The sequence below is a fragment of the Heteronotia binoei genome, chromosome 16 (assembly GCF_032191835.1).
Source record: "Heteronotia binoei isolate CCM8104 ecotype False Entrance Well chromosome 16, APGP_CSIRO_Hbin_v1, whole genome shotgun sequence".
Classification (NCBI taxonomy): Eukaryota; Metazoa; Chordata; class Lepidosauria; order Squamata; family Gekkonidae; genus Heteronotia; species Heteronotia binoei.
Genome location: NC_083238.1, coordinates 28,074,772 through 28,363,129, shown reverse-complemented (window position 1 = coordinate 28,363,129; position 288,358 = coordinate 28,074,772). Strand labels below are relative to the sequence as shown.

The 288,358-nt window shown below is 43.4% G+C and overlaps 1 protein-coding gene and 1 non-coding gene across 2 annotated transcripts; one reads left to right on the top strand and one right to left on the bottom strand.

The window, feature by feature from the left end:
• Positions 1-61,877: 61,877 nt before the first annotated feature.
• Positions 61,878-61,949, top strand: TRNAA-AGC (transfer RNA alanine (anticodon AGC)). The gene has a single exon. It is a non-coding gene; the product is annotated as a tRNA-Ala (tRNA).
• A 4,616-nt stretch (positions 61,950-66,565) lies between these two features.
• XIRP2 (xin actin binding repeat containing 2) lies at positions 66,566-268,955 on the bottom strand. Its single transcript, XM_060257011.1, has 10 exons — positions 268,809-268,955; positions 165,589-165,796; positions 121,546-121,709; positions 109,292-109,417; positions 89,868-89,975; positions 87,471-87,543; positions 86,397-86,527; positions 75,021-84,420; positions 69,725-69,858; positions 66,566-66,744 (listed from the first exon to the last, which is right to left on the bottom strand). The coding sequence occupies exons 1-9, from the start codon at positions 268,953-268,955 to the stop codon at positions 69,764-69,766; spliced, it is 10,452 nt and encodes a 3,483-aa protein (XP_060112994.1). The 3' UTR covers positions 66,566-66,744; positions 69,725-69,763.
• Positions 268,956-288,358: the final 19,403 nt, after the last annotated feature.

Here is a 288,358-nt window from a genome sequence, read left to right as displayed (position 1 = left end):
TACAAGAACAGTGTTCAAGGATCCTAACCTTAATTTGCCTTGTGGTACTCCCCATATAGATTATTGGTGTTCTTTGTAATCTGTAATTATTGTTGACATATCAGATGGTTTCAGGCCTAACAACATTTTCCCTAGAAGTAGGACCCATTGAATAAAATGTGACTGGCATATTTACTATTTATTTACTTTATTTATAGTCCACCTTTCTCAAGATGGATTACGCAGTGTAAATCAATGCAAGCAATAGGATGTGACCTAATAAACAATGTAATATGAGTATGATTACAGAAATTTCAAACAAAACAAAAACATTAGACATTGTATGTTACACATTGCAGAGCAAGATTTGAGTCTATTAGCATTTTAAAGACAAGATTTCTGGAACCTTTGACCTTTAAGCCCTGGAAATCGTGTTGGTCTTTAAAATGCTAGTGGACTTGAATTTTGCTCTGCTTGTACAGACCACTACTGTATGGCTACTCACCCAAAACTATTTCAGAAAATGGTATCACATAAGTAGAGGACAAAGTGGGAGGAACAAGATAATACATACAGCAAACAGATAATGAATACTATACACACTGGTCTAGTCCATACATAGTCTCATTCTTTTTAAAAATCATCTTCCAAGAACACCTTGTAAGAATTTCTCCCATAATTCATGAATATATGGGCGTTCAGAAGCTGCTCTTGAGAGGAGCAGCTTCTGACAGTTATTGCTGACTCAGATTTATATTTATCTGAATCAATGTTCCCTCAAATTGAGTTAGTGTGAGCTAGCTCACAATTTTTTAGCCGCCAGCTCACACATTTTTATCTCAGGTCAGGAAAAATGGCCCCAAAGGTAACTAATTTATGCAGCAGCTCACAACTTTAATGCCAGGAGCTCACAAAGTAGAATGTTTGCTCACAAGAGTCCACAGCTTAGAGGGAACATTGGTCTGAATCCCTTATCATGAGAATCTGACAATATTCTTGTATACATTATACTTATGCCCGGCCAGTCCTTATGGACGCCATAGCAGGCTGGGCATTGGAGCACCCTAGACTTTTGGTCCTGGGTGACTTCAATGTCCATGCCAATGACGTGGGCTCCACATTGACGTCGGACCTGGTGTCATCCATGGCAGCTCTGGGACTCTCTCAATATGCAACAACTCCCACTCATCAGGCTGGACACACTCTGGATTTGATCTTTGCAGCGGGAATGGCAGTGGACCATATTACTGCTGATGCAGTGCCATGGTCAAACCATTATGCCCTGAAGGCCTATTTGAATATTCTGCTCCAACCCTGTGTGGGCGGTGAGCGTATTTTAGCTCACCCACAGAGCCAAATGGACCCTATGCGGTTCCAGATGGCTCTCCGGGATCCTTGACCCCCTGGCGATTCTCTAGATGAGCTAGTGGAGACCTGGCATAGCAGGCTCGCCATGGCCATCGATGAGATCGCTCCCAGGAATCCTCTGCGCCCCTGTACAAAGCTGGTGCCCTGGTATATGCAGGGCTAAGGCAGATGAAACAGAGGCTCAGACAGCTAGAGAGGCAGTGGTGGCGAGTCTGCAACGAAGTGACAAGAACAGCTTATAGGTCGTATATGAGAACCTATGAAGTGGCAGTCAGGGCCACTAAGAAGATATATCTTATGGCTATGATTGCGTCTGCGAACTCACGCCCAGCACAATTGTTTAGGACAATTCGGTCTTTAACTACCCTGCCGTTGGGTATACCAAATGCTAGAGAATTGGACGTTGGCTGTGAGGCCTTTGCGAGCTTCTTTGCAGATAAAGTCTTGTCACTTTGCCGCAACTTCCTGGCCACTATGGAAACAGTAAATGAACTCGAGGCCCTGAGCACGTCTTCTAGTCAGGTTTTGGATTATTTCACTCCACTCAGCCTGGAGGACGTTGACAGAATATTCTCCACTGCATGCCTAACTACCTGTAAGTTGGATCCGTGCCCCTCCTGGTTAATAAAAGTCAGCCAGGAGGAGCTACTGATTCTCCTGCAGGAAATTGTCAACAGGTCCGTTTTTCAAGGAACCTTCCCCCAGCCTCTTAAGGAGGCTGTGGTTCGCCCCCTACTAAAAAAGTCATCTCTGGACCCAGCTGAATTGGCAAATTATCGGCCAGTGTCTAACTTGCTGTTTTTAGGCAAGATTACTGAAAGGGTGGTGGCAGTGCAACTTCAGAGTTTTCTGGATGATGCTTCCGTGCTTAACCCACATCAATCCAGCTTTCGTCCAGGTCATGGGATGGAGACGGTTCTGGTCGCCCTCACAAATGACCTCTAGAGGCATCTGGATAGAGGTGGCTCGACAGTGCTGATGTTATTAGACCTATCGGCAGCATTAGACACGGTCGATCATCTGCTACTGACTCGTCGCCTTGCCAATGCTGGGATTCAGGGGTTGGCCTTGAAGTGGCTTTCCTCCTTTCTCCAGGGTCGGGGACAGAGGGTGGCGGTTGGGGATGAACTATCCTGACGACACCCACTTACGTGTGGTGTGCCGCAGGGAGCAGTTCTTTCCCCAATGCTATTTAACATCTATATGCACCCCCTCGCCCAGGCTGCCCAGAGGCATGGGCTGGGTTGTCACCAGTATGCAGATGACACCCAGTTCTATCTGTTGATGGGTGACCAGTTCGACTCCACCCCGGATGATCTGTCCACAGCATTACAAGCTGTGGCAGGGTGGCTCAAGCTGAGTAGACTGAAATTAAATCCGATGAAGACGGAGGTGCTGTATTTAAGCCATCGTGGCCTGGGACCGGAAGTCCATTTATCGACCCTCGATGGAGTGCAGTTTATGCTGGTGCCCAAAGTTAAAAGCTTAAGGGTGCTCTTGAATTCCTCTCTAACAATGGAGGCCCAAGTAGCTGCCACTGCCAAGTCAGCTTTCTACCATCTGGGGATGGTAAGGCAGTTGTGATCCATGCTACGGTCACCTTGAGGCTGGATTACTGTAATGCCCTCTACATGGGGCTGCCCTTGTCCAAAATCCGGCAACTTCATCTAGTGCAGAATGCCACTGCCAGGCTGTTAATGGGAGTTTTTTTATGGGAACACATTCAGCCTGTGCTGAAAGCGCTGCCCTGGCTATCAATAATGTATCAGATTCGCTTCAAGGTGCTGGTCTTAACCTTTAAAGCCCTATATGGCCAGGGTCCTGCATACCTTAGAGACCGCCTTTCCCTGCATATGCCCCAGCGAGGTCTTCGGTCCAGATCTCAAAACCTGTTGACAGCTCCAGCATCAGAGAAGCCAGGCTTAAGTCAACTAAAGCCAGGGCCTTTTCCGTTGCTGCACCTAGCTGATGGAATGAGTTGCCGGAGGAGGTTAGGGCCCTACGAGAGCTTCTTCAGTTCCACAGGGCCTGTAAAATGGCACTCTTCCACCATGCTTGCTCATAACGGTAACATCTATAGCAACGGATTAGGCCCATAAACCTAAACATTACTCTAGATTTATCTTACCCTGGGTCTTCTTTGGAACATCTAATACTGACCAACTCGCCATCTGCTATCACTGAAATTCTAACTGTCTGTATGAATTATTGCACTAGCACCTATTGATATTGATGTTTTAATACTTGTTTTCTGTCTTATGTTTTATTGCTGTTTTAACTTGTTTGGTCATCGTTTGACCCTAAACTGTGAGCCACCCTGAGCCTGCCTTTGGCAGGGAGGGCGGGCGGGCGATAAATAAATAAATAAGTCCATCTGACGTTTGCGATAGACATAACCTTACCACCTCTAGAGAAGTGGGAAGAGTTTCCTGTGCCACTGACACATTACTAGTCACATTTGTCTGCACCCTGCCTGCAGCCTTTGTTAGGTTTGTAAAATCAATTTAGACTGAGAGGCTTGACCAGGATCATCCAGTAAATTTCCTAACAGAGCAGGGGATATAATTTGGGATTACATTTTTACATCTAAACCCAACACTTTGACCATTCTACTACAATGCAGAGTTGGCAATAAAACAAAGTTTGAGTCCCATGGCACCTTTAAGACCAACAAAGTTTTACTCTGGGCATGAGCTTTTGTATGTATGCACATCAGCGTGCATGCACATGAAAGCTTACTCAGAATAAAACTGTTAGTCTTAAAGGTCCCACTGGACTCAAACTTTCTGCTGCTGCTTCAGAGCAACACAGCTGACCACCTGAATCCAGTTTGCAATAGTATTTGTAAACCCAGTTGCAAAAGGCTGGGATTTCTATTTGCTGCTTCTTCCACTGGAAGAAGATTCTGCAGTCCCATTTATTTATTATAAATTCAATTATACCGCCTTCCTCTCCAATGGCAACTCCTCTGTTTTATCCTCACAACAAACCCTGGGAGGTGGGTCAGGCTGACAGTGTGTGACTGTCCCAAACTCATCCAGCAGGCTTCCATGGCAGACTGGGGATTCAAACCCGGGTCTCACAGATCCTAATCCAACACTCTAACTGCTGTACCACATCTTAGGCAAAGCTACAGCCTTCTAAGTGCATTGACTTTACTGAAGGATATATCGATTTAAGATTGCTGTGTTAGCTAAACCAAAGGGATACAACCAGCCTCGGATTCAGCGGGAGCTCACAGAAGCACAGCTCCTGAACTTTTCTGACAGTTCCCCTTCCTTCTCCCCACCTTGTCCATTGAATAGTAGGTGCAGCTGCATAACAATCTGTGGATGAGCTCCACCACCTATTTTTCTACAAAATGACCCCTGGATACAACCCATTCAGCTTGGAACCCAAACAATTTGTTTTTTGGAACCTGTGCTCAAGAGAGTTACAGAAGAATAACTTCTGAATAAGTCGATCTAATTCATCAGACTTGACTTACCGTAATTTAGAATTGTTTATCAAAGTACAAATATCATTGATATCAGCAAGATAAGTGTATAGGTCTTCTCAGCCCACAGAGGTCTGAAGAAAGCTATGTGCCACAGTGAGTTGTACTGAAGATACATTTCCAGTCAGCTAACTTAGAGAAAAGAATCCTCAGCCTCTTTTGTTATCACCTCTATCTAAGCACCCCACATTCCTTCAGCTGCAAAGTACTTAAAAACCAACACATTGATCCAAGTGCTAATAAAATCCATGTCTGTATCTCAACATTGCTTGGGTTAATTACCCCTGGGTATCGGATAATTTTAGGGGGAAAGATATCTACAAAAAGGTGTTTAAAAGGAGCAGGCTGTAGAGTTGCAGTAGAGGGGAACACAATTCACAGACTAGACCTGTGTGTCGAGAGAAGGCTGGAGTGCCAGTTCATTACTGCTGAAGAAGAAGAAGATATTGGATTTATATCCTGCCCTCCACTCTGAAGAGTCTCAGAGCGGCTCACAATCTCCTTTCCCTTCCTTCCCCACAACAGACACCCTGTGAGGTGGGTGGGGCTGGAGAGGGCTCTCCCAGCAGCTGCCCTTTCAAGGACAACCTCTGCCAGAGCTATGGCTGACCCAAGGCCATACTAGCAGGTGCAAGTGGAGGAGTGGGGAATCAAACCTGGTTCTCCCAGATGAGAGTCCGCACACTTAACCACTACACCAAACTGGCTCTCCTGCTGACAACCAACCACCTTCCAAATAAGCAAAACTCACTCAGGCTCTCACCACATGAACAATCAAAGATCACAAAGAAGAATCTGCAACGGGAAACAGAAAATTTCTCCACAGCATGACATGTGGGCTACTACAGTGATACAGGAAAGGACAAAAGTGAGAAAGACCTTTGTTAAGATCCAAAGAGAATGTTATAAGCACCAAACATTCAATTCAACCACAGAAAAAGAACCTTAACCTAAAGTTTACATCTCAAAGCTAAGCAAGTTTCCTCACAATATCAAATATAGTAACTGTGAAGAAATGCATTTTTTTTCTTTGGAGGATGAAATGAGCAAAACATCTCTGAGTTTGAAAAGTTTTTTTCCTCCTCTCTGGGCATAGAACAGGCAGGAAGAGGAATAATCAGTTCATTTGATTTCCGGATTTATCTCCGCTCACCTTCATAAAAATGCTAATAGGCCTAGACCAGGGGTAGGGAACGTTGGCTCTCCAGATGTTTTTTGCCTATAACTCCCATCAGTCCCAGCCAGCAAAAAACATCTGGATAGCCAATGTTCCCTATCCCTGGTCTAGATAATGGGATGGTCAAGCTCCCCCCATCCATCTTCAAGCAGGGAACAGAGATTTTGAAGTGTTAAATACTAGAGAGACTTCAGGAAAAGCTTCTCTGACCTGATCAGTGGGTGGGGAAAAGAGGTGATAAAATTCAGGGGAGCAAGCAGGAACCTCTATTTTGTGCTGAGCCCATCAGAGAAGACAGAACTGAGGTCTGCAGGAGGCAGCCATTAACCATGTCTTGGCCTGAAGAGCTGGAAGAAGCTTCAAGGTAATGGTCATTCTGTAGAGATTGGTAACTTCCAAAGCTAAGGAGCCTGTTCCATAGTTTAACAACTGATAGGGCATGTATAGAGGGAGGAACAGAGGAATTGCATTTTACGCATTTCTTTTGAACCCTTTGCTCAATCTGGTGGTGTAGTAAAAGTATGCTTGTGAACATTTTCTCTTTAATAAATACTTTATAACTTTTGATGTTGGTAGTTGTTCTTTGTGCCACATAGACCTCCACCATCTTGGACACACTACAGGGAAGGCAGGCAGTTGGCAAATGGTATTCCTCCAGGGGCACACAAGGCAGTAAATGGTCCCCATGGTGACCAGGCACTGGACAGCAGGACACATAGAGGCAAGGCCTCAGCACATGAAAAGGAAGCTGGGAGCCCTAACCCTCCCAGTGAGCAATTCCTGCAGAGGTCAGATGATGGCAGCAGGTTACCCAAGAGAGAAACAAAGGCCTCTCCGGGTGTTGGGAAAACTTTGGAGGGTGGGTAGAACAGGGCCTGCAGCCCAGAGTGGGCCCGTTCCATCACAGTAACAAAATAGTATTTCATATGCTGCCTTATGCATATCCTACTCCACCCCCATCTCCAACAGTAAGGCAGTCCAGGGTACAGCTGCCCTTGATTTTTTTCCCCCTTTTCTGTAATGTTTGCTTTATTTACAAATTTATTTCCCAGGCTGCAGATCAGATCACCAGTGAGAGATCCTACAACCAATACTCCTTCTAAGCTGTGGAGTTTTGTGAGCAAAAATTCTACTTCATTAGCTACTGGCATTAACGTTCTGAGCTACTGCTTAAATTAGTTTGCTCTGGGGCCATTTTTCCTGAGCTAAGACAAAAATGTGTGAGCCAGAGGCTAAAGAACTGTGAGCTAGCTCACACTAGAGAGAACACTGCCTACAACCCTCAGGTGCTTCAAATCCCAGCAGAGTCTGTCTTCCCTGTCTCTCTGTTTCTTCCAGAATTTAAAATGACACATTGTCAATATTCTGATCTCCCTTAATTGGGGGTGGGGATGGTACTAATATTTTCCAAGCCTTAATTGACCCTTGGCTCGAGCCATTCTCTGACATTTAAGGCTGATTGAGAAGACATCTACACTTGTCAAGAAATGTTACTGTGATGGGCTGCACTTTTAAAAGCTTAGAAGTGTTGCATAAGCAGATATAGGACTGTGAAGAGTTAATTCTTTGCCAAATTAGAGAGGTTTGAGTGAAAGATTGTTGAGAGAGCTGTTTGGTTGGCATCTGCTGAGCAGACAGGGACTTTAGAGCTGAATGCTGAGGAGAAGATTTCATTCAGAATTCAGCTGTGACTGAGAGCACATTACTAGAGTGGCTCAATCAGTAAAGGGAAAGAAAAATGGAGGGAAAATCATGCCTCTGAGGGAGGGAGGTGGATGAAGCTGTCATAGGTACCTTTTCTTTTGTTAAGAATAATCAAAATCCAAGCCTGAGGTTGCCAAGTTCCTCCACCACTGCGATGCAGGACTTGTTCCTTGCATGCTTGAAGTGCACACGGTTCTATAACATCACCCGGAAGTGACATCACACCAGGGACGCTGTGCTAGGAATGCTCTGGGACTCATGATAAAACTCTATGGTACCATAGAGTTTTACTGCAATTCCTAGAGTGTCACACTGGAAATGCTCTAGGATAGTTCATTTACTATTGGGTGCTAGGTGGAACATGCATGTCACACCCATTCTGCAATTAATTCATTTGGTTACCAAACAGTTATTGGGTTCAATTCAAGGCACTGGTCATAACCTACAAATCCTTTCATGGATCCACATATTGGGCAGGAATGTAAGATCACCAATAGGCCCCATGCTCATGCATTTTTAATAGTGCTTCCACCTTGTGAAATGCCCTCACTGAAAAGATCAGGAAGATGCCTTACAGTGGTTTTCCTCCTTTCTCCATGGTTGGGGACAAAGGGTGGCCCTTGGTGAGCAGACCTCTTCACGACACCCACTAGAGTGTGGTGTACCGCAAGGAGCTATTCTTTCACCAATGATGTTTAACATCTATATGCACCCCCTTGCCCAGATGGTTCAAGGTTTTGGGCTGGGCTGTCACCAATATGTGGATGACACCCAGCTCTATCTGTTGATGGACAGCCATTCAGACACCACTCTGGAGCATTTGACCGGGGCTTTGGAAGCCATGGCTGGATTGTTGCGACAAAGCCGGCTGAAACTCAGTCCAACCAAGATGGAGGTCCTGTTCCTGAACCATGGGGGATTAGAGTTGGGCCTCCGACTCCCAATCCTGGACGGTGCATCTCTTGTGCCGGTTCAGAAGGTGAGGAGTCTGGGAGTGATACTGGATGCCTCACTTATCATGGAGGCCCAGGTCACAGCAGTTGCTCGATCTGCCTTTCACCATCTTCAGCAGGCCAGGCAGCTGGCACCCTATCTATCCCCCCAGGATTTAGCTACTGCGATTCATGCAACGGTCACTTCCAGGTTGGATTACTGTAATTCACTCTACACAGGCTTACCCTTGCAGCTGATCTGGAAACTCCAGCTAGTGCAGAATGCGGCAGCACAGCTGTTAACTGCATTGCCTTTACAGGCAAGCATTCAGCCAGTGCTGCGCCAACTGCACTGGCTACCTATTGAGTACCAGATCCGCTTCAAGGTTTTGGTACTGACATTTAAAACCTTACACGGTCTGGAACCAACATACTTGAGGGACCGCTACTCCCCATATACGCCCCAGAGGTCGTTGTGATCGGCTACGCAACACCTTCTGACCAAAGGAAGCTGGGATTTGTAGTCTCCAGCTGCTATTCAAAGGGTTGTCTGAAAGGAACACTGAAAATAGCTTTCAGAATTTCAGGTTTGGTGACAATGGCCTTTCAGTGAAGAGAAACTGCTAACCACAGATTTGGAAGCCTGCATTGCTTTTGAGCACAATGTAGTCACTTCCATCTCTCTTCCTTCTTTTCCTCCTTAAGAATATTACAGCCTGCTTTCCAGTCAGGTTGGGCCCTTCCAATCAATAATAATGTCCTGTTGCTGGGTGTCATTGACTGGCTTTCTCCTTTTGCTTCCATTCTGAGAGTAGCATGAAGGCTTTGAAGGAGATGATGATGGCTACAGTCCTTTTTCTTCTTCTCCCAAGATATTGTAATTAGGGTTGCTCAGGGTTTTATTTTTAGCAGGAACTCACAGGAATGCAGTTCTGGCTGGCTTGGCATTGGGGGTGTGGCCTAAATGTAAATGAGTTCCAGCTTGGCTTTTTCTACAAAAAAGGCCTGTGTGAAACAATGGTAATGTCAGGGGTGTGGCCTAATGTACAAATAAGTTCCTGCTGAGATTGTCTACAAAAAAAGCCCTGGGGTTGTCGGTTCCGGGTTGGGAAATACCTGGAGAATTTTGAGGTGGAGCCTCAGCAGGGCGGGTTTGGGGAGGGGAGACACTTTAGTGAGGTGTGATGCCATAGAGTCCACCTTCCATAGCAGTCATTTTCTTCAGGAGAATTTGTCTCTGTTGCCTGGAGGTACATCATAATCCCAAGAGATCTCCAGCCACTACCTGGAGGTTGGCAATCCTAGTTAGTAGGGACAGGGCCCTCTGGTTTGGCCCTCCCAGATTCTTTCCCTTCCTGGCGGTGCAAGGAGTTTTTGCAGAGATGTGGTTCAGTCCTAAGCAGTCACCCCCTTCTAATCCTATTGACTTCAATGGATTTAGAAAGATGTAACTCTTTTAAGACTTCACTGTAAATCAGCAATGTCTCTGGAATTGATCACTGGGGGTATGAGGGGAGGGTAGCAGGCTGCATGTGTGGGCATATAGCAGGAGGGGAACCACAGGCTTACCAGGTGCCCACTAATGGTTGGCAAACTCCTAGTAATTGTTGCTGATCCTCATCTTGTCGGTGGGCAGAAGAAGGAGGCAAAACAGGGAGCAGCAGTCTTTGTCACCATGTGATGACCTCACTTCTGGTGTGACCCAGGAACTCTAGTATTGCACTGGGAGGATGCTTTAGCCCTCACCCAGAAAGCCCATAGAGTTTGAGGGCAAGTGTTAGAGTGTCATCCCAATGTGATGGGTCAGTCTGGAAGCAATGTTCCCTCTAAGCTGTGGAGTCCTTGTGAGGAAAAAGTTTACTTCGTGAGCTACAGGCATTAAAGTTGTGAGCTACTGCATAAATTAGCTTGCCCTGGGGCCATTTTTTTTCTGAACTAAGACAAATATGTGTGAGCCAGAGACTAAAAAAACTGTGAGCTAGCTCAAACTAGCTCAGCTTAGAAGGAACACTGTCTGGAAGTGATGTCATTGCATAGCAATGTAGATCACCAGCCTCACCCACCCGGGAAGAACCTGCGTTCCCCATCTCCCACCAGCCAGGCCCACCCTAAGAGGAAGAGAACCAGACTAGGAGGCTGCAGATAAACAGCTGACTGGGGAAGCCGGCAGAGGGAAATGAAAATCCTGTGTTTCCTTTGCAGTTATAGGGGTTCTGGTTCCAGTGTCAGCAATTGGTCTTGTAGGGGCTTGTTGATGGTGTGCTCTCTGCTGGTGTTGGCATCTCCACAGTGTTCAGTGATCCCACTGATGTTGATCCTGACAGCCACATAATAGTTATAATGACCATGGACATACACATTTAAGTTTTTCTCCCCCCTCCTCAAAAAACAGTGACAGTGATGGATGTGTTTGGGTATCAATAGCTGGAAAGGATGTATGTTTCTTATACCCCCTCTTCAGTTATATGGACTTAATTATTGAAACTATCTCCAAATTATAAGACAGCCTCAGTTTGAATCAACGCAGTCTCCAGATTTCTATATCCATGTGTCTGGAGGTGGTCAAGCAAAGATTTCAGAAGCCAATGAACTGTGCCTAGGATCCCATGAGTAAAGGCTGTAGAAGAGAAATCTAAAGTCCATTGCTGGAAACCAGATATCTGTTTTGATTATTTTTAAAATAAGACTTGTACTTTTTTTTAACATAAAGAAAGTCACCAGAACATGATTTGATATGAACAAAATTAATCCAGGTACTTGAACTGCTTAAAGTTGCAGAACTTGAAGGAAAACTAAGACAAACTGGATTCTTTCTGAGATTTTCACTTGTGCAGTTACAATTCTTCACTTTAGAGCCATATTAACTGTCACCTTGGATATTAGTACCTTTTATACTCTATTTACGAGTATCATAAGCCTATGCCAAAATTTCTATTTTTTAAAAAATTGCACTGCCAATTTAAAAACATTTTTTTAGGACTTTCAGTTTCAGTGACGCGTCTTTAGGAGCGGCTCGGACCAGTGCGTCCAGAGCCACTTCTAAATCGGACTGCTGAGGAGTCCCCCACGAGAGGTGACTCAACTCTGGGACCCAGGAAGGGTCCTGGAAGGCAGGGAGCTCAAGCGGTTGAACAGGGGTGACAGTGGAGGCGGCTGCCCCCCAATCCCAGCTCACTCCAAGCCTCGCTGTCTTGATCGCCATTTTTAAATGGCTCGAGGGTCGACTGCCGGACTTTTCCTTTCCCTTTTCTGACTCAAGTGACTCTGCATCTCAAGTGACAAGCTTCATCTTCATTATTATGACTGTAAGTTTTCTTTCTTCTTCTTGCTGCTCTATGAGGCATTGTTTCTGGCAAGCAGGAAAAATGGAGAACTGGGGCTGAAGCAGTATTCAGGTAGAGGCAAAGATAGAGGAGGAGGGGGGGAAACTCTCTCTCCTTCTCTTTCAAGGTTTCTAAAAGTTTTTGCCTATCCTAGTGATGCTTATAATCCCTGCATGAGAAGAATCACACTAATTCTTAAACAAAGAAGATACTTTATGGCTGAACTTAATTGATTTGTTTTAAATCTCCTTCTGGAAAAAGATCTGACTTTGGGAAAGTTGTTTGCAAGCATATATGGATGTGAAGGATAGCTGGTTTAAGAAGTAGCTTGAAGCTTAGGCTGAAGTGCTCTGAACAAATTTATATGAGCTCCAACTAGACTCTTAAATCTTAGTGGGCATTGTATACTGGATTATAAAATATAACGTGATTGTTGGTTGAAGGAAGAACAGCTGTGCCAATTTTTAAAGTGGATTATAATTAAAGTGGATGTTATGGATATAACCCTTTAATTTTGCTTTAATTTTTTTTTATCCATGGTTTGAATATTTTTGGTTTTGGATTTATTCTCCCACTTTTCCTCTTTTTATTTACCAAATTTGGAGTCTTCCTTATTTCTGCTACTATTTTTTTTTTGGGGGGGGGAGTGCCTGGTCCAACTTGTGTTTTTTTGTTTTTCTCTTGGATTATTTGTTTATTTTTAAATTTTTGATCTCACTTGTGGATTATAAATAGGGCATTCAGCCCCGGATTACAAATTTATATCTTGAAGTAGTCGGATGATCCTGTAGTGACTTGGATTTCAATTGAACTATCATTGGCAGAAGACCTGTTATAGTGAATTGTTTTTGTTTTACTGAGTTGAATTGTTTTGGCTAAGTGGTACTAAGCGTGTTGTACTGAAAAGCCTCTGTTTATCACTAGTTTTATTATTGTTTTGGGTATGGCAAATTGTTGCTAGAAGCTAGAAGGCTGTTTTCCTTTTAAAATCATTCCATAATAAAGGCACTGCCTGGCAGAGATTAGTTTATCTGTTATAAACAGGAATATTGAGTTGCAAAACAAACCCCGAAGAGGCAGCATACTGACTCGGTGGCTGTGAGTGCATGTACTTTAATAAGAATGGAAAATAAAGCTGCGATTGGCTTTAAAGAAACAGTTTTTTTAAAAAAGAAAATCGAGAAGGAAAACCACCAATACCTTCACCCAGCTCCGCATCCAGGCCAGGGAAATTTACGACCATACAGGGAGATATGAAAGAGATTCAAAATACTCTATTAACTGCCATAACACAGTTGACTAGTAAAGTAGACAATATTGGTGAACAGATGGCAGAGATCAAACAAGAGCTTTTGGAGAACAGCAAACACAGACCATTAAAGCCTTAAAAGTATTAGATGCCCAGGTGACAGATGATACACAAAAGGTGGAACAACTGGGAAAAGAACAGAACATACATGATTCCAGACTCTTGCAGTTGGAAATAGACAGAGCTGCCTATATATTGAGGTTCCAAAACATACCAGAAGAAAAAACTGAAGATCTGCAGAAAATACTAAGTGAAGCCTTGGCTGAAATTCTACAGGTGACTCCTCAAAGGATGGAAGAAGAGTTTGATCACGTTAGACAAGTGCCATCAAGCTTCACGGGATGGAACAAACTACCCAGTGAAGTTCATTTGAAGCTTACAAGAAAGAGGACCAGAGATGGCATTTTGAAACAAGCAAGAGACAAACCTATGATGATAGCTGGAAATATGGTGAAAATTTTAAGAGAGGTACCATGGCCAGTGAGACAAAAGAGGAGAGAATACCAAGCTCTAACAGGCTTCCTGAGAGAAAGAGAGATACCCTATACATGGCTAATGCCGGAAGGCCTTCTTTTTACTTATCAGGAGAATAGGTATAGGATAAACTCCATTTTCAAAGCCCAGAATTTTCTGGATAGAGTGAAGGAAAAAGAGGAGAAGGGAAAAAAGGACGATGAAGAGGAAGAAGAAAGCTCTGGTGAAGAGAATCCAAATGAATCACAGAGATACCCAACAAGACAGCAGACTAAAAAAGATAAAAAAGTGATAAGAAAAATCCATAATGGCTTCAATAATTTCTATTAATGTGAATGGACTCAATTCTCCTATTAAAAGGAGGAAAACCTTCAGATATTTGACAAAATTGGAAATGGATATAATTTGTTTACAAGAAACCCATATTTTAACTAAAGACCAACACCTCTTGAAAAATAAAAAACTTGGTAGCTTATTCACAGCAACAAATATGAATAAAAAGAAAAGGGGAGTGGCAATCTGTATTAAGGATAAATTTAACCCACAATTGCAGTACGCCTCTGAAGATGGAAGAACCTTATTAGTGGAAATTACAGTGGACAATTAAAAAAATCCTACTGGCAAATATTTATGCCCCAAACGATTAACAAGAGATACTTTTCGAGATTTAATAATAATAATAATAATAAAATTTTATTGATATCCCGCCCTCCCCGCCTAGGCAGGCTCAGGGCGGCTAACAACATTTATAAACATACAGTACAATAAATATAGAACTTTAAAATTAACATTATTTAAAAACCAGTCAGTATATAATTAAATTTAACTTAATCTGACAGTGGCAATGGTATTTCTGACGCTATTTCTGTCAGTTTACATAGTAACACAGGTCCTTAAACAGAATCATATTGGCGAGTCCCTTTGTAAACAACCATAATTCAGCAGTCCGTGTACGCTAGCTTGAAGAGGGTGGTCTTGCAGGCCCTGCGGAACTGATCAAGGCTCCGCAGGGCCCACACCTCCTCCGGGAGCTGATTCCATAGGGATGGGGCCGCGATTGAAAAGGCCCGTGCCCGAGTGTTCTGAAGTTTAGCCTCTTTCATCCCAGGGATAGTCAGTTTATTTTTCCCCGCTGACCTCAGTGCTCTCTGGAGCTCATATGGGGAAAGACGGTCCCTCAGGTAGGCCGATCCTCGGCCATATAGGGCTTTAAAGGTAATGACCAGCACTTTGTACTGGACCCGGTATGTAATCAGCAGCCAGTGCAGTTCGCGTAGCCCCGGCTGTATATGCTCCCACCTCGGGAGTCCTAGCAACAGCCTTGCTGCCGTGTTCTGCACTAGCTGCAGCCTCCGGGTTCGGCACAAAGGCAGCCCCATGTAGAGGGCATTACAGTAGTCCAATCTTGAGGTGACCATCGTGTGGATCACTGTTGCAAGGTCTCGACGCTCTCGGAAAGGGGCCAACTGCCTCGCCCGCCTCAGATGGAAGAATGCTGACTTGGCAGTGGCTGCTATCTGGGCCTCCATTGATAGTGAAGGCTCCAGTAAGACACCCAAGCTCTTTACCTGGTGCGCTGCTTTCAATGGCGCACTGTCAAAGGCCGGGAGAGATATTTCCTTCCCCAGAGTGCCGCAACCCACACAAAGGACCTCTGTCTTCATCGGGTTCAGCTTCAGCCCACTCAGCCTAAGCTTAAACTATCAAATTTGAAATATGTGGAATACAGTTTAAACATCTTAAACTATCAAATTTGAAATATGTGGAATACGGTTTAATAGGAGATTTTAATGGAGTTTCTGATAGACAACTGGACAAAAAACCACAAGCAGATTAAAAGTAAAAGTCTTCAATTGCCAATAAGTTTTTGGAAGCTAGCAGAAGAATTGGATTTGGTTGATGTATGGAGAACAAGATACGCAAATTCGAAAGACTTTACCTATTACTCTCCTAGTCACCAAATGTGGTCAAGAATTGATATGTGTTGGCTCTCTACAAATTTGGTCAAAGATTTAGTTGAGACAGAAATTCAGACAAGAGTCATATCAGATCATAGACCTGTAGATAAAGTTCAAAGGTACACAAATGAGAAGATCATGGAGATTAAATACCTCAATTTTGAAAGATAAAGATTTTCTCAAGGAATCTAAGGTTGAAATGGAATCCTTTTTCAAACAGAACATAATACAAAATGTAAAGATGCAAGTAGTTTGGGATACTGCTAAAGCATACTTTAGGGGCCTTGCAATTAGATATAGTGCCAAGAAAAAGAAAGAACTGAAAATTTTCAAAAACTAATGTCGCAAGCTGGAGAAGCTGAAAAGAACTTAAAAACACAACCGACAAGACGGGAGTTCCAAAATAAGGTGAAAGAAACACAACACCAATTGAACTTGTTACTCATAGAGGAGATGGAGATAAAATTGAGATATGCCAGACAAAAATTTTTGAGCATGCCAATAAGCCTGGAAGGTGGTTGGCCTATAGGATGAGAAAAGAGAATGCCAAAAGAATAATATCTTGAAAGATGAGAATAATAAAGAGAAAGTTCAAAAACAGGAGATATGTCAAATCGTGGAACAATTCTACAAAAAATTATATGAAGATAAACAAATTCACAAGAGAGATTTAGAAGATTACATTAACCAAAACAATCTTAACAAATTTACAGAAGAACAGCAAAAAATTGTAAATGAACCAGTAACAATAAGGGAATTTGGAGACGTAATGGCATCTCAAAAGAATGGTAAAGCCCCAGGTCCAGATGGACTGCCTGCGGAATTCTACAAAGCTTATGAGGAGTCTTTACTGTTACGATTTAAGCATCTCCTTGAAAAGATTCAAGATGAAGGCCAAATACCAGCTTCTTGGCAAGAAGCTACAATAGCCTTTATCCCAAAAGAAGGTGCGGATTTGAAAGATAGAAAAAAAACTATTGTCCAATCTCTCTTTTAAATGTGGATTATAAAATCTTTGCTGCAATATTGGCACAATGTCTGAAGAAAGTTCTACATTCTACAATACATCAAGACCAGGCTGGAAGATACTTCCTAGACGATACTTGAAAGATAATATCAGAACAGTTTGTAATATCTTCGAATATTATGAGACCCATCCAGAGAAACAACTGGCACTAATTTGCTTGGATGCTGAGAAGGCCTTTGATAATGTTCATTGGCAATTTATGTTACAGCAACCGAAAGGTATGGAATGTGGTGAAAATTTTTTGAGAGCAGTAGATGCAATATACTTTCTTCAAAGAGCAAGGGTGACGGTGAATGGTGAATTAACAGAAGCAATTAATATTCAAAAGGGTACAAGACAAGGCTGTCCACTGTCACCACTACTTTTTATTTTATCTTTAGAGATATTGAATAACAAGATAAGAGAAGACACAAGTATCAAGGGAGTGGTGATAAAAGGTGAACAATACAAACTGAGAGCTTTCGCAGATAATCTAGGGCGTTTTCGCACTGACCTTAATCGGCAGCGACGCCCCTCTTCACCACGCAGGATCTGTGCGGATTTCGCACCAATTGCTGCGGAGCACCCGGAAGAGCCGCAAAGTCGCGCGGCTTTTGCGGCGCAAATGTAAACCGCCAAAAACCAGTTTACATTTGCGCCGCAAAAGCCACGGGACTTTGCGGCTCTTCTGGGTGCTCCACAGCAATTGGTGCGAAATCCGCACAGATCCTGCGTGGTGAAGAGGGGCGTTGCTGCCGATTAAGGTCAGTGCGAAAACGCCCCTAGTTTTTATATTAGAGCAACCAATAGACTCAATAGCCTGCCTTGTAAACAAAATCACTCAACTTGGTTACTGGGCAGGACTGAAGATCAATTACCACAAACAAAGTTTTTGACAAAGAATATGACAATGGAACAAATTCAGTCTCTTCAACAAAAATCAGGGTTTTTGAATGAGAAAAGAATGAAATATCTAGGTGTACTTCTCTCAAATAAGTGCCGCAGTTTAAAAATGGACAATTATGATAAACTACTTAAAGAAATTAAAGAAGACTTGGAAAAATGGCATGATTTGAATTTATCTTTAATGGGAAGAATAGCCTCGATAAAGATGATTATCCTCCCAAGGTTATTATTTTTATTTCAAACTATTCCAGTATTTTTAAATAGTGGTTTTTTTCAAGAATTGAATAAGATGGTCTCTAAATATATTTGGCAAGGCAAAAAACCTAGAATCAAACTAAAGATATTGCAAACCAGAACTATTTTTATTGAATATATTTCCTGAGGACTATCCTGAAGAAATGAGATATTTGTTGGCACATTTCAATACAGCAGCCAGGATTCTCTTGGCGCAGAGATGGAAGTCTCAGGAAATCCCCACGAGAATGGACTTGGTGGGAAAAATTCTGGAAACAGCAGAGCTGGACATTTTATCCCTGCTGTTGGCTGGGAAATCTAATGAAGAAGCAAGAAAATATTGGTTGAAATGTTATGCCTGGCTAGATACTCAAGACTCTAAAGATTCTCTGGTGTGAACTCATATCTCCTTTTTCCTGTATTCTGTATTACAAGACTGCTTTTACTGGAAATGTCAAATTTAATAGATATTTTAACAAAAAGATTTATAACACAAAATATCAAAATGTTGATGAGTCACAGTTTAGAGACAACAATATGTGACAATTTATGTATTTTAAGAAAGTATTGTAGATGTAGACTTGTATTCTTTGAAAGTATTCTCTATGTAGATTAAGACGATTTGTAATCCTCATTTCTCATCCCTTCCTATTCTCTATTCCTAATTCTTTGAAACTAATAAAACTTTTAAACATGGATAAAAACAATTTTTAAAAAACTTACACTGCCATCAGGTTGACATTTCAATTTAGGAATAAATATATCTGGTTGATAATAAACATTAGTTCCAAAGTCCTAAAAAATCTGGATTACAGTAATGGTAAACTGAAAGTGATTCTGTCCGTAACAAAAGTACAAAAAGTAGAAAAAAGTCTGCATTTGGAGGGAGAAGTATAATGGTTTTTTCTGGGTGCTATAGCGGAAAGAGAGCCAGCAGTCTCATACTTCAGATAGCTGCATAGATATCTGCTCAGAGATACAAGTTGGGTATACACCCCCTGACATGATGGCCCTCGGTACTTGCATAGCAATCTTTTAGCATATAACACGTTACCGAGGTGCTTCCTCTCCCCGAACCCTGCTCTCCTCAGACTCCATGCTGGGGATTGCAAGGAAAAGAGCTGAAAACTTAACTGTAAAGATTGTAATGCCACTGTACAGATGGATAACACAGCCTCATTTGGAATACTATGTCCAGCAGAAGAAGACATTGGATTTATATTCCGGCCTCCACTCAGAGTCTCAGAGTGGCTCACGATCTCCTTTATCTTCCTCCCCCACAACAGACACCCTGTGAGGTGGGTGGGGCTGCGAGGACTCTCACAGCAGCTGCCCTTTCAAGGACAACCTCTGCCAGAGCTATGGCTGACCCAAGACCATTCCAGCAGGTGCAAGTGGAGGAGTGGGGAATCAAACCCGGTTCTCCCAGGTAAGAGTCCACGCACTTAACCACTACACCAAACTGGCTCTCTGCTCAATGTATGTGAAAAGGATATTACCAAACTGGAAAAAGTGCTGAAGACGGCAACCCAGATAATGGGGTTGAAGCACCTTTTCTATGAGGAAAGGCTGAAATGTCTGGGACTTTTCAATTTAGAACAGAAGTTATGAGGGAGGACCTGTGACACAAGTTTATAAATCTATGCATGAGCGGGGGACAGAAAGTGGCTTGATATAACTCATTCCTTTCTCCCAAAATAGTAGGGCATGGGGGTACCAAGTGAAGTTGCTAAACAAGAGGTTCAAGACAAACGGACAAAAAGAAAATGCTTCTTCACTCAATGAGCAGTTAATCTATGGACTTCATTGCCAGAGAATATATTGATGACCATGGACATGGAAGAAAATTAGGCAGATTAATGGAGAATTGGTCCATCAATGACTGATAGCCATGGTGAACAAATTAAGCATGTCCAGGGGCAGCAAACTTTTGAATTCCACTTCTGGGAGGCATCATCATGGCTTTTATTCCCTGTCTTTGGAGCTCGGAGGCACCTGTTTGACTACTGTAGGCTAGGGCTGCCAAGTCCCCGGGCTGGGCGGAAAGAACCTCTCCCAATGTCGCCGGTGTGATGACATCACCCGGAAGTGACATTATCACACTGGTGATGTTGCTCGTTGGCCACTCTAGGCGTTTCCGGGAAAATTCTATGGTTTTCCCGGACACTTGAGTGATTTGGAAGGGAAAACGCTATGGTCCAATAAGAGGCTGCAGGGGACTTGGGAATCCTACTGTAGGCAGAGCTTTTTTTGTAGAAAAAGCCCAGCAGGATTTGCATATTAGGCCACAGCCTTGGACACCAAGCCAGCTAGAACTGTGTCCTTGTGTATTCCTGCTCAAAAAAAGCCCTGACTGTATGTAACAGGATTCTGGACTAGATGGATCACTGTTCCAATCCAGCAGGATACCTCTTCCAATCTAGTCAGATCTCTGAAGCTAAGCAGGGTCAGTCCAAATAGTCGTAATTAAATAAAAATAACACAAGGGAGGAGGCGGAATGGTATACTTACAGCCCACTCTAATCAGATCTCAGAAGCTAAGCAGGGCCAGTGCTCTGAGCTTGGGAGAAGGTCAAGGAACACTTAGCAGAAGGAGGCAATGGCAAACCACCTCTGCTACATCACTTGCCTTGAAAGACCTCCGGGGTCACCATAATTCAGCTGCAGCTTGACAGCACTTTACACACACAGGCACAATAACACAAGGGGACTCTATCACCTGCATCTCATGCCCGAAGAAGCATTTGATTAAGGCATAAATCACATTTTTGAAAGAGCAATGCAAAATATTTGATCGTTTAGATACAACCATGTTGGCACAGGAGTGTAATTATCAGCTGTCGATCACCCCAGCCTTGCAGCAGATATTCTAAACCTCGCCTATGGTATTGTGTGTGAGTATATGGGAGATATTTAGCTGTAGAAATTTTAGTTGCCTTTGGCGCATAAATATTTAAAGTTTACGATTATACATATAATGCATTTTAGATTTTATTGTTTGGCTTTTATAACTCCTTTAAGCCAGGGAAAATGTGAGCGTGGGGAGGGGTTGATTTTATGCTTAAGTGTTTCTGGGTAACTAGGAAATATATTTTATGATCATTTACAAATATAATCAAAAATCCTCAGCCATTCCTCCTGGATAAAATTGGTTATCTTATAAAAATAACCTTCAACTTTTGACATTCCACTGCATTTTCATCCCATAATATAATAGTGTGCATAGCAGCTATTTTCTTGTCCAGAAACGCCAGCCCTCAACCTACTCAGAATCAGTTATCTGTCTCACCCAATTCATCAAAAGCGTTGAAGATAACTAAGCAGCATTTGGGTGGAATACAAACGCCATCTATCACATCTCCACAGCAATATTGTCACAGATGGTCTCCAAAGTGTCCCGTGAAAGACTTTTTCAATGGAGCCATAGATAAAAGGAAACAATTATAATACCTTTGGAAAAGAAGATTGCATCAATTGTATGCCTCTTTTTTATTTTCTATGCCCCCAAGACTTCTTTCCTCATTACCACTATCACCACCCCTTGCTAAAGACAACATCCCATTTGCCAATGTGCAAAATACAATCTTGCCTAGCTAAGCTGAGAAAGGAAGCTAGGAACCTGCCATGTGTTGCATGCCATGTTAAACCTCAAGGCTAGACTACTGTAATGCACTCCACATGGATCTGCCCTCTAAGTCTACTTAGAAATTCCATGGAGATAGTTTCAGGGGGTAGATGTGTTGGTCTGCAGTAGAACAATAGAACAGCTAGATTTGAGTCCAGGAGACAGGTCCGTAGCCAGGATTTTAAAAGTTTGGGCACATGTTAAAAAGTCAGGGGGCACTTAGCAGCTCCCTCCCCTGGCCACTACCACTATGACTCAGGGCTCTTAACCCTCTCTCCCACCATGGCCACTGCTTGAAGGGCCACAGGGACGAGACCTGAGAGGCTGGGGGCTGCCCCCTTCTTCTGCTGTGACTTAAATTGCACAGGAGGGGTACCCAGGAGAAGATGCTGTCCCTCCCACACCATTTAAAGGGTCCACTGATCAGCAGGCCCTTTAATGGCATGGGAGGGGCAGCAGCTGCTCCTGGATACCCCTCCAGGCAATTGAAATCCTGGAAGGGAGGGGCAGCCCCTAGCCTCTCAGCTTTCATTCCCATGGTGGTGGCAGGGGGAGGGAAGGTCAGGGGCAGGCCCGTAGTCAGAAAATTTCAGGTGGGGGGCCCATGTAATAAAATTTTGGGTGGAGCCCCCCCCACTCTGGTGGCCCCCTCTATCTTCACTGTCATTGCTCTGACAGCCCCTGCCCCCCTCCATGGCACCTCCCCCTCCCTCCCTGCAACCCACCCAGTGAAGTGCCAGCTCCTGGGGCTCTTCCAGGGTGGCCCCCCGCTGATCAGCTGATCGACAGGAAAAGCCACACTGAATCTGGAGGCTCTGCTGCCTCCTCCCCATTTCCCTCCCACTTTACCCTGATCCACCAGCCTTGGCGTGGCTTTTCCCACCAATCAGCCCCAGAAGCTGGTGCTTCACCGGGTGGGTGGGAGGGAGGGAGGGGGAGGCACCACGGAGGGGGCCACCAGAGTGGCAGTGAGATCGGGGGCCACTAGGGAAGTGGCAGCGGAGAGAGTGGGGGCCACAAGAGTGACAGGGAGAGCGGGGCTACCAGGAGGGGTCATACAGGTTGAAGGGGGTTTGGTTGGAGAGGCTGCCCCTCCCCCGTAGCTATGAGCCTGGTCATACCCATAGGGTATGTTGGGGGACCCATCAGGAAGTCAGGGCAGGGCCTCCACATGCCCCCATGTAGCTATAGGCCTGCTTAGAGACTGACAAGATTTTTGAAGTCAAGAATCAAAGCTCCTTTTACAAATAGATACATATCTGACTAAGGGAGCTTTGACTCTGGAAAGCTTATAGCCTGGAACTATTGTTAGTCTCTGAGGTGCTACTGGACTCACATCTAACTGTTCAGAAACTCCAATTAGTAAAAGAATGCCACAACTTGGTTACTGTTGGGAGCTAGGGGGACAACTTATTCTGCAGTTGCTCCTCAACAACCAATCACCAGGTTCAATTCAAAGTAATGATTATCACTTAAAAAGCCCATCATGGCCTCCGACCCACATAGCTATAGGACCTCCTGTGAGCAAAGCATTCTGAAGGTGCCATCCTGCAGATGGTTAAGATCAACAGTTGTTTGTAGTTGTACCCATACATTCTCGGTTGCAGTTCCCACCAATGTTCCCTCGAAGATGCAGAGTCTTGTGAGCAAAAATCTTACATCGTGAGCTACTGGCAATAAAGTTGTGAGCTACTGGCATTAAAGTTGTGAGTTACTGCATACATTATTGTGCTCTGGGGTCATCTTTCCTGAGCTAAGACAAAAATCTGTGAGCTGGAGGCCAAAAATCTGTGAGCTAGCTCCCACTAACTCAACTTAGAGGGAACACTGGTTCCCACCTTGTGGAAAGAAATCAGGAAGGCTCCCATATGTCTATCAGTCAGTCCATAGAATGTGTGAAAAGTAAATGTGCAGGAAATGCAAATGAAAGGAACAAGGCTGTAGTATATTGGAATGGTTGCTGGGGCGGGGGGGGGGGTGGTTTTACAAAGGAATAGAATGCCAGCCTGCTGCAGTATTTATTGTATGGTTTATCTTGCTGTTACCATATTTTCTACTTTCTGCAATCCGTTTACTGTATTGATTATCATTTCTTGGACTTCTTGTTTGTTTGCACTGTCCTCTAATTTTCTAATCCTAGTCTTACTCCTTTATTTATTGGCTCTCTCTCTCTCTTTTTAAAATGTTATAATCCACCAGATTCAGATTTATTACAGTACATAACCAATAAAAACAATTTATAAAGCCAATCCATTCAGATCCAATGTACAAAGTAGTCAAACATTTAGGCATAGTTGTTACAGTTATAATAGAAGAAACATCAGGGTGCAACAATAAACAATCAAAACATTTATAACATAATATAAGAAAATAATGAGGTGAAGAGAAAAACCTGTGGTCTCTACTTCTAAGTAGCCTCTACTTTTAAACAGTCAATAATGAGAAATATAAGTGTGCACACGGGCACTTTAACATCCCAAAGCCTCTGCCTTTGAACAGACTGCAATAAAATATACAAGAGTGCACGCAGGCACTTCAACATAACCTCTTTTTCCAAATAGTCTGCGCTTAAAAGAATCCAAACAGTCTGCAGTAGAATAAATCAGAGTGCACACAAGCACTTTTAGAGTGCATGCAGGCACTTTTAAAAGGTTAAGAGTCTGCATGTGACTCATAAACCCAAACATTAGAAAACAGTCTGTTTTCATCAAGAGTGCACACAGGCACTTTATCAAACAAATTATCTCCCTTCACAGTCATGCACTCTCAGCCCACTATTGTTTCAATGAGGTGTGGGGGATAAAGAATAAGTTCATCCACATAAAGCCAGTCCAGGTTAGCCGATGTCAAACGTTTCATTGCTTTTATCAAACTGATGGCTTTTAAGTGGAATCCAAAAATCCTGTCCCTTCCTCACAAGGCTCTAGCTTATTCTTTGTAAAGCTAGAGCTTTAGAAGTAGAGACCACAGGTTTTTCTTTTCACTCCATTATTTTCTTGTCATAAATGTTTTGATAGTATAGTGTATATTGTTTCACCCTGATGTTTCTTCTATTATAGCTTTCCTTAAACTCAGGGAGCCCCCTTTTTTTCTACAATGGTTGTTAACAGTAGCATAAAAATATCCTTCCATTTCCGGCGTGCACTGTTAGAGACGGCATCAACTTCGCCTCCGATAGAAAGTGAAGCTACAATCCTCCTTGAGTTTCAGTGAGAAAGGTGGGCAAATAATAAAGTAAAGAAATCAATTAATGTCCAACTTGGGGCCTAAAGGGGAGCAATTGTCTCAGGGGACACACCGTCAAGCCACAGGGGAAAATCTGTTATGCTGTAAGGTAGCAATCTGGTTTCAAGGATGAACATGGCAAAACATGTCCATTTGAGACAGCATGGTATAGTGATTAAAGTGAGACTAGGATCTGGGAGACCCAGGTTCAAATCTCCACTTTGCCATGGAAGCTTGCTAGGTGACCTGAGGCCAAACAAACAAACATTCTCAGCCCAACCTACCTCACAGTACTGTTGTAAGGATAAAATAGAGGCTTGGAGAATGTGGTAAGCCACATTGGGTCCCCACCGGGGAGAAAGGCAGGGTAGAAATGAAATATATAAAATCAACCTTCAGGATAGCATAGAAACAATCTGTGCAGAAGAAGGCACCTGCTAAACCGCAGGATTTAACTATTTTGAACACGTCACTCCCAGATTTAAGATCACTGGCTGCCTGTTTGCCTTCATGCTCAAGTCAAGGTATTAGTGTTAACCCTTTAAACTAGTTTGGTGAAGAACCAGTTTAGTGTAGTGGTTAAGAGTGGCAGACTCTAATCTGGAGAATCAGGTTTGATTCCCCACTCCTCCACATGTAACTGCTGGTGTGGGTAAGTAACAGTTCTCTCAAGACAGCTCTTGATAGAACTTTCTCAGCCTCACCTACCTCACAGGGTGTCTGTTTTGGCGAGAGGAAGGGAAGGAGATTGTAAGCCGCTCTGAGACTCCCAGTGAAGGGCAGGGTATAAACCCAATCTCCTCCTCCTCCTCCTCCTCCTCCTCTTCTTCTTCTTCTGTTGCTGCTTCTTCTTCCCCTTCCCAACCTGGGATCCTCATATATTCAGGACTGCATCTACACATATGGTCCTCTTGGGAAACTCTGATCAGCAGACCAGGGTTTATATAAAAGTTCCTCTACTCAGGTTGGGAAGGACTGTCCTTGCTTGGGATCATGCTTTCCTCTGGGGCTGCACCTATGCTTTCAAATGAGTTTCTGGGGATATTTATTTATTTTGTAAACCATTCTCCCCAATTTGGGACTCAGGGCAGTTAACAGCAAGTTATAAATATTATAATATAGTTTTACAAGCAGATAAAATGTAAACAGTAAAAAAATAACAATAATCAAACTGATCAGATGGCTCTGTAAATTCCATATCCTTTCCATACATAAGGAAAACTTTGGCTTTGCACAGGTTTTGGATGCTCTATAAAGCAGAGCTCTTTCACCATGCTTTTGGTAGCTCATGAGGGAAAGTTCTGGCTTACATAAGAACATAAGAGAAGCCATGTTGGATCAGGCCAACGGCCCATCAAGTCCAACACTCTGTGTCACACAGTGGCAAAAAATGTTATATACACACATACACTGTGGCTAATAGCCACTGGTGGACCTGTGCTCCATACACTGTGGCTAATAGCCACTGATGGACCTGTGCTCCATATTTTTATCTAAACCCCTCTTGAAGGTGGCTATACTTGTGGCCGCCACCACCTCCTGTGGCAGTGAATTCCACATGTTAATCACCCTTTGGGTGAAGAAGTACTTCCTTTTATCCGTCTTAACCTGTCTGCTCAGCAATTTCATCGAATGCCCACGAGTTCTTGTATTGTGAGAAAGGGAGAAAAGTACTTCTTTCTCTACTTTCTCCATTCCATGCATTATCTTGTAAACCTCTATCATGTCACCCCGCAGTCGACGTTTCTCCAAGCTAAAGAGTCCCAAGCGTTTCAACCTTTCTTCATAGGGAAAGTGCTCCAGCCCTTTAATCATTCTAGTTGCCCTTCTCTGCACCTTCTCTAAAGCTATAATATCCTTTTTGAGGTGCGGCGACCAGAACTGCACACAGTACTCCAAATGAGACCGCACCATCGATTTATACAGGGGCATTATGATACTGGCTGATTTGTTTTCAATTCCCTTCCTAATAATTCCCAGCATGGCATTGGCCTTTTTTATTGCAAACGCACACTGTCTTGACACTTTCAGTGAGTTATCTATCATGACCCCAAGATCTCTCTCTTGATCAGTCTCTGCCAGTTCACACCCCATCAACTTGTATTTGTAGCTGGGATTCTTAGCCCCAATGTGCATTACTTTGCACTTGGCCACATTGAACCGCATCTGCCACGTTGACGCCCACTCACCCAGCCTCAACAGATCCCTTTGGAGTTCCTCACAATCCTCTCTGGTTCTCACCACCCTGAACAATTTAGTGTCATCCGCAAACTTGGCCACTTCACTGCTCACTCCGAACTCTAAATCATTTATGAACAAGTTAAAAAGCATGGGACCCAGTACCGAGCCCTGCGGCACCCCACTGCTTACCGTCCTCCACTGCGAAGACTGCCCATTTATACTCACTCTCTGCTTCCTATTACTCAGCCAGTTTTTGATCCACAAGAGGACCTGTCCTTTTACTCCATGATTCTCAAGCTTTCTAAGGAGCCTTTGATGAGGAACTTTATCAAAAGCTTTCTGGAAGTCAAGGTAAACAACATCTATCGGGTCTCCTTTGTCCACATGTTTGTTCACCCCCTCAAAGAAATGCAACAGGTTAGTGAGGCAAGATCTTCCCTTGCAGAACCCATGCTGAGTCTTCCTCAATAACCCGTGTTCATCAATGTGCCTACTCATTCTGTCCTTGATAATGGTTTCTACCAACTTTCCCGGTATTGAAGTCAGACTGACTGGCCTGTAGTTTCCCGGATCTCCTCTGGAACCTTTTTTAAAGATGGGGGTGACATTTGCTACCTTCCAGTCCTCAGGAATGGAGGCAGATTTCAATGAAAGATTACAGATTTTTGTTAGAAGATCCACAAGTTCAACTTTGAGTTCCTTCAGAACTCTCGGATGTATGCCATCCGGACCCGGTGACTTATTAGTTTTTAATTTGTCTATCAGTTGTAGGACCTCCTCATTTGTCACCTCAATCTGACTCAGGTCTTTCAACACCCCTTCCAAAATTAGTGGTTCTGGGGCGGGCAAAAAGTTCTCGTCTTCTACAGTGAAGACGGAGGCAAAAAATTCATTTAGCTTTTCAGCCATTTCCCTATCCTCCTTCAATAATCCTTTTACCCCATGGTCATCCAAGGGCCCCACTGCCTCCCTGGCTGGTTTCCTACTTCTAATATATTTGAAGAAAGTTTTATTGTTGGTCTTTATGTTTTTTGCAATATGCTCCTCATAGTCCCTTTTTGCCTGCCTGATCACAGTCTTGCATTTGATTTGCCACAGCCTGTGTTCCCTTTTACTAATCTCACTTGGACTGGTTTTCCACCGCTTAAAGGAGTCCTTCTTACCTTTTACAGCTTCCATTACTTTATTTGTTAACCACGCTTGCTTCTGGTTTTGTCTGTTTTTTCAAATTTTATATCTAACCTTCTGCCCTTACCTCACGAGGTATCAAGCAGCTTACAAGGCAGCAAGGCAGCTTTCAATTTAAAATATATGTGATAAAATCATATTTTAGCAATGGCTTGCTAAAACCACTGGCTTGCTTCTTTTTATCTGGATCTGTTTGTATTTTTGATGAGATATTATATTAGTTCTTAAATTCAACATAAGCTGCTTTGAGTCTGGTGGTTTGGGAGAAAATCAGGATGTACATGTTGTAAATAAACAAAGAGAAACTTGAAGAGAGGAATCCAAAGGGCTCTTGTGACCTCTGCCTCTTAGGCTGAGTCACAACCTAGAGTGAGGAGGAAGATCTGCCACCAGAGAGCATGAGAGAGAGAGAGAGAGGGAGACCTACTTTGAAGCCTTGCCCCAGATTTTCTGGGTTTTGTCTGTTTTTTCAAATTTTATATCTAACCTTCTGCCCTTACCTCACGAGGTATCAAGCAGCTTACAAGGCAGCAAGGCAGCTTTCAATTTAAAATATATGTGATAAAATCATATTTCAAAACCATTAAAATTAACCCCATCAAACACCCCCCATTAAAACAATTAAAAAGAGTTAAAATATGTATAAAGACATAATAACAGCAATTAAAATATCGGTCAGGAAGGAGGTATTCTTCCTGGTCCCCCCCCCCCCCCGTTGTTTTGGTGGAAGGAAAGATGGCATGGTATATATGTGTGTGTGGGCTGAGGACAGGTAGATAAAACAATTAAAAACAATTCCCACCATTATTACAATTTAAAAACCTATACAATCCAGAGTAACATGATGGTGTATCAGTAATGTGAGCAGGATATATGTATTCCCGGCCATGCAGGAGAGGAGAGGAGGGGAAAAAGGGTTTCGTCAGTTCCTATAAGGATGGCTGTTCATACAGGATAGCATCCTAACTTGGAAAAGTTCCCAAATGCTGACGTTCTTTTCTGCTCAGCCAAGTTCAGCAAAAAACAGATAAACGTCCTACGCTCAGAAGGTTGTATACTGTCCTGTCCTGGGCACCATCTATTTTATAAGGCATTTGCTTACATTAAATAATCTCTGAGTTATTTGAAGCTTTATAGCTCATAATTCTGGCATTATGAGATGTGACTGGCAAAGTATATTGGCTACTACTGAACTAGAGCACTGGCAAAATCTGTTTTTGGCAGTATAGCATCTTCACCAGGAGGTGGCCTTCAGAATTCAGTGATATCCCCTTTCATCAGCACGGCGAAGGGCTGCTGAGGGATCAAACAGGATAAATCAGTTACCATTTTCCATGGCTACATTTGAACTTTGATCAATCACCAATATTGTCCATATAAATGTGGAAATGGAAGGCAGCCATCTATTTAATTATCACTTATGGAAAACTCTTTGGCAGGGAGGGAAGGAGTGAGAGGAATATATTTTGCCATCTGTTTGACATCATTGTAGAGGACTGATGTTTCCTTTCCTGTTTCCAGTACTGTATAAAGCAGTACTGTATAAAGCAGACTAGAAGTTAGTCTGAAGAAGACAGAAGTTCTCCACCAGCCTGCACCCCAGGAAGATTATCACCCTCCCTGCATCACTGTGGGTGAATCAGTTCTGAAGACAGTCCAGCAGTTCAGCTACCTGGGGTGCATCATCTCCTCAGATGCTAAGATCGACAAGGAGATTGACAACAGGCTGGCAAAGGCAAACCGTGCCTTTGGCCGACTGCACAAAAGAGTGTGGAGCAACAAGCATCTGAAAAAAGGCACAAAGATCAATGTTTACAAAGCGGTTGTGATGACAACCCTCATCTACGGCTCCGAATCGTGGGTTTTATACCGTCATCACCTGCGACTCCTCGAGCGCTTTCATCAGCGCTGCCTTCGCACCATCCTCAACATCCACTGGAGAGACTTTGTGACCAACACTGAAGTTCTCAAGTGGGCGGAGGTTACCAGCATCGAGGCACTGCTGTTGAAGATGCAGCTGCGCTGGGCAGGGCATATTTCTAGGATGGAAAACCACCGCCTTCCCAAGATTGCCCTGTATGGCGAACTCTCCACCGGCCATCGAAATAGAGGGGCACCAAAGAAGAGGTACAAGGACTCCTTGAAGAAATCCCTTGGCACCTGTCGCATCAACCATCACCAGTGGTCTGACCTAGCCTCAGATCGCAAAGCATGGAGGCACACCATCCACCAGGCTGTCTCTTCTTTTGAGAACGCACGCATAGCTGGTCTTGAGGACAAAAGGAGATTGAGGAAGAATCGCACTGCTACAGCACCAACCCTAAATCAGACTTTTCCCTGCAGCCACTGTGGCCGGACTTGCCTGTCCCGCATTGGTCTTGTCAGCCACCAGCGAGCCTGCAGCAGACGTGGACTATTGCACCCTTCTTAAATCTTCGTTTGCGAAGCCAAGCCGAGAGAGAAATAAAGCAGGGATATCAAATGTGCAGCCTGAGGGCTGAATAAGGCAATCAGAGGGCTCCTATCAGGCCCATCAGCAACTCACTGTCATCTGCTTCCTTCTCTCTCTCGTTTCCTTCTGCATCACAGCTTGCTTTGCCAGGCTTGCTCAATCGCACAGGAGCTACAGAGCAAAACTTCTATTTTCTCCATTGGCTGACCAGCACACGAAGCAACTATGTACAAAAGCTCACAGTGCCCAGACATTTCATGTTTTCCCCTGGGTCTTAGGCTCAAAGTGTTGACAATGAGATTTCTGTAATGAATGTCACTAAATCAAAAGTAGGTTTGCAACTTACAGACACATACCTGAACAACACCTGAACAGCATACTCAAGATTGCTACAGCAGACACTGTCTCCAGATTTCGATGCAATCATTCAGAGCACAAGGTGTCAGTTATCAGAAACTGTTAAATAAACACAATATTGCAAGAATGCTAATCTTTTAAGCATATTTTATATTAAGTTTTTTAAAAATCTTTAATTGTGTTTGTCTGTGTCCTTTATAAAATTTATATCTCCGCTACCTGGCATTGCATTTTATGACACACATGGCCCGGCCCAACAATGTCTCATTGATGTCAGAACCAGCCCTCATAGCAAATGAGTTTGACTCTGCTGGTATAAAGCTTGGGAGAGGCCAAAGGTACAAATTCTTGGGTACGAGCCAAAGGGCTTTTGGCTCTTTGGCAACTAGCCAATGATATCAGGACTTTTTGTTTGTTTGTTTACAGCTTTATTTATATATTACTTTTTTTTTCTTTTGTAAGTCGCTTGGAACCGCTGAGGCAAGAAAAGATTTATGAATACTTAAATAAATAAATGGATATCTAAAAGAGGAGAATAAATATCTAAAAGAGGAGTGAAGCACATGTCACAAAATGAGAGTTGGAAGGAGACAATGCTCACTTTGGACAAGTGTGACAGAGTCCATCCACTGGCCTACTGCTAAGGCTAATGCTGGGAGGGAAGAAGATGTTAATATGACAGTGGTTTCCCACAGTAAGCAGAGCTTTTCTTTCCAGGCAGCTCTAGTGCAAAACAGCAAACCAAATATGTGCCCAAAGACCTGGGTTCCATTTTAGTGCCTCCTGTCAAGACAAATCCGGGAGCTTCAACACAGGGATAGCTGGTTTATCAATAGAATTCTATATCTATTCTAGGCTTTATATTACCAAGGGAATGCATTCCATGTAGGATGCATGAGGTGCTGGATAGTTTAAATAAATCAGAGTGAGCCAGCAAGTCAAAACATACCAAAAAAAAAGTGACTTGAAGCCTCCCTCCCTCCTTCTTGGTGGTCCTGTGGAGTTAATCCCCTAGTGTTCCTGTGGAGAAGCTTTTTGATAAAGCTTATTCTAAAATCCAGACATTTTCATTCAAAACTCTCTTTGTATCATTTTCTTTAGTTTTGGCCTGTTTTGTGTTGAACCTTGTAGGTAAACAGACAATTATTCAGTTGGAAGCCTAAGGGCTAATTCTGACCAAGGACACATTTGTCATCATCACAATTTGCTATAAAATTATTCATCCCCCTTCTGAACAGCTTCACATATAATGTTACATTTCCATTAATTGGTGACACCACAGCATACTTTGAAACATGTCTTTTCCCCCAAAAAACATGACCATGGATATGGGGGAAGGGGGATTTTAAGACCAGGTATAATTTCTAGGAGCACCTGTGAGGCAGAGCACCCTGATTTCCTCCCAAGGGTTCATGTGAATATTAGGGGTCCTACTTCAACTTTCAGGTGTCCAGTATTGGGCCAACCTGCTTATACATCTTTATCGCTTTCAAGGCCAGATTCAGGAATGTGGTAATTGGCTAATCATGGGAACATGTGGTTAACTCTGTAGCCAGACTGGGGCTGGGTGGGAAGAGAGAGGAGCCCACTGCTTGGTTTTTAATATTTAAAAGGTGGGCCATCTAATACCAGATATTGAAGTATTAGATTAAAAAGTTAGCTTTGTTATTTTCTTGCTGCAAGGTTATAGAGAATATGTTGCTAAGCAATAGCTCATTCTTTAAAATGTTTAATAAACCTTTGTATATTTTACCAAGGTCTAGTTTCCCATGTGCAACCAGCCTTGAGAACCCACATCTCTGAGCACTGCCTGTTTGCCCAAGGGATAGTGGCTCAGGGGAACGCAGGCGTGGGCCCTATAGCCAATTCACTGGTAGTCTGTAAGGGACCTTCCTTCTTGAATTAGTACTCAACCTCTGCCTCGTATGCAGCTACTATATATTCAGACCACTTTCATCACCCTTTGGAATATGTCTTTCTTCATTCTTAGAAATATTAGCTCCCTTTCTGCCCAGGCAAGAGGGTGTTCGACATTCTATTGATTCTATATTGATTGAGACAGCATCCCCAGAGATGTGTTGAAATCCCCTTTTGGTGCATGGAGAATGACATCAGCACTTCGCCAGCAATGTCATGACATCATGGGTGATCCCTCCCCAGCAAAGTTTCCATTGGCAACTTGGCTATCCTAGAAGGAACCCTTTCAAGGGCTGTTTGGGCCTCCAAGTCCACCTCTGCTCTACCCCATAGCATTGCTTTTCAGAAACCAAGGTTTGGAAGGCTCAGCAATATTGTTGTGATTGCTCAAAAGAGGTGACTGAGAGCTCAGTGGGAATTCCTTTTTTCAAGCAACAAGTGTTATTTCTCTTACTAGGGACCCTCTTTTTTAATTTATTTATTGTTGTTTAGATTTCAGGGTGGTTTTTTTTTTTGCAGACTTGAGGCTTGCAAGTTCCTAAAGAAATTCCCCATCCTTTCCTTTCTCAAATTTGCTATCCATTGGGGGAGGGGGGCATGGGGGTGGCATCGATGATGGCATATATAATTTCTGGGCGGGGAAGCCTCTCAAGGAATCCTCTGCATACAACTGTCCTCCCTTTGGTATTAACTGGCCTCCCCATCACCTTACCATCATGATGACAGCGCTGTGTTGACGTTATCAGCCTAAATGCTATTGCTGGCTCACTGTCCGTGTTTGTGACATCTGTGTTTGTGACGCAGTATTTGTGACACTGTTTTTCTACTGTTATGTTTTATATTGGTTATGTTTTTTATGATGTCTTAATTTGTAATAGGTGTTTAAATGTCTGTTGTAAGCTGCCTTGAGCCTTCTTGCAGGAAAGGGCATGATACAAACCTAAAAATTAAATTAAATTAAATTAAATTAAAATTTGTTGGGGTCCCCTTCTCTCTTAAAACACTAGTTGTTTTGTTACTTCTATGGATGTCTTCAAGATAAGTAATTATTGCCCTTCCCTAAAATCACTTTCCCTCTTTCCTTCCTGTGTTTCTCTTGTTTCTCTTAGTTAGCTCGTGTATGTGTGTTAAACTTTGTTTTATTCTTTCTCTTTTTAATAAAAAAACTTTAGATCAGATATTTATCATTTCCCAGGACATACCCTATACTTCTGGTTATACAATGCAAACTCAAACCATAATGGCAGGTGTGTTTCTTAAGATTTAGTTATTTAGATTTGGAATTCAGTCCATCAGAATATGATTGAGATGGTTAAACGCAAGAGATATAAAACAATTCATCATTCAAGATTAAAAGACTTATAACAAGATGAGTGTTCTACAGCAGTTTTCCATACGACATTAGCTTTGTATTCACATTACTGTGACTGCATATACATTCTACATGTACACACATAATCTGCTTCTAAGAAAGAGTCAACAAATATTTAATTTAAAAATAAAACTGGGGACTAGTACTGGGATAAATGTGAGATTTTGGTTCCACGTGTAACAGCACACAGATATAGTATAATGTAAGAATTATTTAATGCACTTTACCAAGAAAATCATTTGTACACTGTACCCAGATTATGTGTAGCCCAGTACTACATGTAAGAAAGATTCAATGCACATTCTCTTTACAAATAAAAGTGGGGAACAGTACAAGGATAAATGTGTGGTTTAAATAACATATCCAGTTACAGTTGGAGATGAAGCCCTATGAGGGAATGTTCAGTCTGGAGAAGAGGAGATGGGGGGGAGGAGGGGGCGGGACATGACTGCTGTCTTTAAGTTTTTGAACGGTTTTCTTTTAGAGGAGGGCGAGGAGCTGTTCTTTTTGGCAGCAAAGGATAGCACTCTCAATAATAGGTTTAAATTCAGGGCAGGAAGGTACTGGTTGGATACTAATAAAAACTTTTTTTACACTAAGAGTTGTTCAACAGTAGAATCAGCTATCTAGGGAGGTGGTGAGCTCTCCCTCACTGGTGGTCTTTAAGTAGCGGGGTGGGGAACGATTGTCAGGGAAGCTCTAGGCTTCCAGTTCTGTGATTCTATATGTTTTAAATGTAACATAGGAATAATTCAACCAAAAATATCAAGCTTACATTGTACATTGATACAGTGGTAGTCAGTTATAGTCACTGTAACTTGTGAACAGAGCGTGTCCATTCATTATAGCAGATGTACAAGGCTACTGTGTACAGATTCCAGAGTACCAATCAAACTTTTGCTGTGAATGAACGCATGTGTGAACTCTGTTTGAAATTCATTAAAGCAGTTCCTGAGAAATGACGGGGTCTCAGGGGAAAAGCAGCTATTTAGGAACATTTGGGAAATGGATAGCTTAAGAAATTTTTGTGTGTCTCTGCTGTCCCTCACTGTAACACGCCATCTGTTTCAAGAAACGTTTATGCCACAGGAAGATAAAATTAATTTTTGAAAAACCAACCACACCATAATCCAGTTCTGAACGGGATTAACCAAGGGAAAGAACATTCTGATCTCCGCTTGCACAAATCTGTGGTTCTGCTTAATCATTATTAATATTTTCCATTTTATTTATCATTCTGCATGTAATTTCCCTTCAACAGCTTTGAACGGTTAATCTGACAATTGCTTTTAATAATGCTGAGAAGGTAACCTGTTTCTCTTTCTCACAGAAATATGATTTTTCCAGGCAAGAGCCAGGGTGGCAGGGTGCCCAGAGAGAGAGAGAGAGAGAGAGAGAGAACAGGACCAAGTACTTTGGAATGTTCTATTAAAGATCAGAATTTAGTTAGACTCTGAAAATATGTGAGTGTCCTTTCAGTTGCGATGGGAGAGGTTGCCTGGTTTCCTTTCTAGCTCTCTGCCTAGTGACATCTGTGCCCTGTGTAAGGTTGCCAATCCCTGGGTTGCCAATCCCCAGGAGAGGGCAGGGGATCCCCTGGTTTGGAGGCCCTCCCCTCACTTCAGGGTCATCATAAAACCAGGGGGGGAGGGAAATGTCTGCTGGGCACTCCATTGTTCCCTACGGAGACCAGTTTCCATAGGGTATAATGAAAAATTAAACCGTGGGTATCTGGGGCTCTAGGGGAGGGGCTGTTTTTTGAGGTAGAGACACCAAATCTTCAGCACAGCATCTTATGACTCTCCTCAAAGCACCCTCCAAGTTTCAAAAAGATTCCACAGGGCCTGTAAGACAGAGATGTTCTGCCAGGCTTATGGTAGTAGAGAGCAACCCTGGCCTCTTCTCCTCTCCTCTCTCCTCCAGCGGCAAGGGTATAAATTGGTAACCAGTGCCATCTGAACTAGTTGTGATTTGTACTGTATTCCTTTAGTTGTTTTAGAAGAAGAAGAAGAAGATATTGGATTTATATCCCGCCCTCCACTCCGAAGAGTCTCAGAGCGGCTCACAATCTCCTTTACCTTCCTCCCCCACAACAGACACCCTGTGAGGTGGGTGGGGCTGGAGAGGGCTCTCACAGCAGCTGCCCTTTCAAGGACAGAGGCTCAGAGCAGCTCACAATCTCCTTTAACTTCCTCCCCCACAACAGACACCCTGTGAGGTGGGTGGGGCTGGAGAGGGCTCTCACAGCAGCTGCCCTTTCAAGGACAGAGGCTCAGAGCGGCTCACAATCTCCTTTACCTTCCTCCCCCACAACAGACACCCTGTGAGGTGGGTGGGGCTGAGAGGGCTCTCACAGCAGCTGCCCTTTCAAGGACAACCTCTGCCAGAGCTATGGCTGACCCAAGGCCATGCTAGCAGGTGCAAGTGGAGGAGTGGGGATTCAAACCCGGTTCTCCCAGATAAGAGTCCGCACACTTAACCACTACACCAAACTTGCTTTGTTTAATAAATTTAACTGAATTAACTATTTTTGATTTATATATATATATATATTTCTTGAATGCTATGCACTGTCCTGATTCCTAAACTAGACAATTACAGCCCTTTATTAAATCCTGTTCTAGAGCGGGAATCTGCTACCTGGAATCTGCCGATGGTGTCTTAGGACATGATCAAATATGGCTCTTTCCATTCAGATATATTGGTGAGGGAAATGGGATGCTAGAATGTGAAGGTGTGATGGACAAGAGGCTGTCTAGCTCAGGAAGGCAAAATTGCCAATCAGATGTTGTTGCCTGAACTAGAGGGATGAAGAATTCCTGTCCCCCTCATCTCTGCTGACCATGGCTGCACTAGAAAGATTCACAAAGGAAAAGGGCCATTATGGCAGTGTCATGACATCACTTCCAGTTGCCTAATTGGAAATTACATCTCACACTGATATGATGCTCTAGCAATCCCCTGGAAGTCATGGTGATGTTACATCACTTCTGGGTATAAGGCTGGCAATGACACTATGGCACTCTGGAGACCCTAGCGTGAGCCGATTTTGAATACTCCTTTAACATTCAGTCACCTTTGAGAGCTGATTGAATGGGAGAGAGTGCAGCAACTGATGGCTTCTGGTCTGCCTGAGAGAGGGAGCAGAAGAATTGAATGTAGCTCTGCCTCAGTAGGAGGGGTTAGTTGTACCTCAGTAGGAAGAAGAAAAAGATATTGGATTTATATCCCACCCTCCGAATCTCAGAGTGGCTCACAATCTCTATCTTCCTCCCCCACAACAGACACCCTGTGAGGTAGGTGGGGATGAGAAGGCTCTCAGCTACCCTTTCAAAGACAACTCCTGTGATAGCTATGGCTAACCCAAGGCCATTCCAGCAGCTGTAAGTGGAGGAGTAGGGAATCAAACCCGGTTCTCCCAGATAAGAGTCTGCACACTTAAGCACTACTCCAAACTGGCTCTCTCTCCATATTTGATTATGTCCTAAGACAGCACTGGCAAATTCCAGGCAGCAGAAGGGTTAGTTGTACCTCAGGAATAGAACAGAGGGACCATTTTAGGCTCATCTTGGGTGATGAGGAGATAGTTTGGTCTGATTCTTAGGGAGAGGGCAGATTGGTGAGGCTAGCACCTGCATGTGTGACAGGGTCTATGTTAAGTTGTAGAAACAATCTGGTTCAAGGGAAAAGTCCTAAATGGTATGTGGTGTACAGAGATGAAGAGAAGACCCCAAAAGGACTATCACCAAGAAGGCTTTCTTGTCTAGCAAAAGGTACCCCCATGCATATTTCTTACACACTCAATAAAGGACTCCTAACAATTAGTTTTTGAACTGAAGAAACTTCATGGATTATTAACCAACATATCAATTATCAGTAATGTTAAGTTTTACATTTTCATTTATACAAACAGGCTTTCTGAAGCTGGCTCTCTGTTGATCACTCAATACAAATTTTGACATATTTTGGCTCTTTAATTAGAAAAGGTTGCTGACCCCTGCGAGAGTCCGCTGATCCGCAGCTCTTTTTAGACACAACCAGACAGAACATCTTGTAATGGAAATCACAGTGTCAGCAAACAAATTATTTGTGATGCATTGAAAGCAATGGCCTTTGACTTGGTTAAATCCCATTGATTTTACTGGGAGAAAGGTCACATTTACTAGGGAGTAAGCTCCACTGATCTCAGCAAGGCATACTTTCATGTTAACAACATGTACAAAATGAGGCTGCTGATCAGAGCCAACTTTTGATGGCTTGTATTCTCAAATGTTTTGCTCTTAAACTAGACATTTTTGTGACTCATCTATCTGTCAACACCATGATTGTATCCTGTCATGAATTATGATAATTCAGGTTATTATAGTAATAAGAACTTGGTTTGCAGCAAGAACTCCTTTTCCTATTAGGCCACACACCCCTGATGTAGCCATTCTTCCTGAAGCTCACAGTAGGCCCTGTAGAAAGAGTCCTGTAAGCTCTTGGAGGATTGGTTACATCAGGGGGGGTGTGCCCTAACATGCAAAAGGATTCCTGCTACAAAAAAAAGCCCTGATGTTACCTGTTCTGTCTTCAAGGAAAGAGGGCAGGTGGTGATTAAGGATCTATTCAAGGATCTACTCAGCAACCAGTGACAGGTGATTGCCCTTCAGGTAAGCGTAAAAGGCTGGGTCAGAAACTAGAGTACCTGGTTCCAGGTTAAACAATCATAAGCCAGGCCATATATAAACCAACTGAACAAGGTTCCCTGCTCTGGCTAGGGTGTTAAGTAATCTGAAAGGAAAGAAGCCCTGCATGTACTTCACTGGGTCCTGCTCCTGTAGGGAACTAGGGGACAAAGTTAGGGTGGCCAAGGCAGTCAGTGGGAGGAGGGGGGGGGAGCATAGCATTGCAGAAGAGTTCTGTTATTATTATTGCCTTGTGTACTTACTAGAAGTTCTTGCCTAAGTGACAAAGAGTAGCTCTAGGAATTGCCAGAAACTCTATGGTAAAATGAGTAAATACTTCCAATAAGTACATGAGGCTGCATTAAAGAGGGTGGGGGGGAGTCTCCTGCTGTTGCTTCAAGCAACCGCAGGGATACCACTCCCATAGGATTTCTTTACTTTAGAAATGCCATGAGATCTTGCCTGAGACCTCATCATAGGGGGTGGGGTCCTTGCGATATTTGTAAAGTGAAGGAATTCAAGCAGTAAAGTACCGTATATACTCGAGTATAAGTCGACCCGAATATAAGCCGAGGCTTCTAATTTTACCCCAAAAATCTGGGAAAACTTATTGACTCGAGTATAAGCCGAGGGTGGGAAACGCAGCAGTTACTATTCCTGTGGCAGGTAAGGCCACAATGCTGCTTGCAATGAAAGATGAGGAGAATGGTGGTGCAGAACACAAATCAACAATACCAAGGCAGAAGTTATTTCTGGTCAGACTGAAAACACCAGTCCCAGCACGACCCCTCCCCCTTCAATGAGGAGAGCAGGGGGCGGCGGCTGCTGATGCTCCTCCTGCGGCCGCTCCACAACCACTCCGTTCATCCATCCATCCCACACTCTCTTCCTTCGCCCCCCACCGCCGCTCACCATCGCTGCGCTTGATCTCCACATAGATCCCTATCTGGATCTTGCCGAAGTTGGCCGCTGCCATCGCGTCATAGAGGGGGGAAGGAAGGGAGGCGAGCTTGTGATCGGGGCGCAGCCGGGTGAAGGGGGAAAAAAGGGGAGGGAGGTGGCAACAGCGGCAGCAACGGCAGTTTCTACGGGGAAGCGGGGAGGGGGAAAGGGAGGAGGAGAAAAAGGCGCCGGCCGGATACAACAGTTGCTGGGAGCTGCTGCGGCTGCGCACAACATGGAGGCGTCACGGCAGGACCGGCTGAAGGGGTGGGAGGAGCAGCAGCGGCGGGTCTCCCTTGGCGCCCGCTGAGGAGGAGTTTGAGTGTGAGGTGATTGGGGTTGAGGCCGCCGCCATCGCCTTTCCCCCGCCTCGCAGATGGAGCAGCTCTTGCCACCTCCCCAATTTGCCCTTCTCTCCGGCTAATCCCGCTGTTGTGCAGCGCTTCCTTGACGGTCTGTCTCTCCGGGCTTCACAGCCTCAGAGGATGCCAACAGAAGGTTATTATTAGCACGGCGTTAAAAGGGAGTGATCAGCCGAAGGTTGCCAAATGAGGGAGACGACAGGGAGAGTTGAACTCCAGCTTTAGCTGTCCTTGGAATTCCGGGGATGCGGGCGGAATAGTGACTCGAGTATAAGCCGAGGAGGGGTTTTTTCTGCCCAAAATTTGGGCAGAAAAACTAGGCTTATACTCGAGTATATAGGGTAGCATCGGCTGGTTCTGTGTCCACCTTGAGGGAAACCTATGGGAGACTGTTACTGTGAGCCTTGTGTTATACACTGCAGTTGTAAGCAGAGTTATATCTAGGGTTGCCAGGTCCCCTCGCTGCACTGGTGGGGGATTTAGGGAATATTCTGAGGGTGGGCAGGGACATTGTGCGATGTCCCTGATGTGATGACATCGCCTGGAAGTGATGACATTGCATTGGGGACTTCACATGCAGGAGGCTCTGGTTTTGGGGGAAACTGTATGGTTAAATTGGGCTTAAAACATAGACTGATTCTGCAGTAGTAGTTGTTTTCCCCCTTCTTCCCCCCCCCCCCCGCTTCTGCTTTCCCTGGATCAGGAAATTGATTCCCCACCAGTTGCTGCATGCCTGCATTTTGACCTGCGGCTCCCTCCAACTTCCCCCATGTCTTCCTGATCTTGTTTTTTAGAGATCAGGAAGACGCACAGCAACTGGGGAAAGCAGAAGCCCAGGGACGGAGCAACTGCTACTTAGGCTTGCCGATCCCCAGGTCCCAGCAGGGGTTCTCCCACTTTCCCAGGCTCCTTCCTGCCCCCAGTCAGCTGGCCGGCAGGGGGAAGCTCCACCCCCACAGCCACCATGTGACTTTCCACCTCCGGAGGCTTCAGTCTCCGATTGAAAGGCTTCCTCTTGGGATGGTGTATCTGTGTTACTTTGAAGAAGTTGGCAGCAACTTGTGAGTAGAGATGCCAATCCCTCGCTTCGGAGTTGCCAGAAACGGGGGGGGGGGGGAGAAAATGTCTGCTGGCCACTTCATTATTCTCTATGTGGAGATCGATTCTCATAGGGTATAATGGGGAATGGATCTGGAGGTATCGGGGGCTCTGGGGGGGCTGCTTTTTAAGGTCGAGACACCAAATTTTCAGTATAGCATCTAGTGCCTCTCCCCAAAATACCCCCCAGGGGGTCCAATTCTATGAGCCCCAAAAGAAGGTGCCCCTATCCTTCATTATTTACTATGGAAGGAAGGCTGTCCCTTTAAATATGATGGCCAGAACTCCCTCGGAGTTCAATTATGCTTGGCACACCCTTGCTCCTGGCTCCACCCCCAATGTCTCCAGGCTCCACCCCCAAAGTCCCCAGATATTTCTTGAATTGGACTTGGCAACCCTACTGCTACTGTAGAATCGGTAATAAAATTTGCCCCAAAACCAGGGCACCCCCCCATGTACTGTCCCCAACGCAATGAAATCACTTCTGGGAACACTAGGGGAGAAGTTTCCCCAGCTAGCCAGTTGGTTCATAGTGGGGAAAAGCCCATAAAACTGGAGGATCCCCCACTGGGACCTGAGGACTGGCAATCCTAATAGTAAAGTATACTGATAACCTGAATATCTTTCTGGGAAAGGGACATCATAGGCCAGGCAGGACTGAAGATGCCACGACTTGAAGCTCTATGGCAGTGAGGAAGCCACTTTCCTGTTTTTGGCATTTCAGCTACAGAACCAATGAGATAATATACAAGGCATGATTACATATCATACATACATTAGTGAAAATCCATTTCAGCAATGTATGTACTTATTTTAAGAAATGCACTTGGAGTTTATTACACTATATTGCTGGAAATCTGCTTTTAAAACCAGGTGATTTAGATAGTGTTCCAGCTGTGCAGAGCTAAAAGGGACAGAAGCCAGTAGATGGGGAGAGTGTTCAAAAATAGCAGTTAGCTACCTAGATGTGCTGCTTCTTTGAAGTGTTAAGGATCCTCCAGGGCTTAGAACTATTTAATGGACATATGGGAAGGTGAACTGTCTTTATTTCCATAAAAAAATAGGCTTAGATTGGAGTGACTATGCATAGGAGAGCTGTTACTCTCACAAACCTGGGAGACCTAATGTTAACTTCTGTCACATTTCCCCCACTTGTCTGAACAGGGCAAGGTCAAGGGTCAATGATGTCCTTTTTCATTGTCTTTGGATGAAAGAGCTCTGAAAAGACTTGTAATGTTTGTTTTATTTTCAAATATACAACAGAGCATAGGTGGAATCAAAGAGAGAGGAAGTGCATAGAGAAACTCCTACAAAGCTGTGGACACATTATTCTGTGGTTACCAGCTCTGGGCTGGGAAATTCCTGGAGATTTGGGGGTGGATCCTGGGGAGGACAGAATTAGAGGAAGAGGCGGAGCTTGGTGGGGATGTGATGTCGTAGAGTCCAATCACTGAACATGTCTTTTTCTCCAGGGGAACTGATATCTATATCTACTTGCGCCCCCTTGCCCAGATTGCCCAGAGGTTTGGGCTAGGATATCATCAGTATGCAGATGACAACCAGCTCTATCGGTTGATGAGCGGCCAGTCCAACTCCTCCCAAGAAGACCTGACCATGGCGCTTCAAGCTGTGGCAGGGTGGCTCAGGCCGAGTCAACTGAAATTGAATCTGACGAAGATGGAGGTCCTGTACCTAAGTTGTGGCGGTCTAGGAACTGAGGTCTTATCAATCTTTGATGGGGCGCGACTTACACCAGTGCCTAAAGTTAAAAGCCTAGGGGTGCTCCTGGATCCCTGTCTAAATATGGAGGCCCAGGTGGCAGCCACCACCAACTCAGCCTTTTATCACCTTCTGCTGATAAGGCAGTTGGTCCCCTACCTCGAACACAATGACTTAGCAACAGTGATCCACGCTATGGTCACCTCAAGACTGGATTACTGCAGTGCCCTCTACATGGGGCTGCCCTTGTCCCAAACCCAGAAGCTTCAACTAGTGCAGAATGCGGCAGCCAGGTTGCTATTAGGCCTTCCCTTATGGGAACATATTCAACCTGGGCTGAAGGTGCTGCACTAGTTGCCTATTGCAGGGGTGGCCGACAGTAGCTCTCCAGATGTTTGTTGCCTACAACTCCCATCAGCCCCAGCCAGCATGGCCAATGGCTGGGGCTGATGGGGGTTGTAGGCAAAAACATCTGGAGAGCTACCGTTGGTCACCCCTGGCCTATTGCATACCGGGTTCATTTCAAGGTGCTGGTCCTTTCCTTTAAGGCCCTATATGGCCAGGGACCTGCATACCTTAGGGACCACCTTTCCCCACATGTTCCCCGGAGAGCACTTCGGTCTGGGTCACAAAATCTCCTCTCAATCCCCGGCCCAAAGGAGGCCAGGCTCATGACAACTAGAGCCAGGGCCTTCTCTTTAGTGGCCCCAGGCTGGTGGAATGAGTTGCTGGAAGAAGTTAGGGCCCTGCGAGAGCTCATACAATTCCGCGGGGCCTGTAAGATGGCACTCTTCCACCAGGCATTTGCAAACTAGACTGCTGACCACTACAGTTCTCAGGAAACATCTGGACCACCTCTTCAAGCCGCTCTATAGCAGCAGCGGAAAGGAAAAGACTCGCCTATAGAGAACAAAAATCTGAATGTAAGATCATAGCATCTATCAATCTTCTATGTTTTTATATTGTTTTATGGCTTTTATGTCCTATTATATGTTTATACCCATGCATATGCATGAGCATGTAAGCTGCCCTGAGCCCGCTTCGGCGGGAAGGGCAGGATATAAATGGAACTAACCAACTAAATAAATAAATAAATATCTGTAGTCTGTAGGTCAGTTGTAATTCTGGGAGATCTCCAGGCCCCACCTGGGCAGCCCTGGTGTGCACACAGAGTATTTTTTTGTCATCTGCCAAGTCACATCCTAATGGTAATAATTCCAGCCATATTAGTCTGTTGCAGCAAAATTAAACAGTAGTCTTGAGGCCCCTTAAAGAACAATAAGATGCTGGATTTTTTTTTTTTAAAGTTGGTCTTTAAGGGGCCACGAGACTCCAGCTTTTTACCTCGTTCTTTGTGTCCCTCTTGTGTCTAAACTGAAAGACTGCCTAACTGATTTTGGTCATACAGAAACTCTCCCGAGTCTTCCTTTTGAAACCTGCCCTGAAAGATGAAATGCTCATTCTGGAAGCTTCCACCACTATTAAAGCACATACACATTCCAAAGACAACCTCCCACCATGATAAGACTTATTCACAGTAATCCAAGAGCAAACTCACCCTGATTATTTCTAACCTGGATAGGGCATTTTTTTCACTACAAGGTGACATTTCCCATTGCGGCTCTCAGTCCAAGAAAGAGCACTTCCCTCACCTGTGCATTTATTTTGTCTGATGCCTTTCCAGCCCCATTTTCAGAGCATATGCACACTTGTGCACACTTGAAACTGATGTATGATACGATGTAACTGGGATTGATAGAATTTATAGCACCTATTTTTATTTATTTTAATTAATTTATGTAACTGTACCATATTTAAAGTATTGTTTATCTGTTTTAACTAAATCATGGCGCGCCATGTCTGTGAGCCGCCCTGAGCCCGCCTTTTGGCGGGGGAGGGCGGGATATAAGAATAAAATTTGATTTGATTTGATTTGATTTGTGTTAGGACTGCGTAAACCACCAGTGAGCTCTGCTGTGAATTAGTTCATTGCAACATTTATGTTGTTGGGTTTTTTAAAATTCCTTTCGCCAGCTTAACCATATGGTGCCTTTAGAAAGGCTTCTGAAGGGTAATCGTGCATGGATGGCAGGGTTACTTGCTTCTGAAGAAATATGCTAAAATGCTCCAAGGCTTTCCATCTTTGGCCCACAAGCAGGACTCACACGGCTCCTGTTTTACTGCGGACTGATGGTAAAGATAAATGCCAGGAGTGTGTCAAATGGCGCTTCGCTTCTTCTTTCCTGAGTTCCTAAATGCCCTTGTCCGGTAGACACAAAAATATTTCCCTTAACTAACCCCACTCGCAAAGACACAGCGAGCATCTTTGTGGGTGAAAAAAACATCACGCTGATGAATTACAACAGCTCAACAAAGCGAGGCGCATGGAAAATAAAGCCAGAGTGTTCTAATCACACAATTCTTAAGGGCATAAACATGAATTTCTTCTCCTTATCTTTCTTCACCATAGGGTACACGAGGCTCCTAAAATGGAAACCGAATAGCTAATGTCTGGCTGGACTGTGCGTGTTAATGTTTTTCATTTCTTCTGCTTTAACTGATTGCACCATTAGTGCGCTGCGGCCCTGCCCCCTTTGAGTGTATTAATTGCACTGCTCCCAATTAATACAAAACGCTGGCTTTAACCTTTAAAGCCCAGAATGGCTTGGGTCCAGTGGACTTGGTCATCTTTAACCATATGAACCAACCAGGGATGATCTGGAGGTGAAAATCTGTTTTATGAGATTCTGATGGCAAGAACTCATGAACATATGAAACTGCCTTATACTGAATCAGACCCTTGGTCCATCAAAGTCAGTCTTGTCTTCTCAGACTGGCAGCGGCTCTCCAGGGTCTCAAGCTAAGGTTTTTCATGCCTATTTGCCTGGACCCTTTTTTAGTTGGAGATGCCGGGGATTGAACCTGAGACCTTCTGCTTCCCAAGCAGATGCTCTACCACTGAGCCACCGTCCCTCATGGAAGCACCTTCCCAACAGCTTCTGCTAGACTGTGGAACACCCTAGCACAGGGGTGCTGATCTCATTTCTTATGAGGGCCAGATCTGACACAAATGAGACCAGGTTGGGCTGGGCCACGTGTGTCATAAAATGCTATGCCAGGTAGCAGAGATATAAACTTTATAAAGGATGCGGACAAACACAATTTTTTTTAAAACTTAAAATAAAACATGCTTAAAACAGTAGCACTCGTTAGTCTTAACAGTGCTTTCTTTGTATCTCTCCCATGGGATCCAGGGAACTTGGCAAAGGAAGCTCTGGCTCTTTCCTTCCTTCCCCGGGGGAACAGGAGGGGGAGGAGCATCAGCCAATGAAGGAAGAGAGGCTTGGCTCACAGTAGCTCTACTGTGCGATTGAGAGAGCCTGGCAAAGAATTCCAGATTTATACCCTGCCCTTCTCTCTGAATCAGAGACTCAGAGCGGCTTATAATCTCCTATGTCTTCTCCTCCCACAATAGACACCTGTGAGGTGGGTGGGGCTGAGAGGGCTCTCACAGCAGCTGCCCTTTTAAGGACAACTCCTGCGATAGCTATGGCTAACCCAAGGTCATTCCAGCAGGTGCAAGTGGAAGAGTGGGGAATCAAACTCGATTCTCCCAGATAAGAGTCCACACACTTAACCACTACACCAAACTGGCTCTCTGCCTAGCACAGCAACCCTGTGAGGTAGGTTAGGCTGAAAGTCTGTGACTGGTCTGAAATTATCTAGTCAGCTTCCACAGCAAGAACCTGGATCTGGCAAGCACTGCTCCGAAGTGCTAACACCTGTGCCACACTGCCTGTCATGGGGGGCTTCTGCTGAACAAGGTCTCCCTCCCCAAAGGAGAACCCTCAGCCAATGGAGAAAATGGAGATCTTGCTCTGTAGCTCCTGTGCAATTGAGCAAGCTTGGCAAAGCAAGCTGTGATGCAGAAGGAAGCAAGAGAAGGGGAGAAGGAAGCAGATGACAGCCAGTTGCTCGGGGGCCTGATAGGACACCCCTGTGCTAGGCAGTAGCTGTTGCTAGGCAACTATGTTTGGTTCTCAAAGATTTCAGGTTTTCACGGCTGGTCACATCATTAGGGTTTGTAGAATCTTTCGGGCTCAAGTGCCGTGTTCTACTGGAGAAAGTTTTCCATTCCTGGAAGGAAAACTTTCTCCAGTAGAACATGGCACTTGAGCCCAAAAGATTCTACAAACCCTAATTATGTTTGGTTCTGTCAGTAAACAGCAAGCCAAACTTGGTTTGGTCAGTAAAAGACAGTGGGAAGAAACCCTTTCTAGGCCTATTTTGGCATTTGATGGAGAACTTATTGGGGCCAGTCTTGGCTAAGGCTGCCAGTTCTGGGCTGGGAAATTCTTGGAGACTTTGTAGTGGTGTCTACAGAAGCCAGAGTTTGGAGAGGGGAGAGGCCTCAGCTGAATATAATGCCATAGGGCCCACCCTCCAAAACAGTTATTGCCCCCAAGAGAAGAGAGATCTGTTGTCTGGAGTTTAGTTGTGATAGCAGGAGATCTTCAGGCTCTACCTGGGGGTTGGTTACTCTAGGCCTTGTTGCTTACTACTGTTTAATAGAAGTCCCCCATGACAGGCAGTGTGGCACAGGAGTTAGCACTTCGGAGCAGTGCCTGCCAGATCCGGTTCTTGCAGTGGAAGCTGACTGGATAATTTTGGACCAGTCACAGACTTTCAGCCTAACCTACCTCACAGAGTTGTTGTGCAGATCAAAAGGTGGAGAGGAGATTGATGTAAGCTGCTTTGGTCCTCACTGTGGAGAAAGACTGTACTTTTCCTAGGTCAAGGCTGCAGGGAGAGGGGAGGAGATGGAAAGCTGAAGTCAGAACAATTACCCTACAGAAAATTGCTGCCTTGAGGTATATACTCTATGGTATACCATAACACAACCATACCAGGCCAACCCCCCCCCCCCCCAGATTATGCTACAAGCTCACACTGATGTTAAAGGTGGCAACAATGCATTGTAAACAAAAGTAACAGTAAAGCAAACAAAAGTAAAAGTAAACAAAAGTTCAGCATCTGTGTGACTGTCAGCTCCCCCCCCCCCCATTCTTCCTTATCTCCAATCTGAGCCTGTTTCAGGGTTTTGATCCACCACAGACATGGGGACATATGCACACATATGTGTGTGGTGGGGAGCTGGCATGTTTCAGGTTGGGCGGGAAGACAACAAGAATGGGGGGGGGGGTGAATGCCAAGGGCTGGGATTGGGTGGGAAGACAGCAAGGGTGGGGGTGCGTGAATGACATGGGTGGAGGGAGTACAGGAGCGCCAAAGGTGTGGGGGTAATTGAGAGGAAGGGGTGGTGGTGGGTATTGGAGGGTGGGGGATATTGAAGGGCGTGTGGGAAGACTGCATGTGGGGCACTCACCCAAAGCCTCTTTCTAGAACCCATTGTATTTTTCTTCACAATGGCCCTTACTCATAATCCTCATTTTATAAACAAAACTGTTACGTACTAAGTTAATGACTGAGCTTGAAATGAACGTCCATCGCAGACAAGGATCCTGATGCCTACATTCTAATTGGCTGTTCTGCTAGGATCGACCAACCAGGCAGCGAGGCATTTTGGAGGGAAATGTAAATGAAGGAACCTAAAGGGCACAGTGGGATTGGTGAGTGCCTGCCTGAGGGGACGCGATTTTCTATGTTTCTATGTTATAACTATATATGTTTGTTCACTGCCAGTTTGTGTTGTGTCTGCTTCTCAACAAACGCATTCTTGTTAGAAAGAGCTGACTGAACCCACTTTATAACAAAAACAATACCCCAAATGCTTTGCAACCTAATCATTGTTGACTTAATTTCCATCTTAACAATTGCAGGTCATTTGTCCATGCAAAATGTTTGATTTAGGGTGCTGTAATTAGAAATCTGGTATTTTCCTCTGTCTCTTGCCTTTGTTTGTTATTTGTTGTAGCAGCAATAATTGAATATGCTTTCATTCACATTTTCCAGTTGGAAGTTAACTTCAGTGACCCAAATATTACATAAGTAATTCTTGCAATTATCCTTCATGTTGGAACTGAGGTTTGACTATAAATATTTATGGCCAAAATCCTACAGGAAGTGCTTTGTGTGTAGCTAGATAAGGATGGGCTTATATGATAGGGTTTTTCTTGAATGTTACTGCAAAAGGGTGGTAGAGCTTAATATCTTCTAAACCAGCAAGGGCACCCTTTCTGGTAGCTTTAGCTAGTTACCAACTGACCAATTATCTACAGACATAACTGATTTTTCCTGCTGCTGGCCTGTTGCCAAATGAGGTTTCGGATAATGGAGAAAACAGGAGAGAGGCCATTTAAAAAAAAACGTTTATTGCCTTTAAGGTGAGAGTAGCAAAAGAACTGCAGTGCTGTGTCTGTAAGACTTGCACAACACTCGGCTTGCGGTCAAACTTTCACTGTCAGCTCAAGCTTTTCTATGCCTCAAGAGTTGCTGTTTTAAATACTACAGCTGTATTGTCTGGATCCCTTTTCCTCCTGAGATCTCTTCAGTAAGGCTGTTGACTTTTAAACTCATACCTATAGCTGTCCCTTTAATATCTGTTTGGTCTGCAAGCAATTATTAGGCAATGTTATGGAATTTTCTGCCTATCTCTATCCTTTGAGCAGTTATCTCTATCCTGCAGCCAAATGGCTCCACTACATGGAAATTCTTTCCCTAGGCACATAGGCTGCACTCCTTTTGGTGTAGTGGTTAAGAGCGGTGGACTCTAATCTGAAGAAGCAGGTTTGATTCCCCACTGCTCCACATGCAGCCAGCTGGGTGACCTTGGGTCAGTCACAGTTCCCTCTGAACTCTCTCAGCCTCACTTACTTCATTGGCTATGTGTTGTGGGGAGAGGAAAAGAAGGTGATTGTAAGCTGCTCTGAGACTCCTTTGGGTAGTGAAGGAGTATAAAACTAACTCTTCTTCTTCTCAACTATAGTGCAGGAGTGGCCAAACTTGCTTAAGAACCACATAAATGTTTGAGAACCGCAAGACATGAATGTCAGAGTTTGAGGGAGGGAAGAAAGGAAGGAAAACAGATGGGGGAGGGGAGATGTGGAAAGACAGCAACTTTAAATGCGCTCTCCAAGCTGTTGGCTGGTTTGGCTTGGAGAAGTGATTTAAAGAGACAAATGCCTTCTTCAAGCCAGCCAGCAGGGCAGTAGGGGCTTAAAGATCCACACAACATGTTTGTAAGAGCAACATGTGGCTCCTGAGCCACAGTTTGGCCACCTCTACCATAGTGGGTTCCATTCCTTCTTGCCCATGGGTTGGTGAACTCTGCACCCATGCCTGCCGCTTGCTGGATATGTACCGTATTTTTCGCACCATAAGGCGCTCCGGAGGATAGGACGCACCTTCCTCCTGGGGGGCGATCCGCTGCCTCTTCCTCCGATCCGGTGCTTCCCCCGTGCCTGCTTGCCTGGCTCCATCTTCTTCAGGCAAGCACTGGGATCGCTCCACGTGGCCCCAGCGCTTCGCAAGCGCCGGCTGCGGAGGGGGCAGCATGCTTCCTACTTCCCTGTGTGCCTGCCTTCAGCTGTGATGTTTAAAGCAAGCGCTGGGATCGGAGGGGGGAGGGAGCGATCCCAGCGCTTGCTGTAAACATCACAGCTGAAGGCAGGCACACAGGGTAGTAGGAAGCACGCTGCCCTCTCCACAGCCGGCGCTCGCAAAGCGCTGCGTTTGCGGAGGGGGCGGGTGCTTCCTACTTCCCTGTGTGCCTGCCTTCAGCTGTGATGTTTAAAGCAAGCGCTGGGATTGGAGGGGGGAGGGAGCGATCCCAGCGCTTGCTTTAAACATCACAGCTGAAGGCAGGCACACAGGGAAGTAGGAAGCACGCTGCCCCCTCTGCAGCCGGCGCTTGCAAAGTGCTGGAGCCACGTGGAGAGATCCCAGCGCTTGCCTGAAGAAGATGGAGCCAGGCAGGCAGGCGCGGGGAAGCGCCGGATCGGAGGAAGAGGCAGCAGATCTCCCCCCCCCCCGCGAAGGTACGTACCTTCAGACTATAAGACGTACACACTTCCCCCCCACACTTTTTTTTGGGGGGGGAGTGCTTCTTATAGTCCGAAAAATATGGTACCTTTTAAGAGTTGGTGGTCCTAGTTTCAGCCAATACAATTAGATCAATAGTTCAGAAGAGTCCAGAGAATGTCCAAGTTGGTCTCCAATTGAGGAAACCATCAACACACTCTAGCCTTTAGTTTGGTGGTACTGGGGTCTCTAGTAGGATATGGGTTAGGTTTCTTTAGTGACTTCAAGGGTGATATCAGATGGCCGGTTTGGGGCGGCTTGAAGCCGCCCCAAATAAAGCTGGCTGGAAATAGAGTGCGCTGGAGCTTCCGGATGGCGCTCAATAAAGGAGCGGGCCATGGGCAACCGGGGAGCATCTGGAGCGCTCATACATCCCGTTCGCAGCTCCCCAGGTGCTCTTCAGGCACTTCCCAGCCTCCCAGATGGCTGGGAGCTGCCTCAGAGATGTGGTGCCTTTTTGAGGTGGGTGGATCGGCCCAGAGGATGGGGTGAATATAGGATCGGGACGGCCAGCAGATATTACTGGGTGGATGATTTTTTTCGGGCACCTTCTGGGGCGTCTCTGGGTTGGCCCAAAATGCCGGTCTGTTAGCGGCCCAAGTATCCCAACCTATGAATTATCCTGGCAGTTATGGCACACCATCACATCACATCACATGGTGCTGGAGGTAGGGCTGGCACCGTGACACACTATGGGGGCGGTCAGACGTTACACTAAAAGCGGATGCATCACGCTCCAATTTGAACCGCCCAATTTTGAATCAGCACATTTCTGATCAGACGACCACTCCTGAAAGAGAGCGGTCCCGCACTGGTCCAGTATTTAAATGATCAGACATTGCAGACCTGTATCGCTTCTTCCTGTGGGCGTGTGCTTGCTTGAAATAACAAGTTCCGGCAAAACCTGGAGCGGAGAGAGAAGCAAACATGCGCACACACTTGGAAGGGGGAGGGGGATGAAGAGATCCTGATTGCCTTTTTTCTTCCCCTCCTCCCAACACACGCACACACATACACACCCCACACACCTCCCGCAGAGGGTTGCAATCTCTTTGTCGATATGGTTGCTCTAGAACTCAAGACATTTGTAGATGGATGGCGAGGGAAAAGGACTTGTGTTCAGACCTCGGGCAGTAAGGAGGGCTTTCTTACTTTCCACGCCTCCTGCAAGCCTCCCCCCTCCTGTTATTAATGTTATTGTTGATGACAGATCACTTCCCAAGAAAGAAAAGCAGCCCTTTCCAAAACTTTTTTTTAATAGAGTCGAATCTGGATGATGCTCTTTTATTACAGGGCGAGCTGAAGGATGCAGTTAAACTTTTGGAAGAGAGAGCGTGGGGAAGAAGAAGAAGATGAAGAAGATATTGGATTTATATCCCGCCCTCCACTCCAAAGAGTCTCAGAGCGGCTCACAATCTCCTTTACCTTCCTCCCCCACAACAGACACCCTGTGAGGTGGGTGGGGCTGGAGAGGGCTCTCACAGCAGCTGCCCTTTCAAGGACAACCTCTGCCAGAGCTATGGCTGACCCAAGGCCATTCCAGCAGATGCAAGTGGAGGAGTAGGGAATCAAACCCGGTTCTCCCAGATAAGAGTCCGCGCACTTAACCACTACACCAAACTAGCCGGAGTATTTCCTGGAGAATGACAGTGCGTGTGTTTGGGGGGGGGGGGGGGAAGCCCGAGGTGGTTGCAATGCATTTCCTGCAGTTGAAAAACAGCTGTTGTGGGAAGGGATCCTCAAGAGGTGAGGGGGGAGGGAAGCCTAGCCAGACTCATTCAACCTGCTGATCAGCACAGAACTACTTTCAGGGAGAATTGGGACTTGACGTTGACACATGGAGATCTCGCTTAATGGGGATATTATATTCCAGTTACTCTAAAAAAGAAAGATTCTGCTCCTGTGTAGCCCGTATTGACAGGAAAAATGCAAAACTCTGCTAAACGGTTATGTGGTCATGCGCACGCATGAATTTGTCTGTTAATAATGGCACCAGAAACGGTCGCAGACTGAGGGAAGTGCAAACCGGCCGCATCACGGATGAGCCGTTCAGACAGAAATAACCCGATTGTGTGCCGCACCAAGCAGGAAGGACCGGACTTTCTCTGAGGTCAAATTGCGGCAAGATCAATCTGGGGCAAGTCGGGACGACTACGAGTTGCTGCCGAGTAACAGATGTGGAAGTCTGAACATGCTCAGGAAATCCGAATGGGAAACGTGTCTATGTTGGAACTAAAGGAGCGTCTGAACGCACCCTATATGAAAGTGAGAAATTCCCTTTTTCCAATCAAGGAGGCATTTCTTTTACTGAGATTGCTGAGGCAATGAGTCACACTGGACAGGGCAAGACCTTTGTTCCCATGTTCTCTCCCCTGTTTCAGTTCCTTGTCTCTTCTCCATCTCAGGATGGGCCTAACTACATAAAGCCCTGTGGCTTTCATCTTTCCTGGAGGAGAAATTTTAGCCTTTGACTTTACAGTCATCACTCACAGTTTCTAGGTGCTTTTATGGTACTCTGCATGTGTGTGTTACATCATCAGACATGAAGGAGGTTAATGTTTCACAGAAAACACCAAAACTAATGGAGGTTTGCAGTAGGCACGCTTTTGCCTTTAGTGGTCTCTTGACCCAGGGAAAGTACAGCACCTCACCAGGACAATAGGACATTTATTATCAGTGTCTCTCTTTATAGCTGTGAGAAGGCACCTGACTGGACTGGCAAACAGCGCTGAAAAGGATTCAAGTTGTTGTTCCTAGCTGGTCTGGGTGCCAACTATGCTAATGAAGCTGCAAAGGACAACCTATAGATTTACAAGTCCCATAAAGTTGAATTCTAGAAACTCAGAGGTCTGTTAAGGACAGATTAACTCAGGTTCTTTCTTCAGTGCACACTAGAAAAAACCCAACCCATTCTCTCTAGGCACTGTGGTTTATAAGCCACTGAATTGCTGTTTTCCTGACTAAGAGTTCTAAGAAGGTTTCCAGTTTTTTTGAACTGGCCGATGTGGAAGTTTGATCTTCAGCAAGTAGCAGGTGATGTTTATCTCCAAGACACAAAAAGCTTCACCTGCTAATATCCAGACATTATTAAAGGAATTGGAACCAGTCAGTCAGTAGTGTTTTTGGGTTGGGGCCAGTTGGCAACAGTGAAAAAAGGCCAGTTTCATGCTAGGGGTGATTGAAAAATGATTGAAATTGATATATTTATTATTTTCATCCCAACATTCATCCATGCAACACAGGGATTTTTCCTGACCCCCTCCTTTTAATTCTCACACTACCCCTGTGAGGTAACAAAAATAAAACAGAGTATTGTAGCAACTTAAAGACTGAAACAAACCAATACAGCTTTATTTTATTTTATTTGGTGCTGGTGCAAATTAACACAGCGATTGATTTCCACTAGCCTTATGCTGCTCTCATTCTCCTCTTCTTTGCTTCCATTAGATTTCACACTATCTGCCCCAGGGCTGCAACTTGCTCCGCCTCTTTTGTGCAGCAAACAAGATCCTCTAAAAACCAATTTCTGTTTGCTGTGCAAAAATGGCAAAGCTAGTTGCAGCCCCGGGGCAGATAGTGTGAAATCCGACGGAAACCCCGCGGAGAAGATGAGCGTGAGAGTGGCGTAAGGCTAGTGGGAGATGAGTCAGCTAGACTTCTGGAATTATTACTTGAGAGTTATCAAAGATTTCAGGTTTTCACGGCTGGTAACATCATTAGGGTTTGTAGAATCTTTCGGGCTCAAGTGCCGTGTTCTACTGGAGAAAGTTTTTCTTCCAGACGTTTCGTTCTCGGCTGCGGAGAACATCCTCAGTGGCGTTGCAGCCGGAGCAGGCGCTCTGACCTTCTTGGCTGCTGTGCATTGAGTGAGGCCAGGGCTGCTGGAGAGCTGCTATTTCTAGGCTGGAGGGGGTGTGGTGAAAGGGCAATAGGTTTGTGGATGTGCCCATTGTTTGGTGGGGCTTCCTGGAAGGGTAGTGATAAAGAAACTGGCTGTTGAATGTGACCATTGTTCTGTGTTAATTGCTGGGAGGGTTGGAAGGGGTGTGAAGAAAAGGAAGATGGTTGTTGACTGTGCTGATTGTTCTGTGGAATGTACTGGTTGTTCTGTGAATTTCTGCAATTTGAGAGTTAGTTTGTGCTGAAAAATAACTTAACATCATTCCGTGAGCCACAAGACAGAGTAGGAATTTGAACCCTGGTGACACCCCACCCGAACCCAGTTTAATGTTCTAAGCACTGCACCACACTTCTTCTCAAAACAAAATGTCCCATCTAATTAAGATTTTATAAAAATCAAATGCTGGTCACTCCTTAAGAAGAGCCCTGCTGTATCAGGCACAGGTCCATCAAGTCAAACATCCTGTATCATGCAATGGCCAACCAATTGTCCTGAAGGGACAGCAAACAGGCTGTAGAGACCTTCCCTTGATGTTGCCACCCCACACTGGTATTCAGGTGTTTATGCCTTCAGGATTCCCTTTAATCACTGTGTCTAGTAGCCACTGATGGACTCATATCATTGCCACTGATATGTTGCCGTCGAATCCCGTAACAAAATCCAAGCTAATTCTCATTGTTTAAAAAGGACCATGTTTTTTTTTTCCCAGCAGAATTTCCCAAAACTGAAATTGGCCTCCACTAATGAATCAACAAATGCTTTAACTGATTAAACTACTGATCAAACACATTAAAGTTTGCAACCGCAACTTGTACAGTTGCTTGTGACTTGTGGTTGACTTTTCCCTGTAGTTGCTCTGTAGTGACAATCTTTTGAATGTGTCTCCATCCTGTTCTTTGAGCAATTCTGTCATAAATTAGTACATACAAAGGGGAGATTCCTATGAAGGCCCTGTAGAGGTGGTAGCTGATGGACTGAAAGCACAGTGAAATTGCTGAGAGGAGACATAGGGGTGTGTATGCTGTATGGCAATGATACCTGGTGCAGTGCCCGTTGGGCACTCACCAATATGTTTCCTGAAGCTCGCTTGTTTTGCCTGTGAAGAGTCTCCCCAACCCCACCAAAAATAAATTGTTAATCCTGGCTTTTCTTTGCTTCATTGGAGTAGGAGGTGCTTCAGAGGAGCCCAGAAAGCATCAACTTTGATTTCGCAGAGAGCACCCATTTGAAATCGGTACCTCAATTATATGAGAACGCTTGGCATAGAACCTCCTAACATACTGTGGAACTACCCAAGATCCAGATATTGTGGAACCATCCAGCTGACCCAGACCTCATAGCAGCCATTTTGTGATTGCCCCCCATGGCAACCATTTTGTTGTGGCACCAGCAGAAGTGACTACAGATTCAAGAAGGCTGGGGACATCTGCTTCAAGGCTAGCTATGAGTGGATCCCCTCAATCTAACCCAGCAATAATTCATTTCCCAATTTCTCTGGTTATGACAGCAACAATCTTGTTAGGGCTAGGAAAACTATATACCTGTTACTTTTGATGAAATGATGTGTCATTAAGGTCATCAAATTTGAAGTATTTAACAAGTGGCCCTGGAAGTTCTAGGGAAGGCAATTACCCTTTGAATGACCACTAACAAAAGTAAACTTATTCCGTTTCAAGGGCTGTTTTGCTTCTTTGTTGCAGGCTGTAACTGTATGGCAGAGACTCATTCTGAGTTAAATATGGATCTGACAAAGCCGAAAATGAAACTGTCCCAGGATGGCATTTTTACAAAAGAGTTTTAGATTTTTATCTCTCTTCTACCAGATTGACTTTTCTACTTAAGAGAGACACTGTCTTATGACTCAGAGCAAATATTGAAAGGTTTAATGTGGCTTTTAGTCACAGTCCTGTACCAAGGGCACTGAGCAGCACTTTCCCTCCTGCTCCATCTCAGCAGAGTTTACTGAATCTTGGGCAGTGCGGGGACGTCAAAGAAACAGTTTCATAGCTACAGATTAAAAAAGCAAGGTTGGAGTGGAAGCTCCAGTTTTGCAAACTGCTTGTGGCAGGCATCGTACATCTCTGCAGTTATTCTGTTAGATGTAGAGATAGGGTTGCCAGTGATATGTTGCCTCAAGCAAAATTTGAAGTGAATTTGGGGCTGTGGGTGGTCTTCCTCAGGCAAGACTCTACAGAAGTACAGGTGAAATCAAGAGGGGGGGTTTTTTTGTAATTGTGTGTGTGTGTGTGCGTGCGTGCATGTCTGTACCTGGTAGCCATGGTGACTTCTGGTGACTGACCTCTACTGGGGGCCTGGAGGATATTCAGAGAGGTGGCTGAATAAAGCCTGCCCCTGCCTCCCAACCGCTAGTATTCCAAGGCGGTCTTCCATCCAAGTTCTTCCCAGAGTCGATGTGGCTTAGTTTGGTGTAGTGGTTAAGTGCATGGACTCTTATCTGGGAGAACCGGGTTCGATTCCCCACTCCTCCACCTGCATCTGCTGGAATGGCCTTGGGTTAGCCATAGCTCTGGCAGAGGTTGTCTTTGAAAGGGCAGCTGCTTTGAGAGCCCTCTCAGCCCCACACAGGTTCTGTTGTGGGGGGAGAAGATATAAGAGATTGTAAGCTGCTTTGAGTTTCTGATTCAGAGAGAAAGGTGGGGTATAAATCTGCAATTCTTCTTCTTCTTAGTTTCTGAAATCTGATGAGACTGGGTTTGCCTGGGCTAACCATGTCAGGGCAAGAGTTTTGATAGAACTAGTGACATTTCTACATGCTCCTCATTGGACACAACAATTCACTGGGGCAGAGTTTAAGAAATAACAAGATCCATGCTAGGTTAGATGTCAAGTTCCATATAGGTGTCCCACCAAGACATCATGAAGCCTGAATGTAAACAAATTTGGCTTGCTGGATTCACACAGACACTTCATTTGTCCCCTCCCCTTCTTTTAATTTTAAAATTAAAATTAAAGAATTCAGTTTTAAAATTAGCTCACCTGGAAGCTTGTGGCTTAACCGGAGTTAGTCCCCTCCCCATAAACCAGGTGTTAACCCCAGTGTAGAATCCCATGACGTGAGGAGAAAACTAACTCTGCCGAAACTAAGAACCTGTCTTCATAATTAATGGGTAACAAGAGTTAATTTCAAATTGGGACTCCACCATTGCACTCTGTGTGAGAAGGGAAGAAAGAGGAAGGAGGAGCAAACCCAATAACAAGCTGGGTTTGTGAACGTTCAGCCATAAAGTTGGCTTGACATAATGTCTGAATGTAGCCCGAGGTCCGTCCAGTCCAGCATCCTTTCCCCAAGATGACCAAGTTAATGCTTCTAGGAAAACAATAGATGGAGAAGAGGTTGAAGAAATTTGGTATGTGTAACCTGGAAAAGAGAAGATCAGGCGAGTTCACTAGGCCACGCTTCCAATTCATGAAGGGCTGAATACTTAGGAGAGCAAAAACTAGTTTTCTTCTGTGAAGGGAAAATAACTAGATCTAATGGGAACAGGCTACGGGGTGAACATTAACGTGCTAATGGTAAGAGCAGTTTGATAACAAAACCAATTTACCTAGAAGTGTGGTGGGCTCTTCCTCTGTGGATGTCGTCAAGCAGAGTCCAGGTAGCCATCTATTAGGAATGCTTCAATTTTGATTTTGTGCACTGAGCAGGGTGTTGGACTGGATAGCCTATAAGCCTCCTTTGACCTCTAGGATGCTATAATTCTAATTCACAGCAGAGTACAGAAGCATCCTTCTCTTAGCAACTCAGGCAGATATTCCATTAAACCTCCACCATCATGCACAGATTTAGCCTCCATGACTGTGTCCTTTATTTGTCACCCAGTCACAGTTTATTTATGACGACGTCACAGACAGGGCATTTTTTTCGGGAAAAAAGAGATGCTGGAACTCTTGAGAGGGAAATGAAGGAGAAATACATGAGTGCCCCTCATGAACTTTTAAACATTTTTTTGAGAATTTTGTTTCCACTAAGAGGTTCTGGAACTCCATTCCACCATGTTTCCCCATGAAAAAAAGCCCTGCCTGTAGGGTTTTCAAGGCAAGAGATGGTCAGAGGCAGCTTGCCATTGGCTGCCTCCACATCATAATGCTGGTATTCTCCTTGGTGGTCTCCCGTTTAAAAACTGACCAGGGCTTATCCTGCTTAGCTTTTGAGGCTAGCTTGCATCTAGTCCTATTTAAACCACTGGCCATCACCACATCTTTGGCAGCAAATTCCATAGATTCAGGGTATGGTACGGAAAGACATGCTTTCTTAGGTCTATCCTCGACTCCTCAATCTCCTGCCAATCTTGCTCAGAAGCCTATGTCTGCAGTAAGCAGTTCTGACCAGATTCATCCCAGTTGCTGGAGGGCAGGTATCCTGCCAGGCTTTCCAGTGGAAAAAGAGGGAGGGGCCTCGTGCAGGACAAAAGGCATATGGGGTAAGGGCTACAGTGAGGAGGTCTTGCAGGACAAAAGGCATATGGGCTAAGGGCTACAGTGAGGAGGTCTTGCAGGACAAAAGGCATATGGGCTAAGGGCTACAGTGAGGAGGTCTTGCAGGACAAAAGGCATATGGGCTAAGGGCTACAGTGAGGAGGTCTTGCAGGACAAAAGGCATATGGGCTAAGGGCTACAGTGAGGAGGTCTTGCAGGACAAAAGGCATATGGGCTAAGGGCTACAGTGAGGAGGTCTTGCAGGACAAAAGGCATATGGGATAAGGGCTACAGTGAGGAGGTCTTGCAGGACAAAAGGCATATGGGCTAAGGGCTACAGTGAGGAGGTCTTGCAGGACAAAAGGCATATGGGCTAAGGGCTACAGTGAGGAGGTCTTGCAGGACAAAAGGCATATGGGATAAGGGCTACAGTGAGGTGGTCTTGCAGGACAAAAGGCATATGGGCTAAGGGCTACAGTGAGGAGGTCTTGCAGGACAAAAGGCATATGGGATAAGGGCTACAGTGAGGAGGTCTTGCAGGACAAAAGGCATATGGGATAAGGGCTACAGTGAGGAGGTCTTGCAGGACAAAAGGCATATGGGCTAAGGGCTACAGTGAGGAGGTCTTGCAAGACAAAAGGCATATGGGATAAGGGCTACAGTGAGGAGGTCTTGCAGGACAAAAGGCATATGGGATAAGGGCTACAGTGAGGAGGTCTTGCAGGACAAAAGGCATATGGGATAAGGGCTACAGTGAGGAGGTCTTGCAGGACAAAAGGCATATGGGATAAGGGCTACAGTGAGGAGGTCTTGCAGGACAAAAGGCATATGGGATAAGGGCTACAGTGAGGAGGTCTTGCAGGACAAAAGGCATATGGGATAAGGGCTACAGTGAGGAGGTGGGGCACAACGCACTCTTTGCATATGCCTGCGCACTTGCATGCATGCTTGTCTACCCAAATATAAATAAATAGATACTTCTGGGGATGGGTGGGGGCTCTCTCCCAAAGATTAACCCCTCTAAGTCTCAGGAAAGGATGCCTAGGGTTGCCAACTTCCTGGTATAACAATTAATCTCCAGGCTTCAGTTCCCCTGGAGAAAATGGCTGCGTTGGAGGGTGGACTCTCTGGCACTACCCACTGAGGTACTTCCCCTCAATAAATCCCACCCTCCCCAGGCTCCATTCCCCCCCCCCCCCACAAATCTCCCAGTATTACCCAGTCCAGAGCTGGCAACTCTATTGCATCCAATAGGGCAGTGGGCACAATCACAATATGGCTGTCACAGAAGGTGGAGCCAGAAAGCTTGCATCCCTGGCCCAGGCTGTTTCATACATTCACTGAGTGTGGACCTCTGCTCTCTGTCATTATTGAAAAGGCAAATCCAGGTCTGTAAGAGCTTAGCACAACCTTCATCCCCACATGTGGAAATTAGGATGTGTTTTGCTGCTGTTCCTAAGTACAAATGATCTTGCCAATTTGAAAACACAGGTTGTTGAGCATCAGAGGCTTGATTGAGGCCGCACAACAGTGAGCACTGTAATTTTACCGCTGTTTCATCATCCAGGCCTGACCCCTTTCACATCAAGTAAGGCTTTGGATTGTTAAAGGGTGTTAGGAAATAGGACCGGAGAGCATGACTCGTTCTGCCCAGATATGCAGTGCAATCCCTGACACACATATCTGAAAACCTACTTCCAGATGTGCAATCTGCCTGTTCATTAAAGCTGTTTCAGGACTACTTTTCTTCCATAGCTCTGCAAAATTCCATTTTGGCATCCTGTTGATATTCCAGAGAACACGTATTTGTCTTTGCTTTACCCAAAGCTTTGCAAGGCTTTTTCTTTCTCCTTCAAGGTCGGTGCAATATGAATACCTTTTCCCCTGATCTCTCCGTCTTCAACTTTTTAAAATGCTAAAAGCTGCACTGCACTTGCTGGGGGTTTTTGCTTTATTTTAGAATTCTGTTTCCTTCCATCACCTTTCTTCCCCGAAATTGATGGGGACTTAGGCAAGTGATCCATGTGTCTCATTTCTGATATGGATGAGCTGCCTCATTTTTATATCCTTCGGGGAAGATTTAGAGCATTGCTTAAAGTTTTAGACTACTGTGCAGTGGGGGGAAAATATGGAAAGGCTTTTCGGTGGGTGTTGTGGGCTTGTAATCATGAATGCCATAGAGTTTACACTTGCAAAGTCACACTTCTGGCCAATAACAGTGAAGCAGGTTGTAATGCCACATTTATTTTATGGGGGGGAGAGCTTTAAAGGATACAACCTCTTCCTTAAAACATGCAAAAATGAGTGACAGCCAAAGGGGACTGCATAGAAGAATACTAAGGAGACATTTTTAAAGCAAATTTCCAGTGGTTTGTAAGATGATCTTCTGAGAAATGGCTCTTCCCTGCCTCTTCTCCCACCAGTCCTCTTTGCCCTTTGTAAAGCTGCTTTCAGAGGTTAGCAAATATAATTGGGCTGCTTGGGGGGCACAGGGGCTTGATTCATTCCCAGTCATCAGCATTACAGGAGGGGATGTGGCTCAGTGGCAGAGCATCTTCTTAGCATGCAGAAGGTCCCAGGTTCAACCCCTGGCCTCCCCAGTTGAAAGGCTCAGGTGGTAGGTGACAGAGAAAGACTGAGGCCCTAGAGAGCTGCTGCCAGCATGAATAGACAGCAGTGTTCCCTCTAATCTGAGTTAGCGTGAGCTAGCTCACAGACTTTTAGCCTTCAGCTCACACATTTTTGTCTTAGCTCAGGAAGGATGACCCCAGAGCACAATAATTTATGCAGTAGCTCACAACTTTAATGCCAGTAGCTCACAAAGTTGAATTTTTGCTCACAAGATTCTGCAGCTTAGAGGGAACATTGGTAGACAGTACTGACTTTGATGGACCAGGGGTCCGATTTAGTATAAGGCAGCTTTATGTGTTCTTGGAGTGCCAAAATCTCTTGAACAAATGCTGAAGGTTGGGGGAACCCCTGAGAATGATATGCCATGCTGCATGGGGATCACCAGCCAAGATGAGGGAGCAGAAGAAATCTGTCCCCTCAGAGAGCTGGTTTGGTGTAGTGGTTAAGTGTGCAGACTCTTACCTGGGAGAACTGGGTTTGATTCCCCACTCCTCCACTTGCACCTGCTGGAATGGCCTTGGGTTAGCCATAGCTATTGCAGGAGTTGTCCTTGAAAGAACAGCTGCTGTGAGAGCCCTCTCAGCCCCATCCATCTCACAGGGTGTCTGTTGTGGTGGGAGAAGATATAGGAGATTGTAAGCTGCTCTGAGTCTCTGATTTAGAGAGAAGGTCAGGGTATAAATCTGCAGTCTTTTTCTTCTTGCACAACTGGACCTAGGTGCCCATGGATGACTACAGCATGGCACTTCTATTTCCTGAAGCAGCTGGTACTGCCTGCAAACCCCCACCACTAGGGCCAATGAGCTTTACTGAGATTGGAGAAAACTAAATCTAGTCTAATGTTCCTCCTTCCAAGCAACCAATCAATGTGATTGCTGGTCTTCTGATCAGATGTATCCTAGTTGATATTTGTGTGCTGATCTACATGGATATTTGTGTGCAGATCTACATTAATTTCCTTAGGGACTTCATATTTGGGACATACTTGTCTTATCATGTCTGTTCTCTCCAATCAGGGGTTCCCAACCTTCTGAGCCTGTGGACATCTTTGGAACACTGCCACAGGGCAGTGGACACAATCACAATATGGCTGTCACAGGAGGTGCCGCCAATCACAAAATGGCTGCCACAAGAGGCAGTGCCAACCACACAATGCCAGAGAACAAGGTTATATATAACTCTAATAGTAACTTTTCAATATTTCAGGCTGTTTAATAGGGTGCCTTTTAACACCACACTTGGAGACTGCACAACCAAGTCCCACCAAACCATGCCCGCTTTCTAAAAGCACTTGGTGGGCACCAGGAAGGGTGTCACTGGGCACCATGGCACTCACAGGAACCATGCTGGAGACCCTTGTTTCAAATACAGGCCAGTGCATCCAGAAGGGAATAATTATGAACTTTCAGTTTCTGTATGTTTCCAGTACCCGTTATTTTATTTTATTCCTTACATTCACTGTGAAGTGATTCATTATGCTAAAATGATTATAATAACGTGCTATTATCAACCATTTCAAAGAGCATCAACCTTTAAAAATAAATCCAGAAACTACATTTTGTAAAGTGCTTTTTTTATTATTAGGCATTGTCAACTGCTCAGTGAAGTGCTTTCATGCAAGCTCAACTAATGGTAACTCGTGGTGGGGAGGGAATCAGTACATAAAGTTAGGCATTGATGAAGTGCATCATGTGACTTAAGAGTGTGCAAATTCTGAAACTGAAACAATTCTTGGTTTTGTTTTTTGATTGCTATGGAACAACTGAGCAGATAAACATCAGCCTTTAAAACTCCCCGTTTCTGTGGACAATCACCACCGTGGTCTTATTTACTACGGCACCATTCCCTCCAAAGAGTTTAGGGTGAAGGAGAACTGCCTTTCCCTCCTCCATTTTATCATTACAACAACTCTGTGAGGTAGGTTAGGCTGAAAGACAGTGACTGGCCCAAAATTAGCCAAAGAGATTCATGGCTGAGTAGGGATTTGAATTTGGGTCCCCCCAGCCCTAGTCTGACATGCTTACCACCCTAGCTCTCTCTCCAGGTTTTCACATTTACATTTTTAAATACTTTGGACACAATCCCATCCAACTTAAACACACTGAAGTCTTATTGCACTGTAAGCTTAATATCTCTGCCACAGAAACATATGGAACCTTACAAATCCTTTCCTAGGAGTAAGTTCCATTGAATACAATGGTTCTTTTCTGAATAGACCTCCTAGGGATGGGTTTTTCAAGGCTGCAATCCTGTGCTTGCTTTCTTCAGAATAAGCCTCAATGAACTCAACGGTACATTTCTTCTGAGGAAACAAGTAATTGGATAATGCTTAACTTTTACTGAATCGTTCCCCTAATTTTTGGTTATCAGGTCACATCATGTTTGTTTTAGGTATCAAAAAAGGGGAGAAAACACCACACTTGGAAAAAAAAAGAACAAAACAAAGGGCCCTAATATGCAAAATGTTGGATTCTGGTGCATTTCATTGTTTATTTCAAACCAAGAACTCCAAAATGGGATCTCTCTTTCAAAAAACTGAGAGAGAAAAAAAGCTACTATTATAAGCTAAAAAAAGCCAATGTACATATTATATCACAGAGCAATTGCTCATGTACTTACAGTAATAACAATAGTTGAAAAATATCTTTAGAAATATTTGTCTTCATTGTAGAGCACACCAGGTGCATAATCTCCTAGTCTGTTTCACTAGCTAAAGCGTTATCATTGAACAGCGCACTGGGAAGAGAATCATAACATAGCCTGCCAATTCAATACATTTGCACTTGTCACTTAATGGCTCCAACAATGTGATAAATTTGCAGGTATGAATGAAGCCATCAGAGACCCAGTGCCCCAAAATATCACATCACCCAATGTCACTCCAAAACACATACTTTGCAACCCACACATTCAGCCATGAGCTATTAAGAATCGAATATTCAGGGATATGTCCATAAATGTATTTCACATCCCTTAATAAACTTAAAGAAAACTAGGAAAGTAGAGATGGAACAACCCTCAGTCTTGAGGTATACAGAATTTCCATGATACTTCCAGCAAATTCAGTACAAATTAAAGTTATAGTGTGTAACCTCTGGGTGTTAAATTCTTTTTAAAAATTCTAGTCAGATAATTGGATTTCAAAGGCATATCCCACAAACTATAAACACTTTAACCACATTAATCCAAGTAAATTACACATTGAGCTTGGGCTGGTAGAACAGCATTTATTCATTTTCATCTCACCATCTGTTTCGTTTAATTTGCTTGCTGATCGCTGGCAGCTCCACCTTGACTTCATCTTCTGGAGATGATGGAACAGCTCCACAGCTTGAGCTCAGTAAATCTAAGCTTGCGCTCATATCATTTTGCAACATTTCCATTATTTCATCTTCTTGACAGGTATTAATAGCGTAATCCACACAGTCTTTCAAATGTGGGTCGGAAACTGGTTTAATGGTGCATACAGAGCCTAATAGACCAATCCCATCATTGCCAGGTAAAGAAAGAGTCTCCGCATTATCAGATGAAATAATATTTAACTTTTTGACATGTCTGATTGCTTCCCCAATGCCTCTGAATTCTCTTGCCGAAGGAAATGTTGTATTAGCGACCTCTTGGATCATGACAACATTGCCAGCACTTGGTTTTGGACAGGTGGCATCTTTATTATGATGTTGAATAAGACTATCAGAGGTAATAGTACCTTTTTTTTTGATGCTTTCTTCATCACCTGTAAGATTTAAGGCCTCTATGGAATAACCTGATTCACAGTCAGTTATACTGAGAAGTTCTAAACTTACAACTTGTCTTTCTAATGCAGATTCCAGGGCAGGGCTCTTTGTATGATTTGATTCTGTTAATGGATAGTGCACATCTCCAGTATATTCTTCCAGCCAATAAATGTCTTGATGGGGAAAAGGCATTTGATAGTAATTATTGCTATTGTTGTTGTTGCTGTTTAAGAGGCTGCCTTTATTACTACCCCGCAATACGGATTCCTCATCAGTGTTAGTAACCTGTAAAACATCTGCATTGTTGGCTTCATTAAGCTTCCCATCTCTCTGCTTTTCAGCACTCTGCACAGTCACATTATCACATTCTTTTACGTTCTTTCCACCTTTCTCCCTCTTTTTGGATACTTCATCACTCTTTTTCCTTCGCACAGATTCCTTTTGAGCATTTTTTCCTTTGGTATCTGCTTCACAAGTCTTTGCCATGCTATTATTTACAAGTTCCTCCTCTTTAGATGCATAAATGGGAGATGACGGGTCATTTGATTGCAAATCAATGGCTTCATCTTTCTTTTCTTCCTCGCTCTCCCAAAGGCTATTTCTGTTTGAGAGCTGGGGCAGGTTTCTATCACCAGTGGTCTCTTGTTCAGAAACTTCTGGTGGCCATTTTGGTTTATTCACTTTAACTTCCTCCTCTATAGAAAATGACTTTCTTGGTGTTTCTACGGAAGGAGGCCATGTAATGTTTAACTTGCTTCTCTCTCTATTCAGTTTTATATTGTCTCCCAAAGTTTCATGATGGACTTCGTGACTGCTGGAATGCAACATCTGATCAGTAGGTTTAGCCCCCTTTGGATTAACTTCTTTCGCATGACCAGAACCAGCAGAACCTTTTTGATTTTTGGAAATCCATAATTCTTTATGTTGCTTGTGTCCAAAACCTTCATCATAATTTCCTTTGGATCTGAAAAGTTGCTTAAAATGGGGTTTACAGTATATTTTTCCATGAAGAGAAGCGTAATTACCCAAGCTGTCAAATCAAAGAGAAAATGCTTTATGGCATCTATCATAAATGCTCCAAAGAAAATTATTTTAGTCGACATGTTAAGTAGCTATAAATAACAGCATCTATAAATACAGTTTCAATTCATACCACTTTAGAAAAGGAAAAAACAACAACCATGTATCACTAGGGATGGGAACGAACTGGGAAAATATGGTTCAATTTGTGGTTCTTGATGTGCCCTGTTCATGAACCATAGACCATCACAAATCTTTAGCCGGTATCACTAGGGATGGGAATGAACTGGGAAAATATGGTTCAACTTGTGGTTCTTGATGTGCCCTGTTCGTGAACCATAGACCATCACAAATCTTTAGCCGGTATCACTAGGGATGGGAACGAACTGGGAAAATATGGTTCAATTTGTGGTTCTTGATGTGCCCTGTTCGTGAACTATAGACCATCACAAATCTTTAGCCGGTTTATGAGGTATGTGAGGTGGTAAAAAGGCTCCTTAGCATGCTAGGGACATTCTTGGGAGCACCATCTTTGGTGAACGTAACTTGGATCTCATAAATCCAATCCTAACCAACATGGAGGGCAGGTAGAGGAGAGACAGCTGGAGACCCTCTGTGAGCTTGGTGTCTCTAGCTTGCATGGGATCCATTCTATAGACATGTCAAAATGACTGAGGTCCAGGAGTTTATAGAATGGATCCTTTGCAAGCTAGAAACATCAACATCTCAGGGGACCTCCCCGCTGATGCTCCTCTGTATGCTCTCTAAGTTGTTGCTTTGAAGTTCTGTCGACATTTTAATTGAGTTGAGACAGGATTTATGGGATCCAATTGAGTGGAGATAGTCCGGGAAAGTCTCTGCTCACAAACCAACACAGACCTTCACAGACAGCTTGAAAGTTTGTGGAAACTTTGTGCTGGGTCAGTGACCTGCCACAAACTTCACTTCACAAAGCATGAACCTGCTAAAATTATCACAAAATTATCACAAACTTTAGTTTGTGAGCCGACTCATGCCCATTCCAGGTATTACCCAGAAGACTAAATAATTTTCATTTTTAAGACTTGGTTTATAATTTCACTCAGGGTCAGGAGTCATCTACAACTTTCTTGTGGGAGAAAAGGCCCAGATTAGATGGATTGGATTAGAGCTGTCAGACTCATTTATTACAAATAATTGTAACTTGGTTGGGCTACATGTACCGTACCATAAATCATCTAAATGCAAAAGAGATACTAATTTTATTAGTACTAACTGATTAAATCACTAATATTAAGGTGATTGTAAGCCACTTTAGTATTAATCGGATGAGTGCTCTTGGTGGGACAGATGTGGGCCATGGATCACATCCTTAGATTAAATGTTTCCTATATGAAAGAGGTCATGGCTAAAGAGGATCCCCCCCCCCCCTCATCCTGGTCGGACACTTTAAAGCAAACAACAACAACAACAACAAGATTTTAGAGGCTGAATGTAGACTGGACTAATATTGGGTGCAGTCCAGTCAAAGTGAAGCTCATTTAAATCAGGATGAGCTGGTTAATTTTCTGATAGACTTGCAAGACGGAGGGCTGACCTAAATTCTGGAACCTATTATGTCCTCACCTCTTCAGTGCACATGTACATCCCCACCCCTCACACATTATTTCTGAAGTGTGGAATGCAGGTGCAAGTCCCATGAAGATTCAGATGCAGATTCAGGGTGGGGGGCGGGAAGGAGGATGCGCCATAGGGGGAGGAATTCGGTGCCCCCACACTGCCAGCCCTGGGGCCAAAAATGTTGGGGACCACTGCTCTAAGGAGCTATATTTCTACAAAGCTTCTTTCAGATTTAATATACCTATTCATTGCTAATTTTATTTCGACTTATTTTCGACTTCGACTTATCACACTCAGTTCCAAAGCCATGCAACCACATTTTAACTATGGGTAGTTTGTGAAACCAGGATTTGTTTTGCAGAAATCATTCAAATTCTGGTTTTCCTTGACAAAAAACTGATTTCATTGCCCCCATTCTTTCTTCCCCTCACCTGCAGAGTATCCTGGTCTGCAATGTGCAAGGTTGGCACCAAGAAGCCAGTATAAGGTGTCCACATTCATATATTACAAGCCACCAGAATTAAGACTAACGGTGGTTAACAGATCAACTTCAAGCCATAGTTTCAGATCCTGGTTTGATGGTAACTAAACAAAGGTAGTAGAGTGGCCTATGTTCAGATGATCATGTATGAGCTATAGTTAGTTTAATTAAACCATAGTTTCATATGACATTGGAACCAAGGATCAATTTGACGGTTTGGAGGGAGGGAGATTTTAGAAGAAGAGTATGTTTTTATACCCTACTTTTCTCTCAAAGTGGCATACAATCACTTTCTCTTCTCTTCTCATAAAAGGCCCAAGGTCACCCAGAAGGCTTCATGTGGAGCAGTAGGGGAATCAAACCTGGTTCTCCAGATTAGAGTCCACCACTCGTGACCACTACACCACAATGTAAACTCTAAAGACCCTCTTTACCCAGTGTCAAGGCTTGCCCACCCCTCCACTTACAGTATATTTTCTTCACTCTTCAACTACAGGTGCTTTTACTATTCCCACAGATTACTGGGCATACTTAGTGCCCAAAAAGATTTATTTTGCAAACATCACTCGAGGCCAAAAAAAACCAAAAAACAAAACCTCTTTCAGGGGGAAAAAAAAATCACGTTTGCCTTTTTTTTTTTTTGGACTCTAGCTATACGAGTTATATCACAATGTATTAAAAACAATACTTTTAGAATACACAGAAGCAACTCCCCACCCCTCCTTAGAGGGAGACGTCCAGACCAAATATAATGTAAGTGACCTGTTGAAACGGTCAGTTTCACAACAGAACTGAGATTGAAAATCAGGTCTGCTGAATTTTGATCTTTGGACACATCGATCATATGAAAGTGGATGCCAGTTATGATACTATTTGCATGTCAAAGCTTTAATCGTTCACTTCGTCTTACCTTAATTTACTGCCACAATGGTGACACCGAAAGCATGATTTATGAAAGGTCTGTTTGTCGGCAACCAGACACTCCATTGGATAAACCCTCTTTTGACAAAGTAGGCAGGTTTCCTTTCCCTGAACGTGCAGTTTCTAGAAATAAATGAGACAGGGTCTCAGTGCCATATGTTATTATTCATTTTATGTTTCCTCAGGCTATGCACAGAATGTTTCATCACCACAATGCAAGCTGAAATACTTGGCTCACAAATAATTAACACTTAAGTCTCCAGTTTATAGGGTCAAATGAGATTCATGCGGCAATGAAACCTACCCTTTGGTTCGTTGGAGAAAAAAAAATCACATATTTACTTTGAAGACCCAGACTATGAATTAATATTCAAACAGGAAGAAGGGAGGAAAGAGGAACTGAAAGCATCTTGTATTGGGGCCTCTACCCTAATGTGCAAAGCAGGAGGTTTTACAGCTAGAACATGGGTACGTCTGTGAGAAAGTCTTTTTTAAAAAGTCTTTAGCTGTGAGAAAGTCTTTAAAAAAAAAAAAAAAGCTTTAGCTCCTACACACATCTTTTGATAGGGAACAGGGAGAGTTTTCTCCCGCTGTTTCATGTTACAAGAGAACTACTCCCAGCTTCCATTCTTCTACTATATCAGGAATTTTATACAGGCAGAAGAACATACATTTTTGAAAAGGACTGAATCAACAGTGTTGATCAGTAATAGAGACTTTTAACATTGGATGTGCTTTTTCATGGGCAGCTCTGATCCTTTGAGTGGATGACTGGCTATTGTCTATTCTTAATACGTTAAGTCTATCACATCCCTAATTAGTGTAGTCAACAGTTTATTAATATTTTGCCAATCTACCTGACACTGTATCAGAGCTTACAGACTCCTTGGGCAGTTGTTGCCTCTCTCAAGCTGTTACAACCCTTAAGACTCTATTTCCTGCTATTTGTTTCTGTTGCTCACCTCTCTCCTCCCCTTCACCAATTCTTCCTATTCCTGATTAGCTTGTTCTTCCTTCCAGCCTATCAGCTTTAAGGCTGGCTCATAGAGGTCAGCAAGTCATAACCATTTGGAAGTTATTAAAAGTGCCACTATTGAACAGGCCTTAAGTGTGCAATGCCCAATTCATATGTGTTGGATAGTGAATTACTTACTGGACTTACAGGTGTCAGCCATGTTGAACTGCAGTGGAACAGCTAGATCCCAGCAGTGCTTTAGAGTAGGGTTGCCAGGTCCATGTTGAAAAATACCTGGAGGCTTTAGTTATGGATCTTGGAGAGGGTGGGGCTTGAGGAGGGGAGGGGCCTCAGCATGGTACGATGCCATGGAGTCCACCCTTCAAAGCAGCCATTTTCTCCAGGGGAGCTGATCTCTGCCAAATGAGGATCAGTTGTAAAAGCGGGAGATCTCCAGGCCCCACCTGGAGGCTGACACCCCTACCTTAGAAACCAACAAGATTTTGGGGTTTGAGCTTTTGAGAGTCAAAACTCCCTTCATCATATATTAATGACAATGTGGATACTGGCCTGTTGATGAGGAATTGTGCAGTTGTTCTGATCTATGATGCCAAGGAAGATGTAGATCAAGGAGTCTGACTTTTGGTGTACTTGTTGGTCTGGATTTCTATCATAAATTTTTAAATTGTGTTATTGTACATTGGTTTGTGCACTTTAATTTCAATTTCACTGGTTGTGGAAATGTTTTGTTGATTTTTAGCCGCTTCACATAGCATAGAAGGGGGACGAACGTATCAAAATTTTTTTTAAATGTGAGGTACCCTAAAAGCCTCCTTGATTGTTTAAAAAAATATTAGTTGTTGAATTCCAAATAGCAAAAACATTTAATTTATAGGATACTTCTATTGCAATTCCTGGCTCCAGATCAAAAATTACCTCTAAGAACTTTCGGTCTTTTGACCTCGTAGACAAGTGCCTCAATACACTCTTTTCATTTCCCAGATCTCTTGGTCACAGGGTTGCCTGGTCCGATTCAGGAAATATCTGGGGTCTTTGGGGGTGGAGCCAGAAGTAATGGTGTGACAAGCACAACTGAACTCCAAAGAGAGTACTGGCCATCACATTTAAAGGGACGGCGCTCTTTTTAAATACCTTCCCTTCATTGGAAATAATGGAGGATGGGGGCACCCTCTTTGGGGCTCAAAGAACTGGACCCCCTGGTTCAATCTTTTTCAAACTTGGGAGGTTTTTTTGAGCCTAGACACCAGATGCTATGTTGAAAATTTGGTGCCTCTACCTAAAAAAAACACAGCCCCCCCAGCTCCAGATACCTATGGATCATTCTTCATTATACTCTATGCGGGCTGGTCTCCTTGGGGTATAATGGAGTGCCCAGTGGACATTCAGCCTCTCCCCTTTCTAATAACTCTGAAGCATGGGGGGGGGGCTCCGAACCAGGGGATCCCTTGTCCCCAACAAGGGATTGGCAACCCTACTTGGTTACAGCATATTGCAGGAAAGGGCCAAACAGTGAGGCATTGAGCACTGGTCTCAAATTTGAACTGCTTGCTAGGCATTTGCAGTTAGATGACTGCAAGGTATGTTATGTGGAGTCAAGGTGCCTTTAAACACTGTTCAGAAACTTCATCTGGTTCCACACATGATGGCCAGGCTATTAGGGTCTGGTTACATGGATCATACCATCTGTGCCAAATGATTTGGATTGGCTCCTTGTCTGTTTCTGGGCCCAATTTACAGAGCTGGTCCTTATCAGGGTACTTGAAGGACTTCTTCCTTCCATATTGTCCTGTCCAACAATTAAGACCATGCTCCCAGGCCCTTCTCTCTAAGCTGCGCCCTCTAAAATCACCATTTTCTCCATGGGAACCGATCTCTTTAGTCTGGAGATCAATTGTAATACCAGGAGATCTCCAGGCCCTGCCGGGAGGTTGGCAACCATAGCAGAATGACCTTCTCTTGGGGTTTACCTGGCACCTGCCTCATCTTCTGTTTAAGCACCAGTTAAAAACATGTCTATTCATCTTGGCTTTTGACTAAAATTTTATCTTGTCTTTAAGCGGTCTTATTTTGATGATGTTGGCCTGGGTTTCCCACCTCTTGGCATTTTACAGCTTGCCTTTGCACTCCTCGTTTTAAAAATGCTATTGGTTTTATTGACTTCTGAGTTTTGACAGGTGGATGGTTTTACTGCTCCAGGGTTGGTTTTACTGAACTGTTTACTGTTTTAATTTGCATGTATTGCTTTCTTTCTCTTTGCTAGCCTTCTTGAGCAAGTATCTGGAGAGGAGATAATCAAATGTTCTAAATTAATTAATTGAATAAATAGGAATGGCACACAAACAGCATGTGGGCACGGCACTGCATCTGGGTACCGTTTCCTCTACCCTCTGCTGTGTAGCTGATGTTTAACATTAGAATTTTTGTGTGTGTATATGAGTTATTGTTATTTCAGGCAGCATGGCAAGAAATAAGCATACCGAAAGAAGGGAATTGAATAAGGAAGGGAGGGGAGAAATTGTTTTGGTTTTATACTTAAGACTTGAGCAGAGCGTTTTGAAATCCAGGCATTCTCTTATTACATCTTTTGCTATATTCATAACTTCTTTCCTACTTTTTCCTAATATCTTCATGTCTGTAGTGTTTTCAGTCTCTCCGTGCAATGTGCAAATGAAAACTTTGTTTTAATGTAATAACTCTATTTAGGATGGCACTGTTCATGTACTTACTACAGTCACCATTTGGCCAGAAGCTGCCCTGCCCAAGTCCCTTTGAAAAGAATAGGAGCTGCACAGAAGGTTGCCAGATCCAGCTTGTGAAATTGGAGATTTTGGGGGCAGAGCCTGAGAAGGGCAGGGGAGTAATGCCATAGAATACAACTTCCAAAGTGGGCATTTCCTCCAGGTGGACTGATTTCTGTCATCAGTTGTAATAGTGGGAGACCTCCAGCCACCACCTGGAGGTGTGCAACTCTAGCTACGCACTGAGTTGGACACGATGGAGTATGAACAGAATGAGTTTACAGAATGGATCTCCTCATCTTCTCCCTTCCCGCTGCAGTCCCTTTAAGCCCCTGGGAACAAGAGTGGGATGAGGCACAGGGGAAGTATTTGGAGTGATTTTTTTTTTGCCCAGTTTCCCTCTTCTTGCTTCATCACCCTCCATGCACCCATCCCACAGTATCCCTAAAAGACCACTATCATGATCCTGGGCCTAGTGAAGCCTACAGGCTCCAGAGAAGCCTGCCTAGAAGTTACTAAACAAAGCCTACATTTCCCAGGATCCCTTCTGTCCCTCTGATTGGGTGGCAAGGTTTTGGAGGGAAACTAGTCCAGAGATGGGTGGGACCTGGGAGGAGAGTATAAAAAGGGCCAAGCACAGATAGGGTATGTTCTTATCTGGAGAGGATGTAGGCAGAGAGGTTCTCTGTCTGAGAGGTTGCAGACAGAGAAGGAGTGCTCTCTGGAACAGGCAGTAGGAAAAGATCCCTCACCCAAGAGAAGTGGCAAGTTTTGATATTAGAGTAGGGACTGTATAGCTAAATGTATCAGGGCTTTTGTTTATTTGCACCAACCTTTACTGTTTCATATTCACTATAGCACTAAATCTTTATCACCCACATTGTTTTTTTTAGAGTACTACTAATAAACTTCTTTTTGTTGTTATACTGCCTGGGTTCTCCCGTCTCCTTGGTCACAGTTAAGAGGAATTTATGAATAAAGGACAAGGGTGGTTGGGGGCTTTGGGCCTTCCGATGTAGACCCTTACCAGAGCAGTGGCAGCCAGTAGAAGGCGCTCCTAGGCCCCTGCTGTGTGACAACCACTCAACTCCCCGGTAGCAGCTTTTCAGCAGCACAAAGGAAATCTTTCTGTTTACAGTTAATTTGGTCCAGCCCGCCGTGTTTTATATAGCATCCGAACCCAAAGGCCTTGATCCAATTAAATTATGTAAGAGCACATCAACACTCAATTTCAAGCTGAAGAAAACAAGCCACATTTTGTGAAGTGTTATGACTCAAATATAGCATTTACCTTTTGTCAGGCAAAGCCACAGAATTAGTTAGTCACACGTTCAGCACATATTAAGATGCATGGCTTTAGAAAAGGAAGAAGGAATAAAGGTTTCTGAGGGAGAGAAAGGAAGCAAAGCAGAAATGAAGGCTAAGTTAGTTGCAGCTATGTCATGTTACATATTAGTTACATATTTGGTTACATATTAGTTGTGCAAGGAAATTCTATTGCCATTGCGTCATACTGTTCAAAAGCTGTTTTAAAAAAACACCCTTTCTCCACACCTTGCATGCTTATTTACCACTGATAAACTCTGCTTCCTCGTGGAAGCTACTTCTCACTTCTGTTTCCGCAGCATCTGAGACCGTGTAGCCCAGGCTTTTAAAGACTCTCTCACTTTCTTGCCAAGTCTTTTGGAAATTCTTCAGCAGTTCTTCGGGTGATTCTGCAGCAGAAATATCCAAGATGTGTCCTGAGATTACATCCTCGTATGTCGGAGGGGCACGTTTGAAGCCAAATCCGGACTGCGGCCCATCCGTGCTTCGTGATCTGGAGGTGGTGGTCCTTGACTCAACAACACTGTTCTCCAATGCATCCATGCCAGCAGAGCATTCACCCTGAGACTTGGCATCAAAGCACACCACAGGCTCAAAGGAGCGCTCTTTGACTGCGCAGTGCTTTTGCTTGTAAGATTTATTTTCCTTTGGTTCTCTCTGCTGCTTGCCCGGAGTCTTTTGGAAACCTTCTTTTTGCTTTCCTCTTTCGTGAGAAGTTTGGCCTATTTCATCCTTTCTAAACCTGCGCCTTTCTTCCCTGGTTTTGCCACTAAGCACGCCATTTTCGACACAGTTTTTCTTTGATTTCACCTCTGCTACTGGCTTTTCAAAACTTTCTAACAGTATATCTATTTTATCCTCACTCTCATGGCCTGATCTTTCAGACACCTCTGATTCTCTTCCTGTGTGAATCATCTGCTCAGATGCTTGAAACCTAGGCCCATGTCCTTTGGGATCAACCTTAGGAGAGACATATTTTTGAGCAGTAGGAATAGAAGCCGCATTTTCTCTTTGTGGCGCTAAGCCTTCTGGAATGTATGCTGTCTTTTTGTTGACAAACATCTTGTCCGTTTCCAGTTCTCTGTGCACTTCTTTACTTTTCGTCACTGTACCAGCAGTTATTTGTGATTCTTTTACAGGCAACATTTTTGAAGACGAACTCTCAGATTGCCGCGGCTCAAGCTTGATTTGTCGACGGAGAGTTGCAGGAGATTTAACAATCTCTGATCTTCTTTCCGTAATGGGAACTGGGGTCACTGATCTGTTTGGGGTTGCTCCTTGGGACAGTTTCACAGTGGTATCTTTCAACTTGGCAAGTTGCTCTGAACGGTTTCTTGGTGGAGAGGGAGAGGTGGAGGACCCCGATCGTTGACATTTAGATGTTGGTGTGGTAGATCTAGGAGGTGGCGATGGTGGGACTGGAGAGGTTTCCCTTGGGGCAGGAGACAAAGGCTCCCTAAGGGGAGATTCAATACGCCTTGATTCAATTGTAATGTAAGTAGGTGAGGGCGCTCGTGTCCTTAGTGACGCTGAAGAAGTACTTCTGTTTTCTGTATGCCTGTGTGCATTGATACGTTTCACTTCCTGATGTGCTGTTGCCTCTATGATCGCCTCTTTAGTCACCTGAGACTCTTTTTTACTAGAGCCGATGCTCAGTTTAGCGATATTTTGTGATGATCCTCCAGCATTAAGGATGTCTTTTCTAGATTTCATGGTTTTTGCGGACATCATGGCTGTTTGGATTGCATCTTCACACCACTGAAGGATTTGGGCACCCTGGTCTTTAATCACTGATAGTTCTTCCTTCATCTTGTCAATGTTATTTTCCTGTGCAATAGAAGCTAACTTTTGTTTCATCTCTTGTTTGACCAGCCACTCTGGAATACCACTTAAGAACACCTGGAGGGTTTGGATCCCGTTTTTATTGGGCTCCGTTTCAAACTGCTTCACTCTGGACAGGACTTGTTGTACCTCCTCACGTTTCCTCAAGAACTCTAATATATCTGTTGGGCTTTTCTCATGACTTTGTGGGATTCCTCTTAAGGAATTAAACAGTGCTGGCTTTTTCTGGGCAATCTCTTGTTTTGGCTCTGCTTTCTTAAGAAGCCCCTTATTCAGTTGAAGGGCCTTTTCTCCAGCACCCTCCTTCCCTTGCAGACTCCTGGTTTCCTGGGACAAGTATTTTGCTTCCAGACTCAAGGTTTGCTCTTGTTGAGAAGTCTGTGAGGTCTCATGCATGTCAATTACCTTTTGCTTGACCATTTTTTCTGATTTATTGCTCACGTCCTCTTGTTTTCTTTGAATTATTATTTTCTCTTCTTTAGGGAAAGCAATTGCTTGGCTCTGCTTTCCTTCCAGGGCCTGAGAGACACAGTGTTGTTTAATGTCTTCTTTCCCAGTTTCTTTCTTTTGAACTAACCTTTGTTTCACTTCACTGGACTCTTTGCCTGTTGCTATGTGCCTGTCTTCAGTGTATGTCAAAAGTGGTTTTTCCAGCTGCACCTTCTCTTCAATCTGCCCCTGACTGTATGCCTTGCCACTGTTTTCTTTTTTACTTACAGAACTGCTTCTCTTTTCTTTCTGTTTTTCTTGAATGTGCTGTTTGAGGACAGCTTGGCCGCTGTGCTCGTCTTGCTCCCTGTATGTCAGGGAGTCGCTGTGCGTTTCACCAAATTGTTGTTCCAAAGTGGGAAGCTTGATGGTTCTGATTTTGAAAGTGGGGGACGTCACTTTGTTGTGGGACACATGCCGATGCTCCTCATCCTCATGTTCCTCTGTCTTGCACACAGCTTGTTCCTTGTGCGTGTGCACCTTCTCAGAAGACACTTTATATTTTGTATGACTTTGCACATCACATGTGGCCTGATTTCTAATCTGCTCGTCTGTTGAGGTTTTTAGAATGCTTCGAGACTGTCCAGTGGCTGCTCTCTGTGATGGAGGTTGTGGCTTGTGATCACACGGGATCGCATCTTGCAGCTTGGCCTGACCTTTGGGCTCATCAGGCAGAGTCTTTTCTGAAACTGCAGAGGTTACTGGGTCTCGTACCGGAGACTGGCACTGCTCAGAGGATTTTGGTTCCAGCAGAGATGCTGCTGACTCCATCTGAACTGAACTTACAGAAGTTTCACTGTTTCTTCGAACAATCACTTGATAAGACTCTTGTGTTTGCTTTTTCTCCATCGCCTCCCTTTGCTGCCTGTATTTCTCTTCTGCAATCATTAAAGGAGTTTTAAATTTTCGTACATATGGCTTAGGTTTCATTTGTGTTGCCTCTGATGGGAGGGAAGGAGATCTTACAAGTAGAAATTGACTTCTTTTCTTCATTGATGAGGTCTCTGGCTTGATAGCATCTGGGACTGGGGAAGGTCTTTTAACCTCTTCTGTTCTCGTGCAGACTCTTTGCTCTTTCTGTTCATGACTAACAGCATTAGTCACCATGGTCCTTTCTGTGCTTTCTTCCATGGTTTTTGTCAGATCCTTTCCTTTGCTTCTCTGAATGTCAAGCTCAATTTTGTGAGGCATTTCAAGCTGATCTTCTAATTGTTTCATGAAGTCTTTCTGTGGAGGTTTCTTAATGGATGGGACCCTACTGGGTCTAATGTTGGCATGAGCTTGAACTGAGTGTTGCAGTGTTTTGTCTAGGTGCTTGAAGAAGTGTTCTTTCTTCTGCTTTGGCGGAGGAGTCACAGATGGCTGAGGAAGAGGCGAAGGAGGCAAAGGAGACACCAATTCAATTTCAGATTTGTCTTCTACTGAGGGTGGTGGAGGAGGAAAATGGTCAGCGTCTGTTTTAGCCTGTCCTATTGGTGGTGGTGGGGAAGGAAAGCTTTGTCTGTCAGAAGCCATCATTAAATGTGTTAGAGGAGGAGGTGGTGGCAGAGGAAGGTCTGCTTCAGATGAAGTCACTGAGGGTGGGGGTGAAGGTGGGGGTGGAGGTGGAGGTGGGGAATCAATTTCAGATCTGTCCAAGTTTCTAGCATTTTTGCTTGGGTTGTGTGGGTTTTTTACCAGACTTCTGAAGTTGTACTCAGCAACATCCCCTTTCCCCTTTCCTCTAAGCCTTGCCATAGATTTCTCATTTTGCTGGATAACATTTGAGTTTTGCTTCCTTTCGGGTTCTTTAAATTGGCTCTGTGTTTCCTGTGTGACTCTGACTTTTTGATTGGTTTTTAGATTCTGTTCTGATGCCATGGAAACCACAGCTTGGTTTGCTTTAATGTTAGTTTTTTTCTCTTCACAAACTTCTTTTGAACACTGCTTTCTTTCTTGCTGTACCTCTTGCTTTTGAAAATGACCAGTTGCCTTGGAAATCATGGCCATTGACATGTTGACCACTTGCTCCGCACCTCTATGATGGTTTGTGTGAGTGTAGCCGTACAACTTTGTTTTTTCTCTCATCTCTTTCTGACCAGTTGTGTCAGGTATTTGTTTTATAGAAGGTTCCACGCTTGATGTGCTGTCATTACTCAGTATTCTTCTTCCCTCCAATTTCTCTCCTCTTTCATTCTTTTGAACACTACTACAAGAAGCAGACTGAATAAGTGCAGAGGAATCATTATGAGTCTTTGCTTCCTTTTTTACAGTGTTTTGGACTTTGACTTTACCCATAGATTTATCTACTTTTTCAGTGACCTTGTGTTGGGAATTAGATAAGACCTTCACATTTTTCTTATCTGCTTCATCTGCCTTTGTGTTCCATTTCTGATCTGAATGGATTGCTTTGGTGTCTTTGCTGAGGAGGTTCTTCCTTTCAGTTTCAATTCTTTGATGATGTGCCTCATGGGATTTAATATGATTTTGTAACTTTTCAGTCACATTAACCTGGTTCTTGACCAATTGTTGAGAAGGCTCAAATAGAGTCTCAGTGCTTCTTTTCATATCTCCACACACTCCTGCTTGGTGTTGTGTTGTTTTTCTTCCTGCAGATGCTTTTTGTAAGCTCTCTATAGCCATTTGAGTTTCTCCTTTGACTATTTCTTCTTTACCTATCTCCTGGAAAGACTGCTGAGCAGCTCTTAAAGACCATAAGGTGGACTCAAGGTCATCTCGGACAACCTCTTCTCTCAGGACTTCATTTTTTGTCTGTCTTGCTTTCTCCAGAGATTCAATGGCCCGCTTAATATCACCAGGGATGACATCAGGTTTTTCTGTTTCTTTCAGTCGACAAGCAGATTCTTCAAGAGACTTCAGAATTTTGAGGATGTCAGCTTTTATAATTTCTTCCTTCTCAGTGACAGTTGTTTGATTTATGGCCTGACTGAGAGAATTTAATGCTGCCTTCAAATCACCTTTTATAATTTCTTCTTTGCATACATGACAAGATGAATTTTGTGGCTCAGTCATAAAGATTTTAACTGCATTACACACATCTCCAGGGACGATGTCGGTTTCGTTAACTGTACGTTGAATCTGAGACTTCTTTTTCTTAAGTAATAGCTTTGTGCCTTCAACATCGCCACCAATTATTTCCTCCTCCTCTTCTTGATTCCTACTGGCAAACATTTCATTTGCCCCTGTCTGGAGTTGCTTCAGATAATCCAGAGCCCCAGCTTCTATGCACGTTGTAAAAAACTGAACATTGCCTCTTTCAGAGTCATCTATTTTTGCTCTTTCTGTTATTTCATTATTCACTGCAGAAGACAGAAGGCTGTGAATCGTGCGCCTCACGTCGCCACCTATCACTTCATCTTGCTGGGTTTTAGTGCTATTCTTTTTGTGAAAGAGAGAATATACTGTCATGTTAATATCGCCTCTCTCATTTTCCTGAATTAAAATTCCATGTTTTGCAGAGCGGCTCTTACTAAACAGGTTTTTAATGGCTTGCTGTATATCACCTCTCACCACCTCTTCCTTTTCAATGTGAACATCTGTTGATCTATTCAGCAACTGTTCTTTGGTCAAATTCACATTACCCTTTTCTTCTTCACTGACTTTAGCTTCCCTTTCAACAGTGCTCCTTTTGGACAGCAAGTTCATCATGATGTTGGCCAGATCTCCTCTAATAATCTCTTCCTTTTGAATTTCAGGAGCCTCTTGATTCATCAGCTTATACTTTGTCATTCGGACATCTCCAATTTCATCTGCCTCCAAGATAATTCCATGAGACTCCACCACTTTGTGAGAATACAGTTCCTTTAAAGTCTCTTTCACACTTTTCCCTATGATTTCTTCCTTCTCTATTTTGCTTTCATTGAATTCATGGAAAGGTGTTGTTTCAAAAAGCCATGTTGTGGTTTTTACGTCTACCTGCGGGATTTCTTCCCTAGCTACTCTTGTATCGCTTTTGTCAGTATCCTTAATGGAGTCTAAAGGTTGGTTTTCGAAAAGCCACACTGAATGCTGAACATCGCCTTCTTCTACCTCTTCCTTTGTTACTGTTTTAACATCTTTATACTCTGATCCCTCTCCTCTAATTTCATCTATGGTATGTGTTTCAAATAACCAAGTTGATGTTTTGACGTTGCCTTGTTGTATTTCACTGACACTCACTGTTCTTACATACATGCCTTCTTTGGACTCTTCAGACTCAAATAATTTCTTGCTGGCCTTCACATCACCACCTTGGATATGGTCCACTGTGGGGATGATGAATTTTTCCTCATCAGAAATTGTATCCAGCGGTTGTGTTTCAAATCTATATCTGACAGAATTAACATCTCCTTTCTGGATATCTTCTTGAGTGACTGATTTTATAACATATACATTATCTGATTTGTTTATTGATCCCAAGGGCTTTGTCTCAAACAACCACCGAGTTCCACGTACATCCCCATGAATCACTTCTTCCTTCTTGACAGTAGTCACCTCATGATAAAATCCTTCCTTGTCTTGAATAGCATAAAGTGGCTGAGTCTCAAAGAGCATTCTGTAGTTTTTCACATCTCCCTTTGTTATTTCTTCTTTGCTTACAGTTTTCTTGGTGCTTATCTCTGAAGAAGATTCATCTTTAATCTGGTCCAAAGAAAATGTCTCAAAGATAAAACAACCTTTTCGCACATTTCCACCCTGCACATCTGTAACCGTTTTAACTGATGTCCTGTCCTCTTGGTTCTCTGTTATTTCATCAATAGGCTGATTCTCAAAAAGCCAACAGCAATTCAAAACATTCCCTTTTTGTATGTCTTCACGCTGTATGGTCTTAATTTTGTTCAACACTTCTTCTGCACTGCAGTTTATAGAGTCTAACGTTTGATTTTCAAATTTATATCTCATGGTGGAGACATCTCCAGGCTGGATATCAATTTCTACTACTCGCTTGAGTTCCTTACTTTCTTCTGCTTGTATATTTTCTAGGTTTTCTGTCTCAAAAAGGAAACACGCAGTGCGGACATCACTACCTTGAATTTCTTCCTGCTTCACTGTCTGCAGTTTCATTACTCTTTCTGAGTCCTCCCCTATTGCATCAAGAGGCTGGGTTTCAAAGAGCCAGGTACAGGTTTTAACATCTCCTCTGTGTATCTCCTCATTATCAGACACTGCCTCTTCTTTGTCATACAAAGATTCCATGGGTTGGGTTTCAAATAGCCACCTGCACATTCTGACATCCCCTTTGACAATTTCTGTGGAATCCATTTGAACATTGCTTTCTTCATCTTCCACATTAGAAAAGTATTTAATAGAGTCAAGAGGCTGAGTTTCAAACAGCCATTTTGCTGTCTTCACATCACCTGATTGAACTTCTTGGGAAGATATTCCTTTAATAATCTGAATTTTTTCAATACTCTCATCAAACTGGTCAATGGGTCTGGTCTCAAAGAGCCACCGGCAGTTTCTGACGTCCCCTCTTAAGACTTCTTCTTGTCGAATTGTTTTCACCTCATGATATTTCCCAAGTCTGTCCTGTATTGCATACAGTGGAGTTGTTTCAAAAACAGCTGTATTTAATTTGACTGCACCTCTTGTCACGCCTTCAACATGGATTTTGTGCGAATCATCATGTTTGCTTAACTTACAGGATTCAAATGCATGTTTGCAGCTGCTCACGTTTCCCCTGTCGATTTCCTCCAGTTTCACAGTTCTTATGAATTCTTTTCTTTCTTCTCTAATCTGCTCTAGAGGCTTAGTTTCAAAAATCAGTTTCTGGTGCTGCACATCTCCTTTTTCCTCCTCAGTGGCAGCCATTTTATGAATCTTTCCAACGTCTGGACTGTCTTTCAGCATGTCCATTGGCAATGTTTCAAACAAGTGTTTAGTGGTATTTACATCCCCTCCTATTATTTCTTCAGTCTGTAAAGCATTTGTATCTTCACTTTCTTTTAAGGCATCAAGAGGCTGAGTCTCAAAAAGCCAACATTTGCCACAGACATCAGTACCTACAATGACTTCTTTTTCTACTACAGATACTTCAGATTCCTCTTTAATAGTGTCCAAAGGTTGTGTTTCAAAAAGCCATTTTGCCCTGCCCACTTCACCTTTGACATTCTCCTCCATAGAGATTCCACGGACAACTTTGATTTCCAGAGAGTCTTTGTTAATCGTGTCTAAGGGCTGTGTTTCAAACATCCAGCGCACTGTTCTTACATCTCCTCTCTCAAGTTCTTCTCGATGGACAGTTTTTATCTCTAGCATTTGGCCTAAATCATTCCTAATAACATACATTGGCAGAGTTTCAAAATGTCGTATACATCTCTTCACATCACCTTTAATCTCCTTCAGCTCAGACCTCAACTGTAGCAACTTGGCTTCATCCACTGAGTACAGCTGCCCAAGTCTATCCAGATGCTGCGTTTCAAACATATACCTCACTGTTTTGACATCTCCACCAGCAATTTCCTCAGTGGCAGATGCATCAGATTCATGTTCTTTCTCATGGTGAATTTTATTCATGGAGTCCAGTGGCTGAGTTTCGAACATCCAGGTGGCTGTGCGGACATCTCCTCGAGCCAATTCAGGAATTTTGTCTTCATCTTCTGTATTGGTTGAGGAATGTGCACTCAATGCATCTATAGGTTGTGTTTCAAACATCCATGTAGTATATTTCACATCACCGCCTGCAATGATTTCTTGATCTGCAATGCTTTTAACATTGCTTGGATCAGGGGATTCATCTTTGATTGAATCTAAAGGCTGGTTCTCAAAGATCCACCTCATGGACTGAACCTCTCCTTTTAGGATTTCGTCCCATTCCAAGTACTCTCTCTCTGGACTCATACACTTCTGGGGACTGCTTCCTGTGTTTTCAAAGAGGTACTTAGCTTGACGTACATCTCCTGCTACTGAGCTACTGGTTTCTACATCACTAGACACTATCTCACAAATATCATTGAAATAATCTTTTTCTAAATTCTTTCTCAATTCTGGATGAATGTGTTTGTATAAACGTTTTAATTCATAGAGATTTCGTTGCTTGGAATACAGATCTTTGGGGAGGGTCTGCTTTGATGGAGAGGGAGAGGGTTCAGGGGACTGGGAAAACTCTGTCATTTCAGATGGAACCTGTAGTAAGTCTGGAGAGGGTGGAGGAGGAAATTCCTCTGTACTCCCATACTTAGAAGAGTTGCTGTAGGTTGTTGCTGAGGCTGCAGATGCATAGTCAGTTTTCCTTGCCATGTATATTTCCTGTTGTCTATTTGCAGAAGCAGATTCAACAGCAGCAGAAGAAAAGGCTGCTGAAGGCCGGGCCATTTGGTGGTATTCATTTGCAATCTTTGGGGGGACAAAATTAGTACTTTTAAATATATGTTTTCACAGGTGATATTTTTGATATGGTTGACAGTCCTACAAAAAAAGCTTAGCAATGGAATGTCAAAAGAAATCAAAGGTTCTCATCTACCCCCAAATGGAACGCATGTGCAACAGGGTGATTTAACAATTATAGCAGATGTAATCCATAACTGTTGCTTCAGTGACTAACTAGTTTACTTGTAGTGTATAATTTATCTGCATTTTATTCACATTCCATTCTGAGATAATCTTGACACTGTCTCGTGTTAACAGATGTAACAGTCAAAGATTTTGGAAGAAAAAAAATATTCTTTCTTATAGGAACTGGAATCAGGACACAGAGCATGCAGCGAAGGAAAAACTGGATTTAGAAAGACTGGCAAAAATACTTTAAAAAGCTGTAGATACAAATGTTTGTCAAAGAAGAAGCCTAAGGAAATACTATATTAAAGATTATTTGTTACATATAACTTTAATATACAAGGAGCTCAGTTTTATGAGCCACTATTCAGGCATAATAATTCATGGGACAACGCAGAAGGATCCAGCGATAGGTGGTAGAATAGGATTCTAACTCTGCCCCGAGTTCTCCAGCCTCAATGGCTACCAGTACCATGCCTCTAGTACAGGAAGAACAATAAGGCGCTATCATCATCCTAGCAACTCCTGGCATCAAATAAAATTCAGCGTAACTTGTCCACAGACTGTTTGCAAGAGATCAAAGGACATTTAAGCAGCAACCACTGTTTGTTTTGTGGGTGCTACAGAAGTCCCAAAGGAATGGAGTAAAACAGTGGCGATCCTAAGCAGAGCTATACCCTTTTAAGCCCACTGACTTGAATGAATTTAGAAGGGCATAACACTGCTCATGCTTGCACTGTGTTATCATTCATTTATCAAACATAGACGTAGAATTCAGATCTAAAAAGTTATTACAAGTGTCACCTAAGTCACTGCATGAAATATGGATATTCTGAGTGATTGCAATTAGGGGTGCACGTACACACAAAATCAGTATTTTTTTGGATTTGGGTACATAAAAAATATTGGTATTCCTGATATTCCCAAATTCCAATGCTGGTATGGTATTCAGATTTGGGATTTTTCAGGAATGTTTTCAGCTCCATTGTACCCTATATGGACCATTATACTCAATGGGGACTCTATCTGGAGGTATCTGGGAATCTCAGGGGTTGTTTTTTGAGGTAGAGCCCCCAAATTTGCAGCATAAGTGCTGGTACCTCTCCTCAGAGGAAACAAATAGCAGCAACAACAACAAAAAAGGCAGGGACAATAGAAGTCCAGCAGAACAAAATTGCAGAGAATCCCTGCAATAGAAACTGAAAGGGGGCATTTTTGCAAGCTCAGCATGACCACTGCAAGATAGTGCCCAGCCAGCAAAACCCAGTGCTACCATGGCAATGCCAGCTCCATAATGAATCTAAACAAGGTTGGGGGTTGCAATCCCATGAGAACCAGTGCAGTGTACAGTGCTCAGCACAACCGAGTGTCATTGTGGCAATGCCAGCTCAACAGGACTGTGAAGTACAGAATCACAATCCTAGCCAGGGGGGATTGGAAGCCCAGCAGAACATCTGAAGGTTGTTAAAGAGCTTATAGTCCCTTTAAACACCTTCTGCAAGTTGCAAGTTCATTCCAAAGGCATTTAAAGGGACTACAAGCCCTTTAAATGCCCTTTATCAGTGGCTATCCAGCATTCCCAGATAATCCTGAAATTTTTCAGGATCAGCTATACCAGATAGCTGAAAATCGGCTGAAACAAACAAATAAACAAACTGAAAAATACCAATAAAGTCTATTTCAACTATTTTTTCTGGCTCTAATATGGCCAATGTACACCCCTTATTGCAACTCACAAAATACGTTAGTATTATGATTAAAATTATAACAATTTCAGTACAGCACATATGGAGGATTCTCCTTTCAGAACCACAGACCTTGATCTGCTTTGCAGGTGTTCCGCTCTCTCTGCCAGAGTGAAATGTCTTTCCCTGGGCTGTTTTCTCGAAATGTTGCTTTAAGGACTGTGTGGAGATCTTGGGAACCTCTTCATCCAGTTCATCGATCACTGCGACATGAAAATACAAGGTTATTAAAGAAACACTGAAATACATATTATTAAAATAAACCAGCTTTACTTATAGCTTAGTGATCTTGGAGGTGTATAGATTTATGATTTTATTCAACAACAGACTACACTCACCATTTGACTGATTTCCTGGGACTAAAGATGGATTTATGAATTTTCAGCTCTGAGGATCATAGGAGGACTGACATTTGGAATGGTGTCCACTTATTTGGAGTTGTGAGAACTTTTTTGGGGTCCTCTATGTTCCTCTTATTCTTTATACAGCAATTCTCCAGTATATTCATAAATTTATTTGTATGAGCATTCGTATTTGGGTACACAGTTGTTGTTTGGCTACTAGCTACACAGATATAAGGAAAAGAACAGGAAAAATCATACCACTAAGCTTAATTTTAACAGTACAGAAGAAGTTTTACCTCCACATCCTTCTTTGGATGTGTGTGGAACAAATGCAAATCCTGATCCCCTCCTTCTCCATGCAGGGGAATCAACTTCCTAGCATTTAAACAACACTAACTGGATATTCCAACCTTTTAACCCTTCCTGCCCTGGCTTGTCAGAAGTCCCTTATCCAATACAGATTTAAGGAGCTCGGGATGTGGGATGGTGAACCCCTATCTCCCAATCATCCAAGGGCCCACGTTTAACACATCTCAATACTCAGATCATGTTTTACATCAGCTATCTATCTTGCCCTTTCTGACAGAAAGAGCAAATGGTCCTCCCTTTGTGAAAAGCATCTCTGCTGTCTGACCTCTTGGTGCATTTTATGGGTTTCTTCCATGGGAAAGCAAGCAGCTGTCAGGGTCCCAGAAGATATGCTTAGTTAATGGAAACTAACAGAATTTCTGGGGCTTAACTTTAATGTTTCATGTGAACTATTTGTTGTTTTTATGAAGTCTCCTTATGCCCCCATACTTACCTGTTTCCTCAGTACACTGAGTGGCATTAGAAGCTTTGTTAACCTCAAATGAAGCTTCCTCGTGTTGAGAAACCTGTGCAAAAAAAATTTGCAATTTCAATATAAATCAATAATTTAGCATGATTTATGTTATATGAATTTGGGGGTGCAGAGATGCTGTATGTAGGAAATAAGCTGACCTCTACCCCCTCATGCTATAGTTTTCTCCCCGAACATCATAGAGCTTTTACCCTTGCCTAACTTAATGTCCTCCTATCTGCCTTTCTTGATGCAGATATGCTCGTGTCCCATATGAGAAAAGTCTCTGTCCATGTCATCCTGGTATGGTAGAAACAACTGAGCATGTACTCTTATACTGTCAGTTTTACCAAAACACTCGGAAGATATGCAACACTCCACTACTGCACAATTATCCTGGTAGATCTAATTAATTTTATATTTCACTCCTTTATGGTGTTCATTGTAATGGACTCACTTTTGAAGTTGCTAGATTCTGTGCCCTGACATATTTAATAGGCAGAAGAACATGTTTCTGTTTTAATACATTTTAATTGCATTTTATATTTAGTATACCTTTGTATTTATGGCATGTATTCAATGTATATGCTTGTTGATGATTCTCATTCTGGCTTCTGATCCTGGATCATAATAAACATTGATTGATTGCTATAGTTTTCTATGAACCAATTCAAATTTCATGCTCACAAGGAGGGTTTAGACACTGCATTGGACCCAGTCATTTGTGTGAGGAAAGCAAAATGTACTTTGTGTAGCACCACTTCTGCAAGTTGTAGTGCAGTTGCTACACAGCACCTCAATATAATTTTTCCTGAAACGACAGTGCATATGGAGCAAGGGAATGTACACATTATTTTCTTTCATTTGTTCTGAAACTGTAGCAGAAGAATCTTGTGCAGTATCTTGTGCATTCAGAAAAGATTGTGGGGATACAACCACTTCCACTTAGCACAGGCAAACTGTTGTGCACATGGATGCCTTCTGTAGGACCCAACCCTTCTTCCGAATTCTCACACTTGAAATTCAACAATAAAAAACCTCACCTACAACTACACAGATATGTTAAAGATTACAGTGAAAAGGCTTTCTACGAATGTAGCATATATCACATTAGTGCAGTTTTCATATATGACAGCAGCCATGTAGAGATGCATTAAAGTGGAAGGATAAAAACCGACCCATACACACACACACACACACCCATTAGAAGTAGGCACATTTTAAATTTATTTGTGCTTCATTTGTCATTACAAATGTCATTACATGAATTATAGGAGTGTCTCCCTTCTTCTCTCTATTGCTATTCCGCTGCTTCTGGAAGTAACAATGATACCCAGGTAGATAGGCAGGTAGCCAGCCAATTAGTTGGCAGATGTCTGGGTGGGGAAAGAAAATTCATCCGTAGGTTTTTCCAAGCTATCTTAGATCCGGTGAATGTAGTTCTCAATGTGCCTGACTACCATTATGTAAGGAGTAAAATTCCCATGATGCACTGAGGCTCAGGCTAAAATCAATAACAATGTCTGAGGTACCTTGAGTGGTGGTAGATGGGAAAAAGAATTCCGTTTCCCCTGCTGGCCATCTTCCTGCCTCCCGGACAACCACCATTAGTGCCAAAGGCCTGGCTAAAAGCAAGCAAGTGCTGCCATCAAGGTAAGTTAGCATTGCTAGCCTCCAGGTGGGGACTGGAAACCTCCTGGGATTACAACTTATCTCCTGACAATGAAGACTGTTGCAATGGAGAAAATGACGGCTTTGGAGGGTGGACTATATGCAATTGAGGTCCCCCCCTCCACAGGCTCTACCCCCAAAATCTCTAGGTATTTCCCAGCTCAGAGCTGGCAGCCCTAAGGTGAGTGTAAGAATTAGAGGAGCGATGAGAAAGAAATGAGAGGGCAATGAATGAAATCCACTGGGCTTTGTTTTTTATTCATTTGGTAACAAATATTCTGATTATTCAGCACTGGATGATGCAATATCAGGGGATGACATGCATATGACACAATGTCAGAGTTTAAGCACTACAGAAAGAGTTTTGCATCCCCCAACATTGCTTCAATGACAGCTTCTTTCTTTCTTTAAATCATTTCTACTTTTCCTCTTCACAGAAATATCTCTGGGGCAGTTTAACAGAGGTAATCCATTTTGCCGTTAATAGGGCCCATATTAACCGGACTTACACCCTCCTATTGAAGTCAGAAGGCCATAACACTGCTTAGTATGGCAGTGTAGGTAATGTACCTGCAGGTGTGAATTGGGTCTTTAGAAAACAACTGCTTGCCTCCAAATCAGAATGGCTGCCACAAGCACAACATGCATATCCACGCTCTTCAGGACTCTTTACAGTGGCCTAGTGACATAATGGTTACTTGACGTTACCGTTTCTGACTGAATGGTTTCCACCTCAGTTGCTGTGGAAGTCTCTTCATTTAGGCTGGTTTGTTTGCGGTTGCTTGACATCATGGCTTGACTTCTGTTTGTCACCTTCTGAAGAAGAATAATGTAAAAAAAAAAAATCAATTTTCTGTTTGCAGCTTTATAATAGTTTTCAAAATAAAAGACACCAGTTTCCCCATGTAAATAAGATCAAATATCTCATTTTTACTAGTAAATTGTAATTAATAGTATTATATAAACACACATGATCTTTGGTCTATCAATGTCAGTATTGCCTATTCTGATTGGCGGCAGCTCTCTGGAGTCTTAGATACTCAACCACTGAGCCACAGTCCCTCCACTCTTACCAGTTGTTGCAACATACACTGTACTTTCCTTACAACTATGTATCTGCAGGATTTTTCCTACTGGGTAGAATAAGATAAATGTTATTAAAAGTAGTAGAACACATGAATTGATTTAGGTTTTAATGCAAGCTCTCTTGATTTAATCGGCAGATTTCTGTCTACTTGCAAGCATTTGACCAGAATATATAGGAAAAATAAAAACTTTTCAAAGTTGAGGTTGATTGTTCATGCATTACTTAAAGCAGATATCCTGAAGTCCCATTTGGGTGGTCAAACTCTGGGAGGTAGGTGAGAGACTGTGACTGGCCCAAGGCTACCCATTGAGCTTCCATAGCATAAGTGAGGATTCAGACCTGGGTCTTCCAGATACGATTCCTAACCTCTATGCCACATTGGCCCTCTAACTACTTAGGGTTGCATTGCAGTTGCCTATGTAGAAATCAGTGGATATCTAAAAAGTGCTTTAGGTAGATATGAGTGATGGGATCTACTCATAATCCGAAGGTCTTAGCCTAGTCATGTGATTCCCAGAATGTTTCCAGGCAAGTGACTGTATTATTTCCCAACTCTACAGTACACAATGGTATTAGCAGACTTTGGAGTGGAATCTGAAAACTAAAAGAGCAATGCTTCTGCTGTATAAATGGTGATCTGTCCAACTCATAACCCTCAAAATGCACAACAGAGAGTACATTTTCATGAAAGCATTTAGCCCTTTGTTGATATTCCTTCATTTCATATACATTCCATATTCATAATGACTCACATTTTGGGAAAGGGAAAAAGTGAACTGGAGGACATGCAGTTCTTGATTCCTCAGATTACTGCTTTTGTAGCAGTTACATAAAATGGGGAAAAAACCCCAACTAGGATGGATAAAGGGGAAGAGCCAAGGAAAACTGATCATCTGCTTTGCAATGCAGAAAGTCCAAGATTCAATACTTAGAATTTCCAGTTAAAATGATCCAATAGTAGCTGAGCTGAAAGACTTTCCCTTGAGACATGAAGAGCTGCTTCCAGTCAGAGCAGACAATAGTGATCCTGAATCTTGATAGATATTGATAGATCCTTGATAGGCCAATGCTCTGACTCAGTATAAGGCCGTTTTAGTATTCAGGTATATGGAAGAACACACAAGCTTAGCCCAGGTGAGCAGCAGCAGCTGGAAGAATGGACGGAATTATTTATACATGTCTTGTTCATAATCACAATTGTGGGAATGCTGCTGTAGAGTGAGTTTCACATAAAAATAGCATGCTGAAGAAAGCAAATGCAGAAAAATCAATGCATGTCCCACAGGTAAGAATGGATGTTAACAAGTGCCAAAGATTGATTTTTACATACAGAATTCTCTGCAGCAGATAACAGTTGAAGAGAATCAGAAAGTGCCTGGTCAAGAAGCCTGGGACAGCATTGTAAATTCTCATCTCAAAGTCCATGCGGGAAGTTAACTGCATTAAGTCCATGTGGGAGTTAACTGCATCAACCTTAAACTGCATTAAATTTAAGTCTTTTCTTAATTTTGGTTCCATTATTTAGATAGTTTAATGCACAATTAAACCTTACAGTTGTTAAATGTGGCCAGTGTTAGTTTTCTGTTTGCAGTGAACTATTTGCCTAGCGTGCTATAATGCAAAGGGAACTCTGAGTGATTGGAGGATTCTAAAGATGTGAGATGTGAGGATTCTAAAGGTGTGCTGAACCGTGGCATGCCAGAACAGTTCACTTGGTGTGCAGGGTTGGTTTTCCACTAGGATTGCCAGGCATGGTCCGTTGATGGAAGAGTGGGGACACGGCCAGTTTTGTCCCCCCCCCCCCACCCGCTTCTAATCAGGTGTAAAACTGATCCCTGAAAAAGCTTGCAGCCAGTTTACGCTGTTATTCTAAACTTGCTGCAAAGCCTTTTCAGTGATCAGGGTTGATGAAGGCTTACAGCCATTTGAGTCAGGGGTGTCGAACTCATTTGTTATGAGGGCCGGATCTGACATAAATGAGACCTTGTCGGGCTGAGCCATATGTATTTTAAATGTAATGCCAGGTAGCGGACAATAAACTTTATAAAGGGCAGAGACACACAAAGATTTTTTTTTTGCTTAAAATAAAACATGCTTAAAATATTAGCCCGCTTGCAATATTTTGTTTTACAGTCTCTGATAAATGTCACCTCTTGCTATGAATTATTGCATCAAAAACGGCAGACAATGTCTGTGCGGTACTAGTCTTGAATATGTACTGTTCAGGTGTGCATATCTGTAAGTTGCAAACCTACTTTTGATTAATTGACATTCATTACAGACATCTCGTGGTCAATGCTTTGAGCCTAAGACCCAGAGGAACATGACGCAGCTGGGCATTGTGAGCTTTTGTACATAAGTTGCTTCACATACAAGTCAGGAACATGTGAAGGAACCATGGCATAGACTAAGGGCTATGTGTCTACAAAACTATAATTTTCCCCAGAAAAATGACTACAACTAAAAAAAAAAAAATACAACCCCCCCCCCCCCCAAGAACAACTACAAGAACAGAGAGACAGCCATGTACAGTGGTCAGTGTCAGCCTACTATCTGGGAAGTCTAAATTCAAGACCCCCAATCAAAGGAAAATGTGAAAGAAAGAATAAGGAAAATTTGCTGGGTAAGCCTGGGGTGGAACACACTCTCAGCCTAATGTCTCTTCTAAATAGTTCACATGCTTTCCTATTGAGAAAGACTGGACGGCACGAGTATAGTGAAAAAGAGGAGGGGAACCCAGATACAAGCCCAACAAAACTCTCTCTTTCTCCCTCTCTCTGTAGCAAGGCAAAAAGCTCATACCTTCACTAAAACATTGCTAGACTTAAAAGCATTCTTTGTAGATCTCCTGATGGTGGGGACTGGGCAAATGAAGCTCTGTCTCTTTCTTTCCTTCCCCAGGGCAGGAGGAGGGAGAGGAGCCTCAGCCATTCATTAAAATGAAGAGCGGCTTGTCTCAGTAGCTCTGCAGAGTGATTAATTGAGCCTGGCAAACTTAATCAACTAGCAGAACTATAAAGCCAAGCTCCCTCATTGGCTGAGGCTGCATCTCCCTTCTCCTCCCTTTGGGAAAAGGGAGGGGGGAGAGGGAAAGGCTGCTTCACTGCTCTGGCTTATCTGGGGAGAAACACAAAATGGCGACCAAAAATAGCAGGCAAGGGAAAATGAAGCAGATGACAGCCAGTTACTGGAGGGCCTGATTGGAGCCCTCTGCGGGCCTACTCCAGCCCATGGGCCGTATGTTTGACACCCCTGATTTGAGTGGTCCCAAAGCAAAAAGGACCACTCAAATGGCTGCTTCAGGCACTACACTTCCAAGTGCAACATCATTTTGGGGTGAAATTTCCCTCACCAGCCAGCTGGCTTGCGGGTGGAGAAGCCCTCCCTAAAATGGTGGATGCCCCACCCTGACTGGGACTCAACTTGCTCACAGTAAGTCTTATTTAGTAGAATCCTTATTCCTCCCTAACCCATACTTTTTTTCCAGGAACACCAATATCTTTACACATAGACATGGTAAGATTTTTGGCACTTAGGCTTAATACAGACCTCTCTTTAACAATATGCTTATCTTACGTACAGAGAATGAATAATTCAAAGCCAAAATGCCCTCAAAAGAGGTCAGGGAATTGACAGGTGGGCAACTTTGGCTCAAAAGGACCTAGAATCTATACATATGGATCCACTTCCAGAAATTATTGCTAAATTTACCAAGGACACTAGTTAAGTAAAACAATTATGATTTTATTACAGAAAAATATAGAACACACATACAAGATAATAGATACATATAACATACATACAGACCTAATAAAAATAGAGAGAAATATATAGAGGTAACATAAGGATGGACAAACAGGGTGAAAATTACTGATCATAGTCTTTGAGGAAGGCTCCAATGGCGACAAACTAGGGAGATAGGGGAAGGGACCCTCAACTGATCAGGAATCGGGGATGTATCTAAACAGCAGGAATGGGGTACTGCTAGATGCACACCTATGGTGAGTTGGGTCAGAGGTTATAAGGACTACCTTGAGCCCTTATGGGTTAGAAGGTGCAGGGGTGGATGAAAGGTGGTCAGCTGGTACATGACCTCAGAAAAAGGGGAGGCTCTGCAATGACCATAAGGGCTGGACTTGTGTGGTAGCCAATGACCAGTTTATTGGGGGCACCTGATTGTATACCCATACCTGGCCAATGAGCGGACCTGGCCCTGGTTACCTGATTGGGCTTCCAGGTAACAATAGGCAAAAAAGGGGGAGGCTCCAGGGTGACCATTAAGGCAAAGAATGGGTGAGGGTATTGGGGTGGAAGTGATTAACAAGCTATCAAACTTTTCTAAAGGTGACAATAGAGGGCCAAATTGCTATCTAAGGTGACACCCGATCTATACAAAGAACTCTGGCTCAAGATGAAGATGTTCTTCCTCTTCTTTAGCTCCATACTGGCACCATCTATTGTCTTGGGTTCCATTGAATAAAAGCTTAGACAGTCTGGCAGGTTCTGTGCTTAAGATAAGATTGTTTGCCTTATGCAAAAGTTGAAGCAGCTGTTGGATACGTGAGTCTCTTGCTTTGCTGTAATGGAGTCAGGAAAACAAGATGGATTCTGGTGGTGTTAGCCTTTGTTTCATGGAAATAGGCTGGGAACTGTTTGCCTGTACAGTTCATGGCGGCGTGGCTTCTTCCACTGCAATGGCCGAGACTGTGCACGCAAGGAGTGACTGGAAGCTCGTCTGTAGTTCTGGCTAACACCCATCCAGAGGTGTAGAATGCTGCTGCAAAGCTGAGGCTTATAGTATTCACATAAGCCTTAGAAACCATGGGCAAAGTCCACTTCTTAGAGCAGATGTGTGTGAGTCAAAACTCCAGGCACCCTGGCAACCATACTGGTGATCACGATGTCCATGTGTATGAAAAGTAGGGGGCTTTTTCTTACATAATGGCCCACAGTTGGTTCCTATTTTAATGTGCTTTCCCTATTGCTATTGTTAGGCCGAGCATTTTGCAGGCTGCAAACTGCTGTATCTGTAAAACACCAAACATGTAAGGCTCACTAACCCAAGTAATTTCATTAGATCGAATGAATAACAGTCTTCTTTATGAGGAAAAATGGTATCCAGATATAAATCTGCACATTAGGAGACTAACCTGAGGGAAAGTTAGCCAGTTGGATTCCTTAATGAAAGAAACTTTACTGTGGCTATATCAGTTGGACGTGTTTATAAGTAACCCATCCGTTTTAGTGCCCCCAGGCAACACTTCTTAAATACAATCACTTGCATAAAACTTTCCATGTTTTGAACAAAGGTCCCACGTACACTTACCATTATAAACTCTGGGAACTGCAGGGTAATTGGAATTTCTTCTGACTTATTAGCTGCCAGGCCTGCCCGTTTGCCAGGGCTTTTGAGGAAGTCTGAATGGCAGGCATCTTTAAGGGGAGGAGATTTGAAGCTTGTTATATTATCTTTGGTTATAGCCGAGAATGTTTTAACTAGTATTGTAAGTCACCTTGATCCAAGAGGAAAGGCGGGCTATAAATGTTTTAACAAATAACAACTCGGGGGGGCGGGGATATGTTGATGATGCAGATGTGAGCATACCCAAAAGCTTTACAGCAGAAACTCAACAACATAAGGAAAGCCTCTTCTAAATAAATAGTCTAAATAAATAGTCTTAGTGCAGCTGAATTGATATTATTTTCTGTAAAGACAACCATGCTTCAATAATTCTGTGTAAAAATATATGAGCTATTAGACTAAGAAGCATAGGTAATCGCCAACTCATTTATGAATCATATTTATAATCAATGTTGTTTAGCTGGGGGGACAGTATTCATCACTCAGCCTCCATGTCTGTCCATCCATCTAGCCATCTTACTTTGCCTTTGTTCAGCCCTGGTAAAAACCTGCCAATCCTTTTCAAACAAAAGCTTAAACAGAACGGATGATCCCTGCATGTTAGTGACCAATACTTGCAATCATATTCTTCAGAGAGATGTGCAGCTCGCAGTCCCTTAAGGGAGTGATGATCATATTCTTCAGCAGTGACCCAGGTGCACCTCCCTGGTTTTACTAGCAGTAATCCATTTTCTTGGGCTTTCTCATGCCTTTATGATGAGCCAAACTTCATATCAGTTGATGCTCTTTGTTATGGCTTTGTGTCCTCTAGTCTATAAGAATTCAGCTTGTCTTACGTTTATCCCTTTCCATGAAGAAGGCTGGATGCTCTTTTGTCTGACAGTGTTTGTCTCTGACAGCCAGGTTTATGTGGTATTGACTGATTGGTCTACTCACCCTTCAGAATCAATTTACGGGTTGTCTCGGAGACTTTTTTTCTCCAAGAACAGAAAAGGCCTCTTTCCAGTTTCAAGCAATATAACAGCACAGTCCTCCTTTGTTTTTCTTGATGGAAAGATAGGGGCCCTGGTGACCCCGTGTGCCGCACAAGTTGAATGTATGCACATGGACTTAATTAAACAAGTGGTTGGGGCTATTACTGCCAGTTCGAAATCTGGCCACCCACCTTCTCTAAACATATGATTGGCACTATCAAAGCTTACATGGTGAACCGAGTTTGCAGTCCAACAACAGGAACCTGTGCACTGAATAAAGAACTTGAAAGGAAAGTTATAAAGCAAAAGCAGGGCCAAAAGTTAAAAAATTCATGCATTTATTACGAAGACGTTTAAAAGCACATCAGGGCTGAACACAAGCCTCACAATATAGCAAAAAGGAAAGTGTCCAAGAGAAAACAATAGCGACCTAATGCGTTTCAACTCAGTTGGGCCCAATGGAATGATTTTGCTATTGTGTGCCTTCCAATTTTGGTCTAAAAAGTCTAGGTGTGAAACACTTCATCAGAGCCTTGGCTCTACCTTTCAACTTGTGCTCATCTTCATTTGACACAAAGTTAGATCCTAGATGGCCTCACATAAACTATTTTTCTTGTGTCTTTTGATTTCTTTTCTGAACACTCCTGTTTTGGTCCTGGGTCTACTTGTGCATTGTCTTTCGATTGTAAGAGGAGCCTATTTGTACCTTCCATTCAGGGCTGGTGCATAGGAGTAAGCTGGGTAGGTAGCCACCTAGGGCACCATCTGGTCACAGGGGTGAGGAGTGGGGGGCAGGTACCCCCTCCCCATCCTTCTCATGCTGTCCCTGCCCAAACCTGGGTGGGGGTGATGCACAGTGTGTTCGCTCACCTTGGAGATGTTTGGAGCAGCGCCAAATGCCTTCGAGCTGAGCAAATGGACCCTGTACCCTGCCCAGCCTCTTCTGGATCTGGAGGGGGCTGAGTGGGGCATGCAGTGAGGCACGTATTCTCAGCTGGAAGGCATTCACAGCAGCTCCAAACAACTTTGAGCAGAGCCAACGCACTGTGTGCCACCCGTGCCCAGCCCTCCCGGGCTGAGTGGGGGCTGTGGGGCAGCGCATGCCCCTTGCCTGGAGTGCCAGAAGCCCCAGCGCTGGCACTGCTTCCATTGTTTAACCTTTGAAAAAGGCCCAATAGGGTCAAAATGCATCAGGTCACTATTGTCTTCTCTAGGCCACATGTTACTTTTTATTGTATCAAGACTCCCCCAAAAGATCTTTAACTTTCTCCTCTGCAACAGAGCTCTTCCCATCAGTAGCTTGATTTGATTTATAGCCCTCCCCACCCTACAAGTCAGCTCAGGGAGTGACAATAATAACAGTAACAACAAAAACGTTTAAAACAGTAAATATAGATTAACATTACTGTAATGCCCTCTACTGTGTCGAACTTGGAAACTGCAGCTAGTGCAGAATGCAGCAGCCAGACTGCTATTGGGCCTACCCCGGTGGGAACATGTGCAGCCTAGACTGCGGGAGCTGCATTGGCTGCCAGTTGTTTACCGAGTTCGTTACCAGGTGCTGGTTATTACCTTTAAAGCCCTATATGGCCGAGGACCTGCCTACCTTAGGGACCGCCTCTCTCCATATGTTCCCCAAAGAGCACTACGATCCAGTTCACAAAACCTTCTGGAAGTACCTGGGCCAAGGGAGGCCAAACTAAAAATAACTAGAGAACAGGCCTTCTCTATAAAAGCACCCCAATGGTGGAACCAGCTGCCGGAAGAGGTGCGGCCCCTGCGGGACCTTAGTCAATTCCGTAGGGCGTGCAAAACCGCCCTCTTCCGGCTAGCCTTTCAAGATGGAGCTTGAAATAAACATCACGCCATCATTAACATCAATAACTGAGATAGCAGTGATTAGACTATTTTAGACTGTTTTAGATTATGTAAAAACTTAATGGTAAACTGTGAATTGTATTGGTAAACTGTAAATTGTATTGTACAACTGTTTTATTGTTTAACATGGCTCTGTCATGCCTTGTAAGCCGCCCTGAGCCTGCCTTGGCGGGGAGGGCGGGGTATAAATAAAATTTTATTATTATTATTATTATTATTATTATTATTATTATTATTATTATTATTATTATTATTATTATTATTATTGTATTATGAGGCTTGAGTTGGGCCCTGCTATGCTTTTAAACGTCTTTGTAATAAATGCATGAATTTTTATGTACAATTAGTTCATATTTCATTTTAGCTTTTGTCCCTTGTTTTGCTTTCCAACTTACCTTTCAGGTTCTTTATTCAATTTTGCTGGGTTAAGTTTTCCCTCCTCCCTTTTTTCTTATCTAATCATCTGTGCATTGTCCAGCAATGGTAATGGCATACATGGCATTCTATAAAGCCTGATCTCTAAGGGGTGTAAACCTGTGCATACTAACTTGGGAGTCTGCCCCACTGCACATAAAGCAAACACGTACAGAAGTGGGCTTTTGTGTGGGTATAGCGTCCACGAAAGTCAACTGCACACTCAGTATCATGTACACCCATGGAACCTCATCTGCGAGGGCTGTAATCCTATGCAAACTAAGTTGGAAGTCTGCCCTATTGAACACAGAGACAAGAGGCACTGATTTGGGCCATGTGTGTTCCATGTGTCACCAGACTGGCATGATGGTGTTAGGGCTGGCATCAACATACGCTCAGGTAGGTCACCTGCCAGGGTCCAGGACTTCTGACAGGGTCCACTGTTGCTGACCCTCCCTCAAACATGCCATTTCCCTGGCTTCTCATTGGTGAGTGCTCTTCCACCCATGCATCCAACTGCACACATTGTCCAGTGCCATCAGGGAAAGGGCTGTGGGCACTGTAGATAGTTATAAGCATGGGCAGTGGGAGGGCTTGTGGGCAGGGCAGGAGGCACAGGCAGGAAGTGAGACAGATGGGGTGAGAGGGTAGTAAGGGGGCCCCTGTCAACTGTCTGCCCAGACCACCCCCCCTCCAAATCTGATCCTGGTCCTAATCTACATTGTGTCGAGGAGACAACTTGACAGCAGTGTTTGCCAGCTGCTGCTTTCCAAAGTCACTTAGCATATTGGGACAAATGCCCTCCCCTTTCAGCAGCCCCCTATGCAGCAAGATGCTCTACTGCTGCAGAGGAGTGGTCCTTAGCCTTCAGCTGCTTCCCTGCTTTTACTCAGCCCTAAACAACACTCAAGTTGGAGAAGCATCCTATTGTACATTGATGGTGTTTGTCATCATGACTGGCTGCCGTTACTGAATTGGTTTTTACTGTTTGCTTGGTCCTTTTCCATATGCCATTAATCCATCTCATCTGCTGAAGGCAATGAGTGATGTTTCTTTGAATCCAGGCTCTGCTGCACCCAGTTTCCATTGAGTGTTTAATTTGATTTCTGTCCATCTATTTTCTTCTCTTGTACTGTATCGACCTGTCATCCAACTCTTAAGAAGGTGAAGGTTCCTAATTTTTCCTCTGAGACTTGGATCTTATTCATGGATTCCAGCACTTCTTTCCTTGGGATTTTTATATCTTTTTTTTCATTCACATCTTTGCATGGGTTGGGGAAGGGGAGGGATAGGTCTTCCTCTATCATCCCTTTGCCATGCTGCCTGTTCTTTTATCTTCTTGATCATGTTCTCTTGCTTTTTAATATTATTGCTCTGGTCATTTAGCTTTCCCTCATATTCTTCTGTGTGATTTATAGTCTCCTTGGTCCCATGAACAATGGCTTTCTTTCTTGTTGCATTATTCTCATGTTCTTATCCCAAGTGATTTCAATATTCAGATCTATCAGTTTGATTATTAGAAGGTTCAGTCTTGGATTCCTTCCTCCCAGCTTTACTGTTCACGCTGTAGGTCATGCTTTGGATATGGTACATTTTTTGGTGTTCGCCTCTTGGTTTTATTAATTTACCCTTTTTCACTGGCTAATCACTATTTATCTCTTTTGCATTTTACACTGTGTGATCTCTTTAGGAATGTTATTCCTTTTTTTCTTCACAATTATCTCCTTCACTTTCACATTCACCACAGAATCTGTTTCACTATTTAACTCTGCAATTGATTTTCTTGCTGTTCGTTCTTTTCATTTGTATTGCCTTTCTCCATGTTTTCTTCTTCATGGTGTTAACTTTGTTCCTGTACTTGGGTTGCTGTGCATTAATGGGACAAAGTCTCAAGGGATGTTTTATTTCATACACCATAAGTTTTCAATTGCTTCATTTTTGTCTGCCATCTTGTGGGCTGAACAAATTTACTTTTCCAACACGGATTATTTTCTTTGTTACAGTTTCTACTCCTGCTTTCCCCCAGTTCTTGACTGGTGTCTGCTCAGTTATTTTACATCAGTTACTGTTCGTTTCTTTATTGGTTACTCAATATTCCATAGATTCTATCTGTCTGTCTGTCTGTCTACACACACAATGTGTGTTTATGTTTGTACAATAAAATCATAGAAATAGCAACATTGAAATTATGAATAATTAAGGAATCATAAACACAAGCTAGGACATAAAAATAGCACAAAACATTCAGCAGCCTGAAATGATATTCAGAAAACAGTACTAAAGCTAGGAGCAGACCATAAAAAACAGCTTTTAAAAAGATGGAACCCGTAATTTAAAACTGAGGTCAAAAGAAGAAGAAGATGAAGAAGATATTGGATTTATATCCCGCCCTCCACTCCAAAGAGTCTCAGAGCGGCTCCCAATCTCCTTTACCTTCCTCCCCCACAACAAACACCCTGGGAGGTGGGTGGGGCTGGAGAGGGCTCTCACAACAGCTGCCCTTTCAAGGACAACCTCTGCCAGAGCTATGGCTGACCCAAGACCATGCTAGCAGGTGCAAGTGGAGGAGTGGGGAATCAAACTCGGTTTTCCCAGATAAGAGTCCACGCACTTAACCACTACACCAAACTGACTCTCCAAGAAGCATTTTGGTCCTGAATGACAGTAAGGTAGATTCCAGGCAGAGGACATTCCAAAGATGAGGTGCCAGCCTGAGGTAAGCAAGAACATTTATTGAACAAGAGCAGTACTGAACACAAACAGGCAACGCCACTCCTTATATCCATTTGGCCTGAGTTAAACTTGCTCCCTTATGTGGGCAGGAATCCACCCTATTGGTCTCTCCAGGATCCTTCATTTGCATTTCCTGAGAGAAATGGCTTGTGTCCCTACTTGACTGGTTCTAAAAGAACAGCCAATCAGAATGTAGGCATCAGGGTCCTGGGGGGCGATGAAGTATGCTTCAAGGTCAACTAACAGACATAACAAACCAAACAAAACAACCAATACAAAATAACCAATACACAATGGCCACCATGGAAAAAGCCCTGTTATGAAGTCACCATTCACAGGCAGGGGAGCAGAAAGCTGGGCTTGGGAAGAGGACAATTCAGAAGGAGGCGGTCCTTCTGTAACTGGTTCTACTTCTGCTACCGATTATATTCTTCAGTTTCTTCTAGGACAGCGGAGGTGAGCCAGTCACAGTTTGTGGGCAGAAATGGTTCTGTCCATAGAAATGCTATGCTGGTTCTAAGCCTAGCCTATATTTACCATTCAGCAATAAGAACCTGCCTTTTGAAATCCATTTGTCTAAGTGCCCATATTCTGTTCTCTTGACTTATTCACTTGCTTTCAATACACTGGAGCATTTATTCCTTGTGATAGCATGACTTTCCTGACTGGCACTGTGGCCTTGTTTATCATCTTATCTTGCTAAATATATTTACTGTGGTTCTGCTACCAGTTTGTCCATCACTTCCTCCCACTCCCAGCCAATCAGGGTTCCTCAAAGTCCTGTTCTTGGCCTTTGCCTCTCAATTGTTATTACCATCTTGCAGATTTTCCATTCAGTCTTGGCATTCATTATTATCTGATGATATTCAGCTGTTCTCTGATCTGTCATCTTCTTTTGTTGATCTTTTATCTGGTCTCCTTGCGCTTTCTTTTCTCATGGCTGCCTGCCTGATCTTTGAAGTCAAATCTTTCAAAGAAAGAATTTCTTATTTTTCCTCCAGTCTCTTCTCTTCCCATTCTTTCTATTGCTTTGACTAGTGCTGATGTTATCATTTCTCCTTTTCCTCAAGCTAACAATCGTGGTATTATTTTTTGATCTGCCCACCCACCCCACTTTTCTTCTTAGATTTCATCATTATCAAAGTTATTTTCAGTTGTCAGCTAAAATTCATGTTCTATAATGCTGATTCTGCCCATACTTTGGACTGTTCTCTTATTTTGTACCAACACATTGGATTATTGTGATAATGTTTTTGTTGGTTTCCTTGATTCCCACTTTGAACCTCTGGTTTCTCTTTGGAATCCTATCACCTGCTTTACTTTTCCTCCTGCACACAAAGAATTGATTTCTCTTCTCCAGTTACTTTATAAAATATGTTTTCTATACGTTCTGCTCATTTTTCATCTCTGGTATCTCCATATTTGCCTTCCCATGTTTACTTCTGCTCAAGGGGGAGAGAGATTCACTAATTTTCTCCTTCGATGGCATTCAAGAAAGTCTCCTTAGGAAAGTGCTTTCTGGGAAAATGACTGCCCGTCATCACTCCCAGAAAGCATTTTCCTGGAGGCACCTTCTTTAGAGAACTGTAGCAGACCCTGTAAATCCAATCATCACTAAATTTGGAGGGCAAGTAGAGGAGAATCAGCCAGAGATCCTCTGGGAGTTTTGTGTCTCTAGCACATGGGGGGGGGGGCATTCTACCACCTCATGAAAGGTGGCTAAAAGTACATAAGGGTTCATCGTTCATGAACTGGGCATGCCATGAACCACAAACCAAACTGCATTTTCCCAGTTCCTGTCCATCCCTAATCCCATCAATCAAAGAAAATTGTTTGGTGGGTATAAGAGAGAGGGACTTTTCAGTGGCAGCCCCATGATTATGCGACAACCTCTCCAGGAAGGTGCACCTGGTCCCCTCACTTTCAATATTTAGGGGGCAGCTGTAGATGCGTTTATTTAGGACTACATTTGAATAAAGTAGTTCTAAATTATGATTTAAAATTTTGGTTTTATGTATTTTTATCTATTCTATTTTATGTAATATGCAAAGGAGTTCCTGCTACAAAAAAAAGCCCTGGCCAGCAGCATCTGGTTCAACAACTCTCGTCCTAACACTTCAAGCCTTTTGTGGCCTCAGCACCACATATCTGAAGAACTGGCTCTCTCCATATGTCCCTGTGAGTTAATTGTGGTCCTTAGGTTGCCATTTTCTGGACGTTCCCCCATTAAAAGGTTGTCCACTTGACATCTGCTAGAGCTTGGTCTTTTCAATATGGTTCCCACGTTCTTGAGAGCTTTCTGAAAGTGATGTCATCCTTGAAAGTTTTTAGGAGGCAATTTTATTTGCTACGGCTTCTGCTTTAACTAGGATTTCAGCTATATGGAGTTTGTGGACAGAAAGATGACAAAGGGAAAATGCAATACAAGTCAACACAAAATGGCATGGAAGTAAAGTCTCATGGCTTCAGTTCATATAAGAGGGAAACAAAATAATATCAGAAGAATACAAAATAAGAAGTCAAACAAGGACAATGCATCTGTTCACCTTAGATATTTGAAGCCTGATTTAGAATAGGGCAACAGAACGTTCTCAATTTTTAAATGTGCTTGAGATCTTTCAAAAGGGGAAAGTGTCACATTGATTAAAAGAAATAGAATAATTTCCTGTGATGGCAAAAGAAGATATGGATTCCCTTAAGAGGTGTTGGAAGTTCTGCGGACACAAAGCCTCAACTCATGAAGTTTTAGGAGTAGGGTGGAGGTGATGCATAAATTAGATTTTGGCTGGAGGCGACTCTCTCTTCATGTGTCACATATACCTCCAGGGCTAAAGCTACCACATGTGTTTCAATATGCACTTATTTTTAGCCTTGGGTGTAGTACTCTCAGTGAATTGAATGCACAAGGGACAAGTACTGGTTGTGACTGCATCCAGAGATAGTGCGGTACATTACTGCCAGAGAATGTTAAGTCATATGGCAAGCACCTATTTTTCACTAGCAATGTGTATTATTTATGATGCCAGATGTAACCAAAGAGAAAGCTTCATCAGTTGGAAATATGGCACAGGACAAGTCAAAGAAAGACTCTGAAGATACATGGCTGAGCTCCACAATGATTTTTAGGCAGGTGTCTACGTTTTGATTATGCTAAACCCTCATATGCAGAAATCAGCCCACTAATTACAAACTAAAAAAATGTAAATACAAAATGCTGTACAATGGGTCAACAAAAATGGTCCTGGGAGGAAAAAAAACCTTCCCAGTGATCTCAGCAATGGTTTCAGCAGTGGAACAGAGCAGGTCAAAGGGCATCGCACTTAAAGGTGACCAAAAATAAGAGGAAAAGGGGAGAAGGCTGCATCATCTCCTGTGAAGAATCCAAGGTTGGGTTTTTATCTCAAGGAGAAGGAGGAGATTGGATTTATATCCCACCCTTCACTTGGAGTCTCAGAGTGGCTTACAATATCCTTTCCCTTCCCCTCCCCACAACAGACACCCTGTGAGGTAGATGGGGCTGAGAGAGCTCTTTCAAGAACCTCTTGAGAGAGCACCTCTTTCAAGAACTGTGACTGACCCAAAGTCACTCAGCAGTTGCACTGGAGAAGTGGGGAATCAGACCTGGTTCTCCCAGATTAGAGTCCATGCACTTAACCACTACACCAAACTGACTCTCAGGAACTCAGGGCAGCATACATAGTTCTCACCTACCTCATTTAATTCTCACAACAACTTTATGAGCTAGGTTAGGCTGGTAGAAAGAGAAAGCAACTGGCTAAAGGTCATGAAGCAAACATCATGGCTAAAAGGCAATTTGCCCCACCTCTCCCAGCTCCTAGCCCAACACTCTATCACACTGGCTGTCAAATGTTTTAGATGGGGACTAAGAGAGAATGGTTTTTGCCTAAGACCACCCAGTGGGTGAGTGTGGTAGTGAGATGAGAACTGGCTACCTTGCAAAAGACCCATGAGATTAAAGAACAGGCTGTTAGGTTCCTATTTAAAACACATAGATAAGTACATGGTGACTAGTCACAACATAAATGGCTGATGACCATATTTAAGTCTTACACAGAAATAGCCGCAGACTGTACTACCAGCATCTCACAATCTTTTAATTCTACTCTTTGCATTTTTTCTCTATAACAGGGTGCAAGTGTGGGGGATAAGAGTTGGCAAACTCTAGGTAGCACTTGGAGATATCCTGCTATTACAACTAATTTCCAGATAACCAAGATCAGTCCCCCTGGAGAAAATGGCTTCTTTGGAGGGTTGACTCTATGGCATTATATTCTACTCCCCTCCCTTCCTCAAACCCTTCCCTCCCCAAAATCCCCCCCCCCCCAAAAAAATCTCCAGGTATTTCTCAACCCAGAGCTGGTAACCTAATGGGGATCCATTTCGGCCACAATCATATGACCCTTCCCTCCTTCATCATTGCTTTTAAAAATCAAATAACACATGTGGTTTAATCCTCATTGAAGTCCAACTCCTAAGCTCTTTTAACATCTTTAGAAAATAATAATCGCATTGTTGTGTAAGATATTTTTAATACATTCAACAATAATTTAGAGCAGATGCATTTGTATATAGCATCCATGTCTTTTACATTTTCCCCCTTGGACACTGAAGTAATAACACCACTCAAAGAAATATATGCATACATTGATTACCAATGAGATATGTAAACAGTGTTCTGAGTGTCCACGGGGAGAGCATTAGTGTAGCTTTGATGCGGAAATATAAGAACATTTTTACAATGGGAAGATCCTGCTGCATATTAGTGAATTCTTTTCCTAGTGGGATACCTTTAAAAGATGAATGGATTTACAAAATAGCTGCACAGAAGAGAAATTGGTCTCTGATGTATTGGGTGACTCTCTGCAACGTCTATGGCCCAATCATCAGAATTATGACTTCGAATTAAGATTCCTCTAATCTTAATCAGGTATCAGAACCTCACTTTGGAGAAAGGAGTTTAGAGGACTAAGTGGGCTCCACCAAAGCTTATGCAATCCTAAAACATATTCATCTTTAAAATGTTATATTTCCAGTCTGTTTTGTTGCAACAGGCTAACATAACTACTTTCCAATTTGAGATATACAAAATGGAAGTCAACAAAGACGTTAAGAAATGCAGTTTCTAGGCCTTTTTTACATGAACTTGTTTTTCTGTAAGACACTGCCATCTCCAGAGCTGAGTCTGTGTGCAGCTGAGGACCTCCTGCCTCTCACACTTTGTCTGCTCACTTTCACCAGGGCCAGACAATTCATCCAACTAGGGGCGTTTTCGCACTGACCTTACTCGGGAGCGACGTCCCTCTTCACCGCGCAGCGTCTGCGCGGATTTCGCACTAATTGCTCCGCAGAACCCGGAAGAGCTGCAAAGTCCCGCGGCTTTTGTGTCGCAAATGTAAACTGGTTTTTGGCCAGTTTACATTTGCGACGCAAAAGCCGCGGTACTTTGCGGCTCTTCCGTGCGAAAACGCTCTAGGTCTCATTTATGTCAGATCTGGTCCTGATAACAAATGAGTTTGACACCCCTGCCATAGAGTCCACCCTCCAAAGCATCCATTTTCTTCAGGAGAACTGATATCTGGAGATCAGCTGTAATTCCAGAGGATCCCCTGCGGTCCCACCTGGAGGCTGGGATTCCTAGAACTACATGATGACATTTTTAAAAAAATAATAATTATGAATGTATGCAAGAGTCTTCTTTCTGCTTCTCACCGCTTTGAAGTCTGCTTGCATTCCCTGAGATATGATATACCGGTAACACCTCTTCACAGATTGTGAAAGACTTTATCGTGATTCTGCATTGGCAGACCCATGATTTCACTGACATATTCCCCAGCATTAGACTTAAGGAAAGCATTTCCTAGTATTGTTTCTAATTATTCATGTATTCTTCAGAGGAAAAAAACCTCTGCCTTGGGATTTCTGTCTTTATGTAAATAAAACCTGCTCACCTTGTCATTCAAAGGCAGTTAACTGTCTCACTGTGAACTTATTGGCTAAATACCCTAATTGACAATGAACCTGTGGGCGGGTGACCTTGATTTAACTACTCTGAGTCCACAGGAGTGTTATTTTTGTGCTTGCAGAGTTTTAGACTAACAATGCTTTGTTGTTTCATAGATGAGCGCCAAGCATTAGAGTAAATGTGGCTGTTTATCAAGCCATTACTATTATTTTCAAAATGAACAGTGCATAGAGAATGCAATGAGTTTCATTCCACGATCTCTCATATACTCCCCAAAAATCATTACTTTGGCTGCAACAGTTTTTTTTAATGATATATGATAATGAAGTAATAAAATACATAAACCTCTTATCTAAACCAACATTTGGAACCTACATTTATATGGCTTTGTGTAGCATCTGGGTTCTTCTGTACCATTTTTGATCTGTTTAGAGAAGCTGATTAAATTTAAACACAAAGGAAATAGCAAACTCTTCCCCAATGAGAACAGCTTAGCATCGCTTCAAGTAAAATATATGCAAAACACCAACAGACAGTTTATAATGAATTATAACACCAAAGATGTGGTTTACATTTTTCATGTATTTTAGGCCATAGATCAGATGTAAGTTTGATTTGGTGTTCTGCAATGAGAGCTGTGGTTTTATTTTGTTGTTTGACCTTAGGATACAATGGCACATGTAAAACAAAAAATTTAAATATGCATGCATATCTAGAAAACTGCCTCATCTGAGAAGTATCTCATTACTTTTTAGTTAAAGAAAAGTGAATGCTTTAGTCCTGGCTGCCTTTTGAATGAAAGACTTGCTAAAGCCAGAAAAGGGATTTGTCCTGAACACTATGGATATGTGTGTGTGTGTGTGTGTGACATTTTCTTTCACCTCTCTGTAACAGTGAAATGGTGTGCTGACATCATAACATTGTATGTTTTGCCAGCAACAGCCAATGAAGTGAGTAGGAGGCAAGGAGGTTTAAACCCCCCCCCCCCCATGATTGGATTGTCCTGGGGGTCCAAGAAATCAGGTGGTCCACCTGCCACATTTTGTTCTTGTATAAGAGTATGGGAACACCCCAACATAATACCTGATGATCTGAACCATGGCTGAAATCTCAGAGCTCCTGCAACAGCTGAAAGCCTCTCTAGGAATTCATAACTGTTTGCGTTAACACTTTGCTTGACTCAAATCAGAGTAGACTGCCTCTCACAGCAAAAGAGCACTATGTTTTCCAAAGGGAGAGAATCTGGATTTCATTTTCCTGCTCTGCTCCCTTTAAGCTTCTTTCCCTTCCTTTCGCAGTATGTGTGTGTTTGGAGGGAGGAAGGTCTTTGTCTGAGTTGCCAGTCCAGTTCAAAGGGGTTTATACTTTTCTGGCTGCTTGTTCACCACCTTTCTTCTCCTCCTTTCCCTTTTAATTTTCTTTAAAAACTGGGAGCCCAGAGGGAACCTTTTATTTTGAGGACCAATGATGGCCCTCAGAAGCCATTAAGTATTTCCTCACAGATAACTATGGACATTGTCATTCTCAGATTGTGTGTTTGTATGTGTGAAAACACTGGAACAACAGGAGTTTCCATGTCTTTGTAAAGCAACATAAAATCACTTCTGATTTAAACTGGACAGCCACGGGTGAACTTGATTTCATATTAATGTTACCCTGAAGGCCACTAATTACTATGATGACGAATGCCACACAGTTTACCTGTACAGATTTATGCTGGTATTGGAACTGTGCATTCTGGGATGAGACGGTTTCTCCTTTTTCAAATTGGTTCTTCACACTTGCTAAGCCTCCAGGTATCCTGCAAGCCTCTGATCCCTCCAGAGCCTGGTGGGATAAACAAAATGAAGTTGTTTACTAAATTTACAAAAAAATCTGAGTGCTACGGATGTTTGCATGCCTGTTAATTTTTAATTTCAAGCATAAAGGCATTTATTTTAATGTGCGCAGCCCATACACTTTGAAAATTAATAGTTATTTGGAATTTTTCCTAGCTACAACTTGATAGTGCCAGATCTTACCAATTACACTGATTCATTTTGTTGGTATTTTTTTTTAAAAATATATATATTCTCCCCCCTCCCCAGGAGAATGCAAGAACATTATTAAATATTAAAAAGCGTACAAAAGGGAAACATGGAAAATATTCATAGGCAATTTTCAGAAATGTGTTGTACTTAGGTAAAGTACTTTTAGCCACTTTCTTGGTCAACTTTATTAATTTTATTCCAGCAGCACCTCATTCACATACATTTCTCCATAAGTCATGACAAACTTATAACACAGCAAAATCCATTAGTAAAATAAAATCAGCAAAATGCTTAAAATATGAATGGGCTATACATTATCTAGATTTCATTCTTGGAAGCTCACTGTGGTAATATTACCTCATTGATTTAAAAGATTAAAGGCATACTAACAATAAGCAGCCTTCAGAATCCCCTAATCCACAGCTTCTTCAGTGCCATTAACAACTTTATACCATCAGGTGTTCTGAGACAAGGAAGAGATTCTGTTGTTATATAGCTATAAATTAATCTCGTTTCAAAACCAACATGTGAGGTCTCAAAGGCCTCTTCCATAATGCTAAAGGATTAGTGCAATAATGGAGACATCACTTGGTGTTTGGGAAGAAATCTGTTCAGGCACTGATTACGGAGTCACAAAGCAAGTTAAAAGCCAAGCCTTCAACGACAGATTGGAAACTGGAGATTCTGCTGAGATCCTGAAAACCTCCCTTTCTAAACCTTGGCCATCTGCAATACTTCAGAAGCTACTTAGTTATAATTATGACTAATCATCATCAATTAATATTTTTTGGGGGGGAGGGAGGGAGATTGGTCCTTGTCTATTCTGTAGCGCGTGTCAAGTCTTGACAGCTATTGGTTTTAAACAAACAAAATGGACTAAACAACAAGCAGACTTATAATTAATGAACCAAAGTCGATCAGGACTTCCCCATTACCCATTAACCCTTCCTTTGTTTATGTCAGCTTAAACTGGTCTTGTGAATGGAGGAAGCATAACAGTAAGTGTGCCATTAGGTATCTTATTGATAGACACTGGTTATGGTTTCCAAAAACTGCCCTCTGACATTGCCAGGGTTTAGTCCTTCTCCACCACTACCTGTGTCACACAGCAGGGAACCAGGAAGGGCCTTCCGCTGGCTGCTGCCACCACTCTGGTAAGGGTCTGTCTGGGAGGGCCCAGAAACCAACCCCTGTGTATTCCTTCTTATTAAAACCTTTTATCTATGACTGAAGAGACATGAGGACCCGGGCAGTATAACGATAACATGTTTATTATAAGTGCTCAAAAACAAATGGTTTGTAAAATTTTTAGTGCAACAGTAAATATGAAAACAGTAACGGTTGGTACAAAGAAATAAAAGCCCTGAGCTAGGTTTGCCAGCCTCCAGGTGAGGCCTGGAGATCACCCGCTTTTACAACTGATCTCCATTTGGCAGAGATCAGCTCCCCTGGAAAAAATGGCTACTTTGAAGGGTGGACTCTATGGCATTGTACCATGCTGAGGCCCCTCCCCTCCCCAAACCCCGCTCTCTCCCAGCTTCACCCACAAAAGTCTCCAGGTATTTTCCTACACAGACCTGGCAACCCAAGCTCTGATGCAACTAACTAGACATTCCCTCCCTCTAATGACAAAGACTCACCAGCCCTTTTGGGTGAGGGATCTCTCCCCAGCTATAGACTCCTCCAGCTAGGGTTGCCAAGTCTAATTCAAGAAATATCTGGGGACTTTGGGGGTGGAGCCAGGAGACATTAGGGTGGAGCCAAGATGAAGGCTGTGACAAGCATAATTGAACTCCAAAGGGAGTTCTGACCATCACATTTAAAGGGACGGCACACCTTTTCAATGCCTTCCTTCCATAGGAAATAATGAAGGATAGGGGCACCTTCTTTTGGGGCTCATAGAATTGGACCCCCTGGTCCAATCCTTTTGAAACGTGGGGGGTATTTTGGGGAGAGGCACTAGATGCTATACTGAAAATTTGGTACCTCTACCCCAAAAAACAGCCCCCTCCATAGCCCCAGATACCGGCAGATCAATTCTCCGTGATTTTCTATGGGAATAAATCTCCATAGAGAATATTAGAGTTCCCAGCAGACATTTCCCTCCCCTCCCCCCGCTTCCTGATGACCCTGAAGTGGGGGGAGGGCCTCCAAACCAGGGGATCCCCTGCCCCCACCTGGGGATTGGCAACCCTACCTCCAGCCCAGTCTTTTCAGAGATAACAAGCTCTCTTTCCAGCTAGGCTTATTTATTCTGTCTTCCCAGGTTCCACCCATCCGATCTTCACTGGGCAAGTTTTCCCTCCAAAACTGCTGCCTACCCAATCAGAGGGACAGAAGGGATCCTGGAAAATGTAGGCCCTGTAGCTACTTTAATACAGGCTTCCCTGGAGCTTATAGGCTTCCCTAGGCCTAGGATCATGACAATCTGGCAGGAAGAGGAGGAGGAAGGTTTTTATACCCTGCTTTTCTCTACCATAAGGTATCTCAAAGCAGTTCAAAAACAATATAAGGAAACCCTCGTAACAAGTAAACCAGTATAAAGACACAATAGATTGTCTCCACCAAGTCATCACTGTCAAAATAATGGATGGTTTTTCAAACACCGTTATTTCTTATGAAGCTGGTTTTAAGTAGAGAACTTATAATAACATTCATTAAAGAGCCCGCAGCGACAGGCTCTGGCACGTGGGTGGCGCACACAGGCGCATAACAAATTACAAACAATGAAATAATCAAAATACAGTTCCTTCACAAAATGTCCCGTAATCACCAAAATAAAATACTTCTCTTATGAAAGTCTTTTAAATTCTTGTATTCAAAAGAGGTGAAAATAGGTGAAAATTCTGGATAGAAGCCAACAGTCAAGTTGATTACGTATTCTGGTGATGTTTCGCGTTTCGGAGTGGGAACTGTAAATAACATGCAATATTATATATCCACAAACGAAGAAAGAATAACAAATTAGAAACTTTAATATAAGCCTTGAAATAAATTATGGTTTGTAATTTGTTATTCTTTCTTCAAGGTTTGTGGATATATAATATTGCATGTTATTTATAGTTCTCACTTTAATAGCCAAAACTGATCTGATAAAGGACAAATTCCGAAAAGCAAAACATCACAGAACGTGTAATCAACTTGACTGTTGGCTTCTATCCAGAATTTTCACCTATTTTGAATACAAGAACTTAAGAGACTTTATTTTGGTGATTACTGGATGTTTTGTTGCGAAGGAACTGTATTGTGATTATTTCATTGTTTGTAACCTGTGTGCACCAACCAGGCATCGGAGTCTTTCTTTAATTAAAGTTATTGTTGTAACGGTTCTTTATTTATAATAAATTTCATAAGAAATAATAATGTTTGAAAAAACATCCTTTTTTTGACAGCGTTAGCTCGGTGGAGACAATCTTTTGTGTCTTTATACTGGTCTCTCAAAGCAGTTTACAATCACATCCCCTTCCTCTCTCCGCAACAGGCACCTTGTGAGGTGGGTGGGGCTTAGAGAATTCTAGAGAACTGTGACTGGCCCAAGGTCAACATCTGACAGGCTTCATGTGCAGAAATGGAGAATCAAACCCGGTTCTCCAGATCAGAGTCCGCCACTCTGTCTTAACCACTCCACCATGCTGGCTCTTTCATCTGCTTCTTGTGTTCTTTACCTATAGCGGCCTCCATCTCTTGGATCTCTATATGTGGATTGGTTCTGTTGCACTGTGAAAGGTCCACATATGTATTGCATCATATGTGGCACAATCTAACCCATATTTATTGATATACAGCTGGTGAGGAAGCCCATACTTTGGGGAGGCTGCTTCCTTCATACCTGTCTTGACATTCCTGAACCTGAGGGTCCCTTTTTGTTTTTCTTCAGGAGTGATCCGAATGCATTTAATTCAGTAGTGTAGCGTGTACTTTGCCTGAGTATATTAATTCCATTTGTTTCTTGCACACTGTTATATTGTTTAATAACAGCTAAAGGGCAGATGGGGTGACGAGTCTGTTTGACTCTGTAATACAAGTCTGATAAATTGTCACATTTAGTCCTCACATCCTTGTATATTAAAACTATGAAAAATAGATGAATGCTCACATTACAAATGTACATTGTGCACTTGATTTTCTAGAACTGCAGGGAAACTATTTATTTTCAGAGCTTTGTGAGATTTTGCAGGACAAAAATAGGTTTTGAACCGGAATATGTTCACTCAGGGACTTCACAGGTTCAAGGCTGCAAATCTTACTCACAAAACATGTCATCTTTTCTGACAACAGGTTATGGTGTCGTGTGCCAGCCTACCATATTAAACAGTTTTCTAACTGCCATTCCTTGGTAGCTAGGTGTGCCAACCTCCAGGTACCACCTGGAGATCTCCTGCTGTTACAATTGATCTCCAGATAACCAAGAACCCCAGGAGAAAATGGCTGCCTTACAGGGTGGGTTCTATAGTATTATACTCTGCCAAGGCCTCTCCCCACTCAAACCCTGTCTCCCCAAGCTCCACCCCAAAGTCTCCAGGTATTTCCCATCCAGAGCTGGAAACCCTATTGGTAACACAACACAACATTCATGACAGTTCTGCTCTCCTGCCCCCCCCCCCCAACACTTAGGCTATTTCCTGCTGATCGTCTCTACTTGGCAATAAAAGTTACACTGCAGGCTTGTCTCCTTTTGGAAACCATCAAACTCAAGGTGTCCTTTCCCCCTCCCCAAATGCTCTCCTCTGAGAGTTGAGTCTTTTTCCTTGCATTCTTAACAATGAGGTTTTCACAACAGGACACTAAACAACTGATGGCACCAGATCTGACACATTTCTTAGAAACACTGTAGCAGCTAGTGATTCAGTAGGGAATGTAATTTCTTTGAAATGTCCAAGTCATTTTGGGTAGCTAGTACATATATCTGAGGAGCAACTAGCCATGTCTTAACAAAACAGGCTTGCGTTCCAAAGGATGCAAAAGACACAATGTTATGTTTGAAGATCTATGTTTTGGCAGAGCAAATGCGAAGAGTCAGTTATATTAGCAAGTGGCCATTTCATGCATGCCTAGCACAAGCCAGTGAATTTCCCGTGATTTGTGGTGAGCAATTTTAGTCTCGCACACTTTAAGCTCTCCACTGAATGTTACTTATGTAAAGGCCATTGGAAAATATCCCCCATCCTTTTGGATATCCTGTTCAAGTAAAACTAGCGCTGATTTCAGCATTAGATTGGACTAAGTCTGGAGTCTTTAAATGGCACAGCACATTCAATATTCAGTTAATTTATAATGCATAGGTATCTAGAATTCTTAATATAGTCCTTCCATTTTAAGAGAGATTACAGGTTTCCATTAAATCCCCTTTTTAATTATAGATCTCTCTGTCACACAAAAGCCCTAGTAGAATTTATTCCAAGTGAAACATATAAGAGAAAATTAATTTTTATTTACTACATATTTATACACCTCACTTTTCTTCCCGCATAGCATTCAAGGAGGTATGAATAAGATTTCTAGAATCCACTGATCACACACAAACCTTGGTTTCTGCAAGGCTGCTGTGCCATGACCCTTCCAACTGCATCATGGGACATGAAACAATAGTCTGCATTGACTAACCATGCATGAAACATCAATCCATTCCTAAGGACAAAAAAGGACGAGGGACCACATACTGTCTGCTTACATCCATTTCATGTACAGCACCAAAATTATGTAACTCCCTCTCCAGAGATATTTGTTTGTCCCTTTCAATTACTGACCTCAACCAGTAAGTGAAGACTTTTGTTTTGTTTAGTGTTTCCTCAGTGGTCCCTTCTTTCTGTTGTGTTTTGATTCACTGCCCTGTTTTATATGTGTGTTTTAGCTTCATTTTTTCATTGGTTTTATGCTTAAAAACATAGAAACATGGAGCTGGAAGGTACATCAAAGGTCACCTAGTCCAATCCCCTGCACAATGCAGGAAATTTACAACTCCTCCTCCAGTACAAAAGCCTCCAGTATCCCTGGCCAATCAGATTTGGAACAAAATTCCTTCCTGACCACAAAGTGGTGATTGGCATTACCCTAGGCTTATAATAAAAGGGCACATTGATAGCTCATCATCCCTTCCTGCCCTCCCTCTCATGATCTGCCTAAGCTCACAGAAACAGCACTGCTGTCAGATGGTCATCTAGCCTCTGTTTGAAAAACCTCCAAAGAAAGAGAGCCCACTACCTCCTGAGGAAGCCTGTTCCACTGAGGTACTTCTCTAACTGTCAGGAAATTCTTCCCTAATGTTAAGCTAAAACCTCTTTCAATTCAATTTCAGTCAGTTTGCTCTGGTTCATCTTTCTGGGGCAACAAAAATCAACTCCACTCCATCCTTTATATGTCCTTCAAATATATGAAGATGGATATCTTATCTCCTGTCAGTTGTCTCCAGTTTTATGATATATTTTATTTGTCTCAGGATGCTGTTTTATTATGCTGTTTTAATTGTCCAAGAGCCAGCCGGCCAGCCTTCCTTCCTTCCCTTGCAGCTCTCAAACATCTGATGTTTATTCTATGTGGCTCTTACGTTAAGCAGTTTGGCCATCTCTGGCTTAGAGGGAGCATTAACCAACCCAATGATTAGGGTCATCAACTGAATAAAGAATTTGGATGTGCTATCATCAACTTTTTTTCTCAATCTCTCCCAATTCTCCTCCTTATTACAACTCCCACCCTCCATGGGTTTTGTCCAGGCAGGTCCCAAGATCGCAGGTCCCAGCCTTTTGGGTGGTCAAAGGGTACACCTTCCTCCTTGTTTCGCCAGTGAAAATGTAAGTTAGATCCAACCCTTTGAAATTGCTTGATTAAGCATTTGACTTTTAACTGATTAATGTATTCAGCTTTAGTAAATTTGCATGTTACCAAAACAGCATAGCAGTGTGTTTGATATATTGAAGGAAACATTGACTAACCGCTTTTGTTCATTAAAATGTTAGTTACTCATTTTGAGGCAAGAAAGGCCATTTTTACTACATTCTGGTTCATTCTTTATTCAGAGGCTGGCAGGAACCAAAACAGTATTTAAAAAATGGAAAAAACTATGTCCTTACCTCATAGCCTCATCAATTAAAAATCCGCTATGTCTGATTAAAAATAAATTCCCAACATTTTAAACGGGTCTCATAGTACCCTCAGCAAAGACATTTCCTGCTAAATTTCAAACTTGGGTACAGGAACTGAAGAAAAAAATTGCCCTTCATGGTTTTATAAATGCTTGTTGTCAGCTATATAGACAGCTGTTCCCTAACAGTTGGACAAGTTTGAGTCCATTGACTTTTCTTTCACTGATGTAGTCGAAGACTGAGATGCGCATTCTTTTATCAAAAGGAATGCAGAAACGACTGGTTACATAAGTCTGTTTTGTATATTCCATTTGTGCAAGCTTCTATAGTTTAAATCCCGGCTGTAACGCAACTCGGAAGGAGGGGTTTTGAATGCAGAAACAGCACAAGGTAAAGTTGCCAACACTGGGTTGGGAATTTCATGGAGATTCGATGGTTGGAGCCTTGGTAGGGCAGGGCTTGGCTTAGGGGAGGGATTTCAGGAGGATATAATGCACCTTATGGCTGCTTTTCATTTTATTTGTTTTAAATGTTGGCGGAAATCCAGGGGTGACAGTCCATGGCCACAATCCTGTGCACAGTTAGGCTGCAGAAATGCGATTATAGCTGATGGGTTGGATCCAACCAACTTTTCAGCCAGTGTAAAAGGGAAGAGGGCCATAACTCAATGAGGTTAGGCTGAAGATCACAGAATGTGCACCTAACAAAATCATGTGGGATGAAGGCTATAGTAGTGGGGGGGGGGAGGAATTGGGCAAAATTGAATGAAAAAGCTGGCTAGATTCAGCCCAACATCCCCAGCCACTGGAGGAGGGGGCAGAGTTAGTACTGGAAAAAGGGTGGGTGCAGAGGAAGAACTGCTTAACTCTTTCTCTGCCAGTTGGCTTTCCTCAGAAAAATCACCCCTCTCAGGGTACTTGTCTTCTCACAGAGCTAAGGGAACTTGTGTCTTTTATACTAGGGACAACAAAACAAAAGAGAGCCAGTTTGGCGTAGTGGTTAAGTGTGTGGACTCTTATCAGGGAGAACCGGGTTTGATTCCCCACTCCTCCACTTGCACCTGCTGGAATGGCCTTGGGTCAGCCATAGCTTTCGTAGGAGTTGTCCTTGAAAGGGCAGCTGCTGTAAGAGCTCTCTTAGTCCCACCTACCTCACAGGGTGTTTGTTGGGGGGGGGGGGGAGGTAAAGGAGATTGTGACTGCTCTGTGAGCAGAAAAAATGGTCTACATGTTATATCCACCCAAACACAAAAAGAGAATCATCCTCCATTCCACTCAGAATGGCCTCCTCCAGTTGTTGTTCAGAAGAAAAGTTGGAAAATCTGTAATTTAGCCTTATTGGGAGCAGGGCTGCATGTCATGTCTGTGGATCGACTGGGCGGGGTATGTAGCTCACTGCTATACACGGACTAGGAAGGAGGTCCCCTCCCTCACTGAAAACATCTGTATCTAAACTGCAAGTATCATTCCTCAAGAAGTAGCATGCATCAGGTTTTCCACAGCTCCCACATCTCCCTGGGATCCTGGACATCTATCTTCATTACAAATGACTATTTATCCTAATGATCTTGTAACATTCCTCTTGCTTTCCCTTATAGCCAAAGACAGCCGTAGCTGTACTGCAGGCTTGCCCAAACCCTGCCATTGATTAACTAGCAAACAGTGAAGAAAGCACACTCTTTATCATCATCATCATTATTATTACGCTTTTAAAAATCTGCTGCCGGCATAGAAATGTTCACATTCGCCTGCTTTGCATTTGGTTCATCGAGCGACAACATGGCAAATATACCTCATTTTCTACACTGACTAAGCCAGTTCTAACAGCTTTTATACGTTGCAGAGCAGCAAGAAGGAAAAAAAAATATTGAACTCAAAGAAACACTGCAAAAGGCCAGCAGTATAATACATAATATGCATTATTATCTGTCAGTTTTTTTTATTGAAACCCATGTAATTTTTAAAAGATGGTAATACATTCTCGGGTAGAAAAGCACTATAAATAAAATAAATATTATGTTGAGGTTTAAAATGAATTCTGAACAAAGTACTTGTCGAAGGTCAAGTATAACGGCAACCTTACTTTTATTTAATGGCCTGTTGTCATGATAGATGGACGGATGCACACCTGTGGGCAGTGAGTCTGCATACTGCAGAGAAATCGGTGGGGCTGCCTGTGGCAGTGTTCTGACAGCAGAGGTGGAGGACAAGAGTTCATTTCTTCACAAAGTTCTCTTCGAACGCAGTGTCTTTATTTTTCCCTATGGCAATAAATGGCTGACTCACACTGGAAAAGCGGGATGCATTTGGGTACAGCATTAAGTTGCAGGATAAAAACGGCTCTTTGGTTCCAGTGACCCCAGTGTATAGGACTGGGGACAGAAGACATATTCCTGACTGTAACCATTCCCACAGAACTGGTGGGAGAGAGGCTGTGGCTAAAATATTCTAAGTTATCAACCCTTTCCCCCCCATTGGTCTACTCCATGTTCCCCGGGATCATTTTATAGAAAAAGAAGTGCTGGATCTCATTAGCACAACACATTTGTATATGCCACACACCCCTGATATCACCGGAAGGTGTACTAAATTATATCAGCTCAGCATCTACCCTAAAATGCTTCTTGAATTATAATTCAATAAAACCTTACACCCATCATATTTTTAAAATTATTTTCTCCTATGTGGTCACAGTGGCATGAGGAAGATTTTAATCTGTCTGCTTTATGTGTTTTGGTTATTTCCCCATTTTTTTTGTGAGGAAAATATTAGGAAGTTTGTCAGATCTTAGAGTTCAGCAAAATCCTCACAGGAGGTTGGAACAATGAAGCCCAGAAGCAAGTATTTGGGGCGGGGGGGGGGAAGAAAAAGCACAATAAAATTTAGAGGTTCCAGAGCTTCGCTTCTGTGAGCTCCTGCCAAAATTAGGCCTGCATGTTTCTGATCAAGGTTGGACTGTTTTCTACAAGTTAGATCATAAGGTGGCTGTTGTCAAGGACCACTGGACATGACTGCACAGCCTTACCAATAAGAATAAGCTGGTGGTAGTGGTAGGGTTGCCAAGTCCAATTCAAGAAATATCTGGGGACTTTGGGGGTGGAGCCAGGAGACTCTGGGGGTGGAGCCAGGAGACATTGGGACAGAGCCAAGAGCAAGGGTGTGACAAGCATAATTGAACTTCAAGAGAGTTCTGGCCATCACGTTTAAAGGGACTGAACATCTTTTTAAATGCCTTCCTTCTATAGGAAATAATGAAGAATAGGGGCACCTTCTTTGGGGGCCCATAAAATTGGACCCCCTGGTCCAATCTTTTTGAAACTTGGGGGGTATTTTGGGGAGAGGCTCTAGATGCTATACTGAAAATTTGGTGCCCCTATCTCAAAAAACAGCCCCCCCCCAGAGCCCCCGATACCCGCAGATCAATTCCCATCATTCCCTATGGGAATCGTTCATGGAGGTGCATGATGGCTATGGGGGTGGGGCTTCCCTGCCGGCCAGCTGGCTGGGGGAGGGGGGAAGCCTGTAAAACCAGGGGATCCCCCTCTGGGACCTGGGGATTGGGAAGCCTAGGTAGTGGGAGCAGAAGTTATCTCAGTTATCACTATGCAAGCACACAGCAACTGGCAGCTTACTAGTGCCTGGTGCAGACATGAGCTCCTCATATTGCTGAGGTCTGTTAATCAGTTAGCAGCCACGTGCTTGAACAACACTGACTGAAAGGCCCCCCTGCGTCTGCTGCCTCCTCATTCCAGTGCAATTACATCGGCAAATTAAACTAGCAGGGGTCTGACAGATGGTGGATTAGGATAATGCATTGCTCTACTTCTTGACTGAGTGGAAAGCCTATCGTGATTAGTTATATCTTCTTCCCATGTAAACCCAGCATTCATCAATGAAAAGCAAACTAGAATGTAAAGAAATTAACTACCTCTCCTCCTTTTCACCATATAGTGACAGTCAGTGGTTTCTACCGAAGAACCCTCCGGGGCTAAATCCTAATACGTTTTATCGGTTTTAGTTCACTTACTCTTAAACGTCCTTAATTGGAGTATCCACCATTGAGTTATGAAATGAATTAGTCTTACATGCCTCTTACATTTTTTTATAATTTTGCTTTGGTTTTCACCCAACAAGGTCACGGTTCTGAAGGTAAAAAATTATTCCCAGTTCATTTAGTGTGTGGTGGGTGTGAGTTCTCATATGAAGCTTAGCACAAATTAATTCCAGAGCATGTTCTTTTGCTGGCAGAGTGGAAGTCAGCAGAAAACAGGCACCCCAAGTGGGTACATAGTGGTGATCCCTCTGACCCAAGTTGTTATCTCCGCAGAGAGCAATTTATGTTTTTCTGAGCTTTCTGAGAATTAGCTACACTTTTGCAGCAAAACCCAAGAGTTCAGTTCTTTATGCGTTCCGATTACCACCAGATAAAATCCAGAAGAGTTGGGTCCAGTGTAGCTCATATTATTTGGGTTGCTTTTTTTGTGGCCATCAGGAACAATATTCTGAAGTTAGTCTATAGCTGTGTGAGCATGACCTTCAGTCCAACGGGCTAATTTACTTCTGTAAGTTAAAGTTCTGTAAGTTAAACTAGCAGGATATGGCAGAAGGTGGATCAAGCCACTTGGTTGTGTGAAAGTTCTATCACAGACTGATTATATGCCTTCTTGCTGGATGAATCCAGAGCGTGTCAATGAAAACCAAGCTGGAATACAGAGAACTTATTGCTTACAGTTCAACGCACTTGCTGTGTCTTTAACTGATTATATGAATATGAAGAGCGTATTGTATGAATATGCAATGCATAGTACATTAAGAAAACAAGTTAATGGAAAGTATGGATATCTTACATTAGCAGAGGTATTGCTGGTTTCAACTTTAGTCACAGCAGCCTGATACAAGGCCATCCTTTCCTTCAGGGAGACGAGCTCCTGGCACTCCAGGGGCACCTTATCACTTTGGTTAGCCCTTCTTTTTGAATGTCCACTTGCAGATTTTTGACAGTTGGCAGAAGCTAAAAAGTGAAAACAAAAGGCCATAAGCAAAAGGACCTGTCTTTAGTAAAGTCAACTGTACATACGGCAAATAAGCAACGTTAGTATTTTCTAATGTTTCCCTACACACTGTTCCAGGTTATGTTTTATTCATGCACCATGGCTGCTGTCGCACTTAGTTTGTTATTGTTCTCTGAGTAAGGTACAGAACATCTAAGTCTTCCCCCCACCATGCAAATCAATTATCAACAGACAATCTGATTTCAGGATCAGAGGGTGGGAAAAAGGGAAATTGGTGGCAAAGAGTTGGATTGAAGGAGAGGGGAAATCTAGGGATGTGCAAGGAATCAAAAAGGCTGGACATAACCGCCCCCCCCTCCAAAGAATACAATAATCTCCACCTCTAAGAGACAGCCATGTTGTGGTATATCCTACCCACATTCTACTTATTTCTCAATGAAGCTGTTTGGCAAATGAACTCTCATCTTTTTCAACATTCATGATCAGACTGTGGGCTGATCAGGAAAATCTTTGGATGGCATGGAGCAACTCCAACAGCTGCCTACTTCCAGCTGATTGCGGCATAAGTTGGGAATCTGTTCTTATCTACCTCACCCCCTCAGCAAAACAGCTACACAATGAACTTGCAAAAAAGAGTTCCAAGCTGCATGGGGACAGAAGCAATGCTTTTAATGGATGTGTTGCAAAAGGGAAGGCAGGAAGCGCAATTTTTTCTCCTTTCTTCTGAAGCCCAAGCCAACAGCATGGGGTAGGGAGAAGGGAACTCAACTGGCCCCACTTGGGGCCCCATTTGCTGCATCTCAACAAGTCTGAGAGTTTCCAGGATGGCAGATCAGCGAGAAAATTTCCCCCACTAGGTACAGAGCAAAACAGGTGATCCAAAGCTGACTCCCAGCTGATCCCTTATCATATAGGAGTTGGCATATAGAATTGACAGTCCCCAAGTCCAAGCAGGGGATCCACCAGTTTGGAGGCCTCTCCCCACCACGGACCAGCTAGCCAGTGGGTAGGGTTGCCAGGTCCAGACTGGAAGATACCTGGAGACTTTGAGGGTGCATCCAGGAGAGGGCGGGGTTTGGGGAGGGGAGGGGCCTCAGCAGGGTACAATGCCCTAGAGTCCACCCCTCCAAGCAGTCATTTTCTCCAGGGGAGCTGATCTCTGCCAGCTGGAGATCAGTTGTAAAAGTGGGAGATCTCCAGGCCCCGCCTGGAGACTGGCAAGCTTATCAGTGCATAGGAAGGAAAAGTAGGACACGTGCTAATCCATGCCCATCCATCCATGCTAATTCTGCCCATCCATGCTCCATGAGCTGTCTTGAGAAATATGAGTGGAGTTTACGGCAGGCTTCATTGTATACATTATGCTATGTTTATTGTATTGTTTTCTAAATCTGTAGTCCCGTATTACTACAATTGTTTATCGCACGGAATATAACGTTTTGCTGCACTGTTCTCCCGTTGTGTAACTTCTGCTTCATCGTCTGTATTATTTTGCATTTTTAATGCAATGTTGTCTAATGTTTACAATCACTCGGGAGTAATTGTTGCGTGCACACTTCTTAGTGCCTTGCTTTTAGCCGTAATGCACCTCAAGACTTAGCGAGACAGGCGGTCTATAAATAAAGTAAAAAATAAAGTAAATAAATAAATAATATCCTGCTGCTCCTACAGCACTCATTTACTACTATTTTGCATGAACTACTGTGATACTCCCCCCCCCCAACAACAGTTAATTATTTTAATCTCACTCTGAAACACTGCAAAATCCACAATCTAGGTGAAACAGCTCAATGCGCCCTCGTCCAGAGGTGCCTGCAGTAATTCTTGAAAACTGCTTGCAAAAATGCAAAATATCCATTGTTTCTTCTGTTAACCTTACAGCCAGGTCAGCAATTTCCTTTGCAAGCAGCAATGAAGGAAATTATTCCTGTCAAATATGAGCCTTTCCTTGTCATAATATACTTTCTTTATTTGCAGCTTAACTTCATCGTTTTTAAGTTGAATTGCAGCGTGATCTTTTTGCCCAAGGACCAGAGAAAAATTTGCATCCGTATGTTTAACAAAAACAATCTTCTTCTCCATTATACCTGTGCTCAATCATTCAGTCCATATGTTTAAGTTGCCACTGGACTCATACTTTGTTATACTGTTTAAAACTATATAGCTGAAGCAAGAAAGGGGCGGGGGGGGGGGGGGGATGACACAGAACCAAACTCCAGTTTAGAATTTAAGGCATTTCTTATGCAACAAAAAAAACCAGAATCCAGATTACATGCAACTTCCGTTCCTTTTTCTATAAAGCTTGCAGATGAGAAGGTCATAGTGATTTGTACTCAGTATTAATTTGCTTTAAATCCTTCCATTTCATGTGCTGTTTGTTCATTCGGCTTTGATCACAGTAGGCAGCGTGAGGCTGGGAAATTGTTAGTCTCGCCACGATTTATGACTTTCATTGGTTTACCGGGAGCCCAACAGTGTTTTTGGCATCTCTTAACCCACACTTTTTTTTTTTAGTTATGAATCATAGCTTTTATTTAGTAAAAAACAAGTTTGTTAACCCCAGAGCTAGACACAGTTCATAAAGTACTCAGAATTTTAAGTACCCCGACTTCTGACTGAGAGCATACTTCTGAGGTGGCTCCCCAGGCTGTTTCATGACAGGAAAATGTTGTGGCAGGCTTAAACTCCCAATCCTGACTCACCACAGTCCTGACCCAAATTGGGCCCCGTTACACGCCTGGGCTTTAAATCCTGATAACGGAACAGAATTAGGGTGAACATATAGGGAAGATTCCATAAGGGACAGTAGGTCTTTCATCTCTGCCCATCCCTCCCCATGTGGGCTGTAACTTCTGGCAATACCACATATTCCACAATCATTTAGCACCATTTCCAGAACTTGTGTAAACTGTCATATTGTGATTGCTGTAAGGACTGCCTGCTGAACAGGAAAACTGGATATTAATTCATTCCATGTTACTTTTTGAGGTATTTTTTAATAACTGAAACATGGATTTTTTTCCTTTGTTCAGTAGGTGTGTTCACACACACTAAATAATGTGCTTTGCAACCGGATTTGTACTGTGTAAGAATAGCAAAATCTACTTGCAAACAGTCACTGTGAAAGCACTCAGTGTTAGTCTTTTTTTTAATGAATAGCACACAGGTCATAGTCAACAACCTTGAAGAACTCAAGATTTATTGCTCCCATTAAAGAATGAAGATATTGGTTTGATATTGCTTGTTAAGAGATTGGGGTGTGAGCGGTCTTCTTCTTCTTCTTCTACTACTACTACTACTTCTACTTCTTCTCTGGAGAAAATTCTACTTCCAGCTGAAACAAAAGCACTCTGGAATGGTAGGAATCTGAAGATGAGTTTGAGCTAAGGCCTCCATGTGGGACCTGGGGATCCCCCAGAATTACAGCTTATTTAAAGGTTACCAGGTTCCCTATCCCATCTGGTGGGGGGATCTGGGAGACATTCTGGGGTGGGCAGGGATGTTGTGTGATGTCCCCAATGTGATGACATCACCCAGAAGTGATGTCATTGTGCTGGGGTCATTGCATGGGGGATGTTCTGGTTTTGGGGCAAACACTATGGTTAAATGAGGCTTAAACCATAGAACTTGCCAAAAAACCAGAGCATCCCCCCATGCGACACCCCTGTTTAGGGGAGATTTTCTCCACCAGTCAGCTAGTTCATGGTGGAGTGGAGTCCCCCACTGGAACTTAGAGTCCGGCAACCCTAACTTATCTCCAGTCTACAAAGATCAGTTCCCCCTGGAGAAAATGGGTGTTTTAGAGGGTGAACTTGATGGCAGTGTACTCCACTGACGTCCCTGTGCTTCCCAGGCCCCATCAACAAATCCTCAGAAGTTTCCCAACCTGAGATGTCTACCCTACCTCCCCATCCCCTGTTGGTGGCCTGGGGAAAACATGACAAACCAAACTTGGGCTTCAAGCTCCATAGAACAGCTCCTGAATCTTTTACTTACAGAAAGTCACATAGCAATCAAACAAAATGTGATTAATTTATACCACTTTTCTTTTATGCTACCAGCCACATTGAAGCTTTACAGATTGAAACAACATTCTGATGTTTTTTTTTTAAACTGTCTTGAAAATTACTTATGAACATCATTACTTCAGCTTCCAGAGGGTATTGTCTGACCAATAGTGAGTGGAAGCCTGAAGCCAAAGAGTTGGCTGGTTCGTGAAATTCAGACCCGCCGCTGCCACCTACTGCTTCTTGTCCTGCATTGCCTCCATTGGGTTACCAGGTCACGATGCCACAATGACAGCTGAAGCCACAATCATAACGTTCCCCCACGAGGGGCCTTGACTCTAGAACTAGTAACTTTGTGTTCCTCCTTTGCCAGCCCCATTACCTTCCTTACAACCATCTCAGCTCTGCTTTCTATGTTTTGTCTCTCTCCTCCTTTCTCCTTGTCTCCTTCTTTGTTCCACTCTGTATCTCCACAAACTTCCACATAATGGGGGTATTGCCTTCTTCATCCCGCTTCTTTGAGCTTCTTGATCAGCCTCTTCCAGCATGCCCCGAACTAGCTTTTAACCCCAGGCAAACAGATAATTTCCCCTTCTGTCTCAGAAGCTAGACTGCATTCTTCCTTGTTCCCAGAGCAATTGAACATTCCAAACCATCACAGCAGTTAAACCAATCAACACCAGAGCCTTCAATGGCATAAAGATATTGCAATGTGATATGTCTTGGGTGCTGCCTCCTTGACACTTTGATTAAAAGAACTGAATTTCGCATAGGATGCATATACACAATCAAATCACATCACACAGGCCTCTTTGGCATTTCTGATTTACCCATGCGTTTTCATAATACAAGAAAAGAAATACTATTTTGAGAAATACTACAGTTTGAGGCTGCCTCTTTGTAGATATGACAGAAGGTCTGCCAGCCCTTACATGTCTCCAGTGGAGAGCCAGTTTGGCGTAGTGGTTAAGTGCACGGACTCTTATCTGGGAGAACCGGGTTTGATTCCCCACTCCTCCACTCACACCTGCTAGCATGGCCTTGGGTCAGCCGTAGCTCTGGCAGAGGTTGTCCTTGAAAGGGCAGCTGCTGTGAGAGCCCTCTCCAGCCCCACCCACCTCACAGGGTGTCTGTTGTGGGGGAGGAAGGTAAAGGAGATTGTGAGCCGCTCTGAGACTCTTTGGAGTGGAGGGCAGGATATAAATCCAATATCTTCTTCATCTTCTTCTACTTCAAAACATCACAACCATGGATCCAAAACAACAGGAATAAGAAATCTGAAGATAGTTTCAGGTGGGTAGCCAGGTTTATCCACAGTAATTAATTCCACAATAATTTAGCACCCTTTCCAGAACTTGTATTATTGTACGGCACTGGGTGTGGTATAACTAGGAGATCCAAAGACTGTCTGGCAGCCTTAAATTCTAGAAAGTTCTTTTTAGCATTAGAGAGCTAGACTTTTTTTTTGGGGGGGGGGCTGGGAGAGCTTCTAGAGCTGTGACTGACCCAAGGTCACCCAGCTGGCTTCATATGGAGGAGCGAGGAATTGAACCTAGTTCTCCAGATCAGAGTCTGCCTCTCTTAAATGCAACACTATGCCGGCTCTGCAGTAGAAGAGCAAGCTCTGAGCCTTTAAAGACTAACAAGATGCCCAGGGTAGAAGCTTTTGAGTCAAAGCTCCCTTTATCTGAAGTCTGACAAAGAGAACTTTGACACTCAGAAATGTATACCCTGGGCATCTTGTTCACCTACGGGACTTGAATCTTGCTCAAGAAATACAAAATCATCCCTAGGCACAGGAACTACAGCAGTGCAAAGCAGACACTGGCATGGCCGGTGCATGGGAGTAGGCCAAGTAGATGACTGCCTAGGGCACCGCCTGGCCTCAGGAGCACCGCCAGGCGCCCCCTCTCCCCATGTGCAGTGTGTGCACCTTGGAGTCTGCCTTCCCCAATGGAAAGCAGGCTCCATGGAGCACAGACGCTGCCCAGCTGTGGAAGCAGACGGTGCCCGCGCAGTGTGCTCCTCAGACCCTGGCAGGGATAAATCAACCAACTATAAAAGCTGAAGAAGAGCCAATTAGAGTTTCTAAAAATTGGCTCCTGTTGAAGTTGTATGCTGCTGCTCATCCTTCCTACTCTGCTTTAACAGAGGCCGTTTTCCCACTCACGTTTTACTGGCGCCACGACCATCCTGACGCCGGCGAATCTGCCTGGATTTCGCATCAGAAGCTCCGGCGCTCCCAGAAGCGCCGGCTACTTCCGTCGCTAAGCCAGCGCAAACGGAAATCGCAAAGATGCAGGAAAACGTTTGCGCTGGCTTAGCGACGGAAAGCGCCGGCGCTTCTGGGAGCGCCGGCGCTTCTGTTGCGAAATCCAGGCAGATTCGCCGGCGTCAGGATGGTCGTGGCGCCAGTAAAACGTGAGTGGGAAAACGGCCAGAGCCATGGGGTGGGAGCCGTAGCTCAGTGGTAGAGCATCTTTCTTGCATGCACAAGGTCTTGTCCCTGGCACCTCCAGCTAAAAGAATCAAGTATTCTCACAATTTTGATTGCTTAATCTCACATTTAAAAAAAAATATTAAAAAATTGAAATAACTGTAAATTAAAAATGTAAATGGTTTCAAGTTTCTTCATTTCTCCTACAATTCTCTGTTTTTTTTTTAAATTTCTGGGGAGGGCACTAGTGGGCAGTTCACCTAGGGCACCAAAAACCCTAGCACTGGCCCTGGACACTGGTGGGACCATCCTAAGTAAAATTATCCCCTTCTAAGCCCATTGACTTCAACTGAGTAAGAAGGGTCTAAGTCTGCTTAGGGTTGTACTGTAAACTGTCTCAGGAGACAGGCAACTGCTGATTTGTGCCATCCTGCTAAAATTAAGCCCAAAAGCTTGCAAAACAAACCCTGCCTTTTTTGAAGGCTTACAGAGCTGAGCCGCCATTTTCTCTTCCCGTAAGGACCAGAAATGGCTTTTGCAGAATGTCAGTTCGTATCAAAGAAGGAGGTAGGATTTTTCACCCAGTTTTCTCTACCTAAAAGAGTCTCAAAGTGGCTCATGATCTCTTCCTTTCCTCTCCTCGCAACAGGTACCTTGTGAGACAGGTGGGGCTGAGAGCTGAGAGAACTGTGACCGGCCCAAGGTCACCCAACAGGCTTCATGTGGAGGAATGGGGAATCAAACCCAGTTCTCCAGATGACAGTCCTGCTGCTCTTAACCAGTACACCACAAAGGCTCCAAGTCCTTTGTTCTACAACTGTTCAAATATGCTTTAATATATGACAAGAAACTTCCCTGGTGAGAAAGGCATGTACTGGCTTCTCCTCAAGGAACTGTGACTTGAAGGATCCCCTGTTGGGTGCCCTGAAGATAAGCACAGATCTCGGCTGGTGCCGATTATGAGAGCAAAGAAGTGTTCTGAAGCATGCCAGCAGGTGGCGTCTCTCCTACAGCTATCTGAGGAATATGATGTTCCAATGGTCAGCTGCAAGTTCCTTTTGGCAAAAGTAAATATGTTTGCTTGCCATTTCTTCTGTACTAGTAAGTTATGGCAAGATAATGGTCATATCATTACATGAAAAACTTTGGGGGAAAAAATGGAAGACCATTGGATTATTGCAGAGGAACCTTTTCTGCTGCACATTTTTTTTTTTTTAAATTGGTTATACTCCTCCGCTCTTGTGGCTAGATGCGTCCATAGCATACCATTTCAAGAATACATATTCGTTAAAATGATAAGAGTTTTCTTAAGAACAATGGTAGCTGCCAGGGAAAGAGAAATGTGAAACAGGTAAGGTAGAACGCAGCCCGTATTCCAGTTTCTTTCAACTTAATATACAAAGCTAATGTATGCTCCTTGATCTGGTAGCACAGAGGATACGTATAAAGCCATCTGCAGCTTGCTGGAAAGAGCAGAACTCACATAGGAGCACCAGCAGGCTTGTGTTGGCACTTTCCTTATTCCTCCGTCATATTCATATATAATTAACAGGATGCCTTATAAAAGCATCGTCATGAATATCCTCGCTGTTCGTTTAGATGCAGATGAAAAAAAAGGGTTATTATGAACATCCTGCAGCTCATTAATAATCTATGGTTTGAGATACAGTTGCCTAGCTTCCCCTCCCCCACAACTGAATGTCATAAAGAATTCCACCCCAGGGCTTTTATTTTTGTAGAAAAAAACCAGCAGGAGCTCCCCATGCTTTCCCCAGTCCACCCACTGCAGTGAGCACCTTGGGAAAGGCTGAAGCCATCTTTAAATGCCTCCCCGCACCTTCCCCAGTGTGCCAGTCAGAGCCCTGGCCAGCCCAGGTGGACTTCCGCTCCTGTGCGCTCCCACTCCCCAAAAGCCCTGATTCCACCTATTGTGACGGCCCAGACTTTGCAGCATATGGAAACTCTGATCCAGGAACATGCAGTTCCTATAAACAGGATACTGTCCTCAGAAACAGGAAATGTTAAGCCTGCATTTTCTAAATTTACTGGAATATTCCACCAGAACTTTATTGTTAATTCCCACGTGGATATGCCATGCTAGCAGCTCTCCCAAGCTAACCGATCTTCTGCTTCTCTACGAGGAGCAGCGATGTCGACATTCCATGGCTGACGGTTTCCCCAGAGCAGTTAGAATGCTTTCTGAATCACAGCAATTTAGCCAGGCCAGGGATGGGGATGGAGTGGCAACAGATGAATATAGACATGCAATTTTTCAACCTATCATTGTATATTTAAGATTAGAACGTGACAATCCTAAACTCCCCCCATCCCCCACCCCAGAAAGATGATAGAAATGTCAGAGTTTTGAGCAGCTGAAAGAAAGGATCATTGCAAATCTAAGAGAACATTCTGTTGAAATTGCTAGACCAGCCTAGACCTTTTCATTTGCTTGGGGTGAGGATAAGATCCCAAAACAATCCATCAAGATGCTAATTTAATTCAATGGACACGGATGTGCACAACAATCTGTCCTTTTTGGCCTGCATTTTAAGAAGGTATTAGCACAATGCTTTAGACACCATATAATTTTAGTTTTAAAGAATGACTTCTGGGACATATACTAGCATCTGGCAGTGTCTCAATAGCTCACCAGCCGTTTATTGTTAAGGTAGCTGCAGTTGCTAAAAGGGTTGGTTTAACACACTGGAAATCTACTTCCTTGCCATCAGTCAATAGCTGCTATACCCAATTAGCCTCTTTGTTTTCAAAAGGCATGCACAAAAAGAGAGAGACACACAAAGTGGAGAATCTTTCTGCACATAAACTCTATAAAAATTACGTTGTACTTGATTAAATGGATGGGCTGCTGCCTTTGGGAAAATATTTGAAGGTATGTGGAAATATGTATGGTTTTACTCAAGACAAGCTGGCACCCATGTGGGAGTGGAAAACCTTGTACCCATGCACAAATTCTATGCTTCCTGAAGTAAATCCTTCCCTCCTTTTTTCTCCTTTCAGTGCTCCCAAAACTCATGCTCCTGGAGCATATTCTGTTCTTACTAGGAAAGGATTCCCCCCCCCCTTTAATTTTCAGTCATATTTTTTCTACCCACCTGGGGAATCACCTGAGTATGTACAAACTCCTTCCTTGTCCATGAGTGGCCTACCTATTGTGATTGGTCAGGGAGCCAGTGAATTTGGTATTAGAGATAATGATGTGTGTGTGTGTGTGTGTGTGTGTGTGTGCATGTGTGCACTGTATGTATTTGTTGTATATGTGAGAGCCAGCATGGTGTAGTGGTTAAGAGTGGCTGCTTCTCATTTGGAGAACTGAGTATGATTTCTCAGTCTTCCTCATGAAGCCTTCTGGATGAACTTGGGCCAGTTCCCGTTCTCTTCAAACTCTCTCAGCCTCACAAGGTGTCTGTTGTGGGAAGAGGAAGGGAAGGCAATTGTATACTGTTTGTGATTCCTTAGGGCAGAGAAATCTCCTCCTCTACTATAATTAATTTGGAAAACAAAAATTACACTGGCATCCCAATTAGAGTTTACCCTTCTAAGCTCATTGACTTTGATTGACTAAGAAGCAAGGCTTTTTTTGTAGCAGGAACTCCTTTGCATATTAGACCACACCCTCTGATGTAGCCACTCCTCCTGGAGTTTACAGTAGGCCCTCTACTAAGAGCCGTGTAAACTCTTGGAGAATTGGCTACATCAAGGGTATGTGGCCTAATAGGCAAAGCAATTCCTGCTACAAAAAAAGCCCTGCTAGGGTTGCCAATCCCCAGGTGGGGGCAGGGAATCCCCCGGTTTGGAGGCCCTCCCCCCGCTTCAGGGTCATCAGAAAGCAGGGGGAGGGGAGGGAAATGTCTGCTGGGAACTGTTATTCCCTATGGAGATTTATTCCCATAGAAAATAATGGAGAATTGATCCGTGGGTATCTGGGGCTCTGGGGGGGGGGCTGTTTTTTGGGGTAGAGGCACCGAATTTTCAGTATAGCATCTAGTGCCTCTCCCCAAAATACCCCCCAAGTTTCAAAAAGATTGGACCAGGGGGTCCAATTCTATGAGCCCCAAAAGAAGGTGCCCCTATCTTTCATGATTTCCTATGGAAGGAAGGAATTGAAAAGGTGTGCCGTCCCTTTAAATGTGATGGCCAGAACTCCCTTTGGAGTTCAATTATGCTTGTCACAGCCTTGATCTTTGCTGCACCCCATATGTCTCCTGGCTCCACCCCCAAAGTCTCCTGGCTCCACCCACAAAGTCCCCAGATATTTCTTGAATTGGACTTGACAACCCTAAACCCTGCTAAGAAGGGTGTAACTCTACTTAGGTTGGCATCGTTAGGCGTTTTATGGCTAAGAAATGGTAAGTGAAATAGAAAAGCAAAAAAGATACCGGAATGTAGGAGCAAATGATAAAAAAAAAACATAATCCAGTTTAAAAGGCATTTAAATTGTGTTCCAATTCATCTTTTAACTTGTAAATTGTGGTTACATTGTTCTGGCATTTGCGTTCTATGCCTCATTATTGCAGGCACATTAAATAACGTTGCCGAACCATCCTTAACTTAATGAGGGGTAGATATTATTATAAATAGAACCACTGAAAATTGGATACGTTGATTGCAAAACTAGCATCCACACAGGCTCTCATTCCCATAAGAACAGCGTCTGAATTACTCAGCTATAACTTCAGGGGGAAAAAATGCATGATGTCATAATCAATACAACTTAATCCATCACAAGGTCTTTCACCAGTACAACAGAGGCATTCTCCCCTCCACGAGTCTCCATCTCTTGAGCTGTTATATCTTCCTTTTATTTTCTCCTTTATAAATTAAGTCTAGAGAAGTAACAAATTCTGACAGAAGAACTACTGGGAAAGAATTGATAGTGTTGGGTGTACTCAGATTGCACATAAAGTGGGACACAGTGAAATACTCAGCCCCGTGGGTAATCCAGCCTATAAAGCAGGTGAAGCTAGTAGCATATTATTTAATACACACAAAGAGAGGGGAAGGTGCATGTGAACACACGTGAGCATGAAAACACATTTTAAGCTGCCTTACACTGAATCAGACCATTGGTCCATTAAGGTTGGTTTTGTCTGTGCAGAGGGGCTCGCCGGGGTTTCAGCTTGAAGTCTCTTACAGCACCTGCTACCTGGCTTTTTAAAATGGAGATACTAGGGATTAAATTTGGGATTTTTGGTATTCCACACAGATGTTCTACCATAGAACGACAGCGGTTCCCTCTGCTAGCTTTTAAAATACCACCACTCTTTAAAAAAAAAATGGTTTTGTGGCTCTCAAATCCACTCTGACTCGGGTTGAATTTATATCCCAGGGTCACCAAACATTTCCTTACCTTTGAAGGCACCTTTTAAATTAATGAATGCAAGCTTGACATTCTGTTTAAATGTCCCTATGAGGACTTGGAATCCTTGCCAAGTTCTCATATTTATTGGCCATATCCAAACCATTTGAGGAAGAGAGGGTCACATTACAATGACGTTTTCCGCCTGTAGACTTATTTTCTGTAGAGGGAGTCTATTTCTCACCAAGGTCAGGGCGTTTGCCTCTTAAATGCTCCAAGGAAGCTAGTAGAGCCACAGTTCCCCAGTGACAAGTGCAGTTTACCCCATCACAGTTGCCCTGCACAGTTGTTACATCGTATGAGAAAAAAATGCTAAACACAAGCTTACCAATTACTCATGAATTATTCCTTCCTTTGAAATGGGAATTTGTGAATGAAGGCAGAGAAACCCCATGTCTCCCACTTGGTAAATGCACATTTTGGGAGGAAGTGTAACCTATTCATTCTGTATGTGCAGATACAGTGCCAGGAATGTAATGTCTGAAAATGCAACTGTTGTGGTCGGGGACACCTTCACTCATTGCATACGACCTATTTCAGAACTCTCAAAGGAACAAAAGGCATGTTTGGGAATATAGCCATCCTATTCCAATTAGTTTGGCATCATGTTTGAAAGCAGCTATGTTGTCAACATTCAGGTCATGAACCACAATTTTGGTCTTTCTACCAGTTTTTGGTCTTTTCAAATCAACATGTGCAAAACAAACAAACAAACATGGGTACACAGAACCCCACTGAAAAAAATCATCTCACAGGGGTGTCAAACTCATTTGTTATGAGGGCCGGATCTAACATAAATGAGACCTTGTCGGGCTGGGCCATGTGTGTCATAAAATGTAATGCCAGGTAGCAGAGATATAAACTTTATAAAGGACACAAACACAGTAAAAGATTTTGTATCTCTCCCATGTGATCGAGGGAACTGGGCAAAGCCCTGGCTCTTTCCCTCCCTCCCCAGAGGAGGGGGCAGAGCCTCAGCCAATAGAAGGAAAAGAGGCTTGGCTCAGTAGCTCTGCTGTGGGATTGAGAGAGCCTGGCAAAGCAAGCTCTCCCTCCTCCCTTCCTCCCCAAGGCTTTGCTCTGTAGCTCCTATATGACTCAGCAAGCCTGGCAAAGCAAGCTGTGACACAGAAGAAAGCAAGAGAGAGGGAGAAGGAAGCAGACTTGCTCACGGGCCTGATAGGAATCCTCTGGGGGCCTAATCTGGCCTCCAGACCACGTTTGACACCTCTGCTCTAGTGTTTGCATGGCAAAAGACAACCTGTTGACAAACCAGCTGATAAAACTCACAAGTTCTACAGTGACACCCTTCTAAGTCCCTAAGGAGAGTGACACCCTTCTAAGTCCACTGAAGTCAATGGGCGGGGAACAGAGTAATCAATTGCGTTGCTAGAATGCTTTCCCATTCTGAACAGAGGCTGCCCTTAACGGTCTACCTCTGTGGAATTGCAAGATTAGCAAGGAGTTGATTGGCTTTTAAACTGTCAAGAATTACCTTTTTGAGTTCAGGGAAATCTATACTTTCTACATTTGCAATGGTAGATAAAACAAACGTCCCCCGAGGCCCACCTGCATCAGCTTCCCTTTTTTAATTTCAAAAAAACAGTTTTCCTTTCTGTTTCAAAACCCATCCTGCAGCATTAAGGAAAAAACCCTGCATACACGCCAGTTCCATATGAGTGAATTATTATCTCCAGCAGAGGAGGGAAACCATAGGACTGCCAAACCTTTCTGACCTGCGTTTACAACAAAAGCCACCTGCAGGAGTCTACATCTCATGCTCAACATGACATTTCTTGTCTATCTAAATTCTCCCTTGCCTCAATCTAAACATATTTTATTGAGGAATCAGTCCCACTGATCTTATAGCTTATGATGACAGCGGAGTCAAACTATTGAAAATAACCTGAGACGTACATGTTGTGGTATCATGTATTGTGTGCTCTGCTTCACCTGTTTAAAAGTGCAAGGGAAACATGTGTCAAAGAGATCACTTAAGTAATTATCATTGTAGCACTTAAAAGGCATGAAAGAATGGGAATTAGACTCCCATGGCAGATTAAAAATAGAAGGCTGCTTTGAACCTGTGAACCTCCTATAATGCAATCAAGCTTGCTGCCAAAAACCTCCAATAGGCGCCACACAAACAAGGGAAAATTAAACCTACAAAACCGTTTGTATGGAAAGGAAAACAAGCACCTTTTGGGCTTTCGGCCAGCTCTGCTCCCTGCCAGAAATGGAATGTTTCCAATATTGCAGAGCTGGGGTGGGAGGTGAGGAAAAGGATTTGTGGTTAATTTTTTTAAAGGCACATAGATTTTGTTTGCGGCAGTGGCTAATTCAGAAAGGAGACATGAGCTCATAAGAGAAGCTATACTGAATTAGACCAATGGCCCATCCTAGGCCACATCCTCTTACACAGAGTGGCCAACCAGACTTCTCCAGAAGGGCTATCAGTAGGTATCCAGAGGACAATGCCTAGCGTTTGCTAACCTTCGGGGGGCGGAGGGGGGGAACCTAGAGATCTACCACTTTTACAACTCATTGTCAGGCAACAGAGATCAGCTGCCCAGGAAAAAAATGGCTGCTTGTGAGGGCAGGCTCTATGACATTATACTCTGCTGTGGTCCCTCCCTTCCCAACCCTCCCCCCCAGGCCCTACCTTTTAAATCTTCAGATGTTTCCCAATCCAGAGTTGGCCTTCCTAGGCTGCTTCTGAACACAGAGGTCCAGGGTGGAATTCCAGCAGGAGCTCCTTTACATATTAGGCCACACCCCCCGATGTAGCCAATCACCCAAGAGCTGACAAAAAAGAGCATTATAAGCTCTTGGAGGATTAACTACATCAGGGGTATGTGGCCTAATATGCAAAGGAGCTCCTGCTAGAATTCCACCCCTGCAGAAGCCCAATTTATCCCTCATGGTTAATAGCCAATGATGGCTCTAGTCAGACCTAACAGACATCTGCCAACTGGGGTCTGAAACTTCATGAGAAATTATGTCAAGCAAATTAACCTTCTGATAAAATAAATATTCTGTCACCAAATATCAAGTTTACTATTGCCTTCCCCACTCTTCAATTATGCATTTAAAAACATTTTTGTTTATTATGCCAGGACTCTACATGGTGCTTTAGCAAGAGCTTCAATGAAAAGAAAAGAAAAACAATAAAGTACCTTCCACAATTAATTTATAATCCACATTTTTGATGAGGGCAGTGGGGGGAGAGACAACAGGAGGAGGGCCGGAGAGAGAGAGGCCAAAGTAACAAACAGGACCTAGAGACCACAACAGAAGGGAAGGAAGCAACTACATGTACTAAGGCTTCCTTTCAACTGGGGATGTGGTCTAAAAGCGTTAAGCCAAAGGCTTCACAGTAATTCACATAACCAAATTGGTTAAGCAAGCAGGAAAAGGCCTATGAGGTTAACATATAAAGGTCACTAAGACCACATCCTCAAGCTTTTTTCCACAGTCCTGTCTACCTATTGATTAAATTTTATTTCACACTACTCTCTTAAGAATGTACACATAGCACTTCTCTCTCCTTATTTTATCCATATGGCAACCCTGTGAGGCAGGTTATACTGAGGGCTGATTAACATGTTAAGAAATCCACATGGCCAGTCAACACACATGATTTGGAACTTCCCTGCTTGGAACACTCTGTTCAGATTGGGGTTGTGGTACATGAGGGCAGGGGCCAGAGCTGAGAGGTGGAGCATCTGCTTGTCATGCAGAAGGCCCCAGGTTCAATCCCTGATATCTCCAGTTGAAAGGATCAGGTAACAGGTGATATGAAAGACCTTTATTCTGAGACCCTATAGAGCTGCTGCCAGAGTCTGAGCAGAGAATATTTGACCTTGATGAGCAATGGTCTGATTCAGCAGAAGGCAGCTTCATGTGTTCATGTATTCAAGCCTTCCCCCTTCATGCATCCTTCTCCCAGCTGGAAATAGCACAGGGTGCAATTTGCCCCAATGGGAAAATGTAATGTGTACAGATAGCTGCACATCAGTTTCCCCAATGGAGGCGGAGGAGAAGATTGGATTTATATCCTGTCCTTTACTCAGAGTCTCAAAATGGCTTACAATCTCCTTCCCTTCCTCTCCCCACCCTGTGAGGCAGGTAGAGCTGAGAGAGCTCTGAGGGAACTGCTCTTGACAGAACAGCTATGAGAAAACTGCGACTGACTTAAGCTCATCCAGCAGTTGCATGTAAAGGAGGAATGGGGAATAAAACCCAATTCTCCAGATTAGAGTCCACCACTTTTAATCACTACACCAAACTGACTCTCTAAAATTGGCACAAAACTAGCAAAAAGCACACCCTATGGCAGGGGTAAACAAATGGCTCACGAGCCGGATGAGGACTGCAGAGGGCTCCAATCAGGCCCTCCAGCAAATGGTTGTCATCTGCTTCATTTTCTCTTGCCTGCTTTTTTCAGTGGCCATTTTGTGTTTCTCCCTGGAAAAGCCAGAGCAGCAAAGCACCTTTCCCCCTCCCCCCTCCCTTTTCCCAAAGGGAGGAGAAGAGAGGAGCAGCCTCATCCAATGAGGGAGCTTGACTCTATAGCTCTGCTGGTTGATTAAATTTGCCAGGCTCAATTAATCACTCTGCAGAGCTACTGAGACAAGCTGCTTTTCTTTCTAATGAATGGCTGAGGCTCCTCCCCCTCCTCCTGTCCTGGGGATGGAAAGAAAGAGCCAGAGCTTCCTTTGCCCAGTCCCCACCATCAGGAGAGCTTCAAAGAATGCTTTTAAGACTAACAATGTTTTAGTGAAGGTATGAGCTTTTTACCTTGCTACAGAGAGAGAGAGAGTTTTGTTGGGCTTGTAACTGGGTTCCCCTCCTCTTTTTCACTGTACTCATGCCGTCCAGTCTTTCTCAATAGGAAAGCATGTGAACTATTTAGAAGAGACATTAGGCTGAGAGTGCGTTCCACCCCAGGTTTACCCAGCAGATTTTCCTTATTCTTTCTTTCACATTTTCCTTTGATTGGGGGTCTTGAATTTAGACTTCCCAGATAGTAGGCTGACACTGACCACTGTACGTGGCTGTTTCTCTGTTCTTGTAGTTATTGGGGGGGGAGGGGGAGTTGTATTTTTTTTTTTTTAGTTGTAGTCATTGTTCTGGGGGAAATTATAGTTTTGTAGACAAGCACATAGCCCTCAGTCTGTGCCATGGTGTTCTTGACTAGTACGTGAAGCAACTTCTGTACAGAATGCCCAGCTACTTCATGTTCCTCTGGGTCTTAGGCTCAAAGCGTTGACCATGAGATGTCTGTAATGTATGTCAATGAATCAAAAGTAGGTTTGCAACTTACAGATGTGCACACCTGAACAGCACATATTGAAGACTGGTACAGCACAGACATTGTCTGCAGTTTTTGATGCAATAATTCATAGCAAGAGGTGACATTTATCAGAGACTAAAACAAAATATTGCAAGCGGGCTAATATTTTAAGCATGTTTTATTTTAAGCAAAAAAAAAAATCTTTGTGTGTCTGTGCCCTTTATAAAGTTTATATCTCTGCTACCTGGCATTACATTTTATGATACACACGGCTCGGCCTGACAAGGTCTCATTTATGTCAAATCCGGCCCCATAACAAATGACATCCCTGCCCTAGGGCATTCTGGGTTGGGGAAATATTTAGAACAACCATCCATGATCAGGACCCATTCCTTCTCTCTCAGTACAGGGTTTGTTTGGAAGGGGGGGTTGCAATTTAAAACTCAGACTCCTATGAGGGGCTACAAATTGAAAAACATAACCTGCACTTTTAGAACCCAACTCATAGTCCTACGGAAGGGAAGGAGGCCTCTGAGGACGGTGCTACCTGATCTGTGACTAGCACAGCAATCTCCCAAAATAAAACCATTTTGGGATTAATTTTGTGACCAGACATATTTTTGACCTCAAGCTAAGCATCTGCCTTTTAAATAAATTGACACATATAACTGTTGGGGCAGACAAGGCAATTACAAAACGTCCCGTGTGAGTCTCGTAATCTGCAAAAGCTCTTTTAAGGCATTCCAGAGATCTTCTGTGAAAAACGATACGTGTCCCAGTGATGAGACACTGTGAGAGCAGGGCTCATGTAACATGGGCTACGAACAGATTATAGTGCATACCAGTGGTAAAAAATAAACCATCTCTTTTATTTTCAGCTTTAATAATTCACATGATCAGATTTCATTTTCCCTGAACGGGCCTATATATAAAACTTGTGGAAAACAAAATGGATAATGGGGGATGGCATAATCTGTCATATGGATATGAATAAGCAGGAGACTGAATGAAATGCTCTGTGAGGTACTTGGTATTTCTTCACCCAACGCAACATACAGATGACTATGTTTTGTCTAACTTGTGGAGAAGCCTAGCTACTGTTACTAGATCCACAGGCCCCAGGGGACTTGCAGTCTGCTCTTGTTACAGATGCTCTGGTGTAAGCATTTTGATCCCTAACCTCCTTCCAAGAGGCTCAGGGCAGCAAATGTCATTCTCTGCTTTATCCTCAAAACAACCGAGTGGGGTATGTTGGGCCTAGAGAGAATGTAACTGGCTCAGGTCACCTCATGAATTTCATGGCTGAGAGTTAGGACTGCCAAGTTCCTGGGCCTGGCGGGCGCTCTCCTGCCCTGGAGGTTCCCAACCCACTGGCCAGAGGCCGCAGGAGACTTGGCAACCCTACCAAGAGTGAATCTGAACCAAGGCCTCCCCAGTCCAAGCCTGACCCGCTATTTATTGCAATAAATCCCACAGGGCCTGCAAAACTGAGCTGTTCCACCAGACTCAGTTGAGACTGTCAGGTGCCCAAACCTTAGGGTTGCCAGGTCAGACTCAAAAAAATATCTGGGGACCTTGTGGGTGGAGCCAGGAGACTTTGTGGGTGGAGCCGGGAGACTTTGTGGGTGGAGCCAGGAGCAAGGATGTAACAAGCATAATTGAACTCCAAAGGGAATTCTGGCCACCACATTTAAAGGGACCGCAAACCTTTTAAATGCCTCCCCTCCATTTGGAAATAAAGAAGGATAAGGGCACCTTCTTTTCAAGCTCATAGAATTAGACCCCCTGGTCTAATTCTAAAACTTGGGGGGTGTTTTGAGATGCTATGCTGAAAATGTGGTGCCTCTTATCTCAAAAAACAGCTCCCAAGCAGAAAACGGCTGCTTTGGAAGGCGGGCTCTATATTATCCCACACTGAGGTTCATCGCCTCCCCAAACCACACCCTCTCTAGGCTCCATCCGCCAAACCTCCAGGAATTTCCCAACCCAGAGCTGGCAACCTTCAATTCTGACCTTATCAACTCATAATTTTTCCATTAAACGAATGAAAATTTCAAGCTGTCCCCTTTCTTCAAATGTTTAGGAAAGTCTTTGATGTCCAATTTTAGCATCGTGACATCTGTTTTCTTTTCGTTCCTGGGATAATTTGACATTAAGAGGTTCAGTGTCCTCTGATAAGGAGGGAAGAAAACAGCATAACTTATGAACAGTTTAAATGTCAGAGGTTCAATGGTGCTAAGCATTGCTTGATTAGAATGCAAGCTGCAGATAGGCACACGGCCTAAAATAATCTGCCCCTGGAGTAACCTAAAACTATATCTCAATGCTGCTCTATGTGGTTGAGCAGCAATCCTAAAACTGATTGTGACATCAGTGGAATGTACATGCTCATAAATAAAGATGAAGCCTTGAGATATAAAATGGCTGGTCAACAAGGTTCAGTTTACGGCAGTGATGGTGGTCATGACAGAGGAGTCTACATCATGATGTGCAGTAAAAATAACAGGAAGTGTGGGAAGCTGGGCAGGAAGCCAGGCTGATAGATTTCAGAGGAAGACAGATAAAGTGGTCACCTCCATTGCAGAAGTTTTCTAAAAGGTATGAAACTTAGCTATGCCCATTTATCTTCATCATCTCAGCTTGCGAATGTCGGTCCCAGTGAGACCAGAAGTCTGAGTAGAATGTCAGTCACCAAACATCAACAGGTGAACCACTTGGTTAGGCAGAGTTTTTGAACATTCTGTATTTTAATGCTTTAAGCAGTACTATACAAAACTAATCAATAATGAACAAAATCCTAGTAAGTCAAGGAAAGAAGAAAAGAGTGATGTAGAAAAGGATCTTACCTAAGAACAGGTCACATGCATGAAGCTGCCTATCAAGGTTAGTATCTAGTGTTACCAGCTCTGAGTTGGGAAATACCTGGAGATTTTGGGTGGTGGAAGGTATGTTCCCCAGAGGGTACTGAGATTTGGTTCGCAAAATCTATTGACAATCCCTGGGCCGAAGGAGGCCAAACTGAAAGCTACAAGAGAAAGGGCCTTTTCGATCACAGCTCCCCACTGGTGGAACCAATTACCAGAAGAGGTGCGGGCCTTTTGGAGCCTTACCCAATTCCGCAGGGCCTGCAAAACTACCCTCTTTCAACTGTTTTTTTTTTTCTTAATGTGGAACCTATTGTACCGTCGTCACGTAAAATTGTAACATCGAGACTGTAGCACCATACTAATTCATTGGAATTGAATTTGATGGTTTTAATTAGATGGTTTTAATGTAATAGTATACATGTGAACTGTAATATGTAATTTGTTATGTAACCAGTGTGCTTTTATTATTGTAATGTTTGTATTTTATGCTATGCTATGTGAGCTGCCCTGAGCCTGCTTCGGCGGGGAGGGCGGGATACAAATTAAATATTATTATTATTAAGGTGGGGTTTGGGGAGGGGAGGGGCCTTAGCAGGATATAATGCCATAGAGTTAGAGTTGCCAGGTCCTACCTGGCCTCCATTGAAGAGCTCCTGGGCCCTTCCCTTTGCACATGCAGCACAATGATGTCACCCAGAAGTGATATCATGTCACCGACGTTGAGGGGTTGGCGTTCTAGTTTTTGGCCAAAACTCTATGGGGGTTTTGCCTTCAAAACCATAGAGTTTGCAAAAAAACCTAGAGTGTCACTCCTGATGTCGGTGATATGATGATGTCACTTCCAGGTGATATCGTGTCAGGGATGTCCCCTGGTGTTGTCCCTGTTCGGGGGTGGGGCTTCCTCCACTAGCCAACTGGCCAGTGGTAGATCAAAACCCTGAAAAGCAGGAGAATCCCTGGTGGGTCCTATGGGTTGGGAACCCTACATAGAGTCCATGCTCCAAAGCAGTCATTTTTTTCAGGGAACAGACCATTGTCTGGAGAACAATCAAACTAGCAGCAGGAGATCGTCAGGTGCCACCTGGAGGCTGGCAACCCTATCAGTATTTTATATTAAGACAGGCAGTGGCTCTCCAAGGTCTTATGCAGAGGTTTTTCATATCACTTACTCCCATATTCCACTCCCCCCCCCACCGCCTGCTTTTAACTTGCAGATGCTGAGGATTGCACCTTGGACATGTGCATGCAAAGCAAAAGTTCTTCTATTGAGCCACAATAGTTTGCCATATTCACTATACTTAAACATCAAGTAAAGGGGTTTTTGAGACTCAGACTCCAGTTCCCAAGAATGCTATGGAACTGTTTAAAATTGGCAGCTATCATTCCAACTGTGTTTCAAATGAGAGGCCTGTGTGATCTCGCGGGTAGGTTGATATCTTATTCATAATGGAGTCTTGAACAGAAAAAGGCCTAAGTGTTCCGTAGCTGCTCTGGCCTGTGGTGGTCACAGCTTTTCATCATCCTTTGCTGTGCTGGATTCCTGCAGTGCTATCATAGGCTGAGTTGGTTGTGCACAAGCTAGCATGAAGCATTGTTGTTAGCACGGATAGACTTTCAGAACAATAAAATGCAATCTTAAAAACGGATCATCCCATTAGGAAATTGCCCTTAGTGCTGGGTTTAACAACAGCCAGTTTCAGATTTAATTAAACTTTTGAAGCCCAAGCTGAATACTCTAGGGAAAGGAGGAGGGGGAATCAGAGAAAGCACCTGTACCAATTGACACCAGCAGTTTTTCAGCCAGAACCCGCAGGTTTTCATTGCAACTCTGATTGTAAAGTACTGCATTGTTGGGCTTATATAAATGATCGCAAACATGCCTCTTTCTTTTCCCCAAGTCTATTTTTATGAAGATTGCCACTCTGTAATAGTCTTTAAATACTTGCTGCACTAAAGGGCTAAGCATTCACACTGAAGCTGAAAGCCTTATCAATCTATTAGCCAAGATGGCAAAACTAGGGGCAGTGATCTCATGGAAAGGAACAAGTAATGTGTAACGTATAATCATATCATGTTATCTTGTGAATACATCATTAGGAAGCAAATAACATTGACCTAACACAACCGACTCTGGACTGTGACGATGATCCCGGATTTGCCAAGATGAATCATAAAGAAGATATACCACGGGGCTAACGATTCAGTTGCCAGTCTAAGCTCAAACAAGCCACTTGGATCCATACGCCATTTGAAAACATATTGTACTCAACAACAAAGATGCATTATATTCCAATTCTGACAGTCCCAGTATTGTTTTCAAAAATCTGCCCAAAATATTTTACAAGGGGTTTGCTTTAACGTATCAGGTCAGATAACGGATCACACTATGGCCTTACGTCACCCAAGCCTCAGCTGGAAAAAAGTGAAGAAATCCACAACACACCTAATATCCATTATGTTTACCATAGTTCCAGAAAGTGAAGCTGACATGAAACCCAAAGTGTTATTTAAAAAAAAAATGCTAAACACTTAAGAATTTAAATTCTATAGCAATTTATACAGCTATCTAAGAAGCAGCTGCTACTTGCTTTGATGGCATTTATTCAGGTGTCTAACATGGTGGGTTATATTTTAGTGCATCAAGTAGGGGTCCCACTGATTTTGGTGAGGTTGACTCCTCAGAAAGTAGGATGGTAATCCTCAAGGGGAAGTTGCATTTTGGCCCCCAGCTGCAATTGCTTAGAACTACTGCGGCTGTGACTGGCTTCTAGAAACCTTCAGTGTCTGTGTACACACAACTAGCTGAGCTCCCAGCACTACAACTGTAAGTCAGGACAGGCTAATAAAAAGTGGTTATGCGAACAGTCTAAAAGAAACACACACAGCACACCCCTCTGCATATTGGAGTAACGGCATTTGACGTGGCTTCTGAGGACAATTTCGATGACGCTCATATATGTTTTTCGTTCCACACACATTCTGCTGTATTCACACATCATAAAATTCATGTAAAAAGCACACATTAAGAAATTAGCAGTTTCTTTTTACTGCTCGAAGTGGAAAGTTCTTCCCAGACTCACATTTATACACAAAATTCTGTCACGCGCACACTTGCCTTTCTGACTGTTCCAATTTCCTCAGCGTGACTTGTAGAACTGTGGCCACATTCGTGAGGGGAAATTCTTTCCAGCCCTCTGTCTCAGCAGACTTTTTTTTCTCCCTTGGTCTTCTTGACAAGACAAAGTTCCCAGTCCCCTGAATCAACGGTCTAGTGGAGACCAGCTCCACTGAAACACTCTCCTTTCTCTCAAGTGAGGCAATCGAGACAGCTGATTTTATTTTAGCCCTGCATGCACAACATGGCACTTGGCACCTATTTTTAGGGACTGAGGCCTGACGAGCTGGTGGCTGAGTCAACGACTGGTTCTAGAAACCTGTTAGTAAAGCCAATCTTATAGTGTCCTTTTGTCATATCTCTAGGTATGGCATTAACCACTTGTTCCGTCAATCAAACTTTCACTTACCTAAGCCTCTATTCATGCCTTCTTCAGTTTTTTTTTTAAAAAGTAAAACCAATACTGAAGACATTTGAAATGAGCCTTTTTATCCCTTTTGCTTAATTGTACACATGATTAATGTGTATGCCCACATGTGTGTATAACAGGGATCTTTATTTTAAATAAGGCCACAGAGGTACAAGAAAATATCAAGACATGCAAAACTGCAAAACCAGTAAGCCTGAGGTTTTATTTTAGCCAAGGCTACCAGAACTTGCTTAAAGTTTCCCTTTCATACATCTGAGGCATAGTGGGGGTGGAAGGTGTATGTGCATGCCACAAGCAGCATACCCAAAGTCCTTTTTCAGCACCATTGCATAGACTGGTGTCAGGCTGAGACAGCAGGTGGGTGGCCCGTCAACCAACCAGCTACCCAAGAACCAGATAAATGGAGAATCTCTTGTTCCTTCCCTGCTCTCTGTGTGCCTCAAATCAGGACTGGTTTCAGATTAGGGAGGGCTCTGGGTACAGAGTCCCCAGGGATCCCCTTCCCATCCACTCGCCCATGTGTTTCACTTCCTGCCTGTGTATCCTTCACCTGCCCTGCTTATAAACCCTTCTGCTACCCATGCTCACATATGCCTACACTGCCAGCAGTCCTTTCCTTGACTGCACTGGGCAGTGTATACAGCTTGGGTGGCAAAGCATTCACAACTAGGTTTGCCAAGTGTCTTCTGCCTGCTGGCAGGGGGATTTGGGGGACATTCCAGGGGTGAGGGACATTGGTGATGTTCTGACATCATTTCATCAGCAACATCGGGGCAATGCTCTACTACTTGCACAAAACTCTATGATAAAAACAGCTACATACCATATAGTTTTGCCCAAAAAGGAGAGCGGTGCCCTTGACATCACTGATGCAGTGATGTCAGTGCATCACCGACAACGTGTGAGGTTTTCAGGGCCCTCAAAATCGAAGGAACCCCCCCATACCCAAGGAATGGCAAGCCTACTCACAAGTGAGCTGGCAGGGAAATGGTAAGTTGAGGGGTTAACAGCAGTGGGCCCTGTCTGGGGCATGGCAGCTGCCCTCAACCCGAAAGTATGCTGGTGCCAGTCCTGCCTCAAATGTCAACTGTTTCCTCCATTCTAAGAGACAGGAGGCTGAAGGACAGAAAGATTTCTTGTGCATCCACTGGTTGGTCAACCTGGCGCTGCACCAGCACTAGCTAACAGAGTAACAGAGCAATCCTAAGCAGAGCTACACTCTTCTCAGTCTCTTTAGAAGGGGCTGAATTTAGGGGCTGTAAAGCTCACCTTTGTGTTGAATAAGGTCGTTCTGAGCTGTCTTCCCACAAAAGCCAGTGTAGTACAGCAGTCAGAATTTCAGACTGGAACCCAGAATCTCCATTCTGCTGGGAGTCTTGGGCCACTTACATTCTCAGCCTAAGCTTTCTCACGGGGGAGAGGAGACTGATGTAAGCGGCACTGAGTCCTCATTGTGGACAAAGATGGGATATAATAACTGAAGTAAATGAAAAAGACGGGAGGCATGTACAAGGCAGAGTGGCGGGTGTGAAGCAGAGAAAGTAGCAAGGGAAAGTGAGGATATGGAAGTTGCTAAGATGAGAGAGAGAGGAAATGGTGGTGGGGGGGATGCAGGATCTTTGAAGGTTCTTTGCCAGTGCAAATGGGCCCAGCTCAGACAGCACCACACTACTAGGCCATAGATTTCCTGGAGAGATTGGGAAGGGGGGGAAAGTTGAAGACAGAGGTGCATTGGCTGGTGAGTGGAAAGGAAAGAAGCAAGAGGGGAGAGGCTACGGGGGCTTTTAGGAAAGGGAAAAAGGATATAGATAAGGAGGGGTAAATGAGATGCTCCCTTACAATTCCTTGCAGGTTGCTGGCATGTTATTTCCCATTCCATTATAGTTTTATCTGAAGCTTGATATTAATCACCTACTACCCATTTCCTCAAATGTTATTCTAGAGATCTTAAATGTAATCTTATACAGCTCACGTTGCCTCGCTTTGTCACACTCTGGCCTTCCCAAGAGACAGATTGCAGGTCAGGACTATATAAATACAGGGATTTAACTATGCAAAAAAGAGCTTCCATTGGATTGTAAGGTTTAAAATGAATGAGGCCTGACTGTAGTTTGAGGTCCTTTGGTAGATCGCTTTTTTGATGGTATCTACAGCATAAAGCAGCCTTGACTACATTCCTGTGAATAAGGAACCATGCTCCAGAGCAGGGTTTCTTAATGTGGTGCCCATGGGCACTATGGCACCTGCCGACACCTTTCCTGGCACCTGTCAAGTATTTTTAGAAAGCAGGCAGGGGGAGGTGGGGCTTTTGCCAGACAAGGCTTCTGACTGCCTACTGGAGATTTGATTGGCTGTGTGGATTTTTAAAAAAATGTGGTTCGGGGAGCCACTGCCACCACAGCACAAGGATCTTCACTGTGTGACTGGAGGTAAGGCGCGGCAGCCATTTGGTGGCTGGGTCTGCTTCCTGTGGCAGCCATTTTGTGGCCACGCCCATCATATAGAGTCAGAATTCCAAAGGCACCGACCAGCTCAAAAAGGTTGGGAATCCCTGCTCCAGAGGAAGGAGTCTTGGACTCCCTACTAGGCTTATTCTGGCATTAGAGCTCTTCCCCACACCCCCAACACTTCCATCTCATTTCGCACAAGCTGCCACGCTGCAGCAACTTGGCCTGTCTCTTTCCTGTGGTAAGCAAGATCCTCTGAAAACTGGTTTCTGCTTGCCGTGAGAAAGAGGCAGGCCAAGTTTTAGCCACAGGGCAGCTTGTGCGAAATTGGACAGAAGCATTGCGGGGGGGGGGGGAGAGAGCTCCAGCGCTGGAACAAATCTAGTGGGGAATCGGTCTCTATCTGGAGAGCTGAATCTTTTCCTCAAGAGTAAGACATCTCATTCAATGGAAGGCAGTCATATACTCCAACCTCATGAGTTTAAATGGCACTAATGGTGTTTGCGATTCGGGAAGGTACTTAGGCATGTGATACAGCCACTATCGAGGTTGGGTTAGGTGTGCATTTTGCCTGACATCTTTTCTTCTCCTAGATATTTGCTTGAAGCTATTAAAGTAATTAAAGCCTGAAGTAATTAAAGGCAGTGATCCACACTGGCTGATCGCATGGTGCCTGATTACAGCACTTCCACCTGTTTATGGAAGGGATCGTTGCAATTATCGTACGAATAACACAAAGCCCTTGTTTCCTGTGTGTGACACAAACCCAACCAGCCGTGCTCTAGTATCCCTTCAGTCAAGGATTTGTACAGCAAGAGCTGCACGCTGGGTGAAGAAGCAGACCCGTATCGTAAAAGGATGATAAATTTGCTGAATGAGGAACTTAAACTTGGTGAGATAAAATAATCTGGAAAAGGACACCTCTATCTCTTGTGCAAATAAAATGTCAGGCAGGAGGGCTTCAAAAAAAAAAAAATATCCTAATCTTATTTACAGACATGACAAGGAACAAGCACTGTGCAGTGACATCAGCTCTCCGAATGCTTGTCAGATTTAAAGAAATACATGCAATTGTATATTGCAGAGATAAATTCCCTTGTATAGGTTTATAGAATCCGAGTCCTTTAGCACTTAAAGTGGTATAAATGAGCCATCACTCTGGGGTGACATTGTTATAAAACCAACATAAGTGCAAGGTGAACTCCATCTCTGACTATTCACATTTATCAAATTATGTTAATCTGACAGAAGCTACTAGTATCTACTGCCACTGTTTATCCCTTACAGTTTATACATTCTCAACAATATCAAGGTCAATAAAATCCATGCTTCTACATAACTAAGGGGTTTTTTTTAACCCCAAATAATAACCACTTACTTTCAAAGAGTACTGCTAACAACATGAGCCTCTTTCTTAAGAACATAAGAGAAGCCAATGGCCTATCCAGTCCAACACTCTGTGTCACGTAGTGGCCAAAAAAACCAAGGGCCATCAGGAGGTCCACCAGTGGGGCCAGGACTACTAGAAGCCCTCCCACTGTGCTGCCCCAAGCATCAAAAATACAGAGCATCACTGTCCCAGATGTTACAGCCACAAATCAGATGTTACAACCGCAAACCCCAGGGGGTCACTCATGGGGACATCTACTACCCATGCTGATTTATGCAGTAGCTATTTTGATGTGAAAAGGACACAGATTTTTGCATACAGGTGCATACAGATGCATGCACGTGGAAAATGCATGCCTTGCCCTCCTCACAGGAAATGGCAACTGCACAAATCAGGAGCATTGTGAAGGGTGCAAGTGCCCATTTGAGGGTTTTGTTAAGGGTGGCTGTAACATTTCAAAAAGTCTGTGCATCACTTGTCATTTAGTAATAGATGAAAATGTACTTTACCTACTTGCGCTTCAGTTTCCATACTCAAAAACATTATCTTTCTTGTTCACGATTCCAAGTTAATAGTGAGCCAGGATAGCTACAGGTAATTAACTGCTGTCAGCATTCAAGCGGAATGCACTGCAGAGTGACTCTAGGGTGGCCACTGTTATCAGAGCCAACACTAGCCAATTGGCATGGCCTCATGGTCAGTCAGCATCACACAATATCTGGAGAAACAAAACAGCCATGTCTGTAGCATCCTGGAATCTCTATTCACCTATCAGAATGCTGCACAGCGACCTCCCCGCTCACCCCTCTGTATTAGCCATACACAAAGGCACCAATAGAAGCCCAGCAATGGCTCAATGAGTCCTTGACATCACCAAAGTCCAGCAGGAAGCCTGACAAAGACCTTCACTTGCACAAATGACCATAGTGTTGTAGGAAGCAGGCCTGAGAATCTAGTGGAGGGAGGTCTGAGTTCTACTGTCAGTGTCCATAGAAGAATTCCTGGCACTATAGCCCATGGCTGAAGAGGCCATGTGGAGACACAGCTCAGTGGGAAAGCAGAGGCTTCATACACAAGCAGAATCACAAGAGCCAGTTTGGTGTAGTGGTTAAGTGTGCGGACTCTTATCTGGGAGAACTGGGTTTGATTTCCCACTCCTCCACTTGCAGCTGCTGGAATGGCCTTGGGTCAGCCATAGCTCTGACAGGGGTTGTCCTTGAAAGGGCAGCTGCTGTGAGAGCCCTCTCAGCCCCACCCACCTCACAGGGTGTCTGTTGTGAGGGAGGAAGATAAAGGAGATTGTGAGCCGCTCTGAGGCTCTGAGACTCTGAGATTTGGAGTGGAGGGCAGGATATAAATCCAATATCATCATCATCTTCTTCTTCTGTCTCTGGCTGTAGTCTGCACAGGAAAAAATGGCTGGGAGGAGATGTGTGAAAAGCTGGGAAAGGAGTGCAATACCCAATCAGAATGACAGGAACACAAATCAGTCATTCCCATCCAAGCCCCAAGACATCTGTTTCCCAGCATCTATCATCCCATTCAGCCATGCCCTCACCAGAATGATTGGTGAAGACTGCAAGCAATTATCCCAAGACACCTTTAAAAATCAGTCATCCTATCCCTTCCATTTCATGTGACTCAACTGCTTAGGTTGCCATTATACCATTAGTGATTGGGGGTGGGGGTGTCCTGAGAATATTGGCCTGTATCCAGTGACACAGTTCTAGCCAATGGAATGGCTTGTGGAAGAGGCTGTGGTGATTTCCACTGATTCTTGCTCGTATGCAGAGTTGCCACTTCCAGGTTGGGATATACCTGGAGACTGGGGTAGGGTGTGGCCTGAGGAGGGCAGGGTTTGGGAGGGGAGGAGAGGGGTTTCAGTGGGGTATATAATGCCATAGGGTCCACCTTCCAAAGCAGCCATTTCATCCAGGTGAATGGATCTCTGTAGCCTGGAGATCAGTTCCAATCCCAGGAGATCTTCAGCTACCACTTGAATGCTATTCTCTGTGGCTCCATGAAGAATTCATACACTGTGAAGAGGGATTGAGTTAACATATGAAACCGTCTTAAAGTTCTGGGAAGATGAGATCTCTCTCATTGATTTTTTCACTCTGTGGATTCTCTGTTCTCTTTGACATTGCTTTTCATTGCTCAGTGGAAAGTTTTGCAAATTTTAAGAAACAGTTGGAGCTTACATGCCCACAGAAGCATCAGGGAGGTAAAAGTGCTTTGGTCAGTCTCCTCCATAGAAAACTTGGGCTAGGACATTCTTAAAGAGACAGTATCAAAATGGAACTCCGGAACTGTAGCTATTACACATTTTCATTCATTTGGATTTGATGTGGCACTACTTATTTGTATGAATGTTGCATTATGCATACATTGTCTAATAGTGTTCTACACTTTATTGAAAAAAGGTAAAGGTAGTCTCCTGCGCAAGCACCAGTCGTTTCCGACTCTCGGGTGACGTCGCATGTGACGTTTTCATGGCAGACTTTTTTATGGGGTGGTTTGTCATTGCCTTCCCTAGTCATCTACACTTTCCCCCCAGCAAGCTGGGTACTCATTTTACCTACCTCGGAAGGATGGAAGGCTGAGTCAATCTTGAACTGGCTACCTGAACCCAGCTTCCACTGGGATCAAACTCAGGTTGTGAACAGAGCTTTGACTGCAGTACTGCAGCTCTACCACTCTGATCCATGGGGCTTCCTAACTTTATTGAACATCAGTATATATTTCTGGTTGCTTTAAACTGTCATTGTTTGTGATTTTTCTATTTTGTATACTCTACCCTGGAGCGTGTGTATTTCCTGCACCACCTGGAGGCTGGCAACCCTATGTGTCAGTCTCCCACTCCCCCCACCCACCCCCATGCTGTTCCTGAGGGGCACTGGCCACCAGCAATAAATGTCACAGCGGCTGCAGCACAAGGAGAAGTGGGAAAGTCCCAAATACATACCAGTGGACTCCTGGGACTGGGATACCCACCTTATGCTTTCTAGTGCTCCAGGGCAAAAGATACAGGCTAGGGATGCTGTGGTGTTTGCTATGAGCACACCTCATGGTTGAAATTACCATGTTCAAAGGTGGCCATCAGATGTGAGCAGATCACTTGGTCTGTTCAGTTTGTGCCAAGCAGGCATGAATGCCTACTGGACCAGCTCGCGCTGGGTTTTCCCAAAGCTGTGCGAGTGCCAAGATACTGCCAATTCAAACCAAGCAACAGCCATTAGCATCACTAAGGACTATGGAGTTTTACTGAAACGCTGCATTTTACTGAAACGCTACATTTATTAATGACTGTTTTGTAGGATTTGTATGAATAACCAAATTGTCTGTTTAAAGAACTGCCTCCTGAGCAAAACAGTGATATCGCAACAAACCTTCCATACTTGCTTTGACTTTGACAGATGCATCGTAGAGAGAGACTAACAACAGTGCAGGGCTTCTCTGCTGATGCCGCTCTGTGCTGAGCAGAGCCACACTGGACCTGCATATGCCGCTGTGCTCTGGAAAAGCACAGGAGCCCTATGGGAACACGGGGGTGGGGGGAGCAGTGGGATGAGTCCAAGGATAATGCTGAGAGCTAGGGTTGCCAAGACCAATTCAAGAAATATCTGGGGGCTTTGAGGGTGGAGCCAGGAGACTTTGGGGGTGGAGCCAGGAGCAAAGTTCTGAAAAGCATAATTGAACTCCAAAGGGAGTTCTGGCCATCACATTTTAAGGGACCGCACACGTTTTAAATGCCTTCCCCCCCATTGGAAGAACAGGGGCACCTTCTTTGAGAGCTCATAGAATTGGACCCCCCCCCCCGGTCCAATCTTTTTGTAACTTGGAGGGTGTTTTCAGGAGAGGCATCGGATGTTATGCTGAAAATGTGGTGCCTCTATCTCAAAAAGCAGTCCCCCTGAGTCCCAGATAATCATGGATCAATTTTCCATTATACCCTATGGGAATCAATCTCTATAGGGAATAATGGAGTGCCCAACAGACATTCCCCCCTTGCTTTCTGATGACCCTGAAGTGGGGAGAGGGCCTCCAAATGGGGGTTCCCTTGCCCCCACCCAGGGATTTGCAGCCCTACTGAGAGCCCTTCAGAGTCTGTGAAGGGAGGGAGAGAAGAGGGGGGAAGAACTGGTCTGCTCAGGAGCCTAAAAGCTTAGAATATTCTAGACAAGGAGGAATCAGCAGAAGCGATGGGGAAATTTCCCAGCTGTCTATTGTTCCTCCCATGATTCCTTGTAGATTCCAGCTGGTGCCTCTTTGAAACCGACCTCTCCACCTACAGTGCTAGCACAAGCTTAAGTTCTATCCCTTCTGCACAATGTTGTCAGGTCCCACCTGGCCACTGCTGGGGGATGAGGGGATAGGGTTGCCAGAGCCAAGCTGGGAAAGTCTTGGTTATGTGGGGGTGGAACTTGGGGAGGATAGGGACTTCAGTGGGGTACAATGCCATAGAGTCCATTCTCCAAAAGATTCCTTTTCTTTAGTGCAACTGAGTTCTGCAGTCTGGGAATGAGCTGCAATTCCAGGGGATCCCCACGTCCCACCTGGAGGCTGGCATCCCTACTCGTGTGTCAGTAAAAGAGTGTAAATTAGAGTTTAAATCTATCTCTCATCTATCTATCAGTCTATGCCATTAAAGGCAGTTAGATGACCCAGGAGTTGCTAAGAGGTGAAGTGCATTCTGGAGTACTTGGGTTACAAGGAGGGAGGTGGGCAGGGCTCTTAAAAATCTAATTTCAAACTGAGTTAACGAGGCCTCCATTTAAGCAAAAGAGGACACCGGAGCAAGTTGATTCAAAAGTCATTGGAAGATAATAAACATGAAATTTTATTTTTATTAAGCAATATCTCAGAGTAAAATCACCCTCGCTTTTAACCTTTCATGCCCTTAATGGTTTTAGGCTTGGCTGTTTGACAGCTCCCTTGCTCTAGAACGTATAGGGAAAGGCTGTGTTGACAGTTGGCAAAGGGACTTGGGCATTAAACAGAAAGGGGTCAATGAAAAGACTCTAAGGTGGGGAGACCTTTCCCCTCCAGACTGAGTCTAGTGTAACACAAAGCACTAAAAGTCTTTTTTCCCTCCTACTGACACATTCCCCAAGTTGGTAATAAGAAGACAAAATGTACATGGCCAGATTGTACAATTGTTTTAATAATGGCTCTCTATCTCAATGCTGTTGGATCAGACCAATGCACCATCTGGTTCAGTATCCTCATTGTCACATTGACCAGGTGCACTCCTTATTTGCCCATAGCAGCTGGAAATCTGTGGTCTACTGCATCTCTGTATGTAGGTCCCATTGATCTACTACATCTAATTGCTGCAGATAGCAATATCCTTCATGGAACTGTCTAATAACCCCTTTAAATCCACACTGGAGGTCATCAACACACCACAGACTAGTGCCCTGACCTAGACAGCCCAGGCAAACCCGATCTCATCAGATCTCAGAAGCGAAGCAGGATCAACTCTGGCTAGTGCTTGAATGGGAGACCTCCTTGGAATACGAAGAGTTGGAAGGACAAGGGCAGGCGTTATTCAGTCACCTCTGAATATGCTCCATGCCCTGAATAGGGGTCAGCCACCAGATGCCGCCATGACTTCCAGGTGTGCACACACACACATACACACACAAAATAAATAAAAAAAATTCACAGACCAGCAAATCCCACAAATGATCTTTTCTTCGTGTTAAACAATATTTATCAACCAATTCAGTTACCCAAGGAAACAACCTCTCTGCATCCCTTTTTCCTGCCTTGACTTGGATAGCCCAGTCTAGCCCAAATCTCAGAAGCTAAGCATGTCTGGCCCTGGTTATTATTTGGATGGGAGACCACCAAGGAATACCAGAGTTGTGATGTGGAGGCAGGCAATGGCAAACCACCTCTGAACATCTGTTGCTTTGAAAACCCTACTGGGTTGCCATAAGTCAGCTGTGACTTGAGGGCAAAACAAGCAAATATTCCCTCATTTCTATACCATTATGCAGGGCTTTTTTTGTAGCAGGAACTTTTCATATTAGGCCACACACCCATCTGATGTAGCCAATCCTCCAAGAGCTTATAGGGCTCTTAGTACAGGGCCTTCTGTAAGCTCCGGGAGGATTGGCTACATCAGGAGTGTGTGGCCTAATATACAAAGGAGTTCCTACTACAAAAAAAGCCCTGCCCTTATGGTTTTATTTCATTTATAGTCTTCCTTTCTCACCGAGACTCAAGGCAGGTCACAACATACATGAAAACAATTTGTTCAAGCAGCACAAAACATCTAGTAACAATGGAATGAGAATAGGATGTCAGAAATTAGGCAACTATGCAAGCAGAAAACTGTCTCAGGCATGGCAACCCATAAAACAATGCTGAGTAGATTACAAAGGTGCTGGACAGTGCAGTGAAAACAAGGTGTTACAAGCAATAACCTCTGTGAGAGACTGCAAATGCATCTTCCTGGCCTGTTGCATTATATAGCAATTTTCAGATCCCTTTATAAAGATGCCTTGTGAACATTTGTGTTTTGCACAATGATGGAAGGGCGGAGGCTTTCACAACCTCTTCAGGCTGCTCATCCCACAAAGTGGGAGCCACAACAGCGAATTCTACAAACTTCCTTCATGTCCCTCCTTAATCATTTCTCTTCTAAATTATATAGCACTAGGCTTTTCTTTTACAGGATATGTTCCAACTCTGCAAGCATTTCGATCATCATTTTCTATCTCTGTGGTATCCCACACATCAGAAAGAGGTTTGCAATCAGACACAAAGGGTTCAGGGACACTTTTAGTATTATCTAGGGGGAGCCATTACTCTTCATCTCGCTCTGTGAGAAACGAAGTTTTGGTAGAAGCCATGGAGTATTGACAAATGTCATCATTTCCTGTCCAGACAGGAAATCTTAGCAGGTGAATTATTACAGTAGCACAATGTCTAAGTGCAGGGATCCACTTTTTCAGAGCTGAGGAGTACACAATAAGATTTGTTCATATGTGAACTTTTTAAAGGGTCAAACTGAACGTGCAGCTGCAGGGAACATCTGCTAAAAAAAAAGATCCTGGTCAGGCTCAGATTGTTGCCATGAGGGGAGGAAAGGCTCCTTCATCTACTCCCTCCTCCCATCCATTTTCATGTACTGTTTGGCTCACCTTTATGTTTAACAGACATATCCCGCCCCCCCCAAGCTGCTGTGTGGTTGTGGGGAGAGCTGGGCACAACTCTGTTATAACCAGAGCATTTAGTTTGGCCCTAAGAGGGAGGAATCTGAAAAACAGCATAAGAAGAATGTATTATGTACATTGAGAGATCTCCATGGATTGGGTGAAAAAATGAGCTGTAAGACCCAGAGTCCTTACAAACCTCTTCTCAACAGCCATGTTGTTCTGTGTTGACTGTCAGAATGGGATCTGAGGTTTGAATCTGTTCTCTGTCATAGCAGCTTGTAGGGTGACCTTGAGTCATCAGCCTCAGATTACCAACCTGCAGGTGGCGCCTGGAGATTTCCTGCTATTACCATCTATTTCCAAATGACCGGGATCAATCCCCCTGGAGAAAACAGCTGCTTTGGAGGGTGGACTCTATGGCAGATCCCACTGAGGTCCTTCCCCTTCCCAAAACCCACCCTCCTAAGGGTCCAAAAATCTCCAGATATTTCCCAATTCAGAGCTGGCAACCCTACTTCAGCCTAACCCTACCTCACATGGTTGTTGTTATGAGGATAAAATTGAAGAGGAGGAGAATGATGTTATAAGCCTTGTTGGTTTTCCATTGGAAAGAGAGCGGGAGTAGAAATATGTATTTATTTAAGCATGTATACCCCATCTTTCTTCATGGTTCGAGGTGGCCTACAGTAAAAGTTTTAAAATGTTTCCAGTTAAAACCAGAATAAAATAACAAACCCCAAATCTCTCCTTTCTTTTTAAATATGCCTGCATTCAAATCCACCTCAAAAGCCCTGGCAAACCAGCAGTGCCACGGAAATCAATGGGCATTTTCACACTGACCTTAATCAGCAGCGACGCCCCTCTTCACCGCGCAGGATCGGCGCAGATTTCGCACTAATTGCCGCGGAGCACCCGGAAGAGCCGGAAAGTCCCGCGGCTTTTGCGGCACAAACGGAAACCGCCAAAAACCAGTTTCCATTTGCGCCGCAAAAGCCGCGGGACTTTCTGGCTCTTCCGGGTGCTCCGCGGCAATTAGTGCGAAATCCGCGCCGATCCTGCGCGGTGAAGAGGGGCGTCGCTGCTGATTAAGGTCAGTGCGAAAACGCCCAATCAGTCAATGGACTAGGTAGCAGATTCGTGACACCAACTCTCTCTGTCTCCCTCCATATCTCTCACTCATCTTCCTGGTTCATAATACGAGAACACCAATATTAGCCTACTGTACAGGTCTTGTTGCAATATCTACTAAGACTATGTAGATGGCATGCTATGAATGTGTCAGAAAAGTATAGAAGACCCTTGTTATTCATGGATTTTTGACTTGCCATTTCACTTACTGTGGGAAGTTCTGTTGTTTTACTAGTGAAAGGCTGCAGAATCCTGCTTCCCAGTACTTGTGGACAGTGTCATTACCAGTGACTCCAGGAGAGGACCCCTTGCCAACGGCAAGGGTCTACTGGAGTGTTATTATGACCCAATCTGTTGGACAAGCATTGTTGATATGGTATTAGTTTATGAGCCTGCTGCATTATTTCTATATTCATTTTTACAGAGTTGTGCTCCACCACTCAAACAAGACTCTAAACACACACACACACATGGCGCCAGCTCAAAGCCTGAATGAATAAAAGTGAAAATCTTCAGCTGGCACCTTAAGCTGATGGCACACTACTGACCACCTCGGGAAAGGAGTTTCACAATGAAAGAACCACAGTGGGCAAGCCTCCCTTCATAGTCATTCATCCAACCTGTAGAGTGAGACCTGGAGAAGTGCTCGGTGGTGGTGAAAAGTGCTGTCAAGTTGCAGCTGACTTATGGCAACCCTGTAGGGTTTTCAAGGCAAGAGATGACCAAAGGCAGTTTCCCATTGCCTGCTTCTGTATAGCAACCGCAGACTTCCTTGGTGGTCTCCCATCTGAGTGCTAAACAGGACCCACCCTGTTTAGCTTCCGTGATCTGACCAGATCAGGCTACACTGGGCCCTCCAGTTCACAGCAATTTGCTCTGTAGAAGATTGTCATTCTATCTGGGAGGCAGCAATCTTTTCATGCCTGGAATGAATTTAGTTTTTCTGGATTCTGCTGTTGACAGGTTTACTGTGGGCTACAGCAGATGCACCCAATCTCTTTTATAATAAGGCTCACCTTCAAAAGTTCAGTTTCACCTCCTTCTCTATTTGTTATATAGATGGATGATATTGCACATCAAATTTTCTATGACTCATTCGTTAGCAATTGGTTGATGAAATTAAATTCTAAATTAGAGGAAAGTGATCTGAATATTGATTCCCTAGCCCTCATGTTTAAGAACGGGGCAAAAGCAATTATCAGAGACCGATTACTGAAATTGGAGTTGAAACAATCTCTGGCCAAAGTTGGGGGGACGTATATCCCATCCTTTTTTATAAGTGATTTTAAAAGTGCCAGGTATCTAGAAAAGATACAGCCAATTAAGATCAGGCGTATGCTGTCCTTGGCACGCTTGAACATCCTGGACACAGCAGTACTGAGGGGCCGTTTCCATAAGATTCCGCTAGAAGACAGGATCTGTCCGTGCGGCCTGGAGGAGGTTGACACTGTTCCCCATCTTATTCTGAACTGTCTTTTCCATACAGAGGTAAGGTACAAACTTCTGCGGAACCACCTAATGTTAGCTGAATCTTTAAATCAGGCTCAAGTCATGCACTTCCTCCTTGGGGACGGGTGTGATCAACTTTCCCTGGATCTTGCAAAGTTTCTATATGTTTCCGACCTTGACAGGAAGAAATTTAACACTGCTTGTATTTGAAAGAAAGTTGCCCTTGTTAAGTATTGCCTATATCAGCTAATTTTATTACTACTTTGATGGTTGTACATAGTTATTATATTGTTATGTGATATTTTAGATTGGTGTTGTGTTGTGTTGTATTGTTATCGATGTGTTGTGTTGTTGTTGTTGATTGGCCTAGAGCCGTATTAAACTGACTGACTGACTGACTGACCATCATCCTATCCTGCAAAGAATTCTCAGCCACTCAGATTTTTTTTGTGTTTTTACTCCAATACAATTTTTGGCTGAAAAGTGCCAGTTCCCATCATGTCCTTCTTGTTCTCTTCTAGGTTTCCATTGTCCTCCTAAGGAAACTGATGCTCGTCTCGGGAAAATTTGATTAGGAAGTTGAAAGGGAAAAGGGTTCGAAAGCAAGAATTTCTGAAAAAATGTCACATATGAACCGAGGTAATTGAGAATTTCATCTTAGCAATGGCCTCTCCACAAAATGAAACTGAATAAATATATGTTTTAACTCAGTACAACCAACGGGAGTAATTCTGAAGTGAAAAAATCTTCCAGACCTTGACACAGTGGCCCCAATAAAAATATTCAGAATCATGGATGAGTATATCAAAATATTTTAAATGATACGACTGAACTGTCCAGCCTGGTCTACCACTAAATGAAAAATGGATTGTTACCAAGGTGCATTTCATCCGATGTGCTACATCATATGAAATCATTTGGCTAAAAATGTGCATTATCGTTCCTCTGCTGTTGACAGTCTAACTGTTATTAATGGGAGAGAGGCCATTAGAGCTGTTGAAAATCCTGATTTATGATACTTGCTTGTGGAAAAAATGCAACAAAAATATCTTTTTAAGAGCATATTTCTGAGAAAAGTATGTTTTCCCCAGTTGGAAATCCTAACCAGTCTGTTCATACAGCCCCCAAGCCTACTGTGGTGAACGTATAAAGAAGGCAAAGTTCACACATGCCTCTGACAGGATTCTGCTTATTCCTTATTTGTGTCACCTTCCTTCTTAAAGATTTACTTGGCTCATGGCAAAAGACAGTGCTTCTCTCAGGGATGATAGATCAAGGTTGATCTGGAAATTTCACAGATGTGCATGAACAGAACAAACAAATCAAATAGACTTCAGCTAAGCTTAGTTTGCACTCATGCTTATTTACAGCCCTTAACTTCTAAAATGAGAGGCACTGAAGCACACTTCCCCTAATCCCAGGCACATAAGAGTTGCTGGTGTCAACAACAATTTATTCATTACAGGGCCGCAGAGTATCCAAAGTGACCTTTTCCTCATAGGGAATGGCATAGGCTCAAGGCAACTCTTTCCTTTAGCCACATACTTTGTATGTCTGGAGTCCTGGCCAATGTTCCCTCTAAGCCACAGAGCCTTGTGAGCAAAAACTCTACTTTATGAGCTACTGGCATTAAAGTTGTGAGCTACTGACATTAAAGTTGTGAGCTACTGCATAAATTAGTTTGTTCTGGGGCTATTTTTCCTGAGCTAAGACAAAAATGTGTGAGCCAAAGGCCAAAAATCTCTGTGCTAGCTCACACTAACTCAGCTTGGAGGGAACACTGGTCCTGGCACTGATTATAGGTAGCAGAATTAAACTCTCAAGAACCTTGCCTTGGATGAAGTTATTTTTCTCTCTCCAATGAGAATGACAAATATATTAGGTACAACTGTATTGTAAGGTGTAAACTGGTTTAGCTTCAGGACTACCCCGAGTGGGGAGACTTTGTTTCTGGTAAATTTGGGAGTCCATGCATCTGGGCAAGTAATCTCAGGTCCATCAGCTAAGATCACAATTTGATGGCATCTTTTAAGACTTCTAAGTGTACCTACTTGTAGTAACCACTACACATGCAAACTGGAGATGAGAAATAATAATCAGCCACTAGCACTTCAGTTTTATTTTATGTTTAGCACATAGTTAACCTCCACTTCATTGGGTTTTAAAAATATTTTTGGTGCTCATCTCTCTATAACCATGCTATCGTGACTACACATATTCACAGATACCATATTGTCTATTTTGTAGTGGAATTCAGAAGTATTACCATGATTACTGCTGTTCTGTCACCCCATCAGCATTGTTATAATTTATTTAAGTCATTTGTACCCCCACCTTTCTCCCTAATGGGGACTGAAAGCATCTTACATCATTCTCCTCTCCTCCATTTTATCCTCACATCAACCTTGTGAGGTAAGTTAGGCTGAGAGTGACTGGCCCAAAGTCACCCAGTGAGCTTCCATGGCACAACTGGGGATTTGAACCCCAGATACTAGTCCCACACTCTTAACCACTTCACCACACTGGTTTGGGATGCTGAAGACTGAACAAACCTACATGTTATGGAGAAAGGGCATCTGAATACGGATCTGACACATATTGTTTAGTTGGTTTACAGCTCACTTGCCCACAAAATGTTCAAAGCAGATTATAAACACTTCATGCTAGTTTGATAGATATTGATACCACAGCTGTTCTCTGTGGTATTAGGAAGAAATCTATCGCATCACCCACTACTTAACCCTTTTAGACAGATATGCCAAGGATGGATTTTGCAGGCTTTCACATGGCAAGCACAATGCTCTACCACTAAGCCATGGACCTTCCCAACAGAAGGGCCTTAAATATTCTGAAGCTGTGCAAGTCTGCTGCTTTTCTGGTTAATAAATTACGATTACATTTTACATTCATTTATTATTTAGCACCCCCTTAGTGGCTGCATGCTTCCCAGCTCTATCTATCCATTTCATTACCTGTTGTACTATCCAGGTATCAGTGCGATTGCTAGAAGCAAGCAGGGATACCCAGAAGTTACTCATGAGTGAACAGTCACTCTCCAAGCAATTAAGAGTGGCTCCCCACCCCTCCTCCAGTGCTGATGTAATCACATCCTCATCTTTCTTTTTAAAGGTATCCCAGCACCAGGACACATGCACCTTTGGTTAGGATGCGGAAATGACAGCACCACATCCTTTCCCATCTGCCTCTCCTCCTCTCCTTCATGTGTACACAGGCTACCCTTGCTCTGAATGAGAAAGGGACATACTATGGACTCCTTCCCCCTGCATCAAAGCTGCTATTTGTCTTTTCTAAGGAACATACAGAGGTAGCTGTGTATTTTCCTCCTGCAGAGCAAGTTACAATTTGGAGAAGTGTTGGTTGTGGTTCGCTTTGAGGATTGCTCCTCACAAACAATGAAGACTTACTCTGAATACTGTAATCTTTGGACAAGTCACCATTTTGTGACTGTCTCCATCCGCTGACCAAACATTTGTGATCGGCTCCACTCACCAAGCTATCATTTGTAACTGGTAGCTCCCACGGCCCTTGAAAAAAATTATGTACTTCCCAGAAACTTAAAGACCGATTTCCCACTAGCCTTATGCCGCTCTCATGCTGCTCTTCTCTGCAGGGCTTCCGGTGGATTTTACACTATCTGCCCCGGGGCTGCAACCAGTAAATCTGTTTCTCCTAGTACCAAATTCCCATAAGCTTGCATGAAGCTTCACAGACTGTGTACAGTCAAGGTGATCAGGTTGTTGGTTGGCCGCAATGTCTCTCCCTCTGGGTTGAATCCTTCCAGCTTTTCTGCTGGCAAAAGAGGAATGAGGCTCCTTTGGTCCATTAAAAAGAAGGCGCTGAGTACGCCTTTTTTGGCGGCGAACAGAAACTGGTTTTTAGAGGTTCTTGTTTGCTGCACGAATAAGGCAGAGAGAGTTGCAGCCCTGGGGCAGACAATATGAAATCCAGCAGAAGCCCCGCAGAGAAGAGGAGAGTGAGAGTGAGGTACGGCTAGTGCGAAATCGGTCACAATTTCCTTTCCCTGCTATAGAATTTTCTGACACTGGTGGTTCCTTCAGTGTTTACCTTTAATACAGGTTGCGCAGACATACTTCTGATTTATATTCACATTACACGTGCACCTTGAGCCCTAAGGAAGTAGTTTATGAGGTGGGTGGTTGTGGTGGGAAAATGGCAGGTCAGAAAGGGTTAGGTGCTTATGCATCCTGGCATCCTGCTACTTGTACAGCGGAAACCTCCTGCAGATGTGTTACCTATGCCTAATAAAGCAACTTGTCACTCCAGTTCAACCCATTTCACGAACTCCCTCTCTCTCAGTTGAGACTGCCAACTTTTCAATCTCACTCAATTTCCTTCTTTCATTACAGTGTCTATCCCACAGGGCTTTTGTGCATGTAGGTCCCATGATCCCCAACATAACCATTTTTTTTTGGTAGTGTAAGGAGACTCCCTTCTCCCTGTTTCACCAGTGAAAAAGCTGGTTGGATCCAGCACCCTGCTGCAGCCCCCTTTGAACCATATGCCTGCCTCCAGGCCATGAGCCGTGACAAGCAAAGAAGCAAAAGTGAACCGGTAAATCTGTTTCTCCTAGTGTCAAATTCCCATAAGCGCTTGCATGAAGCTTCACAAGGGAGTAACGCAGACTGCGTACAGTCAAGGTGATCAGGTTGTTGGTTGGTTGCAATGGGTGTTTTCCCACATAGCTTACCTTGGAGCGATGTCCCTCTTCACCGCGCAGCGTCTGCGCGGATTCCGCACCAACTGCTCCGCAGAACCAGGAAGAGCCGCGGCTTTTGAGTCGCAGATGTAAACTGGGTTTTAGCGGTTTACATCTGTGACGCAAAAGCCGCAACTCCTCCTGGTTCTGCGGAGCAGTTGGTGCGAAATCCACGCAGATGCTGCGCGGTGAAGAGGGACGTCGCTCCGAGGTAAGCTATGTGGGAAAACGCTCTTACAATGTCTCTCCCTCTGGGTTGAATCCTTCCAGCTTTTCTGCTGGCAAAAGAGGAATGAGGCTCCTTTGGTCCATTAAAAAGAAGGTGCTGAGTACGTGAACAAAAGCCACGCAGTACGGGAGCTCCAGAAAGGAGGCAAAGCAAATGAGAAAAGCTAACTTTTTTTTAATATGTTACTCTCATTCTATGGTTTGAAGAGCCCAGTTCACTATGCCTCAGCCATTTGAGATGAATAGTGGAGGAAAGTGCCATCAAGTCACAACTGACTTGGCAACTCATGAGGCTTTCAAGGTAACAGATGTCCAGAGGTAGTTTGCCGTTGCCAGCCTGTGTAGTGACCCTCTGTGTAGTGACCCTGCTTAGCTTTAGAGATCTGACGGGACCGGGCTAGCCTGGGCCATCCAGGTCAGGGCTTTGGCATAAATGGTGCACTTCGAATTGGAAGCCACAGTTCATTCCGCATGCACCTGGAACACTAAGGAAGTAGTTTATGATGCGTATTGCTGCTGTGGGAAAATGGCGGGTAGGAAAGGTCTATACATTCAGTAGCTTTTCTTTGTAGCTTGATAGCAACATCAGACATGCAAAATGTTCCAGAACAAACTGCAAAACTATATGTTTAATAAAACAACAACAACTGGTAATACATTTGGCCAAGGCAATGTTTTGTTGTAAAAAGCTCTATATAATTTGCTGAAAGCAAAAACGCAATAGCATTGATTTCTGTTTGGCCATTTGGAAATCTAAACCTTTCAAAAAGGTAATCGTGTTTGTAAGTTGTAATCATATCAATTGGAGATATGCAAATATATAGGCTCCAATTGATTTAGGTTTATTGCCAAGTAAATGGGCATCCTACTGGTGGTTGTGCCACAAAATCCCACTGAAGCTTACGGAACTGAACCAGCCGAACTAGGAAAAGCATTGCAGTATTATTATGTACTAAGTTGCAATGCCATTTTTGTAACATTCATTCAATGCGGAATTATATTCATACAAGGCATTTAAACTTCCCTAATTTTTTTAAGCAGCTGGCTTTTAAAATGTATGGTTTGGATGTACAATGTATTAGCGATCTGATTATACATAGATGCATGCACGCACAGAAACAAAGAGAAGCTTTTTTGTAAGGACTTTGATAAACACATTGCTGGTTACAAAACACAGAATGTAACACCATTGTTGGGACTCTCTAGAAATGCTAAATAGTATCTGTTCTTTAAATCAAGTATTTGTATTTTGACCTCCTGACACTGATGTGGATGGTAAATTCTGCAATTTGAAGCACCTGAGCTATTAACATTTAAATAACATTTTCAAAGCATTAATAAATGAAAATTATGCCCTGTAATAGTCTTCCTAAAGTATGATATCATTCCATCATGTTCTGGCGGGAACTCATTAAGTAGGTTTTAAGATAAGTCTTTGCCCCCTCTCCAAATTGAAAAGCACCTTTATGTCATGATTTTCCTGTGATATTTTAATGATGAAGAAAACAAAACAAAAACCCTGCACTATTTATTGGTGAAAAAATTAATATGATGCTTTATTTGAAGCCCTTTAATGCCTCTTTAAGAGGTGACAGCTAGTTCTTCTTTCTTGCACGTCATTGCAGAACACTTCTTCCAAACAGCACACAACTGTCTTTAGAAAGTTATGAGAACATTAAATAAATCTTTGCTTTATAGTACTAATGCTGTTCAGTTTAGAAGCTCATCTATCCATTATCATCACCCACTTTACTTTGAATCTTCATGAAAAGAAATCACCACATAATAAAGTTTTCTTACTTTTTCTGCCTACAGCGTGGAAGCAACAAATCAGAACGAAAAGTGTTCTGCTAACCTTCAGAGCTGTTCTGAGCCTTTTCCGATGACGACTTGTCAAAAACAATGTTTTCTCACCTTTTGCTTCTGGGTCCTTCACAAAAATGATGGAATGGCTCCCAGGCTGATTCTTAAATGCTGGCGATCGCAAACTTCTCTCAGTTTCTACTTCCTGTTAGAAGACATTAAGGGGGATGTGTATTAAAAGCTATCAGTAGGAAACAGATGTGGCTGTCCGGGGGAGGAGGTGAGGGAGGGAGTGGTGGGGTTCCATTACATGATTGATGTTTGCCAATACGCTTCAGGGTAGCTCTCTATAATATCATTCAAGAGGGCTGCAAATGCACATTTACAATCAGTTTAAGTTTTTGACACACAGAAGCTGGGTAATCACTGCTGTTCTCAATTGGCATTTATTTTAGGCGCATTCACCTTTCCCAGAAAGAAAGACTGCAGTAAGAATCACAATAAAAAGGGTCCTGAGTAAACGGATGCATTTTTTGCCAAAGCCCTGGGAAAATGCTCCAACTATTTTGACATAATATGCAGGGCTTTTTTTGAGCAGGAGCGCACAGGAACACAGTCCCAACTGGCTTGGCATCAGGGGGTGTGGCCTAATATGCAAATGAGTTCCTGCTGGGCTTTTTCTACAAAAAAGCTCTGATAATATGCATAAAATAATTTTGGAAGCTGGAGCTATTCCAGTTGACTTTTAATAAACTACGAAAGCTTGTAGTTTTCAAACAGATTTTTACTAACCACCCCCGAAACCCATTTTCCTTCCATGCATTCCACACAGTAATGCTTACATGCATGCAGAAAACCAGTAGTTAAGTTGTCCTTTAAAACAGAAATATGTTTTATCAGCGAATGGTAGGATTGCAAACTCTGAGTTGGGAAATTATTGGAGATTTTGGGGTGGAGCCTGAGGAGGCTGGAGTGTAGGGAGGGGGGGGAGTTCAGCTGGGATGTGATGCCAAGAGTTCACCCTCCAAAGCAGCCATTTTCTCCATGAGAACAGATCTCTGTAGCCTGGAGATCAGATGTAATTCCAGGAGACCACCACCTGAAGGTTGGCAGCTCTACTAAATCTGGAGGGCTGTTTGTTATCATATTGACTTGATAGTTAGGACATATACAGAAAATATATTCTCTCTTTGCTCCCAGCAGCCACGTGTAGAAGCTGCTTCAGTATAGTGTGGTTCCAAAGCACACCAGAACATATGGCTAAGACTGATTTACATGGATCTTTCAAGCATGAGTGAGGGTGTTAGTTGAGAGGGACACAGCCATCTATCTAACTGTTCCAGCCTTTGTGTCTGTTTAATAGACCCATGATATAAATTTTCCATGTAATTTCCTTCACCTTGCTTTATTTTAAAAAAACTCGCCTCTGCACTTATCTGTACTGAAGGACAAAAGCAATTCCTATAATATTTTATAGGACTTAATGAGTATAACCAAATAAACATTTTATGCATATTTTTCTTCTAAACTGTTCTGTTCGTCATTCTGATGATTTTTTTTGCACATTATATGTCTGTCAGTTAAAATTAAGGCTTAAAAAACAATGTTTGGAAATGACTAGCCTCCCATGCAATGAGAAATCGACCCATTTTTAATTTTGTAGTTCTAAACTGTTGTATATCTGTATTTCCCCATTTGCAAAGGAACCAGGATAGAGTCAAAAGTGCCCTGTTTTCCCTCCCCACCTTTAGCATGAGTTCAGAACTTGTACTGAGCAAGGACAGTGAGATGAGACATGCACAGATCTTCTTTCCCAGTAACGTCCTATTGTGATGCAATACACATGAACTCAGGCTTATGAGGGGAAAGGTTTCAGAATGCTATTGGCCACAATACAACTTGGGCAGCTGTGTCTGTGCAGATATCAATCATGGGCAAGTTAATATTGCTGGACTTAAGCAGGCTCACAATTACAGAAAAATGTTCCACGGTTCTCATAGTTTATTTATTTATTATTTATTTATTACTTTGCATTTATATCCCGCCCTCTCCGCAAGCGGACTCAGTTTTTCATAACTTCCCTGTTTCCCCACTATGAGCTGATCAGTTCAAAAGGCAGCATCCACATCCTGCCAAATACTTGACCCCCACAACACTTCCATGGCAGATAATCAAAACTCTCCAATAATGTTTTGAGGACTACAGCCAAAAGATTGTTGGCAGCTGCCACAACTCTGTACCTGTGAAAATGCCAGGCGAGCTGAGATTTACTTGAGAACCCATTGTGTACAATTAAGGGGGGGGGAGTGAAATATGCATGACACCGTGACATTTTAAAGTATTGTTTTGACTGTTAATGGAGGTGCAAAGGCAGCGCTAAGCATGATGACTGAAATTAACGTCCACTCATATGGTTTCTTTCCAGCCAAAGCCAAGTTCTTGAAAGAACTCTAAATGCATCATGGATATTTAGCAAATTGCTTTTCTCAGATGTAGTTGGATGTTGCTTGTCTATCTGGATGTGTTTATTCAGTCTGGATCTGCACAAATGTTGGAATATCAAGTAGCTGGAGGAGTCTCTGAATGGATACGCAATGGAAGCTATTGCCATGATCATCTCAGAGATCTTTCAGAACCTAGTAGCCAATCACCTCTTAGCCTGAAGATCAGTCAGCTGAGAGAAGAAGGCCTGCTTGACCATCAAAAGCCTCCCTTCCCTATCTTGTTTGTTTGGCTAGTTTTTTTCTCCCATCGTATCGTTAGTCACTTTGGGTCCCCACTGGGGCAAAAGGAGGAATATAAATATACTAAATAAATAAATCTTCTGGATCAGCTCTTTTCTGTTGCAGTAGGAAACGATATATGCTTGGAACACCATTCACACACAGACACACATGAAGCTACCTTATACTGAAATAGACCACTGGTCCATCAAGGTCAGTATTGTCCATTCAGACCGGCAGTGGCTCTTTTTTTTGTTGTTTTAAACAATTTATTGGTAGCATATGGTTACAAAGCTTATCTATTTCTTAATTTTTTCTTTTTTCACATTAACCCATATGACATTTCCATCCCCCCTCCCTCCAATGTTGACTTCCCCGAGGTTATAAGTTCAAATCCATACTAAAGGCACTTCTGACTGCTCAAAGTTCCACATATATATTCTTACAACTAAAAAAATGTCCAATATTTCTTTACTTTCCAAGTTTTCTCCATATATCCTTTAAATTTTCTCCACTCCCTTTTGAATATCTCTAAATCATAGTCTCTTAGTGTTCTGGTTAATTTGTCCATTTCACACCACGATAAAACTTTCATGGTCCATTCCCATTTCTCTGGTATTTTTTCTTGCTTCCAAAGCTGCGCGTACAAAGTCCTAGCAGCTGATAACAGGTACCAAATTAAAGTTCTGTCTTCTTTTGGGTATTTTTCTAATTGTAATCCAAGTAAAAACGTCTCTGCAATTTTCTTAAAATCATAGCCCAAAATTTTGGTGATTTCTTGTTGTATCATCTTCCAGAATTCTTTCGCTCTTTCACATGTCCACCACATATGGAAGAAAGAACCTTCATGTTTTTTACATTTCCAACATCTATCCGACATTTTCTTACTTATCTTAGCCAATTTTTTCGGAGTCATATACCACCTATACATCATTTTAAAACAGTTCTCCTTAATGCTTTGACAAGTTGATATCTTCATTGAGTTCTTCCAGAGGTGCTCCCATGTTTCCATTTGTATTTCTCTATTCACATTAATTGCCCATTTGACCATTTGAGACTTTACTACTTCTTCTTCTGTAGACCATTTCAATAATAACTTATATACTTTTGATATCAATTTTTCATTGTCACCTAACAGGACTCTTTCCAGTTCTGTTTGTTCTCGTCTAATCCCCTCTGATTTTATGTCATTTTCCATCAAACTTTTAATTTGTTGCATTTGAAACCAGTCATAATTGTTATTTAGCTCTTCTGAGGTTTTTAATTCAATTTTGTCTCCTTGAATCTTAAGCAGTTGGCTATATGACATTTCTCTTTTTTCTTCAGAATCAGCTGTTATTTTTATTACTTCTGCTGGCACTATCCATAATGGTTTTCTCTCGTCCCCGTATTTCTTGTATTTTATCCAAGTATTTAGTAATGTATTTCTGACATAGTGGTGAGAGAAAAAACCATCCATTTTATTCTTCCCATAGTACATGTATGCATGCCAGCCGAATCTATTTCCGTGAGCTTCTAACCACAAAGGTTTTTTGTCTAACAGCATTATCCAATCTTTTATCCATGTCAAACAAACTGCATCGTGGTATAGTCTTAGATCGGGAAGTTGAAAACCTCTCTCTTTGGCATCCGTTAAGATCTTCATCTTTATCCTTGGTTTCTTTCCGGCCCAAATGAAATCAGAGATTTTCCTTTGCCATTTGTTGAATTGTTTTGCTTCTTTTACAATCGGGATGGTTTGAAACAAATACATTATCCTTGGCAAAATATTCATTTTGATTGCAGCTATCCTGCCCAGTAAGGACAAGTTGAGTTTATTCCATTTCATCAAATCTTTGTCCATCTTACACCACAGTTTTTCATAATTGTTTTTGTATAAATCAATGTTCTTCATTGTTATCTCTATTCCAAGGTACCTAACTTTGGTTGTGACTTCACAACCTGTCACCTTTTGTAGTTCTTTTGTTTTATTTGGTTGCATGTTTTTACAGAGGAATTTCGATTTCTCCTTATTTATGTATAATCCTGCTAGTTCTCCGTACTCTTTTATCTTAGCTAACAGCAGTGGTGACACTTGAACCGGATTCTCCATTATGAACACTATATCATCTGCAAAAGCTTTATATTTATAAGAGAATCTTCTAATTTTTAGACCTTCTATTTTTTCATCTTTTTGAATTTGTTGTAACAAAATTTCAAGAGTCATTATAAACAACAATGGTGATAGCGGGCATCCTTGCCTTGTTCCTTTACTCACTTTCAATTCTTTGGTAAGGTCTGCATTTATACACAATTTTGCATGCTGATCTGTATATATTGCTCTTGTCATTTTTATAAATTGTTCCCCTAAATTAATTTTTTCCATTACCGCAAACATAAAGTCCCAATTTAAGTTGTCGAAGGCTTTCTCTGCGTCAACAAAAAATAAGGCCACTTCTTTTTCCGGGTGCTTTTCATAGTATTCCACAACATTAATAACAGCTCTTACATTGTCCCTTATTTGTCTTTTAGGAAGAAATCCCGCTTGGTCTTTGTTTATAAAGTTGGTCAGGTATTGTTTCAGTCGCTCTGCTAAAATTCTTGTATAGATCTTATAGTCATTATTCAACAATGAAATTGGTCTATAATTTTTTACGTTTGTGCTATCTTTATCTTCCTTAGGAATCAGAGAGATTACAGCTTCCCTCCAGGTCTTTGGGATTTTCCCTTCTTCTCTTATCGTGTTTAACAACTTCCACAGTTTGGGTGTTAATTCATCCTTAAGAGATTTGTAAAATTTTGACGTGAATCCATCTGGCCCTGGAGCTTTACCCTCTTGCATTGCTTTTATTGCTGCTTCTATTTCAATTTTCTCTATTGGGTCATTTAATATCTTTTTCATATGTTCCGTCAAAGGTGCCACCTGAATGTTTCGTAGATACTCTTCCACTTTTTCTTTACTTACATTCACACCCTTGAATAAATTTGCATAGTATTTAAAGAATTCTCTTTTAATTCCTTCTTGATCCACTACTGTTTTCCCATTTGCCATGATTTTATTTATAGTCTTATTTTCTTTCCTTTTTTTTAATTGCCAGGCCAGGTATTTACCAGGTTTGTTTGCACTTTCAAACGATTTCTGTTTCAAATTTTTTAAATTCCATTCTAGTTCTTTATTCAGCAAATGTTTAACTTGGGATTGTAATATTGTAATTTCTTTTATTAATTTTTTCTTCCCTGGTCTTTTTTTTAAGTCCTTTTCTTTTTTATCTATTTCATTTTGCAGTGCTGACAGCCTTTCTTCTCTTGCTCTTTTGTCTTTATTATTCAATGTAATTAATATACCCCTCATTACTGCTTTATAAGTGCTTTATATATACTGCTTTATAAGTGCTTTATATATACTGCCGGCAGTGGCTCTTTAGGGTCTCATGCAGAGATCTTTCATTTCATATATTGCCTGGTCCTTTCAACTGGAGATGCCAGGGATTGAACCTGGGACCTTCTGCTTTCACAGCAGAGGATCTTCCATTGAGCTGTGGTCCCTCCCCAAGGAAGAAAGTTCCTTGCTTCTGAACTTACAAATGGTCCAGACAGGGCCGGTGCTAGGCTTTCTGGTGCCCTAGGTGAATCACCCACTAGTGCCCCCCAATATTAAAAAATATAGAGAAATTAAAGAGCGCCAAACTTGAAACTTTTCACATTTTTAATTTACTGATTTTTAATTTTTCAAAAAAAAATGTGATGTTATAAAAAAAATTGTGAGAGTAAATGCTTGCCGGCCATGTTAGGAAGGAGGGTGGCAGGGTAGGATGAGGTGAGAGGCCAAGTCACACATCGGGGAGAGGGAGGTGGCTTGGCTTTGTTGAGGGCAGCTGTGTGATGGGAGAGGACAAGGTGACAGTGGTCAGGAGGCGGAGTCATGCGTCAGGGAGGGGGCACCCAGTGGTGCCCCCTAGGCCAGGTGGTGCCCTAGGCGACTGCCTACTTTGCCTACTCCCATGCACCGGCCCTGGGTCCAGACCAGATCAGACAAGGCAAAAAGTGCTGTGCTGCTGCTCCTTCCCATCCCATTCTATGCCTGTAATAATTACAGCAGTTGATAAGATCAGCCCCAATGGACTAGTTCCACGATCGATCCTATGAGCTGTTTTCAGCACAGTGAATCGTAGGATGGGGCATGGAAATTCTTTGGTGTAGTGGTTAAGTGTGCGGACTCTTATCTGGGAGAACTGGGTTTGATTCCCCACTCCTCCACTTGCACCTGTTGGAATGGCCTTGGGTCAGCCATAGCTCTGGCAGAGGTTGTATTTGAAAGGGCGGCTGCTGTGAGAGTCCTCTCAGCTCCACCCACCTCACAAGGTGTTTGTTGTGGGGGAAGAAGATAAAGGAGATTGTGAGCTGCTCTGAGACTCTGAGATTCGGAGTGGAGGGCGGAATATAAAACCAATATCATCTTCTTCTCCTTAAACTGAAGGCATCAAGAAATGAAATATTATAAGGTCCATGGCTTGTATTTGGTCTACCTAAATTTCCCCCCCGAGCAAATTTACCCTGTAGGCAGGATGGGGGGAAACTTTGGTGAGCCGCATGCACCCCATACATTTTCTATGCCCTGATACAAATGATGGTTAGATAACTTTATTCATTTATGTAGGTAATGTTAAGCTGAAAAGAACTGTGCATGTAGAAGGAGAAAACGATGTCATATTTTAGTCTCAAGCAGAACTTCAGAAGCTGATTTTTTTCCCTCAGGAAAGGCTAACAGCGGTCCTAGAAAAATGGCAATGACACAGATTTCCCAACAAATATTTTTTACCTGTCTGATTGGCTTTTCCAAGTGGCAGTGAAAAATCCTAATGGCTAAACTTTTAGCCATTCACAATGGCAAATGCACTGTGTATGAATGTCTCCTTGAAAATGAAGCATTGCCTTGTAAAGGACATTATGTGTACTCCGTACTTCTGTTTTATCCTGATTCTTACATAAACAGGATAAGCTTACATAAAAAGGATAAGCTTGGGCATCTTCATTTTATTTATTTAAAGCATTTCTAAACCACCATTCCACCAACTTAGGTTAGGGTCCCTAAGGTGGTAAGCAACAAAACAAGATTAAAACACATATAAAGAAAAACAAGCTTAGGGGTTTGTGGTATATCTGGTTTGCAAACCACAAAATGTCACCAACTTTTTTGGGCCAACTGAACTGATTTGGTTCAAGAGGTTCATGAATAGGTAGAACCCCGCCATGCTAGAAACAACAAACTCATAGGGGATCTTCAGCTGGCCCTCCAAGTTTAGTGAGGATTGGATTTAGAGGGTCTGAGTTATGGCCCCAGGAAAGTGCTTTCTGGAGAAATTACTACCTGTCATTTTGACAGGTGCAGGTTCATGAGGTTCAGGAGCATATAGAATGGATCCTGTGCAAGCTAGAGATATCAAAGTCACAGGAGACCTCTCCTCCATGCTCATCTACATGCTCTCCGAGTCCTGTCCCCATTGCATTGAAGTTGTGTAAACATTTTGATTGAGTGGAGACTATCTGAAGATGTATCTATTCACAAACTGGCACAAACCTCCATGAACAGCTGGGAAGTTTGTGGAAAGTTCTGTTAGTTGGCCTGCCACAAACTTCACTTCACAAACCACAAACTGCCTAAAATTTGTCATGAACTTCAGTTCATGAGCTAGTTTTTACTCCCTAACTGAAACAATACATAAATAACAAAAAAATGGGAAAGTGTTAATGAGAATAGTAAAGAAATTACAGACATTTTTTTTAAAAAAAATCTTCATTGGCTAGCAGCAGAAAATTGTAGAAAAGGACATATGAGTCTCCCAAGGGAGGAATTTCCATAATTATGATGCCATGTCTAAGAAGGCCCTTCCTTGAGTTGCCACCCTCTGACCTCAGAAGGCAAAGGCACCCAAAGCAGTGCTTCTGAATGTGACTGTAGTAGTTGGGAAGGTTCATATGGGAGTAGGCAGCCCTTAAGGCATGCAGACCCTGACTGTAAAGGGCTTTAAAGTTCAATACAAACACCTTGAATTCAGCACAGAAGCAATTTAGTAGCCAGTATAGGTGGAAAAAAACTGGAGTGGTATGGTCCCTATGAACCACTCCAGTCAGAATTCTGGTTACAGCATTCTGCATCAATTTTAGTTTCTGGAATCTATTCCTGAGAATCACAGAATTGCACTGAAATGCCCAAACATAGCATATTTCTGAATAAATGGTCTCAACAGAAAATTGGCATTTCAACACACAAATTCTACAAATATATTTATATAAGCTAGGGTCCAAAGAATCACAAGGCATTTTCTGCAAGAACTGAGTATTTTGGGGCTCCCAAGAGTAGCTGCCACCTTCCTGAGCAGCCATTGATGGGGGGGATCAAAGCAAAAGAGCAGTGAGATGCTGTAGACAGAAGCAAAAATTGGCTAGATCCTGCGTATATACTCAGAGGTGATTTAGTCATCCTTGCGGGACTCTTTGAAGCTTACGTATGTAAATTTCATGCCAACAGAGTATAAATCTTTTGCACTGTGATACATTATTATTCAATGATAATTTGCATATTACTGATTTTACTTTCACTTAATATGTCCTGCTATTGTGACGGTACACCAAGGCTATGATCAGGAGGCACACAACTCATTTCATCTCAATTTTAATTTGCAGAGCCAGCTCCTGAACTGTAAATTGCTTTTCAAACTCTACAATAAAGGTGATTTTAAAACACACACACACAAAAAACATTCAGTACTAAGAATTGCTTCAGTAAAAGTAGAGGTAGACTCCTGAGTGTGCACATGCCCCTTGAACAAATACAGCCTAATCAATCAATAGACTGATTATCTATCTATCTATCTATCTATCTATCTATCTATCTATCTATCTATCTATCTATCTATCTATCTATCTATCTATCTTCTTCTTCTTCTTCATCATCATCATCATCATCATCATCATCATCTTCTGTCTGTCTCATCATCATCTATCCATCTATCAACTTTCAATTATCTATCTTCATCATCATTATCATCTATTATCTATCTATCATTTAAAGTAATGACTGCAATGTATATGTTTCTCCCTCACTTCATTTTCCTAGTTATAACCTCCATTAATAATTATATGTATGTTACAATAGTATGCAGTTGACTACAGGCATGTAGAGTGGTAGAGATAGCTTCCAGAGAATGTAGGACAGAGGAGAATGGAATCACTGCAAATGCTGCCACCAAGCTAGCCAGACAGTACAGAAGGACCAAGGCTGATATCACAAGCCACTGAAAGTTCTATACAGGCACATCTGTCCCAATCCATCTCCTAACAAAGGTTGTCAACCATCATATTAAAGCTATTTTCATCCCCAGCTCAGACCAACTAGACATGTAAGGATTTAGATCATTAGTTTCATTCAACATTCCCTGGAGCTGTTTCGATACTACATGGTCCACCAATCCACCCAACAACAAGCTGGAATATACATATGCATAATGGTGCAACTGGTTGAGGAGTTTTATCCTTGTGCTGAAGTATGAGGGAGGGTAGAACTCTCCAAGCCCCCAAGCTATGAAATGTAAAGCACCATCAAAGATATATGCCATTCTGATCTATCCATAAACCATCCTGCAGTAATTTCTAAGTGCTTCTGGACTGACCCTCTGAGATTAATAGTGCTCATCTCTTTTATGTATTCTTGTTGATGCACTGGCTGTTATGCAGTGTGTTTTGAATGTCATCTTCTCCTTTAAAGGGATCACCTCTCAAGAAACTGAACACACACACAAACACCTTTCCAGAGCCCAGAATGCCAGCACACCCAAGCTCTCCCTGTCTGAAATGAAACTTATAAACAAACAAAATACCTGCATAATGAGCCATGGAATTGGGAACCATCAGCAAAAACATGAGAAGTGACATGTTTATATTCTTGTTCTTTTGTAAGTATTCATGTTGTTTGTTTTATTGGATCAACTTGGGAGAAATTTAGCAGAAGAAGAAAAGCAAAATTTAATCTGTCCATTTCTAGTGCAGTGTTTGCAGAAGAACTGGAACAGGCTACCAGGCCTTTTCAATAGGCTGTTGACCAGGAGCTTCCTCCATGGTGCCTGCTGACACCTTCTCTGGTCCCTGCCAAGTGTTTCTTTTGGAAAGTAGGAGGGGACAGGCAGGGCTTTTGCCCAGCAAGACTTCTTACTGAGCACTGGAGATGTGGTTGACTCCACAGATTTTTAAAAGTGTTGCTTTAGCAGCAGCTGCCATTTCAGCACAATGATCTTCACTGTGTGACTGAAGGAAAGCTGCAGCAGCCATTTTGTGACTAGCTCCATCTCCTGCAGTAGTCATTTTATGACAGCCATTTTGTGGCTGTGCCCACTGTATGAAAAAGTTGGGGAGCCCTGCTGTGGACCAACCTGAGGCCACCTGAAACAAGAAGCAATCTGGCATTAAGATGATGACGGAGGGGGGGGGAGTTAACAAGATACTTGAACATTTGAGAAGACTCATGTTTGTTTTTATGTAACCAAGAAAATCACAACTTTGCTCACTTCTACAGTTGCCTTGGCTCTGGTAGTAGTTTTGCTGTTATTGCGGCATTAATAGGCTGAAAGGAGAATGTAAGAACAGTAATGCTTTATTGCTACTTAGCATAAAACAATGTTTTCTTTAAAATGATGTTGGATCTGAAGTTTAACTGTAAACACTGAAGACAACAATTACATTAAAACGTCTCAATGCAAAAAGGGTTGTCATGAGCAAAATCAGCGCTAGGAATTTCTATGCTCCTCCCACATACTAGAATAGCCATTGAATGGAAAGAGCATATGAAAGCTGAAGAATTAGCACAAGAACAGTGCAACCCTAAACAGAGCTACAGCCCTCTGAATCCATGGAAGCCAATGGCCTTAGAAGGGTGCGCCTCTGTTTAGGACTGTGCGACAAAGGTCTTATGCAAGATTGCTTGACAGCCTGCTCTGTATTTCCTTGGAAGCAAGTCGCACTGAGGTCAATGGATTTTGCTTCTAAGTAAGCGTAATTCTATGCAAGCTTATTTGGGAACAAGGCCCCATTGAACACAACCAGACATAACTGTTTAGTAAATATACACAGAACTGGGCTACACAGAATCCCTAGCTCCACAAATCTTGAAGGAAAGGGAAGGAACAAGCACAAACCTATTTGTGATAATTTATTCTCAGCCTTGAAAAGCACTGAAGAGGTTAATCCCCGTTTTCTTTTCTTTTATGCAAGGTATTGCAGTTCCAAATAGTATGAAAGAAATTACAGGAAACAAACAGCCAGAGCTTCCTGATCTGATGCTCTGCTGAGCTTATTCCTCTGACCTGCTGCTAGAACCTTGTGCTGCTTTCCTTGCTCTTGAACTGATGAAGCATCAGCCTTGGGAACCAGCATCTGGCTGAAACAGAAGCTGCTGTGCTGATGCTCTGTTAAAGCCTTGCTGTAGTTGTACCGAGCAAGGGGCTTTTTCCACAGACAGGAGAGAATATATTCCTTTCTTTAGATATTATATTATATACCTCATCTTTCTACCCAATGGGGGCCAAAAGTAGCTTGTAAGCAGTATTCCCTCTAAACTACATCATTATTAGGGTTTGTAGAATCTTTCGGGCTCAAGTGCCGTTTTCTACTGGAGAAAGTTTTTCTTCCAGACGTTTCGTTCTCGGCTGCGGAGAACATCCTCAGTGGCGTTGCAGCCGGAGCAGGCGCTCTGACCTTCTTGGCTGCTGTGCATTGAGTGGGGCCAGGGCTGCTGGAGAGCTGCTATTTCTAGGCTGGAGGGGGTGTGGTGAAAGGGCAATAGGTTTATGGATGTGCCCATTGTTTGGTGGGGCTTCCTGGAAGGATAGTGATAAGGAAACTGGCTGTTGAATGTGACGCCACTGAGGATGTTCTCCGCAGCCGAGAAAGAAACGTCTGGAAGAAAAACTTTCTCCAGTAGAACACGGCACTTGAGCCCGAAAGATTCTACAAACCCTAATGATGTTACCAGCCATGAAAACCTGAAATCTTTGATACATCATTATTGATTCGAGTTGCTTTATTTGACTTATATTCCCTCCTACCCTTCCACAAGTGGGCTCAGGGTAGGTCACGACATTTCCATCAACAACTTAATAACAATACAACTTTATGGTTTAAGTAGAAACAACCAAATTAAACAAAATTAGCACTGAAATAAAATTTAGAATTTAAAACGAGTTCCAGTCTAATCAAATAGACTCCTGTGGCGATGCTCTTTTGGTCTCTGTGAGCAGGGCAAATTGTGTTGGACACTGTAAGCAGTGCAGCAATGCAAGCAGGGGATGCCAAGATGGTTGGACAACCACTGCCTCAACCAAAGGCTTGGTAGTAGGGTTGCCAAGTCCAATTCAAGAAATATCTGGGGACTTTGGGGGTGGAGCCAGGAGACTTTGGAGGTGGAGCCAGGAGACATTGGGGGCAATTGTGTGACAAGCATAACTGAACTCCAAGGGAGTTCTGGCCATCACATTTAAAGGGTCCACATACCTTTTTAAATGTCTTCCTTCCATAGGAAATAATGAAGGATAGGGGCACCTTTTGGGGCTCATAGGATTGGACCCCTTGGTCCAATCGTTTTGAAACTTGGTGGGTACTTTGGGGAGGGGCACTAGATACTATACTGAAAATTTGGTGCCTCTACCTCAAAAAAACAGCTCCCCCAGAGCCCCCAAAACCTCCAGATCAATTCCCCATTATTCCCTATGAGAATTGATCTCCACATAGGTAATAATGAAGTACTCAGCAGAAGTTTCCCTCCCCCCCCCCCATTTCTGGCAACTCTGAAGTGAGGGATTGGAGTCTCTACTCATGAGTTGCTGCTAACTTCTTCAAAGTAACACAGACACACCATCCCAAGAGGAAGCCTTTCAATCGGAGACTGGAGCCTCCAAAGGCACATGATCCTCTGGGGGCGAGGCTTCCCCCCGCCGGCCAGCTGACAGGGGGCAGGAAGAAGCCTGGGAAAGCGAAAGAACTCCCACTGGGACCTGGGGATTGGCAAGCCTACCTGGTAGAAAAGCTCCATTTTATAGGCCCTGTGGAATTGTAATAAATCCCACAGGGCCCTGATCTCAGCTGGGAGCATGTTTCACCAGGTTGGGGCCAGGGCAGAAAAACCATTTTACACTGGAGATTTTGGGGGGTGGATCCAGGAGAGGAAGGGGCTTGGTGAGGGGAGGAGTCTCAGCATGGTACAATGCCATATCCACCCTTCAAAGCAGCCATTTTCTCCAGAGGAGCTGATCTCTGCCAGTTGGAGATCAATTGTAAAAGTGGGAGGTCTCCAGGCCCCACATGGAGGCTGGCAACCTAACCTAGATTAGAAACAGTGGAAGTAATGCCCCCTTCCCTCAGCCAACAAAATTAACTCTCCCACTACCACATCCCAGTCCTCAATTAAGGCATGCCGAGGCCCTAAAGTATGTCCAGTTCAAGAAGACCTATAAAATTACACACACACCCCTACACACAATGGTTATTGAGTCATTTGTGGTAATTTTTCTTTATTTAGAGGTGTTTTATAATCTGAAGGCCCTATGCTGTACCTTACTTAGATGTACATCATGAGTCTGGCTCCTCAGCCAGTTTGGATAGTTACTACTTTGTGAGGAGACAGAAAAATGTTTTGACCTCCAGTGTTTCCCTGAAAAGTTTCGCAGTCTCTACCATAGCTACCTCTCCTCTCCTGTCTATTCTGAGTTGGAAAACAGATCGATATTGCCTAATGGACTTCATAGCACCTCATAATCCTACACAACAATTTCAGGCTTCAGAGTGAGTACCGCAAACAAAACTCCGCTGCGCATTATATTTCTACAACAAAAAACCCTCTTACCTTTATTAGTTGGGTTTTTTTTAAAAAAAGCCTCCCTGAAGTTGCTTTCATCTGCCTCCCGAAGTCTTTTGTTCTCAAACAAAACCACATATTTTTGAAACTGAAGCCAGCCTTGATTGTAATTTGTTCAGGCCCATTTCTGCCCCCAGGGATGGGGCGGGGAGAGCCTGCCTTCATTTGAAAACATTTCTTACAAGGAATACCTTACTGCTACGACTACTACTACGACTACTACTACGAGCCCTTTTTATCCTATGCCACACTGAGTGATAAATGTCTGAGGGGAAGGGGAAGCTACGCTGTGGGGACAGATGTCTTCCCTAACCCATACATGTTTAGTAGTTTGTGTGAACAGACCTGAGATGCATGGAAATTGTCCTGGATTCTGCATCAACAAGCAGAAATCACTACCCAAACAAGCAGAATTCTTGATGACATAGACAAACCAATGTTTTAACCATACAGACACAGATAATATTTGTTCATACAGACTGAGTAGGTATGGATGGCTGCCAACATCACCCCCCCCCATATGTGTTTGTTCATTTGTAACAAGCTTTGTATTTATTATGACCAGAATTCCTAGAACATGAAAAATCTGTAAAAAAAAAATATATGGATAGCATCCCTAAGCAGCATGCCTGTATTGCGGTGGGAAAGAGTCTCCTGGAAGAAGAATATATTGGATTTTATACCCTGCCCTTCACTCTGAATCTCAGAGTGTCAGAGCAGCTTTCAATCTCCTTTACCTTCCTCCTCCACAACAGACACCCTATGAGGTAGGTGGGACTGAGAGAGCTATGGCTGACCCAAGGCGATTCTGGCAGCTGCAAGTGGAGGAGTGGGGAATCAAACCCAATTCTCTCAGATAAGAGTTTACATACTTAATCAATACACCAAATTGGCTAGGGGTGTCTGCCAGCCTTCAAGTGGGACCTGCAGATCTCCCGAAATTACAACTGCACTCGAGAATGCAGAGATCCATTCCCTTGAAGAAAGAAGAAGAGAGAAGGAGCCTCAGTGTGGCTTACAATCTCCTTTCCCTTCCCCTCTCCACAACAGACACTCTGTGATATAGGTGGGGCTGAGAGAGCTCTGACAGATACTGCCCTTGAGCAGAACAGCTTCTGACAGTTATGACTGACCCAAGGTCATTCCAGCAGGTGCATGTGAAGGAGTGGGAAATAAAACCCCGTTCTCCCAAATAAGAGTCCATGCACTGAACCACTACACCAAACAGGCTCTTACCACCACCACCACTGGGCTCAAGTAACTGCTTTGGATGGTAGACTGTATGACATTATACCCCACTGAGGTCTTTCTCCTCCCCAAAACTTGCCTTCTCCAGGGTCCACCCCCGCATATTTCAGGAATTTCCTAATCCGGAGTTAGCAATCTTATGAACATCTAATCATCATGCAGCTGGTAAAGATATAGAGCTCCTGGCACAGAAGGTTATTCTAAACTAGAAAGATGCAAGACAGAGAGGTACAGCTGGATGATTAACGCAAGCAATATTTAAGGTATTAACATAACTTGGAGCATTGGAAGGTATTTTGCTAGTAGCGACCCCGTGGCGCAGAGTGGTAAAGCAGCAGTACTGCAGTACTATGGTCTGAACTCTCTGCTCATGACCTGAGTTCAATTCTGGCGGAAGCTGGATTCAGATAGCCAGCCCAAGGTTGACGCAGCCTTCTATCTTTCCGAGGTTGGTAAAATGAGTACCCAGCTTGCTGGGAGGAAAGTGTAAAAGACTGGGGAAGGCAATGGCAAACCACCCCGTAAAAAGTCTGCCATGAAAACATTGTGAAAGCAACGTCACAACTGGTGCTTGCGCAAGGGACCTTTCCTTTCCAAAATGTTATGTATGCAGCCTGAGGCCAACCTTGAAGTACATTCATTTCTCCAAGCAAACTGTTCTTTCCAAGATATACATTTCTATGTACATTACTGCTTTTGAGGTTCTTCTTCTTAAAACACGGATGTTTCTTTCTGATCTGTCAAATAACGTGAGGTTTCCACTTTTTATGTTTTTGAGAGTGGCTTTCTAGATCTGTCACGCCTTTGGAAATCTTCTACTGTGCAGTGCACTCTTATTGTTTTTGTTATGTACTAAGTTAACGCTTACGCTGAAGCAAACATCCATTGCAGGCCAGGATCTGGATGCCCATATTCTGACTGGCTGTTCTGCTAGAATTGGCCAATCAGGAAGCAAGGCATTTTGGAGGGAAATGCAAATGAAGGATCATAAAGGGTACAGTGGGATTCGTGAGTGCCTCCATGACTTTATATATTTGTTCACTGCTAGTTTGTTGTTTGCTGCGTGACTATTCCTCAATAAACACATTCTTGTTGGAAAGAGCTTACTGAACCCACTTTATAACAATTTTTGTCCCATATATCTGAAGAGTATAATTTGCATCCAGCTGTAATATTTGAATATACCCCCACTTTCCTGTATGGCAGGAACCTTTCCTGGGTTGCAGAGATTGCTGTCCTGTAAACTGCAGGCAAAGTATTATATAGTAAGTTCAGCCAGTTTGAGGTAAGCAAGAACATTTATTGAACAAGAGCAGAACTGAACTGAACACAAACAGGCAACTCCTTATATACATTTGACCCCCTTAGGTGGGCAGGAATCCACCTTATTGGTCTCTCCAGGATTCTTCATTTGCATTTCCTGAGATAAATGCCTTGTGTCCTGATTGGCTGGTTCTACAGAACAGCCAGTCAGAATGTAGGCATCAGGGTCTTGGAGGGCAATGAAGGTCAGTTCAAGGTCAACTGATAGACATAACAAAACAGCAGTCAAAATAACCAATACACAACACAGAGAATCAAACTAGGGTTGCCAGCTTCTCCTTAGAAAATTCCTGGAAATTTGGGGGACAATTCCTGGGGAAGGCAGAGTGTGGAAGAAGAAGAAGAAGAAGATGAAGATATTGGATTTATATCCCGCCCTACACTCCGAAGAGTCTCAGAGCGGCTCACAATCTCCTTTATCTTCCTCCCCCACAACAGACACCCTGTGAGGTGGGTGGGGCTGGAGAGGGCTCTCACAGCAGCTGCCCTTTCAAGGACAACCTCTGCCAGAGCTATGGCTGACCCAAGGCCATGCCAGCAGGTGCAAGTGGAGGAGTGGGGAATCAAACCCGGTTCTCCCAGATAAGAGTCCGCACACTTAACCACTACACCACACTGGCTCTCCAGTAGAAGAAACTCAGTGCGATGTGATGCCAAAGACTCTAGCCTCCAAACCTGCCATTTCCTCCAGAGGAACAGTTCTCTGTAGTCTAGAGGTGAGTTGTAATTCTGGGGAAACTCTAGTCCCACTTTAAGATTGATACCTCTAAGTAAAACTAATTGCAAGATCTGGAAATCTGAAAACAGATTTTCCCATGACTTTTAAAAAAGCAGCTACTGGAGCCCCCAATTTGTTTTGTGGTCTTGCTACAGGGGACAGAGGGAAAGGATACCCCTTTCACCCTGCATCATTTTCCAGCCTCAATTGGCCCCATAAGATGCCTTTATAGTTTCCCTGCCACCATAGGTCAATCAAAGCATGAAAATGGTATGGGGTAGGGTTAGTCACCTCTGTATACAAACTTTCCTGACAACACAGCTAGCTTAGCCATAGGATAACACAACATACTTGGAATTTATATTTTAATGGCTCTTGGAGAATTCAGAGGTAAGTCCCATATACTAATAGCTTTAAAAAACACTCATTTTCCTGATTAGCACTCATTTGTTATACAGCATCCACAGAGAATTTTGTTAGACCTGTTTACATGCAATTTGATTTCGATTAAGTTGCTTTAGCCGCCTTTGGTTAGTGAATATAAAATTGACTTCAAGTTTTATGCCAGGGAAGGTAGAAAGACAAATTCTCCACTTTTGTACTCAGAGGCATTTTTGAAGAACATGGTTTATCGATCCTTGGTTTGTGAAACTATGGTTCATCTAGCAGATGATCATTTCATCCATGGTCTGTCTCAACAAATGTTGGTTTCATTGGCTTCACTTCATAGCTGGGGAGGGTGGTGTTGGGAAATAAACAAAAGTTAAGCCAGGATTTTATTCATCATGAAAAATCATAGGTAAACCTAACTGTGGGTAATAAAACAACTTCATTCTATGATTTCAGATCCTGGTTTACCAAACCCTAACTAACCCTAGGGAGTTCAGTGGTCCACATTCAGACAACCATACTTAGCTTAGCTAAACCATGGTTTTGTGTGATGTCTAAACTGCATTTTATTGGTGAGGACAGTTATTATTCCGTATTCCAGGGCTGAACTCTGGCACTGAAGCAAGTTTCTGAGTTAAGGCCTACTTAAATATGACAGTTTCCAAAAATGACAACGCTTTTTTCGTTCTGTTCTCTCCAAACCAAAGAGAGAGATGTCGGCATGCCACTGAGAACACTACACCTGATTAACCACCTTAAGCAAAAGATTGAAAAAACATGATAGTGGTATAAAATGCATTAAATAAATTTTCAAATAGTTGTTTTTCTGTTTTGTGTTACAAACATTTAACTCCTACAAGATAATATCAGTGAAGCTGGAAGGTACCTTTAATTTCATGGGTGACAAATTAAGCTCTGATACTGAACAAGTAAGTTTCAAAGATCAATAATTCTACTGAACTTTGTTTAGCAGTATATAAAACTATCTATAAATATTAAAGAGTCTACACTATTCCTCCTGTATCTATTATTAAAGGGAATCAGTTGTGAATTATGACAAGTTCTTATTGTTACTGATAATGATTAAACAACCACTTCCAAAATTAAGATGGATTCTTATGTATTCCTCTAATTAGCTGATTATTTTGTTTCATGACATTCATTAAAATCTATAAGAACTAGGGATGGGCACAAACTTCCCTAAGACCATTAATTTGTCATGAAAATTGCAGGTTTGTGGTTCGTGAACCAAGGTTTATGTACATTCCTAGCCATGACTCTCCTACGAGCCTCTACATGGTTTTTTGAGGTTTGTGAGTTTTGTGATAAGAAGCAAGGGGGAGCGAGAGGGATTACTGAAATGGCTCGCATCCATTTCCACCTAAATGGGGCTGGTGTGCCCATCAGTGGGGCTGGTGTGCCCATCAGCTGTTAGGCTGAAATAGATGCAAGTCATTTCACTGATCCCTTTCACTCCCCCACCCTTCCGAGGGATCACTGAAACCACTTGCAAGCTCTGTGGGCAGTATGTGAAATGGTGCTGGTGGTTTGTAGTTCAGGAGCCTTGTCCAGAACGCCGTTGCATCTTTCATCTTTCACTGCATTCTGAGAACAGCCATTTACCTCTACCCTCTCCTTATTCGTTAACCAGTTACAGACTCATGACTATAGATCCAGGTGGGCAGCCGTGTTGGTCTGAAGTAGTAGAACAGATTTGGAATCCAGTGGCATCTTTAAGACCAACGCTTGTGTCTGAAGAAGTGTGCATACCCATGAAAGCTCATACCTTGAATAAACTTTTGTTGGCCTTAAAGGTGCCATTGGACTCAAAATCTGTCCAGACCCATGACTGTTAAATGAACCTTTTTGGTGCTGGAGTTTGCAAAAAAGGTTTTTTGTTTTTAAGTCTATGATGGATTTTCTGGGGGCTAGACAATACCCCACAGGATTTTGCCCATCACAATTTCACTCTTACCCCACAGCACAAGGGTTCCTAATGGGGATTTTAAAAGCTTTGAAGGGAGAGAATTTGGGCCTGGGTATAAACTTGCCCAAGTGTGAATTGAAAACTCAGGGATAATATTGACAGCAAAGAAGAAGAAAAAGCTTATCCAGAAATAAATACACAACAGAGGCACATTAATCCTTAATCAGGAGTTGTGGGATGTTAGGCTTTAAACTACATGCCCAAGGGAAAACTTTCTCTCAGGAAGGTATATCATTAAAATACAGCACTCTCCTGCAATTAGGTCACACATCAGACACAGCAAACCTGGCTGACCTATTGTAACACCTTTTTTACCTTCAGTTCCCAAGGCAGCAAAATTAGCCTAAGATCTGAAATCTCAGCAGATCTTAAATTCACACTTGTTAACCTGACCCGTCTGTGGAGATTATGGGGTGGGGCTCTGAGGCAACTACTTTCTGGACTGAAGAATACCCAGTTCCGCTTTCTGGCCTCTCCTATAGATTCTTTGTACCCCGACTATCCACTGTCAAATAAAAAAGGGGGATTGAAACCTTTAAATAAAGGATTGATAGCATGAAAGCTATGTGTTCCCTAAAAGTCTCTTATTTGGAAACCTGTTAGACTAAGGCTGAAGTTATATGGAGGTAAATGGAAACCACTGCTTCTTAGATTTTTGATTTGAAAGACCAGACACAGAGGGAAATGAACAACAAAGGTTTATTTAACAGAAAACAAAGTATTTAATAAGATAAATATATAAAATAAACAACCCCTGGGGGGAGATTTGATTCCCCTTTCTCTGGATAGGTTACTTGGCAAGTTCAAGGCTGCTCTTTTCTCTTCCAGAGCACCTTACCACAGAACCTACACATACAGTTAGGAATGATGGGCCCTTAACAGGATGCGTATTTATTTTATTATTTTATTTAGGCAATTTATATTCCTCCCTTTCCCAAAAATGGATTCAAGGCAGATAACATTCTAAAAGCAGTATAAAACAACAGTGAATACCAAATCAATATGAACAACACAGTTTGTCAATCTAAAACAAGCTTTCTTCCCTAAGACAAGACTCCTTTCCAGAGCCACAAAACCCCTATCTAAAAGAAAAAAGAAGAGTTCCGTAGGGTCTAACTGGCTGACAATCATTTGGATTTGCATGACACCTAAAGCATAAAGATTGGTTCAGAGCCCTGGAGGAGAGGTGTGACTTAATTAATTAAATTAATTAATTTAGTAGGCTTATATTCCACCGTTTTCCATAATGGACTCAGGGCAGATCACAACATAAACTGAACAACAATAAAAACCTACCATTAAGATGATTGCCACACCATAATTTGAAATGTGGTGTTGGAGGAGAATTTTTCTGAATACCATGGACCACCAAAAGACAAACAAGTGGGGTTCTACATCAGATCAAGCCTGAATTCTCCCTGGAATCTAAAATGACCAAACCCGAGCTATTGTACTTTGGTTGCATTATGAGAACACAAGATTCACTAGGAAAGACAATAACGCTATAAAAAGTTGAAGGCCTTTGATAAAGAGGACAACCCAACGTGAGATGGATTGATTCAGTAAAGGAAGCCGTGGCCCTCAGTTTGCAGGGCCCAAGCAAGATTGTTAACAATAGAACGTTTGAGAGGTCGTTCATCGGGTTGCAACTTTGAAGCAACTTGATGGCGTTCAACACACACCCTTTAATCCTGCACTCTCACCCAACTTCTAGCCTCTAACGCCAGCCCTGTAACCCCAACATGATTAACTTAACTGGAATAATATTTATAATATATGTTAGAATGAAATTTGAGTCTGCATGTTAGAATGAAATTAGGTGGACAGAAACACCTCTAAGAGAAAGATATTGTTAGTTTAACCCATGCTTGCACGATACTCTAAATTTATAACCAACTACGATTAAGTAACCTTGTGACATAGCCTCTCGCCATCATTCTCCCATTCTGACATATTTATTGCCTTTGCTCTTTTTTTGCCCCCCGGTTGAACTCATGCAGATGATAACTAGGGACAAATTTGCTATTCTTTTAATCTGTTAAATATTTTAAAAATTCACTATTTTGCTTCCAACTCACTGCCCAATGCCTATATCCAGCACTATTCACTGTACTCCATTCCATTGTCTGAGGAATTGTGCTTTTAGCACATGAAAGCTTACATTTTGAATAAAGCTGTGTTGGTCTTAAAGGTACCACTGGACTCCAACTTTGTTCTGTTGCTTCACGCCAACATGGCTGCCAACCTGGATCTATTTCCCAGAGGAGTTTGTTTAGGCAAATGGCCAGGACTTGTAAGGATACTTGTCACCTTAGGCTAGAAACCTGGCATCAGTTTTAACTTCATGACAGAGCAAAATTAGTTAGAGGCCAAACCGTCCTTTTCACTCTAAATCCCCATGGCCGTGCGAGGAGAGAAAGATGCAGAGCAAAAGTCTCAATGAAGATAGTGAGGATTATTTTTATTCTTCCTCAAAGGATTTCTTTTAAAGCTTTGTGTAGCTCGGCACCTATGAAATGCAGTCTTCTGTAAATGGAAGCAGTCACTTAAACTCAGCAAGATTCATTAGAAAGTCCTCATTAAGCAGATACTCTGGGCTGTTTGCTGCATAGAGATGGAACCGTTTTAAATGTTTTCAAGGCTGAGTTCCTAAGTTTAGATCTGCTGCTTCCCCAATCTTTGAAGGAAGGGCTTTAAACAAAAGCTTATTTTTCATCTTCCAATATGCCTACTCAGTGCCTTATGGGCAATTTTTAAAATGAAGTATCCAAACGCTGTATGTTAAGAAATATGTAGTTATTATATTCAGAATATGTCAAAGATAAAGTCTCCCCATTTCCCTCCTCTATAGTTACACTTCATTTAGATAGTGGGTTTTTCTCCTTGTTATCTGACCCTTTGTTCCTCTAGAGGTCAGGAAGCCAAGACACATGAGGCTTAAAATAGAGGGAAATGCTTTATCAAATTATTATCTTTTCCCTATGTACAGCTGGGGAGAGGAGGAGGGAAGCAGGTGACAGAACATAGCTAATTTGTAAGCAGGAGTTCCAGCTGCACAGAAAGCCTCTCTTAATTGGCCTACTTATTTCAAGTGTTTTTAATACTGTGTGCTTTTAAGATACTGTAACTTTCACAAATACTTTGGCCACCCAATGAGAAGGGAGCACTCACTGGAGAAGATCCTCATGCTGGGAAAGACAGGAGGCAAAAGATGGGGACAGCAAAAGATGAGATGGCTGGACAGCGTTACTGATGTAACTAACACAAATTTGAAGAAGATATTGGATTTATATCCCGCCCTCCACTCCGAAGAGTCTCAGAGCAGCTCACAATCTCCTTTACCTTCCTCCTCCACAACAAACACCTTGTGAGGTGGGTGGGGCTGCGAGGACTCTCACAGCAGCTGCCCTTTCAAGGACAACCTCTGCCAGAGCTATGGCTGACCCAAGGCCATTCCAGCAGGTGCAAGTGGAAGAGTGGGGAATCAAACCCGGTTCTCCCAGATAAGAGTCCACGCACTTAACCATTACACCAAACTGGCTCTGCACCAAAATTTGAGCAGACTTCAGAACAGGGTTTTTTTTGAGCAGGAACACACAGGAACGCTTGTTGTCAGGGGTTGTGTGGCCTAATATGCAAATGAGTTTCTGCTGGGCTTTTTCTACCCAAAAGCCCTATGTGTAACAATGTTGATGTCAGGGGGTGTGGCCTAATATACAAATGAGTTCCTGCTGAGCCTTTTCTACCCAAAAGCCCTATGTGTAACAATGATGATGTCAGGGGGTGTGACCTAATATACAAATGAGTTCCTGCTGGGCTTTTTCTACCAAAAAAGCCCTGCTTCAGAGGATGGTGGAAACAGGGCCGACTCACCCACTAGGCAAACTAGGCAGTTGCCTAGGGTGCCGGGAGGAGGGGGTGCCAAATTGGGCTCCCCCCAGTGCCCACAATAACTGCCTAGTTTGCCCGCTGCCACCGCCCGCCTTCCCTCCCTCACCGGTGCTGAAATGCAGCCGCACTCCATTGCCCCCCCTCCTCAGAGGTGCCCCAAGCTGCGCTGTACCGAGGCTGGACCCTACCAGCTTCGAAGCGGCTGGCACACCATCTAACGCTTTGAAGCCCATGTGGGAGAAGGCATCGCTCTCCCTCACTTCTGGTTCCAGGAAGGAGGGGGGAGAAGGCTTCTCCCATGCAGGCTTCAAAGTGTTAGATGGCATGCCAGCTTAATTGAAGCTGGTAGGGCTAAGCCTCGGCACAGCGCAGCTCAGTGTGCCTCTGAGGAGAAGGAGGGGGCAACGGAGCATGGCTGCATTGCAGCACCAGGGAGGGAGGGAAGGCGGGCAGTGGTGGTGGGGCCACTGGGGGAACCGAGCCTCATGCATGTGTGGGCGAAGCGCAGTGCCACATTGAAGAGATGTGTGGGCGGGGGCAGTTGCGGGGGGGGGGCAGTGGACAGGAAGCCTGCCTAGGGCGCTGTGCACCGTCAGGCTGGCACTGGGTGGAAGACAGAAGGGCCTGGTGTGACTTTGTCCATTGGGTTGCAAAGAGTCAGACTTGACAGTGCAACTGAACAACAACTAAAACTTTCACAAGAAAAGCTAATGGAGGTAAACTTTATGGCCTCAGTGGTGTAATTATAGGCCACAAACCAGACACTCGCTCAGGATTCCATCTGAGGGTTTTGTCCAACTTCAGAGCAATCCCATTGCTTGGGTTGCCCATCTTCAGGTGGTGGCTGGAATCTCCTGGAATTACAACAGATAGCTCACCTGGAGAAAATGGCTGCTTTGGAAAGTGGTCTCTGTGGCATTCTATCCCACTGAGGTCTCTCCTTTCCCCAAATCCCACCCTCCCTAGGCACCACTCCCAAAATTTCTTTGCAGCCCAGAACTGACAACCCTACCTATTGCCCAGACCTCAAAGCAAGTGACTTCAGCAGAGTTCAAAGCACTTTAAGCTGTGATCAGCATTTCCCCCTTTCTCAGAAATTTGGCACAGAGATAGGGTTACTCGGTTTGAGCTGGGGCTTGGATTTCAGGAATAGCAACAACTGACATTTTCAATATAATGCAACTTGGAGTACCCACTGCAAGCCAGTAACAAATATGGCCAAGACTAGTGTTATGACTGTTACTCACTTTTTCTATAGCAAAGGCAATCAATTTGTGTCTGTTGCATTAAAGGTTTTTAATGCTATAATGGGCCCACAGTTATTATATGGCATACCGTTAGGAATCGGTGCATTTGGTTACTCTATGGAATGTATCCAGTTCAAATTTCTTTGTAAAATTGTGGGAATGCTGTACTGTGTGCCATCTACAGCTCTTTGCTCAGAAACTGGACAGGCCCTGGTGGAAACTGGGGCATGGCTTATAACCATTAAATACTGGCAGTGATCCAGTGTTTCTTCTAAGCTGAGTTTCCTCTAAGTTGAGTCACATTTTTTTTCTTAGCTCAGGATGGGTGGCCCCAGAGCAAACAAATTTATACAACAGTCAAACTTAATGCCAGTAGCTCACAAAGCAGAATTTTTGCTCACAAGACTCCACAGCTGAGAGGGAGCATTGGCAATGGCCAGGGCTTTTTTTGAAGAAAAAGCCCACCAGGAACTCATTTGCATATTAGGCCACACCCCCTGACATTGCAAGAAGTGACGTCATCCATTCAGTAGGTTACTTTCCGCATATTGATACAGAATAGTACAGTGTCATCAGCTGCATTTCATGGACGTGTTCTCACACAGCCCAATGAGAGACCTTGTTTCGCCCCCACCCCAAACACGGCCAGAGTGAGAGATCCTCGTGAGGCAGAGCAGGCAGCTGCAGGCCCAGCTTCTCCCAGGAGGGGGTGCTCATGGGCGACTCTGTGTCTCACTCTCTTTGCAGGCCTGTTGGGGGCTGGAGGCTGGAGGCAGCAGAGAGGACAGAGCGTGTGGTCTGGGAGCGCATGGCTATCTAGTGTCTTCCGTCCGCTAGAGACCTTTTTCTGAGATGGAACCCTGGCCAAGCCAGCCAGAACTGCGTTCTTGTGTGTTCCTGCTAAAAAACCCTGGCAATGGCACTATGATTCTGATCTTTTGAGTCTTTCTCACCACATGCTTTCAGAATCTATTTAAAGTAATGATCCCTCATAGGTGGGTTCCAGTGACCGCCATACAACCATCCTTTCAGTAGCCTTCCCTCAGCCTCAGGAGGCTTCCATCGACTTCAGTGTGAGCCATCGCAAGACAGACAAAGAAGCTCCTGCCCCCCCAAAGTAGGCCAATCCAAACATCTTATGTATTGTCCAGTTTAATAGATTCCCAAGTTGACTAAGATCCTCAGAATTTTGTCCCCCTAGCCCATCCACTGGAAACCTGCCCTTAATAGTCCTATTATAATAAGATAAAAAAAAACCAGTCTAGTAAAAAAAACACACACCTTTTCTTTTCATTTCATTACACTATTTTTAAAATTTATTTACTATAGTTTGATTTCTTTGCTTTCATATATAATGAGCATATCACTTCCAATTTTCCCTTCATTCTTTTTGCTTTGTTTAGAGAATAACTGGTGAACTGCATAACAGCGGAGCAAGTAAATTAATCTAAAATAGTGGATTTCCATCATTCACTGATTTTGCTATAATAAAGCATTTTGCAACCATATAATTTTTAAAAAAAAAATTCAGTGAAGATTCTACTTGATACCTATTTATCAGACTGATTTTGGCGTCACACATTCTAATACATAGTGCCATGGTGCTGAATTAAGGAATGCATTAAAAGCTATGCTGAGTTCATGTGAAAGTCCGACAGCCTGCAAATTCTCTCCCCATAAACACAGTCATGAATGTATAAAAGCAGAACCAAATAGAAACAAGACATCAAAGTTAGCAGCTTGTACTTAAAAGGGGAAAAGGGTGAACATATGAACATATGAAGCTGCCTTATACTGAATCAGACCCTCGGTCCATCAAAATCAGTATTGTCTTCTCAGACTGGCAGTGGCTCTCCAGGGTCTCAAGCTGAGGTTTTTCACACCTATTTGCCTGGACCTGTTTTTGGAGATGCCGGGGATTGAACCTGGGACCTTCTGCTTCCCAAGCAGATGCTCTACCACTGAACCCCCGTCCCGGGCTGGAGAAGGGAAAAGAAACCCTTGGCAAGAGCGGGGTGCTAGCAAAGAAAAGCTGTTTGCAGTGTGGCTTGCATTGTTAATTAAAACATGATAGAAATTTATCCTGCTGCAGTTTTGCTCACAGAGTGCACAGAATCATGTTGCGCATCTGCTGGAATGCTGAGGGCATTATTAAGATTGACTACAAGCACCAGAAATTGTCTATTACAGGGGAGTGCTTATAACACCTGCTGCATAGAAAGTGAAAAGGGCACAGCATGATGTTCAGAGGAGAAACTCCAGTACACCTTTAGCTGGTGCTCTGCAATGCACCATTTCACTGTGCTCAGATGTCTCCCAAAGCATCCCCCCCCCCTCTTTTTAGAAAAAAAAATGTAGATTTCTAGAGCTTGCCTGACATCCTTCCACCCTCTGGCTCCCAGACATACCTGCCCTTTTAGTCATTGTAAATGAGTCCAATATGTAGATTGGCAATTTAAGGACATTGAACAGCTGATGAGGGCTGGAAGCAGTGATCTGCCGGGTCTCTGAAAATTGCCTGTTGAATTAGACTGTAGACACATTAACAAAAATGAATTATAATAGGACTGGCTCTGCAAGAGAACTATATGCTCGAATCCAAAATTCTGCTTCCACTTAGACATTAAGCCAATGCATATGCAGCCCCCAGTTGGGGAAGGGCCCTGATACTTCTGCTGAACATTTCATTTTTGGAGCGACTTCACACTTCAAGGGGCAATGGTGTTTGCCAGTAATCAGGGCTTTGGGGGGTGGGGGCAGGAATGCACAGGAACACAGTTCCGGCTGGCTTGGTGTCAGGGGGTGTGGCCTAATAAGCAAATGAGTTCCTCCTGGGCTTTTTCTACAAAAAAGGCCCTACCAGTAATATATTGGTATTTCCATCTTTTTAAATGGAGCATGACAGGCACAGTTCCTTCAAATTCCTTTGGATGCACCTGGGAGTTTTCCTAGGGAACGGAAGGGTCTCTAACACATGCATATAGATGTACATATTGGTGTCATTTCATTTATTTACTTAAATATCTAAAACCCTGTTTTGGACTCCAACAGGGACCCAAAGCAGCTTACATTATGATTCTGCCCACCTCCTTTTATTCTCACAACAGTATCCCAGTGAAGCAGGTTAGTCTAGAAAGGAGTGATAGGCCCAAGGTCACCAGGTTCTATGGCCCAAAGTTCTACGGCAGAGCAGAGAATTAAGTCTGGATCTCCCAGATCATAATCTAACCATTACTCCACACTGGCTCTTTCTGTTTACCCTGGGAAACACCAGTGTACATAAATGCTACTGCCTGTAAAATGGGACTGCCAAATCTTCTGCCATCACTGGAAATCACTGGAAGTGCCTTCAGTAAACTCCTGTTTACCCTGTGCGGTTGGAAAATAACTCTCATCAAGCCAAATGCAGCTAACCAGTCTGTTTGAGAGAGGCAGACCCAGGCAGAGAGCAAAGACAAGGTAGTTTGCCTGGTGCGTGTGATGGGATGGCAAGTGCATGTTTGGCTGGATAGAACACATTTGCACCTCTAGCCCAGCTACATGGCTGTGCATAGAAATAGTTAGTAATGGTCTGTATTCTTCAGTATCATTATGGCTTGTGTTCAGAGGCATTATGTCCAGGCTTACATTGCTGTCAATGGGAAAGACAGTTCCACTGGTACCATTTATCTCCCAAACAACCAGGATGAAATTCTCAATTGTTGTATCCCTCACCCAAGGGTGCAATTCTCAATTGTTGTATCCCTTCCAACTTTCTGGCAGGTTCTAAAGGGTATTCTATAGGCAACTAGAATTCTCTCTTGCGAGATGTGTTGGAAGAAAAAGAGCTTCAAATGGCGAAGTGTTCAGGATTGCAAGCTAAGGGAAGAAGAGCAGGGCATGTCTCCCCTTGCCTGTACGCTTTGTTTTAATTACAGTCTCCTCTTGCTTAACATGCAAATAGACAAACTTGAGCTTAATCATGCCCCCCAGAGCTGCTTCTTAGAACAGACCCTCTCGTGTCAAAGAGCTCATAATCTCATCCTGCAATTTTGTGTTTCTTTTGTTTTTGTCAGCCCACACTATGAACATATAAACATATGAAGCTGCCTTATACTGAATCAGACCTTTGGTCCATCAAAGTCAGTATTGTCTTCTCAGACTGGCAGCAACTCTCCAGGGTCTCACGCTGAGGTTTTTCACACCTATTTGCCTGGACCGTTTTTTGGAGATGCCAGGGATTGAACCTGGGACCTTCTGCTTCCCAAGCAGATGCTCTACCACTGAGCCACCGTCCCTCCCCCACTAGTGGGTTTCCTATCTGTGGGTGAAGAATACCGAAGAGGACTGGCTCTTTGATGTTCTCCCAAAGCACAGTAGTCCTTCAGCCTGAAAGGAATTACAAATAAAACCACTGTCACTTTCCCTGAAGATGCCAAGAGGTGGGATGGCAAAGGGAGCTCAATAAGAGCCCAACCCTCTTTCTCTCTCAGAAGATAAAAGTATATGCCTGTTCCTGCAACCAGGCTTCTGTTCAGTAAGTAGAATGGCTCAGACAAACAGCAACTCAGTTAGTAGATAAAGTTGCAATCCTTAGAGCATTTTCCTTTGTATATAGAATTGAATATAGAGGACTTGATCCTGAGCAGACTTGATTAGGATTGTTTCCTAAGAGCCTTCCCTGTGTCAGAGATTCCATGATGTAATGGAAGGGAACAGTGTACACAGGAACATAATTTTAGCACAATCCTGTGTGGTGTGAACATGGGCCAAACATTCTGGTTGGATGGTGTCCCTCCCAGGCACATATTGAGTAAATTTCTCCCCTCATTGCCCCTCCCCTATGCTTCATGAACCCAGAGAAATGAAAGCTGAAAGATGGCATGGGGAAATGGAAGTTGAAAGCAAGAATGGAGCTAAAGACAAACTGCACCAATGCCAAGGAAAGGACAGATTGACCTAGTCAATGCCAGGCCTTTTTTTCTGGTGGAACATGGTGGAACACAGTTCCAAGACCTCTTTATGGAAACAAAATCCTATTTTTTTTAAAAAAAAGTTTACACGAAGCACACGTGTGTTTCTTCTTCATTTCCTTCTTGAGAGTTCTCCAGACCTTTATTTTGTAGCAGGAAGTCCTTAGCATATTAGGTTACACTTCCATGATGTAGCCAGTCCTCCTGGAGCTTACAATAGGTCCTGTACTAAGAGTTCTGTAAACTCTTGGCTACATCAGGGGGTGTGGCCTAATACACAAAGGAGTTCCTGCTACCCCCCCCCCCCCCCAAAAAAAAAAAGCCCTAGTTCTGGCACTTTTTTTCCAGAAGAAAAGCCCTGGTTGGTACAGATTTATTTTCTCAGTACAGTGAGAAGAAATTCCATCTAGATTAGTTGCCCTTTAACAAACACTTTATGTTTGGATCAGATCCCTTATTTCAGGATTTTGTATTCCTAGTCCTATTGCATTATTCATTGGATGTCATGTCATACGATTACATTTTCTTCACTCTTTACCCTGTAATCCACTCTGAGTCTCAGTAAGAAAGGTAGATAGCAAATAAGCAAATAAATAAAATCCACCTAAATGTTTGGGAGTTTAAGACTTGACTCACAGAGAGCCATATGAACAGTTTGATCCTATCATGTGAAAGCGTAAACAAGTAACGAAAACCACCAACAGTAGGATGCTATGAACTTCCACACTACTGGTGATAAGTGGTCCTATAAAGAGATGGTTATGTGAGCATGCTCTTGGAAATGCACACTAGGTAACATATATGTGCCCCAGGTTGCATATTGTGCTGAACCAACTGAAATTGTTAATTAGATTATCACCAGTGTTCCCTCTAAACTGAGTTAGTGTGAGCTACCTATTTTAGCGTCTGGCTCACACATTTTTTGTCTTAGTTCAGGAAGGATGGCTCTAGAGCAAGCTAATTTATACAGTTTCTCACAACTTTAATGCCAGTAGCTCACAATGTAGAATTTTTATTCACAAGACTCCCCAGCTTAGAGGGAGCATTGATTCTTACCTCTGCAGAGCCAAGATTGTGACTCAATTCCAATTGAAACTCAGGACTGGGGTGGGGAAAAACCCAAAGTACTTGAAGGAAAGATCCCTTAGAATCTCAACGTATGTGCCAGTCTGGCATCGAAAAATTGATGCTGGCTCCAAAGAATTTGAATTTCCTTTTTAGCCTGGCTTAAAGTCGTTAGGACACAAAGGCCTCAGTGAAATCAATGAAACCTTGTCCTAATTGATGCCAACAGAAAACATTGCCATTGATTTCGCTAGGATCTTCATTTCCCCCATTAGCAGCTGGAAAATTACTGCTTTGAATTCTCTCTTTTGTGTTCATTATTACACATGCAGCATCATCAGTACAATCAACTGGCAAAATCCTCCAGTTATGATTCATCCCTGGCGTGCTGTTGTGAAATTAATAACTAAATGGCCCTATGAAGGAGTCACGGTTGCAAACCATCCCCATCTATGGAACAGTCTAACAGTTATTAATAGCTACGATATTTAGGATTCTGCTAATAATCTGCACAGGATTGCCATGCCAGTGCCTGCCACCCCTGGGGGCACATGGAGAACAGAGACAGACGTGCTGGCATCATGCTGGCACACTGACATCACTTCTCACCATAACCAGAAGTGACATCGTGATTATGGGAGACCACTCTAAAAGTCACAAAAACTCTATGGTGGTTTTGGAAAATCCTAGGGCACATCCCAAATTATGTCACTTCCAGTTTTCATTGGAAATGGCTGCAATGCTGGCTCGTGACCCCAATTCCAGGCACTACCAATGCTTCAGGCACTGATAGACAACAGCCAGGTTTTCTGGGAGGTCTCCTGCCACAGTTGGAGACCTGGGAACCCTAGGAAGGAACTTCCATATGAATTGGATTTGTGCAATGTGTCTAGATTCTGCAATATCTCCATTCCTTAAAGAGGTGGGACACGAGCAGAAGTCAGGCAAACCACATTTTGTTGGCCTGGATAGTCCAGAATAGCTCAATCTCAGAAGATCTCAGGATTAAAATGGATAAAAGAAAGATCTCAGGTTAAAACGGATAAAAGGAAGTACTTCTTCACCCAAAGGGTGATTAACATGTGGCATTCACTGCCACAGGAGGTGGTGGCGGCCACAAGCATAGCCACCTTCAAGAGGGGTTTAGATAAAAATATGGAGCAGAGGTCCATCAGTGGCTATTAGCCACAGTTGGACTGGATTGGGGAGGGACGGTGGCTCAGTGGTAGAGCATCTGCTTGGTAAGCAGAAGGTCCCAGGTTCAATCCCTGGCATCTCCAAAAAAGGGTCCAGGCAAATAGGCGTGAAAAACCTGAGCTTGAGACCCTGGAGAGCCGCTGCCAGTCTGAGAAGACAATACTGACTTTGATGGACCAAGGGTCTGATTCAGTATAAGGTAGCTTCATATGTTCATTGGCTTGATCTAACATGGCTTCTCTTATGTTCGTCTTATGTTCTTATGTTCAGGAGCTAAGCAGAGTCAGCCCTGGTTAGTATTTGGATGGGAGACCACCAAGGGAGTCCAGGGCTGCTACACAGAGGCGGGCAATGGCAAACCACCTCTGGACATCTCTTGTCATCAAAACCCTATGGGATTGCTGCAAGTTGGCTGCAACTTGACAGCAAGAGGCTGCTGAGCCTTGCTTGAAGGCCTTCAATGAAGGATACACCAGCAGCAATTTATTCCATTGTCAAACCCCTCTTGCCATTAGTAAATCTGTCCTAATGTTTGACTAGGGCCTTTTTTTTTTTTTAGCAGGAATGCAGTTCCAGCTGGCTCGACGTCAGGGGGTGTGGCCTAATACACAAATGAGTTCCTGCTGAGCTCTTTCTACAAAAAAGCCCTGTTTGAAACAATGCTGATGCCAGATGTGTGGCCTAATATGCAAATGAGTTCCTGCTACACTTTTTCTACACCCCCCCCCCCCCCCCGGCTGTTTGCCTGTAATCTATCCTCCTGTAATGTAAATCCATTAAATCTTGCCCCTCGGAGTGGCAGAAAACAAAACTTTGCCCTGTTCTGCGGGGATTTGAAGGGCACAATCATGTCTTCCCCTCATGTCTCCTCTATCCAGGGAAGAGGATGCATGATCATAAAATCTTACACCCTCGTGTTTGTAGCCTTTGTAGGGCATAGTCAAAGTCTGAACTGAGATCCACAGGACCTTAAAAACCACTCTGAACATGGCTGTAAATGTTCTACTGCAAGTGATAGCAAACCCATCCAAAAGAAAGCAATGGGGAATAAACAACACCAATGCCCTGGAGTGGGGGAGTCCAGACTTTGAAATCTGTACCCCCATTGATTTTAATAAAATATGAAGCCATGTGAAGTACAGTAGTAAATTCTTTCCCCTCAAAAAATGGGCAGCATTTTGTTTGGTGCAGTCAAGAGACACGCACTTGAACTTTTCAGGCTGTGTTTCAGAAATGGCAGAAATGCTGTGTAAGCCACTGTGAGAGGCAGTGAAGAATGATCCCAGAGATCTTGTTTTCAAAAGCATCGCCTCAGGCAATGTGAAATACCAGCTTACCACCCTGATTGCAAGGAATGGAAACCGCAAAGGAAATGTGTAGCAAGGTTTCCTTTTGTACCTTTCCACCCTTTTTGAAATTCATGGATAATGTGCCTGACATTTCAACCAAATGGGACTTGACATCTTCTAATCTTTATCAAGTTTAAATCATACAAATTTATAAACATTTGCACTGCTAAGGTTAAAACATCACTATTCCAAATATACTACTGTGGCACAATAAAATGGAACATCTCAGGAAATTTACTGCATCAAAAGGGTAAAAAGGCCACTATCGAATTTACAATCCTGTGCCAACCAGAGTTTTACAATGGATAATTCTTTAATTTTGGAAATGAAATTTTACAGTATTCATTGTATTTGCAGGAATATAAAGTACTGTTATATTCCCTGCAATATTGCTTGCAAACAGTAGTGCTACTGTTAATTGTGCCAGGAGGGCTTGTCACATTTTCTGTTTCATGCTTGATGTCTTATGATGAATTCCTGTACAATTTCTAGCACAATTTTTCACTCTATAGTATTTCCTGCAGTCCAAATCTGACTTGGGTGACCCTGCGTAGCCCGGTCTCACTGGATGTTGGAAGCTACGCAGGGGTTGGCCCTGGTGGGTACCTGGATGGGAGACCACCAAGGAATGCCAGGGTTGCTACACAGAGGCAGGCAACGGCACACCACCTCTGTTAATCTCTTTCCTTGAAAATCCCATAAGGGGGTCACCCATCTTCGTTTCTCCCATTAGCAGATGGAAAATTACTGCTTTGAATTCTGTCTTTTGTGTTCATTATTACACATGCAGCATCATCAGTACAATCAACTGGCAAAAATCATATACCAGTTGCAATTTGATGGTAATTTCCACCACCACCGCCGCCAATCTTATGAATGAGTTTGGGTGCGGCCACACCTCACATTAAAAGCGGGTGTGTAGCGCTCAAATTTGAACAGCTGAATATTGATTCAATGCAGAGCTGTTCAGACGAGCATCCAAGAATGCGACTCATTCTGTTGTTGAGCGATCACACATCCAAAACTATCACGCTCTTTTCTTGGAGCATGCGTGATCAGATGTTGATTTCTGGGACGGGGGGTGGGGGGGGCATTGAACATGCGCCCAACTGTTTGGAGGTGGGAAATCAAACAATGCTTCAGAGGCAGGGGGGAAGGGGGGAAATTTCCAGAATTAACATTGCAGATTCAAACCAGGAAACTGCCAGGAATTAATTTCCTAGAAATTGGCAGTGACAATGATATCTGGAAATCCTCCACATTGAAAAAAAAGATTTTTTTTCCTGTTCTGAAGAGTGGGTTAACGTATAAATCGATGGTGCGGTCTCATTTGGAGTACTGTGTGCAGTTCTGGTCGCCGCACCTCAAAAAGGATATTATAGCATTGGAGAAAGTCCAGAAAAGGGCAACTAGAATGATTAAAGGGCTGGAACACTTTCCCTATGAAGAAAGGTTGAAACGCTTGGGACTCTTTAGCTTGGAGAAACGTCGACTGTGGGGTGACATGATAGAGGTTTACAAGATAATGCATGGGATGGAGAAAGTAGAGAAAGAAGTACTTTTCTCCCTTTCTCACAATACAAGAACTCGTGAGCATTCGATGAAATTGCTGAGCAGCCAGGTTAAAACAGATAAAAGGAAGTACTTCTTCACCCAAAGGGTGATTAACATGTGGAATTCACTGCCACAGAAGGTGGTGGCGGCCACAAGCATAGCCACCTTCAAGAGAGGTTTAGAAAAAAATATGGAGCAGAGGTCCATCAGTGGCTATTAGCCACAGTGTGTGTGTATATATAAATTTTTTTGCTACTGTGTGACACAGAGTGTTGGACTGGATGGGCCATTGGCCTGATCCAACATGGCTTCTCTTATGTCCCCCCCCTCTCCGATCCTGTGTTGATTGGAGAAGCAGAAGCATCACCTCAGATTCCCGGATGATCTGGCAATGCGCATGTCTGCTGGGGCTTTTTTTTTAAAAAAAAGGTGGGAGGGGCGGTAAACATTCCAAGGGGCAGTATCGCGCGTGAGCTGTCCAAACAGGAAAAAGCTGATTTTGTGCCGCTGTTTTGAAAAAGGGCCGGACTTTCTATGCTGTCAAATTAATGCGGCACTGATCCGCAGCAAGTTGGAATGACCCTGGATGACGCTCGATTGCCAGACGCGGATGTCTGAACAAACACATTTGGTACGTCTGGCTGCACCCCTTGTGTGCATTCTGAGCACAAGAGGTTCAAGAGAGAAAAATCTCAGCAAGAATTTAATGCAGTCTTCATTGCAGCTCAACACATATCATTTACATTTCATGTTGTTTTAAAATTTCAGCACAGAACTTCACTTCTTTGTAGAATCACAGAATCATGGAAGAGACCATAAGGCAATCCGGTTCAACCACCAGCCAAAGGACAGGACTGTAAGCCCAGAGAACAATAGTGCTCAGTGTAAACCATAATATGCCCACAAGCACATCCACAAAACTGCTAACCGGAGATAGAAATATAGCATGCAAATAAGTCCAACCATGTATTGCATAGAAAAGCAAGAGCTTCCTAAGGTCACTGACAATATAACCGGAAGGAAAAGTTATTTCCAACACCCCTGAAGTTATGAACAGTCAGAGTATCAACAAAGCCTATGCATCAATTCGTCCCACAGAAGAGGATGACCTACCACAAGGTGAAGTGAAGAAGCTCCTTCAGAAATGGGTACCATTAAGGGATGGAATGGGGGATGCATAGATCTGAACCACAGGGTACAGTTTACTAGAAAGCTCTCCTAGGCAAACTCTGCAAAATAAAGAGGAAATACAAAAGAGCATTGCAGTCTTCCCACCAGTCATTTCAAGTACCTTGTGCAGATCAGCTTTCCACTAGATTGTTCCCTACATTAATTAATAGAAGGAGACTGCTACTTGGACTTACCATCACTGGCTCAGAAATATCTTGAGCTCGTTGCTTTAGGTGTACATCACCAATCTACCCCATACTTTGGCATTTTATGTAACAGCTCCTGAGACCTAATTTAAAAAATAGCTCCCTGATCCTAAAGGGCAGGCATCAGAAAAGATACCAAGCAATAACCATCATAACTGAATCTAACTCTCATCTTGAGCCCTGTGAGGTCCTTTGTCTTGATTTTCCAAGGAGAGCCCTACCTCTCTCAAATTGAAAATGATCTTCTGATTGCTGATGAAATTTGTTAAGGTACAATTCACTTTCATTGGCTTTTCCCTTCTTTATTCTATATGCCTAGTCTCTCTCTAGCTTATGAATTCATATAATGCTTCTAGAATGCTACCAGGTTCTCTACAAGCTGCTTCTTTCCTAAGCCAAGTCCCATAAGACAAAAGCCTATGATTATATGAGTTATTCCTTGTATTTGTCATGACTGAAGTCGTCTTTTGTGAACATTAGCAACCAAATTGAACAGAGAATTCCAGTTTTATCACATGCCACACTTCTATAGCTACACAGATAAGAATAGGAAGAAATAGCTTACTTTACCTTATATGATCCATATGCCTTACATACTAGATCTAAGGCTGCGATCCAACATGTAAGTAAAGGCATAACACATAAGGCTGGGTTAGAAGACTTGATTTTTCTTCCTTGATAGTACCCTATGCATCACAGATCAATCATCTTATGAAAAAAAACAGTACTACATTATTTCTAATTTATGAGCAGAAGTCCAGGCATGCTAATAGTGGACGGAGGAGGCAGACAAAAACAGAAGCACAGACCAACAAGGGAGCAAAAGCTTTTTTGCTGACTTCTGGTCCCTCTAGCTGACAGAAGCCAACATAAAGCAGAGTGCAATTCTTGGCTGCTGTCTGGAACTCATGACTCAGAAGCAATGTTCGCTCTGAGCTGTGGAGTCTTGTGAGCAAAAATTCTACTTTGTGAGCTACTGTCATTAAAGTTGTGAGCTACTGCATAAATTAGTTTGCTCTGGGGTGATTTTCCGGAGCTGAGACAAAAACGTGTGGAGCTGAAGGCTGAAAAACTGTGACCTAGCTCACACTAACTCAGCTTAGAGGGAACATTGCTCAGGACTGCTAGAACTCATGACTTATGCTTCATGAGAAAGTAGCTCATCCCTTTTGCTGCCCCTCTGAAACCCCAACCAAGATTCCCTCTACACCCTCCATGCACATTCAGAAAAATAAATTCCAGTTGCTTGATTAGAACAGGGACGCGGTTAATAGCCTTAGTATCCCTAGTCCCCTCCTCCATCTCAGCAGCCCTGGGTCCAGCCAAGCCAGATGACTTCCTATAGGCACTGGAAGACAGACAGAAAGTATATGTGCATAAGCCTAGTTTTAATACTGAGAAATGCATCACTCAGTTTTTTAAACCAAGAGTTAAACCTTTGATATCACTAATTTAATCCCCAATCAAATAACAAAATCCAAATCTTTATTTGTTGTTTTTAAACATATAGAATATTTTTTTAAAAAAGTTGTATTATTTTATTTAACTGTTCATTGCCTTGAGGTCCCTAATGGGGTACAAAGATGGCAAAGTTTTTTTTTCGCCTGTACATACCCATATGATCAGGAGCCCCATGGCGCAGAGTGGCAAGCTGCAGTACTGCAGTCCAAGCTCTGCTCACTATCTGAGTTCGATCTCAGCGGAAGCTGGGTTCAGGTAGCAGGCTCAATGTTGACTCCACTTTCCATCTTTCCGAGGTTGGTAAAATGAGTACCCAGCTTGCTGGGGGTAAAGTGTAGATGACTGGGGAAGGCAATGACAAACTACCCCATAAAACTCTGCCAAGGAAACATCCTGATGCAACGTAATCCCATGAGTCGGTAACGACCCCGTGCTTGCCCAGGGGACTACCTTTACCTTTTTTACCTGCATGATCAAGACATGTACAGGGAGAAAGTGCCCTAATGTCTTGACTAGTTGTGGCAATTGCAACAAAACCAATTGGACAGCATTTACTCCAGTACATAGCACTCAAAGATGTTTGAAAAAGAGCTTTCAGAGTCAGTTTTGGCAAAAGCTTTAAGGCCACTTAATACTACAAAAACAAAAATCCTTTGCCTTTCTAGAACTGTCTGCAGCATACTGTGGTGTGAAGGAGTATGAAGGAAAATATTGGTATTCCTGGTTTTCTGAGTCCAAAGACCAACAAAACCTGATTCCTCACCCCTGGCTTCTGATATTTTTCAGCTCATTATTCTCTACAGGGAAACTTTCCAGGGGGCTGGGGGATGTTTTTGAAGCTATTGACACAAAATTGCAGGAGAATTGCTGGTACCTGTCCTTTAAATAACCTCCAAAATTCAAGTCCATCGGACCTCTTGACCCTTGAACAATATGCCCCCAGCTGTCCTCCATGGCTGTACTATGTCATTCCTAAAAACTGTTCAGTCTGCATTTTCAAGCAGCAACTTCAGTGGCAAATTGTCTTTTCTCTGGTTACCCAGAAGAATATATGAATTCATTTCTATTCCTCTGAATAATGCAGTACTTGATGATTGCATCTTCAGGTGGGAATGCCTGGCCCACTATGCTTCACCAATGTAATATCCAACAAGAGGCTCAGTGGCACAAAAGTTATAAAGGGAAGAGATATTCTCAGAGACACATTCCTCAGCCTTCGAGCTGTAAACAAATGTGGTGGAGCAATTGAGAATCCTTCCGACCGCCTTGTATCAGCTCCCCGGAGTTTTGTGGCTTTCAGAAAATGTGCAGACCTGCACAACGGCATGCAGAAAGTATTTCCGCAGATAGGGGGTGTGTGGAGGGTAAAGAGATTGTTCTGCAAACTTGGGGTACTCCCCAGGGTGGCAGAAAAATGCAAAAAGTTTTTTTAAGAATACACTGGAGGTTAAATTTCCCCAAATTAAAAAAAAAGATCTGTCTGCACATGCGCATGCACAGAAACTGCTGGCGGAGGTGGCTGCTGCAGATGGGAACCACCCACAACTGCTCTTTACTACCCCCTTTTAATGCAATTGGTGCTATGTGTTTTCAATGATCAAAACTCCAATTTCAAATAATCTGCTATGACGTGTTCTGTTTCAATTGCTGCCATTTTGAGCTCTGAAACTGTCTTTCTCTCTCCCTTCCAGGCATCCCTCAGTTGAGATGGGCACCGCTGGTGACTCACTTCTTCCCTCTAATAACTGATGCCCACTGGCCCTTGCCTTGCCTGGCAAGGAAAGGGAGGGAAGGAAGCATCTCAGCTGAGCCAGGCTGCCACCCAAGCCATGCCCTATCCCCTCACCCTGGCACCTGAGGTGAAGAAGCAGTGCTCCACTGCCTTTCCGCACCACTACCACCTCTTTCTCTGCCATGGGCTGAGATGTGGCCTTCACCACCATTGCTGGTGCTTGGTCTGGGCCTGATCCTCTGGGCCCTTGGCAGCACTATGGCAGTGAAAGCAAGCTCCAGCCCAACTTTGACTGTGAGGTGCTGCTGGAGAGCCAGGTGGGCCAGGTTGGGCTGGCTGGAGGGGACAGGAAGAGAGAGAAAGGGAAGGCCACCAGGGAACAGAAGGGAGCCAGCCTCCCAGGGCTGCCCCAGCAGACAAGCAGTCAGGCAGTGAGGGTGTGGGAGTGCCTGATTTCATATGTCTTGTAGGTGTTCCTTCAAATATGCTGGCTGTTTGGCCTAACACTTAAGAGAAATTGCTAAGAGGATTTTTGCAGCTTGAAGAAGCTCACGCAAAACAAGGGTTCAGTACGACCTTGTCCTTGGAAACTTGGATTATTGGCTGCATCTTTGGACAGACATTAAACATCTGGAGTACTACACCAGGATTTCATGGAATTAGATGGGAAGTTTTACCATAGGATGAAAAGAAAGACTCTTGGTGCTATTGCTTCCTTTTCTATTAAGGACTAAAAGTTATGGTTGTTTTGTAATTTATGATGGTGGAATTTGTGTTTATTTTTGTTGACCTTGTATAATTTAATAATAGAAGCTGGTTTTCACGGTGGGTTATGCACCTTTGATTTTTTTTTTATTTCATATGCCTGCATAGACTCCCTGGAGGGGGAGAATGAAGCAAAGCTGACAAAATGACCCCTCTTCTGAGCCTCATTCTAAATTTTATACTCTTTCTCATTCTAAGTGTGTCTCCTTCTAACATAATAGAAGAAGAGAAGAAGAGATTGGATTCATACGCTGCCCTTCACTACCCAAAGGCCTCTCAGAGCGGCTTACAATCTCTTTTCCCTTCCCCTCCCCGCAACAGACACCCTGTGAGGTTGGTGGGGCTGAGAGAGCTCTCCCAGAACTGCTCTTGAGCAGAACAGCTCTGAGAGAACTTGTGACTAACCCAATGTCACATCAGCAAGTGCATGTGGGGGAGTGGGGAATCCAACCCAGTTCTCCCAGATAAGAGTCTGCACATTTAACCACTATACCAAACTGGCTCTCAAATACACCATACTAGCTCTCCATCAAATAGTCACTCCATCTCTCCTCAAAATTTTAAATTGACCTGTTTTTCATATAAGTTGTTAATTTTGCCATTACTGCATAGCGGGCAATTTTTTCTTCACATTATTCTAAGCTTGGACAGTCCTATGAATTCAATTTTCCTGCGTAAATGATTCTTGCTGCTACCATACAATCAAATATCTCTTCCAAAAATTTTGGTAATTTGTTAGGCAATATTCCTAAGACCTTAGCTTCCATAGGGAATTTACATTTTAATATATTCTGCATTTTCCCATGTATTGACTTCCAATAACTTTTTGCTTTTTTACAAGTCCTCCACAGATCTTGACGTTTCCAACATTTTCCTTTGTAATTTTTGTCTACTTTCTCAATTTCCTATGGAGTAATATACTATCTGAAATACATTTTATATCAGTTTTAACACCTGTCTGGCTGTGAACGTAATTTCTTTTCCCCGTAACTGTCCCCATTGCTGGTCTTTCGGGAGCATTTTTGAGAGCTGCCACGATCATAGAATGTCACTCTAGATGGTCAATATGTCAGTATAAACAATTTTTATTAGTAACATATGGTAGTAGAACTATATCTACAACTTATAAAAAGCCTAAAGTGAAAAAAAAACATCATTCTACCCCACATCTTACTTTTCTCCCATCCCTCTCCCCAATAATTGACCCCCGCCAGTGTTATTTTTTTTTTTAAAAACCAGATATTAAAGGTACCTTTAACTATCAAGAAAAAACAAAAATTGATTAAGAAAAAGATCCCCCCTTCGAAAGTTATATTCTTGTCTTAAAGGTCTTAATCTTCAAAAATTGTCCAATGTCCTTTTATTTTCCACTCTTTTTCTACATATCTTCTGAATTTCTTCCACTCCCGATTAAAAAGTTCTAAATCGCAGTCTCTTAGTTTTCTTGTTAGCTTGTCCATTTCACTCCATGACATAACTTTTATAGTCCAGTCCCATTTTTCTGGTATTTTTTCTTGCTTCCACAACTGCGCATACAATGTCCTAGCAGCTGAGAGCAAGTACCATATTAAAGTTCTATCTTCTTTTGGAAATTTTTCCATTTGTAATCCCAGCAGAAAAGTCTCTGCTTCTTTGTTAAATTCATATCCTAGGATCTTAGATATCTCTTGTTGAATCATCTGCCAAAACATTTTAGCTCTTTCACAAGTCCACCACATATGGTAGAAAGAACCTTCATGCTTTTTACATTTCCAACACCTATCTGGCATCTTATTGTTCATCTTTGCTAATTTTTTTGGAGTCATATACCATCTATACATCATCTTAAAACAGTTCTCTTTAATACTATGACATGTTGCGAGTTTCATAGAGTTTTTCCACAGATATTCCCAAGATTCCATCTTTATTTCTTTATTTACATTAATTGCCCATTTTATCATTTGAGATTTCACTACTTCATCTTCTGTAGTCCATTGTAAAAGTAATTTGTACACTTTTGAAATTAATTTCTCATTATCTCCAAGCAGAACTCTTTCCATTTCTGTTTGCTCTTTCCTTATTCCTTCAGCTTTGATATCATTCTCCATCAAGCTTTTTATTTGTTGCATTTGAAACCAGTCATATTTATAATTCAATTCTTCTGCCGTTTTCATTTCTATTTTCCCACTTTGTATTTTTAGTAGTTGGTTGTATGATAGTTGTTTTTCCTTAACTGTTTTGGCCGTTAACTTTATCACTTCAGCCGGCACTATCCACAGAGGTCTTCTCTCATCGCCATATTTCTTGTACTTTATCCACACATTTAGATGGTCAATATGGTAGATCTCCCCAGCCAGTCATGTGCCCAACAATGTCTTCTGCGGAAGAACTGTGTGAAATGGGCCTCAAGAGAGACCAGATGAAAAGCGTCAGTACTCACTTTTAAAAAACGGTATTCAGATCTGAACGCTAACTGTGGAACGGCAGACACGGCTGCGTGCCTGAGAATTCTATCACAGCAAGATTTTGCACTTCTTTCGTGTACGCTATTAAAAGCATTTATTTCTTAATTTTATTTGCGGCATGGAACTGGACTGGGCTGAAACATGGCCAGCCCTATTTTGGTGTCCACAGCCTACAAAAAAGGACCCTTCTTTTTCAGCTGGGGGGAAGGAATGTAAAAAGATACAAAATATCTCCCCTTCCCCCTGTTACCAATGTTGGTGATCACCAGGGCTTTTTTTAAAAAATAAAATAAAAAGCCCAGCAGGAACTCATTTGCATATTAGGCCACACACCCCTATGGTCACCATTGTTTCAAATGGCTTTTTTGTAGAAAAAGCTCAGCAGGAACTCATTTGCATATTAGGCCACACCCCCTGGTGCCAAGCCAGCCGGAACTGCATTCCTGCTCAAAAAAAAGCCCTGGCGATCACTGCTGGGCACCACTCCTTCCACTTCATTTTTAACCAAAGATGCTGATGTGAGGGTTTTCAGACGTTGTCATATAGCCAGATCTCTCTGGCTTTGTGCTGTCATCATGGAGCTAAAAACAGTGTGCGGGCAGGAAGCCGTGATATCCTGTGGCACTGGAGATCATGTTTGCTGTTTCCAAGACCAAGAGAAGGGCAAAACGCCACGCCCTTGTTCCTCTTTTGAGCTGTGACCTCTCAGTTCAGCCCAAATATGGAGATGTCAATGTGTGCGTTATGCGTATTCACAGCCTCAAAGCATAATTTGTATTTTTTCCCCACAAATCAGATTATTTCATGAATGAAGGAAAGTAGCTACTATGAACGATCGGAAATTACTTTTTCAAACCGTTATGCAGAATCATCTTGAAATACTTGAGTTGGACTTCATTTGTCATATTGATCTGCCTATTAATCAGTCATGAATTGAGGTAATGATAACCACTCAATTTTCGAACCATATGTAAGACTGGCTAGGAGGTTACATTTTGCATCTATCTGAAGGTTTATGCATTTAAAAACTGAAGGAATAAGGAAGGAGCAAACAGAAATGGAAAAAGTTCTGCTTGGAGACAATGATAAATTAATTTCAAAAGTATATACATTACTTTTACAATGGTCTACAGAAGATGAAGTAGTAAAAGCTCAAATGATTAAATGGGCAATTAATGTACGTAAATAAAGAAATACAGATGGAAACTTGGGAATATTTGTGGAAGAACTCTATGAAACTCTCAACGTACCAGAATATCAAAGGAAATTGTTTTAAGATGATGTACAGATGGTATATAACTCCTAAAAAATTGGCAAAGATGAATAACAAGATGCCAGACAGATGTTGGAAACGTAAAAAGCATGAAGGTTCTTTCTACCATATGTGGTAGACTTGTGAAAGAGCTAAAATGTTTTAGCAGATGATTCAGCAAGAGATTTCTAAGATCTTGGGATATGAATTTAACAAAGTTGCAGAGACTTTTCTGTTAGGATTACAAATGGAAAAATTTCCAAAAGAAGATAGAACTTTAATTTGGTACTTGCTCTCAGCTGCTAGGACATTGTATGTGCAGCTGTGGAAGCAAGAAAAAATACCAGAGAAATGGGATTGAATTGTTAAAGTTATGACATTGAGTGAAATGGATAAGTTAACAAGAACTTTAAGAGACTATGATTTAGAAGTATTTAAGATGGAGTGGAAGAAGTTCAGAAGATACGTAGAAAAAGAATGGAAAATAAAAGGACATTGGACAATCTTTGATAATGATTAAGTATTTGGGGGGAAATTATGAACTTTGGTTCTTATTAGGGGTACCTTTTAAAATGATGTTTTGAATTTAGTACACCGGTGGGGGTCAAGTAAAGGGGGGAGGGATAGGTAGAAAGTAATATATGGGATTGTTAAAAAGTAGTTATTAATGATATAAGAAATTGAATATATTGCCATATGTTACTAATAAAATTGTTTGAAATAAAAAAAGGATTCCTGAACAGTCAGTCACAGTTTGCGGAATCAGGTTGCATGAATGATCCATACGTATACACCCACACATACACACAAACAAAATCTAAAGGGTCCTTAGCTAAAACAATTCACATAAAGACACACACACAAACACACAAGTTTCCAAGCCAAAGAATGCACTTTCAAGATTGGTTTTCCTCATGGAAGGCCAAACCTAATAATCAAGTATTAAACATGCCAGCTTTCAAAGATGAAAGATAACATCTTTCGGAGAACCGTCCAACTTTCGGGGCAAAACCCCATTTTCTGCAACAAAAGAATTGTCAAATATTTTGTTACTGGGGCGAAAACAGTATCACAATGGGTGACATAGTTGTACTTTTGCCTGCTTTATTTCAGGATTTATTTCTATATTCCTTGGTAAGGCTAAGCAGCTTCAAAAGGTGGCCATAAAGATTTATATGCATAGCTTAGAAACTAATATCCATAAATCCTATCAGTTTCTAAGTTAACAGCATCCAAAAAAGCAGGTAAAAAGCCTCTTTCTGCTCCATTACTAGGTGTGGGAGTAGAATGTAAAATTCAATTTATTGAACGTGTAGCCAGAAGTTTATTAAATTCTACTTTCATGTTTTCTTCATGGAAGTATTTTTGGCTGCCTTTTCCCCAGTCCTGCTTTACATGGCCTGGCTTAAAGCAAAGGAGGGAATTGTTAATGGAATATATGGACATAGACAGCATTCAAACATAATGTGATACTATAATTTATAGATTTTGTTGTGTGACCTTGGTGCAGAAAGGCGTGACTCTGGTTAGGATGACACAGATATCAACAGAGAAAATAGAGAGGACATGTGTTCCAGACCACTCCACCCCTGAAAGATTGCATGAACTGAGCACTTTGCATTATATTGGCTCCTATGAGTCCATTTGTATCAGTCAACCTGTCTCGTTAAGTGGGGCAGTAACATTTTGTAGAGCAGCCCACTGCAGCCTTCCAGACAATTAGCATGTGTGTGTGTGTGTGTGGGGGGGGGGGTATGGCTCCCATTCCCCTGCTGGGGATGGGGATTCCCCAGTTTCAGGGCCTCCAACACACTGCCACAGAACTGGCTGGTGGGAAGAGCCCCACCACTGAAGAGCTGCCAGCATGCCATGACATACCCAGTGCAATGACATCACATCTGGGTGATGTTATTACACCATGTACACAAAGCACATGAGGAAGATCCCCCACCTGCAGGCAGGGAAGGCCTGGCAATCCTATGGGGGGGGGGGGTAGTGATGATATGATAAGGAATTATCTAGTCCCAGTGCTGGTTGATAAAGTTGGGAATCCAGTTTTTCCATTTTATAGTATGTCATGTCATGCCTTTATCTACATAGTTTTCTAATTCTGAAACCCAATTTTATTGCATTGTTTACTGTATGTCTTACACTATTGCATTGTATTGCCTAATTGTGAGTGTTACACCGTTTCGTTCCATTTCTTCTGATATATTTGTAATCTGTCTTGTGTCTCAGCAGGAATTAAATAAAATACCCCTTCCCCCAGTGCTTTACTTCTACGGGCACAACTAGATGTGATTCCGTCCCCAGGTTCACTCCAGGGGCATGCCTCTATTTTGTAATGCCAGTAAAAGCCGATTAAAAGCTGTGTGGGAACCCAATCCAAGACCATTTCTCCAATCTACAACAGTGCCAGGGGCTATATTTGTTCCTCCCCTGAAGAGCTCCTCTTCTCTAAGTGCTTGAGTGGTCCCAAGTAGCTCTCTTAAATGGCTTCGTCTGACACTACAAAATGGAGGTGTGTTCTATATGCATAACAGTTCCCATTCTTTTCTCTTTTTAAAATAAATGTCTGGTGTCAAACTTGCCCTTTTTGGGTAAAGTTATTGAGAGGGCAGTGGCAGTACAGTTGCAGGGGTTTTTGGATGATACTTCCTTATTGGACCCATTTCAATCCGGCTTCTGGTCAGGTCACAGGCCAAAGACAGTACTGGTTGCCCTTTTGAGACATCTGGATCGGGGCGGCTCAGCAGTGCTGTTATTACTAGACCTGTCAGCTGCATTTGACAAGTCATTCACCAGCTACTGTTTTGCTGCCTCACAGTGGGGATTCGGGGGTCTGCACTTCAATGGCTTACCTCCTTTCTCCAAGGCTATGGACAAAGGGTAGCTATAGGGGAGCAGCTGTCCCAGAGACACCTGCTTGTATGTGGTGTGCCTCAGGGGGTGGTTCTCTCCCCGATGTTATTTAACATCTACATGTGCCCCCTTGCCCAGATTGTCTGGAGATATGGGCTGGGTTGCCACCAATATGTGGATGACACCCAGCTCTATCTATTGATGGGGGGCCAGTCTGGCTGCGCCCTGGGAGATCTGGACCTGGCATTACAAGCTGTATGAAATGGCTCAGGCAGAGCAGATTGAAACTGAATCCAACAAAGACAGAGGTCCTGAGCTTAAGTCATGGCAGCCTGGGAAAGAAAGATTCCTCTGCCAGCCTTTGATGGAATGCCGTTGGTGCCAGCTTCGAAGGTCAAGAGCTTGGGGGTGCTCCTGAAGCCATCGCTGGTAATGGAGGTCCAGGTAGCAGCCACTGCCAAATCCTCATTTTATCATCTTAGATGGCTAAGGCAGTTGGCTCCATACCTTGAGCACAATGACTTGGCAATAGTGATCCATGCAACGATCACCTCGAGAACTGACTACTGTAACACTTTCTACATGGGGCTGCCCTTGACTCAAATTTGGAGGCTGCAACTGGTGCAAAATGCAACCGCCGGGTTGTTAATGGAGCTACCTGTACGGGTGCACATTCAACCTGTGCTGGAAATATTACACTGGTTGCCTGTGGCATTCCAGATTTGCTTCAAGATGCTGGTCATAACCTTTAAAGCCCCATATGGCCTGGGAGCTGCCTACTTTTGGGACTGCCTCTCCCCATATGTGCCCCAGAGGGCACTTAGTTCAGGGTCTCAAAACCTCCTTAAGATCCCCAGACCGAAAGAGGCTTGACTGTCCATCGCCAGAGCCAGAGCGTTCTCAGTAATAACCCCTGCTTGTGGAACGCCCTCCCCGAAAACCTCAGAGCCCCTGCAGGACCTGCCACAGTTCCACAGGGCCTGTAAGACTGAATTATTTAGACTCACTTTTAACGGTTGAAGGGAGGTAGCTATTACTCCATGGCACCGATAATCCCACTGAATTATTATAACTGAAACAAGAACATCAGAGAAATAAGAAATGCACATCTTGGTTTTAGGATTTTAAATTGCATAAATGATTTTATTATGTATTTTGTTTTTAATGTTTATGTGGTTTAATTTGTTGTCGTTAGCTGCCCTGAGCCCATCAGGGGAGAGCGGGATGTAAATTTGATAAAATAAAATAAAAATAAAAAATAAATTAATTGTTAGGGTTTCTAAAATCTTAAATGGAATGAAAAAATGCTCCAAGTATGGCAGTATACCCAGAGGCCCCCCCTCTACACCCACAGCGTGAATTGCCTGATCCTTCACTAAAGCAGCCAATTCCAGCTTAGAAGATTGCTAAAGATCTGGGGACAGCCCTAGGGAGGCCTGAGGTGGGGGAGGGAGCTCAGTGGATGTGAGATGCCGTCAAACGCACCCTCTGAAGCTGCCATTTCCTCCAAGGGAAATGAAATCTGTAGTCTGGAGATTAGTTATAACTCTGGGGAAACTTCAGGCCCCACCTTGAGGTTCAACTATAACAAAAACAAACTGTGTGCGGAAAATGTATTCTCCTGCCAATGATTGAATCTGTAAAACATATTGAAACAACAATTAAAAAAATCCTGATAGGTGAGGCTGAGAATGTGTGACTGACTCAAGGTCACCCCAGCTAGCTTCCATGACTGAGCAGGAATTTGAACCTGGGTCTCCCAAATCCTAATCCGACACTCTGACCACTACACCACACTGGTTCTGTAGATCAGAAAGTGCCTTATACGCAATGTTCACTTTTGGTCTTAGTCAAAACATTTTCATTCTAACTTATTTCATGAGATTGTTAAGGAATTAAAGCACCACCGCTCTCAACTTGATAAATAAATCAGAGGATACATATGTGGCGTTTTAAGTGCCTTCGAAAATATATAGACATAGTACTGTTTTAAGAGGAACGTGCACAACAAAACGTTGCTAAGAAAGTGTTAACTGTTCTGTGTCACAGTAAAGCCAGCCTGGGTATTAACCAAAACAACATGTCGCATTCCCCCATCATTTCCCAAGTGATATAGTCTGATCTTGACCATTCACCCTGCTTCAGTACATTTCCCTACTGGACATCATTTCACACCCAATTTATTAGGAACAGATGGCAAAGGCTGAGAAAGCCATGATACTTGGGACCCAAACAATCAGAGCGGAGATTGACAAACAAGGCCTGTCAAAAACCTAGCAAAACCTAGCATTTTCACAGCTCTATTAAACTAAGCCTTAATGCCCAGTTTTGCAGACCATTTTAGTATTCTTTCAGCACTTCTCTTTAACATAGGCATTTTCTGATTACAGTGTTTTATTCTGAAGACTCCAATGCTGTTGTGTTGTTAATCTGCTATGGAATACTTCGACCATAGGTCTGAATATTTATATAATTGGTATAAATACTTGGGATTCTAGATCTTCTTAATTAAGGAATTAGCTGTGGTAATAAACAGCAGAGTTATTTAGTACAATCATACTATAATAATCCTGGGTGGCCTGAGAGCTAGGCTGCATTTGCCACCTAGCGGTAAGCAAGAGGAACTGTTGTCTCTGTCAAGTCTCAAGGGCAAGTTCTGTTTTTCCTTATCTTCATAAGGGCAGCTTTGAAGGAGAGAAATATAGTCTGCTCTTAGGAAAGAAATACAGTAGTACAAACAAGAGTCTGATGCGGGGGGTGGAAACACTGGGAGCCAAGAAAATCTGCTGGACGAATATGGACTGACATGATACCATCTGTATTGCCCATGGGATGAATAGTGAGTTGCATATTCATGCTGCTAATCTAGACTGCCCAACTGGTTCCTCTGACTGAGGAAGGGAAGCTGCAGAAGATGACTCAACAAACCTTATCGGCCACGACTTTTCTGACCTTATGTGGAAAACAAGGAAAACACTACTGTGTTCTGTCTTCCAGAAGCGTTTCACAGCCCTGTACATCAACCTGCTTGGAAACCAAGGATTGCTGCTGTCCAACCATAGTGCTCAGATTGCATTCCTTGGGTTGGGACTGACCCCCCAGCTGGGTCCCAGTGTCAACTGGATGTTTCTATGAACTGAATTGTTACACGGGAAGTCACTAGGGTGGATGTTTGGAAAACACTGGAGAGTGCCTATCATCTTTCATGCAGCATATACAGGCATACAAGATGGCTATGGAATCAGTGATATCCTCAAGATCTTGCCATTGTGGTACATGCCCTGGTATCATCTTGATTAGACTCTCTTACAATGCACTCTACATTGGGCTGCTCTTGAAAAAGAATGCCAACTGGTGTGGATTGAAGGGACCATATCACTGCAGTCGTTTCCCACCTACACTGGCCCCCTTTCAATCATGCTTCTGGGCCAAATTCAAGGTGCTTATATTGATTTTTAAAGCTCTATATGATTTGGGCCCAACATATCTTAAGCACCACCTATTCCCTTATGAGTCTACCCAACTACTGTGGTCATTTTCAGGGGCCCTTCTTGGGTGTCCTTGCCATCTAAGAATAGATAAGTGGCAACCTGAGAAAGGGCCTTCTTGGTTGTGGCACCAAAATTATGGAATTCCCTCCCCAGAGAGATTCATCTGTTGCTCTCTTCAATCATTGTCTTTCACTAGCAGGTGAAGATTTCTCAGTTTTGTTCCCTCACTGGCCCTCTTTCCTGTTCATGTGCTTGCTTAATTGTTGTCTACTAGTTTTTATGTGTACTTATATATGCCTGTTGTAATGGTTTTCATTGTTCACCACCCTAAGTTGGGTGAAAAGGTAGCATGAAAATGTTTTAAATAAATAAATAATACCCTGTTCCCTGTTCCAGAATGAATACTTAGCCCTTGACATTATATCTTTTTCTTGCGGCTTGAATTAGTTTGCTAAGGCCTGGTGACAAGTTTCTGGGCAGAGAGCTTGACCCCAAGTTAAGAAGGACCTGCCCTTTGCTAGCCCTGCTACTGATAGACAAATTGCACATCTAATCATAATCTTTGTATAACTGCACACATAATTGTGTGGAGAGATAATCTTGATATCCTATTCCTAAAAAGAGTCTTGTAGCATTTGAAGACTAAGGTCATTTTCGCACTGACCTTATTCCGGAGCGATGTCCCTCTTCACCGCGCAGCGTCTGCACGGATTTCGCACTACTTGCTCCGCAGAACCCGGAAGTCCCGTGGCTTTTGCGTCGCAAATGTAAACCGCCAAAAACCACTTTACATTTGCGACGCAAAAGCCGCGGGACTTCCAGGTTCTCGGAGCAAGTAGTGCGAAATCCGCACAGACGCTGCGCGGTGAAGAGGGACGTCGCTCCGGAATAAGGTCAGTGCGAAAACGACCTAACAGATACTGGGGAAAGTTTTTTTTTTGTGGGCTGCAGCCTGCTTCATCAGACAAGTGATTTTTCTTCTTTCTGTACTGGGGAATACATTCTTTCCAATTTAAGTCACCATTTCATGCTTCTGGTGAGCTGGTTATGAAAGGTTACACTACTGTCAGAAGGCCATTTATTCTACATTGGAAATGAACCAGTATCAATAAAAAAACTGTCCAAAATATTCCTTGTGTTGCAACCCACTGAACTGCAAAAGAGTTGCTGATTGCTAGAATCTCAGTTACAATTTAAGAATGTTACAGTTTAATGTATGACAATACTTCAACATGGCCCTCTTCCAAGAAGGGGAACCACCCTCAGGTTACTTTTCTTTTACAATCTATAGTTTATCTGGGAGATGTTCCGATAGCAAACAATGACTTTTGGAGCTTGAGCGGTACGTTTTCACGTGGGCAACAATACATCCTTGAGAGTGGGACTATGACAAGTGACTCACTCTGATGGAGGAGAAACAGCACATTAAACAATAGGAAATTAAGGATTGTTTGAAAGCTGAAGGTGATTTTGCTGAAATGTTGACATTTGAAAGGGGAAAGGAAATGCCAGTGCTTAGGAAACAGCAATTATTGACTCCATGCTAAAAGTCAATTGCATTTCCAAAGAATAAGTGCGGTGTAGAGATATGCAAGATTTTTACATCTGTAGCCCAGGTCTAGGATTTTGAATATGTTAAAAACATAATAGGCAATGCAGGTTGTATGATAATCCAGCAACAAGCCCCTTAATAGAAAGAGGGAAAACACTTCAGTGGCAGTAGAGTTCCCATTCCCCTGATGGAAGTGGGGGCTCCCCCACTTTCAGGGCCTCCAATCTGCCGGCACGGAGCTGGCTGGTGGGGAAGCCCCACCCCCAAAGAGCTCCATCATGCCTGATGTGCCTGGCATGATGATGTCACCATAGAGTTTTCCCTAAACGATAGAGTGCCTCCCATGCAACATGCCCGGCATGATGTCACTTCGCATGCACAAAAAAGGAGGACTGAAATCCCCCAACGGCAGCCAGGTAAAACCTGGCAACCCTAACTGACAGACTATTGGTTTTAAAAGCCTGTATGCATGTGAGACTCTTTCATTCCCTCCCCCACTTCAAGCACTGTTGAGTATGCTGGGTGCTCTTTATAACCTGCCTGTAGCCTGAGTTCTTCTACTGACTATGTATTAGGGCTGCCAGCCAGCGATGGGAGTTTGAAGTGCAGGGAAATGGTACCATAGAGTTTCTGGGAATTCCTGAACAGGTGTGATATCACTTCCAGGTTTTCCACAGATGTGTTGTAAAGTCATTGTCAGATGGTGACTTTCCCCTCTCCTACCATCTGCTAGAGTGCCAGAGGACAACAGGAGCCAGGGGAGGGAGATTTCCCACACAGTGGACAAATGGCAAGCCTACGTTGTGTGCTGATTCTTCTAGATGTAACAAATGGTAAGCATACAGAAGGCAGCCTTTTCTATAATAGCCTCAAGCTCTAGAACTCTTTCCCTCTGAAGATTTGAATTGCTGCCTCTTTGGTGGCCTGTAGGGCCTGCATTTCAGGCCCTTCTTTTCCTGAGAGTCTCTGAGGAAGGGTTTCCGGTCCTTCCCTTCCCTTCCCTTCCCTTCCTCTTCCTTCCTTCCTTTCTTGCTTCCTTCCTTCCCTTCTTTCTTTCTTTTCAACAAATTGAGTTCTAGGGTTTTAAGTTCCACAGATCACATGGATTGTTTTATTTAGTTTTTGTTTTCTTTTAATAATAATAATAATTTTTATTTCTATTCCGCCCTCCCCACCTCGGCAGGCTCAGGGTGGCTAACAACATTTTAAAAAAAACATACAGTGGTTAAAAAGCCTTTAAATTTAACAATATAAAACAGTAAACACTAACTTAACAGCATTAAAACAATCTGGTTCAGTTAACTGCTAGGGTTAGCCAGTGCTTTGCAGTGGTTAGGGTGTTGAACTGGCATCCAGGAGACAGGGTTGCTGGGTCTGTGTTGGAAAATACCTGGAGACTTTGGGGTGGATCTGGGAAAGGGGGGGGGGTTGGGGAGGGGAGGGGCCTCAGCATGGTATGATGCCATAGAGTCCACTCTTCAGAGCAGCCATTTTCTCCAGGGGAGCTGATCTCTGCCAACTGGAGATCAGTAGTAAAAGAGGGAGATTCTCAGGGCCCACCTGGAGGCTGGCAACCCTACTGGGAGACCCCAATTCAAATCCCCACTCTGCCATGGAAGCTTGCTAGGTGACTTGGCTTTGTCATTCTCTTTCACACTTGCCTTCCTCACAAGGTTGTTGTGAGAATAAAATGGAGAAGAGGAAAACCATGTAAGCTGCTCTGAGTCCCCATTGTGCAGAGTTTACATGAACTTAATTAATTATTTTTATTTTATACTATTCTTTTGTAAGCTGCCTTGAGTGCCTTTTCTTCCTAGAGAAACACAGTGATGAATAAATAAATACATACATTTCCAGTCAACAAAGCTGGAAAGAGAAGGAAAGACCTTTTGTCTGAAAACTGAGAACGATGCTTTCCAAGATGCCCTGCAATTTAGGCCAGTCATTCTCAGTCTAGATTGGGAAAGGAAAGGTCCCCTGTGCAAGCACCAGTCGTTTCCGACTCTGGGGTGACGTAGCTTTCACAATGTTTTCACAGCAGACTTTTTCCGGGGTGGTTTGCCATTGCCTTCCCCTGTCTTTTACACTTTCCCTCCAACAAGCTGGGTCCTCATTTTACCGACCTCGGAAGGATGGAAGGCTGAGTCAACCTTGGGCCAGCTACCTGAATCCAGCTTCCGCTGGAATCGAACTCAGGTCATGAGCAGAGAGTTCAGACCACAGTACTGCAGTACTGCTGCTTTACCACTCTGCGCCACAGGGCCACAGAGTCTAGTCTAGATTAGGTTTGTATAATTTGTGACCCTGCCGTGAAAACGTGAAAGCAAAGTCACCCCAGAGTTGAAAACGACTGGTGCTTGCACAGGGGACTCCCTTTACCTTTTAAAGCTAAACATACCCATCGGTCATGATACTACAATCTTCCTGGTTTTCCTGCCCACCTGGCATTATGACACATTAACACTGTAAAATCCCAGTAAAACCCCATTGATTTCAGTGGGCTCTAAGGAGACTAACTCTATGTGGCTGGTGGTATAGTATACAGCTTGGGGTGTTTGGGATATATGGATATGCTCTTTTTCATTTTGCTGTGAACCTTTTCATTTCAGTGATTTTTATGGCTGGTTTGTTTGCTAGAGTTCCCTCCTCCCATATATATGCCAAATCATACATGATTGATGCAAAACTCATGTTAAAAGCTGCATAAATTTTACAGGAGGTAGCAAATGGCACAAAAGTGAAGGACTCAGGATCTGCACAAGGTGAGAGCAAAAACCGAAATGGGGATTTTGAAGCTGAAACAGTGAGGCTGTAAAATTCAGTCACACCAACACAGGTGGTGAGTCACAAAGTTTTCTGGTCTGGGCTGGGGAGATCATTGGCCTGACTGAGACCGTCAGTTCCTTGCATCAATAATTCACTCAGAAATATTTCCCCATTTGCTGTGGCCGTATAAAACACCCTCACCTGACATTAAACAGTCAGGGAGGGGGGAACCCTAAAATCAGTTTAACGACAGAGTGAACTGCTTGGAGAAATCCTAGACTACTTCTTCAGAAATTTTATGAGGAAGTTTAGACAGTGTTTTTAGGAATCTCTGAAGTTGGTTTTTAGACCCTGCTCTTATCTACCAAAGGAGTCTCAAAGAGGCTCACAAGCACCTTCTCTTCCTCTCCCTATGACAGGCACCTCTCAGAGCTCTGTGACTGTGTTCCCTCAGAACTCTGTGACTGACCCAAAGTCAACACCCAGCAGGCCTCACGTGGAAGAGTGGGAAATCAAACCTGGTCCACCATATTAGAGTCCACTGCCCTTAACCACTATACCTCAAGTGATCTGATGAGTTGTCTGTTGCAGAATAAGAGTTGCCAGCATCCAGATGTGGACTAGAATTCTCCTGGGATTTCAAATGATCTCCAGACTATAGAGACCAGTTCCTCTGGAGGAAATGGCAGCTTTGGAGGGCACACCCTACGGCAGTGCATTCCTATTGAGTTCCCTTGCCTTCTTAAGCTCCACCCCCTAATTGCCAGGAATTTCCCAAGCCAGAGATGGCAACCCTAAGAGATGGCCTATAGCAGCGAGCAAGTATTATGGGAATTCCTGAATGAGAAAACCAGTAGCATGCTAGAACCTTTATTGAAAGACAGCTCACACGCCTGCAGTCATAGAGGAAAACTGGCCATGCTTCAGAGTGCACAGAGTGTCCTAGAACCAACTCCCAGAATCCTGTGCAATCAGAAAGGATGTATGGGTGATATACAAACTGATGTGAAACTGCAAGTTTTAGAAGCCACTGGACTAGGTAGCTGGAGAGGTTCCTCTCAACCCTTAAATTAAACTATAATGTTTAAAATTAAACTTAATATAAATGCTTCTCACAGGCATTAGGATAGAAAAGTTGGCGGTTGTTTAAACTATTGTAATGCAGGCCTAACCTTCTCTATTAAACATCTGTTCCTTTCATTTACTCTCTGGCAGCAGTTCAGATGTTTTCAGCAAAGGACTCTGCTTAATGAACATATACAGGGATTATTTAAATGATGGGTTTTAATTAGCTCTTTGAATGGTTTCTTAAAAGAGTAAGTACAACATCATTCTCTCAGTTGGGACGCTATAATGTGTTTTAAGAGAAACATATAATTGCTGCCCTATAAGCAAACCCTTAGTTGAATATAAATTCTAACAATGCCCCGAGTTCAAATCATTAAAGTAGTTCTTTGATTAAGAATGTGTTTTCCAAGATGGGTGCCTTTACTCTGGCAATCAAGGGGACATTTTTGTTTTGCAGACAAGTGGATATTTTTAATATCCAATTTTGGAGCTGTATATAAGGAACGCCTCTCGCCGTATTGGACCCAAGCACATAGGGAACGCTTTCCCTATGAAGAAAGGTTGAAACGCTTGGGACTCCTTAGCTTGGAGAAACGTTGACTGCGGGTGACATGATAGGGGTTTACAAGATAATGCATGGGATGGAGAAAGCAGAGAAAGAAGTACTTTTCTCCCTTTCTCACAATACAAGAACTCGTGGGCATTCGATGAAATTGCTAAGCAGCCAGGTTAAAACGGATAAAAGGAAGTACTTCTTCTCCCAAAGGGTGATTAACATGTGGAATTCACTGCCACAGGAGGTGGTGGCGGCCACAAGCATAGCCACCTTCAAGAGGGGTTTAGATAAAAATATGGAGCAGAGGTCCATCAGTGGCTATTAGCCACAGTGTGTGTGTGTGTGTGTGTGTGTGTGTGTGTATATATATATATATATTTGGCCACTGTGTGACACAGAGTGTTGGACTGGATGGGCCATTGGCCTGATCCAACATGGCTTCTCTTATGTTCTTATCCAGTCAAGTACTCTGAATGGCTAAGCTTGCTGTCTCTTGGAAAACTCACAAGTGGGCATGCTGAAATTTTTTGAGTCAGGCAGCAAATATATCCACCAGGGAAGCTTACCCTGTTTGGATGCTCCAACCTACATGACAGCCAAGCTTAGGACCAGCTCTTCCTGATGTCACTGTCAGTCACCTGAATCAAACAGTGAGATGAGCAGCTTTGTAACTGCAAAGTAGCCTTTCATTTCTGACATGTGGATTGCCACAGATGGTTTCTATTGCAGCTGTGCAGTAGAGGGAAACCAATCTACACCCCAAGGGTCATGGGCCGGGTTATTAAAGCCCATGCAATTCCATTCACCTACAATGGATGCCTTTCTTCTTCCACATTTTTTCCAGTGAAAATATATGTTTGAAGGCAGCCAGTCAGAGGTACTCATGGTATTTCCAGTTGCCTAAGGAAAGCCAGGGTTTCCCCACATGAGGCAGTGGGGGGATACATCACTTGTTAGGGTAGTTATGGTGCTGTCAGCTGTTCTGAAGTTGACGTGCGATCATGATGCAAGCTGAGCTTATGGGTGTTTGTCTACTCAGAAGCAGAAGAATATTCCCTTTTGTTAAACTTCTTTTACAGACTCCTCTAGTATATTTAAATGGCCATCACAACAGTCCATTTCAGGCATTATGCTCAACTACTCTTATCTGTTGATGAGTGGCCGGCCAGTCGCTGTCCCTGACCAGTTGTCCGAAGCATTGGGAGCCGTGGCTGGGTGGTTACAACAGAGCTGGCTGAAGCTGAATCAAGCTAAGACGGAGGTCCTGTACCTGAGTCGCGGTGGGGTGAGTATGGGCATCAAGCTCCCAGTTTTGGACAGCGCCACACTGGTGCCAACCCAAAAGGTGAGGAGCTTGGGAGTGACCTTGGATGCCTCCCTTTCCATGGAGGCCCACATCATGATGGTTGCCAGGTCTGCCTTTTGTTATCTTCGGCAGATCAGACAGCTAGCACCATATCTATCCCCCCAGGACCTGGCTACAGTGATCCATGCAATGGTCACTTCCAGACTAGACTACTGTAACTTGCTGTATGCTGGTTTACTCTTGAGACTTATCTGGAAACTGCAGCGGGTGCAGAATGCAGCAGCTTGCCTGCTGACTGCACCACCCTTACAGGTGGGCGTTTGGCTGACGCTCCGCAGTCTGCACTGGCTGCCCATCGAGTACTGGATCCGCTTCAAGGTTCTAGTGCTAACATTTAAAGCCTTACGTGGCCTGGGACCAACATACCTGTGAGACTGGGGAGGGACGGTGACTCAGTGGTAGAGCATCTGCTTGGTAAGCAGAAGGTCCCAGGTTCAATCCCCGGCATCTCCAAAAAAGGGTCCAGGCAAAAAGGTGTGAAAAACCTCAGCTTGAGATCCTGGAGAGCCACTGCCAGTCTGAGTAGACAATACTGACTTTGATGGACCAAAGGTCTAATTCAGTATAAGGCAGCTTCATCTGTTCATCTTCATCTGACTGTCTCTTTCCATATATGCCCAGGAGGTCGTTACGTTTGGCCTCCCAACATCTGTTGGCCGTCCCCAGCCCAAGAGATGGCTGCCTCGCCTCAACTAGAGCCAGGGCTTTTTCAGTCCTGGCCCCAACCTGGTGGAATCAGCTCCCTGTTGAGATCCGGCCCCTACCTGGCTTATTAGCCTTCCATAGGGCCTGTAAAACGGAGCTGTTCCGCCAGGCTTTTAGCTGAGGCTGCGGGCGTCTATTCTTGATCTGATTGGCCTCCCTGGCCAGCACTGTCATCTGTGCTAGGAACTGGAATAAAAACTGCCATCCCTATGAGATATCATGATGTGAGATGGCTAGGCTGGGCAATATGTGATGTCATGGTAATCTGAATGCTGTTGAGTTGTCTGTTTTAAAATGTTTTTATTGTATTTTTATTGTATTTTATTGGAGAGCCAGTTTGGTGTAGTGGTGAAGTGCGCGGACTCTTATCTGGGAGAACCGGGTTTGATTCCCCACTCCTCCACTTGCACCTGCTGGAATGGCCTTGGGTCAGCCATAGCTCTGGCAGAGGTTGTCCTTGAAAGGGAAGCTGCTGTGAGAGCCCTCTCCAGCCCTACCCACCTCACAGGGTGTCTGTTGTGGGGGAGGAAGGTAAAGGAGATTATGAGCCGCTCTGAGACTCTTCGGAGTGGAGGGCGGGATATAAATCCAATATCTTCTTCTTCTTCTTCTTCTTCTTCTTCTTCTTCTATTTTATTGTTTTATTATATGTTGTACTCCATCCTGAGCCCTACGAGGAATGGGCGGAATAGAAATTTACTAAAATAAATAAAAATAATAAATAAACTATATATAAGGGGAGATCACAAGTGTGATCCTCTTCATATGCTGCAGCATGTTCATCATACATGTATTTTCCAGCTTCACTACATGCACACAGGCACTGTAAAAAAAAAAACCCCTACAATTTCCAACTGATTATACTGAAGCAGGAAAATATGAATGCTGCTGAAATTTTCAATGAGCTTCATACTATAACCCCCCCCCCCCCTATGCAGTAGCTACAGCCAGTTTTAACTCTGTCGGTGTATGATATATCCAGACAGCAAGTAACATGTTGCATCTGTTCACACTGAGTGTCATCTGCAAATGCCTGCCCACAGCATAGAGAGCTCATGTATTCTTCTGATGCACAGAAATCATTGTTCAGCTCTCCCCTCCAAAGGATCCTTTTGCTGTTCTGTTTTCCACCAAACTAACAGACAGTCAACCCCAGTGGGGCCAGCTTTTTTCTCAGCTGCATTTTCCACTTCATACACCCTTTACACAGGTTTTCAAATAATACCTTCCAGATGTTCTCTTTTTTTACCAAATGGATTCATGTAATGGATTCACATGCATTATATTACTAACTGAGAGCTGGTGTAAGCATAGGAGATAAGGGCAGGATGCTTTTTCAGTTCAAGTCGTGCAACTCATCTGTCATCTCATAAGGAAACAGGGGTGGAATTCTAGCAGGAGCTCCTTTGCATATTAGGCCACATACCCCTGATGTAGCCAGTCCTCCAAGAGCTTGCAAAAAAGAGCCTTGTAAGCTCTTGGAGGATTGGCTACATCAGGGGTGTGTGGCCTAATATGCAAAGGAGCTCTCGCTAGAATTCCACCCCTGTAAGGAAGCTCCAATTCTGCCACCATCCCGTATATCCAAAATTACTTTTTATAATATTCATGAATTAGATAATCAGTTCACCAACAAAGAAGTTAAAACGATTTCAGTGTAATTCATATAATCTCAAATATAAAACTCTTATTATCACAGAAGCTCGCGGCAATAACTTCTGCTATTCACAACATACAATTCCCAATTGCATAAAGGTGTTCAGAGATGCAATATAATTTAAAGGAAGAGTTTCACGTAACGTGGCCTTTATAATGCAGGTTAAAGAGACAGTTCCAAAACAGTTCAGAACACGCAACAATTGTTGCATCAATATGCAAATTAGAAACTCACCCCCCAAAACTATACAATTTTCAACATAAGAATTAAATCAGCTGTAACATGGGGTGGTTTCTTTTGCAATCTGAATCCTACACAGACTACGTGTCTCCTAGGTGAGTTGCGCATTTTGACAAACTTCTTCAACTGCACAGAAGGATTCAAGGTAAAGCTCAACACTTCCTTCAATATGGGCACCTCGGGTCAACTAGTAGCTCCAAATGTTTGGAATGGACTCTCTGAGAAGGTGAGGGGGGACCATTTTTAGAAATCTTCAGAGGGTGATATAACTGCCTTCTGAATTCTTTGAATGTTTCTGTGCAACTTGAAGAAGTTCATCGAAATGTGCCATATAAATAACAATTATTAATACCATAGCAAATGTAAACCTCTTTTGCTACCTCTTGGAGTTTTAAATAATAAAACTTGGGGTGCAGAATTTTGAAAAGAGTAGCACCAGAGTTTGGTTTCGATCCAGCATTTTCACACTTGCAAGGACTTCTGATTGCCTAGGACAATTTTGACACCTCTCACAGCAGATGAAGATGAAGACATTGGATTTATATCCCGCCCTCCACTCCGAAGAGTCTCAGAGCGGCTCACAATCTCCTTTACCTTCCTCCCCCACAACAGACACCCTGTGAGGTGGGTGGGGCTGGAGAGGGCTCTCACAGCAGCTGTCCTTTCAAGGACAACTCCTATGAGTGCTATGGCTGACCCAAGGCCATGCTAGCAGGTGCAAGTGGAGGAGTGGGGAATCAAACCCGGTTCTCCCAGATAAGAGTCCACACACTTAACCACTACACCAAACTGGCTCTCCAAATCCAGATCCAAATGCCTTTCAGGTGTCGATGGAGGCAGGGGCAGGAAAATGACACTGTACAGATAGAAATCTTTGAGCAGCCAGTGGAAACACACAGAAATCTCTGAGCAGTCTCCCTGGATCCAAGCCTCTATCTGCAAACATTTTGCCATTTAAGACCACTCAAGGTTTTTGTTCAGGGCGATGTTGCTATGTTGAGTTATTTAACTCACCAATTATTGATGTAATTTCTGCAAGTCAAATTAAACTTCTATTTCAGCCCCACCCAGAACTTATATCCAGTGTTCATGCTTAATATAAGATTTCCAGATTCTATGGCTCGGCAGCAAAAACCCAATATGTTCACTTTAGCAAAGACGGCTTAATTGAATGTGAGCTTACAGCAGTTGGCAGTCTTTCGGAAAAACCAGGCCAGATCCGTAACAGGGCATATTTTGTTTTAAGGGAAAGATCAATGATATACTGAAAGTTAATTTTCCAAGGTTGTGTGTGAGCCAGGTCTGAGTTTCAGAATTTGTCAGTACCTTGGCTTAGAGGTTAAAGGATAGTCTCCTAAATAGCCCCAGTGTGTAGGGTTGCCAGCTTTGGGTTTGTAATTACCTGGAGATTTTTTTTTGGGGGGGGGTAGATTGAGGAGAGTGAGGTTTGGGGAGGGGAGGGACTTCAACGGGATACAATGCCATAGAGCTCACCTTCCAAAACAGCCATTTTTCTCCAGGTGAACTGATTTTGTCTGGAGATCAGTTGTAATCCCAGGAGGTCTCCAGTTACCACCTGGAGATTGGCGACCCTATCTGTCAACTGCAGTTCTCAGTCTGCCACCTGCTGGCTGTTCCTCCACTTAAAGTAGCCTGCCTGGAGTCAACTAGTAGCTCCAAATTTTTGGAATGGACTCTCTGAGAAAGTGAGGGGGCACGATTTTTAGAAATTTTCAGAAGCTGCTGCAAAGCAATATTATTTGGTGGGGCTTTTAACAGAGTAATGTATGGACATCTTTGAAGGGGGAAAGGGGTCATCTGGGGTTTTATTTTGTACATTTTCAGTTGTGGGCTGCTTTGAGCCAAGAGAAAAGGCAGGATCGAAATGTTTAATCTAAATATTAACCCTGGAAGAGGTGTAACCATAATTAAGAGAATGTCTCAGATCATGAGTGGACACTGCTCCCTACACAGTAACTAATGTCTACCCCAAAAATATTTGCAATTCAAGTTCAGGGCTCCAGAAGCAGTCTTCCTTTTCAGAAATTAACCACTGCTTATTTCTCTGCCTGTCACAGATAGAACACTGCAAGTCACATAGGACAGCAGCTGATTGTTTCAACTCTCTAATTTTAGCACAGAAATCTCCACCAAAATGGCAACACATTTGCATTTGTTGGCCAAATTATGACCCTCATTTCCTTCCCAATAAAATATCGTAATGGGATAACAGAGCCATTTACATCAGAAGAAGGGGAAAAATCAATCACTTTCTCAGTCCTCTGAGAATTCCTGACTTTCCACTACAAAGGGAAATGAAAATATTTTATCAGCAGAAGAAAACTGGAAGCCTTTTGGGTTTGCTGGGATCCAGCTTCTTCTGGGGTTTCCACAGCTGTTCACTCAGCTGCTGTTAATCCTTGAAGCAGCCAGGGATGAAACGAGATACAGAAAGAAGGAGCTGGTTGGGGACTTTAAATAGAGGCGTTTGGAGACAAAGAATGAAGAGGATGCTCCTCCAGGTTACAACTCTCATTCATGGAAATACACAGAGAAAGAGAGAGGGGTGAGTGTAGGAATGCATACATGGGGAGGGAACGTAGCATGGTATACCCCAATCTCATCAGATCTCAGAAGCTAAGCGGGGTCAGTATGTAGAGGGAAGATCACCAAGGAAGGCTTTGCAGAGGAAGGCCATGGCAAACCACCTAGGGTTGCCAATCCCCAGTTGGGGGCAGGGGATCCCTTGGTTTGGAGGCCCTTCCCCTGCTTCAGGGTCATCAGAAAGCAGGGGTGGTGAGGGCGCTCTATTATACCCTGTGGAGACTGATTCCCATAGAGTACAATGGAGATTTGACCTGTGGGAATCTGGAGCTCTGGGGGGCTGTTTTTTTTGAGATAGAGGCACCAAATTTCAGCAAAGCATCCTGTGCCTCTCCTCAAAACACTTCCCAAATTTCAAAAAGATTGGACCAGAGGGTCCAATTCTGTGAGCCCCCAAAGAAGGTGCCCCATCCTTCATTATTTCCGAATGGAGGAAAGGCATTTAAAAGGAGCGCAATCCCTTTAAATGTGATTGCTTAGAACACCCTTTGGAATTCAGTAATGTTTGTCACACTTTTGCCCCTGGTTTCACCCCCAAAGTCCCCAGATATTCCTTGAGTTGGACCTTGCAACCCTAAAAACACCTCTGCTTCTCTCTTGCCTTGAAAGCCTGGTGTAAGTCAGCTGTGGCTTGATGGCACTTTACACAAGACACACACGGTTACCAAGGCTGGAACACCAAGACAGGGCCCCCTGCTGACCCCTGACCCTGCTGTAGTACAACTGTAACCTCTAAAGCCTGACAGTGAAAGGATTCAACATTCCCCTTGAGAAGACTCATCTCTCTCCAGGCTTGCCCTGTTCAGAGCCCTGCAAGCAGCAACGCCATCTCCCTCTCCGCTTCAAATGCGAGCAGGACTTTTTTGCCTCAGGGCTGGTCCTCATCACTGCGTCCGCTCACCCAACTGGGGTTGATGGCTTGGTAAGAGAAGCCCTGGGAGAGGGCAGGAAGTGGTCGAGGCTTCCACTTGCTCTTTCCTTTCCTTTTCCTTTTGTACTCTTAGAAGTTCATTGATTCACAAATCTTGAACAGCAGCAGATATTTGTTTATTGTTTGTTTGTTTATTATGTGAGGCTAAAAGAACTGAGATTTGCTCTTTCCAAGATTGGCCCATAGGGTTCCAATCCCTGATTGGGGGCAAGGTTTGGAGGCCCTCCCCCCACTTCAGGGTTATCAGAAAGTGGAGGGGATAGCCGCTGGGGCACTCCACTATACTTTATGGAGACCAGTTCCCATAGGGTATAATGGAGAATCAACCCATGGGTATCTTGGGGGGGAATGGTTTTTTGAGGTAAAGACACCAAATTTTCAGCATACCATTTGGTGTCTCTCCTGAACACCCCCCCCCCCCAGTTTTAAAAAGTTTGGACCAGGGGGTCCAATTCTATGAGCCCCCAAAGAGCCCCCATTATTTCCAGTGAAGGGAAGGCATTTACAAGGAGCGTCATCCTTTAAATGGAATAGCCAGAACTCCCTTCAGAGTTCAACTGCGCTTGTCACAACTTTGCTTCTGGCTCTGCCCCCAAAGTCCCCAGATATTTCCTGCATTGGACCTGGCAACCCTATTGGCACTGGGTCATCCATGTCCCCCTCTCCCTCCTTAGTTCAACTGAAGAGGAAGGAAGCACAAAGCTGCTGCAAATCACTTGTTTGCCCACAGACTATGGCTGGCAACGGAGCCCGTATTGATGACTTCTAAGAGCAATTACGGGCATGTTCTGTCCAGGACCCAGACAAAAGCAAGGCAGAATACAATTTCTTAGAGCAGAGAAACTACATCAAAAAGAGCCTCGAGTGTTACTTATCATGAGAGAGCTGTTAAATTACAGCAGAAATTTTCATTCAACAGACTGCAAGAGTTCCAGTGGAGTGGCGGTACAAATGGAAAGTACTTTTGCTCATATGATTTCCCTTCTTAATGCTGTATTTCCCGTCTTAATTGCAGTCCTCTTGTGCAGCCTCTCATGCCATTTGCCCACCTTTGGCGGGTAAAACCTTGCCTTTGGGCCCTACCCCCACCCTCCAGAAATTGAAGAATGGGAGAAAAAAATGGCAGGAAAATGACCTCTGTAATCAAGCCAGGGCCATAGTCAAACAGAGACTACAAGACATTGAGAGAAAGAATGATATTGCCAAGGTCCCGGATTATCTAGCTCCCCCTCAAAGGAGATATGTGTTAGCTCCAGCCCCCTATCTCTCAACTCTAACAATACCATCCCACAGAAGGGCCTTTTCTATGGCCCGTTGCAATATCTTTCCTTCAGCAGTCGTTGAGGGTCGCTTTAGAAAGGTGCCTATTGCTGAGCAGGTTTGTCCTTGTGGTGCAGATAAAGTTGAAACGATTGACCATGTTTTGTTTGGGCGTGGCCTATACCCTGGCATACGAGCCAGGTACATTTATTCTTTGTTGGAGGGATGTCTCGGGTTTTCTGATTTCAAAATCAGAAATACGCTGTTATCAGATTTTAACCCCCAATTCACAATTAATTGTGCCAAATTTATGGCGGCAGCTAGGAGAATTCATGAGGATTATGTAAAGAAGGGGTCCTGAACTGACTGTTTTTTGAATATTTCCAAGCTTGTATTTTATCTTTTCTTAAATGCCTGAGTTCTCTGTATACCATCACAAATGCTACTGAAACTGATATAAATACAGAGACGATGCATAAAGTTGCCAAATTTTGTTCCCATGCAATCAAATTGCATTTTATGGTTCTTACAAGTTAATGTCGAGGTAACAGATTGTAATTTAACCAGTGTATTCTAGCTAATATTTTTTCTGAAGCTGTATAATTTTAAAACCTTTTATTATATGTACTATATTTATTAAGCTAGAAGATGTTTGACCACCACTGTATTAATTGTCATATCTCATTCATACTAATGTCCTATATTTTATTTTCACATTTATTTTTTTAAATATCTTACATTTTGCCTATTTAGGTCCATCTTGATTTTTACAATTTTTATGTGGTGGTTGTTGGCCTGCATTGTGCTGTGTATTTGGTCATGGACCGTAATAAAGCAAACTGAACTGACCTCTGTAATGAAGCTCTAAGAATTTCCCCGTGTCTCTGAGGTCTTTACTGTAGAAATAAGGGAAAATTCATAGAAATGACATCACATCCTTGCCAAACTTGGTCTTCTCTAGGTGCTGCCCTCAAAATCTCCTGGCATTTTCCAGGGCAGTGCAGGCAACTCTAATGCCTTTCTAAATGATCTCCTAACCCTTGGGAGCCTTATGTATCAAACTGATACATAAGGCTCTTTCTGAGATTGGAAGTACTCTGGCCTGGTGTTCCATGCAACCGTTCTCTAGCTTGATTATAGATCAACCGCAGATCATTAGGAGATGTAGGGGCCACTGCAGATCATTAGGAGATGTAGGGGCCATAGCTCAGTGGAAGAGTATCTGTTTAGCATGCAGAAGGTTCCAGTTTCAATCCCTGATGTCTCCAGTTAAAAAGTTAAGGAAGCAGGTGGAGATCCACTGTCAGTCTGAGTAGACAACACTTAGATGGACCAATGGTTTGATTCAGTATAAGGAAGCTTCATGTAATCACTCAGTCCTTTCTGTCTCCCCCAGAAGGGAGAAGGCATACAGAACACTGCTTATAGTGTACAGCATCTAACTCTGTGCTTTATCAGGTGCTTATAAATGTATTCAACAATAACTTCACAATTATATCAGAGTTCTTTAAAAAGATCCAGAAATGTGCTTCAATGTGCTAAGGGTATCCTGATCACCCGTAGCTTGACATCCCCCCCTGAACTGTATCCACATGTGCTACATGTGGAAACTGTGTTCAGCTTGAGGGCACACGTAGCTGTTTAATATGCTTCAGAGAGCTCTTGGCAAACATTGTTTAGAGAAGCACAAATGGGACCCATGAGACTTGTAGGGAGGGGAGCCCATCCTTCCCCTCTTTCACTCGCTCTCACTCCCATGTCTGCTGCCTCTGCAGGTCTAGCTACAAACTCATGGGGAGGAGGACTCTTGCTTACCCGCCCCCTCTTCTACTCTGCCTGCTCATTCACAGTTTTGCCTCATTCACCTGCCTGCCATTCTGTCCATCACTGCCCTCCTCCCCACTGCTCCTCATGTGATGGCTGCAGTTCCCGTCCCCCATCTCTGTCTGAAATTCAGCTCTTCCTCCTCCGTTGTCTCCCACATGGAATGGTGGGGGAGTGGATGCTGTCCGGACCAAAGCATTGTCCACAAGTGTAGGCCACATGATGGATTCCTCACTAGCAGTTGTTCTGCCCCGTCAGAAGTGCTTTTCCCGGCTCAAGCAATCAATTCACCACCAGTTGCCGCGCATGCGAATTAGGATCTGCAGTTCATGCTTTTGTTTTCTGGAGATCCAGAAGTTGCAAGGGAAATTGTAGGGAGCCATGGATCAAAATGCAACTGTGCAACAACGGGTGGGGAATTGATCACTTGAGCTGGGGAAAGTGGAAACCCAGGGGTGAAGTAACTGCTGGTGAGCAATCAGACCATGTCTCTGATAGTGGAGAAATTGTATCCTTCAACATTCAAAAAGGTTTTCATGTTTTCCTACAAGCCTTGAGTGGGGGCCAGTGTTTGTAGGAATCTCTCTTCTCTCTGCATGGCCTCAGCCTGCATATTTAAGTATCCGCAGATGGGTCAGTGTTGAGAATTAGATGTATTGAAGCTAAAACCCAACGCTCTCAGAGTTCTGAATGGCTGTTGGCCATTCGACTTCAAGTCGGCAGCTGTCAATCCAGCTTCAAGTCATAACAGCTTCAAGTCAGTGGCTGCCAATCCAGGTGCGATGATCATAAAATACAAGTGGAGGGGGGGAAGCAAACAGAATGAACAGGGCTCCTTTTAAAAATGTGAAATTGTGGCCCAAACTCACATGATGTATAAAAACAAAAACTCAGTTGCAGGACAGGGACAACATGGATCAGGGCTGCAAGTGGGGAACTTTCCCCACTTTATTGTTCTTCCCTAATTTTAACGATCCCATCAGACTACTTTGAGCTGTGCTAACGAAATATAATATCTGCGCGTTTCTCTTTTTTCTATGCCTGAGCTGGGGGGGGGGGGGGTTGCATCTCAGATCAGGGAAATGGCACAGGGAAAAGACAGCCCCACAACCTTTCCTAGTACTGTCGTTCTGAACAATATTGGTACCTTCTAGCCACTTTTTGCAGATGCATTCATTCATTTCATATAGAATCAGAGAGTTCATTTAATACAGAACCATAGAGTTTATATAGGATCATAGAGTTGTACAGGCCATTGAGTCCAACCCCCTACTCAATGCAGGATCAGCCTAAAGTATCCCTGACAAATGTTCATCCAGCTGCTGCTTGAAGACTGCCAATAAGGGGAGCGGGGCTCACCTCATCCCTAGACAGCCAATTCCACGCTGACCTTATTGTAAAAAAAAGCCCCAAACCTAATATCCAGCCAGTATCTTTCTTATTGCGAGTCTTCTCCTCTTCTGCCAACAGGAACAGCTCCCTGCCCTGCTCTAAGTGACAGCCTTTCAAATCAGGATCGGATCTGTATGTTTTTTGAGGGGGGGATTAAAAAATGAAGCCCCCTTATGGGCCATTCTATCTTATGGTCCCGTAGAATACAATGGACTCCATACCCAATTTGGTGCCCCCCTCCATTGGCGCCCGGGGCAAGCACCCCCCTCTGCCCCCCCCCTAGATCCGGCCCTGTTTCAAATACTTAAAGAGAGCAGTTATGTCCCCCGCCCCCACCTCCTCTTCTCCGGACTGAGCATTCCCAAGCCCCTCAAGTCTTTCCTCATAGGGCTTGGTCTCCAGGCCCCTGATCATCCTCATAACTCTCCTCTACACCTGCTCCATTCTGTCCACATCCTTTCTGAAATGAGGTCTCCAGAACTGCACATAGTACTCCAGGTGCGGCCTGACCAGTGCAGCGTACAGCAGGACTATGACATCTTGTGATTTGGACATTATGCTTCTGTTGATACACCCCAAGACTACATTAGCCTTTTTTGCCGCTGCATCACACTGACTGCTCATATTTCATTTACAGTCCACTTGTACTTCAAGATCTTGTTCACACATACTGCTACCCAAAGTGTGTCCCCCATCCAGAATTTGTTCCTCATTTTCATTACCCAGATGTAGAACTCTGAAATTAATTCTTGCTGAACTGCATCTTAGTCACATCCATCCACTTTTCCAGTATATTCAGATTTCATCAAATTTGATCTTCATCTTCTGGTGTGTTCACTTCTCCTCCCAATTGGCGTTGTTTGCAAATTTAATTAGTCCCGCCACAGCCTCATCCAGCTCATTTATAGAAATATTGAAAAGTACTGGATCCAGAATTGAGCCCTGTGACACCTCACTGGCTACCTCTCTCCAATCAGATGAAATCCCATTGACAACTACTTGTTGAGTGTGGTTCTCCAACCAGTTCCCTATCAACTATCCTGAAGTCCAGTCCCCAGTCCTTCATTTTACCCATATCCCACCTTTCTACCCAATGGAGACCTAAAGCAGCTCACAACACAAGAGTAGGTACAACAATACAAAAGAAACACAAAGGGCTAAGACAGCTTCCTGCTGACTCTAGGCTATGTCTCTCAGGCTAAGACCTGAAGACCAACAGCTCTTGGGATGTTGCCAAAGGTCTGAAACCACAGCCATGGCCCAGCCTTAAGTACCTGCAATAAGACAAAACACTAACCTGCTTCTTATGAGCAGGCAGCCCCCTTCCCACAATTCCAGTCTCATTGGAAGCATCCCATTACACTCTGGACAATCCAGTCACTGCCACAGTGTCACACATGTTCACCTCAATAATTTAGAAATCTGTAACTATTTTAGCTTTGCATTGAAAATTGCCCGCAAACGCGAATCACTATTTTTCAAACTTTCAAGAACAATTTTAAAAAAACACTTCTAATCAATATAGCCTTCATTACTCACCAGTTCATTGTAATTATGTCCCCTCTAATTAAGGCTTTTATAGCTGTGATTCCCCATCAAGCTTCTAGCCCAAGTGCCATCAATATTTTTAACTATGAACTGTCAGAACTTACAACTCTACCTTCATTTAGCTTTAATTTTTTTTTAAAAAAGAGTATTGATTACTTCCTAGATCTTCTTGCAATTAAGTACATTAACAGGAAAGTTACACATTATAATGTGAAGAAAATTAGGCTTTGCATCATTAGCAACACACACTCAGTCCCTCAAAGATCCTTCATACAGCAAAGTACTGAGATTTGTTTCACAGATCTCACGCAATCAAAAACAAATGGAGAAAGCCGCTAATATTGTATGTATATCTCCATGATGATTCATAGTTCAACAAAATATTATAATTTGAAAAGAACAGTCAACTGTACTGATTGTATGTCAACTTTGTGTTTAGTTAATCATCATTTATCTCTGATTAAACTGCTTTAAAATGTTCAAATATGCCAAGTATTATTCTCTTTTTCTCTTTTAGCAAGATAAGGAAGCTTTTTGGTTGGATCTAGCTCTTTTACTAGCAATCCCGTGGTGCAGAGTGGTAAAGCTGCAGTACTTCAGTCCTAAACTCTGCTCATGATCTGAGTTTGATCCTGGCGGAAGCTGGGTTCAGGTAGCCGGCTCAAGGTTGACTCAGCCTTCCAATCTTCCGAGGTCGGTAAAATGAGTACACAGCTTGCTGGGGGGAAAGTGTAGATGACTGAGGAAGGCAATGGCAAACCACCCCGTAAAAAAGTCTGCCATGAAAATGTCGTGATGCGATGTCACCCCAGAGTCAAAAATGACTGGGGCTTGCTCAGGGGACTATCTTTACCTTTTAGCTCCTTTACTGTTCACAAAAGTGATCTCATCTGCCTTCCCCTTCTGAGCAGCATCCTCTGTGCCCCTAAAACCTCTCCTTGAGGGTCAGAACATCCTCAGGAATTGCATGGAATGAGAACTTAAGAAGAGCCCTCCTGAACCAGAGCAGTGGTTCATCTAATCCAGCATCCTGCCTCACATGGTGGTCAATCAACTGCCTTGGATGGCCAGCAAACCAACCATGGAGGCCTTGATGTTGCTTGCTAGCACTGGCACGCAGAAGTTTACCACCCCAGTGTATATAAGTACCCATTAATCACTATGGCACAGCACAGGGTAAGCAATGAGGAGGGGGAAATTAGTAGACACCCCCTCGAAGCTGAGTTAGTGTGAGCTAGCTCACAGTTTTTTTAGCCTCCGGCTAACACGTTTTTGTATTAGCTCAGGAAAAATGGACTTAGAGCAAACTAATTTATGCAGTAGCTCACAACTTTAATGCCAGTAGCTCACGAAGCAGAATTTTTGCTCACAAGACTCCACAGCTTAGAGGGAGTATTGCCCCCAACACACTCTCTCTCATACACACACACAAACACTTACAGGAGCAGTTTCATGATCAAAGCAGAACAAGATTGCATGTAGTGGTGGTAGGGGTCTAATTTGTACCAGTTCCCTCTTCTTGCTGTGGAGTCTTCACCACCAAAAAGGAGCCCTCAACCCTCCAGATCAGACTTCATTGGGGGCTGCTCTTGGAAGAGGAAGATAGCAAAGATCTGTTCTATGAACTCAGTCCATCCAGCCCATTATGATAATAATGTGGGAACAAACTCCAGCAAACCTCACTGTGGTGACTACTTCATGCTCATCTTTTTTCCCTCAGATTTCTCTGCAGAAATCTGAAATCAACAGGATGAGACACCCAACAGCCAATTAATAGAATTAGGATTGCAGAAATCTGAAACCAAGTAGAAACAAAGCATAAATATTAGCATGGTGTGCTAAACTATGCAGAAATTACATCGTAGGATAATACTTACAGCAACAGATAGTACATACTATACACAGCAGTGTAGTCTGCAGTCCCTTTCCCTTTATTAAAGCACCTTTCCGAACCATTCTAATATAATATGGCTGTATTATCAGTGTGAAATACCCTCTTGAAAAATTCAGCTTTGCCCAGATTGCCAGGAGAGTGGGAGTTTTCCTGACCTCATCAGGCAGGCCAGTCCACGATGGGAACCACAACAGAGAAGGCACATGTATGGGCAGTTGTTTATTGTGTCCACTTGCAAGGTGGCACCTGCAGAAGGCCCTGTTTAGATTTGCGAAACTGTCACAGCAGAGCAAACCACATTTGATTCAAAAGTTCAAATTCGTTTATGATTTCTCTGTACACAGACCAAAAAACTCTGCCCATCCTGTCCCCCCCATGCCAATGGAATTTGGTAGAGCTGGCACTATTAAAATTGAGGACTGTTGTTTGTTGGCTGTGAATCAACAGCATAGAATGTATAAATACAAAAAAGAAGCGGGAAATTAGCCAAAGAATATCAAAGGAACAGAAACAGTCTTCTTGGCCATGGTTGCAATCATGCAAGCAGTTTGGGCCAACAATAGTCACCCCTCCCGTCTGGATCAAATTGGCACGATCAAACATGCTCATCTGGTTCCTGTGCCCCACTCACCCCTACCTCACGCTAAAATAACTCCCCATGCGTATTAAATAGCCACTGACAAATTCTGGTGGCTGCTTAAGCAAAGCACTTCCATGGTGGGTTTCTGGGCAACAGATTGCCCAGGCGCCCTATGGAATGCATGAGTGGTGTGATTGTTCCACTCAGTTTCTGGCACATCCTTTTTTTTTTCCCCTCCAAACCCACTCTGATGTGCACTTCAGTGTGCATTTGTCTGCTTCTCTGCACACACAATGGGAATTAGGAAAATAACTAGCCCAGCTACAGGCTCGAGGTTGTGGCTCATTAGCAATGTGGATGACCAACCAAGGGCCTGCGGTGATGCCGGCTTAGGGGGTTCTTTCTGATTGACAGAAACTTCCCCAATCTCCATCACTGCAAACATAAAGTCCCAATTCAGATTATCAAAGGCCTTCTCTGCATCCGCAAAAAATAATGCCACTTCCTTCTCCGGACGCTTCTCATAATATTCAACAATGTCTATAACAGTTCTGATATTGTCTCTAATTTGTCTCCTGGGTAGAAATCCTGCTTGTTCTTCTTTGATAAGATTATTCAAATGCTGTTTGAGTTGTTCTGTTAGTATCCTAGCATATATTTTATAGTCATTATTAAGTAATGAAATTCGTCTATAATTTTTTACATTTGTTGTGTCTCTATCTTCTTTTTGGTATCAACAAAATTGTAGCTTCCTTCCATGTATTTGGAATTATCCTGTCAATCCTTACAAATACAAGTTGATGGGTTGTGAACTGGAAGAGACTGACCAAGAGAGAGATCTTGGGGTCGTGGTAGATAACTCACTGAAAATGTCGACACAGTGTGCAATTGCAATAAAAAAGGCCAACGCCATGCTGGGAATTATTAGGAAGGGAATTGAAAACAAAGCCAGTATCATAATGCCCCTGTATAAATCGATGGTGCGGTCTCATTTGGAATACTGTGTACAGTTCTGGTCACCACACCTCAAAAAGGATATTATAGCATTGGAAAAAGGGCAGAAAAGGGCAACTAAAATGATTAAAGGTTTGGAACACTTTCCCTATGAAGAAAGGTTAAAACGCTTGGGGCTCTTTAGCTTGGAGAAACGTCAACTGCGGGGTGACATGATAGAGGTTTACAAGATTATGCATGGAGCAGAGGTCCATCAGTGGCTCTGGAGCAGAGGTCTATCAGTGGCTATTAACCACAGTATGTATATATGTGTGTGTGGGGTGGGGGGGCTGATCCAACATGGCTTCTCTTATGTTCTTATACATTTCTCTATATCCAGTGTTTCATGTCTGGGCCCAACTCACACTGGTGTCAGTTCTCTAAGGCTTTATGCAGATGTTCCAAATGCTGCTTCTCTGAGGCCCTTTCTATTTGTGGTGCTGCATTTTGAACCAAATGTATACAAAGCATATCCCTGACCATTGAGCTGTGGGCGCTCTGTTGGGTTTCTCTTTGCAGCAGCTCTCCACTCAGTCCTGAAAGGAGGAACATAGCTGTAATAGTTACACAAAATGTTCCATGATACTCCTGGCTCTGAAAAAAAAAATAGTTGTGTTTGAGACTGAATCTATTTAAGGGCTGCTGTGCTGACCAGCAACAAAGCTCAAAGATCCTAGATTCATAGCATTTCTCTAGGACCTAGAGAAATACTATGAGCCATTCACTCAGGCAAAAGACTGTGACTTTGCAAAACAAGAGTGAAAACATGGGTCTTGTCCTTGTTTTAAAAAGTCAGCTCTGTCTAGGGTTGCCAAATGGTTTCAACAAAAATACTGGATACTCTTATTTCACACTTTTGGGGGGCTTGGATGAGGTAGCATCCAACATCGAGCATACGATTCTGCCTCAATGTCTCCTTCCAGGGCTATTTTTTGTAGCAGGAACTCCTTTGCATATTAGGCTACACCCCCTTGATGTAGGCAATCCTCTGAGAGCTTACAGGGCTCTTCCTACAGGGCCTACTGTAAACTCTTGGAGGATTGGTTACATCAGGGGTGTGTGGCCTAATATGCAAATGAGTTCCTGCTACAAAAAAGCCCTGCCTCCTCCACTTGCCAGCCTTCTTCACATGGGAGTCATGTTTGAAAATGAGGGTGAATGGAATGTCCTGGTGCTTCCCCTGGCCCAGCTGTCTTCTCTTCTAGCCTGGCTGCCAGGAAAGCTCCAACACCACTCTGGACTCCTTGCAAAGATACTGGACATCTAAATGCTTGGTATTTTTTCAGTCCCCCCACCCTCGCACAGTCAGTGAAAATACTGGACTTTCTGGGTCAATAACAGACACTTGGCAACCTCTGTCACTTTGATTTAATTCAGGCAACCACAGAAAGTTGTAGCTTTCCTTGCTAATTTGCAAGATAAATTAGGCCCTCTGGAATTCAGAGTATAGTCCATGAACTTAAGACAGCAGTTTGCTGACTGATTCCAAATTTCCTAAACTAGGAGATAGACTTCTCACTTTGTCATAAAACTTTACTGCTTGAAAATTGGGCAGTAATCCTGGGGACCCTAGAGTATAATGTTAGCAGCCTATCTCACACTGGCTTCTGCTCCCAAGGATCCAGGCTTTCATGACTTCCCAAAAATCTGCAGGAGGGAAAGGCACTTGCTCCTATTCTCACATTGTTCTTTGGCTAGAAAGGAAGAAAGGCTTCGGATCCAGCCAGACCCTGGGGATGCTGCCCAAACAAACTGCAAATAAGCTACAAAGGGCACTCCACAACAGCAAGCATTATCAGCATAAGTGCAGTACAGCCTTCTAATGGGGCCACCCTGTAAATGGGTGAGATCAACGGTTGCCAGTAACCCTGTATTCTTGGCTTTGGCTCTCACATTGTCAAGTGGTCTGCCTGAGGAGGTGAGGAAGGCTCCCATACTTCTTTTATTCTATATGTTGTATAAAACAGAAATGTTCAGGAGATCATTTTTATAAAAGCAATAGGACTGTAGTAGAATGGAATTGTTCAAGAGGATGCTTTTTATGAAAGGGGACTATAGTCCATTGCACTGTTTATTACATGTATTATCTTGCTTTTACTCCATTATCCTCTACTTTTGTCACTCCATTTTCTATATTGTTTATGATACATTGTGCCTAATACTTTTTTGCTTTGTTGCTCGTGCTATTTTATTGCAGTCAGTGAAAGTCAGTTTGGTGTAGCAGTTAAGAGTGGTGGACTCTAATATGAAGAACAGGAACTGGGTTTGATTCCTCACTCCTCCACACAAAGCCACCTGGGTGATCTTGGGTCAGTCATAGTTGTCTCAGAGCTGTTCTTTCAAGAGCAGTTCTGTGTCAGAGCTCTCATAGGGTGTCTGTCGGGGGGAGAGGGAGGGAAGGAAATTGTAAACTGCTCTGAGACTCCAAGTGGAGGCAGGGTGTAATTCTTCCTCCTCTTCTTGTTCTTTTCCTCCTCTTCTTCTTCTTCTTCATTTTACACTGTATAAGATGCCTTGTGTCTTGGTGAGAAAGCCAGACTATAAATAAAGTAAACAAACACCCACCTTGGACCCTGATTGTTCCAGAGAATGCTGGGCATAAAAATACTGCAAATATTATAAATAAATACACACTCTTCAATGCCAGGGTTATGGCATGGGCAGCAGTAGGCAATTTCCAGAAGGAAGTACACAGGTCAAAATGCTGAAAAGGGCACAACAAAGACTGCCAAACTATAAGCAAAGATCTCAAAGGAAGTAAGCAATCAGTGGTCTGGAAAGCCACGGGCAGAAACCAGCAGTGAAGCGGACCAGACTGGCCTCTCATCCTTCCCTGGGAATTGATAGCTCTTTCCTGCCTCAGAGAACCAGTGGACTGCATTGATGGGTGGAGCCTCCCTGAAGCAGAGTTTCTTATAGTCCCTAGGATTGAATTGCTCAACAACAGGAATCCTAATCCTGTTGAACCTATGGACGTTTTTAGAATTTTTAAATACAGGGGCCGATCACCACATTTTGAGAAATTGCAAGCCAAGCACCCTTCTACTATGAAGTCTGCTATTTCTGGGTTCTCATGCCCCAATAGGGCAGAAGGAAAGCAAAATAAATTTATCACTTTGGGGAAGAAACAAATGGGCACCAGGAAATCTACTGCTGTGCTCCATCACTGCTCTGCACAGCTTTAGTTTCATGGCGCAGCACAGTCCCCATCCCTGGACATCTTGACATTGGCCGTTTTCCCACTGACCTTACTCCGGAGCGACGTCCCTCTTCACCGCGCAGCGTCTGTGCGGATTTCCCACCAACTGCTGCGCACAACCAGGAAGTGCTGCGGCTTTTGCGTTACAGATGTAAACCACTAAAAACCAGTTTACATCTGCGACGCAAAAGCCGCGGCTCTTCCTGGTTGTGCGCAGCAGTTGGTGGGAAATCCATGCAGACGCTGCGCAGTGAAGAGGGACGTCGCTCCGGAGTAAGGTCAGTGGGAAAACGGCCATACACTTAGCAGCAAATCAAATGTCACTCATTCTGCATAATGTCACTCACTCTACATAAAAATGGATTATCACAATTTACTGTTAGGAAAGCTGGGACCAACATACCCACTATGAGAGTAAGGGGGTGTTATGGCCTAACTGAATACTTTAGATTAATTTATGAGCTGTTCAGTGTGGAGGTGTAATGGATAACTGGAGTGTAACAGGCAAAACACTCAACCAGACATTCTCTGGGTGGCTTTGAGTGAGTCATTGTTTCTCAGCTTCCATCTTCCACCGTGGGATATAATTGCTGGGAGGAATACCGCCATTAGGCACTGCCACACTAAAAGGTGCTCTAGAAATCATGAACAATAATAAAATGAAATTCAGTAGGGCTACATATATATAAAAGTCTGCTTAAAATTTCATTTCAACTTGCAATCTGATCACTAATACATTCATGCTATCTAAAATATAAAGGATTTATTATTCTTATTCCTGTTTTCTTCCCTTTTAGAATAGAAAGGCAGGATGGAAATCCTTAAAATGAATATATATATATATATATATATATATATATATAAAGTGTTGCTGAAGCAGTCACTACTGTTGATGGAGTTTCCCTTTTTATTTATTGTACTTAACATTATTATGATCATAGATCAGCCAGCAATAATATACCGTAATCAAGTTAGCAACACATAAAAAGGAAATATGGTACATACAGTTTTTTTTTTAAAAAAACCAACTAATTCTAAACTAATTTCCATATTAAATGCATATTTAAAAAAAATTAACCAGGTGGTTCTTTATTAAACTACCTGAAGCACAAAATCTGGCCACCTTAAAGGCAATTTCTTTAGAGTGATCTGAAAGGAGAAAGGACATATAAAACTTGTCAGATCTACCAGGAAAATGGGATGGAACTGGGTGATGTTTAAGGAAGAAATGTCATTTTAAAATGAACAATATAATAGGACATCTTAAACTGTTTCAGCTGCATTCAATTGGAAAGGCAAACACGTCGAGTGTGTGGATATCTCCCTGCAAGAAGAACTTAAAGTAAGGCATTAACGCAGGCCAAGGTGAAGGCTTTTAAATACTTCGGTGAATTCTAAGGCAGAAAGGTATTCTGCCAGGACAATAAATTTGCAATGATAAATTTGTTGCCAGATAAATTTGAGCCCGTACTCTATTTGCTTGGTGAGCTGCAACCCAAATTTGTTGTTTAATTAATTTTTTTGCTCCTCAAAACCCAAGATGCTGTACGTCTGTGGGAGTTGTGGCCTCTCCTCAACATAAAGTTGTAATTTCTCCTCTCATCCATCTTGAACAGAAATTGTCTGTAAGAATTAGTGAAGTTAATCCAATTTAGCTTAAGCCAGAAGCATGCCACTTGGAAATAGGTGCTTCAAATGGCACCATTCCTCCACTGTAGTCTAAGACGGGCCCCTAATGGCTCACAATATCATTCTCCTCACAAGAACCACCCTGTGAGGTAGGTTAGACTCAGACAATGTGATGGCCCAGAATATTATACCATGGGCAGTTGTGAACTTCTTGACATTCCTGTATTGAATGGTATAGCTATTTTAACATGATTCCATGCTTTAGTATTTAGTTTTTCTTTTCCCTTCTGTTGTTGGTTGCTAGGCTCTGGCTGGTTATGGCCTAGCAAGGACCAGACCAGGCTTAGTGGGCACTGTGGAGTTATTACTCAGAGAATCCAAGAGTGACCCTCCATGGCAAAGTGGGGTATCAAACCTGTGTTCCATCTTTCTAGTCCAACACTGACCACTACATAGAGTTGCCAGGTCTATCGGACCAGTTGGTGGGGGATGGGGGTAAATTTACCAGGAGAGGGGAGGGAAGACGCTGAAAATAAGTGCATCATGCCTGCACTAATTTTACTTATTTTACTTTCAGTTTCTTGCATGGGGGGCAAGTAATTCCTTCCCCCCAGCCAGCTGGCCAGTGGCAGAGTGGGGAGCCCAAAACTGGGGGACCCCCACCTGCACCAGGGGGTCTGGGATCCTTACCACTACTCAGGCCTCGGATTCAGTGGGAGCTCACAGGAGCACAGCTCCTGAACCTTTCTGAGATTCCCACCTCCTCCTTCTGAGAGTTCCACCTCCTTGTCCATTGAATGGTATGTGCAGCTGCATAACAATCCCTGGATGAGCTCCACCACCTGTTTTTCTACAAAATGACCCCTGCCACTACTACACTGATGAATATAGAATTAGGGATAAACAAATAGCAGCGTGACTTGTTTGCCAGCCTGTCATTTAACCCCAACATCTTTTCTTCCCCCTTATACCGCAAGAAAAGCTTGTTTCAAGCTTTATGGGAAAATAAAGAAAATGCCAAAATATAGTTAGGAAAAAGAATATGCAATAATGCAAATTCAGGTATGTTACTCAAGAAGAAAAATATCATTCAAATGAATGCTGTGATGTTAATTACTGCAGAATGGGGCATAACGACATAAAAGTACAGATACTTCACAGATGTAACCAGGGAAGCAAAATGCATTCTTTGGCTCAGATGTCAGGATATTGCATACAAGTTGACCATGACCGAACAATAGAAAAAACTACCTCCTCCTCTAAAAGACAAGCTCTTTGAGATAGGGAAATGTCACAACCCCATTCCAGGCAGCATGGGATCCCCACTGTTGCTTTGAATGTGTATGCAGTTTAAATCAGAAAGGGAAGCCACAAAGGAAAGTAAGAATCTGATTCTCAATCTAAGAAAATAAGCAGTATATTCACAGGAAGGCCAGCTTTAAGTTCAAAGGAAAACAGGAAATGACAGGAACAAAAAAGTAGTATTTGGAAGGCTGAACGTTTAGCCTTAGGAAAGCTTCTAAATCATGATAACTATTTTATCATTAAAATATCTACAATGTCAATTTATTTCACAGCCACATTTAGTTATGGCCAAGGCTATGTGTATAGTGTCATTCTGCAGGAGTACACATAATGCGTACAAAGTAGTATTGCAAAATCCATCTCCCTAAGAATCTCAAGGTTTTCCTTTTTAGGGTGTGAAGAAAGCTTCTAGGCCATACAGGTATCAACACAAGACCAGAAGCACATGCATTATTCCAAGAGACGGGGTTAGAAATAATTATTCCAAGAGAAAGCTCAAAAGCCATTCAGAAAGGTAGCCGAATAAAATTTCCATTGGGACAGGTTTTCAGTGTCCCACACAGATTGCAGCTCTCTAAGTGATAAGCAAAACAAGAATGAATAATGAAAGTAGCAAAAAAAAGTGAATAAATTATGTACAACTAGAAAAATCATGCATATCGGTCTAAAATTCATAATTTATTTGGGAGCCAGAATCCAGCTTTTCTTGGCACAGCATCAACCGCAAATGATACACAGGTTCTATACATGATGGGCAGAAGGAGGAGGGGGAAGTATGTCCTACTTCCCACACACTAAATGTATCATTCCCACCTCTGACATCTGTGAGCATTCATATGTTGCTGTATTCTTCAGTTGGTGAGCATAGGTACTGTATGCATAATTCAAATCCCAGAAGAAAAAAATGTAGAATTTCTCATCTACACAGGTAGGCATGCTGGATGATATGGCAACATGTAGATATCTAAGATCATGGCATCCATCACACCATGGCAAATAGAAGGGGAAGACATAATAATAATAATACTTTTTATTTGTATCCCACCCTCCCCGCAAGGGCAGGCTCAGGGCGGCTCACAGCATATGAATACAATACAATAAAATTATAAAATTATACATAGTACTTACACTTATAATTATAAAATCGACATAAATCCATTTACAAATTGTATTAAAATTAATTATGGTGCTATAACTTAGATCTTTGATACATTCTGTGGCTAAAAACATATCCAGCGACACTTTCTTAGCTTGACATTAGATGAAGGCTATTTTGAAGAGGTAGGTCTTACAGGCCCTGCGGAATTGATCTAAGCATCGCAGGGCCCGCACCTCCTCCGGGAGTTGATTCCATAGCAGTGGAGCTGCAATTGAGAAGGCCCGATCCCGGGTGGTCTTCAATCTGGCCTCCCTTGGCCCAGGGATATTCAGCTGGTTCTTCCCTGCTGACCTCAGCGCTCTCTGGGGCTCATATGGGGAGAGACGGTCCCTCAGATAGGCAGGTCCTCGGCCATATAGGGCTTTAAAGGTGATAACCAGCACCTTGTAACGGACTCGGTACACTACTAGCAGCCAGTGCAGTCCGCGCAGCCACGGCTGTATGTGCTCCCATCTTGGGAGTCCCAATAACAGCCTAGCTGCCGCGTTCTGCACCAGCTGCAGCTGCCGAGTTTGGCACAAGGGCAGCCCCATGTAGAGGGCGTTGCAGTAATCCAATCTCAAGGTGACCGTAGCATGGATCACCGTTGCTAGGTCCCGGCGCTCCAGGAAGGGGGCCAGTTGCTTCGCCCGTCGAAGGTGAAAAAATGCGGACTTGGCAGTGGCTGCTATCTGTGCCTCCATTGATAATGAAGGCTCCAGAAGAACCCCCAAGCTCTTGACCCTATGGGCCGCTTTCAGCGGCACACCGTCAAGGACTGGCAGGGGGATTTCCCCTCCCAGGGCACCGCGACCCAAGCAAAGGACCTCTGTCTTCATTGGGTTCAACTTCAGCCCACTCAGCCTGAGCCAACCTGCCACGGCCTGTAATGCTAAGTCCAGGTTTTCTGGGACGCAGTCAGGTCGGCCGTCCATTAATAGATAGAGCTGGGTGTCATCTGCATATTGGTGATACCCAAGCCCAAACCTCCGAGCAATCTGGGCAAGGGGGCGCATGTAGATGTTAAACAACATCGGAGAGAGAACTGCCCCTTGTGGCACCCCGCACGCTAGTGGGTGCCTCCGGGACAGCTCTCCCCCAATTGCCTCCCTTTGTCCCCGTCCATCAAGGAAGGAGGAGAGCCACTGTAAGGCCAACCCCCTAATCCCTGCGTTGGCGAGCCGGCGGGCCAGTAGCCGATGGTCGACCGTGTCGAACGCAGCCGACAGGTCTAACAGCATCAGCACCGCCACGCCGCCTCGATCTAGATGCCGCTGGAGGTCATCCACTAAGGCGACCAGCACTGTCTCCATCCCATGGCCTGGATGGAAGCTGGACTGGTGGGAGTCTAAGGAAGTAGTGACAGACTTCACTACATGGAAGTAGTGAAAGACTTCACATTTCTGAGATCCAAGATCACTGCAGATGGTGACTGTAGTCATGAAATTAAAAGACGTTCGCTCCTTGGGAGGACAGCTATGGCAAACCTGGACAGGATAATAAAAAGGAGATACATCACCCTGCCAACAAAAGTCCTTTTAATCAAAGCGATAGTATTCCCAGTAGTAATGTATGGTTGTGAGAGCTGGACCATAAGGAAGGCCGAGCACAGAAGAAGATTTTTTGGATTTATATCGTGCCCTATTCTGAATCTCAGAGTCAGAAGAATAGATGCTTTTGAGCTGTGGTGCTGGAAAAGAATCTTAAGAGTCCCTTGGACTGCAAGAAGATCAAATCAGTCAGTCCTAAGGGAAATCAACCCAGACTGTTCCCTGGAAGATCAGATGCTGAAGCCGAAGCTCAGATACTTTGGCTACCAAATGAGAAGGGAGCACTCACCGAAGAAGATTCTGATGCTGGGAAAGACAGTAGGCAAAAGAAGAAGGGGATGACAAAATATGAGATGGCTAGACAGCGTTACTGATGTAACAAACACAAATTTGAGCAGACTTCGGAGGATGATGGAAGACAGGAGTGCCTGGCGTGACTTTGTCCATGGGGTTGCAAAGAGTCGGATAAACACTGGCCAGTGAGAGGAAGTTCAATAGCTGTCTAATGTTTTTGGGATAAAGGCAGAGAGAGAAATGCATTTCATTTATGAACCATGCAAGTGTTATTTAAGAACATTTTGAGTAGAATCTTTAAGAGCTAAGTTTTAAAAATCAGTTCTGGTCACGGTATTTTAGTATCAAGTTCAACCTTGTGAGTCAAAGTTAAGAGAACATTAACAAGTCTAAATGACTTCAGCAGATATTGAAATGCTTTCTAGATGAATGGCTTTATCCGTTAGGAGAACAAGGCAGATCAGTTACTAGTGATCATTATTATTTGTTTACTTTCTTCATACAAGTCTAAACATTCAATGTACAGGTTAAAAAAACCTGTATATTTCGAATGTCTATTTTATCATTGTGTCATACTTCCCTCCCATGCCATGGTCTGGGTCCAAATAAGGCCCCTGTGGTGGAGCTTAGAGCTCTGCACAGCCTTGACTGGGACTGGCTCTCGGTATAGTTGAACAGACCTGAATAAATATGGGGGCTGGATCAGCCTTTTCAGGCTCAGCTATACAGGCAGCCAAGTATAGATCTCTGATCTGTATTCAGCTTATGTGATGCCTGAAAAATATCAGTATTTTTGGGGTATCACATAAGCTGAATACAGATCAGAAATCTGTACTTTTTCCTGTTCAGTTATGCCAAACACATGCCCTTAGCTCCCTGCCTAATCTCAGAAGATGGGGCCACCTGAAGCAAGGCCTCCAAAGATGAGCCTTATGCTTGGGCTGGTTGATAAAGGAATAGGTTGTCCTTCAGGTTTGTTGGTCACAAACCACAAGACTAGCCCCTTGTACTGTGCCCAGAAACAAATTGGGAGCCAATGTAGATGGACCAAGACTGGAGTTGTATGATCTCTACAGCCCACTCCAGTCAATGTCCTGGCTGCAGCATTCCGTACCAATTGAAGCACTGGTCAAGAGCAGTCCAACATAAAGCATATTGCTGTAATCAAGGGCATGGATGCCATGGCCAGATCATTTCTGCCCAGGAAATGCTGCAGCTGGCCAACCAGTTGAAGCTGTTAAAAGCACTCTTGGCCACAAACTGCCACCACCTTCTTAGGGAGCCTGGATTCAAGAGCAGTGTCAGACAGTGGACATGTTCCTTCAAGGGGAATTCAACCCCATCCAGAATAGCCAACACCTTAAATCCCTGGTCAGATTTTCCTCCCACCAGTAATGCTTCCATCTTATTGGGATTAAGCTTCAGTTTATTAGTCCACAACCATTCCAAAACTGCCTTCAGGCACTGATTCAGGGTTTCTACAGCCTCCCTTAGATAGCTGGAAACACAAGATAGAACTGAGTGTCATCTGCATATTGGAAACAGCCCAGCCCAAATCTCCAGAAGATTTCATCCAAAGGTTTCATGTAAATGTTAAAAAGCATAGGGGATAAGATGGGACCTTGTGGGACTCATAGGCCAAAGATCAAGGATCTGAACAGTAGTCACCCAGAACCACCTTCTGAAACCTACCCTCCAGATAGGACTGGAACCACAACAGAACAATGCTTCCCAATCTGAGCCCAGACAGATGATCCAGAAGGATACCATGAACAATGGAACTGAAAGCCACTGAGGGGTCCAGAAGAATCAACACTCAGTCCATCTCCTGGCACGTGTCATCCACCAGGATAACCAATGATGTTTCAGCCCCATAACTAGGCCTAAACCCATTATGGAAGGGACCAAAACAATTTGTCTCATCCTGGACAGCTTGGAGTTGTCTAGCCACTCCCATTCAATCACTTTGCTCAAGAATGGAACGTTCGAAATTGGTCAATAACACATTGAGTGTGACCCCTTTCCAGTGATTTAACTTCCAGAGACTAAGGGAGATGGGTAAAAAGTAAATACAGGAGAGGTAGAATTCAAGCAGGAGCTCCTTTGCATATTAGGCCACATACCCCTGATGTAGTCAATCCCCTAAGAGCTTACAAGGCTTTTTTTGTAAGCTCTTGGAGGATTAGCTACATCAGTGGCGTGTGGCCTAACATGCAAAGGAGCTCCTGCTAGAATTCACCCCTGAAGACAGGTAACGTTGAGAACTGGGGCTACCACTTCTTTAATATGCATCCATACAAGGCTAACTAGCTAACTAAATAATTCTTGACACGTACCTTAAAATGGAGACTGTTCCTGATAGAAAGGAATCAGTGTCATTCCTCAACTCCCCTCCCCCCAAAGTTTCAAAAAGATTGCATCGGGGGTCCAATTTTATGAGCCCCAAAAGAAGGTGCCAATATCCTTCATACTTTCAAAATGGAGAGAAGGTGTTTAAAAGGCATGCAGTCCCTTTAAATGATTGCCAGAATTCCCTTTGGAGTTCCATCATGCTTGCCACGCCCTTCCTCCTGGCTCCACCCTCGAAATCCCCTGGCTCCAGCCCCAAGGTCCCCAGATATTCTTGAGTTGGACCTGCTAACTGTAGGAACTGGTGGCTTATACTTTATACCTGAAGGAAAAGGAAAAAAGAAACCTTACAAGTTCTGGTCTGGCCATCCTGCTCGCCAGCCATTTGGTCCTGTGTGAATTAGGAACTTCATTTCCTATGGCTGCAGGCCTTCAAAGAAGTAAGCACAAAGCATTTCTTTTAAATGAAAACATTCCCCTTTACTAGGGTCAACACTGATCTCCTCTCTTTCCGTCTCGGCCACTCACTTGCACACCTTGACAGAGTTGACATATATCCCCCAGGAAGAATTTTTTTTCCCACTAGAACTGCATGACAAGCAGAAATCCAACCATTTCAGCTGTACAGTGTATTGAACCTCTATACTCGCTGAATCTCTGGCAGTCCTACAGCTGTCCACGGCATAAAGCCACCATCTGGGAAAAAAAATAGCAACCCCAGTTTTTAAAACTGCCGGAACATGCCAGTGCAGAAATAGCTACAGGCCCTTTTAAAACCACTGACACTCCAATGCATTCTTTAAAATGCTGAATAACCACCATCAAGTTTTACACTGTCTTTATTGGCACCCATATCAAGTAATTTAGTGTCAGTGAAATAACTTCAATTGCATAGATTTGTAAAATAGTTTTACTGTACATATAAAGAAAAGTCGTGTTCAGCATTTTTCCAGAAGGAGCAATGAGTAAATGCATTACCAAAAGCCATTAAGTGTTAATTTTGAACTCTGCTTTCAATGCCCACAATGCAGCATTCACCTATGAGGCTAGGCCTGTGAAGGAGCACACCATGTCCTGAATCTTCTCTTTCCATTAGTTAATGATTCCTTTAGTTAACAGAAAACAATTGACAAACCTCTGAATGGAAATGAACTAATAGAAGTATGGCTGCAAAAGGGAAGAATTTGGTCTGAACTGACGAGACTGGAATGAAGGAGACCTTAGATTCAATAAAAATGTCAACCCAGTGTTAGGGTTGCCAAGTCCCCCGTGGCCTCTTGCAGAAGACTTTTTTTGTGCGTCCAATGCACGCACAGCATAATGACATCACCCAGAAGTGATGTCATTGCATCAGCTGCTCTAGGTGTTTCCAGGAAAACTCAATGGTTTTCCCAGACGCTCTAGCAATTTGGGAGCTAAAAAACTCTATGGTACCTATAGGACCTATTGTACTATTATAATGCCCCATGGTGCAGTCTCATTTTGAATACTGTGTGCAGTTCTAACTACAATATCCCCCAAAAGAACAGTGAAGAACTAGAAAAAGCATAAAAGAGGGCAACTAAGATTATTAGGGGGTTGGAACACCTTTCATGTAATGAAAGGCTGAAGAGTCTGGGACTCTCAGTTTATAAAAGAGATGCCCAAGGACACAAAGAAGCACTTCTCACTCAATAGCTGATTAAAATGTGGAATTTGTTGCCAGAGGATCTAATGAGGGCCACAGGCATAACTGGCTTTTAAAAGGGATTAGATAGATTTATGGAGGCTACATCTATCAGGTCACTATCGGTGACCATGGAGACTGATATATTTGAGGCAGTGAACTTCTGAATGCCAGTTTCAGGAGGAATATCAGGAGAGGGTCTTGGTCTCTATGCCCAGTTGTTGGCCCTGCAAAGTAAGTAATTGGCCACTTTCTGAGATTGGATGCTGGACTTGTTGGATACTGCTCTGTTTCAGGAGGACTCTTCTTATCTTGCATAATTAATAATTAAATCCTTTGGAAAAAAAATATGAAAATCCCAGACTGACTGCCAAATGCTTTCGTTTTCTTACCGTTACATTCACAGTCTAGGAAACCTTGGCAAGTCATTCAACAAAAGAATAATCAAAACAAAATTAGAAAAAAAGCTATTTAACCCCACAACCTGAACAACAGGCTTCCATGTTGATGCCTATTTTTTCTGTCAAAATTTGTCTCTACATCCAACATATTCAGTAGCCACAATTTTGTCCCTAATGTTAGACAGCAGCTGCAATTTAATTACTCAGCTTAAAAGAGGCTATTTGCATGAGGCTGTCTAGACTGGTAAGGGGTCTAAGCTAAAGAGGTTTTTAGTACAGCAGCTGGATACCTTCCTGGGTACTATTTTATACCCGGTGCAAAACTTTGAAGATTATAGAAAGAGGAAATTTAAGTGCCCTATTTTCTTAATGTGATTGGATACAGGTCAATAACAGAATTAGTGACCTAAGTATGGCCAGAATTAAGATTGCCAGGAAAACATCAACAACCTCAGATATGCAGATGATACCACTCTAATGGCAGAAAGTGAAGAGGACCTAAAGAACCTCTTGTTGAGGATGATAGAAGAGAGTGCAAAAGTAAGCTTGAAACTCAACATCAAAAAAACTAAGACCATGGCATCCGGTCTTGGCAAAAAGAAGGGGAAGACATGGAAGTAGTGACAGACTTCACATTCCTGAGATCCAAGATCACTGCAGATGGTGACTGTAGCCATGAAATTAAAAGACGTTTGCTCCTTGGGAGGACAGCTATGGCGAACCTGGGCAGTATAATAAAAAGTAGAGACATCACCCTGCCAACAAAAATCCATGTAGTCAAAGCGGCGGTATTCCCAGTAGTAATGTATGGCTGCGAGAGTTGCCATACTGAGCGCAGAAGAATAGATGCTTTCAAGTTGTAGTGCTGGAGAAAACTCTTGAGAGTCCCTTGGACTACAAGAAGATCAAATCAGTCAGTCCTAAGGAAAATCAACCCTGGCTGTTCCCTGGAAAGTCAGATGCTGAAGCTGAAGCTCAAATACTTTGGCCACCAAACAAGAAGGGAGCTCTCACTAGAGAAGACCCTGATGCTGGGAAAGACAGAAGGCAAAAGAAAAAGGGGACACAAACGATGAGATGGCTGGACATGAATTTGAACGGACTTTGGAGGATAGTGGAAGACAGGAGAGCCTGGCTTGACTTGGTCCATGGGGCTGCAAAGAGTTGGACTCGACTGTGCGACTGAACAACAAGTTTGCAGTATAAGGAAGACCCCCGCATTTGATTTGTTTATATTGATACATTACTGGGGAGCAGATTGGTCAAGAGGGTATACAAAGCAATTTTACAGTGAATTAATATTTGGAGGAGTGTCCATCCACCTTTTGCTGGAGGCAGAGAATAGGCAGGTTAGGTGGCCCACTTTGGCTGCCAATCAGCTCTGTCTCCTGCCTCCACTCTAGGGCAGAAGGGGGGGGGGAATCAAGAAGTGAAATGGCACCCATCAGCACTGTGACATCACTTCCAGTGCTGTCACTATGTCATGGGATGATCTAAATCTCAGCCAAAATAATGGTTTTTACCATAGAGTTTTGAGTAAATACGAAAGAGTGTTCATGGCATCAACGGATGCCATTTGGGTCAGCTCCACTTTCCTCAGTTTCCTAGTAATTGGTTGGCAACTATGTGGGAGGAGGAACCATGAGTAGGGTTTGTAAGATGGCTGCTGGAGTGCTTGCAGTTAAGGCCTCTGTAAAATCTGTAAGATAAACACAGTGGTTTACTACATAAGAGCCCAAGTGCAGTTAGAGCTTTCTGAACTATGTTACAACTTCCATTATAATACATGCAGGTAATCATATTTTATGTGTGTGCTTTGATTAGTGCCAAATTAAAGCTATTGACTGCACAAGACCTGTAGGATACTTGTTGCAGATTGAAGAATGCTGCTTCATTACCATAAATCACATGCCTTTTCTTTGATTTCAGGTTCCCTAAATGAGTAGAAGATGACTAATACAAGAAGAGTCACAGTTATGCTGAGAAATGCAGATGGGGAGGATGTAACTGATCTTGACAAGCCCAATAAGTCAAAGAGCTGGCCCTTGCAAGCTTGTAATTAGCAGAATGGGTTGTAAGCTTGTTAATGGCACTGCCATTGTAAGGCAGCACAGAGTTGCCAAATGACTACTGGCAAATACAGAATTCATGTGCCCCGTTAACACACTGAAGACAGCCGTTGAAAATATAGTTTTTTAGCTGACCTAAACAGATGAAAATGACGTTGACCCACATCTATAGGGTTGTGGCCATTTGTCCAAAAAGATTCAGGAGTAGCACTTCATTGCAAGACTAGGGAGTTTCCAGGGCTTTTTTGTAGCAGGGGGAAAAAAGCCCTGGGAGTTTCTATCCTGCAATTGGTGCCTACTGACAGAAATGTCCTTCTATTAGCAGGGAGGGGAGGATTTTCACCAGCTCCTCCTTCCCTCTGCAGATCCATGCTTTGCCCCAGTATTTAAGGTCTTTTGACCCTTCTTCCACAGAAGCAGAAATTCAGGGGGTTCAGTGAGCTGCAGGATGAGTAGGGAGGGGGGGAGGTCCCATTATTTTGAGTCCCTTGTAATTGGTTAGATACAATCCAGTAACATGAAGTCTGTTCCATAACAAGAGCTTGAAGTCAACTTGAAATCCAGTTCTAGCAGTGAATATGGTTGGGCATCTATGTTACTGAGAGCTGCCCAGTTCTTCATATACTAAAAGTGCGTTCAAGCAAGCAATTTGCAAGATGCACGTTACATGTTTGCCACTAGCACCAGGGCTTTTTTTGTAGCAGGAACGTCTTTGCATATTAGGCCACACCCACTGATGTAGCCAATCCTTCAAGAGCTTACAAGGCTCTGAGTAGAGGGCCTACTGTAAGCTTCAGGAGGATTGGCTACATCAGGGGGTGTGGCCTAATATGCAAAACAGTTTCTGCTGCAGAAAAAGCCCTGATTACCACACAAATTTACTTGCATCCCACTAAGTTCTCTGAAATTTTGTTCTTGGAATTCAGAAGACCCTCCTGAATAACACAAGAGACAAAGTGGAAGGCTGCAGAGGAAGAAGAGTTAGTATAGCATCTTGTGATAATGTATTAGGGCCTGCTTTGAAAAAGATGAAGTCAGAATTGCAAGTGGGTAAAGGTTTCACCCTCAGTGATGTTGAATTATGCAAGCTTTCTTTGTGGGAGTATATCTGGTTGGCCACTTAGGAAAAAATGGGCTAAATAGACCTCAGGTCTGAACCAACAGAGTTCTTTTTCATATGTCTATGTTCTTATAACTAATTCATTTGTCATAACTGACAAAGTCCTTGAATAATTAGTTACGGAATTTGTCTGAAGCATGAATGAAAAATAAATTGAAAAATCTTAACACAACATCAGCATTAATATTTATAATATGCAAACGCTGAATCATTTTTATTCCAGGTTACTTGATTCTGGCTAAAGGTTGATGGACATCCTGAGTTTCTTTACCAGTCACTGTCTCTATACATTAATATCCTGACGAATCGCAATTTTTATAAACTGTCACAAGTCATCTGCTGTCAGTGGAACATGCTTGATGGATCTACTTTCCTTTGCCGACATACATTCCATATGCAGTGTGTTTTCTTGTGCTGCCTAAACACTGCTTAAGTTTCCTCTCTTTTGATAACTAAAATTTAGCTGAGTGTGGCTATAAAATCTGACCATGTATCTCATTTTTTCACCATTTCTGGCAAATGACAATGCTGTGTCACAACCTATTTCTCAATTTATTCCCATTACCAACCCCTCTTGGAGTCGTTTAGTGCAACATCTGCAGAAAGAATGGACTATAGCATTGGGAACATTTTTTTCCCTCCTGATCAGAATTTTTGAGCAGCTATTAAAGGCACTAGCATCTTCTGTGTGGTATGTGATTGCAAGGAGTAATATTACTTGAGTCAAAATGAATTATAGTGGGAATGACTCGGTCTTCACAAATGCTGGTTGGGGGCTTGTTGCAGCTGTGGTTTGAAATAATGTCTGAAGCAAAGCTGAACAGGGCTCACAAACTGTTAAGGAGTTGTGCTTGTCAGTCAGTCAACTCCAAATGCTTTTCTTCTCTTAAACACTTCTCGTCATGTGGCCTTTTGAGATACACACAGCAGAAGCTCCTTCGACTGTTAGATTCTGGTTCAGTATATGCTGAAAGAAAACCTACTCAACATGCTGCTGTCCTGAAACAGTTCAGTATAGAAAGCATAAATAAGTTCCTGAGGCAGAATTATCAACAATGACCAAAGGAGGAGCTCACATTCCCAATACCTTGAAGGCTTTCAAAGGGCAAGATGGTATCACAGCTTCTATTTGGTGCATAGGTAGTAGCTCTATAAGAGCCACTCCAAATTAGAGGCAATTCAATCTAAATTTCATAGATCTCTATTAGGAGTGACAAGATGCGTCACCTCAGGTTAGAGGTAGGACATATGATTTTATGCCATATGCATGTGGCTTAAGTTATGAACATGTGAACATATGAAGCTGCCTTATACTGAATCAGACCCTCGGTCCATCAAAGTCAGTATTGTCTACTCAGACTGGCAGCGGCTCTCCAGGATCTCAAGCTGAGGTTTTTCACGCCTGTTTGCCTGGACCCTTTTTAGTTGGAGATGCCGGGGTTTGAATCTGGGGCCTTCTGCTTACCAAGCAGATGCTCTACCACTGGGCCACCATCCTTTTTCTCCCCAGGACTCACCATCCTTTTTCTCCCTCCTTAATCCTGTCAGATAATTTTCAGTCAGACTGGGTTTCAACACTCTAATTATCATCACTGGGCCAAAGAGTCTTTATCTTAGCCTGGTTTAATGCTCTCCCTTCTGTCCCCCTCAAGGGGAGATATGCTCAAATTCTGTATATATACTGCTTCTGCCCATGCCAGTCAACTCTGGCAGAGACAATTGAACATGTGTTCCTACAATGCCATTTTTATCAAAAGATTTGGAAAAAATATATATTGCCTCAATTATAGCACCTCACCCAGGTAGAACAAACCAATTCAACTTTGCCTTTTTCCTAGCAGACTGTTGTAAAGAAACTACTGCCAAGGTGACAAGATTTTTTGCTTTGACTATTTTTATTAGGCATAGAGAAATTTTTTTAACTTAATCCAATTTTAATTATTTTATACATTTTAAAAGTCTGTGCATTTAATAATTGCTTGTTTTAACCACACATGTCTGGATGTAATCATTGGGTTGGGTATATCATATACTTGTCTTGATTTTGATCTTGGATCATTAAATAAATGAACGAAATGAAGTTCTACTCAGACTCCTTCTCAGGTCTATTGAATGGAGCTTCTTATTCAGAAAGCATTTTTAGGATTCCATTGCAAATCATACATTGATAATGAAGATTACTTTACGACCAACAAATATTTTGAGTTAAATATCTTAGTTGAACTCTGCCTTATTTTTGAAAATGATTGCTATTAGGAGACAAAGCCCCAATACTCTGTTTTACTCAGCATGACAAATACTACATTTGGGGAGGGGCTGTAGCTCAGTGCAGAGCATCTGCTTGGCATGCAGAAGATCCCAGGTTCAATCTCTGGCATCCCCAGTTAAAGGATCAGGTGGTAGGTGATGTGAAAGACCTCTGCCTAAGACCCAGCAGAACCACTGCCAATCCTGGTAGACAACATTGACCTTGATGGACTGATGGACTGATTTGGTACAAGGCAGTTCCAAGACTGAGATTTCATGATTCTTTCCCAAGTAAGCATATTTCTATCTTAACAGTCCAGCTCAACTATAGCAAATGTTATGCAGTATAACTATACATTTGTTTTTTTCAAAGTCTTGTTCTTTTCTCCCTAATGTCTCAAGTAGTATCAGACATACTTACAAATTCAAATCTGTTCCATTTTAAGGTTGCCAAGTCCTTGTGACTCACCGGCAGTGTGTGGGAGGGAGAATTCTTGGAGTGGGTTGAGGTTCTGCCCCCAAACAGCAACATCCTCATGCAACATCACCGATGCAATGATGTCTTGTGGGAGTGATGTCATCACATTGGGGATGTCACACAGTTTGAGGTTTGAGGACAAAACCTTATGGTAAAATTGCCTTCAAACCATAAGCTTTGCCCTCAAACCAAAGCATCACCATGCAATGTCCCTGACATGATGATGTCACTTTCACATGACATCATTGTGTTGGTGACGTTGCGGTTTGAGGCCAGAGTTTGCTCTGACAACCATTTGGTTGGCACAAGGCAGAAGCCCTCAAAGTTGGGGGATCCCCTTCCCCTGCTTGGGGAATGGGAACTCTTTTACAGTTACCCCCCTTTCCCACCCCCAAGGAACTGAGGAACAGAAGAAAGAATGGCCTTCACACAGCGATAGTCTAGGAATTTCCTTTATTCTCTATATTCAAGAACACAGAGACTAGGGGAGGCAGCCTAGAGCATCTCCCCAAAGGGATGTCACATTGCACTAGGCTTCCCAACCCCCCCCCCCCCCCCGCCCTGCCGGGGGACCCCTGGATTAGCAGCCTCCTGCCCCGCTCTCCAAAAATCTGGAAGCGGGGGTGGGGAAACGGTGCTGTGTCTCTTTCCCTGGCTGCCTCCCTCCCTTGCAGGCTTCAGGCTTCTCCCTTCCTCCGGGTCACAAAGACCCGCCCACATCCGGCCTGCTATTCGCTCCAGTCCTGCCTCCCTTCGCAAGGTGCATGCTGGGACTCGTAGCCCTTGCGTCCTCTCCGGCTGCCACAGGCGTCTCCTCAGGGAGTCTGGCCGGCGGAGGGGGGGGAGCTCTGCCCCCAGAAGATCATGTGCGTTTCTACCTCCGGAGGCTTCAGTCGCTGATTGAAAGGCTTCCTCTTGGGATGGGGTGTCTGTGTTACTTTGAAGAAGTTGGCAGCAACTCGTGAGTAGAGAGGCCAATCCCCCTTCAGTGTTGCCAGAAATGGGGGGAGGGGAGTCTGCTGAGCACTTCATAATTCTCTATGTGGAGATCTATTCTCATAGGGTATAATGGGGAATTGATCTGGAGGTTTCGGGGGCTCTGGGGGTGCTGTTTTTTAAGGTAGAGGCACCAAATTTTCAGTATAGTATCTAGTGACTCTCCCCAAAGTATCCCCCAAGTTTCAAAATGATTGGACCATGGGGTCCAATTCTATGAGCCCCAAAAGAAGGTGCCCCTATCCTTCATTATTTCCTATGGAAGGAAGACATTTAAAAAGGTGTGCGTTCCCTTTAAATGTGATGGCCAGAACTCCCTTGGAGTTCAATTATGCTTGTCACACCCTTGTTCCTGGCTCCACCCCGATGTACCCTGGCTCCACCCCCAAAGTCCCCAGATATTTCTTGAATTGGACTTGGCAACCCTACATCACACCCTCTTCAAACGCCATTTGCCCCAGATACCACCCTCAATATTTCCTGCTGTTTACTAAGGCAGCATTGGGAACACTGGTTCCAAAGGAGGAAGATTCTGGCTTTACTTTCTGAAGCACAAACCTCCATCCTATACATCTTCCACATTTAAATAACAAGGATGAATCTGTGTGTAAGTATGCAAATCCCATTGGAATTAAGGCATTCTATACAACCCTGATTAAAAACAGAACTGCAACCTCAGCTATTAAAATGTATATTTAGATGTTGTAATGCAGAAGAAAACCTAGCTAATATCATTTGAAATTAATAAAATTCTACAAATGCACCAAATGAACTATGAAAGTGTAGAGTATGGTGACATCACCAAGTTGCTGCACTGAAAAATTACAGTTATAATAAAAAGGCTGACAGCCATCATAATTTTGAGACCCCTCACACCCAATCCTATGCATGTTTAAGCAAAAGTAAGCCCCAGTTACGTCAATGGGACTTACCCTAAGTAACTGCAGTTAATTTTATGCACTTAAATGCATTAGAGGTACCTAATGGGCCAAACTGTCTAAAGGAACCCTACTGCGTCAGGTAATAAAAGATGGCTTAAATTAATTCTTCCACTCAATCTATTGCTGTTACTACCTGAAAATGTCAAAACAAAGCCCGTCAATCAAGAATTCTCTACAGATATTTGCCTCTTTCTTTATTAGTGCCAGTAATTAACTTTTTGAGCTTCTGGCTCCATGGTGAAAGGTTTCTTTTTGTCTTTTTATTCAATATTTCTTCTATAAACATGCATTAAAAGGCAAGAGAATACAGAGAATGAACATAGAGAATGAACTTAGTATTCAAGTTGGAAAATAAAGATCAGGAACTAATGAACTCCAATAGAGTTTTCACCTTTTTAAAAAACACCCTTGGCAATAAACCATGAAACAAGACAGTAAATTGCCCTGATTATGTGATATCAGCAAAATTGCTTCTGAAAATGCCTTCCATGAAACATTGCTAGCAAGTTAAGTTAACAGGATACTCCCTGGAGGGGCCTTCTGTTCACTGTGGGCACAATCCCATTGGATACTGCCGTGGTGTATCTCCTCTTTGGTTGATGTATGGAGATTTCACAGCAGCCGTGCCAGACAGATGGCATCTTCTGTCAAAGAAAAAGACTACAGGGGTATCTTAATACCAGTGCACTGCTGCTTTTTCCCTCAAGCCCAAATTAGGGTTGCCAGGTTTGACTCAAGAAATATCTGGGGACTTTCGGGTTAGATCCAGGAGACTTGGGGGGGGGGGTGGAGCTAGGATCAAGGGTGTGACAAACATGACTGAACTCCAAAGGGAGTTCTGGCCACCACATTTAAAGGGACCAAGTTCCTTTCAAATGTCTTCCCTCCATCATCATCATATATCATAATTCTCTTTTGGACATTCCATGCACTCCAGAAACCATTGGCCCATCACAGCAGTCAGAGTCTCCGGCCTCCCATTGGCTGACTCCCCTGCTCCTGCCTACTCAGGCTCAGGAATGCTGAACAAGCTGCCAGAAGCAGTCTTACATCAGAAGCGGCCACATCTCTTAGCTCTTCTCTGTCAACTGGCTTCAGAAAGGGCTGCAGAGCTCCTGTGGCCTCACAAAGTGCCCTATCAACAGCACACACAGACAGCCTCCCAGCACACACAGCTTCAGAAGATCACTGCAATAGCCAGGCAACCTCAGAGGGCATGGCTGTCCCACCTTTACTGTCTTTCACTCCCTCTCTCCCTCTTCTCCTTAGCCTCGCCCCAAGGAGATAGGGAAGCCTCACAGGGTTGTTCAGGTCAAAGGGGGGAGAGAAATGAATAGAATGATGCCCCCCCACACACACAGTTAAGAAAGCCTGTCCTTTTCCTTAGAGGCTGCAGGGTTGGCAACTCCAGGTTAGGAACTTCCAGATGGCAGAAATCAGCTCCCCTTGAGATGTGGGGGGGGGGGGGGGGGATTAATGTCTTCACTTGGGTGGGTCGGAAGACGGGGGGGGGGCACTCACCCAGAGGCCTTTAGTGGTACCTTTCCAGGTTGGTGGGAAATTCCTAAGGGATCACTACAGGCCTCTGAGGGAAAGGCCTTTCCTCCTGGTGAACCACTGTTGCCAATCCCCAGGTGAGAGCTGGAGATCTCTCAGAATTACAACTGCTCTCCAGATACATGGAAGAGATCAGCTCCCCTTGATGAGGGAGGAGGAGTGAATGGGTGGATGGAAAGACAGCAAGGGTGGCAGGCACTTGCCCAGAGCCTCCTTCTAGAGCCCATTGTATTTTTCTTCACAACGGGCCTTATTCCTAGTTTGGAAATAATGAAGGATAGGGGCTCTTTTGGGGCTCGTAGAATTGGACCCCCCAGTCAATCTTTTTGAAACTTGGGGGGGGCGGGGTTGAGGAGAGGCTTTGCTGAAAATCTGGTGGCTTTAACTCAAAACACAGCCTCCAGAGCCCCAGATACCGATGGATCAATTCTCCATTATACCCTATGTGAACTGGTCTCCACAGAGTATAACGGAGTGCCCAGCAGATATTCTCTCCCCCACTTTCTGATGACCCTGAAGTGAGGGGAGGGCCTCCAAACCAGGGGATCCCCTGCCCCCAACTAGGGATTGGCAACCCTAGTTCAAATGTTGAATTATTTTATGACTGCTTTGTCATGACTGAGGCATAGTGAACGGAGTAACATCAGGGCACTTGGTAGCCAATCAGATTTGGCAGCATGATGATATCAGTGGGGTGAGTGAAGCCAACTAAGAGTCAAAGCCTTACTTTTTAAATCGGCCACATAGATCACAGGGTGGGAAGGATGCTATCGCAATAGTGTGCCACCAATTAGATTTGACTAGGTGCAGTTGTCACAATAGATATATGCAATCACTTCAGCAAGAAGGCAGTGTACCCCAGAGTTACAAGTGCACAAGTTTTCTGGGGTTTATTTTCTACCCAGGTGCTTCCCTCTCTCCCTGCCCCACAAGAAAGTAAACTGTGGGTGATACCAGACAGCCAGTTTGGAGCGGCTTGAAGCTGTCCCAGATAAAGCTGGCTGGAAATAGAGTGCCCTGGAGTTTCCGGATAGCGCTCGGCACACGTCCCATCCACAGCTCCCCAGGCACTCTCCAGGTGCTTCCCAGCCTTCCAGACAGCTGGGAGGTGCCTCAGAGGCGCCCCAGTGAAAAGGCCTTTTTGAGCTGGGTGGATCGGCCTAGAAGACGGGGTGCATACAGGACAGAAGCGGGCAGCAGATGTTGCCTCTGGAGGAGTTTTTTTGGGTCGATCTCAGAGGCGTCTCTGAGTCGACCCAAAGTGCTCATCTGTTAGCAGCCTGTAAGTGGTAAATGGCTGCAATTGTTTATAGGTCACAATGTCCTAAGTGGAAAAGGTTCTAAAATCCCTTTTCTCTGAATTCTACCTCAAAAGATACATATGGGCTGCTTACAGATGGGCAGTTAAAGCTGCCCTGAAGATGGCAGGCAGGTGAATTTAAAAAGCACATCTATATGCGCACATCTGCCTGCCGTCCCACCCCTGAGCCATCCCTGGCTTACCGAGAGCCAGCTTGAAAAGGCACCAGTTTGAAAATGGTGCCTTTTCACTGGGGTACCTCCAAGGTGCCTCCCTGACTGTCTGGACAGCTGAGAAGCACCTGGACAGTTCTCTGGAGGATGTGGAAGGGTTGCATGAGTGTTCCAGACGCTCCCCAGGACACCCGCAGCCCTTCCCTCTTCTGCGGGCTGTCAGGATGCTCTCAGGTGCTCCTTTTCTGGCTGGCTCACTTCTGGGTTGGCTTCACGCTGCCCTGAGCCAGCCATCTGTTTGTGGCCATGGTGTAGCCAGTTCATCCCAACAGTGTGTTTTTGTTTTTCAGATATCTGTAGCTTGTAATCTCTTAATGTTTGCCTGGGGTGGAGCTTCTAGTTTCTGAAGTGTTAGTGTTATCTGTTATAGCTATAGCTAGAATAGAATCTCCATTGTTTGCTGCTGAGCAGAGGTGGCTGAGGCTTCTACCCTGACAGGAAATATGAGAGCAGAAGCAATGTTCCCTTGATGGAATCTCTTCATCCCAAACAGCTGTGGGAGTCCCCAGTTATGTTCAAATCCACCTGTTCCTGTGTGAAGGCAGAGAGCATTTTTTTGTTTTTAACAAAAACTGAGCATTCATGCAAAGGGCAGCAAAATTCACGCCTGCCTAGATCTTTTTCTGTTTGCTGCTGTTTGAAGAATTTAATTCCACCACCCCACCCTCCCATGCTCCTCAGTGGGTATTAGTAAGTAAGTTAACTTAGATATCAGGTAGAAGAAAGATGCTGAGGGGAATTAAACTAGCACAAAGTTCATGTATGAGTTCAGAGTTTAGCACCCCTTTGACATTTCAGTTTTAAAATAGGCCATGCTGCCTTTTCATATCTGGGTCCTAGTGGCTAGAAAAGACAAAGGACAAATTCTGCCTCTGTGCACCTGCTCCACAGGGGAGAATTTTAATGACCACTAAAATGTAGATACTTCTTTCCTTCTGTTTAAAATTTGGGATGGAGGCCTACTTTGGGGTCAGGCAGAAATTATTCTCCGGGGCAGTTTAGCCAGGGATCCTGAAGGGTTTTTTTTTGGGGGGGGGGGGTCATCTTCTGGGCATGGATCAGGGTTCACTGGTTGTATGTGAGGGGGAGGTATTTGTGAATTTCCCGCATCATGCAGAAGATTGAACTAGATGACCCTGGAGGTCCCTTCAAACTCTATGATTCTATGTATAATCACAGCTGGGTGGTAGCGGTGGAGGAATTGCAGATGGAAATATGCTTCTACTGAAACCCATGCAAACAGCACCTGAATACAACAACAGCTCCAAACTTATTTTCATTCATTGCTTGCTTTATTGACTTCATTTATACCCCACCATTCTCACAAATGGGGATCCGAAGCAGCTTACATTGCTCTCCTTTCCTCCTTTTTATCATCACAACATCCCGTGAGGTAGGTAAGGCTGAGACTCTGTGACTACCCCATGGTCACGCAATAAGCTTCCATGGCAGGGTGAGGCTTCAAACCTGGGTCACCAGCACTCTAACCCCTCCATCACATTGGCTCACGCAAGTTGAACCCCACAGAAAATTGGGTACACGGAAGGCAAAATAAGAGCTATCTAATTCCTCTAGGCTGTTTCTGCTGCCATGTAAAGTTAGCTGCTTCCTCTTGTGGAGAGAGTTTCCCTCACCCTTAGAACACTTCTGCCTCAGCATGAATGCAGAGAGGAGGACCATGTCACATTGTCAAGGGAGGTTTGATCTGCCCCTAGCCTGCCTCGTTATGTTGCTGGAAGTCAGTGCACAAGCTGACAGCAGCTTTTTAAACTGAAAGCAAGTCAATAGCACCTTACCTCTTTGTCTGGTGGCTGACACTTCATTTCAAATTATTGTATATCAGTGTGACAGGCCTAAATGAGATGAGATTGCAGCTGCCTCCGATGGGTTTAAAGACTATGCAAATGTTTTCTGCTAAGAACTTTTGCCATACATTTATAATCTGTCTGTGTTTAGCTGAAATAATGTCCAAGATTTATATTATACATATGAGAGAGAGAGAAAAAAAAAAGCTGTCAGCATGGCAAACAATGTTATTTAGTAACCTGAAGGCTCATGGTTTTAGTAGAATAAACTAGTTATAAAACAAATTATATTACTGTGACAATTTTACTTTTGTTCTGGTGGGAACTTGATCTCTATTTTTTACTAGTTACTTCCGTTCCAAACTTCCGAATCTTAACAGCATTGTCTATGGAAAGGTAGAATCTTAATGAAGAAAAATAATTGAATAACAGCTTGTTCTATTTAAATTTGAATTAGCAGTACTTGTTGCTGAAAACAGAGCTTGAAAAGTTGGATGCTGGTATTTCTGCAGAACTTATCTTTCCTCCGAATATATTTTCCTCTATTCATGACAGTCCAGGTGGGAATTAACAGAACTCATGTAACACCACAGAGAATTTTTAAAAAGTACTTAAAATAGCCTACGCACCTTCCTTCAATAAAGCAATCTCTGAAGACCGACGCAGCACATGAACTATTGTGGAATGCAGAGCAGCTGCTGTGTTCACTACACAGTCCCTGCGCTGATTGTATCTAAGCTTATTATTGCAAAGCGCAATGGGACGCTGTGGCTATCAAAAGAGCTACTTAAAAGAAAATCCTGTTCTGTTCCATAAATAAAATTGCCAAGTTGCTGTATGGTTCCCTGTAAAACTTTTCTTCATACCTGTGCTGTTGGAGTCTAGGCTACCAATGCATCCCGCTGTGAATTTGTGCAGCGCTTCAGATGTTCTGATGATATTTTATTTGGACTGACTTAATAATTGATTAAATAAAATTAGTGTGCTCCTCTTAGTGGACCTGGCAAAAGCAACCTGTCCAGAGCCTGTGTCCACCATTGTGATGAATGGTTCAGGGATCATCAATTGTGCTGCTTCAACAAACAATGAACATAACAGCTGAGTCCTACCCATGAGTTATACCTGCTCAGTGGAGGGATCAGATTACGAAATCTTCATGTGCTGCCCAACTCATGGCAGTATTGTACCTTTGTTGCATCAAAGTTACACTACGCTGTCATCAGGGGTGGAGTTCTAGCAGGAGCTCCTTTGCATATTAGCCTTGTAAGCTCTTGGAGGATTGGCTACATCGGGGGTGTGTGGCCTAATATGCAAAGGAACTCCTGCTAGAATTGTCACTACACTGTAGGTAATGTAGTGTTGAATCTTAAATCAAGTGACACCCTTCTAAGCTCATAGACTTCAATGGACTTAGAACTGTACCACTGTGCTGTGGATTGCACTGGTAAATTACCTTTTTCCAATCTACAGTAGGGGACGTTATGGAAGGGAAATTAAAATAAAAAGTTAAAAAAAATTACATCACATCACACATAGCATCACACATACCCAGTGCAAGGCAAAAATGGACAGAGTAGGTAGTGGGGAAGAAATGAGGCTTAATTTGAATCCTATGATCACTCAGACATCACCCCATGATCACCCCAGGCACTGATGTAGCTTTCAGTCCACAAAAGAGATGTTATAAATTAAACCAGTGCCATTCACATCAACAGAGACCTTGGCACCTTGTCTCTCCCTCTCTTGAAAATACAGTGGAAGACAAGATCCCCAAAGACAACTTAGGCACACCAGAATCAGTCAGAACTCCAGCCAGGTAAGACACTTATATGTATAATGGAATGCTGTATCACTCTGTCCTTAAGTCTAGGGGAGTAGGACATGTTTTGTGGCCCAAGTGTCAAAATATGCAACATTCACCTGTGATGTTCTGGCAAACAAAATGGAAGATAAGCAAGTGGGAGTTGTACTTGGTCAGACACTTTTGAAGCAAGCCAAGCCCTGGCAGCTGCCAGCATCCCAGGGATTCACCTTGGACTCAGCTGGTGGCTGTGTAGATCTGGAAGGTGATAGTGGGCACAAGCCATGCCTGCTGCCTTCTCCCACACTGCTGGCCACAGCAGTGCTGCTAGTGTCTAGGCTGTTTTGGGTGGCTATCAGGCCCCGGAAGTCAGGAAAAATGGCCTGGTGTACCTCTATCATGTGTACCAAGGATTGCCTATCCATGGTCTATAGAGCTAAGTACATGTGGGAATTTGATCATGGGAAATCTGGTGAAAGGAATAAACAACAAACTGAGAAAGAAGGTAACTAAGCAGGAACAGCATATTACTCATGCTTCTCAACACCCTTACTCTGTTTCAGGATACTTTGGCATCTAGGGATACATGGACAACTTATTCCTTACATGTAAACATGTCATGTCATGTCTCTTAAGTATGACTCCCAAATGCTGTCCATTAATAATTTCTCCTAACATCTTCAGGAGCTCAATGGGCATGCAGAGGACTCAAACAACTATAACCATAGAGAGTAATCAACTCTTAGCAATAGAGGGAAACTACTGACTTAACTGCCCTTTCACCACTCAACACATTGTAGCAGTGCTAGTGCCTTGATGGAAGACATCAGATTTGACAAGTAGCAATTCTGTGTCTCTAAAGCGGCAAGACACTCCATGCAGCTAAAAAAAAAAGGTACTTTCTATTAAACAATGATTTCATCTTGCACAACACCTTGTTCAAAATTTACTCTCAGGAGCTCAACGACAAGTTAATCTGGGCAAGTGACGATTTTCTCATTACTCTTCCCACTATTGAGTACCACCATGACAGTGTTGAATGATACTCTTAATTGGGATTCTTTTTCTCATCATCCTCCCCCACACTTCATACCTCTGCAATGACTGGTAGGTAGAAACAAGTATACAACAAGGAGCCTTGTCATCTGAATTGATGTCTCTGCCACCGGTGTCTGGGTACAGAGTCCAGAGAACATGTGTACAAGTGGAAAGCAAACAGAATAGATGTATTTTCCTAGGAGGAATAAAAATAGGAAGCACTTCTGATTCTTGTCAACCCATGGCCCAGTTCTTACCTTCTTGCCTCCAGCTGCAGGTGATTCAAAACGGCTCCTCAGATCTTCCAAGGGAATATCAAAGCGTTCAGTCCTATAACGGTTGCCTGGAGGTTCTTCCTTGTACACCTCAACCTGGGGGTTATTCTTTACAGGAGCTTTGTTCATGATGCTGACACTGCTGGAGAAACTTATTGGAAGGACAGTTCTGGGTGCTGATTCCCTGCTATCCTCTTGTCAATAAAGATTTTCTGCTGTTCTCCACTGAGCAAGGCTGTAGGGGACAGTAACTTTTCTTGCAGCTGGGGAATCACCATTAGCTTTTTCTTATTTGGATCTTGCTATCATCAGTGGTACTGCATAGCAGTGGAGTTGCATGACTCCAGGGAACAATTCTCCGTGCATAACCAATATCCCAGTTCTGTTGAAGCGGAAGAAGGCCTATCTGAAGTGAATATTTGGTCAGTTCAGGAATTCACTGAAAAAGCAACAAAAAGAGAGAGTCAAAATGTATTATTTATCATATTTTTTCTAGCCCTCCCTCCCCTGACCAGCAAGACTCAGGGCTGGTTAGACAATATAATAAAACAATACGTACAATAATTAAAAGCATAAATACAACAGTCACTAAAACCCAATTTAACATGAAATTACTAGACAACCAGATGGCTGTCAATGGTACAAGATGATACATCTGCTCCCAGATAAGCTCCACGTGTATGGGAATAGATGATAAATGATACTGAAGAAGGTGGATGGGCTGGAGACAAGCCAGAATAGGATAGGGCAGGGGTGGCCAATGGTAGCTCTCCAGATGTTTTTTGCCTACAACTCCCAACAGCCCCAGTCATTGGCCATGCCGGCTGGGGCTGATGGGATTTGTAGGCAAAAAAACATCTGGAGAGCTACCGTTGGCCACCCCTGGGATAGGGCAACAAAGAGAGGTGGTGGTGAGGAAGCCAGTACAAATCAATCTCCACTGCCTCAGCCATACGCCTGGTGAAACATCTCCATTTTATAGGCCCCATGAAACTGCATGAAGTCCCACAGGCCCTGGATCTCACTTGGGAGAATGTTCCACCAGGCTGGCACCAGAGTTGAAAAACCTCAGGCTCTAGTTGATGTTGATCCATAGAGTATAAGGCTCATTGAGGGACATATTGGGAGGCAGTCCTGAAGGTATGTTGGTCCCAGACTGCAGAGGGCTTTAAAGGTCAAAATCAGAACCTTAAATTTGATCTGATTTTCAAATGGGAGCCAGTGCAGCTGGTAGAGCACCAGTTGTATGTGGGCTCTTAATGGTGTTCCTATGAAAACATGCTCCACCACATTCTGGACTGGCTGAAGTTTCCAGGTCAGTCTCAAGGGCAGCCCTGTGTATAGAAAGTTACAGTAGTCCAGTCTGGAGGTGGTCACTGCATGGATCATTGTGGCTAAGTTGTGGGGAGCAGTGTTCCCTCTAAGTTGAGTTAGTGTGAGCAAGCTCACAGATTTTTAGCCTCCAGCTCACAGGTTTTTGTCTTAGCTCAGGAAGGATGACCCCAGAGCACACTAATTTATGCAATAGCTCACAGCTTTAATGCCACTAGCTCACAAAGTAGAATTTTTGCTCATAAGACTCTGCAGCTTAGAGGGAACATTGGTGGGGAGAAAGGTAGGGAGTCAGTTGCCTGACCTGACAAAGGTGGAAAAATGCTTATCTGGCAAAATTTGTGATTTGAGCCTCTATGGATAAGGAGGCATCCAAAATCACCCAAACTACTGGTGTTGGTGTTAAGAACACCCCATCAAGAGCTGGGAGTTGTATCCCTAGTCTCATCTCCCCTTAGCCCAGGTGCAGGATGGATTTATTCTCATTCAGCTCTGTTTTAACCTACCAACCACAGCCTCCAAACTTTTACCCAGAATATCTGGGACGGCATCTGGCTGACCATCCATCAACAGATACAGGTGGGTGTCATCAGCATATTGGTGACAACTCAGCCCAAAGTTCCAGACCAACTGGGCAAGGAGGCACATATAAATGTTAAATAGCTTGGGAGAGAGAATCGCCCCTTGTGGGATACTGCATACCAAAGGATAACACAGCAAAATCTTCTCTCCAAGTGCCCTCCTCTGTCCCTGGCCACACACCCCTGACATCACGGGAAGGTGTACTAAATTATAACAGCTCACCGTCTGCCTTAAAATGCTTCTTGAATTATAACTGTCATAATAAAGCCTTAGTCCCAGCATACTTTTAAAATTGCTTTCTCCTACGTGGCTACAGTGGCACAATGAAGATTTCCATCTGTCTGCTTTATATGTTTTGGTTATTTTCCCATTTTTTGTGAAGGAAAAATATTAGAAAGTTTATCAAAATTTTGGCAAAATTCTCACAGGGGGTTTGAACAATGGAGCCCAGAAGCAAGTATTTGGGCGGGGGTAAGAAAGAAAGAACACAATGAAATTTGGAGATTCTGGAGCTCCGCTCCTTTTGAGCGCCTGCCCAAAATGAAGCCTGGGTCTCACCACTGCTTCCTTTGAAGTCCTCAGGAAAGTCCCTGAACTCAGGGACAAGTTGATAATATCTGCCAGGGGGATCTGTGTTTCATCAATGCTGACTTTCACCAGCCATGATGGACATGGGTCCAGGAGGCAAGTGGTGGGCTTCACAGAACCCAGGATCCTGTCAACTTCATCCTGGGAGAGTTGACTGAAGTGGTCTATTACTGGGCCTGAAGATGACCAGGGAGTCATCAATAGTGGCTGGCAGGTCTTGGTGGAGCAACAAGATTTTACCTGCAAGATAGCTGATGAAAGCCTTACTACTAATTACCAATTTGCTAACTTTTTGAGCTTCCTGTGGAAGGGAATTTAATGATCTAATTAGTCTAAATAACTGAGCTGGGCGAGAGCTAGCAGGCACAATGGAAGTTGCATAGAATTCCTTTTTTGCAGCTTACACTGCCATCTCCTAGGATTTCATAAACATCCTGTAAGATGTTCTTGAAGCTTAATCATGAGTCCACTGCCACACTCACTCTAGCTGTTTCAATGGCTGTTTCATCCTCCATAGCTCCACAGTATACCAAGGGGCTAGTTTGGGACAGGGACAGGCACACTGAGTCAATGCCAGTGAGGGAGATTTAAGATAATGATCGCGTTCTCTTGCATTGTAAATTTTATGGTGATCTTTGTGTTGTTTTTCTAAAGCCTTTTCTGCAGCCTTTAGAGGATCGATGGGATGATTGTAAGGCCTTCTGACTTTTAGCCTCAAATAAGTGCGAAATCACTGAATTTGTAGCAAAAATTCCTTTACTATGCTTCTAGGAGGAGATGTTCCTTTTGTCCATAGATTCTACTGCAATTCATTTGATTTGTGCTGTTATGCCAATAAAGGTTGTTATGATGATGAGTCAATGCCAGTGTCCTGGAGGAAAGACTGAGTATCACTGCCCTCCAAAGTCCTTTTGTCTGGGATTGATGGAGGACCAAAAAACACTGGAAGAGCAACTCTTTCACCCTCCCTCACCCAGGACTTGGTCATGCTTGCCAGGTTCACTTTCTGTATTGCAAAATGATTTTGCAAAAGTTGTGGTCTTATTGTTGATTGATGTGGCATTGCAGAACATCAGAAAGGGTATTTTCCTAGCCCCTCTATCAACATATCTTGGGAGTATGGATATCCCATGAGAGTATGGATATCAGAGTATCCATATGGAAGTATGGATTTCAGACTCACCAGTGCTAACGATTTCAGCCCGTGGGTTTTGCAGATGTTCAGTGATCTCTCCTGGATGACTTTCTCTTCTCATCCTGAAAAGTAAAATTGCATATATTCATTTGGATATTTTATCCCATGGGTAGGAGTTCTTGCAAAGGATCAGTGCATTCTTAAGAAAACTTTCCTAGAAGTAAACCCATTAATGGACCAGAATTTTGAGTAGACTTGCTAAGGATTGCTCATTAGATCTAGCAACAATATTAGCAACTTCAGAGAGTTTCCATTTTTGAGAAAATACAAACAAAAAAAGGATTTTCAGTGCAATCCTAGGCAGAGTTACACTCTTCAGAAGTCATTGGCTTCAATGGATTTAGACGGGTGTACCGTAATTCTCCTTTCTATTATAGAACAGAGCTGCAGAGGATAACTGTCAAGCTTGAAAGTCAAGGAGCTAGAAATTCTTTCATTGTTAGTTAAAATGGTTTCAATAATAAGATGTTTTAACAGAAATTCAGTTTAGCCCATTTCTAATATGTTCTGCACTGGAACCATCTGTTCTTATAAATGTATTTCCGGTAACAATATGAAAATATAGTTATCTACAGAATGGTTATATTACCCATTAAGTCAACAAAACTGGTTATAGAGATATTGTCTTCAGCCGATAAATAACCGTATACATTTCACAGGCTTTGCTGGTACAGTCTAACTGAACAGTTTTAAGCTGACACTGTTTGATCTCACTGATGTGAAATGTTGAATACCCTTCCACATATGACTGGCCAGTGGGAAATCTTTGCAAAGAAGCACTTCCCTCTGCAGTCCTTGCAGGCTGTAGTTGCATGCATACTTTTTCATCCATGAAAATCAGACTGTGGGTGTTTTCCCACAGAGCTTACCTCGGAGCAACGACCCTCTTCACCGCGCAGCGTCTGCGCGGATTTCCCACCAACTGCTCCGCATAACCAGGAAGAGCCGCGGCTTTTGCGTCACTAACATAAACTGGTTTTTAGCGGTTTACATCTGCGACGCAAAAGGTCCGGCAGTTCCTGGTTATGAGGAGCAGTTGGTGGGAAATTCGCGCAGACGCTGCGCGGTGAAGAGGGACGTCGCTCCGAGGTAAGCTCTGTAGGAAAACGCCCAGTGTCCGCATGCCTGAAAATGTGTAGTAGTTTAAGAACAATGAGGAAGGGAGAACGTATCAGGGCTTGGTCAGCAAACTATCCCCACTTTCCCTCTTTAGTTTATGGCAACTGTAACATAAGTCTTTAATTTTGTGAATCTGGCAATGAACAAGATAGGATCTCCATTACACAAATAAGGGCAGGATGCAATCCCTTTCTAGAACAGTAGGGATGTTTTTCCTTCTCTGTAAGCTGAGCTACTCTGGAATGGTAGCTTTCCATGAGAAATAGAACTAAGTGGAAATAGTAGTGTTTCCAAGGAGAGAACTAGCGGAAACCAAAGCAGGAAACTAGTCGATGGGTAGTGCCAAAGACTGACCACTCCCTTCTCTAGGATGCTGAAAGTGGGTTTGTAAGAGCAGAGGCAGCGTCAGGACAGGATAAACTACATTTCTTCTCCTGTGATATCTGCAAGCTACAGGCTTTACTGGAGGAGATATAGGGTTGCCAACCTTTAGGTGAGGCCTTGAGATCTCCCAAAATTACAACGAATCTGTAAAGTTCAGGTATCACTTGCCCCGGAGGAAAGAGCAGCTTTGGCAAGTCGATTCTAACATCCCTCCCCAGCCTCCACCCGCAAATCTCCAGGAATTTCCCAAGCTGGAGTTGACAACACGAAGAGGTGGCTGTTAACCTTATCACAGGACAAAGGAGTTGGGGTCAAATTGCATGTTCTGAGGGACTTTAAGAGATGTGGAATGACAATATGGCAGACCCAATGCTTTATTTCAGGTTGAGGCATAAAATCCAAGGGAAACGTGTACCTTGCCATACCATTTCCCACCCCCTCCTACTGAGCTGGGCAGGGACCCCACCCCAGAGACATGCACAGCAGGAAGGCAACCGGGACAAGGGGTGGAGGGGAAGAAGAACCGGAGTTGGGCTGTTTCAACGAGGTGTCTGAGTTGGGGCGGAAGCGTCTAGCTGGGATGCTCGAGCATGTCACCATCGAGAGGGCAGTGCTAGAAAAGGTGCCTGAATCTCTGAACAAGGCAAGGGCCCTGGGCTTACCTGCATTCTGCCACCCACTCCAGAGACAGGCCTTCCTGCTTCCCTTCCCTCGTGGCTCTAAAAGCTCAGGCTCAGCTTGGGCACAGCTCTCCAGTGGGGCCAGCTCCCCTGGCCAAACGTATGTGTGAATGCAACAGAATCGATCCTTCCCCATGGCTAAATCCTTGCCCATCCCAACTACTGGAGGGTCAGCATGAGAGGCTAGCGCCACTTCTGGTAGCGCTCACGAAGGTCTCGAGGACATCCAAAGTCAAGTGTACAAAAAGTCTGTCTCCCTTCTGCCACAGGGGGTCCTTCCCAGAGCTGCCAGGGGAAAGACTGAGGGGCCCAAGGTGTTCTGAACTCACTTCCTGTCTGTAACACAGATGGCAGTCTCAGTGCAGAAGTCTTGGGGGTGGGGGAAGGGGGCTTTGTGCCCCTTTCCTGCAGCTCCCCCTCTCCCCAAAATCTTGTCCGCGGGCTCCTTTGCCTTGCACTTTGCCCCAGGCGAGCAACAATACAGCCGGCTGGCGTGAGAGAAAGCAAGGAAGAAGGTCGGCTGGCAACGGCCACAGCCGGGGAGAATCTCCCACACCAGGGATGAGTAACTGCAGCCCCTCCCCACTGCTGGCTGGGGTGCCCCCAGTTTGGGGCAGCCACCCACGTCCTCAGCCCCAGCTGACCAGCATGGGGCCTCCTGTTCCATAGCAACGCCCCCTCCTACTCGCGTGATCTCCTCCAAACCGGGTCAGAATTAGCAGCAGGCAAACCAGGCCCCAAAAGCCCCATCTCCCCAAAGACCAGGAGTGGGTAGCAGACCTTTTTGTGTGTATGTGTGACTGACTCAGATTTGTGCTTGCTGAAACAGAGATTTGTAGGGCCGTTGAAAAAAAGCCCACCATTTTCATCACGACAGGATCTTCCTGGAGGGCTTTTTTAACCTCCTTGATGGTATAAACAGTCTCTTCACTCTGCGCTAAGCCCCAAATCCTCTGAAGTCAGTGGGGAGGGTCTCAGCTGTCATAATGATGCCATGATGTTGCACTGACATAGAGATGGCGGGGAGGGATTTTATGCAGGCTGGGCCAGTTTATTTGAACACATGCTGTGTAAATTCTTTTCTCATTTAGCTGTGAGTAAATACATTTCATTCAGTAAATCAAGGCAAATAGGCAGGGCAAATGAAATTGAGCAAACATAGGCTCATTCTGCTTTGATAACAGCTTTGTAGATTTCTTCCCCCCTCCACTGTGCTGATCTTCTCTGGGCCATATGAACAGTTGAATCAAGCACACTTAGCAGAGCAAGAAAGTTAATGTGTGTGGATTTTTTGCTGCAGATCTAGTGCAGATATCGCTGAACTGAAGATTGTTTCCCTCGTCCAGAGAAGTTATTTATAGATTTCTTGTTTAATAACTGAAATGTTTCACTTCTTATAACAGGCTTATAAAATAAAGACGCAGAGGAGATTAGGGTACCATTCCTGTTGCTTTAAACCTTGCGGAACAGAACTCCCTGTTTTTATAAAGACATTATCTAGGCTATACAGGATCCTATTAAATATGGCCTATAAGAAGAAGAAGAAGAAGATATTGGATTTCTATCCCGCCCTCCACTCCGAAGAGTCTCAGAGCAACTCACAATCTCCTTTACCTTCCTCCCCCACAACAGACACCCTGTGAGGTGGGTGGGGCTGGAGAGGGCTCTCACAGCAGCTGCCCTTTCAAGGACAACCTCTGCCAGAGCTATGGCTGACCCAAGGCCATCTCAGCAGGTGCAAGTGGAGGAGTGGGGAATCAAACCTGGTTCTCCCAGATAAGAGTCCGCACACTTAACCACTACACCAAACTGGCTCTATTAGGGCCATCAACTTGTGTGTTCACTGTCCTCTGGAAGGTACACTAATAGTTCCCTAGAAGTGGGGAAGATGTCATTTATGGGAGTGATCCCATGCTCAGTATGGATGGGGGGGAGGCAGGGAGTTACTAGTTTTTCAGCTAGAAGTCCAAGAAGAAATACTGCAGGCTGGGTGGTTTTTTTTCCGCCCAAAGCCGTGAAAACGGAAGGCTTTGAATGCTATTTCCTCAACATGCCCCAAGGGCTGAACTTTTAAGGCAGACCCATTATACCATAATTAATGACGCCAGGAGTCACCAAAGGGGGCGATGAGGTGGTAGAGTAAAATTCAACTAATTGCCTCACAAGTTAAGTATGTAATTTGGCTACTTCATATTTTTGAAGTTGCCAGCAGCAGCGTTACTGTCTATCAGGACACGAGCGACAACGATTTTATAGTTAGGAGGAAATTTCATTTCAGGTGGGGGGGGGGTTAACTAATGACGGCTGGATAATCGATGCATTCTTTGCCGAAGACTATTGTGGCAGGTGAGCACTGCGTTCTCTCCAATGCAAAGCGGTAGCCAGTGGGAGAAAGAGGAGCCACTGTGTTTTAATGCCTGCATGAGGCATAGAAGAAGGGCGGGAGGGAAGAACTCGTTATTCTTTTTAAGTCAAATATTTATTAGTTGTCATTTCCAACATGCTTTATTATTAGAGAGATTATTCAGTTATCACCACTGCAGTCCCACAGGCTCCAAAAAAGCAATGGTCGTTTTTAGGTGGCCAGTGAACCATACAGTAATTATATATAGTTTATGTATGCTCACCAAAAAAATAAAAATAAAAATGCATGGCCTATTTTCTGAGCTCTCTGTTTGTTTCCATCGCTGGAAATCAAAGACGGCTACCCAATGGTTGCAATCCTAACAGTGAACATATCAGAATGTGAGAAACCTATTGTGCTTTAGCTGTCTCCTTGAGCGGATGGGTCACTAAATCTGCTTCCTCGGAAGGACATGGGAATATTATTATTGTTGTGTTACTGTTGCTGTTATTATTATTGAGTCGCCTTATCCCGGCCGATGCCGGGCTCTAGGCAGTGTACATCAGCATAAAATACACATAAAATCAGAAAATCCAATTAATTAAAAACAGTTTACAACCCGATGTCATCCTTTGTAACATGCCTCTGCCACAACAGGAAGTGCGGTGGGATTTATGTGTGACCTGCCTTGTCTTAATGCACTTGCTGCTGACATTACCCCCATTCCATTTGCCCCCATTTATCACATATGTACACAGGGTCACCAACCTCTAGGAGTCACCTGGAGATCTCCCAGAATTACAAATGATCTCCAGATGATACAGATCAGTTCCCTGAGAGGGGGCGGAATGGCTGTGTTGGAGGGTGTTGTCTGTGGCATTATACCCTGAGGCCCCTCCCTTTCCCAAACCCTGCTCTCTCCAGGCTTCATCCCCAAATACCCAGAGCTGGCAACCCCAAAAGCACGAACACAATGGCAATTCAAAACACCCTTGGCCAAGAAAGAAGAAACGCTCCCCTTCACTTCCCTGCCAAGCCAAGTGGAAAAAGCTGAAGGGGGGATGCTGAGCTTAATTTCTACTGCAGCTGCCCCCTTAGTTTCCCTTTGAGCTGAATTAAAGTATTTTTTATTTTTAATCAGGCTCAGAGGAAAGAGAAATACAGGAGCCGTATGAATTGCGCCCGCATTGGGTGCAGTGTCATCTTGATGCTCTGAAAGACTGCGGAGGCTTCCTGCCCTCTATGTAGGAAGTTAAAAACCCCTGTATGGAAATAGCATAAGAGCCAAACTAGTCATTAGATTTTGGGGCTTTGGCAAGTTGGGTTTAGGGTCCCTCGACTCATCCCACATTCCTTTGGCCACCCAGCAACTGCCGGGAATGCCATTTTAAAATCAGGGGGAGCCTTTTGTGACTTAGAACTGTGGCGTGAGGGGAGGAGAAGCTCCTGCGTGCTCCCCATACAATTTTCAGAAGTTCACAAGAAGGGTCCCATCTGGCAGTTATTTCTATAACTTCAGAGTGGCACGTGGCATGCTCCAAGCATATCCCGCTCCATGGTAATGTAAATTACTCCCCCCCCCAGCAGTTTCAGCTTTTGAAAATGGCATAGGGGGAGGCAGGAGCCTCCCCAGCACAGTTCCAAACCCCAAAATGACTCCTCCTGACCTTTAAAATAGCATTCCCTGCAGCTGCTGAGAGGCTGGAGGGAAAGCCAGTGGGGTTGGGAAAACCCTGACCCAGCTTGCCAGAAATGTACCATCTAGTTTGGCTCTAAGAAGTCATGCATTAGTTGCAGAGAACAAAATCCTGAATGTTTTCCCCTATGGCACTTTACAATGGGAGCGGAAGTTACACTCTGCGGGTGCCACCAGAAACAGCATTTCTGAGCCAAGTTTTATTTATTTATAGCTGCCTTTTCTTTTCTTTTTTTGCCCTTGAATCACTGTTATGTATTGCAGGGGTGGCCAACAGTAGCTCTCCAGATGTTTTTGCCCACAACTCCCATCAGCCCCAGCCATTGGCCATGCTGGCTGGGGCTGATGGGAGTTGTAGGCAAAAAACATCTGGAGAGCTACCGTTGGCCACCCCTGATGTATTGAGTTAATGGTTTTTGTAAAGCTGCAGTACTGCAGTCCTAAGTTCTGCTCCCGACCTGAGTTCGATCCCCGGAGGTAGCTGGGTTTTCAGGAATCCGGCTCGAGGTTGACTCAACCTTCCATCCTTCCAAGATTGGTAAAATGAGTACCCAGCTTGCTGGGGGGAAATGTAGATGACTGGGGAAGACAATGGCAAACCACCCTGTCAAAAGTCTGCTGTGAAAACATTAACCGTTTTCGCACACAGCTCACCTCGGAGTCACGTCCCTCTTCACTGTGCAGCGTCTGGTCGGATTTCCCACCATCTGCGCCGGAGGCGCAGGAAGAGCCGTGGCTTCTGCGTCGCAAACAGAAACTGGGTTTTAGCGATTTCCATTTGCGACGCAGAAGCCGCGACTCTTCCTGCTCCTCCGGCGCAGATGGTGGGAAATCTGACCAGACGCTGTGCAGTGAAGAGGGACGTGACTCCGAGGTGAGCTGTGTGCGAAAATGGTTCTTGTGAAAGCAACATCACCCCAGAGTCGGAAAGGACTGGTGCTTACACAGGGGACCTTTCCTTTTCCTTTCTGTATACAGAGCTTGAGGCAGGCACTCATTGCATCCCAGGATCCTGAAGCTTGCATCCCAATTGGATGTTCTATTGGAACTGGTCAATTTGGATGCTAAGCATGCAACAAAGTCATGCAAATGAAGGATGCTGGAGAGCAGCACAGGACTGGACAGCACCTGCCTATGGGGTGTGGTTTTCCTTATTCCAATTGTATATAGTTTGTTGTTGTTGCCTGTTTTGTTTGGGGCTGTTCTTGCTAATAAACAAGTTGTGCTGAGATGAGAGCTGTCTGGACTCACTATTTAACAGTCACAGCAGATTTATACTGATCCCATGGGGGTTTCAAAGCAAGAGTCATTCATAGGTGATTTGCCATTGCCTGCCTGTGAAATGACCCTGGGCTTCCTCAGTGGGTCTCCCATCCAAATATTGGCCAGCCTAACCCTGCTTAGTTTCAGAGATCTGATGAGATCTGGCCAGTTCGATCTGGACTATCTTCTTCCCAATGCTGAAATACACAGTATGCAATTATAGTGGCGAGATACCACTTGACACTATTTTTGCTCTTGCACATTTATGGTCAGTTAAGTTTGTTTGCAATGTCAGTGAGCGTTTTCGCACTGACCTTACTCGGGAGCGATGTCCCTCTTCACCGCGCAGCGTCTGCGCGGATTTCGCACTAATTGCTCCGCAGAACCCGGAAGAGCCGCAAAGTCCCGCGGCTTTTGCGTCGCAAATGTAAACTGGCCAAAAACCAGTTTACATTTGCGACGCAAAAGCCACCGGACTTTGCGGCTCTTCCGAGTTCTGCGGAGCAATTAGTGCGAAATCCGCACAGACGCTGCGCGGTGAAGAGGGACGTCGCTCCCGAGTAAGGTCAGTGCGAAAACGCCCAGTATTTTTTAAAAATCAAGCAGACGGCATAAGACACCTGGTAGACAGTGTGCACTAGGAATATAACTTCAGCATTAGAAAACAACAACAAAAACCTGCTTAAGGCAAGACATACCATAATGCAGACAGTGGATTACAAAGGCAGAAGCAAATGCAGTAAAACCAAAGCATTACATACAATACGCACTGCAATAGACTACAATCCTATTCCCTTAGAAAAGCAGTTCCATTCTGCCACAGTTTCAATCCTTTTATAAAAATGGCCTTCTGAACGTTTCTGTTCGTGCTTTCTGCTAATAATATTGAGGAATGTTCACCAAGTGACGTGGCTTCACATTAGCATACTGTCCCAATTACACAGAATATCATTGGAATATAATTATACGGAATTTGACTAAAGTAAAGTATTTATTTTAGGAATAATTAACCTCATTTTATCCAGCACCCAGGGTCTTTTACGCAATAATTTAGCAGTTCAAAACAAGAATTACAAAATAGTTGAAAACATATCAATAACAATCTCTTATTAAAAAGGGATGAGAGTTTTAACAGACCCTCTGGAATGCTGGAGACAAAGTTGCTCTTCCGGACAAAACCGGTATCACAATTTTAAAAAGTCAAGTGTTCTTGCTGAGGATGGCAGGCACAACAGGGATGGTCAATTATGGCAAACATTTCTAAATGCTATTTGGGGGGGGGGGGGGAGAAGAATTCTCCCCAGATAAATAATTTTTGGTGGCATCCGTGTGCTGGGAACAACATCTACTCCTATACTTATTCTGCTCTACTAGAAGTGAATTAGGGACCTTGGTTCCCACTGGCCGTTGTTATTACTTCTTATGATTTCCTCAAGCTCATGATTCACCCCTTTATATGTATAGCACGCTCCAGGCTTATCCTGAGGTAAATCATTAAGTAAACCATTAAGGTGAAGCAGTGGTCATTATTCCCAAAATGGCAAGTGGGTATACTAAATCTATCAATCTTCCCTCATGAACTCAAGGATATGAATTCTAGTCAGTGTCACCTACAATGATCATTTTATGCTATGAATTACTTTTCTACAAGTTGCCTAAAGAAAGGATTATTATTTAACTGTTAATGATGCTCCTACATAAAATATAAGAAGCTCTGAGATTGATTCTATGTTAGGTCAGCCTGGGTATGATTCAGCAGAGCACAAGTTTAGCCTTTCCATTATTATTCTGGAGAACCGATGGTACAAAAACCTGCTTTATCGAGTTGACTAGATTTGTTGAGGGCCAAAAAGCATTCAAAAAATTGCAAGCAGGTTTCTAATCAGCCTTCGGCTTTGCACTGACTCCAGCTCGTTAATTAGTTATGTTAATGAGCTACTTCTACACTGAAAGGCAAACTAACATAACATGCAAATGTGTGTCACCAATCTCTGACAGTTTATTTCTTTTAATGAAAAGCTGCCTTAGGAGGCTGCAATGGTGAGTGAAGGAGGGAACAAGTTGTTTAACTCTTTGTCTACCGGTCTTTTCTTTTCCCCACTCAAAATTCAACCAAGGTGCTATTCTCCTGTCAGTAAACAGGCCTCTGGAACACCACAGAAAGAAAACCATCTGAGGGGAGATTATTTCAAACATCTTGGAGAAAGCTTGAAGAGGCCCCCTCCTTTCTTTTGCCCCTCCACTCAAAATCACAACCTCCTGAGGATGCTTTTTCATTTTAAAATGCCAGGATTTCCTCACACATATTTGCACATAGCATCTTTCTTGTCCTGCCTGAGGATGAATTGAGCAGAAAAGGCAATGCAGTTCATCCGAGAGTGCAATGCTAAATGAAGTCAGTGGCTTAGGAGGGTTCCACTCTCCTTAGGATTGCATTCTGTCACTCTATGTAGGTTTCCCTGAGGACCGATTGCTAAGTTAGTTGTAAGCAAAGTCCACAGAGTAGTGAGCAAAGTCCATTACCATCGATGAGCAGAGGAGCCAGCATATGCTTTCTATTCTCTTGACTGCTACTTAAAAATTTTGGCTTTTTTTAGGGTTGTCAATCCCCAGTTGAGCAACCAACAAAGAGCTACACGGATAATGGAGCAGGGGAAAGGTATAATACCTCTGCAAAAACCAGCCTCAGACTTATGTACAAATAATATTCATTCATAAATATTCAAAAAAATAAAAAAAAATAGTCATATAATACATATAGAATACAAATACAAAAGGAACATACACCTTCACCCAAAACGACTCACAAACAAATAAACGTCCAATATTTCTCGGATGCGAGGTGCAGGCAAAAGTTCCAATGAAAAAGTTTTGTATGGAGCACCAAGCTCCTAGAGGTTTGTAATTCAGTATTTGAAGTTTTCCATGGAGACCCACGCTCCAACAGTTGTTTCCTTAGTACAGCAAGGCATGTATATGTAGTATATGACAATTTTTTTTGAATTTTTTGAATATTTATGAATGAATATTATTTGTACATAAGTCTGAGGCTGGTTTTCATGGCGGTATTATACCTTTCTCCCAATCCCCAATTGGGGGCAGGGGATCCCCCTGTTTGGAGGCCCCCCCCCCTGCTTCAGGGTTATCAGAAAGCAGGGCGGGGAGAATGTCTGCTGGGCACACCATTATACCCTATGGAGACTGGTTCCCCATAAGGATAATGGAGAACTGATCCAAGGGTATCTGGAGCTCTGGGGGGTTGTTTTTTGAGGTAGAGGCATCAAATTTTCAGCATAGCATCTGGTGCCTCTCCTCAAAACATCTTCCAAGTTTCAAAAAGATTGGACAAGGGGGTCCAGTTCTATAAGCCTCAAAACAAGGTACCTCTATCCTTCATTATTTCCAAATGGAGGGAAGGCATTTGCTTAGTTTGCCTAGTGGCAGGGTCAGCCCTGTTTGTCACATCCTTGATCTTGGCTCCACCACCAAAGTCCCTAGATATTTCTTGAGTCGGACGTGGCAACCCTACTGAACATGTACATGGGGAGGTGTGTGCAAACAGAACACTGTGGAACTGTATTACTTCAGAGGTAGAGGTAGGTTTGCTAACCTCCAGGTAGTAGCTGAAGATCTTCTGGGGTTACAAGTGATCTCTGGGTGATAGCAATTAGTTCACTTGGAGATTATGGCTGCTTTGGAAAGTGGGTGTTATGGTATTATAAGCATTTAAGCCCCTCCTTTCTCCAAACCCCACCATGAGAGCCCGTTTGGTGTATTGGTTAAGTGTGCGGACTCTTATCTGGGAGAACCAGGTTTGATTCCCCACTCCTCCACTCCCACTTGCTGGAATGGCCTTGGGTCAGCCATAGCTCTGGCAGAGGTTGTCCTTGAAAGGGCAGCTGCTATGAGAGTCCTCTCAGCCCCACCCACCTCACAGGTTGTGGGGGAGGAAGATAAAGGAGATTGTGAGCCGCTCTGAGACTCTGAGTGGAGGGCGGAATATAAATCCAATGTCGTCTTCTTCATCATCATCCTCAGGTTTCACCTCCAGACTCTCTGGGTATTTTTCAGCCCGGAGCTGACAACCCTAGTAGGGGGATGACATTTTTGAAGCATTCCTCACATAAAGCATCTTTATTCTTGGTAGGTTAAGGTGTTTTTTCTCTCTAAACAAGGAGGGTTTTTCCCCCTCGAATTTTAAAATTGTATTTACAAAGAGAAAAAGAAGGGGAAAATAACAGCCAAGCAAAACAACAACAACATAACATACAAAAAAAACAAAATAACAACATAACAACATAACAACATGACAATAACCAAAATAACATAACATATCGCATTCCAAAATCTCCAATCATACAAGGAGCATTCGGGGTCTATCTATTTACTATCTCTATTGCTCCTATTTTACACCTTTATCTTTCACCCAACAATAAATTGGATTCCACGTCTCATTACATTTTTGCATATTACCCTCTTGTAATCCCTGGGAAGTAACCCCTGGGAAGTATTCAACAATTATATCTTCCATCTGCAACATGAAGTGGTATACTTCATTCTACCACCTTGAAGTTCAACCACATCATTCTGTCGTCTGTCTAGAACAGCTCCAGTGAACATAGCACGCTTAAAATATTTCTCTTAGCAACATTTGGCTAAATGAGAAGCCAGGTAGGGATGTGCATTTTTAAAAACTTGTTTTGTTTTTATTTTTTTAATGCAATCAATTTATGTTGTTTTGTTATTTATGTCCATTCATTATTCATTGGTATTTCCCAGTGGAAACAATGGAAGCACATTTCTGGTTGCAACTTTTTCATTTAATTAGATAAAACTTTCAGAGGGTTTTTGTTTTCTTTTTTAAAAAGGTTAAGGATATCCAAGAGATCTGAAACCCCATATTGGAACTAATGTTTAGAGAGAGTACATGATTGGCACCTCAGACAGACAAATGCTGGAACTAGTCTTAAAGGGCAGCGTAAAGGCAGAAAACCTCCCGTAGCAACTAAACAGCAGCAGACACAATAGCAAAAATAGCAAATGAATTGTACATATGGTTAGTCACACAAAGTAGCTGTACAACTTGCAAATCACCAAAAACAACTTGAAATGCTCAACTGCAATGAGAAATAGGTAAGGATATGTAAGGTGTACGAATTCTGTTTACGTAGAGACTCTAGAAAGCCCTCCCCAAGCCAGCAGTAGTTGGCGCAAAAACTGTGAAAAGGAAGCCCAATCAACAAAAATATCTTCTTTCGAAAGAGATGGTTAATTGGAAACATTTTGACTCTGTTTCCCTTGAGTCTGAACTCTGCTTGCACTTTCTAATCCAGAAAGCCTTGCAGCAGAATAACAAATATTAACTTACATTAATGAATATCTTTAATTTTCCTATTGGTTTTCACAATGATGATAAAATGAACATTTTCAGGGTTTTATTGATCTATTAGTTAATGAATGAAAGCATATCCCTGGAGCCAACAGAGTGGCTACCTGTGTTTATCAAGCAGCTAAGATCTTCAGATAGCTGCTGTCAAAGAATATTGAATACACAGGGCACGAGTCCTTATTCTGCATAAGGCTCCAGTGTTGCTGGCTGGGCTTTTGGAGTATGGCTCAGTTCAGGCATTTGCCCCTCCCCACCGCTTCACAAAACACTTAATTTTGGGCCCTATCCCTCACAGCAGCTTGCAAGTAACCAAGTAAGAATTAAGCATTGTGAAGGATGGAATGAAGCTATGTAGAAATGATTACCCTTCTGCACTGGCAGCTGGTACTGTTCATTTGACACCTGATATAGAACATTTAGAAGGTAGTTTCTCTCATCTGCTCTGCCCACATTACACAACCTGATACCATATAACCATAGCGTTGTGGTACAGCTTTGACTCCAGGGATCTCATTTGTTATGCTGCTTGAAGTAGAGTGAGCAATGGAGTAGGGATGGATGAGTGATTTGTGAATCCATTATGCTGGTGATTCTCAAGTCTTGGCAACTTGAGGACTCCTGTTTTGAAGGACGTTTTTTCACAGACTCACAGGCTCTCTCCTTTTTTTTCCACCAATGCCAGCCACATTATGGACAGTTTCTTTGCCTCAGAATTGGAGGGAGAAAGGGTTAACTACCACCCACTCCCTTTCTGCCTCTGCCTGTCAGTTAGCCAGGTAGGAGGAAGGATATGTTCTCTTCTGGTGGTATGTTCCAGCCCTTTTCAAGCTGTGTGTGTGGAGGCCGACACCCTGTCATGAGACACTGTCCAATGAGAGGTCATGGGCCATGTCCAATCCTCTGGGTTACCCTTGCAGATCTCCCAGGGGCGCTACCACTCTTAGTCTGAGAAATACTGCCTTATATATCACTGAATCTGTGAGAAAACACCTTTGTTCTCTTCACTGTACATCACAAATGTGTAGACAAACCAACTTTATTTTTGCAGTGCTCTTCCCTATTTCTGAAATGGATTCTAAACACATGAAACTGCCTTATATTCAGTCAGACTCCTGAGGATCTATCAAGGTCAGCTCAGCACTACCGTCTACTCTGACCAGCAGTGGCTCTCCAATGTCTCAGGCTGAGGTCTTTCACATTAACTTAAAAAAAAAAAACCTGGAGGTGCAGTGAATTAAATGAACCAGTGTTTAAAGGAAAATATAATGTCTCAAGCCTTTGATGTGGCCACAGTCTTGAATTTTAAACAGTCATGATTTTGAATGGTTAGATCTACAATTATTAACTTGGCAAAAAAAAAAAGTAAGCAGTTGCTGCTTGCTGTAGGTCAGTCTGGGGATGGACCGCACAATCAAGGCCCCTTCAAATTCATGCTTGAGCTGGTGAAAGAATCCCCATCGACTCCTGCTGGCAAGACATCTCTAGAATTAATACCGAACAACATTTTACAAACTGTTTGACTTCCAATCACCAGTACATGATATTTATACACAAATTATATATGGTTCAGTGGTTTAATTATAAAGCAATTATAGGGCTGACATTCAGCCACAGCTGTCCATTAGGAGGACAAATTCACTGTGACTCTAAGCCCTTATATGAGCAATGTATTTGACCATAGCACTTGACCTGATTTTAAAATGGTCTCCAAGATGAATATTGGATGTGAACTTGTGTGTAAAATTTCTCCTCCACTTAAACCACCCCAGAAAAATCTAATTTTTTTTTAAAAAGAGGTTAGTTAAAATCTTAACTTTATCTCTTTGCATCCTTGAGTTCTTGCATCAGTAATCCTCTAACTCTCATGATCTGTTCCTAGGTGCTTAAATCATTAGAAAACAGCAATGGGGGATTTATTTTCAATTATGTGATGAAGATTTGACATTTTGGCATGACATTTATTTTAATTATTTCCCAAATTTTGTAAGGACTTAGCATCTGGAAGAGGAGGAAATGTTAAAATGAAGACAAGGAAGATATATGAACTTGGTCTTAATCCAAATTAGAATTTTGGGCTTCCTTGCAAACTTTTACAACCTCTGTTTAAACATAGTTACTTGTAAGTAATTTTCTGAAGCACTTACTTTAAATTAATGTGAATTTCAAGATTTAATTATCTCTTAGTTTGTATATTGATATGTCATTTTCTTAGGCAGTCAATCTTAAAAATAACATCATTTTCTGCTGGTTTCTAGGCCAATTTTAAATACTTCTTTTAATATTTAAAGACCAAATGTTTGGCTTCTAGGATACCTGTTACCATATGAACCTACCCACCTGTTACCGTCTTCTTTGAGAACATTCTTTATGGTCCCTCACTTTCAGAAGTACAGAGGAAAGGAGAGGGCCTTCTCAACAACGGCCCTGAGATTATGGAACTTCCTCCATAGGTAGGTCTTCTTCACCTTTCTCTTTTTTTCATTTCAGGGTCAGTTAAAGGTCCTATTCTTACATAAACCTTTAAGAGTTCTCTGATGCTAGCCCTGGATTAACCATCAAGCAAAATAAGCATGTGCTTAGAGCACCAAGGGAAGGAGGGGTACCACATGGATTCCCCGCTGGCTATCATGTAACTCTTTCACTGCCACATTCAACTTCTATTGAGTGTTAAATAAATAATTTTAAAAGGTTATATTTAATACTAGGAGTAAGGCCTGTTGTGAAATACAAAAGGCTCTAGAAGTTAGCTCTGGGTGAGTGCTGGCTAGCAACAGCCACTCAGGTGGGAGAGAGGAGTGGACCAAATGCACACAACCACCCCTGATTGATAGTTTGATGGGCCAAAGGCTAATACCCCACAATCCCGCCAAGCCCCAACCAATCAGGATGGTCAGATCTGTCACCATGACAGGAGAATTATTATTATATGGGGTCTGGCCTGGAAGAAAACTGATTTTTTT

Bases quoted from the DNA above. Each gene is read 5' to 3' on its own strand.
- XIRP2 (XM_060257011.1), bottom strand. From the start codon at position 268,955: ATGAACAAAGCTCCTGTAAAGAATAACCCCCAGGTTGAGGTGTACAAG. The intron at 121,710-165,588 runs GTAAGAAAACTT...TTCACTTTTTAG, and splicing joins CCACGCTGTAGGCAGAAAAA to CTTCTGCCAACTGTCAAAAA. The intron at 109,418-121,545 runs GTAAGATATCCA...TTATCCCACCAG, and splicing joins CCAGCAATACCTCTGCTAAT to GCTCTGGAGGGATCAGAGGC.